Genomic DNA, 288,358 nt, shown 5'->3' on the forward strand with positions numbered 1-288,358 from the left:
CAAGCACGCACAGTCTTCCCCGATATGCCTCCTCTGGGCTCTGAGGCTAACTGCTGGGAATGGAGATTGAGTGAAATTTGCTGTTACAACTCTAACGAATGCTCCCAAGGGTTGATTTTCCACTCATTCATAGTCATCACTGGAAAGTAGAGAAAGAGAATATGTTAAAAGGAAATTATGAAACGTAAGGAGCAGTCTGCATCAGCTTCCAACAATTGATTAACTTAAATCACTCTTCTGCTCTGTGCTAGGATTAGAGTTGCCAATTCTGGTTGGATGTGATCCTGGAGGTTACATTACATAACCTCCTCCCTCCATCTGCCTCACCTCCTTCGTTTCTCCCCACCCCGTTGGCCGCCCAACATGTCCAATCTCAGTGCAATGCAGTGACAGTCTTAACTGTCAGTCAAACTGCCAGTTCCTTCCTAACTCCAACATTTCCATAACAAATAAAACAAAAGTGTTGAGAGAGAAAAAAATATTTTTAATGCCCCTATAATTTTTCTCCTAGATTGCACCTATTAGTGTCCTGGAGATTTTTCTTCACTATCTGGAGCATTAGCAATTCTAGATAGGATCACATTGCAGTTCGATGTATATGTAGCAAATGAACCCAACCATGATTGGAGGGGAGATTAAGACAGCAGAATAAACAGCAGCTGGGTGGTTCGTGTTTCTGTGCTAATGTACTTAAAAAGAAATATCACACAATTTGCACCTAGATGGCGTTCAACCCGCGGTGAAACAGAATCAACTAAAAAAAAAAGCAAAAGATTGCAAACATTAATAAACCTCGGTTTGCATTTGGAAATAACAATCTGACATTGAAGGCGGTTCTTCACTCCCTTCTGCACCAGAGAGGAGCTGAAACTGACCCGGAAGGAAAGTAGAGAGTTGCTTTCTGAAGGGAATTGCAGCAATTCCGAGAGCTTTTGCATTGTGTGGTGCTTTCAGGTCGGAATTAATCTTTTCTCATCATACTTTGTACTACCACCACCATCACCAACAACAACAACAACAAATAAGTTCAGTCTTTTTGCACAATGCTGGGTCGGAAAGTGACATTGGCGACTTGTGCATTGAATCAGTGGGCACTAGATTTTGAAGGAAACCTGCAAAGAATTTTGAAAAGTAAGTTGTTAAAGAAAAGTCTTGAGGCATTGCAAGTGGGATCACCTTGCACTAGTATATCGTTGCAATCAAAAGCATTTCTTTTTTTTTTACTGTACTTGGATTTTTTTTTAGCATTTCAATGTCTTTTTCGCCCCAATATTGCCGTAGTAGCAACTGCAACATCTCGCAGGATTGGTTAGAGGCAATGTATCTTCGAATGTTTCCATTATGTGGGAACTGCTGCGGCTCTGAGTAGCTTGTATGTAGTAGTTTCAGGACTACACCGTTGTAACAACATGTGTTCCAGTAATTTTATCGTAAATAAGCTGGTTTTGTCCGTGTCTGTTATAATTTCTGTGCAGTCATTTTACGAGATTGATTTTTGGAATGAGAGGGTTGTCCTATAAATAAAGATTGAGTAGAATGGGCCTGCATTCTCTGGTGTTTAGAAGAATGAGGAGTGATCTCCTTGAAACATACAAGATTCTGAGAGACTGTTTCCCCTGGCTGGAGAGTCTACAACTTCATAAATAGTAACATTGAGTCCAAAATTAGGGAGGTTATGCTGAACCTTTATAAAACTCTGGTTAGACCCCAACAAGAGTATTGCGTCCAGTTCTGTTCACCACACTTCAGGAAGGATGTGAGGGTCCTTGAGACGGTGTAGAGGAGATTTACCAGAATGGTTCCAGATATGGAGGATTTTAGTTACAAGGTTAGTTTGGGAAACGCTGAGTTTGTACCCCTTAGAACAAAGGAGGTCGAGGGGAGATTTAATGGAATTGCACAAGATTATGACGGGCTTAGATAAGTTAGACAAGGAAAATCTTCCCATTATCATGGTTCAAGGATTAAGGGGACACAGATCGAAAGTTTTGGGCAAACTATGCAGGGGGAATATGAGGAAGCACTTTTTTATGCGGCGGGTGTTAATGACCTGGAACTCGCTGCCCACGAGGGTGATAGAAGTGGAGGCGATCAATGTTCAAGAGGAAGTTGGATGGCTACCTGAGAGAAATAGACTTGAAGGGCTATGGGAATCGAGCTGGGGAGTGGGACTGACAGCATTGCTCTATGGAGAGCTGGCATGGGTTTGATGGGCTGAATGGCCTCCTTCTGTCCTGTAAGTGACCCTGGCTCTATGCCTCTATATTCCTAAACTGTACCCCTAGTCAGAAAGAGAATAGGCAAAGTATTTACTCCATCCAGGGCTCTGACACTGCTGCTTGAAGGTATATTATTCTCCAGCTTGTGGGGGAGTGTGGCTCTACTCTTTTTTGACTCTTCAATATTTTGCTGAAAATCCATCATATTCAGTCCTGACATCAGCCGGTTGCATTATTGCTCTTCATGACAGTCCTGTTGGTGCTCCGATGTACTACCACGGCAGTTTTGTTTCTACATTCTTGTAATAACAATATAATTCTTCAAGGAAGTATCCGTGTTGGAGTGGAGCAGAAAGTTACTGGTGGCTCAGTTGGGAGCACACTCGCCTGAGTCAGAAGGTTGTTGGTTCAAGTCCCACTCCAGAACTTAAGCTCAAGAATCTAGGCTGACACTCCAGTGCAGTACTGAGGGAGTTCTGTACTGTCTGAGGTGCTGTCTTTTGGATGAGGTGATAAACCGAGGTCTTGTCTGCTCTTTCGGGTGGATGTAAAAGATCCCATGGCATGATATCAAACAAGAGCAGGGGAGGTATCCCTGTCAATAGGCAATTAACAGGAGGAAAACTGATTATCTGGTCATTATCACATTTCTGTTCATGGGATCTTGCTGTGCTCAAATTGGCTGCTATAATTATGACAGAGTCTTCACTTCAGAAGTACTTAATTGGCTGGAAAGTGCTTTGGGAGATCCTGAGGTTATGGCCACAGGAGAGGTACCAGAGGATTGGAGGACAGCGACTGCGGTAACATTATTTAAGAAGGGTAGCAGGGATAAACCAGGTAATTACAGGCCGGTGAGTCTAACATCAGTGCTAGGGAAATTATTGAAAAAAATTCTGAGAGACGGGATTAATCTCCACTTGGAGAGGCAGGGATTAACCAGGGATAGTCAGCATGGCTTTGTCAGGGGGAGATTGTGTCTAACAAATTTGATTGAATTTTTCGAGGAGGTGAATTGAGGTGTAGATGAGGGTAAAGCAGTTGATGTAGTCGACATGGACTTCAGTAAGGCTTTTGATAAGGTCCCACCTGGGAGATTGGTTAAGGAAGTAAAGGCCCATGGGATCCAGGGTAATTTGGCAGATTGGATTCAAAATTGACTTAGTGGCAGGAGGCAGAGGGTAATGGTAGGGGGTTGTTTCTGCGAGTGGAAGCCTGTGACCAGTGGTGTACCGCAGGGATCTGTGCTGGGACCCTTACTGTTTGTTGTGTACATTAATAATTTAGACGTGAATATAAGAGGTATGATCAGTAAGTTTGCAGATGACACGAAAATTGGTGGTTTTGTAAATAGTGAGGAGGAAAGCCTTAGACTACAGGATGATATAGATGGTTTGGTAAGATGGGCGGAGCAGTGGCAAATGGAGTTTAATCCTGAGAAGTGTGAGGTGATGCACTTTGGGAGGTCTAACAAAGCAATGGATTACACAATGCATGGTAGGACCCTAGGGAGTACAGAGGGTCAGAGGGACCTTGGGGTGCTTGTCCATAGATCACTGAAGGCAGCAGCACAGGTAGATAAGGTGGTTAGGAAGGCTTATGGGATACTTGCCTTTATTAACCGAGGCATAGAATATAAGAGTAGGGGGGTTATGATGGAGCTGTATAAAACGCTGGTTAGGCCACAGTTGGAGTACTGTGTTGCCACACTTTAGGAAGGATGTGATTGCAATGGAGAGGGTGCAGAGGAGATTCACCAGGATGTTGCCTGGGTTGGAGCATTTCAGTTATGAAGACAGACTAGACAGACTGGGGTTGTTTTCCTTGGAGCGGAAAAGAACAAAGAACAGTACAGCACAGGAACAGGCTATTCGGCCCTCCAAGCCTGCGCCGATCTTGATGCCTGCCTAAAATAACACCTTCTGCACTTCCGGGGCCCATATCCCTCTATTCCCTTCCTATTCATATATTTGTCAAGATGTCTCTTAAACGTCGCTATCGTATCTGCTTCCACCACCTCCCCTGGCAGCAAGTTCTGCCAGAAGGCTGAGGAGGGACCTGAGGTATACAAAATTATGAGGGGCATTGATAGGATAGATAAGAAGAAACTTTTTCCCTTAGAGAGGTCAATAACTAGGGGGCATAGGTTTAAGGTAAGGGGCAGGAGGTTTAGAGGGGAGTTGAGGAGGAATTTTTTCACCCAGAGGGTGGTTGGAATCTGGAACGCACTGTCTGAAGGAGTGGTAGAGGCAGGAACACTCACGGCATTCAAGAAATATTTAGATGAGCACTTGAAACACCATAACATTCAAAGCTACGGGCCAGGTGCGGGGAAATGGGATTAGTTAGGACAGGTGCTTGATGGTCGGCATAGGCTCGTTGGGCCGAAGAACCTGTTTCTGTGCTGTTAAACTCTATGAAAGGTGCTATATAAATCCAAATCGTTCTTTATCCATTAAAACTGCCTTTCAATCACATTTGGTTAATGATCTACCCAGGTATTTAAATGTTTGTATAATACTGGTGTAGCCATTGCCACACTTGCACCAGGTTCAATTTGGACTGATTTATTATGGGGGAGGGGGTTGGGGGAGAAAGATACATTCCCATGCCTTGATCCTTGGACTGCAAACTTTATAAGGAGTCCTTAAGAGGATGTTTGCAGTGTTGCAAAATCATGTACTTTGCTAGTGATTTAAAGTGATTTATATTTATATGGAGAAAAGAGGCAGGAATAAAATAATGCAAGTGTGTATTTTTGTGAAACTAATTAAAATCTGGCAAGACAGTAATAGCTTCCAAGATCGATCCATGTAGTTGAGTGACACCTTTGAAAATGACCATGTTTTAGTCACCTGGATTTGTCAGGCCACCTGAAATGGGATTGTAGTTGAAGGTTTTTAAAAAAAAGTTAGATATTGCCCATCTAGAACAGTAGAAATACTTGCATTTATATAGCGCTTTTCACAACACCAGCCATTCCAAATCACTTTACAGCCAATTAAGTACTTAGCACGTAGCATTCATAACAAAATAGACTGACTGATAGTGCACATTAAAGGAAATAAGTAGGATCTCATAGCCATTACGGAGACGTGGCTGCAGAATGATAAGGACTGGGTCCTGAATATTGAGGGGTATGTGACATTCAAGAAGAGTAGGAAGCTAGGTAAAGGTGGAAGGCTAGCTCTGTTAATCAAGGATGACTGGTGCAATAGTTAGATATGACCTTGGTTCGGAGATCAGAATGTGGAATTGGTTTGGGTGGCGATGAAAAATGTTCGGGGAAGGAAGTCACTAGTGGGAGTGGTCGACAGGCCTCCGAACAGTAACTACAATGTAGGACCAAGTATACAAGAAGAAATATTGGGTGCTTGTGATAAAGGGATGGCAATTATCATGGGTGATTTTAATCTACATATAAACTGGAAAATAGTAGACTAGTACTTTAAACTTGAATAAGGGCACCTATGTGGGCATGAAAGCTGAGCTAGCCGAAGTGAACTGGGTTACTAGGCTTGGAGATAGATCAATAGAGAAGCAGTGGCAGACATTTAAGGGGATATTTCAGAATACTCAGAATAAGTGTATTCCTACTAGAAAGAAAAATTCTAAGGGGAGGACCCACCATTCGTGGTTAACTAAAGAAGTTAAGGAAAGCATCAAACTTAAGGAAAAGGCATTTATTTGCACAAAGATGAGTGGCAGTTCAGATGAATGGTCAGAATATCAAGAAGAACAGAGAATTACTAAAAGGTTAATCAGGAGAAAGAAATTAGAGTATGAGAGGAAGCTAGCTAGAAATGTAAAAATGGATAGCAAGAGTTTCTACAGGTATTTAAAAGGAAAAGAGTAAGTATATTGAGTGTTGGTCCTCTAGAGAGTGAGAATGGGGAGCTAATAGTAGATAATAAGCAAATGGCAGATGCAATGAACAAATATTTTGCTTCTGTCTTCACTATAGAGGATACTAAAAACATTCCGGCAATAACTGTAAATCAGGCGGTGGAAGGAAGAGAGGAACATCGTGAAGTGGTACTGACCAAACTGATGGAGCTGACAAGTCCCTGGGTCCTGATGGTCTTCATCCTAGGGTCTTAAAGAGGTGGCTAATGAGGTAGTGGATGCGTTGGTGTTAATTTTTCAAAATTCGCTAGATTCTGGTAAGGTTCCATCAAACTGGAAAGTAGCAAATATTACCCCTCTATTGAAGAAGGTGGTGGGGGGTGGTGAGGGTAGAGGAGGCAGAAAACAGATAACTATAGGCCAGTTAGCTTTTGTCTGTTGTGGGGAAGGTGTTAGAATCGATCATTTAAGGAGGCTATAGCTGGACACTTAAAAAAAAAATTCAAGGTAATCGGGAATAGTCAGCATGGTTTTGTGAAAGGGAAATCATGTTTAACCAATTTATTGGAGTTCTTTGAAGGAGTGACATGTGCTGTGGATAAAGGGGGAGCCTGTTGACGTACTGTACTTGGATTTCCAGAAGGCATTTGACAAGGTGCCGCATAAAAGGTTATTACGCAAAGTAGGAGCTCATGGTTTAGAGGGTAACATATTAGCATGGATAGAAGATTGGCTGGCAGAAAACAGAGTATGCATAAATGGGTCCTTTTCTGATTGGCAGGATGTGGGAATGGACTCCCACAGGGGTGTGTGCTGGGGCCTCAACTTTTTACAATTAATATCAATGACTTAGATGAGGGGAGTGATGGCATGGTAGCTAAATTTGCAGATAACACAAAGATAGGTAGGAAAGTCTGTTGTGAAGAGGACATAAGGAGGTTGCAGACCGATTTATAGATGGGTTGAGTGAGTGGGCAAAAACCTGGCAGATGGAGTATAATGTGGAAAAATGCAAAGTTGTTCACTTTGGCAGGAAAAAAAAGCAGAGTATTACTTATATGGGGAACAACTGCAGAATTCCGAGGTTCAGAAAGATCTAGGTGTTCTAGTGTAGGAGTCACAAAAAGTTAGTATGCAAGTACAGCAGGTAATAAAGAAGTCTAATGGAATGCTCTCCTTTATTACGAGAGGAATTGAAAATAAAAGTAAGGATGTTATGCTTCAGTTATATAGGGCATTGGTGAGACCACATCTCGAATACTGTGTGCAGTTTTGGTCTCCTTATTTAAGGAAGGATGTAAATGCATTAGAGGCGTTCAGAAGAAGTTTACTAGATTGATACGTGGAATGAGTGGGTTGTCTTCTGAGGAAAGGTTGAACAGACTGGGCTTGTTTCACTGGAGTTTAGAAGAGTGAAGGGAGACTTGATTGAAGTTTATAAGATCCTGAATGGTCTAGACAGGGTGGATGTGTAGAGGATGTTTCCTCTTGTGGGTGAGTCCAGAACTAGGGGGCACTGTTTTAAAATTAGGGGTCGCCCTTTTAGGACAGATGAGAAGAAATTTTTTCTGAGGGTTGTGCGACTTTGGAACTCGCTGTCTCAGAAGGTGGTGGAGGTGGGGTCATTGAATATTTTTAGGCAAGGGAATGAAACGTTATCGGGGGTAGATGGGAGTGTGGAATTTGAAACACAAACAGACCAGCCATGATCTTATTGAATGGTGGAGCAGGCTTGAGAGCCCGAATGGCCTACTTCTGCTCCTAGTTTACAATGCAGTCAACATTGTAATATAGCAAAAAGCAGCACAGTTGGGTCCCACAAAAAGCAATGAGATAATGACCAGATAATCTGTTAGTGTTGTTTGTTGAGGGATAAATATTGGCCAGGCCAAGACACTGGGAATAAATCCCCTTGCTGTTCTCAGAAATAATACCGTGGGATCTTTTAAGTACACCTGAGTGCTGTGCTGCAGTTGTGCTTTTGAGATCTGAAGCAAAATACTGCAGATGCTGGAAATACTCAGCAGAACTGGGGAAAAGTTAGAAATGGGGAGAGGGTGGAAAAAGAACAAGAGGGAAGGTCTGTGATCGGGTGGAAGATGGGAGACATTAAATGATGACGAGTTGTTGGGGCAGAACCAAAGAGAGTGGTAACGGGACAAATAAAGAGACAAAAGATGTGTCCAGTGGAGGTGTGAATGGCGGAATAATGAACAGCTTCCGTCTGAAAGCAAAGCAAGAGAAAACAAGATTACGACCAAAACATGCCAAGGAAAGAAAATGGAGGCAGAAATTATGGGTCTGAAATTGTTGAACTCAGTGAGTCTGGAAGGCTGTAAAGTGCCTAATCGAAAGATGAAGTGCTGTTCCTCAAGCCACCATGAGCCACAGACATCATAATGTGGAACTCTAAATGTGTGAATCTCCACACAAGCCTCCTCCTGTGATGGATTATAATCCGAGCCCCTTTTTGGGACTATTCTGGATCAGGCATAGTTCTCAGCTGATCACTTTCAATTTAAGGTTGAGAAAGACATCCCAAAGACAATGAATGGTTCTGAAGGACTGATGTAACTCTCCCTAAGGCAGGAGAACCAGCAGAGAATGTTACTGTCCTAGAGATAGCCTTTTTAACAAGTTTCATCCAGATTATAATAACCCAAATATTCTGAGGTCTGGTAATCTCTCCTCAGTAATGTACCTTCCCACCAAAGAGTGTACGGAGATGAGTTCACGGGTTAGCGATACAGAAGACTGAGACCGTATAAATTCTAAATTATATAAAAGTTTATTGAAGAACCGAACATGCAATTCACAATTGGTGAGACAGTCAATCACAACATTAATAGTTCTAGGAAAAGTTAGGAAGTACAATGATATTTCTAGTAGATAATCGAATTTTTAAATCCAAATATTGTTACAGTAAAATATTTAAGTAGGATATCCTTCAATTATTAAAGTACGATTTACCTTAAATCCCCAAGTAGAAGACGACAAATTTGGCGCGATACCTGTCCCGGTTAAGGGGAGAACTATCATTGCCTTACTTCAATAGTCATACCTTTACTGTGAGGGGCACTGGGCCAGTCCAATGAATCTAAAAATAAAATGTATGCTTCCAGTATTTATACTGTTTTTCAAGTTGTATAACTAATTTTTTACTTGTGGAGGTGTTACCTCAACTGTACGTAAGCTCGCCCACCTTTATTTCCCAAATAAGGCTGTATAATTAGTCATCTAACTGTTTCAAGATTATAGTCCAGTTTTTGGGTTTGGTTAGCTTTGTTAAAAATTCAGTTGACTGCGGTTTAGGGCTATCAGCTTAAAACCATCTTATGAAATATTACACTAGTTCTTCCTGTGTCTGCGTGGGTTTCCTCCGGGTGCTCCGGTTTCCTCCCACATGCCAAAGACTTGCAGGTTGATGGGTAAATTGGCCATTAGCAATTGCCCCTAGTATAGGTAGGTGGTAGGGAAATATAGGGACAGGTGGGGATGTGGTAGGAATATGGGATTAGTGTAGGATTAGTATAAATGGGTGGTTGATGGTCAGCACAGACTCGGTGGGCCGAAGGGCCCGTTTCAGTGCTGTATCTCTAAACTAAAACTAAACTATAGTAGCTTTCATGACCATTTGCAAAACTGTTATCAATGTTTTACTGTGGGGTGAGATTCGTTACTTTAGGAGCTAACCTCTCATCAGAAGTTGCCTTTTATGGCTCTAAGATGAGGCTAACCTTTTAACTCGTAAATTTAGTATTAGAGATGAACCTTTTTAGGAATATGAACCCTAAAGTAAAAAAAAAATTTAATCCCTCATTCATAGGAAAATAACTCTCTCCCTTAACCTTTATATCCTCTCATTATGACCAGATTCCTTCACACTCCACCCTAGTCCATCTATACCTATCAGCACAATCTTGTATTTCTTTCTACTTCTTATGGTTATCCAGATTCCACTTGAATTTTCCACCTTTCCGCAAATACATTTTGTCAGATGTTCTTCACTTAACATTGGGTACATATTGAAATGTTTTAGTGCAACATTTCTTGCATACTATACTTTATTAGCACTCCCATTTCAAAGAAGTATTTGGACAATAAGTTCTTGAAAACAAAGCACCCTGCGGATGCACTGGGACCGTTTGATTGACGGAGGGTGTGCTTTGGGCAGAAGAGCAGGTGGTGCTGTGGAATATCTGCATCAGTTTCACTTGGGTTTCCATCCACCAATGGGGACAGGCTGAAGAAATTATTTTGCCAATCACGTCATTGGCAGGGAGAAATTTGTTAATTTCCACTGGGATGTGTAAAGAGCTGTGTTTCCTAGAAATGGGAGGGAATATGTTTTAAAAAAAAAGTCAAGTAGTTTACAAAATTGTGCAGTATTTTAAATAATGGCATTCATCTGTGATTTTAATTCTCCCATTCTCTCTCTGGATTCTGTTTTGCATCTTGCAATGAACGTTTGGCCGAGACAGCAGGATTGTGAAGGCGAATTCAAGGCCCATAGTATTGGAGTGAAACCAGACTTCTTCATTGTTTTCACATATAGTCAAGTTATTGAATTGCAACTATTTCCTCAAAAATCCATCTCTCACTCTCATTTTATTCTGTTTTATAACCATTCATTTTTGTGCTTGCTGAAATTCAAAGGTTTAAATAACCTATAAACTGGTTTTAAAACATAATTTCTTTTTAAAAATGTTTTTAATATGTATACAGGTATTGAAATATCAAAATCAAAAGGGGCAAGATACCGGCTTGGACCTGAACTGGAAATCTGGTCAGTAAATCTTTTATAAAAAAAAAAATATTGGGCAGGGATGGTGGTGGTGGAAAGCCTTTTATAGCTCCTGTTCGGACCTCAGGTCATCCCAAAGCGCTTTACAACCAATGAAGTATCTTTTGAAGTGTAGTCACTGTTGTGATATAGGAAACATGACAGCCAATTTACACACAGCAAACTCCCATAAAAAGCAATGTGACAGAGTCTGAAATTATGTACAGAAAGGGGGATATTTTGATGAACAAAGATTAATGGGAATAAAATCATGTTTATTAATTTGTATTGCTAAAAGTTCTATATGGAAATTGGGAATCAATTAAATTTGAACAGGACTTCTTAGTGTAATGTGTAATATCACAGTCTGCTTGGACAGAAAAACACTTCAGCTGGGCACCTTTTGATTGGCCTTGTCTCCCACAACAGACACATAGTTGGAAATGTTTGGGAGCTCCCTTGGTGGCTCAGTAGTTATAGATAATGTGGACTTGAACTACAGCGAAGAAGGTTCCAGGTTCAATTGCCAGTCTGCTGAGCTACTGAAACTGTGAAGGGGTGGCAGAACAGAAAAGGAAGTCAGGATTCCAAACTCTGGCTGCTGCCCAGAAACCTGATTGTTCTCAAGAATTATTGCAGTCCATGTGGTGAAGTCACTCCCACGATGCTGTTAGATAGGCAGTGCCAGGATTTTGTCCCAGCAACAGTGGAGGAACAGTGATGTATATCCAAATTGGGATGGTATGTAACTTGGAGGGGAAATTGGAGATGATGGTGCTCCCAAGCATCTGGACATCTGATGATGCCTTTGCCACTAGTGAGGAGGGGCCAAGCTGAGGATCAGGAACCAAGCTTGAGGGTTTTCCAGCTCGAGTTATCCTCCAGCTGTATGGGCTAGAGGCTGGAGATGTGCAGGGCCTGCTTTCAGAAAGGAACTGTCCTATTCCTTCGATATTGAAAAAGACAGCCAGAATTTCAGCTCATTTTAGAAAGAATGTCAAGGCTTTGGAGAAGGTACAGAGGAGTTTACCCTTTTGGAGGTTACATTCTGGTAAACGTGTATATACTTGAAAAGGAAAAATTTGCAGCACTATGGGAAAGGAGCAGGGAAATCAGGGGTAATTGGAAACCTGTTTCGAAGAACTGGCAAAAGCATGCAGGGCTGAATGGCATCAATATTTTTAATTCATTCTTGGGATGTGAACGTTGCTAGCAAGACCAGCATTTATTGCCCGTCCCTAATTGACCTTGAGAAGGTGTTGGTGAGCTGCCTTCTTGAACTGCTGCAGTCCATGTGGTGTAGGTACGCGCAGTGTTTTTTTTTTCTTTGGCGGCTTGATACAACTGAGTGGCTTGCTGCGGCAGTTTAGAGGCCATTTAAGAATCAACCACATTGTTGTGGATCTGGAGTCACGTGTAAGCCAGACCAGGTAAGTATGGCAGATTTTCTCCCCTGAAGGACCTTCATGAACCTTTCACAACAATCTGGTAGTTGCACAGTCATTATTAATGACTAGCATTTTATCCCTGATTTATCAGTTGAATTTAATTCCCCTAGCTGCCATGGCCGAATTTGAACTTGTGTCTCTGGAGCATTAATGTGGGCCTCTGGGTAACTAGTAGATTATCACTATTGTAACCTTCCCCTAAAGGTCTGCGGCTGAGTGGGCAATTGGCACTTTCCACATATGAAGCATAGCCACCTTTGTGAGGCACTGGAGGATGTCCAGCATCTGTGGAATGACAACCACTCCAAACTCAGTAAGAAAAGGAGTGGAAAAGAAAGATTGCTTAGTAGGAAGAGATGTGGGGTAATATTCGGGAACGTTTGGGACTTGCAAATCTCAAAACCCCATCGCATGTAAAGCTGAGAAGCTACTGAAAAAGTATTCATGTCTAAAAGGCTGTTTGATTGGCAGTAAGTGGCTGTTGCTTATCTTATTTGTTTAGTACCTGTGCTTGTGTACACAGGGTGTCCTTTGTATTATGGTGTAATCTCTGTTAATGAGAGCCATAAACAATGTTAGAATGCTGTAGTGAGGTGCGTGATTTGAGAATGTTGCTGATATGATTTCTCAATTCGAGTAGAGATCTATAAACATAATGCTTTATCACAGCTCATTGCAGTATAAGTAAATATTAATATTTTCATATGTGTTGAGTTTTATAATGAAATGACTGCTTTTATGGTGGCTATATCGGTGAAATTCTTTTTTTAATTATGTGGGATGGTGGAATTTTCTTGGATTTGTTTGATGCTATGAGATCATATCCTACTCATCTTTGTAAGAAAGCCATATATTGGTGATTTTGGTTAAGACTTGTTTGGTTACGCAGACATTGGAAGGTAAATAAGTGTAGCTCACTTTCCTTTGTTTTTGGTACAGTTGATGGCCTATGCTGCTTGAATATTTTCATCATTTGTGGTTGGATAATTTTAAAAGCTGCTGAACTTGGTCATTCAAACAATCATAGAATCTGACTGCCCAGCGGGAGGCCATTTCGCCAGTCTTGCCCTGTGCCAGCTCTTTGAAAGAGCTGATGCAAGGTTATCGGCCTGAAAGATGAACTGCGTTGATCTCTCCACAGATGCTGCCTAACCTGCTGAGTTTTTCCAGCATTTTGTATTTTATCTTTTGAAAGAGATGTCCAAATTTGTCCCATACCTCTGTGTAAAACACTGGTTGGACCACAGTTGGGGTATTGCGTGCAGTTCTGGTCACCACATTACAGAAAGGCCATAATTGCTCTGGAGAGAGTACAGAGGAGATTTACAAGAATGTTGCCAGGGATTGAAAGTTGCAGCTATGAGGAAAGATTGGATAGGCTAGGGTTGTTTTCCTTAGAACAGAGGAGGCTGAAGGGTGACTTAATACTTCTTCTTCTTTGGCCTCCTTGTCTTGAGAGACAATGGGTAAGTGCCTGGAGGTGGTCAGTGGTTTGTGAAGTAGCGCCTGGAGTGGCTTTCAAGACCAATTCTAGAGTGGCAGACTCTTCCACAGGTGCTGCAGATAAAATTGGTTGACAGGGCTGTTACGCAGTTGGCTGTCTCCTTGCGCTTCTGTCTTTTTTTCCTGCCAACTGCTAAGTCTCTTCGACTCGCCACACTTTAGCCCCGCCTTTATGGTTGCCTGCCAGCTCTGGCGATCGCTGGCAACTGGCTCCCACGACTTGTGATCATTGTCACAGGACTTCATGCCGCATTTGCAGACTTCTTTTCAAGCGGAGACAAAGACGGCCGGTGGGTCTGATCCCAGTGACGAGCTCGCTGTACAATGTGTCCTTGGGGATCCTGCCATCTTCCATGCGGCTCACATGGCCAAGCCATCTCAGGCGCCACTGGCTAAGTAGGGTGTATATGCTGGGGATGTTGGCCGCCTCGAGGACTTCAGTGTTGGAGATACGGTCCTGCCACTTGATGCCAAGGATTCTCCGGAGGCAGCGAAGATGGAATGAATTGAGACTTTTCTCTTGGCTGACGTACGTTGTAGAGCAAGGTACTGAGGGCACAGGCTTGATACACTTGGACTTTTGTGTTCTGCGTCAGTGTGCCATTTTCCCACACTCTCTTGGCCAGTCTGGACATAGCAGTGGAAGCCTTTCCCATGCGCTTGTTGATTTCTGCATCGAGAGACAGGTTACTGGTGATAATTGAGCCTAGGTAGGTGAACTCTTGAACCACTTCCAGAGTGTGGTCGCTGATGTTTATGGATGGGGCATTTCTGACGTCCTATCCCATGATGTTCGTTTTCTTGAGGTTGATGGTTAGGCCAAATTCGGTGCAGGCAGCCGCAAACCTGTCGATGAGTCTCTGCAGACACTCTTCAGTGTGAGATGTTAATGCAGCATCGTCAGCCAAGAGGAGTTCCCTGATGAGGACTTTCCGTACTTTGGTCTTCGCTCTAAGACAGGCAAGGTTGAACAACCTGCCACCCGATCTTGTGTGGAGGAAAATTCCTTCTTCTGAAGACTTGAACGCATGAGAGAGCAGCAGGGAGAAGAAGATCCCAAACAGTGTAGGTGCGAGAACACAGCCCTGTTTCACGCCACTCAGGATAGGAAAGAGGTCTGATGAGGCGCCGCTATGCTGAATTGTGCCTTTCATATTGTTATGGAATGAGGTGCTGATACTTAGTAGCTTTGGTGGGCATCCAATCTTTTCTAGTAGTCTGAAGAGACCACGTCTGCTGACGAGGTCAAAGGCTTTGGTGAGATCAATGAAAGCAACGTAGAGGGGCATCTGTTGTTCACGGCATTTCTCCTGTAGCTGTCGAAGGGAGAACAGCATGTCAATGGTCGATCTCTGCTCGAAAGCCACACTGTGCCTCAGGTGACTTAATAGAGGTATACAAAATTGAGGGGCCTGGATAGAGTAGACAGGAAGGACCTGTTTCCCCTAGCGGAGAGGTCAATTACCAGGAGGCACAGATTTAAGGTGATTGGTAGAAGGATTAGAGGGGACATCAGTAAAAACTTTTTTTCACCCAGAGGGTGGTGGGTGTCTGGAATTCACTGCCAGGAATGGTGGTGGAGGCAGAAACCCTCAATTCTTTTAAAAGGTACCTGGACTTGCACCTGAAATGCTGTAGCCGGCAAGGCTTTGGACCAGGTGTTGGAAAGTGGGATTAGATTGGACGGCTAGTTTTTTCGGCCGGAGCGGACATGACGGGCTGAATGGCCTCCTTCTGTGCTGTAATTTTTCTATGGCTCTATCTCACTTTTTTCCCATAACCCTGCAGATTAATCCTCTTCAAGTCATGTCCAGTTGTCTCTTGCAAGTTGCTATGTAATCTGTGTCCAACACCCCTTTTTAGGTAGTGCATTACAAACCTTAACCCTTTGTTTAAAATGTTCTTCTCATTTTGCCCTATAGATATTCCCCTGCCAATTATTTTAAATCTGTGATCTCTGGTTACCAACCTACCTACTCTACCAAAACCCCTCAGAACTTTGAATACTTCTATCAGGTCTCCACTAACCACCTACGTTCTGAAGTGAATAATCCAAGCTTCTGTAATCTCTCCTCATAACTGAAGTCCCTCATCCTTAGCATCATAATAAACCTCCTTTGCATCCTTTGCGATCTTGACATCTACCCTAATATGTGGTGCCCAGAATTGTACACAGTATTCCAGTTGAGGTCTGACAGTGATTTACAAAGGTCTAGCTTCACCTCCTTGTTTTTGTAATCAATGCCCATTGACAAAGTCAGCAACGCCATACACTTTTTTTTTAACTGTCGTATCAATTTGCCCTGAAGGCCTGCTACCCGACCCGAACCCAACGGGACCCGACGTCATTTGTCGGTGTCGGGTCGGGTTGCATTTCCGGGTCCGGCTTTCAGGCTCGGGTCGGACACGCTCTATCACAGGTAAGTAGCTCCACTGTTAATTTAATTTTTCGACTGGAAAGGTGGTTTTGTTACAGGTATTTTAAGCTTGTGCAGACAGTAAGAAAGTGAAAAACGAATGGTAGGTTAACTGATGGTCGGGTTGGGCGTAGAAAAAAAATGGAAGGACTCTGGCCGGCTCGGGGTCGGATGTGGTTCTGTCGGGCTCTGGTCGGGTTTTTTTTTTGGCAGACCTAAGCAGGCCTTTAATATGACCTACCACCTTTTAAAGATTTGTGAATATACATCCCCAGGGGTCCTTCTGCTTTTCACCCCCATCAAAATAGTGCTATTTAGACTATCAATGTATTTAGATTGCCTCTCCATGTTGATCCTTCCAGAGTGGAGCACTTCACACTCATCCCCATTTAATTGCACTGCCATATGTCTGCCCATTTCCTCAACCAATCTAAGTCCTCCAGAAGTCTGTTGATATCCTCCTCGCTATTTACTAAGCAAAATTTTGGATCATCTGCAGATTTCCTAATTGTGCACCCTATGCCCAAGTTCAGCCCATTTATATAATAAGAAAAGTAATGATCCTAATATCAATTCCTGGAGGACACCATTGCATCCTTCTCTCCAGCCAGAAAAACATCCATTCAGCACTAGACTCTGCCTCCAATCCCTTAGCTAATTATGTACGCAAGTTACATCCCTTTAATATCGTGTGCTTCTATTTTCCGAATAAGTCTGTCATGGTGGTACTTTATCAAATGCCTTTTGAAAGTCCATATATACAATATATACATCAACCTTCTCTCAGTTATTTGAAGTAACAGTCAATTTAGTCAGACAGAATTTGCCATTAAAAAAAAATGCATGCTGGCTGTCCCTTATTAACCCATGCTTTTCAAAGTGAGAATTAATTTTGTCTTCGACAATGGTTCTGGTAATTTTCTCCTTGCTAATGGTCTCTAGTAGTCTTTGGTGACGAGCTGTGAAAACGGCTCCAACCTTGAAGTAGAACCAAAAATTTTGTGTACTAACCTTTTTAAGGAGACGTCGTAGTTTGTTTGCTTAACTCTTTGTTTCCACACGCATTGTTACATTGCACGCACACGTGACATGGGAAATGGCAACCACCGTTTATGGCTCTTCTCTCCCCAATGATGAAAACTATGACTTTAGATTGGCTTTCAAGAAATTACATGATATACCTAGTCAACAATTCTGTTATTTCTTTTTCAGAAAAATTATTCTGTCTTTTTGTTTTCCCTCTCAGTGGATATGGCTGTGCCGATCACTACTTGGAATCTGATACCATTCTTCACTCATTTCAAATGCTGGCGGAACTTTTGGTGTCTCCAGTCACTGAAGACATCATGTGTGACGTAGGAATGTGAGTGCATTTAGTGTAGAAATATTGATTAGATTAAATTAAAATGATCTCCCTACCATTAAAACTGGGATTTTAGATTTTATTAAGGGTGAAATAATGATCTGTACTTAGCGTTTTAGTATGGCCGTACTGCATTCCTCTCTGTGTTTATTCTAACACTGGCATTAACCCATTTAAAATAAAATTAATACAATGCAGTGTGGAGGAGATATGAAAGCATGTTGTGATCATACCAGAGTACTGCTGATAGTTACCAGACTTCTTAGGCTAGAGATTACAATGTTGGATAAGGGAACAATCATGATTGGCATAATCAGGAAATCATAGACGACTTCAGTAACTAGCTCGCTGCAGTTAATTCTTTTTGTTACATTTACTGACTCTCTTTTTGTTTTCTCTCCATGGTAAAATTACCAACTTTAGCCCTATGACTACAGGGCTACAAGGAAATTACGCCAGAGCAATTGCAAGGCAGCAATGTGGCTGCGAGGTTTAGATAGCATCATAAACTGAAAAGTGATGATGCCATTTGGATTACTGCCTTGAAATCTCTTGCTTACAACATCTTGCACTGCTCACACCTTCAGAGTAACAAAATGCCCCAGGGTGTTTTTTCAAAGTGGGAAGAGGGGATTGCAGAGTGAGTGGGATTGCTGAGGTTAGGGTAAGTGACTGAAGCTTTAGTCCAAGAGGTTGGTTTTCAGGAGGCTTTCAAGAGTGGTGAGAGGTATATCAAGATAGATGGGTTTAGCAAGAGAATTCCAGAGCAGAGGGGTCTGATGGTCAGAGGTTCTGCCACTTAAGGAACACTGATTAGGAGAACTGAAGGGTATGGGCCAGAACATGGGGCTGAAGGGGGTTTGTAGTGGTAGGCGTGTATGGATTATGTTGGAAGTGGGTGAGATCTGAGGCGATGAGCAGAGAGTGCTGAAAAAGTTGAACCTGGTGGTAACAGAAGTGTGAGTAAAAGTTTCAGCTGAAGTGGGGTGAGGTTGGTAGATGGAGACAGGTAGGTATGGTGATGGACTGGATGCATGGATTGAAGTATAGTTCAGCGGCAAGCAGGCCACTGAGGTTGTGGAGTATTCAGATTCAGTCTAAGATAGCAGGTTGAATTGGGCAGTTTGGTCTTGGCCGCGTTTAGCCAGAGAGCAGAGCAAAGGTGCGCTCGCTGTGTAGAATGCTAACAGTAAGATGAGATTTTGGTGTGCTGCTCTCCACTGGGAGACACATGGCTTTGCAGGGTGTGAGGTAACCATTCTCTGTTGGAATGGCACAAAGTTGTGGTGCTTCTGTAGTGAGTGCAACAGAGTTGGTTGGGCAATAATGATAATTAGTCAGTTCATGCAAAGACTCTCCCACCCATGAATCCTGATCTTCTGGGCTGGGAGTTCAACATTCTAATCCTGCCTCTATTAGTACCACTCATTTAAAGTTAATTTCCAATGCTGGTGGCTGATTTTTGTTTTCCAGCTGTTATGATCAGGTGAGAAAGGGGTCTAGGGGTTCCCTCTCAGCCTTTACCTGGTTTAACCATAACAAGATTTAATTTTTAAAAGCACAGCGTTTTTAGCTCTCCCTCAGTGAATCCTTGTTCACTGCTGTCCAATTGTAATGCCAAGAAATCAACCAGACAGGTTTTCTTAGATTTAAACAAGAAAGTTGGAAGTTTATTAACCTTTAAAACTCTAATTTGGTTAACGACTATGAACACTGGACACGACCACGCTAGCATGCGTGTGCGATAAACACGCACGCAGATAGGGACAGAGAAGTAGAAAGGATAAAGGGGAAATGTTTGAGGCAGTAGCTGGAATTTATTTACTGTCCTTTGAGTTCGAGGTAGAGTCTTTGATTGCAGGTAACTCTTGCCATTTCGTTGGGGCCCAATGTACGCTTTAAAACTTGTTCGATGTAGTCTTTCCTCTCTTGAGGTGTAACTGACTTTAGTGGATCTGGAGATTCATGAGAGAGGGAGCCAGGGAGAGAGGCTCTTTCTTCAAGTTCACTTGCAGTCTGACCCAAACTGTGCTGTGAACAGTTCAGAGCCAGAGCTGGGCCAGCAGGTTAGTCATGTGACTAGTTTGTTTTTTTAACAAACCCCTCCATTTTTGTGGATTCTCCATCTTCGCAGACGCCCTGGAATGTTGACTTTCTTACACATTCAATGTCTGGTGATCAAAATCCATTTGGGTTAATTGGATCAGGGAGCAGTTCTATTGTCTGCAGGCACTGTCTCTGAGTATGCAAATATTTTCCAATCATTGCTCATCTCTTTAAACAAGTCATCTCTTCATTCCAGCAACGGTTTAAAATTAATGTTCATATGATGAAATGAATATGCCTCATTCATGGCAGGTTGAGTCTTCATGACACTTCCACACCCAGCGAAATGAAATGCAATTTTTTTGAACAGCATTTCATTAAAAGGGACTAGAGAAGAGTAGGTACAGGAAAATACATATGCATCTCTCTCTTTCATTCAGAAATCCTAAAAATTGTTACAGCCTGTCTTTTCTTGGAAGCAGTGCTGCTTTAAACTGCCCTTTGTGGCATCCCAATAAACATGTGGTTTTTTGGAAAGTTTTTCAGTTTGCACATTTCTGAGTGCCTAGGGTGTCTTTGTTCCTGTTGAGGTCTGCAGGGGGAGGGTTAGATTTAATTAGTCCGAAGTTGGAATTCTGCTCAGGAGAGTCAATAGTGGGTGGATCCATTCTGAACTCTCTTTCAGTGCTTTGAGTCATGCAGGGGCTTTTCACCTTAGAGTGTGGTTGGTTCCCTTTTCTCCTGACTGTGGGGGTGAATTCTTTGTTAATCTCCCCTTTGTCCTCTGGGACACAGGTATTTGTCCAGATTTTACAGCACTCCCCTGCGGCACCTCGACTAGGTGAGGCATCACCCTCACAGTTCCTCGACTCTCTTGAGGACTTTCTTTGTTTCTGCCAGTTCCTGTAAATGCAGTGAGCAACTCTGGTGGGGTGCTTCTGGTGTCTGCATTTACATAGGAGGATGCGGGGTCCAATTTTCCAAACATTTCATGTTTGGCTGACCGGACAGTAGGGGTTTTCATCTGAGATTCCTCCTGGATCTCCTTTATCCTGTCCTCTTTGTCCTTTTTTCCCTTTTCCTCTCTAACTTTTTGCCAGCCTTGTGCCTGCCTGTCCCCTTTTGTTCTTGGCAGGGGTCCCTTACAGTTCACCAGCCCTTCAATGGAGGGTCCTCCAAACACTGATACAGGACTTAAGGGTTCAGATTTCACTCTAGGTTAGGTTTTCTCCTCAACCTGGCACGTGTGGCAACTCCTACAGTACTCCACCACATCTTTATGGAGTTTTGGCCAGTCAAACTGCTGTCTTATGCAAGTTTTGGTCTTTCATATACCGACATGTGCAGCCACTGTAATCTCAGGGGCCGTTCTTAATATTTCTCCCTGGTACCTCTGTGGTACCACTAACTGGTGAACCACTGTCCATCGGGAGAACTCCACTTCCTCATCAGTACCTCATTCTTTAAATATTAGCAATCAGGGACTCCCTCTGCTTCACTCTGACTGGGCAGCCTGTGCTAACTCTCAGTACTGGGTCGGCTCACTGAGCCTCAACTAGGGAAGATTCATTTAATTCATTCCCTGGGTCTTCTAACTTTCCAAAGAAAGTCTCCGACAGACAGACAGACCTCATAGCACTGCAGACAGATGACCAATTCAGTCTCCTCTGGGGGAGCTGGTTTGATCATGGCCTGATTCACTACACATTCAGGGAAACTGCAGGGGACCGTCTCCTGCTACTGCCCTGTCTCTCTGACCTCCTGTGGTCTCTCTTTCACTACTGGGGAAGCCACCACCTTCATCCCCACTAGATCGTTACCTAGGAGCATGTCAACCCCATCCACAGGCAAACTAGGGACAATCCCTATGGTCACCGGTCCCGAAGCTAGGTCGTACTGCAGGTATACCCAGTGTATAGGTACAGGCAAATACTGTCCTCCAATACCATTCACCACCATTTTGGTGTTCACTGCACTGTCTGGGGGGGGGAAGGTCAGACCTTTCCCCAGTAAAAGGGATCTAGTGGTCCCTGAGGATTACTATGGGGTATGGGGTATTACGAGGGGTATGGGGTTACTCTTCCTTCAGACACAAAGTCCTGATAACCTTCAGGAATCCTATTAAATTTTCCTGCACTCGCAGCAGTATGCTTTCTGGGTCTTACAACTGTTGCAGTTAAAGCCACAGCTTGTTCCGCTGTGCTTTCCATCAGGGTCCCATCTCCTTCATTGAGCGGTTGTGCCCAAATTAACCCTACAGGCTCCCCGTAGTTTCCAACAGTCAGCTCTTAGGTGACCTGCTTTATTACAACGGAAGCACACAGGTCTTGGGGTCTCACCCCTACTTACAGCACTATCCTTTCTGGCTGGACGAGGGCCCCCTGTGTCTCCTGCTTTTCCTTCTCTCCCAGGGCTGCTTGGGTTTCTGTCACCTCCCTACCCTCTGTCCTTTTCGGATTTGTGGGGGTGACTAGGAAAGGTTTTCCGCTGGAGAACTGACTTATGAATGAGAGCAAACTCATCAGCCAGAACTGCAGCTTGCCTTGCTCTATGAACTTTTTTGTTCCTCTACATGTGTCTTTATGGAGAGTGGGAGAGTGTTTTTAATTTCCTCGAGCAAAATTACCTCTGTTTTTCATTGCTGGGCTGCACTTTAAGAGCCCTGAGCCACTGGCCAAAAGCCAGCTGCTTACTTCTCTCAAACTCCAGTTAAGTTTGATCAGCTTGTTTCTTGAGGGTTCTAAACTTTTGGCGATAGGCTTCTGGTACTAATTCGTATGCCCTGAGGATAGAATTTTTTGTCAGTTCAGAATTGGATGAACTCTCATCTGGCAACAGAGAATAAACCTCATGGGCTTTTCCTGTTTCCTTGCTTTGTAGCAGGAGAGTCCAAGCCTCAGCTGACCAATTTAACTGCCTTGCAAGCTTTTCAAATGACACAAAGCATGCTTCCAAGTCTTGCTCATTGAATTTTGGAATCAATTGGGAAAACTTTAACAATTCTGTACACAGCCCTGAATTACAATCCTGCATATTGACCATGCTTTCACTGGGGTTACTGTATCATCCCCCTAGTTAACTCAGGCTGCTTCAGCTCTCTCTCTTAGCATTCCTTTTGGAAGGCTCTTTCTTTCTCTCTCTCTTTCTTTCTCTCTCTCTTTCTTTCTCTCTCTCTTTCTTTCTCTCTCTCTTTCTTTCTCTCTCTCTTCTCTTTCTTTCTCTCTTTCTTCTGTCTTGCTTTTTCTTTCTCCTTTCTCCTTCCTCACATTCTTTCTGTAAATTCAAGTTTCCTCTGTCCAATTGTATCTTTGCTAGCAATACCCTGTCAGAATCTATTTCTAACCCTGTTTCTGCTTCCTCAGATTCAAGGGAAAGATGGTTGGCCACTAGTCTTTGGAGTTCAGACTTTCTAAGCCTTGGCACGGCCAGTGATCCCAGACTGCTCAGCCATTTTTCTCAACTCCTCCATAGACAGTGTTTTTAACTTATCCCAAGTTACTTTACCCTGGCTTGGGGACTTACTGACTTCTGTCGCAGATATATTAGTATTCGAGCACACACAACCACAAGAAAACCTATATTGAAATCTTTTCTCTTTTTGATTGGGATCAATTTGATTTCCCACTTCCGATTACAGAGACAGAGATAGGTGTCGCAGTCTGACCCAGACCGTGCTGTGCACAGCGCAGAACCGGAGCTGGGCCGGCAGGTTAGTCATGTGACTAGTTTGTTTTTTAATAAACCCCTCCATTTTTGTGGATTCTCCATCTTAGCTCACACCCTGGAATGCTGGTTTTCTTACACATTCAGTGTCTGGTGATCAAAATCCATTTGGGTTAATTGGATCAGGGAGCAGTTCTTTTGTCTCCAGGCACTGTCTCTTAGTATGCAAATGTTTTCCAGCCACTGCTGATCTCTTTAAACAAGTCATCTCTTCATTCCAGCAGCGGTTTAAAATTAATGTTCATATGATGAAATTAATATGACTCATTCGTGGCAGGTTGGGTCTTCATGACACTGCTGTGAACCTGTAGGCTATTGATTTGATTCCTAATCATGTTCCAATAGTGATGATAAATAGTCAACTGATTTAATTCATTATTTTACTTGAACAGTTGTGCAGCTGTTGGAATACTGGTGGTATGAAGTTAAAATGAGCTTCTGGATAAGAGATTCTGCCTTTTGTTAACAAATTATAAGATTGAAAAATAATTGAAAATTAATTGATTAGGCTAAGCTAAAATTCATTGTTATTGGTTTTAATCATCTATCTTTTTAATATAATCCAGGCCAGTCATGCACAGAAATGCCCTCTATAACTGCAGAGTGATTTTTCTCAACAAGTAAGTTGTTCTTTCCTTTACTGTACTTGCCATCAAGTATTTGTGTTTAAGTTTTAATGTTATTGCTGAGAATTGTGCTTAAATTCTATTTTTCAGCAAAAGGTGTAGCAAGTTACACTTTTCAAAAAACAAACACTCGTCGTACTTTTGTACGTCTTGCAGGATATCATGTACTTTCAGGCCTTGTTGCCATTTTAAGTATTGTTCTTCCACAGCCATCTGTGCCCAGCATGAGACTAATTTTTATTTTTAAAAGGACAAAAAGCTGGCCATATACGGATATCCTTAGGTTAGCATTGTAAATTCAGCTGGAATTATTATACTAGAAAACAAGTTTGTTTGAAATTAAGATTTGCTTTGTGCGCTATACCCTAGAAATGAAATGAAATTATCCAAACCATTTGTACTTTATAAACAGAAAAGAGATATGAGAGAGGAACTAATTCATGTCATTGGCCTGTTTGAAACCTGGAGGTTTGCAAAATTGATCACATTGGATTGGAGTGGATACTGTCCCTATTTTGTTTTCCATCTACAAGTTTAATAGAAAGGATCACAGATCACTCCCAGTATTTCCCTAATTATTCTGTTTTCCAAACTGCTGCAGATCACTTTTATCTTGGCTCCATGCCAATCTCAGTATAAAATTCAGTCTTGGCATAAAATTCATGCCTTGCATCAGAAAAAACTGGACCTTGAATGACTCTCGGCTGGATTATTAGGAGAGTGCTGCCTGGTGAGATGTCACTGAAATGGCTTCAAAATTGGGATGTCTAGTTACAATGATGTCCTATATTCAGGCAATAAGTGATTTACTGATTCTGGTCTCCCTGTTCTTGTCTTTTCATGATGAATCAAAGTGTCCCACTTGTAAGACCCAATACAACACCAAATAAAATATTCCAGGTGTTCAGTAACATTTGAGAACCATGGGTTTATTACTTGTAATAAAAACAAGAAATGCTGGAAATACTCAGCAGGACTGGCAGCATCTGTGAAGAGAGAAGTAGAGTTAACGTTTCAGGTCAGTGACCCTCCTTCAGAACTAGCAAATATTAGAAATGTAAAAGGTTATAAGCAAGTAAAGTGGGGGTGGGGCAAGAGATACAAAGGAGAAGGTGTAAATAAGACCAGGTCACAGAATAGCTGACCAGAAGGTCGTGGAGCAAAGGCAAACAATATATTAATAGTGTGTTGCTGGACAAAGCATTAGTACAGATAGGGTGTTGAGAGACTGAAAACTGAACAGCCACAAGTACAAACATGAAAAAAATAGTGGGTAAGCAAACTGAACAAACCAAAATGAAATAAAATAAAATTGGTTTATTACTTGTGTCTCTTTAGCTTTCGTTTCCGTTTTTTTTTCTGAAACGCTATTGGAAATAATTTTGTGCACTCATCTTAACAAATGTTTCAGGAAGATTTTGTTAATTAGACCAAAGATGGTTATGGCAAATAGTGGCAACTACAGAGAGTTACGCTGGTTTAACGCATGGAATAAACTGAGGTAAGGCGACAGCTTTCTTTCATACTATTGACATTTAAAAACCTGTAGCCAGTGTTCTTGTGACTGAGGATCAAGCAGTCGCTTTGTACTGTACGTCTGCAGTGTGTGAGCTCACCCTTAGTTTCTTTTGCATATTTGTCTGGACTGAGGACTGGAAATTTAGCTCCACCCTATCCGCTTAGTCCATAAAATGCTTACTGTTTGAAGGTACTTCTTACATTATTTCTAATGTATAGACCAGAAAATTCATCTAGAAGCTCAATTTATTCAGTGAAACTTGTTTGTCCATCCGTCCCTGTGTCAAAACCCAGGTGATTACACCTGGCTGTGTTTATTGTGCAATTTTGTGCCATTTCGTCCTGTTCTATTTTAAGTCATCATTTCCTTGGGTATATTTGCTCATTCCCTGAGCAAGAGGGTAGGGGAGCCATCACATCAGCTAATGCTTTTTACATCTGATGCTGGGAGAGGCTACCTGGCTTCTAAATTATGTTTTCATAATAAAGTTCCCTGTAATATTTATCGATAGAACAAGTTTTACAACATTGTGTGCAATTTGGAAAGCACACATTCAAAAAGGAGACTTATTCTCTCTCTGAGTGAGTGAGTGTGAGGAGAGAGATGAGCAAAGAGTAATAAGACTATTTCCAAAATATTATCTTATTTATGAAAATTAACACGCACAATTTTATTAGTACCCCTCAATTTATATCCTCTCAGTGTTCGTATACCCCGTTTTAAAACTGCACGAAACCTAACTTGCCTCTTAACTGAAGAGGAATTTCAATTAATTTCTAAATGTAACGAAACAAAAACTAGTCTTGCGAGACTCACCGTTTTTAAAAAAAAAAGTCTTCTTACTCTTTGCTCATCTCTCTCCTCACACTCACTCTCAACAGAGAGAGAGAGAGAATCCGTCTGTCAAATCTGAAGATCATGTACATTTATCCCTTGTGGACTCTAACCAATCCATTCCATCTGCTCTGGTATTATTCACCCAATAGATAAAACTTCAAGCAATAGCACTTTATCTCTTGCCCCTTAGCGAAATCAATTAGAATATTAATCCAGTTTCACAACCCACAATTTCAACTGTTACCATGCCCCACACATGTATCCATCTTCCTAGTTGTGCCTGAACTAGCTATTACTTAAAATATAGTGGTTACCTTCAAAACTTTCAATCCTGCTATACTAAATTGAGGGGACTCTCAGTGTTGCCTGTCTGCACTGAGTGTTAAGAAAATAAATTTGAGCGCACAGAGTGTAAAGTGGGAGTTTGGTGTGTGAGGGAGGGGTTCTTTTCTATCTTTCTGTCTCTTGCTTGCTAATCAGTTTTCCATTTTGGATACTGGCGAGAGCGATTGGTTTCTTGGAGTGCAGCCAGAGCAAAGTCTGTGGCACCACAGATAAGCAGATAAGCATTTCTGCAGCAGTAAGCGTGACTCCAGGATGGTGTGTTGCCTCCCTGGTGCCAGGGTCAAGGATGTCATGGAGTGGCTGCAGGACATCCTGCTGGGGGAGGGTGAACAGCCAGAGGTCGTGGTCCACATTGGTACCAATGCCATAGGTAGGAAGAGGGATGAGGTCAGGAAAGCAGATTTTAGGGAGTTAGGAAGGAAATTAAAAAAAAAAAGCAGGATCTCCAAAACAGTAGTCAAAGGATTACTCCCAGTGCCACGTGCTAGTGAGCATAGGAATAGGAGAATTGATCGATTGAACACGGCTGGAGAATTGGTGTAAGAGGGTGGGCATCAGATTTCTGAGGCATTGGCACCAGTTCTGGGGCAGGTGGGACCTGTACAAGATGGATGGGCTACCCTTTAACAGGACCAGAACTGGTATCTTCGCAGGGAGATTTGCTAGTGCTATTGGGGAGGGTTTAAACTAGCTTGTCAGGGGGATGGGCACCTGAGGGGTAGCTCAAATTGGAAGGAAGTAAAGCTGGTAACAGGAGGTAGAACAGTAGCAAGCGGCATTAGAAGGCAGGTGAAACAAAGGTGAGCATCAACTAGGCTTAGAATGCAGAATAATGTCAAGAAGACCAGGTTAGGGGCTCTACCTGAATGCATGTCGCATTCGCAACAGGATAGATGATTTCCAGGCCCAAATAGAGGTAAATGTGTATGATCTGATTGCCATAACAGAAACGTAGCCACAGGGTGACCAAGACTGAATATTCAAGGATCTTCGACATTTAGGAAGGACAGGGCAAAGGAGGTGGTGTTGCGCTGATAAGGGATGGGATCAGTACACTAGTAAGGGAGGATCTTGGATCGGAAGAACAAAATGTGGAATCTGTCTGGGTAGAGCTAAGAAACAGCAAGGGGCAGCAAACATTGGTAGGATAAATAAAAGCAAAATACTGCAGATGCTGGAAATCTGAAATAAAAACAAGAAATGCTGGAAATACTCAGCAGGTCTAGCAGCATCCGTGGAGAGAGAAGTAGAGTTAACGTAAACATTGGTAGGAGTTGTTGATAGGCTACCAAACTGTAATGGTAGTGTGGGGCATGGTATTAATCAGGAGATTAGAGAAGCATGTGGCGTGGATAATACAGTAATCATAGGTGACTTCAATCTGCATATAGACTGGGTAAAGCTAATGAGCACAATAGAGGCCGAGTTACTGGAGTGTGTTTTCTGGAGCAGTATGTTGAGGAACTGACTAGAGAACAGGCTATTTTAGATCTAGTTTTCTGTAATTAGAAAGGGCTAATTAATAATCTTCTTGCAAAAGAACCTTTAGGGATGAGTGACCATAATATGATAGAATTTTACATTATGTTTGAAAGTGAGGTAGTTCAGTCTGAAGCCAGGGTATTACATTTGAACAAAGGAAATTATGAAGTTATGGCTGAGGTGGATTGGGGAAAATACATTAAAAGGTATGACAGTACAGAGGCAATGGATAGTCTTTGAAGAAATATTATAGTTTACAGCAACTATACATTCCTTCAAGGCACAAAACCCCCAAAAGTAAAGGCAGTCAACCGTGGATAACAAAGGAAGTTAAGGATTGTACAAGATTAAAAGAAAAGGCCTATAAAGTTGCCAGCAATAGTAGTAAACCTGAGGATTGGGAGGATTTTAGAATGCAACAGAAGCTGATAAAGAAAGGGAGAATAGAATATGAATGTAAGCTAACAAAACAAATAAAAATGGACTGTAAAAGCTTCTACAAGTACATAAAAAGGAAACGTTTGGCTAAGACAAATGTGGGTCCATTACAGGCAGAGTCAGGAGAATTTATAACAGGGAATAGAGAAATGGCAGAGAAGCTAAATGATTACTTTGTGTCTGTCTTCACTGAGGAAGATGCAAGAAATCTCCCAGAATTAGAGATCCAAGGGATTAGAGGGAATGAGGAATTGAAGGAAGTTAGTATTAGTAAGAAGGTTGTGTTGGAGAAATTAATGGGGCTGATGGTTGATAAGTCTCCAGGACCTGATATTCTACATCCCAGAGTGTCGAAAGAGGTAGCTATGGAGATAGTGGATGCATTGGTGATCATCTTTCAAAATTCTGTAGATTCTGGAACGGTTCCTGCAGATTGGAAGGTAGCAAAAGTCACTTGACTATTTAAGAAAGGAGGGAGAGAGAAAACAAGGAATTACAGACCTGTTAGCCTTACATCAGTCGTTGGGAAAATGCTAGAATCTATTTTAAAGGATGTGATAAATGGGTACTTGGATAATAATGATCTGATTGGGCATAATTAATATGGATTTATGAATGGGAAATAATGTTTGACGAACCTGTTGGAGTTTTTGGAGGATGTTACTAACAGAATTGGTAAAGGAAAGTTGGTGGATGTGGTATACTTGGATTTTCAGAAGGCTTTTGATAAAGTCCCCCACAGGAGGTTGGTTAGCAAAGTTAAAGCACATGGGATAGCAGGGAATATGCTAGCATGGATTAAGGATTGGTTAACAGGCAGAAAGCAGAGAGTAGGAATAAACAGGTCATTCTCCTGTTGGCAGGCTGTGACTAGTGGGGTACCCCAGGGATCAGTGATTGTGAACAGCTGGGGCCCAATGTATGTCAATGATTTGGATGTGGAGACCAAATGTTGTATTTCCAAGTTTGTGGATGACTCAAAACTAGATGGGAATGTGTGTTGTGAGGAAGATGCAAAGTGGCTTCAAGGGGATTTGGACAGCCTTAGTGAGTGGGCAAGAACGTGGCAGATGGAATATATTGTGGAAAAATGTGAGGTTATCCACGTCGGTAGGAGGAACAGAAATGCATAGTATTTCTTAAATGGTAAGAGATTAGAAAGTGTAGATGTACAAAGGGACCTGGGTGTCCTTGACAATAAGTCACTGAAAGCTAACATGCAAGTGTAGCAAGCAGTTAAGGAGGCTAATGGTATGTTCGCCTTTATCGCAAGAGGGTTTGAGTACAGGAGTGGTGAAGTCTTGCTTCAATTGTATAGAACCTTGGTTAGACCGCACCTGGAGTACTGTGTGCAATTTTGGTCCCCTTGCCTTAGGAAGGATATTATTGTCAGAGGGAGTGCAACCAAGATTCACCAGACGTGTTCCTGGGATGGTGGGACTGTCCTATGAAGAGAGATTGGGGTCACTAGAGTTTCGAAGAATGATTAGGTGATCTCATTGAAACCTACAAAATACGTAAAGGGACAGACAGGGTAGATGCAGGTAAGATGTTTCCCCTGGTTGGGGAGTCTAGAACCAGGGGACACAATTTCAAAATAAGGGGGAAGCCACTTAGGACCGAGATGAGGAGAAATTTCTTGAGTCAGTGGGTTGTGAATCTTTGGAATTCTCTACCGTCGAGGGCTTTGGAAGCTCAGTCATTGAATATGTTTGAAGCAGACATTGACGGATTTTTAAATACAAACAACATAAGCGGATATGTGGATAGTGTGGGGAAAAAGGCATTGAAGTGGATTATCAGCCATGAACATATTAAATTGGGGGAGGCTCGATGGGCTGAATGGCCCACTCCTGCTCTTATTTTCCTGTGTTCCACTCAGATCAAATTTCCTTGAGATGTATCTTGGTAACTTTATTTTATTTTTTATTTTAATTTATTTAATTTTATAACTTGATTAATCCTGCTAAAAGTGGCTTCACTGGAGACCTTCTGCAACTTTTAAATAATTGCACCCAAATCCTTTTCCTCTTCCGTTGCTGCTGGTAAATTTGCTTTTGATTTATTGCTTCCAATTGCAGTGCACATTACATTTTAAGCTCATCCGCTTAATGTATTGAGAACCCCGGAATGCTCCAAACTCTGCTGATGGATCTGCTTAGGCTTGAAGAAGGTGCACAGAAATGTAGATGAGTAGAGCATACTACCACTGTGAGCCTAGTGGATCACTGTAACCTGATGCCTTGTAACATTTAGTTTGGTTCTTTGATTGGAAAATGTGTACTTGTGAGCATTTTACTTTGGTCTCGCTGTCATGGAATTTTGCACAGTATTCTGTTTCTTGTTGGTATCGTGTTGGTTAAGGATGTCCAGAGCTGCTTGATTTAACATTTTACTGCATGCAACATAGTCATAAATCTCCCATTGTATCACTATGTTGATGAATAGGTTTACAAATGTCCAGCATAAGGAGATATACAAGGTACTTTTTGTTTAGAAGTGCACATAAAATATTGTCAGTGGTTTGGAAGAGAAGCATAGCTTGAAGTTTAAGTTTGATTATATTTAGCTATGTACTTTTTATAGCTTCAGTTTTTGTTAAATATCGAATATTATTAAAAATTGATGCAAGAACACATTCCTGTCCTGACGACATGTTGCCTTATCCACATTTCTGTATTTCTGTGTCATGCTTAAAACCAAGGCAGTGCATAGGAAAGCTTTGCAGGAACAGAAAATACTGGAGTTCCAGGCTTTTAATTGACCCTTCCATAGAGAAAGCCAGGGCGGAATAGCGATTAACCTTTTGAACAAGCTCACTTAGAATTACTTAACTTTGATTAAAGTTTGTAACCTTAAAGGGCTTTGCACTTACTATTTGGCCGCAGAATAACGTATTGCATTTTGTACGGTCGAATATTCCTATCACTCTCAAACAGAACATTGTTTGACTTAACAGGAGCAGTGCCATGGGAGTTTCACTAGTATTATATTAAAATTTAAATTGATTAAAGATTTCACATAATCAAGTACAATTCTGGGAGATTATTTGTGTCTATAATAATTTTAAGTAGTCATTGTATTTGTTTTCTCCCTTTTTCCTAGGATAATGGAAGAGTATTCCCTCCCGGATGTAATCCAAATGGCAACTGGACAGGTGAGCTTCATAACAGTGAGATTCCCCTGCTGCTACTTTTCAGGAATCAAGAATGGTTTGGATTTTGTTTTGAGCGCCACTGACACTCGTTACACTGGCACTTGCCAATAGACTTTCTACTGGCCTTGCACTGCAAGTTGCTATCAGCCAACTGTCTTAAAAGCATAGCACTCTCTACAGGACATCTGGGCTCTGTGTAAGCAAGGCATGCAACTGTGAATCACCTTAGCCAATCAGATTGATGAACAGCGCTGAGTCTGAACCAGGAAGTATCCGTTAGAATATTGAATTCAGTGTTAAATCAGATAAGAAAGCGAAATGGAAAGGAAGAAAGATTGAATTGAAAGAGAGAGATAAAAGACCAAGAGCAAGTGGGGGAAAAAAAATTATTTACTTTTTTAAAATCTCCAAGAAGAATTAAAATCTGAAGGAATGAGGCTTCACATATGTTAAAGTTAACTTTTTGTGGCAGAGAGGCTGTTTGGCAGTAACTAAGACTTGCCAAATGGTTAAAAGAGTACTTACACTGGAATGGACATGCCCACATTTTGGTGCGTTTAATCTGTATCTGAGGTAAGTACAGCAACTTCAGACCATTCGATGTAATTTACTGGTGAGTATGTAGGCGAGAAGCCATTTTTGATCAGCTTTTGGAGGGATGTTGCATCTCTGACAGCAACTTTCAGATTTTTATTTTTAACTGTGTATGTACAGTCACCGGAAGTTGCTGTCCGATTTCCATGCAACAGTGAGCGCTATTGGCCTTTCCTTTATTTCTACAGCAAAATCTCACGCAGTGATTTTGTGTCTATTTTAATGTGTGCAGAGCTTGTCTTATAACTGGAAAATTACAATTTTATGCATTTTTGAATGCTGAGCAGTATGAAGTACAATTATAGAAATGTATAGACTGTGTGTTTCTTTATTAGCTGAATAAATCCAAAATGTTTAGCCTTCTGTTTTGGGAAGAAGCTTGAATTTGTTAATCTTTAGGCCATTTCAGAATTGATTTTGGATGTTTCACAAAGTTGAACAGAATCTTGGTTTTAACTGAACCTTTTTTTTTTGCAGCTGTAAGTAAAAAAAATATAGGTTTCTATTCAGAGTTTGCTTTTGCCCGTATATGCTTTTTATTCAAAAGAAGTTAATAATGGATGCATCAATGCAGTCCTCCCACGAGCACCGTCCCATCAAAATATACAAAGGCATCATTAAGATATGAATGTGAATGTGCACTAAAATTTACAATGGCTTCATGAAATATATTTCCAGGAATTGCCTCTGAGCTGCTGCTGCTGACCAGCCATAGTAACTTGGCGGGAAGCGTGGAGTAATCCCTGCTTATACTGATCTAACAGGGTGCCAGTGAAGGTCCTGCAACAGAGTGGGAGAAGCTCTGAAGGAATTCTTGGCCATAGACAAGTGTACTTTTTTGAGAATTCAATTTTTTTTAATGAGCAAAAAAAAAAGAAAGCAAGTCAAAGACAACATGTACAGTGTGTGTTTTTTTTTCTTTCAGGATACTGTTCCGTTCGGTGATGCTGTCATAGAAACGAAGGAGACCTGTCTTGGAAGTGAAATCTGTGAGGAGCTCTGGGTTCCTAATAGGTATAAACTTTAATCATTCTTTGAATATCTCTTGGCTGTTAAGGATGTAAAATATCATCTCAAATGCTGAGGCTAAAAAAAAACGATGCTTGAAATCATTTTCTATTTTATCTGATCTTGTTTCTCCCTATTCTCATTCTGCTAAGCTTTCTATTTGATCTCTGTTGTATTATCGATATGATCTCTCTTTATGTGTACTCTCTTTTGCATCATCTCTTAACTATTTTGTTTGCATTCACTAAACTTTCCTGCTTTCCAATCTTCCCATCAATCTCTCTTCCATTTTCAGACCTGGAACTGCATTGCTTGAAATCCACCTGTGACTGACAGAGAACAAGTTTCAAAATCTGTTTTCTTCAACCAGCGCAGGGATGGATGAATAAAATTTGATCCGTTTGTCCCATCGTCTGATGACCTAAACTGTTTGACTGTTCGTTTTTGAAGTTGGCGTTAAGTGAAAAGCAAAAGATGGGAGAACTTAGCAGCAGCCCACGTGTAGGATGATGTGTGGAAATAAGCTGTTTTGTGTGTATGCTGGGAGGAGGGGGGGTCAAGCTTTGTAATGTTGCATCTTCCAGCACAGCATCATTCTTCCCATTACTTACAAGAATAAATAATGGAATAACAGCACTTTAATGATGCTAAGATTATACATTTATAATATTGGGTGGGAGGGTGTGGGTAAACTTGCCTGCTTTCAGTGTCCATTGTGTTGCCCCACCCACACTGGTTACCTCTCTACAGGTGGGAGCGAGTGATACTTTCCTTGCCACCCCCAACCAAATAAGACTGTTTAAAAGTTTTCAGTGGGCTATTTAATGGTCCTTGAATAGTCAGGCAGAGCGATATTTACCTAGCACAATTTTTCAAATAAAAACCAAGTGCTGGAAATACTGAGCAGGTCTGACAGCATCTGTGGAGAGAGAAGCAGAGTTAATGTTTCAGGTCTGTGACCTTTCGCAAAGTAGCAATTTAACTGTATAACATAGAGCCAATGGAAAGTAATAAGAAAGATTTGTCTTTATATTAGCGCCTTTCATGGCCACAGACCGTCCCAAAACACTTTACAGTGAATGAAGTACTTCTGTAGTGTAGTCACTGTTGTAATGTAATGATGTAACTTCCATTTACTAAGCCTTGACCTGCACTTCAGTTGTTGTGATTAAAAGAGATTCAGTAACTTGGTCCTTGGAAGTGTTTTTGTTAGCAAACCGGTCAGTCTGACACTCCAAAGAAATGACACAAATTTTAAGCTTGGGAATGTGGATGATGTGCAGTCACAATGCTGCCCTTTGAGTAGGAACCTCAGTCCAAGAAATCAATCAAGACTGATGGGATGAAAATGTCCTGATTTTTTTTCCTGGCTGTAAGCACCCGATGCTGATGCACTTGGACAGTCTCAACCCACTTCCTAATGCAGGCAGCCTACACTGCAAATTTGATATTAATTTGAGACAAATTGGCCATCTTATTCAGGGTGGCCAGAGCGAAGGTTTGTATAAAACATGCAACAATGTCATTGTGAAGCAGTAGGAAGGCAATCGGAGTACCAGGACCTTTACTTTCCATCTAACATATTTCTAACCAGGGAGTGCTTTGACATTGACAATGGTGGCATTTTTAATGGTGAATATTACAGGCAGGGGAATATGTTCACTGTGTTCTGAATCGAAGCAGATTAATTGCATCTTAAACAGCACAATAGCAATTCAGCTATTTGAGTTTTTGAAGTGGATTTTGTTTTTTTTTTATTCATTCCTGGGATGTGGGCATCGCTGGCAAGGCCAGTTTTTATCTCCCATCCCTAGTTGCCCCTGAGAAGGTGGTGGTGATGAGCTGCCTTCTTGAACCTTTGCAGTCCATGTGGCAATGGTACACCTACCATGTTGGGTAGGTAGTTCCAGTATTTTCACCACTTGGTGCTTGTTTGACTTAGTGGATGGACGCACGTTTATTTTACATTCAGTGTTTGCTGCAAAAAGATAAGAAAGGATGTCAAGCCCTCAAAGAGGGTGCACAGGAGATTTACTAGAAAGGTGCCAGGAGCGCAGTTTTCAGTTACATGAAGAGAAGAGAGAGCTGTGTTCTCCTTAAAGGGGAGAACATGAGAAATAGGAGCAGGAGCAGACCATATGGCCCCTCAAGCCTGCTCTGCCATTTAATATGATCATAGCTGATTTGATAGAGGTGTCCAAAATCATGAAGGGTTTTAATAGAGTAAATAAGGAGAAACTGTTTCCTGTCGTACAAGGCTCAGTAACCAGAGGGCAGAGATGTAATATGATTGGCAAAAAAATCAGCAGTGAGATGAGGAGAAATATTTTTACACAGCACCTGAAAGGGTGGTGGAAGCAAATTCAGTTATAACTTTCAAAGGGAATTGGATAAATAATGGAGAATATTTGCAAGACAATGGAGAAATGGCAGAGGAGTGGGACTAATTAGATTGCTCTTGCAAAGAGCTAGTGCAGGTACAAATAGCCTCCTTCGCTGCTGTACCATTCTAATGCGGACTCTGCCAGCAGATAACACTCACCACTTCTCTGCACATCTCCCTGCAGAACGTCTGTTCACTTGCCATCCGTGAACATGCAGAGCTTTAGCCCCTTCCTATTTCCAATTTACATGCTGCCCCTTGACGGCATCAACCAAAAGCACAGTGTTAGTTTTCACACGTACACTGATGACACTCAGATCTACCTCACCACCACTTCGCCTGACTCCTCCACTGTTGCTAAATTATCAGACTGCTTATCTGATATCCAGTATTGGATAAGCAGAAATTTCCTCCAATTAAATATTTGGAAGACTGAAGCCTCGAGCCATGTTCCAAACTCCATTCCCTAGCTACCGACTCCGTCCCTCTCCCTGGCAACTGTCTGAGACTGAACCAGTCTGTTTGCAACCTTGGTGTCATATTTGGCCCCGAGATGAGCTTCTAATCATATTCACGCCATCACCGAAGACTACCTATTTCTACCTCTGTAACTTCACCCCTGTCTCAGCTCATCTGCTGCTGAAAACCTCATTTGTGCCTTTGCTACCTTTTTAGACTTGACTATTCCAACACACTCCTGGCTGGTCTCCCGCATTCTACACTGCATAAACTTGAGGTCATCCAAAGCTCTGCTGCCTGTGTCTAAATAAGCAACGTCTCGATTTTTTTTTAAAAAAAGTTCTCATCCTTGTTTTCAAATCCCTCTGTAGCCTTGCCCCTCCCTACCTCTGTAATCTCCTCCAGCCTTACAATGCTCAAAGATATCTGTGCTCATCTAATTTTGGCCTCTTGCACATCCCCAATTTTAATCACGCCACCATTGGTGGCTGCCATTCAGTTGTCCAAGCCCTAAGCTCTGGAATTCCCTCCCTACACCTCTTCGCCTCTCTACCTCATTATCTTCCTTTTGAGGCGCTTCTTAAAACCTGCCTCTTTGACCAAGCTTTTGGTCATCTGACCTAATATCTCCTTGTGCGGCTCAGTGCCATGTTTTGTTTTATAAAGCTCCTGTGAAGCCCCTTGGGATGTTTTATTAAGTTAAAGGCGCTATATAAATATAAGTTGTTGTATCATTCTGTCATTCAGTGGTGGTGAAAAAGGCTGCTGCATCTGGTTATGGCAGTGAGCCGTGTGAAAGAAATAAAAGAATTTGCATATATATATATTTTGCCTTTCAGGGCCATGGTACATCCCAAAGTGCTCCACAGCTAATTTTAGTACTTTTAAAATGTAAGGAAACATAGCATCCAATTTCCGCACAGCAAGATCCCACGAACTGCAATGAGATAAATGACCAGATTAATCTGTCTGTGGTGTCTATTGTAGGGTAATTGTTTGCCAGGATAATGAAGTGACCTTCCCTGCTCCTCTTTGACTAATAATGTCCACCTGAGATGTGGCCTCGGTTTAATGTTTCATCCAGAAGATGGCTGGCACCTCCGACACTATCGCACTTCCTCAAGGCTGACTCGAACTAATGTTGGCATAATTAATTTTTAATAGTTTAAGCCGCCAGATTCTATCTATGGAGACATGCTCTTGTATCAAGGAGGTGATGGAGCTGCTGTGGTGTCATTATATTTTTGGTATAAGCTTGGAAAGTTAGACCCATGTTGTGAATTGGTTTGCTGGCAGTGCTGATTTTGGATCTAGGCTGGTAAACTCAGCAATTTAAATTGCCAAATGCCTTATGGTTAGAACTGTCAGTCTGAAACAAAATTATCAAATGTAGTTATTTGTCCGTGCAATGTGTGTAAAATTTAAATGTGTATCACAACCTTGGAGCTGCTGTGTTAAAACCCAGCTGTTTAAGCACAGCTGGGCCACTCCATCTCCTTTTAAAGTTTCCAATCAGGTTTCCCATCACTTTCTAGAGCAGCTCCTTTTGCGTGAGGTGTGTGTTCCGCCAATGGTTTGAAGCAGAGAGGAATTTGTAAAGAGATTGAAGGAATTCAAAAAGATTTCTCTGAGCAAAGCAATAATGCACATTGCATGACCTGGCCAAGTTCAGTGAATATGCAGGGCAAGGGAATGAGTCATCGAATGAACTGTGTTCTCGGATTCGAGCCTCAGCTCTAATCTGTATGTTAGAACAGCATCCACATACATTAGAGTTAATATGAAAGTGATCTCAAGGAGAGCTTTGCATTACTCTGCCACTGATTCAGTGCCAAGAATTCAGATTATTAATATTGGACATGATAACAGATTAGGTTTGGTCACAACCCATCCTCCTGTGTCAGGGTAACCAGGGCAAAATAAAATGAACAACTTATATTTATGTAGCGCCTTTAATGCACTTCACAAGAGTGTTCTAAAGCAAAATTAGACACCAAGCCACATAAGGCAATATTCTGGCAGATGGACAAAAGCTTGGTAAAAGAGGTCGGTTTTAAGTAGCGTCTTAAAGGAAGAGAGAGAAGTGGAGCTGGAGGCATAGCTAATGATGGAGCAATTAAAAATGGGGATGCTGAAGAGGCCAGAATTAGATGAGCATCGATATCTTGGATATTATGGAATTGGAGAAGATTACAGATGGGAAGGGGCGATGCAATGAAGGGATTTGAAAACGAGGATGAGAGTTTTAAAATCGAAACGTTGCTTACCTGGGAGCCATTGCAGGTCAGCGAGCGCAGGGGTGATGGGTGAACAGGACTTAGTGCGAGCACGGGCAGAGTTTGGATGACCGCAATTTTATGGAGGGTAGAATATGGGAGACCAGCCAGAAGTGCGTTGGAAGGCTCAAGTAGAGGTAAGGAAGGCATGAACGAGGTTTTCAGCAGCAAAACAGCTGAGGCAGGAGTGAAGTCCGGCAATGTTATGGAGGTGGAAAACATAGCATTGAAATAGTCAAACAAAAATCACTCCAGTCTGCTGGAGTGAATAGCCTCCAGGGTTAAAGGACGTTTAGTAGCATGCTGACAAATATTTTACTTTCACAGGATGACCTAATCTGACATTTTTCGGTGGGAGTGCATTTATAAAGTTCAAGGGTTGTAAATAAATTTGATTAATTTTGTATTTATTTCTTCTGTTTATCACTTTTTTAAAAAATGTATATAGGAGATCCTGTGCTTAACAGCGTGAGTAAGCAGACTTGAAATCTAATGATTGCTGAAGCACCTTTATTACTCATTTCCTCTGAGACATGTTTAGATGCAAATAATGTGGCAGAACTTCAGTTAAAGTGGTACAAGCGAATCTGAAGGGACAGAATAGGACAAAAAGGAAGGGATGTATATCTTGTGCATGAGGACTTACCAGTTCTTGAGAAGTAAATGCTATTGATCGATATGAAGTCGCGCTGAAGCACTTCCGATGCAGTTGGATCAAGCTGTTGGTCTAAAACTGATCATTGATACCTGCTCCAGGCCTTTGGGTCAGGGGCCTATTAGGACAAGGGGCCACAAAACTGAAGGATAAAGGAATTATCTAGTGTTTTGGGGGATCTTCATTTTCCAGTGTTTTAGTAGTGATTCATCAAATATTGCAGGATTGGAGGGGAGGAATGATGAGGGCTGCAGGATTTGTGGATGGTAACAAATGATTCCTATATTTATTTATTTAGAGATACAGCACTGAAACAGGCCCTTCGGCCCACCGAGTCTGTGCCGACCAACAACCAACCATTTATACTAACCCTACAGTAATCCCATATTCCCTACCACCTACCTACAGTAGGGGCAATTTACAATGGTCAATTTACCTATCAATCTGCAAATCTTTGGCTGTGGGAGGAAACGGGAGGAAACCGGAGCACCCAGCGAAAACCCACGCGGTCACAGGGAGAACTTGCAAACTCCACACAGGCAGTACCCAGAATCGCACCCGGGTCCCTGGAGCTGTGAGGCTGCGGTGCTAACCACTGCGCCACCCAGGTATATGAGATACCTGTAAAAATAATGCACCAGACCTAATTCTTAGCAGTGACCCTGATTATGGTATCACACCCACATGTGGGGAACAGAGACCTGACCATTGGATAGGCTCATATCTAAGTCTGGTAGAGTGCCAACAATAAGTCTGACATTTGAAATGGTTATTTTGTGTCACTCTTTAGTATTGAAAATGCTTATTTACTAGTGCTGCTAAAATTGAATGTGTAGATGTGAGGCCAAATAGTCCTTGCTTGGAGATCAGGCTACTGGCCCTGCTGATATTTACCCTGGGTGCTTCAAGATATGGGGGGTTGCTGTATTATGCAATCACTGGCTCCTATATCTAACAGCTCACTGAATTCTGGGATTATGCCCATGGACTGGATAGAGAGGCCCATATGGTGCCTATATTTCAAAAACACAGCAAACCAGAACCAGGAAACTATAAGCCCATTCCTTCAACCTCAATTATAGGCAAGTTTATTAAGGATTATTTGAGAAACATTATATGCTCACCTAGAAAGAGTAATTGAAGAATCCCACCAGGCTTTCTGGAAAAGGGTGCAATCTTGTCAACTTTATTGACTTTTTTTTTGAAGAGGTTGCAAAGTTGGGGAATGGTGCAAGTCCAGTAGATATTGTGTGTCTTGATTTTTTTTTTCTCAAAAGCCTTTGATTTAAAGTGCTTCACAAATGACCACAGATTGCAGAAGGTTTTAGGTTGGCTAACCAGTTGGTGGTATTTGCATAGATGGCAGGAAGTTTTTAATTGCAGAAGTCTGCATTGTGACCAGTCACTAGTGGGAGTCCACAATGGTCCATGTTGGGTCCATTACTCTTGACGTGAAGCTGTGGATAGGAGTTGGGACCTTTGACAAAATCAGTAGTTTGCTGCTGGACCGAGATGGATTGAGTGAATCTGCCTTTCAAATTAGACAAGTGCAGTGTGATGCATTTGGGCCAGGATAATACTGCAACATGTTTGTTAGCCATGGCAACTGTTGATCTTTTTAATGTCAATTCTCCACCTTTTTCTCTCCAGCCTTTAATAGCCTGCCAGACCTGATTCTTACGACTTGACTGCTTCTCTCCTGACCGGATTCTACAGCCTTTTCCATTTGAGGCCTGACCTGACTCGAATCTAACTGCCTGTCTCTTTAGCTTCCCCTCTCTCGACCCTACATGATTTTTAACCTCTGCACTTATTCCTGACCCAACACTAGAGCCAGCTCAGCCTCTAGACGGTTAGGGTTGGGGGGGTGTGGTGTAGGTGGGTGGAGAGATTGGAGTGGATCAGGAAGAAAACTGAATGGATATTTAACATTTAGTTATTTTAAATGGGATCATGAAAAAGGATGCCTTTTAATTAATGCCATCCTTAAGAATAGTTTCTTCTAATTTTAGTTTTTATATTATTTGACAAAAATTGACAACCCCAGCTCATCTTTGCTTTTAACACATTTTGTTTTTATTCTCTTTAGGTCCCTGAAGGACACTTTTTGCATTTACTGTTCTGATGATGGTCAGTTGATCTCCTAGACTTCTCTTTGAGTCAGTGCTCGGAGGTGGTCTACTGGAGTTTTGTATTGAGAAGGCCCTTCCCTCTGCTTTATCTGTACCTTCCTGATTATTACCAGAGGCCCTTTAGCAGCAAGTCTAGAGGTCATAAATATAAGATTAGTCAGTCATAAATCCAATAAGGAATTCAGGAGAAACCTCTTTACCCAGAGAGTGGTTGGAATATGGAACTTGCTACCTTTAGAGAAGCTGAGGTGAATAGTATGGATGCATTTCTGGGGAAGCTGGATAAGTATATGAAGGAGAATGGAATAGAAGGTTATGCTGATAGGGTTAGATGAAGTAGTGTGGAACATAAACACCAGCATAGCCCAGTCAGGCTAAATGGCCTGTTTCTGTGCTGTAAATGCTGTACAGTCCTATGCAACAATCCATTGACTAACCTGTAACTGCTAATTGAGATTTCTCCACCTGCTTACCTTGATCCATTTGGAAAAGGATGCCTCTGTATGGACTCGTGATTTCTTTTGTTATTGTTTTAACATCAATAATGTGTATATCCCTTAACTTTTACATGACAGTTGATGCAGCCAAATATTGCCTGGAAAAAAAAACCCTGCACCAATATAGGATATTAGTTTGAACAGTTAGAAATGTGATTGAGTAATTAGTACTGGTTCAACGTAAAATGAAGAACCTTTTGATACAGTAAACTAATCACTTATGATATGGTGAACTCGTTACTCCGGTGATTAGCATGTCTGCCCGATATCTGAGTAAGGTTACCATGGCTGGAATTTTACCTTTGGTGGGAGGCCCCTCCCACCAGCCAAAAAGTCAATGGCGAGCCCACCTCCACCGGACCTGGGGAGCCACGCCAGGATTTTACGCTCCCCAGGCCCTTGATTGGACTTGGGCGGGACCACCTCCTTGAGGCAGGGAGTCCTGCCTCAAGGAGCTGCCGGCCAATCAGCGGGCCGGCAGCTCTCTGTCTCACCAGCGTCACCTGGAGCAGTAGCCACTGGGACTGCATGCAGCCAACAGCAGGATTGTGGATGCCAGCCCCCAAAGAGAGTGAAGTGTCCCTGGCAAGGCCATAAAAATCTGCCGGATTCTGGGGAGGGGGGTGGGGCGCGGTGAGGAGGGCAGCTTTATGGCTTCGGGGGAGGGGGGCCCTCTGTGGGGTACAGGGTGCCCAATCAGGAGGCCCGCCCCCCCCACCAGCCCACAACCCTGCTGGCCTTCTGTGAGGCCTGAGGTGGCAGCTGCAAAATACCAGCAGCGGCGGGAGAAAGCCCTCGAGTGGCAGTTAATTATCCACTTAAGGGCCTTGATTGGGGTGGGCGGGCTGTTTCTTGCCGCTGCCGCCCCTGGTAAAATTGCGGTGGGGGTGGGAAGTCGTCAGGAATGGCACCCCCTGCCTCCCACTCAATTGTTCGACCCCGCCCCCGGCCCACTCCTGTGTAAAATTCCGGCTCATGTTTTTGTTGCAGTTCTGGTGTGTGTGTCTGTCTGTGTGTGTGTGCCCTAGACTGTTGCCCCGCAGTGCATGTGTTGAATATACCTTCCAAAAGGATAATTGTGTGTTGTTTCTATAACTTGTATAGAAAGTCACCTTTTGCCAATGACGATGTATGTTTGAGACACTGACCCTACTCCTGTTCGTCCCTTTTCAGTCCCCACATTACCATGGCGATGGATGGGGTGGAAATATTTACTAATTCATCGGGGAGCCACCATGTCCTTCGGAAAAATTACGTGAGAGTCGACCTTATAAAGTCAGCTACTGCAAAGGTACAAGAGTTGAAATGGTGCTGTCTTCAAATTAAAATTGAATTCCAGGCCTGCTTACAAACCGACAAAGGGAAAGTTTCAAAGAATGAACCTGTTGCTGTTTATTTCGTTTATCAGATTGCAAACTTACTTCTCCAGTTGCTGGCCAGATAACTCACCAAGTGGTTGTGAGTATGTATCTGATACAAGAAAATTGTGCCAGTTATTGGCGGAAGTTATGACATGGCCATGTGGATCTTTGTTTCTCTGCCTTGTTGGGTGAAACAGTAATAGGGAGGGGGTGCATTTCTTGTATGTCTGGTATTTTGTAACACAAAGAAAAACAGAAAATGCTGGAAATACTTAGCAGGTCTGGCAACATCTGTGCAGAGAGAAACAGTTAACATTTCAGGTCGATGACCCTTTTTTTTTTTTACATTTCAGATTTCCAGCATCTGCAGTATTTTGCTTTTGTATTTCTGTAACACATATGGATCTGGCCAAAGTTCAGACCAAATGCAATTACAGCAACAACAAAGTGCATTTATACTGAGCCTTTAGCACAGTAAAACATCCCATGTGCTTCGCAGGAGTGTAATGGGACAAATATTTGACACCGTGCCACATACCCTTTTGTAAAGCTCTGGTTACTAGAGTATTGTGTCCAGTTGTGGTCACCATACTTTAGGGAAGGATATGAGGGCCCTTGAGAGGGTGCAGAGGAGATTTACCAAAATGGTTCCAAGGGTGAGGGATTTTAGTTACAAGGTTAGGTTGGAAAAGCTGGGATTGTTCTCCCTGTAGCAAAGAAGATTGAGGACAGTTTCGATCGAGGTATACAAGATTATGATTAGGCTTAGAAAACTTAGACAAGGAAAAACTGTCCCCATTAACTGATGGTACAAGGGCTAAGGGCCACAGATTGACAGTTTTGGGCAAGAGATGCAGGGGGAATGTGAGGAAGAACGCTTTTACACATCGAGTTGTAGTGACCTGGAATTGGCTGCCCATGAGGGTGGTGGAAGTGGAGGTAATCAAAGATTTCAAATGGAAATTGGTTGGGTACTTGAAGGAAATATACTTGGCAGGGCTACTGGGATAAAGCAGGGGAGTGGGACTGACTGGATTGCTCCGCGGAGAGCCAGCGTGGACTCATTGGGCCGAATGGCCTCCTTCTTCTATGCCATAAATGTCTCCAAGGAGAAATTGGGGCAAGTGGCCAAAAGCTTGGTCATAGAGGTAGGTTTTAAGGAGTGTTTTGAAGGAGAGAGAGGTGGCGAGGTTTAGGGAGGGAATTCCAAACCTTGGGGCCTTGTGTGGAGCATAAACACCAACTAAAGGTCTGGCCTCCAGTGGTGAAGTGAAGGAAGTCGAGGATGCACTTGGCCAGCAGTGGAGGTCTCCGCAGAATCCTCTTGTAGGTCTGGAGATTGGGAGAAAAATTATGTAACAAAGCAGACCTTCCTGTTGTCTGCTACAATATTTATGTTGGCTCATGGCATTGAAGAAACCTCATAGATCCTGAAAACAATCGTCTGCTCAAAGTATCAGCTGCTTCCCTCTAAAGGGTGTGGTCCCACCAATTGCCTTTTTCCACATTTGTAATTAACCATTATGATGTGACCCTAATATTTGTATGAGATATTGCAACAACATAATTATTGTGTTGAGTGACACAATGCACGCTCGTGCTAACAGATCCCTGCAAAATGAACTCCAAATTCCATCCATTTGGAGAACCGGACCCAAACACATTCCTTCTATTGAGAGGAAAATTGGATGTGGCGTCATCTCGAGCTTCTCGTGGTGTACCTTGTTGCTTATTATCTGCATGCGTCAGTCCCTGAGTGTTGTCTTGATTTTGTATAATAGTAAGAAGGCAACTCAGGCAACTGAAGCATAAACTTGTGCACCCTCTAGGGGCCAAAACACGGAAAGATGTTTCAGTTGCTCAGCTGAGTAGAAAAGCAGTAAAACATTGCAGTCTATAAAGAGGTGTATATTGTCACCAGAAATTTATGAAGGCACACAAAATAATACCAAGATGTGGATTTAGGAATTTTTATGCCTTTTATATGCTCCAACTGTGATGCAGCCCTGCACTAAGGCAGACAGTAGAATTAATACCAAACCTTTTCCCACCAGGTTCATCTTTAAATAGTGACATTGTGCAAGGATAGCTTGGTCCGAGGCTGTTTCTTCAACTTCTCTTTCATCTCCCCAGAATGGTGGTATTTATCTCCTTGCCAACCAGAAGGGCTGTGATGGTGATCGCTTGTATTATGATGGCTGTGCTATGATTGCTGTGAATGGATATCTTGTGGCTCAAGGTTCCCAGTTTTCATTGGACGATGTGGTAAGATGTGATGGGCTCACTTTGCTTGTTGTTTGTCAGACTGTTGCACAGATTCTAAGTGGGGGGGGAAAAAAATTCTAAGTTGCCCTCTGCAGAATTGTTCAGTATTTTTGAAGGTTTAGCTGGGATCCATTCTAGAACTGTTTTTTTTTTCCCCTTCAGGAAGTTATAACTGCCACTCAGGATTTGGAAGATGTAAGAAGCTACCGCGTGGAAAAGATGCCTGCAAGATTAATGGTTTGTACATGAATTTTCCTCTGAGGAGGGTGTTTTAGTGTCCAGTAACTAAAGTGGTAACTAGTCTTCTGCTATACTGTGGGACACGAGCTGTATTTGTTCCAGTGATTTTTAAAAAAAATAAAAAATTTTAAATTATTTTTATTATTTGCTTCATGGGGTGTGGGCATTGCTGGTAAGACCAGCATTTATTGCCCATCCCTAATTTCCCTTGAGAAGGTGATGGTGAGCTGCCTTCTTGAGCCTCTGCAATCCATCTGGTATAGGTACACCCACAGGGCTGTTATGAGGGGGGGGCGTTCCAGGTTTTTAACCCAGCGACAGTGAAGGAATGGTGATATAGTTCCAAGTCAGGATGGTGTGTGGCTTGGGGAACTTGCAGGTGGTGGTGTCCCCATGTGTCTGCTCTCCTTGTCCTTCTAGGTGTAAGAGGTTGCAGGTTTGGAAGATGCTGTTGAAGGAGGTGTGCCAGTGGAGTAATGACCATCTTTAAATTACATTTTTTTTCATTATGCTCATAAAGCTGAGGGATGTCATTGCTGGTGAATAGAACACTCTTCCATTATGAGCAAATTTGTCGGCATCAAACAATCAGAATTCATATAAAATGGTCAGATGCAGACTAAAGCTCTGATGGAAACAGAACATTGTAAGAAAGTAATACACCCGAAATCTTATCTTACCCTGTCTTTTTTTTTTCTATTTAACGCAATTGGCAAAATTTATGGTGATTTCCAAAAGAACCAGAGGGGAGATGAGGAGGATTTTATTTACGCCGTGAGTTGTTCTGATTTGGGATGCGCTGTCTGAAAGGGTGGTGGAAGCAGATTCAATGGAAACTTTGAAAAGGGAATTGGGGAAATACTTGAAGGTAAAGTTTGCAAGTCCAAAAGAAACAACAGAAAGTAGTATTAATCCGATATGTTTTTCAAAGAGCTGGCACAGGCACAATGGGCTGAATGGCCTCCTGTGCTATACGATTCTATTGTTGACTAACTTGGTGTGTATTTTCTGTTTTATTTCAGCCTTCTAACATTTTCATTTTTTTATGTGCGGAGTAAGTTCTGTCTGGTCAGTCTCAATAATATGCTTTACCCTCCCAACTCCATAGGCCATTCCTTCCTTCACTGGTTAGTATTTTTCCCTGTCGCCCTATGATGTCTGACATGAGGTTCTCCATTTGGTTTCTAATTTAGATCAAATTGCATGCTGTGGGTCTGTGAACTTTAGGACTTAGGTGAAAACTACTCAAACTCATTCACATAGAACCCTCCGAGCTGCTGGTTAGAAGGATCCAAATACAGAGGCTTAAGGGCAACTTGCTAATCTGCTACATTATCCAACAACAACTTGCATTTATATAACAGCTTTTTAATGTAGTAGAATGTCCCAAGGCACTACAAAGGAGTGTTATCAAACAAAATTTGACACTGATTTATCGGAGTTATGAATACAGATGACCAAAAGTTTGGTCAAAGAGGTAGACTGTGAGGAACATAAAACAGGAGAGATAGAGATGCGGAGAGATTTAGGGAGGAAATTCCAGAGCTTGGGGACTACTTTGCCAATCCAAATTGACAGCTGGCATTCTGGAACCCAGAAGAGAGTCAAACAAAAATATTGTTCCTTTTCTGATTCCTCCTCCATTGAGGACCTTCTTCAGGCTGTTCATATCGAGGCAAAGTAGTGAGTCTCTTTAAACCCATCTAATTGAGCATTGGCTTGAGTTCTTAGATGTCCAGTGTGAATTTTTCTGATCAGTCTTGCTGTATTATTCTCTCTTCCTTGGGAAAGGTGAAAACATGTTTTTTTTTTGGTTGAAAGTTTTTCACGGTGAGCTAATCACATGACTCACTGACTCCTTTTGCAGGAGCTCCATGATTGGTATCAACAGCTGCCACTTGTTCCTTTGTTTGTGCATATTTTCAAATGTCAGAATTACATCTGACCTGCAAATATAATCTCAAACAGACTAATGAAGCAGAGCCGTATCATCGAGTGAAAGTCAACTTCGCACTTTCTTCAGTTGATGATATCTACATGCCCTCCATTGAACCCATTCAGATCCGGTGTCATACACCAGAGGAAGAAATCAGGTAGGTTGGAACCTTCAACCAATTCAATGGTTCCTACAAAGACTATGACTTAACCTGTGTTAAATAGCTCACCTAACATGTCCTTCATTGCTGGGGAGAGAGCAGGGGAGCAGGACTAGTTGGAATTGCACTTTCAAGCAGCGAGCACGAGCATAATGGGCTAAATAGCTTCCTTTTGTGCTGTAAGGTTTTAATGATTCCAGGCAGTGACACACATTACTTAGTTTCTATTTCATAAAAGCAACAATAGAGTTGTTGTTGTTAAAGAACTGACAAAAAAAAATTATATCTAGGTCTTAAATGACTCCTAAACAGAAATGCTCCTGTGGCTGTACATGCAAATTTGGAGCAGAACTAGGCCATTCGGCCCCTCGAGACTGCTCTGCCATTCAATAAGATCATGGCTGATCTGTTTTGTGTCTTGAATTCCACACTCCCATCTACCCCTGATAACCTTTGATTCCCTTTGTGTTAATACCTATTCTAGCACAGGACCAATATGGATACAGGATTTTGTTTCAGTGCTTCTCACTATGAGCCTGAAATAGGGGAATGTTGTTCCATTTTGTCCATGAGCTGCTCTTATTTCAGTGGAGAATGTTATCCTGGATTCATAGGAACAGGAGTTGCCCCCCAAGCCTGTTCATCATTCAGTGGGATCATGACTGGTTTGTACTTCAACTCCATTTACTCGCCTTTGCTCTACATTCCTAATAAAAATCTTTTCGATCTCAGTAAGCACAATTTTAACTGACCCAGCATCCATAGCCTCTTAGGGATAGAATTCCATATTTCCACTAAACTTTGTTTTAAAAAAATTCTCACACATGAACATACAAATTAGGAGCAGGACTAAGCCACTCTATAAATATATATAAAACGAAAAAGAGTGGCTAAAGTAAACGTTGGTCCTTTAGAGGATGAGAAGGGGAATTTAGTTATGGGATATGATGAAATGGCCGAGGCACTGAACAGGTATTTTGTATCGGTCTTCTCAGTGGAGGACATTAATAACATGCCAGTAATTGACAAAGAGATGAACGTAGGTGAGGACCTGGGAACAATCATTATTACGGAAGAGGTAGTGTTGGGCAAGCTAATGGAGCTAAGGATTGTTAAATCTCCTGGCCCTGATGGAATGCATCCCAGGGTACTAAAAGAAATGGCAGGAGAAATAGCAGGTGCACTGACGGTAATTTTCCAAAATTCGCTGGACTCTGGGGTAGTCCCAGTTGATTGGAAAACAGCAGATGTGACGCCACTGTTTAAAAAGGGAGGTAGACAAAAGATGGGGAATTATAGACCGATTAGCTTAACCTCTGTAGTGGGGAAGATGCTTGAGTCTATTATCAAGGAAGAAATAGCAGGGCATCTCGTTACAAATTGTCCCGTTGGGCAGACGCAGCATGGGTTCATGAAGGGCAGGTCATGCTTGACAAATCTTTTGGAATTCTATGATGACATTACGAGCAAGGTGGACAATGGGGACCCAGTGGATGTGGTGTACCTAGATTTCCAAAAGGCCTTCGACAAGGTGCTGCACAAGAGGCTGCTGCATAAGATAAGGATGCATGGCATCGGGTAAAGTATTAGCATGGATAGAGGATTGGTTGACTAACAGGAAGCAGAGAGTGGGGATAAATGAGTTCTATTCTGGTTGACAATCAGTCACTAGTGGTGTGCCTCAGGGATCGGTGTTGGGACCGCAATTATTTACAATTTATATAGATGATTTGGAGTTGGGGACCACGTGTAGGGTGTCAAAGTTTGCAGATGACACTAAGATGAGTGGCAGAGCAAAGTGTGCAGATGACTGTGAAACTTTGCAGAGGAACATAGATACATTGAGTGAGTGGGCAGATGGAATACAATGTTAATAAATGTGAAGTCATTCATTTCGGTAGGAGTAACAGGGAAAAGGATTATTACTTGAATGGTAAAAAGTTGCAGCATGCTGCTATGCAGAGGGACCTGGGTGTCCTTGTGCATGAATCGCAGAAGGTTGGTCTGCAGGTACAGCAAGTAATTAGGAAGGCAAATGGAATTTTGTCCTTCATTGCTAAAGGGATTGAGTTTAAAAGCAGAGAGGTTATGTTGCAGCTGTATAAGGTACTGGTGAGGCCGCACCTGGAGTACTATGTGCAGTTTTGGTCTCCTTACTTGAGAAAGGATATACTGGCACTGGAGAGGGTGCAGAGGAGGTTCACTCGGTTGATTCCGGAGTTGAGGGGGTTGGCTTATGAGGAGAGACTGAGTAGATTGGGATTATATTCATTGGAGTTCAGAAGAATGAGGGGGGATCTTATAGAAACATATAAAATCATGAAGGGAATAGATAAGATACAAGTAGAGAGGATGTTTCCACTGGCAGGTGAAGCTAGGACAAGAGGGCATAGCCTCAAGATTAGAGGGAGCAGATTTAGGACTGAATTAAGAAGCAACTTCTTCACCCAGAGGGTTGTTAATCTATGGAATTCCTTGCCCAGTGAAGTAGTTGACGCTTCTTCAGTAAACGTCTTGAAAGCTAAGGTAGATATCTTTTTGAACAATAAAGGAATTAAGGGATACGGTGGGAGCGCGGGTAAGTGGATCTGAGTCCACGAAAAGATCAGCCATGATCTTATTGAATGGCAGAGCAGGCTCGAGGGGCCGGACGGCCTACTCCTGCTCCTAGTTCTAATGATCTTATGACCTCAAGCCTGCTCCGCCATTTAGTAAAATCATGGTTGATCTGATTGTAACCTCAACTCTACATTTCCACCTATCCCCGATAACCTTTCATCCTCTTGCTTATCAAGAATCTATCTATCTCTGCCTTAAAAATATTCATAGACTCTGATCCACTGCCTTTTTGAGGAAAAGAGTTCCGAAGGCATGACCCTCTGAGTGAAAATATTTCTCCTCATCTCTGTCTTAAATGGGCAACCCCTTATTTTTAAACAGTGGCCCCTAGTTCTAGATTCTCCCACAAGCGGAATCATCCTTTCCACATCCACCCTGTCAAAACACCTCAGGATCTTGTATGTTTCAATCAAGTCACCTCTTCCTCTCCTAAACCCCAGTGGATACAAGCCTAGCCTGTCCAATCTTTCCTCTCTTGCTCATCACTGACTTCCTTTCAACATGGTGTAATTTGATGTAGTGTTTCATTGATTCGTTCTTATCAGCTGAACTTACTTTTAAGCCCATGTACAAGATAATGTATTGTTGGGATATTGTATGATCTGGTGTTGCTCATTGCCTCTTCATGTTTTATTTAGTCTTGGACCTGCCTGTTGGTTGTGGGATTATCTGCGACGTAGTTCACAGGTAAGTCAGTGAGACATGCAAGCCATATGAGAAGAGGTATAAATGGCAAGCTTGGTTTTACAATACGTAAAACAGCAGCTGACAGCCGATTTATTCTTTCCATGCATAATTGACAAGATGTTTTGTTAACATGTCTGTTTCATCAAATTGGATGTTTTCATTTATTGAAGAAGAGTGATTCAGGCTCCCTTGTTACATCCTGTGCACTAAATAATTGTTACCCAGTGCATGCATTATGCTACAGCTCATGGGAGTTATCAGTTCAAGTGGTAAATCATTCTGCGGCCTGATATAGTGTGCGTGTGTACTGTACTGTACCTGCAGTTATCCACAGAACAAGTCTCATTATGTCGCTGTGCTTCTTTAGTGGGGGAGGGAGAAAAATAATAAATTGAGCTGCTGCAGGAAATTTCTTTGCTAAATTCAGCACAGACTCGGTGGGCTGAAGGGCCTGTTTCAGTGCTGTATCTCTTTTTTTAAAAAAAAAGTAGATACCCAGCAGTTTTATTTGAAGTTATGGTGACATTTAGCTACGAGCTGGATTTTTAATATTTTCCCATGAAGACATTTATAAAGAAAGGAAGAAAGTCTTGCATTTATATAGCACCTTTTCATGATCGCAGGATGTCCCAAAATACTTTTCAGCCAATGAAGCATGTTTCGAAGTGTAGCCACAGTTATCATGTAGGAAACATTGCAGTCATATTGCACACAGCAAGCTCCCACATACAGCACTGTGTAGTGAGCAGGTAATCTGTTTGTGATGTTGTTTGAGGGATGAACACTGGCTGGGACACCAGGGAAAACTCTCATCTTAGTGCCATATGACCTTTACGCCCTCCTGAAAGGGCAGACAGGGCCTTGGTTTAACATCTCCTCTGAAAGACGGCACCTCCAACAGTGCAGCACTCCCTCAGTGGTGCAGTGGAGTGTCAACGTAGATTATGCGCTCAAGTCCCTGGAGCGGGGCCTGAACCCACAACCTTCTGACTCGAAGGCACAAGTGTGTAACCCACTGAACCACGACTGCCAATATAGGAGTATTATTTTCCTGTGTATTCCAGAAATGTTGTTATAGGGGTCTGCTGTTGTAAACCATAATAGTTTGGAAAATATTTTACTTTTTAACTTTAAACATGGAGAAAGATATAGCAAGTCAGTGAAAATTGGGGACTTATTCATTTTAATTGCTGTTTCAATCATTTTCTTGATGATCAGCCGCTCACTGTGAGGTCAGACAGGCCATCTTCTCCTGGGCCTCTGCTATTGTTTTTCTTAAGCTGACAACAGGGAGATATGCAGGTGTGGCCCAACATGATTCAATCTTCATATAGTGTGTTTCAGCTGAGACAGGGGGATGAGGAGTTTCAGCTTCTGACCATTTGCTCTCTGGTACTGTGTGATGGAACACAAAATATGTGGTGCTACAGCACCACCTGTTGAGATGTATTTTACAGTACCTGATTGTTTGTTTGTTTTTATTTCATTCTCCGTGTGTTTGTATGTATGTGTGGCAAAGGCCTGCTGCCCGACCCAAACCCAATGGGACCCGACGACATGTCTGGTTCAGGTCGGGTCGCACTTCCGGGTTCGGGCTCAGGTCAGGTCGGACATGCTCTATCGCCACCTCCGGTAAGTGGCTCCAATGTTAATGTAATTTTTGGACTAGAAAGGTGGTTTTGTTAGTTATTTTAAGCTTGAGCAGATCAGCAACAAAGTGTAAAACGGAAGGTAGGTTAACTGATGGTCGGGTCAGGCGCAGGAAAAAATAGAAGGACTTGGGCCAGGTCGGGCTCAGGGTAGGATACGGTTCTGTCTGGCTCGGGTCGGGTTTCATTTGCAGACCCCGAATCAGCCTTTAATGTGTGGGTGTGTAATATATCACCATTGATATATTCAAATCTTTTGGTTGTCATTGTTGCTTTCATATCTTCACATCCTTCCCCTGGAGGATGGGGTGAAGCACTCGGAAGATTCACAGGCTGATTAACAATCTATGAATGCTACCTCCGTGGCTCTAATCAGCGTTAGACAGCTGTTAGGGTACTTAGTCCTATACAGCATGAGTTTTAGGGACTCTTGCTTCTGGTACAGTGAGGGCTGTGTTGGGATCACCCACACCTACACCCACTGTAAGTCTCCTATTTGATATCATCTTGGAATTCAAAGCCAGAGCTCCAGTCTCCACCTGCCCTACACATTGTAACTTGGGCGGGATTGTCAAAACCAAGCTGACCAGGTTTCCGTGTGACTCTGCTTATACTGGGAGTAGATCAAGGATGTTAAGGCAGCTTGTTTAATCTTGTTTTCTTTGGATTTGTTAGATCTGACAATAGGAGTGGAAGTGGGATGTGCCCTTGTTTGAGAATGGTTGTATAGATGGTTGTCTCTCTTTCCTATTCAGTGGGTGTGTTGCTGTGCTGAGGGAGGAGGCATTGTGTGCTGAGTGACTCGTCAAGAACAAGTCCCAAACTGTTTGATATATCTCCAGATTCAGGTAGACGCTGAACATCACAGATGTCCATAGGTGCTTGAACCACATTTTTGTGCTGCACTAACAGAGGGTGATGCTCAGTGTTAGCCTGATTTTTGCAGCAAAGCATTAACTCTCCATAGTTTGGGGTTGATCAAGAAACCTCTGAAATTGCCAGACTACAGGCCAGAATGGCTGAATGTGAGGTCATGTGTAAGAGGGAGCTCTTCTGGCCATTGCCTCTCTGGCAGTCATCTGACATGGAGGGATACAGTTATGGAGCTTGTGTCGGGTACATTATATGCCGTATATGTTCTTGAGTTGGCCTTGGGTGCATTTTGCTGCAAATGATGGTGTTAAGATCCTTATCTTCGTACCTTACCCCAGTTCTCCCCTCCTTATTCAGTCAGAGACTTCATCCATAATGCATATGTAGCTGTTAATAGCACATGCATAACAATTGTTCCGTTATGGTTGGACCACCAGTCTAGGCACAGCAGCCAAGACATGCTGGGATTAATCAGTAACTTAAGTTTCCCCTGCCTTCTGTAACCAGCATAATGCAGTCACCAAAAAGAGAGGTTACAGCTGTAGAGTCACCCATCTCATAGCTGGCCTCCCGTAGGATTCAGTCCTCCGATTTGATGGCATACAATTAAGAACCTTGCCATTTCTCCACCCAGTCTATTCAATTCAGTTTTGGGAACAAAAATCACACCCTCCCTCTTTGGTTGGATTTACCAGATGATAGTTGTCTGTGTGGTTTTCCTGATGGGGTGGCTCCAAGGAGAGAACCTTGTTTCCCTAAGCACTGCAGGAATTTTACAACTGCCAATTCTAACAAAGGTAGAAACTTCTGAACAATCGAATCTTCATAATGAAAACCATTTTACCTGTTCCTGTGCTGTAATTATCTTTGTTCTTTAGAAAATAGGCGACATGTTTAGAGAGAGGCTCTGGATCGGCGCAGGCTTGGAGGGCCGAAGGGCCTGTTCCTGTGCTGTAATTATCTTTGTTCTTTGTTCTTTGTTTAATGAAAAACCATTCCCTTTTTACCTTTTACACCTGAGTCTGTGTGAGTGGTTATGCAGGAGTGCGGTGCATGTGGAAGTGTTATTTTACTTTCTGAAATGAACAGGCTTTTGCTTGTATTTCCAGTTCTGTAATCCATTATTTCTTTTATGTCTGTAGGCTGGTTTTCTTTTACCTCTTAGCGGAGGCATTGATAGCTCAGCCACAGCCTGTATTGTCTACTCCATGTGTCATCAGGTGTGTTTTGCTGCAAGTAATGGAAGTAAGTAGCTTTGGTAATCCATTTCTTCTCATTACCTCACCTCCCCGACCCCACCTCTCATGATCTGTTAAGTGAGCGCAAGTTTTGACATCTTCATTTAACCTCAGGCCATGATAGTGATAGGCACAGAGGTGGTGCTGTGCTATGACACAGTGGTGTTGTACTATAGAGTGGTAGGATGCCAGTTCATATTAGTGTCGGTGTACCTCTTGAGCTTTGGGCTTCAGGCTAGCAGGTCCCTGCCAGGTAAGTTCCCAACCAAAAACAGCCAACTTGGCTATGCTGCCAAGTAAACATAATGTGGCTCCCCACATAGAGAGAGGAGGAAAGAAGCAGTGTGAGTATTCCAGGCTGATCTCAATCCCTCTGACGAGCTGAGCACAGAGTGGTATTGGCAGTGCTTACCAGTAAGTGACTATGTAATCTCTGGCTGGGAAATAGTTTGTGAAATAGGAGATGAAATAATCAAAGACCATATTTTCTTTTATTCTTCCTCAGGTCTGTGCCTGACACATTCTCTCTTTTTTAATAACGTAGACAAGTTAAATTCTTGCACTGAGTGAAGTTTGTCTTAATTGGGAATATTTGCAAAAGGGTTGAACAGTTTTCAGCAGTTTTTATTTTGAATCACAAACTATAGAATAATAGGTTACAGCACAAAAGGAGGCCATTCGGCCCATCTGCAAAAACAACTCACCAAGTCCCACTCCCCCACCTTTTCTCCCTGTAGCCCTACAATTTTTTTTTTCTCTTCAGAAACTACTGACTATCAATACCTGTGAATTTGCTCTAAGTTTCCGTAATATCTATTCAGATCAGCAGGTGATCGAGGATGCCCAGAGGATCGTGAGTGATTCTCATTACATTCCCAAAGATCCACGGGAATTTTGTCGCCGCATCTTTATCACTTGCTACATGGCTAGTGAGAACTCTTCAAGAGACACTTGCAATCGGGCCAAAGAGCTAGCAGAGCAAATAGGCAGGTAAGGAATTGGTGGAAGTATGGAACATGTTTTTTTTTTATTTCCAAAATATACTTTATTCATAAAAATCTGTAAAAGTTACATTGCCAAACAGTTTCCAAACAGCACCAAAAAATACAAACTTTGCAAGGGAGATCAGTTTCCTTCAATACTGTCATGAGTTTCTTCCCAACCCTTCTGTTTCACAATTGTCCTGTCAATTACAGTTTTACATTTACAGCAATTGAGAATATTAACGATACAGTTCGAGGGGTTTCCCATGGATCCAGCCCCTCAGTCCATCTTGGTGGGGGAACCTTACACTGTGGTCTTTCCCCATTGAGCCTTTGCTGCGGCTGCCCCAAGCTTTAGTGCGTCCCTCAGCACGTAGTCCTGGACCTTGGAATGTGCCAGTCTGCAACATTCGGTGGTGGACAACTCTTTGCGCTGGAAGACAAGCAAGTTTCGGGCAGACCAAAGGGCGTCTTTCACCGAATTGATAGTCCTCCAGCAGCAGTTGATGTTTGTCTCGGTGTGCGTCCCTGGGAACAGCCCGTAGAGCACAGACTCCTGTGTTACAGAGCTGCTTGGGATGAACCTTGACAAAAACCACTGCATCTCTTCCCACACCTGCTTTGCAAAGGCACATTCCAGGAGGAGGTGGGCGACCGTCTCTTCCCCACCACAGCCAACGCGGGGGCACTGTGCGGAGGGGGCGAGACTTCGGGTGTGCATGAAGGATCTGACGGGGAGGGCCCTTCTCACCACCAGCCAAGCTACGTCTTGGTGCTTGTTTGAAAGTTCTGGTGATGAGGCATTCCGCCAAATGACTTTGACGGTCTGCTCGGGGAACCATCCAACAGGATCCACCGTTTCCTTTTCCCGTAGGGCCTTGAGGACATTCCGTGCAGACCACTGCCTGATGGACCGGTGGTCAAAGGTGTTTTCCCGCAGAAACTGCTCCACGAAGGATAGGTGGTACGGCACGTCCCAACTGCATGGAGCGTTCCGCGGCAATGTGACCAGGCCCATCCTTCGCAACACCGGGGACAGATAGAACCTCAGCACGTAGTGACACTTGGAGTTTGCATACTGGGGGTCTACACACAGCTTGATGCAGCCGCACACGAAGGTGGTCATCAGGATGAGGGCCACGTTGGGTACATTTTTCCCGCCCTTGTCCAGAGATTTGAACATCGTGTCCCTCCGGACCCGGTCCATTTTAGATCCCCAGACGAAGCGGAAAATGGCTCGGGTGACTGCCACGGCGCAGGAGTGGGGTATGGGCCAGTCCTGCGCCACGTAGAGCAACAACGTGAGCGCCTCGCACCTGATGACCAGGTTCTTACCCACAATGGAGAGAGATCGCTGCCCCCACATGCCCAACTTTTGTCGTACCTTGGCTACTCGCTCCTCCCATGTTTTGGTGCACGCCCCGGCCCTTCCGAACCATATCCCCAGCACCTTCAGGTAATCTGACCTGACGGTGAAGGGGACAAAGGATTGGTCAGCCCAGTTGCCAAAGAACATGGCCTCGCTCTTGCCGTGGTTAACTTTGGCTCCCGAGGCCAGTTCGAACTGGTCGCAGATGCTCATCAGTCTGCGCACGGACAGCGGATCCGAGCAGAAAACGGCGACGTCATCCATGTACAGGGAGGTTTTGACCTGAGTGCCTCCGCTGCCTGGGATTGTCACCCCTCTTATGCTCGCATCCTTCCTAATAGACTCAGCAAAGGGTTCAATACAGCAAACAAACAAGACCGGGGACAGAGGGCAGCCCTGTCTGACTCCAGATTGGATCGGGAAACTTTCCGATTCCCACCCGTTGATTGAGACTGCGCTACTGATGTTTGTGTAGAGCAGTTGGATCCAATTGCAGATTCCCTCCCCATTTTGGAAAGCACGTCCATCATGTAGGTGCATGTATGTTTTGAAACTTATGCAATGATTTCTAGGACTGCAAACGGATATTGTATTCTCCTTGAAGCTGTAGATAGCAGATTGCCTCATAGTGCTTGCAATTAAAAATCTGTTTTGAAGAGGACATGTCAATCCCATTTTTAGTTTATCCTATTTTTCCATGAACTGTTCAAAAGCTCTCATGTGATTTTGTTGACCCATTGACCTTATCGTTGAATTAGTAAATAGCATTCTTTTGAAAAGAAATACTGTGGCTTAAGTTTACTCAGTCTTGCGCCTGTGTTGAAGTATATTTTCTCTCGATTAAGTCACATCGGGTTAACGGGAAGTACAATCCAATACAGTCATTTCTTTCATTATCATATTCTATTCCCATTTAATTGCTGTTAATTTTTCTCCGCTGATTTCCTTCCATTTATCTACAGTTGACCGTCTGGTTTTAATGTAGAAACCTTTGTGCAACTCGGACATAACTCCGTTCTCTCATGTAATAAGCAGCCTAGGTTGCCCGGGGAACTTTTTCATCCTTGTACTGTTGGATAAATTATATAATTTTTAGCAAAACAACGCTTGGTTCCTGTGTGGTCATAGATAGTAATATATTGGGAAGGACTAGAGCAAGAGGAGTCATTTTGGAGAAAGGCAATCTTCTGCTGAGAGAGAGTAGTTTGGAACTGTGTCATCGGAGGGACGCATGATTAAAATGTAACCACAGTAGTTCAAACAGTAATCCCAGTTTCTTTGTTTCCACAGCTTGGCTGTGTTATAACTCTATTTGGATGAATTCCTGGAGGTTTCATTACGTCCTCTCCCACTTCCAGTTGTCTGCCCAGTTAAACAACCTTTTTTAAAATCCTTCTCCAATATTATTATAACTAATAAACAAAACTGAAAAATACACCATTTTTAAGTGCCCTTGGGTTTGCTTGCAGCAGTGTCCTGGATATGAATCTTTACTTCCTGGAGACTCCAGGACATTCTGGGAGGCTTGCCAATCCTGCTTCTGATGAACACTTCATTACTTTAATAAGAATGGCCTTTATTGCTGTTCTTTTTTTCCCTGCTGTGTGTACAAGTTCAATAAAACCTTGTTGCTCCGTAGATCATTTTTTGTAAATGGGGGGAAAAAGAATGCAGAAATTGGCAATCTTTGTTAATTATACACTAATTGGGTTTTTAATCATATTCAGGCAGTGGGCATCAACTGGGGCTTCACCTGTGCTCCTATATAGGAGCAGGTTGAAAGCTGCAGGAGTTCGTCCTGAGGTCCACAATATGTAACGTGTGCCTCTGCAAATAAAAGCAGATCTGTCCTTCACCACCTGGTTATCTGAGTGTTGTAACACTCTTGTTCTTTGATTTAATCTGGCATAGGAAACCGTATTAACAGAAAGCTATTCTTCATATTGCCCTGGCAAGTTAACTTTTTTTGTTTATACTACTTTTACAAGCATTTCCCTGAATTTGAAATAGTCCTGCCCAGGGCATGTCAGCTAATGGTAAACTGTGCATGGCCAGTTCCTTCCTCCTAAATATCACTGATCCATGATTTACGACTGAATCCCAACTTGCACAGGCAGTATTTAATTTTTTAGTACCCAAAGTAAATTAAAATATTTAAATTATACCTGTTTCCAACTGTAAAATAGCTGGGCTGGTGACTTCAGGATCTCAAATAAGATCAGATAGTCTTGTGCTCAAAAAGTTTTCCTCACCAGAATAATACTAGGGCATCAAGGATTAAATTTTAAAGACATTTGCATAAACTTGGCTTGTATTCTCTTGAGTTTAGTATGTTGAGGATGATCCAATCGAGGTGTTTAAAATTATAAAGGAATTCGATGGGCTTGATGCAAAGAAACTATCTCTTCTGGTGACAGAATCCAGAACAGAGGGGCATTATCTTAAAAATTGAAGCTAGGCGTTTAGGAATGAAATCTAGAAAAAAAATTTCACATGTAGGGTAGTGGTAATCTAGAACACCTTTCCCCTCAAAAAGGCAGTTTATTCCAGATCAATTGAAATTTTCAAGACAGATGGAGATTTTTATTAGGTATGGTTATAAAGGGATATGAATCAAAGGTGGGTAACTGGAATTGAGGTACAGATCAGCCATGATCTATCTGAATGGGGCAGCAGGCTTGAAGGAATGAATGGCCTACTCCTGTTACTTTTGTTACTATGGTTGGGTGTTTCGACATCTTGGAAAAAGTGACATCGAGAGCATAGTGTCGCCTCTTCTCTGGAAGGCCCACCAAATAGTGCCAATCAGGCACTTAAGTGGACAGCGACGGGCCTTCCACAGAATCAAGGACCCTGTCACCGGAAGTCCTGCCCTTGGACAATTGGTTACATGTGTTGCAGCGGTGAGATGAGGTCCTTAATTGGGGTTAATTGCCCATTTAAGGGCCTCAATTGGTAACAGCGCAGAAAGGCCGTTCACCGGCCTCCCGCCCTGGACTAAATTTTGTTGGAGGTGGGAACCCCCTACGCGCCACTATCCCACCCAATTTTATGTTCTCCCCATCTCCAAACCCCCCGATGTTCCTGTGCCATGTTTGCTTTCTAGTGTGCAAGTGGAACTTGCCTCAACAAGTCTTCACAGAGTAGAAAAGATGCCATAGCAAACAAGGTGGTCTAAAGTGTGCTTTGTCATAGGAATAAGAAATAGCAGAAAAAGATATAGCTTGTTAAAATGGCTGTAAAAGCAAGAAGCAGTCCTGAGAGCAACTCTGCTGTATGATGAGCGTTGAGGTCTTTTGCAGGCTGTCTTAATTTTTTTCCATTTTTTTCAGTTACCACATAAACTTGAACATTGATACGGCAGTGAAAGCTGTGATTGGAATTTTCAATTTGGTAACTGGCAAATCTCCACAGTTCGCAGTGCATGGTGGCTGCAGAAGAGAGAACTTAGCCCTACAGAATGTGCAGGTACATAGGCTATATGGTTCTTTTCAAATGTTATTGTCATCTGCAAGGCATACATGCCAGGTGAATATGGGGCCATGCTACAATTTATGTAACTGAAACAGCCATGCTGCATATAGGATCATATGGCACTCGCACACTGATGCATTTATACCCAATACACAATATGTGCAAAATAAAAACAGGAATTGCTAGCAACGCTCAGTAGGTCAGGCAGCATCTGTGACAAGGGAAACAGAGTTAACTTTTCAGATCAATGATCTTTTAACCAGTTCTAATGAAAGATCATCGACCCGAAACGTTAACTCTGTTTCTCTCTCCACAGATGCTGCCAGAAGTGCTGAGTATTTTCAGCATTTCTGTTTTTGTTTCAAATTTCCAGCATCCACAGTATTTTGCCTCGATAAGCGAATTTTGAAATAGAACTCATATCTCCAACCCCTTCCCCCCGCCAAAAACAGTTGCGATTCATGTAGTGTTCTCCCACCATTGTTTGGTTTACTGTGCAGTGTACTCAATTGAAATAACCAGCTAGTGAATCGCCTGAATTAATGAATACTTAGTACTGTTAATTCAGCTCTTTTTTAAACTATTGGCCTCATTAACTTCTCCCAATTGATTCCCAGATGGCAACATCACACTCCGTATTCAAATAGGCCAGTTTTGGAAATTGACCATGATGGGTGGAATAAAGGGCATCCAGATTAATCTCTTAGATGATTTAATGTTTGCAAATTGGGATCCTTCTAAGACAATACTCGCAGAAGCTGTGGGCTTCAGTGGCAGCACTAATGTAACTCTTGTTCATACTATCGAATATCACACCTCCTGCATTGTGGTCTGGTTTTGGAACAACTGGTTGAATTCAGTTTGTTTCATGATTTCCTTTTTCTAATTGTATGTATGCGTTCCCAGTCTGCCAAAACACTAGTATGCAGCCTGCTGACATTTTGTTAATCCACTATAAAGTATCTTTTCTGTGCTGTTGAGAGCCACTTTATCACTGGTGTAGCTGGCCTACTTTGCCAATGAAACATGTTGCATGATTGACTGGCAAGTTAATTTATCAGATGGTTCTGGGGCTGATGGTGTTGACCACTGTTACAAAGTTGTCTGCTGCCCTATAATGGTAAGGTACTAATGGCACTCCTTGATCCTAAATCTGGGACTTAGTTTTAAAATCCAGCTGTGCTCTTGGGTGAGAACATTTTGTGAATGAAGATCTAGGTGCTGGAAATTTCTTTGTTGTTTGTCCTCTCAAGGCAAGAATCCGCATGGTCGTTGCCTACCTCTTTGCTCAGTTGAGTTTATGGACTTGTGGAAAACCTGGAGGATCATTGGTTCTAGGATCAGCCAATGTGGATGAAAGGTGAGTGTTGCCTGTTTCCAAAAGTCGTGTTTTTAGTTGCAATCTTTGATCCCATTGATATTGTTGACTTTCTGTGGATTCAGACTTTTTTTTTAGAGAAAAACAACTCCACACTATTTCTGAGAGTGAAGCCTAGTAGGTCTGAGACTATTCTAGGAAGAGTTTGTTCTTCAGCTCGTAAATTGCCGCAGCATATTGAAAGTGAAATTACAACAGTATTTATTGAACAACAATTTGCACTTATATAGCCTTTAATGTCATAAAATGCCCCAAGGCACTTCACCGAATCATTATCAAACAAAGTTTGACACCAACCCACAGAAGGAGATATTAGGGAAGATGATCAGAAGCTTGGTCAAAGAGGTAGGTTTTAAGGGGCATCTTAAAGGAGGAAAGAGAGGTGGAGAGGTTTAGGGAAGGAATTGCAGAGCTTGCAACCTAGGCAGCTGAAGGCATGGCTGGCAGTGGTGGAGTGATTAAAATTGGGGATGTACAAGAGGCCAGAATTGGAGGAGCACAGAGTTCTCGGAGGGTTGTAGGGCTGGCGGAAGTTACAGAAATCAAAAGGCCACGGAGGGACTGAGAGCCATCGAGATCAGTGAGAATAGGGATGATGGGCTAATGGGACTTGTTATGAGTTGGAATACGAGCAATAGAGTTCTGGATGAAGTCATAGTCTACGGAGGGTGGAAGGTGGGAGGTCAGGCACGAGTGCATTGGACTAATAAAGTCTGGAAGTTTCAGAAGCAGTTGGGCTGAGGCAGGGGCAGGGACTGGCGTTATTACAGAAGTTGTGCAGTCTTGGTGATGATGAGGAAATGGAGTTGGAGGCTCAGCTAGGAGCACATTAGACGCTGAGGTTGTGAACAGTCTGGTTTAGCCAGGGAGGGCGATGGAATCGGTGGTCAGCTGGAAAGCACGACCAAAACGAGGAAATGATTTGAGAGCTGCCAGTGATCAGCTGCTCTCCACATCACTTCACACAATAGCAGTAGCTGACTGCAAATAAAACTGAGCCCTGTCAGATCTAAATTTAAAGGGTTTCACCTGACTTCAGGATGACGAGCCAGCATTCTCTGTTGTCTCTTGCGATCTGCAATTTCTTTTTGTGCAGATGTGTACCTTCGTCTTTTGAAAATTATCATCAGACAAACAAAATAATTTAAACCAAGGGCATTTAAGGAAATGACGAATGTTAATGAAAGTAGTCACTTAAACTCTGGAATAATTAAGAAAACCAAATGGAACATTAAGAAATGCAAAGTTACAGGTTGCTCAGTTCATTTAATAGGGATTTATTTTGTTTTTGAAAGCCATGATAACGGTAGCAGAGAAATATATATTAGAAACGTGTCCTATGATATAGGCGTAAAACTGCCTATAATGGGGCGATTTTATGGCACAGTAGTTAATGCAAATTTGTGGTCATAGGTTTGAGTGTCAAAGCTGTTGGATTTAATGGCTGCATCAGCTATGCTTGCAATGAATTTCCTTCTCTGTCAGACCACTTGTTGAGGAACCTTCCTGGAACAAAACATTTCCTCTCAGCATTTGGAGAAAGAATAGTTGGCTGTCTGTGAAAACAAGCCTTTGTACGCCGAGTGTGAACTAACTTAAGCATGGAAATCGAGAGCTTTTTTGGCTCATTAAGCTTCCTCCCAGTTTAAAAAGGGCTGCATGGTGGGCAAAGCCCTCAAGCAATTCAAATAGTCTGTGAAGAAATCTTCCTGATTTAGACCATGGCTTGGTGACAGATTTCCTAACCCTAGAAAATTAATCTATTTCAGTCTTCGAGGATACATGACTAAATACGATTGCTCCAGTGCAGATATCAATCCAATTGGTGGCATCAGTAAGACTGATTTAAGGAACTTTATACAGTACTGTATTGAAAACTTTCAGCTTACAGCACTCCGAAGGTAAGTTCACGTGGTGAGAGTATTCTTTCAGTTTGCATTCGGAATATAGTTTAGGGCTGTCTCAGGCCCAAGATGTTGAAGTAGGAAATACTTAGATTCTTGCACTGCCGGTTACTTTTGAGGAATCACTGATGTTGCTTTGTTCCAGCATTATGTCTGCTCCACCAACTGCTGAGTTGGAGCCCCTAGCAGAAGGACAAACATCACAGACCGATGAGGTACTTGTTGATAATTTTTACAGGGTAACTTCTGACATGTTGTATCATTTGCTGTTGCTTTGACATTTGCTGTATTAAAGCAAGGGAGAGCATTGAACATGAATGTCGAGACAAGGAAAGTATTAACTGTATAGGAACTATAGGATCATAGAATGATACATCACTGAAGGATGCCATTTGGCCCATTGCACCTGTGCTGGCTCTTTGTAAGAGCTATCCAGTTAGTTCCCCTCCCCTGCTCTTTCCTCATAACGCTACAAAATTTTCTCCTTCATAAATTTATCCAATTTCCTTGAGAAAGTCACTATTGAATCTGTTTCCACCATCCTTTTTCAGGCAGTGCATTCCAGATCATAACTCACTGTGGAATGTTTATTTCATTGTGTCACCTCTGATTCATTTGTCAATGACTCTGAATCTGTATGTCCTGTTATTGACGCTTCTGCCACTGGAAATGGGTTTCCCTTATTTATTGTATCAGAACCCTTCATGATTTTGAACATCTCTATCAAATTTCCTCTTAACCTTTTCTGTTCTAAGGAGAAAAATCCCAATTTCTGTAGTCTCTTCACATAACTGAAGCCTTTCATCCCTGTATTATTCTTGTAAATCTCCTCTGCACCCTCTTTCTAAGGCCTTGATATTCTTCCGAAAGTGTGCTGTCCAGAATTGAACACAATACTCCAGTTGGGCCTAACCAGCGTTTTATAAAGGTTTAGCATAACTTCCTGGTTTTTGTACTGTGTCTCTATTTATAAAGCCAAGGGTCTTGGATGCCTTTTTAAGAGCTTTCTCAACTTGTCCTACCACTTCAAAGGCTTATGAATTACACCCCAGGCTATAGATTAGTAAGCAATTTTACTGTATGCACAAGAGCTGCAATGAATTTGCTTATTGTTTGTGAGACCATAGTTCCAAACGGCGGATGGTCTGATCCATTGTATCACAGTTTTCATGTAAGATTTGTCCTGAATTTACAATTCTTGACCAATTGGACTCCACTTCAACGTAATGAAAATGCTTCAATGTAACATTCATTTCTGCACAGGCAGATATGGGGATGACATACGCGGAACTGTCTGTCTACGGGAAACTAAGGAAGATTGCAAGGTGTGGCCCTTACAGCATGTTCTGCAAGCTAGTCTACATGTGGAAAAACATCTGTACTCCTAGGCAGGTAATATAACAATGACTCTACAAGCTTTTTATTAGAAGTAATAGGAACACAGGAAATGTGTTAAATCATTGAGTAAAGTCTCCTACTACATCTTTCAGGATATTCTTTTATGTTCTTTGGTAGTGAGTACCACCACCAAATATCTTATATCTTTAGATTTAGATAGAACTGAATGTAAACATCTTCAAACACAATCACCTTTTAAATTAATATTTAGAATTAGCCGCAAGATTTTTACTTAAGTTGTTAGTTTTGTAGAATTTACAGTGTTTAATCCTGCATGGTACCCCCAATTAGTTTGAACATTGTATTGAAAAATCCCAGTCTGTAACCGGTATAAGTGAAAGGGTGTCAGACAAATCTTTGACCCACGCAACCCAACTGATATATACACATCCAAGAATTCGTTTGGGTTCTTTTTATATCTAGGATTTTGTACATGATACTTAAATTGGCTTGCATTGGACTACTATGTAACTAAATTCAAAATATATTGTTTATTGACCACAATAGTTCAATCAGTACAGGTTTTAATAGAACATAACCAAATACAAGCATTTTTTGCAGAGTAGAAATATAGCTTCACATTTATTGAACTAAACTAGAACTTGAAAGAACATTTAAGAGCACATTCGATTGGGCACTCTACAGCTTTCCGGACTGAACATTGAGTTCAATAATTTCAGAGTATGACTGGCCCCTTTTTATTATTTTGTTTTGTTTTGTTTTATCATTTTTTTTAAAACCATGTGCCTGCCTTAAACTGGGTTTTTCATGTTTATACTTTTGGCTAGGCCTGATCATTATTCTGTCATTAACACTCTCTGCACTAATGCTTTGTCTCTCACCACACCATGAGCACACTCTCTCTTTGCCTTTTTCCATGACATCCTTGTCAGTTAATCTCTCCAGCCCTCTGTCCTATCAACACCTTCCTTTTTTTGTTTTTTTTCTGCTCCCCCACCCCTTCTTTACTTGCTTAAAGCCTATTATATTTCTAACGTTTGTCAGTTCTGATGAAAGGTCACTGACCTGAGACGTTAACTCTGCTTCTCTCTACAGATGCTGCCAGACCTGCTGAGTACTTCCAACACTTTCTATTTTCATTTAAGAGCACATTGGTACATTTGAAGTGAACTTGCATTTCTAATTTGTTTCAAGGTGGCTGAGAAAGTAAAGCATTTCTTCCGGATGTATTCAATTAACCGGCACAAGATGACCACGCTAACTCCTGCATACCATGCAGAAAACTATAGTCCTGACGATAATCGGTTTGATCTTCGACCCTTTCTGTATAATACTACTTGGTCTTGGCAGTTCAAGTGTATAGATAAACAGGTAAGGCTTTGAGATCCAAATGGTCCTGAGACTGTTCTCAAATGATCAAACTTTTTTGCTTCAGCTCTTAGACTATTAGACATTGGGGGATGGTGGAGCATTCCACTGGGAGCTAACTATAGTGATACCGTTTGTGAAGATTTCCTCTGTAGTATTTCCAGCTAGAACTTTGCAATTGGCGAAAATCTTCAAAAAATAAGTTTCAAAGAAATGTGTAGTGGCATCATAAACACATTGAGAGGAATCCTCACAGTTACGATGCCAGTAAGAATTCCTGTCCTTGGGCGTCAGTGAAAAGAGATTGGACATAATGGACATTATTGTTTTGGAGATGGTGGATGTATGTTAATCAGACCTTGTTTGTCTTTTCCCTCATGCGAATAGGGAAGAAACTTTTACCCGGAATGGGGATTTCACTGTGAAATTTGCTGCTCAAGTTGTGCTGTTATTGTAGGCCGTTTGCACTCAGTGGAGCAACATGGGGTAATTCTTCCAATTTGTTTCCCCTGTCTGGTAACATTTCTGTCCTATTCTTGAGCCATGATTGGGGTAATCATCACACTGGGGAGTCTAGGACTAGGGGCACTGTCAAAAAATTAGAGCCAGACATTTCAGGAATGAAATTAGGAGACACTTCTACACACAAATGGTGGTAGAAGTTTGAAACCTGCTTCTGCAAATGGAAATTGATGCTAGATCAATTAATTTTGGATCTCAAATTGGTTAACAGAAAACAACCAAAGGTATTGAGTGATTATCGGACAAAGACAAGTATATGGAGTTAAGTCGCAGATCAACCATGATATAATTGAATGGCGGAGCAGGCTTGAGGAACTAAATGGTCTCCTCTCGTTTCTATGTTCCTACATCAGCGTATTCTCAGGTTGATGGTGTGATGAAATGGAATGCCACAAAATGACACCGTAGGCAACATCACCAGCATCGAGGCCATCCTCCTGCAAAGTCAACTGCGTTGGGCGGGTCACGTTACCTGGATAGCTGACAGTCGCCTGCCCATGATCGTGTTGCATGGAGAGCTGACCACTGGTAAAACGAACAGATGGGCCCCATGCAAACGTTTCAAGGATTCCCTGAAGAAGCCCCTCTCTGTGTGCCACATCGACCATCGCCAGTGGGAAGTACACGCCATAGATCATGATGCCTGGAGATGCTACAAACAGACACCTTTGAGACTGTGTGAAGGACCAGCATGAAAGAGAAACCGAGGAAAAGGAAAGATCCATTTGCCCCCAGCAGCAACTACACCTTCACATGTACCTGCTGTGGGAGAATCTGCGAGTCATGGATAGGCCTGACTAGCCCCCAGCGGGCCTGCAACTGATGGCTACAACCTTCCCAAAATCTGCGTCTGCAATGATTTGCCAAGAGAGGCAAAAGAAACTCATTGGCAGTGCTAGTAAAAATAAAGAAGTTTGTCAATTAGCTAACAAAATGATCTTAGATGGGAAGGGCTGGATGATATAATGGACTAGATAACTTTCTTTCAGGTGTCAAGAAAATGCCGTGACACAGCCACAGAATGCTCAGATGCAGATTTTGTTCCTGCCATTACCTGACTTCCTATGCTGCATTCTTGAACCTTTCGGTGTGGCGGTGGGAGATTGAACATTGCAGGCCAGGCTTTTGAACACAGCGGTGGTGAGAAGTTGGATTTCCGACACCTTGGCCCACTTCTCACCTTCAACCCAAAGCTGAAAGCATTCTCCTGTATCAGGACGATCTTTCCATTTCCCACACTAGTTTTCTCATTGCCTTTCTGAGTGAGCTGTTCAATAAGTGCTCATTTTTATTCAGTTTGAATTTTATTAAATCTTCAACGGTTGATTCAGTGAGTCAAAGTGAAGATAAAGTTGATCTGCACATGTTTCACCAGTACATAACGTCTTGGTATTCAAATGAAACATCTACATTATTATCTTAATGTGTATTATCTATGATAAAAATATGACTGAATATTTATTTTTAGCTGGTTATTCAATAACCTCTGTGTTCCAGGTATCTTTTTCACATTTGCTTTTTTTCACTGATTTACATCTGGCATAACATCAGTTTTCTCCCACCGCAGCGCCACAGCTGGCAGGCTACATAGTGTCAACCACTTGCATCCCAAGTCTAATAGAAATGCTGACCACTCATGTGTGTGGCCAAATCTAACTCTGGTGGTTTGAACCATTTTCCCAAACAAAATTCTCCAAGTACCTTACTTCCCCTAATGCTGTGGTTCAGAAGAAATGTGCAATCTTGCCAGCTGATGTGTCTCTCGCTTGCTCTCTTTCTTTCAAACTGTATCTTTATAAATGTAACGATTTTGCTATGGATTGTGCATTCTGTATTTTAACTTTACATGTTTAAAGAGCTTGCATTTATTAGGTATAAAAATTCTTCATATGTCATTTCAATTTTTCTCCCCTCTTCAAGGTCTCAAAACTTGAAAGCAGCCAAGGAAATCGTGTTGAAGGTGTTTGCAGTGAACTTGACTGAATGCCATTGCCTCAGTGTGGAGCACAGCTGCCTGTGATGGAAATAGCCCACTGTGTACCCACAGAATTAAACTGTATAGCTTGTCATTGAAACTGTGCAGCAGCAAAACCTGATGGTTCTGATGAAAATCCTTTTCCTTATTGTGCAATAATACTCACTGTTTACCATTTTCAAAGACATTCACTACAACAACATGCATTTAAATAGCACCTTTTAACATTGTGAAACATGCCAAGGTGCTTCACAGGAATGTTATAAAACAAAATTGACATTGTGATAAAGAAGGAGGCAATAGGACAGGTGATCAAACGTTTGGTAAATGGGGTAGTTCTTAAGCCAAGGTTAAAAGAGGAGAGAGATGGAAAGGTGAAGAGGTTCAGGAGGGAATTCTATTATTATTACATTAGCAATTACAATAAGATTTTTGATTCATAGCACTGATTTCCGAATAGAATGGTCGCCTACAATTATAAAGGAAATTAGCCTTAGCCTGTGAGAACTCTATGAAATGAGCATTTGATGGACATTTTAATTTCAAGTGTCGGACAATGTTTTTAATGTAGGACACAAATGATGAATGAAAACTTCAAACTAAAAACCCTTGATGGCTATTCAGCAAATGAGAATGCAACAGATCTCCGCTGTCTGAAAACACTGTAACCTAGTGTGATGTCTTCAATGCTGTAGGATTGTAGCTAAATACAATTTAATATATATTCAGTGCGGTGAAGAGAAAAATAGAAATTTGTTCCTTTTTAAAGTCATCAGCCTTGTCACTTCAAGATCTATATTGCCTTATCTGAGAACCTTACATTATTCATAATTAATTTAAAGATTTTCTGAAGGGCTCATGCACAACTAACACCAGAAGTGAGGGCACTGTGTCGTACAGTCTGGTGGGTCTGGCACTTTGCGTCATCAACATTGATTCCAGACTCCAAGAGGTCTCATGGCTACTGATTATCACTTATTTCCCTCCACATGATGAATCAATGTTCTTCCATGTTGAACATCACTTGGAAGAAGCATGGAAGGTAGCAAGGGCACAGAATGTACTCTGGGTGGAGGACTCAATGTCCATCACCAAGAGAGGCTTTGTGGTACCACCACTGACTGAGATGGCCAAGTCTTAAAGGACATTACTGCCAGACTGGCCTTGCTGCAGGAGGTGACAGAGCCAACATAATGGTATATCCTATTTAACCTTATCCTCCACTATCTAACTTTCGCAGATGTGTCTATCCATGACAGGATTAATAGGAGTGACCACCGCACAGTCCTTGTGGAGACCAAGTCCTGTCCTCTCACTGAAGATGCTCTCCACTATGTGATGTGACACTAGCGCTGTGCTAAATGGAATAGGTTAAGAATAGATCGAGCAGCTCAAAACAGGGCATCCATGAGGTGCTGTGAGCTGTCAGCAGCAGCAGAATTGCATTCTACCACAATTTGTAACCACATGGCCCAGCATATTCCTCACTCCTCCATCACCATCAAGCCAGATGACAAACTTTAGTCCAATGAGGAGTGTAGAAGAGCTGTAAATACTCCAGAATTAACCGTACCTCCATCCAACCTGTTCCAGTACAGCTACAGCACCTAGCATCTACCCAACAACAATTTTCCTGTTTTACTACCTTCCAATTCGCTGATAGTGTTGACTCTTTGGGATTTGGTTCCATTTGGTCCTCAGGCCTTTACCATTCCCTTCCATTAGCCATTATTCTTTAAATGAGTCTTTAAATACTAAGTGTGCGAGGTTATTCAACTGCAGGTCAGCCAGATTGGACCCCAACCAACTTTCGCACAAGTGAATGTCTGTCTGTGCTGGCTCTGAAAGAACAGACCCCAGCTCTTTCCCCATAACTCTGTAAATGTTTCCCTTTTTTAAGTAGATTTCCACTTGTAAAGTTTGGTATGAACAATATCACTTTTTGTTGGCTGTTGGATGTTTTAAAAATTAGACCTGTATTTATATAATGCCTTTTATGACCTCTGGACATCCCAAGGCAATTTACAGTCAACGAACTATTGAAGTGTAGTTACTGTTGTGATGTAGGAAACATAGCAGCCAATTTGCACAATGCAAGGTCCCACAAATTCCAATGTGCTAATGACCAGATGAAGCGGTTAAACCTGCTTCTGAATATCTTCTTGCCATTTCATTGGTTTGTTAAATTGAATAACCATCTCACTCATTTTGGTGCAACCCAATTTGATGCATCTCATTATGAAAAATGAACACAACGCTCTTATTTAGATAAGTTTGTAATGTGTTTCCTTTTTTGTTTTGACAGATCTGTTTAAATCCTTCTTTGTATTCCGTGCATTGCGAAAGTAGTAGTTTAGTGTGAATCATACCAATGGAAATGATTGAATACTGACGTGGAAGTGGCAACTTTGTGTAATAGCAACTTCTTGTCAGATGAACAAATATGAAAATGTGTAGAATTTTTCATGTCATTATGGAATGACAGGATATTGCAAATTAATCACAGCCGTACCCATTACTGGTCTCGAAGAAAGGAAGGAAGTGAAAATTAGAGAAGTCATCCAAGGCTACTTGAGCAGATATCGTAATGGCTAGTTCATCAGCAACACTGACAGATGGCAGGAACATGTAATCAGTCTGCCTCTTTGATTTGTGAATGGTGCAAGAGATGTAAAAAAAAAAATGGGTATAAAATTGAAAATCTGAATTTCTTCCTTTTAAACTTATTGAATTTTTATACATTTTAATTCTTTATGTACTTTACAAAACAGTTTTGTATTTCTCTCCCTCTTCAGCTTACAACTAGTGAACAGTTTGCATCATGTATGAGTCTTAATTTGTTACACAGTGATCTGTCTAGCAGTGAGATTTGCCTCTTAGTTTCACAATCATTGTACTTTCCTCTTTTTCTCATTCAGAGACAGAATCCATGAGATTGTTTTTCTCTTTCTAAATTACAGTGGATGAGGAAAAGTGCACAAGCAACACCAATATGGAAAGATTTCTTTCCAAAGTTATCCATTGGAATATTTTATTCCGATTTAAACTATAATGGAATCCTGTTGATACCCAATTGCCAAGGAATAAACATTGATTATAAAATGACCCAGATTTTGCTGTAGCAGGACATCACCATTGATTTGCTCTTGCACATTTAGGTTCTAATTTTTTTTTTTTACGTGGAAAGTTGCTGAAAATGTGAGCTGATAACATCACATTGAGGGAAATAGGGCAGCTAGGATCCCATTGAACAGGGTTAAGTAGTTCAGGAGATTCATGGTTAATCAGCTTGATGGATTGTGAAATAAATGCTGCAAGGGTTGGGGAGGAAGTGTAAGTTAGAGTGGGTACATTCAATCAGGTACAGAAAAAGAGAAGAAAAAGATTGGATTAAGGAAGAGCGAAAAAGAGACAAAGTTTTTAAAAATATATATAATTTTACATTTTTCAAATCAACAATTAATACCCTGGAAGATAGAGACTCCACACCTGTAATAGTTAATTTTCAATGCCAGAGAGGTTGATTGGCTGTAATTAACACATTAAAATTGGAAGTACTTCATTCTTTATGGACTGCATTCTGAGACACACTGCAGTGTAAATTGTAATCGGCAAGACCTAAAAGCAGTTTTGGTCGTGAAGTGGTTAAACCTGCTTGAGAATGTTTTGCTATTTCACGGTTTGTTAAATTGGATAACCATCTCATTCATTTTGGTATACTGCAACCTGATTTGATGTATCTTATTCTGAAAAATAAACATAGTTGTCATTTAGATGAGTTTGTAATGTGTTTCCTTTTTGTTTTTACAGATCTCTTAGATCTTTCTTTGTAGTCACTTTTGCAATGCAGTAACAGTTTGGTGTGCCTTTCACTAATGGAAAAAAGATAGAATGCTGACTTGAAAATAGCAACTGTGCAACAGCAACTTGTCAGAAACAAATGAAAATCTGTACATAGACTTGAAATGACAATACTTAACTTTCTGTCGCGATTTTAGTTTGCATCTACTGTGCAAATACAGCAACTTTACTATAGTCAATGCGTTTCAATGGTGAAACAGGCAGTGAGATGCTGTTTTTCTGAAACTAATGGAGCAGCACATTGCTGGTGGCAGCTTTTACACTTAACCAAACAAATGCTTCTTGTCTAAAGTTGCTGTACCAATTGTCTATAAATAATGTGTTATCTAAGCTGTTGATAAATATAGCGACTACTTGAAGCCCTAGCCCTGAACCTTGTGGGACAACACAAGTCACTTCCTTCCAATTCAAGTATATAACTATTAACCCTGCTCTGTGCCTTCTGCCTATCCAATCTCCTAATCAAAGTCAATAACTTGCCTTCAATTTCATAAGCTTTAATTTTAGCTAGCAGTGCTTTATGTGGAAACTTACCAAATGCCTTCTGGATGCCTACATAGACTCCATCCATAGACATTCCTCTTTCTACAGTTTATTACTTGCTCAAAAAATCAATTAGGTTTACGGCTGATGCTTTACAAATCCATGTTGGTTCTCTCTAGTCAGCTCAAATTTTTCTAAGTGTTCAGCCACTGTCTCTAATTGAAGAATCAAACCAACAGGTGTATAATTTCCTGGTTTTTCACTCTCACCTTTCTTAAACATATTCATATACGAACATATGAATTAGGGGTAGGACTAGGCTACTTGGCCCTTCGAGCCTGCTCCACCATTCAATAAGTCCATGGCTGAACTGATTACTCCACATTTCCACCTACCCCTGATAACCTTCCATGCTTAACAAGAATCTATCTACCGCTGCCTTAAAAATATTCAAAGACTCTGCTTCCACTGCCTTTTGAGGAAGAAAATTCCAAAGACTCACGGCCCTCTGAGAGAAAAAATTTCTCCTCATCTCTGTCTTAAATGGGCAATCCCTTATTTTTAAACAGTGACCCCTAGTTCGAGATTCTCCCACAAGGGTAAATGTCCTTTCCACATCCACCCTGTCAAGACCCCTCAGAATCTTGTATGTTTCAATCAAGTTGCCTCTTACTCTTCTAAATTCCAGTGGATACAAGCCTAACCTGTCCAATCTTTCCTCGTAAGACAGCTCGCCCATTCCAGGTATTAGTCCAGTAAACTTTCTCTGTACTGCCTCCAATGCATTTACATCCTTCCTTAAATAAGGAGACCAGTACTGTACACAGTACTCCAGATGTTGTCTCACCAATGCCCTGTATAGCTGAAGCATAACCTCCCTACTTTTGTATTCAAATTCCCTCACGATAAACAATAACATTCTATTAGTTTTCCTAATTACATGCTGTACCTGCATGCTAACCTTTTGCGATTCATGCACTAGGACACCCAGATCCCTCTGCATCTCACCATTTAGATAATATGCTTTTTTATTCTTCCTGCCAAAGTGGACAATTTCCCACTTTCCCACATTATATTTGCCAGGTCTTTGCCCACTCACTTAACCTATCTATATCCCTTTGTAGCCCCCTTATGTCCTCTTCACATGTTACTTTCCTAGCTATCTTTGTGTCATCAGCAAATTTAACAACCATACTTTTGGTCCCTTCATCTAAGTCATTTATATAAATTGTAAAAAGTTGAGGCCCCAGAACAGATCCCTGTGGCACACAGCTCGTTACATCTTGTCAACCAGAAAATAACCTATTTGTGCCGACTCTCTTTCCTGTTAGCTAGCCAATCTTCTATCCGTGACAATATGTTACCCACTACACCATAAGCTTTTCTGCAATAACCTTTGGTGTGGCACCTTATCAAATGCCTTCTGGAAATCTAAGTAAAATACATCCACCAGTTCCCCTTTATCCACAGCACATGTAACTCCCTCAAAGAACTCCAATAAATTGTGATTTGCCTTTCACAAAACCATGTTGACTCTGCCTGATTACCTTGAATTTTTCTAAATGCCCTGCTATAACATCTTTAATAATAGCTTCTAACATTTTCCTTAAGACTGATGTAAAGCTAACTGGCCGGTAGTTTCCTGCTTTCTGTCTCCCTCCCTTTTTTGAATAAAGGAGTTACATTCGCTATTTTCCAATCTAACAGAACCTTTCCCAAATCTAGGGAATTTTGGAAGATTGAAACTAATGCATCAACTATCTCACTAGCCACTTCTTTTAACACCCTCGGATGAAGTCCATCAGGACCTGGGGACTTGTCAGCCCACAGCTCCAAGAATTTGTTCAGCACTACTTCCCTGGTGATTGTAATTTTCTTGAGTTCCTTCCTCCCTTCCATTTTGTGACTTACAGCTAATACTGGGATGTTACTTGTATCCTCAACAGTGAAGACTGATGCAAAATATCTGTTCAGTTCATCTACCATCTCCTTATTATCCATTATTAATTCCCCAGACTCACTTTTGATAGGACCAACACTCACTTTAACTTTTCTTTTTTAAATATAGAAACTCTTATTATCTCTCTTTATATTTCTAGCTAGCTTTCTCTCGTACTCTAATTTTACCTACCTTATCAAACTTTTAGTCATTCTTTGCTGTTTTTTATATTCAGTCCAATCTTCTGATCTGCCTCCCATCTTTGTGCAAGTATAGGCTTTTTCTTTAAGTTTGATTCTATCTTTAACTGTTTCAGTTAACCACGGATGATGGGTCCCACCCTTGGAATTTTTCTTTCTCGTTAAAATATATCTATTCTGTGTATTCTGAAATACACCTTTAAATGTCTGCCACTGCATCTCTATTGACTCTATTCCTTAACCTGATTTGCCAGTTCACTTTAGCTAGCTCTGCTTTCATGCCCTCATAATTGCCTTTATTTAAGTTTAAAATACTAGTCTTGGACCCATTCTTCTCTCCCTCAAACTGAATGTAAAATTCAATCATATTATGATCGCTGCTACCTAGGGGCGCCTTAACTATGAGGTCATTCATTAATCCTATCTCGTTGCACAATACTGGGTCCAGTAAAGCCTGCTCTCTGGTTGGCTCCAGAACATATTTTTCCAAGCAATTATCCTGGAAACATTCTATGTACTCCTCATCCAGGCTACCTCTGCCCATCTGATTTTTCCAGTCATGTAGGTTAAAATCCCCCATAGTTATCGTTGTACCTTTCTGACAAGCTGCCATTATTTCTTCCTTTATCCACCATCCTACAGTGTGGTTAATGTTAGGTGACCTGTACGCCATTCCCACAAGTGACTTAATGCCTTTAAGATTTCTCATCTCTACCCAAACTGCTTCACATCCTGGCCTCCTGAATTTAGGTCATCCCTCTCTATTGCGCTAACAGAGCTTACCCCTCCTAGATTCCTGTCCTTCCAAAATGCCATGTAGCCTTCAATATTCAGGTCCCAATCTATGGTCAACCTGCAGCCATGTCTCTGTAATGGCTATCAGATCGTACTTATTTATTTTTATTTGCAGTCTCAGTTCATCTGTTTTGTTTCGAATGTTATGTGCATTCAGATACAGAGCCTTTAGTTTTGTCCTTTTTATTATTTTTGTAACCTCTAGCCTAATCTGTTGATTTGTATGCTCTGTCTCTTCCTGTCACAGTCTGTTTATCATTTCCCATATTAATAATTTTCTCTCTAGCCTTGTCTCTACTCCTTGATTTACCAAATCTTCCCAAATTTGATCCCTTGCCCCCATTATTCAGTTTAAAACCCTCTCTACTTCCCTAGTTATGCAGCTCACTAGAACACCAGCCCCAGCACGGTTCAGGTGTAGACTGTCCCAATGGTACAGCCACCGCTTTCCCCAGTACTGGTCCCAGTGCCCCACGAACTGGAACCCACTTCTGCCACACCAGTCCTTGAGCCACGTATTAATTTCTCTAATCTTATTTGTCCTTTGTCAATTTGCACATGGCTCAGGTAACAATCCAGAGAGTACCTTTTGAGGTCCTGCTTCTTAATTTGGCACTTAGGTTCTGCATGGTCAGTATGAGGAACTATTTCCTTCTCCTGCCTATGTCGTTGGTACCTACATGGACCACAATGACCGGATCCTCCCCTGCCCACTGCAAGTTCCTCTCCAGCCCTGAGCAGATGTCCCAAACCCTGGCACCGGGAGACAACACAGCCGTCTGGACTCTCGCTCTTTGCTGCAGAGAACAGTGTCAATCCCCCTAACTATACTGTCCCCTACTACCACTACATTCCTTTTTTCTCCCTCCACTTGAATGGCTTCCTGTACCATGGTTAGGTTTCTGTACCATGGTTAGGTTGCTCATCCGCTCTGCAGCCCCCACTCTCATCCAAACAAACTGAAAGAACCTCAAACCTGTTGGCCAATCGCAAAGGCTGAGGCTCCTGCACTCCTGCCCTCTGGGTCACCTTACCTGCCTCAGAGATGCAGCCACACACTCCTGTCCCTGACCACTGACCAAATCAGAAGACCCTATCCTAAGGGGTGTGACCCCCTGCCCCCCCCCCCCCCCCGGACCTCCTGGCACAAAGTTTCCAGGTAACTTTCCCCCTCCCTGATGGGTCGCAGTGTCTGCAGCTTGGACTCCAGTTCAATGACTCTGAGCCGAAGCTCTTTGAACTGCAAACATTTACTGCAGACGTGTTTGCCCTGGATCACACTGGCATCCAGGAGCTCCCACATGCTGCAGCCGTGACACATCCTGAACTGCCATCCTTAATGTGTTTTACTTAACTACTTAATTATTTTATTCAATTATTTATTTTATTTTCCTTTTTTTATATACTTTATTAAGCTTACTATAAGTTCCTTTACTATTTTAAATGTTAGGATTAGAATGGACCTTAATCACTTACCAGATATTCACCAAATGGGTAGCTTCTTCCCAAACCAATCTGCTACCTGCTTGCCTGTGACGTTTGATGCTATGTTTGATTTAAATTAAATTAAAAGCTTACCTGTATACTCACCCCGGCGGCTCTCTACTTCCCTGCTCTTACTGTTGATTGTGATGTCATTCTGATGTCACTTTTGGATTTTTACCTGCTGCTGCCGCTGTGCTCCTCTCTCTCTCTCTTTCTCTCTCACTCTCTCTCCGCTCCCGCCATGCTCCTCTCTCTCTCTCTCTCTTTCCCTCCTCCCGCCGTGTTCCTCTCTCTCTCTCTCTCTCTCTCCTCCTGCCGTGCTTCTCTCTCTCTCTGTCTCTGGTCTCTGACTCTGGGCTTTTGGTGCACTTTTTAAACCTCCGCTCCTGCTGTTCTCCTCTCTCTCGCTCTGTCTAAAGCAGATTTCATGATCTCAAACCATCCCAAAATGCTTTACAGCCAATGAAGTACTTCTGACATGTTGTCACTCTTTTAATATAGGGGAAGGTAGCAGCTATTCTTTTTCTTTCTTATTCTCTTCTTTCCTGGATTGATAGTCCTCTGTGAGAATGTTGGCATTCTTTAAATCAGATGTTAAATCAAAGCCCATATCCCTGTTTCATTGGGCATTTAAAATCCCATGGCATTACTTAGGAGCATGTTCCAGTGTCCTGATCCCAACATTCTGCTTTTAACCAACACAATCAAAGAACAATTAGCCATGTATCTCGTTCCTATTAGTGGGGCCTTTCTGTGAGCAACGTTCCTGTTGCATTTGTCTCTGTAACAAGATGGTACATTTTGAAGTAGTTCATTGTCTGTGAAGTGTTGAGAGGAATTCCTGAAAGATGTGAGAAGGCACTTCTATAATTGAAAGTCTTTTCATCTAGTTTATCTATTTAGAAAGCAAGATCATCAGGAACTGTTGGAAGTACACAATTGGCTTGTCAACAATTGTCAGGAGAAAAACATTAACGGTACCGATTGGGTTTAGACCCCTTTTCATACCCAGCACGATAACTTGGCTTCTCTCTTTACCAATGCCGATGGCTGTTCTGTGCAATTTCAGGATATTACATTTTTCAAATTAGATTTCCAATATTTGCAGTTTTTTTTTCCTTGTCGGATGCTAAATCTTGCAGCCTGGGAGAGAACCAGACCCCTGCCTTCAACTTTGACTTATTTTAAAGCCCAAATTTCTTCAAAATGTCATCAACTAGCTCTCTCAGCCATCCATCAATGAAAAATAGAACTATAAAGGCTTAAAACGTCTTGAACTATACAGATTGAGGCACATCATCAAAATGCTCACTGTAAGTGGCATCTTTGAATTCATTAATGCCAACTGTTACGATCGAGGTGGAAGGAGTGTACTGTTTATTCTTGTCCCAATTCTCTCTAGGTCACAACATCTATTAAAATTTCACCACTTACTGGTATAGTCAATCATATTCTCTGTTTATCCCAGAATAAAACACACCAACCAGGTTTCTTTAATAAACAACAAAATTATCAGTATTATAAAACAGGTCTTAACCATTAATGAAGTAAAGCATAAACACACATTGAAATATTAAAGTTCTCTTTTTACCTTAGCCCCCGCACACACACACTCACACACACACATAGCTGGAAAATAAAGGGATTTGCATTTTAGCTCTTTTACCAAAAAAAAACGGACAAAAAAAAGTGCTGGAAATACTCAGCAGGTCTGGCAGCATCTATGGAGAGAAAAGCAGAGTTAAAGTTTCAGGTCAGTGACCTTTCATCAGAACTGGCAAAGGGTAAAACCTAACTCTCACTGAAGAAAGCTGAGCTGGGTTGTAGTCTTCTCTCCTTCCTTGGAAATTATTTTCTCTCCTTGAAAGTTCTCTCCCTTTTCTGCAGGCTTCTGACCTGTCACTTCTCTGTCATCTTCCTCAGATACCAGGGTTTCTGTCTATTTTTAACTTGATTCATGTGACAACCAGTAATTTTTTTTATTATTCCTTCACGGAATGTGGGTGTCGCTGGTTAGGCTGGCATTTATTGACCATCCCTAATTGCCCTTGAGAAGGTGGTGATGAGCTGCTTTCTTGAACTGCTGCAGTCCATGTGGGGTAGGTGTCAAACAAATCCTTTTGGTGTTCTATTGATGACCTTCTTGAAAAAGAACTGGTCCAACATTTCTTCAGTTTGACTATGAATATATTTAACAAAAACAGAAGCGCTTTCATAACACAACCTCAAGCATGAATCACTGCATTTCTTTAAATGGAATAGCATGGGTGTGGTGTTTTGTACAGATATCAGACTGTACTTATTAGTTTGGCTGTGCAACAGTGAAGCATTTAAATGGATTCTATGATCTATGTGGACTGGAGGGTCTAAAGTGCAGAGATGCTGAGAGGACGTTTCTCCTTGTGGGAGAACCTGGAACTAGGGACAGATTGAAAATAAGGGGTTTCCCTTTTATGATGGAGACGAGGAAGACTTTCTTCTCTTGGGGGCTTGTTAATCTTTGGAATTCTTTTCACTGGTGAGCAATGTCGGCTCGGTCATTGAATATATTCAAGGCTGAATTAGACAGATTTTTGATCAATGAGGGAGTCAAGGGTTATGGGGGGGGGGGGGGGGGAGCGGGGGGTGGTGGGGACAGGCCGGCCACAATCAGATATGCCATGATCTCCGTGAATGGCGAGCACGCTGGAGAGGCCGAATGGTATACCCCTCCTATTTCTTATGACACTGGGCAACAACATTGCTGATTTGATTTGCTAATTTTTCTTTTGTTTCATTTATTAGTTTGGAGTTTATTCTTTGTGACCCCTTTAAAAGAAGGGGGCACATTTTGTTAACTGTGTTAAGAAAGAGGACAATGTCCTGCTAATTGGCATTGTACATGAGGGAACATTTACCTGCAACCAGGTGACAGTTTTGCCCCTGCACACCGATTGGGGGAGTTAGCGCGGGGGGCGCTGGGAGTTGCAGTCCAGCCGGGAGAGGCGCCCAGTAGCGGAGCGACAGCAGTGCCTCAACGAAAAACTACAACTCCCAGAATGCCGGCGGCGGGCACGCATGCGCAGTGGCGGGGGCGGGACTCGCTCACACTCTGGTTGAAATGCTGGCAACTGAGAGCGGAGTTGGAAAAGTTTGGGGTTAACTTTTTCTCCTCCCCCGTCCGGGTTTTAACGCCGGAAATTCGAGCTGAGTTGGGAATCTTGGAGGAGAGGGAGGGTGCACGGGAAAGAGTTAGTGAACTTGTAAACTTTTAGGCACAAGCCGAAGTTGCTGTGCTCAGAAAGAGGGATTAGTTTTTAAGGAAGTAGTTTGTGGGGAGTGTGTATGTGTGTTGTTTGTTTGTGTGGCTTTTAGTTGATAATCCACTCCGGCGACGGGAGTAAGAGTTTTCTGTTCATATTCTCCCCTAGCGCAAATTCAGATTTATGGACACCGACCCGCTTCTCGGACGCCGCAGCTCGTCCTGGTGTAACTTCGGAAACGAGGAAAGTCGGAGGTCGGATTCCTCGGGACCCCGGAGCAGCAGCAGCCGCAACTACAGTAGCAGCAGCAGCAACACTCAGCCAGGTACAGGCAACAATGGGTTAAACTCAGGAATAGGGCAGCAGAGCAGGAGCCAAGGGACTGGGGAGAGATCCTGAGTTCATCATTTAAAAGCTTTGACATTTTTTATTACTTGGCTCGAATTCTTTGCTGCAAACCAGTGCCTTAGAACTTTTTTTAAAAAGAGTTTTAATTAACTCTCAACAGTTAATGGAATCTGGTGGCTATTACTGAATTGTACATTGATTCAGCCCAACCCCATGTGAGCAAATAGTTCGAATCACCTTCATGCCCTTTTTTTTAAATCTTCCATCTATCCAATATGAATCAATGTTGAGCTAGTTTCTACCTCAACTGTTAACTAAGTGAATTCTGCATCCTCAAAACAAGTTTCTGCTTCCATTGTGTTAAAGCCTATTGTATCCATGGCTCCATATTTTTGATTTCCCAGCTACTAGAATCTGTTTGCTTCTATGACCTGTACCATCATTATTTTGTATTGCCCTATAAAATCAGTGTTCTAATCAAAGAAATACCCAATTTGTCAAATTTCTTGAGTTATGGCACAGAAGGAGGCCATTCGGCCCATCGAGTACATGCTGGCTCTCCATTGGAGCAATCCAGTCTGTCTCGATCTCTGTAGCTATCTATTTCCTTCATGTGACGTTCCAATTTCCTTTTACAGTCATTGATTGCACTATCCTTGTGGGCAGCGAGTTCCAGGTCATTACCACCCGTTGCTTAAAAAAAAAAGTTCTTCCTCCTATTCCCCCTGCATTTCTTGCCCAAAACCTTCAATCTGTGTCCCTTGGGCCTTGTACCATTAGTTAATGGGAACATTTTCTCCTTGTCTAACGTAGCTAAGCCTGTCATAATCTTAAAACCAGAGAAAAATTATGGCACAGAAGAGGCTATTCAGCCCATTGTGGCTGTGTCGACTGCAAAAACTATCCGCCGACATATTATTTTCCAGCACCTTGCCAATATCCTTGCTGCCTACAACACTTCAGGTGCATGTCCAGGTAAATAAAAGAATTGAGGGTTTCTTCCTCCACCACCATTCTCTGCAGTGATTTCCAGACACCCACCACCCTCTGAGTGAAAAAGCTTTTCCTGATATCCCCTTTCGTCCTTCTACCTATCACCTTAAATCTGTGCCCCTGGTAATTGACCTCTCTCCTATGGGAAGCAGGTCCTTCCTGTCTACTCCTTCTAGGTGCCTCATAATTTTGTATACCTCAGCTGAGTCACCCCTCAGCCTCCCCTTCTCTAGCCTATCCAATCTTTCCTCATAGCTGAAACTTTCGAGCCCTGGCAACATTCTTGTGAGTAATCTTGTGCACTTCTATCAAATCTTCCCCAATCTCCTTCCTTCTAAGGAGAAGAACCCCAATTTTTCCAAGCTAACCTTGTAACTAAAATCCCCCATCCTGGGATCTTCATGTGTTTCCTCATAACTGGTGTTATCCTAGTGACCTATTAGAAAAGGACTTTTTTTTAAATTTGTGGGATGTGGGCATTACTGGCTTGGGCAGCATTTATTGCCCATCCCTAATTGCCCTTGAACTGAGTGCCTTGCTAGGCCATTTCAGAGGGCATTTAAGAGTCAACCATGTTGCTTTGGGTCTGGAGTCACATGTAGGCCAGACCAGATAAGGACGGCAGATTTCTTTCCCTAAAGGACATTCGTGAACTAGATGGGTTTTTACAACAATCGACAATGGTTTCATGGTCACCATTAGACTAGCTTTAAATTCCAGTTTTTTATTAATTGAATTCAAATTTTGCCATCTGCCTTGGTGGGATTCAAACCCATGTACCCAGAGCTTAAGCCTGGGCCTCGTCTAGTGACATTGCCACTACGCCACCCCCTCCCTTTAAATCCCCTTTTATCCAGGTGGCTTAGTAACTGAGAGCCATATACTCCCAAAGCTGAATTTAGGATTTTACCTGAGAAAGTGGTCTTCAGCTTGAAGAGTTGCATAGGGGGCGATGGAAACTTACTGAGCCCGTCGCTATCAAAAGATGAGTGAGGCAGACGCATTTGCCCTATTTGTTATTTTCATTAAACTGTTGGACAGCATTCCAGACACTTTTTGGACATTCTTTCTGGTGATGTGTATCTAATATCGTAGAATGGTTACAGCACAGAAGGAGGCCATTTGGCCCTCTGCGGGAGCAACTCAGCGTATCCCACTCCCTGCATTTCCCAGTAGCCCTGCAATTTTTTTCTCTATTTTAATTATCCAGTTCCTGTTTGAAAGCTACGATTCGAAGCTGCTGCCACCATGCTCTCTGTTCAGATACTAATCACTTGCTGTGGGTTTTTTTTTTTTTTGAAAAGCGTTTTTCCTCGCACTCCGTTTTGGATCTTCTGTCATTCACCTTTAAATTGGTGTCCTCCGGTTCTCGACCCTTCTGCCAACAGGAAGAGATTTCCCCTATCTACTCAGTCCGGACCCCTCATGATTTTGAACATGGGTTCTCCTTGTCATCTTGAACAATTGGCTAACTACCATTTAAGGGTAGGGAGCAAATCTCCAAGGTATTGTTTAAGATGCAAGATGTGTTTTTCCCCAGTAATTACCTTGCTGGAAGATAACAACAATGACAGCTGGAACTTGTATAATGCCTTTAGTGAAGTAAAATGCCCCAAGGCATTTCTCAAAGTTATTCCTCAAACAAAAATTTGACACCAGGTCACATGAGACATTGGGCAGCTGAGCAAAAGCTTGGTCAATGAGTAAGGTTTTAAGGAGTGTCTTAAAGGAGGAAAGAGAGATAAATAGTTTTATGCATGGAATTCCAGAACTCAGGGCCTTTGTAACTGAAGGCATGACCTCCAGTGGTAGAGCAATCAAAATTGAGGTTGCTCAAGAAGCCAAAATTGGAGGGGCACAGATATCTTTGGTTGTAGGTTTGGAGGCAATCCGAGATAGGGAGGCACCAGGTTATTTGAAAACCAGGCTGAGAATTTAAAATCAATGTGTTTCGTAACTGGGAGCCAGTGTAGGTCATGGGTGATGGGTGAACAGGACTTGGTATAAATTAGAACACAGACAGTAGAGTTTGGATGACCTCAAGTTTACTAAGGATAGAATGTGGGAGACCAGCCAGGAGTGCATTGGACTAATCAAGTCTAGAGGTAACAGAGGCATGGATGAGGGTTTTGGCAGCACCTGCAGAGTTGGATGATGCTATGGAGGTAGAAATAAGTGGTCTTGGTGATGGAGCAAATATGCGATCAGAAGCTTCATGTCAGTCAAATATGACCCCAAAGTTGTTAACAAACTAGTTCAGCCTCAGACAGTTCCCAGAGAGAGGGATGGAGTTATTGGCTTGGGAACAGAGTTTATGGCAGGGACTAAAGACAATGGCTCCAGTCCTCCCAATATTTAATTGGAGGAAATTTCTGCTCCAGTACTGACTGTCAAATAAGCAGTATGACAATATAGCGGAGTCAAGAGAGGTGGTGGTGAAGTAGAGCTGGAGTGTGTGTGTATGCAGCATGAACTTTGGCTGGGCTGTGTAAGGAAGATTATTATTTTTTTTTTTTGCAAAATTTTTGGTTTCAATGATGGAGAGCAGTCTAAGTGCAGTTCCAACTTGTGTTGTACATGATATATGTCCAAGCAGTTGCTTATGTTTCAAAGCTCTTGGTCGTGCTACAGAAGGACTTCCTCTGGACTGACAACTAGGACTGAGCTGGGGGTAGAAAGTGGGATGCTCTAAATGACCCCTGTCTACAGTTCTGGACTCTGGAAGGCATGTTTATGTTACTGCAACAGGCAGTTTTGCCCAGCAGGCCTTGAGTGTTGATTCTAATAACCAATCTTGACTATTAGAACCTGGAAACTTGAACTCTTCCCACTCCCTGCCCTAAGAGATGAGTGGATTCTAGCTGGAAAAGCAGTGAGTCATTTGTGTACTCTCAAATTTGTAACTTAAACCCCAGCAGTACTCCCAACTTGTCCTGTCCACAAAAAGTAGGACAAATCCAATCCTGCCAGTTACCAACCCATCAGTTTACTCTCGATCATCAGTAAGGTGATGGAAGGTGTCCTTGACAGTACTATTAAGTGGCACTAATTCACAGATGCTTAGCTTGGGCTCCACGAGGACTGCTCAGTCTCCGACCTCATTAAAACCTTGGTCCAAACATGGACAAAAGAGCTGAATTCCTGAGGTGAGGTGAATGCCTTTGGCATTAAGGCAGCTTTAGACCAGCATCAAGGAGCCGCAGTAAAATTCAAAGTCAATGGGAATTAGAGGGAAGACTCTTCACTGGCTGGAGTCATAACTAGCACAGAGTAGGATGGTTGGGTTGGTGGATGCCACACCTCTCAGCTCCAAGACATCTCTGAGCATAGTGACCTAGGCCCAACTATCTTCAGCTGCTTCATCAATGACCGTCCCTCCATCATACGGTCAGATGTGGGGATGCTTGCTGATGCACAGTGTTCAATTCCATTTGCAATTTCTCGGATAATGAAACAGCCTGTACCTGCATGCAGCAAGACCTGGACAACATTCAGGCTTGGGCTGTTAACACTTGTGCCGCAAGTTGGCTCAGCACCAACTTCTTGAGCACAATTGGGGATAAGCAGTAAATGCTAACTTTGCCAGTGAAGCCCACAGCCCATGCGTGCATATATAGTTTGGGGATTGAGGGGGCAGGTACCTTGTGTGCAGTCCATATTGAGCAAATTGCAATTTTATTTAAATAGATTATTTAGTTTGGTTTGAAAACTGCTGACCAAATGATGGGCCTCCATGTGTCAGGACATCTGGTTGATGAATGGGAAAGGGGATGGATGGTATTCTACATATACACTGATATTCTGACTGCTTGGTAAATGCAGTAATATTTTCAATCATCAGTAAAGTGATGGAAGGTGTCATCAACAATGACAGCAAGTGGCACTTGCTGAGCAATAACATGCTCAGTGATGCTCCGTTTGGGTTCTGCTAGGGCCACTCAGCTCCTGACCTCATTACAGCCTTGGTTCAAACATGGACAAAAGAGCTGAACTCAAGAGGTGAGGTGAGAGTGACTGCCCTTGGCATCAAGGCAGCATTTGACAGAGTATGGCATCAAGGAGCCCTAGCAAAACTGGTCAGTGGGAATCGGGAGGAAAACTCTTTGCTGGTTGGAGTCATACCTAGCACAAAGGAAGATGGTTGTGGTTGCTGGAGGTCAATCATCTGCAGGAGTTCCTCAGGGTAGTGTCCTAGGCCCAACCATCTTCAGCTGCTTCATCAATGACCTTCCTTCAATCATTAGGTCAGAAGTGGGGACGTTTGCTGATGATTGCACTATCTTCACCATTTGTGACTCCTCAAATACTGAAGCAGTCTGTGTAGAAATGCAGAAAGACTTAGACAATATCCAGGCTTGGGCTGATGAGTGGCAAGTAAAATTCACGCCGCACAAGTGCCAGGCAATGACCATCTCCAACAAGAGAGAATCTAACCATCTCCCCTTGACATTCAATGACATTACCATCGCTGAATCCCCCACTATCAACATGCTAGGGGCTACCATTGACCAGAAACTGAACTGGAGTAGCCATATAAATACTGTGGCTACAAGAGCAGGTCAGAGACTAGGAATCCTGCGGCGAGTAACTCCCTCCTGACTCCCCAAAGTCTGTCCACCATCTACAAGGCACAAGTCAGGAATGTGATGGAATACTCTCCACTTGCCTGGATGGGTACAGCTCCAACAACACAAGAAGCTCAACACCATCCAGGACAAAGCAGCCTGCTTGATTGGCACCCCGTCCACAAACATGGAGTCCCTCCACCACCAACGCGCAGAGGCAGCAGTGTGTACCATTTACAAGATGCACTGCAGCAACGCACCAAGTCTCCTTAGACAGCACCTTCCAAACCTGTGACCTCTACCAACTAGAAGGGCAAGGGCAGCAAATGCATGGGAACACCACCACCTGCAAGTTCCCCTCCAAGTCTCACACCATCCTGACTTGGAACTATATCGCCGTTCCTTCACTGTCGCTGGGTCAAAATCCTGGTATCCCCTCCTTACAGCACTGTTGGTGTACCTACCCCACATAGACTGCAGCGCTTCGACAAGGCAACTCACCACCACCTTCTCAAGGGCAATTAGGGATGGGCAATAAATGCTGGCCTGACCACAGCCCACATCCCATTAATGAATTTTTAAAAAATTTAGACTTTGAAGTTGTTCAGTATGAATGTTCTGCAGTAAAAACAAGAAATGCTGGAACCACTCAGCAGGTCTGGCAGCATCTGTGGAAAGAGAAGCAGAGTTAACGTTTCGGGTCAGTGACCCTTCTTCGGAACTGACAGATATTAAAAATGTACAAGGTAAAAGAGACAAACGAAAATCCCGTCGGAGAGAAGAGCAGAACTCCTTCAAGGTAGGCATTCCTGGAAGAGAAGTTCTGCTCTTCTCTCCGACGGGATTTTCGTTTGTCTCTTTTACCTTGTACATTTTTAATATCTGTCAGTTCCGAAGAAGGGTCACTGACCCGAAACGTTAACTCTGCTTCTCTTTCCACAGATGCTGCCAGACCTGCTGAGTGGTTCCAGCATTTCTTGTTTTTATTTTGGATTTCCAGCATCCACAGTATTTTGCTTTTATTTGAATGTTCTGCAGGATTGTCTATGCAAATTCCTTCTGGAATAAGGAGCTACTTTGCATCTTAGCTCTGCTGCAGCATTTAATGTGCTGGAGATGTAATCGATCCCTGATGGTTGTTGAAGAATTACTAATGTTCACATGCTGACAACTTAATTTGAATTGCAGAAGTGGTATAATTGCTCTTCCAGATTGTGTGCCAAAACGATTAAGTGATTGCAGAGGGCAGTGGCGGATGGTGTTGTATTAGCTCACAGGCAGGAAACTGTTTGTCTGGCATTGGGAATCCCTGGTAATATTTTGCCAGGTACTGGTACTGATAGTGGTGGGGTGGGGAGTTGTTAGTGCAGCGGCTGGGGTGGAGGAGTGGGTGGTGGTGGTGCGACGGCAGGGTGGGAACATGGAGCAGTAGAGACCCACACTTTATGGGGGCCAGAGGAGCATCCTCATGGACCATTTGGCCCATTGTCCCTGTGCTGGCCCTTTTAATAGAGCTACCCAATTTACTCCCATGCCGCTGCCTTTCCCATGACCCTACAATTTGGTCCTCATAGAGTCATAGAGAAATACAGCACTGAATCAGGCCCTTCAGCCCACCGAGTCTGTGCCAACCATCAACCACCCATTTATACTAATCCTACATTAATCCCACATTCCCTACCACAGCCCCAACTTCCCTCAATTCTCCTACCACCTACCTACACTGGGGGCAATTTACAAAGGCAACAGGTTGATAGGTAAATTGGCCAATCAACCTGCAAGTCTTTGGCTGTGGGAGGAAACCAGAGCACCCGGCGGAAACCCACGCGGTCGCGGAGAACTTGCAAACTCCGCACAGGCAGTACCCAGAACCGAACCCGGGTCGCTGGTGCTGTGAGGCTGCGGTGCTAACCACTGTGCCACCCTAACCACTCCTCTTGGCCTATTTTTATTTTCTCTTTAATTATAGCAATTGCTGTTTTTTGGCTTGTGAAATTGCATATTAAGCAATATCTATTTGAGAGAAATGGATACTCTGTACAAGTTGTAACTATTCTAAATATGAAAGTGGCTTATTGGACATGGTTCCTTGATTAAGTAACATTTTTGTGTATACTTTTTTTTGTCTTTGCAGCTGATTGCATGCATACATTTATTCTTTAAAAAAAAAAATGCCTACCTAGATTAAGTTACCTCGACTGTAAGCTCTGGAATACTCTCCCTATGCTTCTCTGCCTTGCTTTCCTCCTTTTAAAACACCCTTAAAACATACCTCTTTGACCTAGCTTTTGGTCATCTGACCTGATATCTCCTGATATGGCTTGGTGTCATATTTTGTTTTATAATGCTTCTGTGAAGTGCCTTGGGATGTATTTATATAGCATCTTTAACGTAAGTTCTTGTTGCTGATTTAAAGTATAGACTATTTTTCCAATTCTGGTAACTGAGTTGTCCTTTTCATATGCTGAAAGCCATCAGATTTTTTTTTAACTTGACAGATGACCTGTACATTCAGCAAGCTGCTGTGTTTATTGAAGATGCAATACAGGTAAGTTTATTTTTTTTTAAAATTGCATCCGTCACTGAATTAACGGTTCTTCAAAAATTTCGGTGGTTTCTTGATTTCTTTTTTTGATTGAAAACCAAGTTTCTCGTGATTTTATATTTGGCATGTGACAAACTTGATTATGTTGAAGAAACTCCAGTCATGCACCATGACTCGCCTAGGAATGTAAAATATGTATCTTCGCTCAACCAGTCATTGAAATTTCAGAGACATATTAAAAGAAGCCTGCATGGTGGTTCAGTTTAATAGGCAAAATGTGATACCTGTTTAATCATACTTGTGCTGACTTGACTGACTTTTTATGATCGCCTTCATTTCAAGTGAAAGCCAATTGCTGCATTTTGAGTTTCATTTGTTTTGATTTTAATTGTTGGATTTATGAAAGCAATGGAGATTCTGCTGGAGTTTATAAACATTTATTTTAACCTTTCACCCAAAAGCAGCAGACATTGTATTATAGCGGCAGCAACAGTTTAAATCTAAACCCAACAGCTTGTCTGTTGCAGTTACTCGGTCTCAATGGGCAAGCAATGTATGTGAAGTGATAATTGCTGACGACATAAATGTTTTTTGAAGTACACTAATCATTTACTGATTTCTCAAGATTATTTTTGTCAAAGGGAAAATATAGTGTCAGCAATCTTTTAAATTGTATTACAGTGCTCTTTACACAGTGCGCAATATTTAATTTGCAGAAATGAATGACACACAAAACATCTTGCAGCATTGTGCAAGATATTAGGAATAGGAGTTGGTGTGGTAGGAAATATACAAATGTGGCACAGCACAAGAGAAAGCAAGCACTCTCCTTTGGATATTGCCTTCTGTCCTGCTGATGTCCCAAATGCTTTATAACCAATAGATGACCATGATAAAGTGGGACAGTTTGTAGATAAAATGCACTCTCAAATTTTTTGCACAGCAAGGTCTAAGCAACTATTTTTATTTTTTGGTGATGTTGGTTGAAGGAAACCTGTTGGCCAGCGCGTGGAGAAAACTTCTTGCTCTTTTCAAATAGTGCTATGGGATTTTTTTTCTTTCACTCCTGCCTGGGCCTTTTTTAGATGTCTCGTCAAAGATGGCATCTCTCATGATTGGTGTGGAACATAAAAACCAGCATGGACATGTTGGGCCAAATGGTCTGTTTCTGTGCTGTAAATACTTTTTATGCAATACAGCACTCCCTCATTTCCTGTCACTTTAAATCTATAGTGGAGTTTCTGACTGCTCCCAATTGACCTGTGATGACACTTGAGGTAAGTAGCTTGTATGATCTGCTCAATTTCATGCAAGCTTACTCAAACAGTTCCTTCACACCTTGTTAGTGAGTTTGAAGCTTGCACGGGCAATTGGTGAAAAGATGGTAACTTCAGAAAAATGTTTTTATTTAACTTTTTTTCCCCACCCCAACATCTTTCTAGATTATGTTCTGAGCAGCTATGAAAATATGTCTAAGCACCTTCAAATCTAGTTGATCAGGAAAATTAAATGCTCAGTGATTGCAGCACCAGTTTTTATATGCAACCAAATGAAATGATTTCAGATTGCAGTTTGCTCAGTTTACCGTGACCTACCGAAGGATGTACATTTGTGGTCAATCCTTATATGCCACCTTGTAAATGTTTTTTATGCCATCGAGAGTCCTGTAAATGGACTTTCCCTCCCTTTTGCAAATATTTTAATTCGTGGGCTGCTTTTTGTTTCCGTCCTTCACACTTTCACTTTCTTGTGTGAACCTGTCTATTGCATTCTGGGGAGCATCTTGCACCACAGATATTTTTGAGCTTTATTCCAAGCAGGGAATGATGCAGATCACCAATCATACATTGCAAGCTTAACATTGCCCATTGCAGTATAACAAGTATGTTTTTGATGATAAAACCAAGTTTTTATACTTCAAATTTTACCAACCTACATGTATTTTGGTAAGACTTTTACTGCCTCCTCATAGGGTTACTTTAATTTTCTTCTGGACCCACCCTCCCATCCTATTATTTTTCTTTCCATCCTGACTAACTTTATCAACATGTTTTATCTGAAGTATATTGCTCAGTATCTCTTTAGATTTTACTTCAATAAGCTAACTTGCAACACAGTGAATTTAGTTCATGTCTGACTTGGCCTTTTTCACCTTGCTTGCAGTATCGTACCATAAATCATCGAGTAGATTCCCGGTCTCTACAGCTTTATCGATGGTACTACTCAGCGGCTTGTCAGTGGTAAGACCTGTACTATCAAGACACCTTCGCTAATTGCTGGAATTCTGGACACAAAGTTGGATGATTTTTCTGGATGTTTAATGACCTTGCTGTGCTTTTTAAGTTTATAAGTATGGTTTGTATATTAGGTTTTTTTTCAAAAGCGACTGCATTCTCATCATCTATCCAAGACAAGTTATATGGATATTCAGAAGGTATTCACTAAGGTGTCTTTCATGGGAAGATTGTTAGAAAAATGCTGGTCTGCGGGTATGGAAGGGAATGGAACAATGTGGAAAGAAAGTTGTTTGGACCAGAATCAAATGTGTGTTGCCTGGATTGGAGAAAGGTTAGAAGTGATGCAGCCCAGGGTATAGTGCTGGGTTTGTGCATGTGTTGGACTCGGAGCACAATCTCAATCTGCTGAAAACAGCATAAAAGTAAAGGTACAACAGTGAAGATGACTGTAAAAAGACTTGAAAGATGCATGCAGCGTATTGAAATAAGATGCAATTTAATATGGCTGAGCCATATTGAAGGGGAGGCGGTGATGTGGTAATGTCACTGGACTAGTAATCCAGAGCCCAGGCTAATGCTCTGGGGACACTGGTTTGAATCCCACCACAGCAGATGGTGAAATTCGAATTCAGTTAATAAGCCTGAAATTAAAATCTAGTCTAATTGTGACCATGAAACCATTGTCGATTGTTGTAAAACCCCATCTGGTTCACGAATGTCCTTGAGGGAAGGAAAGCTGCTGTCCTTCCCTGGTCTGGCCTACATGTGACTCCAGACCCACAGCAATGTTGTTGACTCTTAAATGCCCTCTGAAATGGCCTAGCAAGGCACTCAGTTCAAGGGCAATTAGGGATGGGCAATAAATGCTAGCCTAGCCAGTGACCCCCACATCCCACAAACAAATAGAAAGAAAATTGATTTTGGTAAATGAAACAAATAATGGGTGTACATCGTCAATGGAAAGATGAAGGATGTAAATTAACAGACTCCCTGACTTGGCAGTTCAAATGCATAATTTCCTGAAAGTGTGAGTACAGATAAAGTAAAGCCTAAAACTATTTTGGTTTTCCAAATAGGGTTCTAGGGTACAAGAGTGGAGGACTAACGTTTGTTAGTAGCATTGGTTAGACCACAGTTAAAATACTGTGTACAGCTTTGGGTATCAGTGTGTACTGTGTAGACACACCTGAATGATGCCAGGGAAGGGAAACTATAAATGTGGGGAAAGACTTGCAATACTAAGGCTATTTTGGAATAGAGAAACGCAAGAGGAAATTTCAAGGAGAATGTTGAGTAAATAAAGGAGAGATTATTTTCCTGTAGTTAAGAGGTGGGGGAATCTGTCATCTGGGGATTAGCAATTTAAAACCTCTCACTGAGTAATGAGAGGTTAAAATAAACTTTATCCAGAAATTTGTTTGGTTTGATGAGCATTTCTTGCTCTAATCTCTCTGGCAGAGATCATTTGTATCTTTTTCAGGGAAAATATTCTAAGCAACTATGGCAGTGGAATTAATTTAGATGGAATTGCTGTTTTCCCTTTAGTATTGTAACCTGTAATAATATATTCATCTCGTGTACAATGGTGCATATCTCTGATTTGACATTAATATGGAACCAGTCATGTCAAATGCTCATCATTTACTTGTGTTACAACCAATTCGGGAGAAATGCACTGTTAATTCAGTCCCACTTCTCCATGGGCCACAGCATATCAATAAATTTTTCCCACCTACTGAAGAATAGCCAATTAGACTCTTTGCCCCCAGAGTAAAGCACACCAACCAGGTTTCTTTAAACAACATCATTAACTATTTATTAGAAAAAATAAGTCTTAACTACTAATGTGATAAATCATGTGTGTGTATATATATATATATATATATATACACTCCTCCTTTCCCTCGTCCTTATGCATGCACACACATAATTTTAAAAAAAGTTAACCGCCGGAAAGAATGGTTTTGGTTTACAGCTGTTCCTTGGAAATAGAAGGAATAATATCAGTTTGTCATGTTCTGGTAGGAAATTCTTCGGTTGGGCAAGGTGTCCCAGAGTCAAATAGTTGGATGCCACTTGAAGTCTCCGGACGAGGTTGATGAGCAGCCTGTGATGGGTAGGCCTTCAAGGCAATTCAGCTACAGCAGGTGTCACATAGGTCTTTCAGCTAGGGTATAGCAATAGGTCTGCTTGGGACTCAGCAGCAGTAGAAGCTTTCTTCAGGTTCCAGGATTTCCCAGAACACAGGAGGCAATAGGAACCACACAGGATGCAGGAATTCTTCAGAGACAGGAGGCAATAGGAATTTGCCACCTTTTCAAATCCAGGGTTTCTTTTCAAGAGATGCCAATTTTCTTTATGGGGAGAGTTCTTTTTCTCTAGTCTCCTGGAAGGTCGGGTTGAATTTCAAATGCCTGCTCTTTGTCCAACTGACTGGTTTTCAAAAGGGTCCCAAAGAAAGTAGACCTTCCTGAGCCGATCATATGATTAGACACAGTGTCTCCCCTGTCATTCGCAGTGTTGCTCTGAGGAGCTCAAAAACCCCTGGCTAGCTTCCTTGAAACTGCTTGCTTTTCCTATTCTTGAATACAAAGTCAACATCCAAAGATTTCAGCTATTTTCAGGTATCCATGTCAACTGAAAATCCTTTTACAGTTTTTTTTTTTTTAAACCACAGAATTCTAACATTTAGTACAAAAATAAAACCTCAACACTTGTGATGTGCATTTTGCAGAGCTCTTGGTTGGTGATACTCAACTAAAAATACTCAACTCTGGTTGACTCCAAGAAAAATAGTCAGTTGGATCCAAAGAATCTGAAACTGGAACAGCTGTGATCAGACTAGTTATGTTCTTTTGTATTTGGCAGAATTTTTAAAAAAAAATTATAGACTGTTACATTCCTTCACTTTATTTTTTTTCTGCTCCTTTTGGATGGCTGTTCGTCACTGGAAGACATTGACAATTTGTGTAGAAACTAAAATTCTATTTTTTAGCTTTGTCAAAATTGCTATTTTTAAAAGCATTTTTAACAGACATATGAAATTCAGTCATTACTTCTGAGCAGGTGAGTCATTCTGGCTGAGCATCATTACACTATGATTTTGCGTGGGACAAATAGTGAGCTTGTAAAAGGGTGCTGCTTTTTTGTTTCATTTACATGTCTCCTGCTTTGTCTCCCTGCAGCCATTTTTTGTGCTGTTCTCATGTGGTTTCTTTCTTTCCCAGGGTTTTGAACACTCTTATTTTTGTGATTTTGGCTTTGGCCTTTTTCGAGAAACCTTCATCTTTGAGTGTTACATCTGATCTACGATTCCGTCATGTATTTTGGGAGCCTCCTTGTGGGCTGACTGAAGGCATTGAAGCATTTTGCCTTCTCTTGTTCATTGTCGATGTCGTGATAAAGGTAAGATTTTTACCATGTCTAAAGTGTTCACTGAATTCTGAAATGTCAGGTTTATTTTTGGGCTCAAGTCTACGGGCTGAGTGTGCTTGCAAGATTTTTAGTGAAATTTTAAAATTTGGAAAGAAATATCTAGAGTGGATTTTCTTTAAAATTTTCCATTATAATCATTCTGGTCACTGCATTACAGGAAGGATGTGATCACACTACAGTGGGTACAGAGAGATTAACGAGGATGTTTGCCAGGAATGGAGAATTTTAGTTATGAGGGAAAAATTGAATAGGTTGGGTTTGTTTTCTTTGGAACAGAGGAGGCTGAGGGGGGACTTAATTTAAGTGTGTAAAATTATGATGGGCTTAGATAGTGGTCAGAACAGAGGACTATTAAGTCACTTAGTTCAAGGGCAATTAGGGATGGGCAACAAATGCTGGCCTTGCAGTAATGCCCACATCTCATGAAAAAGTAAAAAAAAAAACTCAGTTGTGGCTGTTTTGTGTTTGTCAAATTAGCTCTTGTGCTTCATTTCAAGCACTGAGAAATGGCAGTGTGAAAATCCATATAAGTTGAGACTTTCCCAGCATGTCTGTTTTGCAGTTCAGTTCCCTCACATGATTTATTATCAATAACTAGCTGTCCTTGCCTCTCAGTGAGCTGATCTTTTCATCTTGATTCTTAAAAAAAAAAAATATGTTTTTATACAGAGCTATTTAATTGGATGGGAAGAATTCCAAAAGTCAAAATGGCTGATTGCCTACACACTTGTACTTGCTGCTTCCACTGTGGACTGGACTGTGTCTCTCTGCTTATTTTGCAAAGAGGTAAGATGTGCCCTTGAAAGTAGAATAGGCACTTTTAGTCTTGCAAAGCTATGTAAGCTGTGATGCAGGATACTACAGATACTACTTCAGCTACATAATCTGAATCCTAGTATTACACATTGCATGATTTTAGTATTCCATTGAAATACATCAGTGTCAAATTATTCTAAATTTTGGCCATCGTTCTTGTCCTTGATTTGCGAGTGCATTTTCTGAGGGGTTTAAAGGTTGCTCATTGCACTAGATGCAGTTACCAACTGTCAAGCAAGTGGTCCCATCATGGTGGCAGATGGCACTCATCTTAACAAAACCAGTTTACACGTTCTGTATTCCATTTCATTTGTTATTGCTTCTCACTTCCCCTTAAGGTCAGACCTTCCACTGTCTGAAATGTCCAGTCTTTCCTACAAGTTGGAGGAATTTCAGAAATTGGTGTATAGCTCTGTGGACAATACAGTATATTGTCTATCATTTCAGCTGGCTTTGTGTGTCCTGAATTGTTTGTGCTAAGTTGCTGCTTTATTGTTTTTTTTTAATTGTTGTAGTTCCATTGAGACACTCACTTTTTAAACTTGCTCTGTAGAATACAGTAAGTTGTCTATTATCAAGGTATTTGAATTGCACCAGTTAAAACAGGAACGCTCGTGCATTCTGATTGCGCCGATTAATATTTGTCTTATTTCCTTTTAATTGAAGTGGATAAGAATTAGAAGAGTTTTGCGGCCATTCTTCCTCCTTCAGAATTCATCACTGATGAAAAAGGCGTTTAAATGCCTCAGACAAACAATACCACAAATCACCAGGTAAAACCTGAAGTTTTTTAAGCCTATAATTTCCTCAAAAGTGATTGATATAAAACTGATAATTGATTTGTGTACATTAAACTTCATTTTCACTCCAGTTATGATTTTGTAGTAATGCTTATCTTGTGGGCAGAACATGGCAAAATATCAATTCTTTTAGATAAAAGCTGGTTACAATGTTCTTTTATGGGACATCATGGCCAGGTTATGAAGTGTTAAATTATTACATTTTAATGAGCGCTTTGAAATATCTGCTGCCAGTTCCTGAAGTTGCACTTAACAGTGTGAAACCAAGCACTAATGGATTGAATGAATAAATATTTTTATTTTTACATTTGTGGGAGTTGTGGAAAATGAGTGTGGTTTTGAGCTAGAAAACCCAGTGACTAATCCTTGTATCATTTAGTAGTTGAAGGATTTTGTCGGATAGTAGAAAGTTTAGAGGACACCAGATTTAAGGTTTTGGGGTAAGTGATGCGGGGGGGAATGTGAGGAAGAACTTTACCACTCGCTGTGTAAAATAAATAAATAAATCACCTGGCACTTGCTGTCCACAAGGTGTTGGAAGCGAAGGTGATCCATGATTTCAAAAGAAAATTGGATGGGCGCTTGAGGGCAATAAACTTTTGCAGGGCTTTGGGGCTGGAATGGGGAAATGGAACTGACTGGATTGCTCTGCAGAGCTGGCATGGACTTGGTGGGCCGAATGGCCTCCTTCGGTACTGTAGTGACTCTACATTGCACATTTGCAATTGGAAATACAAAATAGCAATCAGTCCAAACTGCTAGGGCTTCTTAGAAAAGGGGCACAATGAGGGGTGCAATTGCAATCGATCATAATTTATGCTGTTAGGGGGAGAAAGATTAAAACTGTTAACCCATTATTTATGCACTGCATTTTACTTTTTTTTTAAAAACAGTGTTATGCTGCTTTTAGCCCTGCACCTGTTGCTGTTCACTATGATTGCCATGCTGCTGTTCACTCGAGTCCAGGTGAAGTTACTTTCATAATTGAGGTTACTTTGATGATTAATGTTTATAAAGGAGGCTCTTGTATTTTTTTTTAATGTTCTGCATCGAGATAGGTGAGAATTTCTTTCAATTCTCATTTTAAAAACCAAGGCCAATAGATTGTTCCTGCTAAACAGCTATTACTATGGAAAATTATTTGATTGTCAAAGGAGTTGTATGAGGTACCTATTGTGCTCACTTCATTTATAGTTTTTGTTTTTTGACCCATTTTCATCCTTCTCTAGATATATCAGCTTGCTCAACCTCTGCTTTGCCAACCCTAGTGTTCTGTACACTTGAGATCCTGGCCCTTGCAGCCTCTTCTTGCTCTGCTTGGTCCAACCCAGGTTCTCTGCCTTGCCATGATATTTGCATTTTCAGTTTTATTTTCTGCCTCCCCTTCCCTAACAGCATGAGTTTCTCTTCAGTCATTCTTCACTTAATCATTTGATTACTCCACACAAGCAAATGTGGGAGTAGTGTGAAGATGTGAAAGGGTAAAAGCTAATCTTTATTGAGGGCATGAGTTTTGTACGTTTTGATATGGCTGGGTTGGTGGCACGGAAATATGCCTGTCTGGGCACTGCTGCACTTGAGTCTTCATCCCCACTCCATGCTGTATACCCATGGGGAGAGGAGATTGTTTGTTTCTGTGGATATTGAAGGCTTTAACCTTAAAAGGTCTCAGAAGGAGAAGAGAGTCTGGCAGAAAAGGGAATAAGGAGAGAGAAAATAGGAGCAAAGAGAGGATAGATGGGTCATTTTCAGGATGGTAAACTGTAACTAATGGAGTACCACAGGGATCAGTGCTGGGGCCTCAACTAATTTGGATGAAGGGACTGACTGTATTGTAGACAAGTTTGCTGACGATGCAAAGGTAGGAATGCAAGTTGAGGAGGATGCAGCGAGTCTGCAAAGGGATGTAAATAGGCTAGTGAGTGGGCAAAAAATTTGGCAGATGGAGAAAATGTGACGAAGTCCACTTTGGCAGGAAGAATAGAAAAGCAGAATATTTAAATGGAGAGAAACTGCAGAATGCTGCAGTTCAGAGGGATCCGGGTGTCCTTGTACATAGTTTAGTTTAGTGATACAGCACTGAAACAGGCCCTTCGGCCCACCGAGTCTGTGCCGACCATCAACCACCCATTTATACTAATCCTACACTAATCCCATATTCCTATCACATCCCCACCTGTCCCTATATTTCCCTACCACCTACCTATACTAGGGGCAATTTATAATGGCCAATTAACCTATCAACCTGCAAGTCTTTGGCATGTGGGAGGAAACTGGAGCACCCGGAGGAAACCCACGCAGACACAGGGAGAATTTGCAAACTCCACACAGGCAGTACCCAGAATTGAACCCAGGTCACTGGAGCTGTGAGGCTACGGTGCTAACCACTGCGCCACTGTGAATCAAAGTCTGCATGCAGGTACAGCAAATAATTAGGAAGGCAAATGGAATGTTAGCCTTTATTGCAAGGGGGATGGAATATAAAAGTTGGGAAGTCTTGGTACAAATGTACAGGGCATTGGTGAGGCTATACCTACTGTGTACAGTTTTGGCATCCTTACTTAATGAGGGACATAGTTGCATTGGAAGCAGTTCAGAGAAGGTTCACTAGGTTGATTCCTGGGATGAAAGGGTTGCCTTATGAGCTTGCCTTGAAGTTAAGATTATTGAAATATCTAAGATTCTGAGGGGCTTGACAGGGTAGATGCTGAGAGGATGCTTCCTCTTGCGGAGCAATCTAGAACTAGAGGGCACAGTTTCAAATGAAGGGGTCTCTCATTTAAGATGGAGATGAGGAGGAATTTCTTCGGGTCATAAATCTTTGGAATTCTCTTACCCAGCGAGCAGTGGAGGCTAGGTCGTTGAATATGTTCAAGGTTGAGTTTTTTGACAAGGAAGTCGAGGGTTATCGGGGAATAGGCAGGAAAGTGGAGTTCAGGCCACTATCTGGTCAGCCATGATCTTATTGAATGGCGGGGAAGAATGGCCTACTCATTCCTTGTAGTCAGTACTGTTCAAAAAGCTAGGGAGAAGTGGGTTACGGAAAACTGTTGCAGTAGAGATAGAAATCTCACGGAGGGAGTCAAAGACAAACGGTGAATAAGAAATTAATGAGACACAAAATTGAAGAACAGGAAACTTTTGTCCTTGAGTGATGCAGTGTGCGACCATTTAGTATGTATTATGTACACCAGTTTGCTTTCATAGACCTCTTCGTTGATTTTTTTTTTTTTGTAGCCTTGAGCTGTTATGAAACCTGAGGAGCCATGTTCAATAGGAAGGAACTAAGTGCAGTTTCTTATGTTGGTAATGTGTTTTCCTTCTGAAACACCCTCTAGACTGCTGAAGACGATCAAGAATGGAAGACATATTTTCGTAATTTGCCAGAGTCTTTGACCTCATTACTTGTGTTGCTAACAACAGCCAACAACCCTGATGGTAGGTTTTTGTTATAATCCTCCCTCTCATTTATTTAGCATTGTTGCTTTGCCATCAGAATTGTAGTTCTTGTCTACACGGGAAATACATTTAATATCCTGTTTGAAAATTTAGTGCAGGTTAATCATAACCAGGAAATCCTTGAAATGTAGCTTTTGAGCTTCATAATTTTTTTTTTTTTCTCGCTGCTATATTTTAGAAGAAATAATGGAACATGAATTTTGATTTATTCGCAATCCCAAATTGATCTGTAGCTGAAACAGTGAACATAGGGACCAGGAGTAGACCATTTAGCCCCTCAAAAATGTTTCACCATTCAATTAAATCATGGCCGATCTGTTACTGAGGCCTTTGCCTCATATCCCTTAATACCTTTTGGTTAACTATTTTAAATCGGAGGTATAAATTTTTAGCAGTTGACCTAGCATCAACTGCTGTTTGTGGAAAGAGTTCCAAACTTCTACCATGACCGTTTGCTTGCTGCAATGTGCTTTCTGTCTCCCCCTGCCCCCCAGGTCAGCTCCTAAAAATGGCAGTGATACTGGGCTCTGGTTTGTGATAACATATTTGAGTGAACCTGGACACTAAGCATCAGCACAGTACATGACTGTGTAAGGAGGGATGGATATCCTTACTCAGCATTCCAGACAATCACTGCATGTGATGAAGAAGGAAAACGTGACCACCTCCTTCCCAGTCCTCGGATGCTAAACCCAGTTCCAAATTTATTTGCTCCCATTATTTAACAATAATGGACCGTAGATTGTGTGCTTGAGACTTTCCTGGTCTGTAGGGCGCAGTACTGTATCACTGCACATTGCCCTTGGACTCAGTAGGCAAAGGATTGTGTGCATTTACTAACAGAAGGTACAGTTTCTGTGTAAGAAGCTCAGTAATGCTAGTTCTTTACGGGTGCTCTCGAACTCAAGGTTAAGTATAAATTTTTTATCCAATATATTTGACTAAAATAGTGTTCATTTTTCTTTTACTTCAGTCACCAATCTCATCCTTAAATCATTTTAAAGTTTCCTTTTCTATACACTGGTTATCTTGCACTTATTAAAGTATAACATTTTCCTTTTCTTCCGACAGTGATGATCCCAGCCTATTCAAGAAATCGAGCCTATTCTGTGTTCTTCATTGCCTTTAGTCTTATTGGTAAGAAATCTGCTTTGTCTTTGTGCAATCTTTATATTTAAATACAAATGCATCTTCCACACCAGCTTTGTGTTCAGGTCAAAAGTCTGAACAAAAGAAGTTCTTTGTATCTGGCCAGTGCTGCATATCAGTTGACCTGAGCCTACTCGTTACACCTGAGTGAATGAAGGAGACCTGTCTTTTTCGTTAGCAGTTCCACTTGTCTGGGAGTAGATTGTACTACTCAGTGGATGGGTTAACGTCACCAGAAACCTGTGTGGATTCAAACTGTACCCTTTTCTTTCCACCATTGTTTGTTGATAGAGCCATAAGTACCTTGGTCCCACTATCTGAAATTCATTCCTTTTTTTAAAAAACCTTTTGCGCTTCCCGTTTCCCAACCTTCCTTTTTTTTAAAAACAGATCTCTTTGCCCAAGTGTTTTCTTTTACACCTATTTGTGAAGCAGTTTGGTTATTGATCTGAAACATGCTGTGTAAACACAAGTAGTTGGGTTTGATTCTGTGCTTATAGCTTTTCTAAGCATTAAGATAACATAATCTCTTTCTGCATTGAGACATGGGTTTAGATATTTGAACTTTAGAACAGTATTTGAGTCTTTGCTTACTACTGCAATTGACTGCAAATTGTTTAAGGGCTTGGAGTCTTAGCAAGATAAATTTATTGTGATACTCATGATGTGGGCAATTCACAGTGGACTCGGCAAAATATAATTGTGAAATAATCCTGTTGTACTAATATGTAAAGCTGCTAGTTTTTTAAAAAAAAAGCTACAGATAGCAGCTACCAAGTTTCAAATTAAGTGGAGAAACTAAGTTTTTTTTTTAAAATCTAGTCTTTCATGTAACTGAATATGCTTAATTTTTGTCTTTCAGGGACATACTTGTTAATGAATTTACTGACAGCTATTATATACAACCAATTTCGTGGATATTTACTTGTAAGTAATTTTATTTTTGAGCAATTCTTTTTAATACCAATTGAAGTGGTTTTAACTGAATTTTCACAGACATGTCCACAGGTTTGTGTTTGATTTTATTGCATTCCTGTAATGAAGCACCAAGTCCATAATTTGATCTATTCTGGCCATTCACTTTGAACATTCTGAATCCAGGAATCGGAACAAAAACTGGGGTGCACAGTAAGTGGAGGGATATTACTTCAATCACTGGTTGATTTGTTTCCTATCCATTGTATCTCTTTATTTCTTTTCTTTTTATTCATCCCCATAGAATGTGGGCATCGCTGACTAGGCCAGCATTTTTATTGCCCATCCCTAATTGCCCTTGAGGAACTGAGTGGCTTGCTGGGCCATTTCAGAGGGCATTTAAAAGTCAACCACATTGCTGTGGGTCTGGAGTCACAAGTAGGCCAGACCAGGGTAAGGATGGCAGATTTCCTTCCCCTTAAGAAATTAGTGAACCAGATGAGGTTTTACAACAATCGACAATGGTTTCATGGTCACCATTTGACTTTTAATTCCAGATTTTATGTTTTTTATTAATTGAATTCTAATTTTGCCATCTGCCGTGGTGAGGTTCGAAACCTTGTCCCCCAGAGCATTAGCCTGGGCCTCTGGATTACTAGTCCAATGGCATTACCACTACACCACTGCCTCCCCTGTTATGTATTTATAATGTACATCAATATATTCATAAGGGTTCTTTGGGGGAAAGTTACATTTTTATACATGTACATAAGGCATTTTCTAGTGAGAAATGTGCTTGAAGTTATACCAGTGCTTATATGGTCTTGCCTTTTTTAGTTAAAGCAATGGTGAATTATCTGAGAAAATTTGCAGGGCTATAGGGAAAAGGCAGGGAGTGGGACTAACTGAGTAGCTCATAGAAAGCCGTCATGGACACCACAAGCCAAATGGCCCCCTTCTGTGCTGTAACCATTCTGTGAGTGAAGGTGTGACTAAGTGCTTGAAGAAATTGTTTTTTTTTAGATTGATTAGATTTTTTGTTTGATTATAATGGGGTGATAAAGGAGAGAGAATTGCAGTGTGTTAAAATGACTCCATGCCCTGTTTTGGTAATTGGACTTGGATACTGGATTATATTGTCCCTCCATATGATGCCGCAGTCTTCAAATGTCTGTTCTTTTGCTTTTTTTCTTAAGCAAAGTAATTGTACTGTTGATTATATAAAACTTCCATTTAACTCTTCAATTAGCCAAAATTCTAAAAGATTGCAACTCCTAATACAAAGTCGGCGCGGGGTGGCACAGTGGCGCAGTGGTTAGCACCGTAGCCTGACAGCTCCAGCGACCCGGGTTCAATTCTGGGTACTGCCTGTGTGGAGTTTGTAAGTTCTCCCTGTGTCTGCGTGGGTTTCCTCCGGGTGCTCCGGTTTCCTCCCACATGCCAAAGACTTGCAGGTTGATAGGTTAATTGGCCATTATAAATTGCCCCGAGTATAGGTAGGTGGTAGGGAAATATAGGGACAGGTGGGGATGTGGTAGGAATGTGGAATTAGTAGGATTAGTATAAATGGGTGGTTGATGGTCGGCACAGACTCGGTGGGCCAAAGGGCCTGTTTCAGTGCTGTATCTCTAAACTAAAAATACTTTTTATCAATTTTTTTAACGTAAACAATCTCCTGGCTATCTTAAACTGTCCTGCTTGATGTTTCTGCTGCTGCTTCCCATGAGATACTTCAGCTGTTCAGAACAGTTTCCTTTAAACTATCGGGAAGAAAAAGGATTATCTTTGAATACCTGACTCCTCAAATTCAAAAAGTGACACTTGTTCATTTTGTATTCAACCAAATCTCAAAAGCTGTATATCATTTGGAAATTGAGATTTTTTTTTTTGGGGCTCCCTCTTTTTAAAAAAAACTTACTGTGGAGACTTCAGTGCTGTATTAGAATAAACCTGGTATAAAATTCCCAAAGCAAAGTGATTCTGAGACATTTACCAAATCAAGATGGAAAGTATACATCATTTTCTCTGCATTTATCTAGCACAGTGGTTTTCGAACTTTTTAATTTTTATTATTTATTTTATTTTATTTCGAGAAACAGCACTGAAACAGGCCCTTCGGCCCACCGATTCTGCGCCGACCAACCATCACCCATTATACTAATCCTACATTAATCCCATATATCCTGCCACATCCCCCACTATCTACCTACACTAGGGGCAATTTACCTATCAGCCTGCAAGTCTTTGGCTGTGGGAGGAAACTGGAGCACCCGGCAGAAACCCACGCGGTCACTGGGAGAACTTGCAAACTCCGCACAGGCAGTACCCAGAACTGAACCCAGGTCGCATGATCTGTGAGGCTGCGGTGCTAACCACTGCGCCACTGTGCCGCCCCGAGGTTTGAAGAACCTCTTTTCAAATGGATTGGTAACACCTCCCCATTTAAAATATAAAACTCCTTGTACATTTTATATTTCTGAATGTAAAGTCTCAGTTCCCTGTTAAAGGGACTTGCATAAAATTCTACCAGCAATGTCAGATTTTAATGAACATTGTGTCTGGTAATATAAATTTTTTTTTTTAAATCTTCAGCTGAATGGTACCTGTACTAGTTCAGCAACGTGCCTTTTGAATACGTCGCTGCACAGTTCCTCCCTGTTCTTCCTGGACTGGCATTAGGCTCCTGTTGGGAAGCACCTAGCATGATGTCTGGTGTAAGGCTCCACCACCTGCCTACTCGGTGTTTCAGGATTTCTTCTCTTCCTCTCTCACTCTTGCATTAACAGGCTGGTCTGCGCTGGAATATTGCTGACATGCTACCTGGTGTGTGGCATTGGGACACCATCAGTAACTGGGACTGTGACTTTAGTCCTGGTCCTGTCACAGGCCCAGCTGCCATGCTCACACTGATGGTCTGCTTGATCATCATCCAGGCCTCTGAACAAGGCTGCCTTGATGGCTTCTTCCTACCCTCTCCCAGCCCTGTAAATCCATTCTCTGTCTCTTGGGCCTCTTGCCCCCATCTTGGGATTCTCAGTCAATCCACGGCCCCGTTTTTTAAAAAATCCGACGCCTCCTCGGCCCCAGTGCGCTCCCGGTGATCACCTTACCGGTGTCTAGCTCTGTGAGTGCATCAAGCTCCTGCATCTGGTATTGAACTCTTAAGCAGAAGAAAGAACTCAAAATTACAGTCAATGGCGCATGCCCGGCTTGCACCATCGCAGTAATGGGTCCTGTTCATGTTCTGTTGTGGACTCCCGGAAAGTGTCTACAGTTTGAGAACCATTGACCTAATGTATTGTGCATATTTGCTAAATATGGTTCTTGCTTTGTGGGACAGTCTGCTGTTGATTTCAAGATGTTTACATCACCAAGATTTGACTTCAGCAACGTGATGATGTAAAACTGAAAAACAATTGTGAATTAAGAATAGACTGGATTCTGATCTTCAAATACTATCCATTTGTAAGCTCTCCAGCCTGAAAAATCCATCATTCACTCCACCAGCATGAACTGCTTCAGGTCTGGGGTGGTCCAGATGTTTAGTTTAGTTTAGAGATACAGCACTGAAACGGGCCCTTCAGCCCACCGAGACTGTGCTGACCATCAACCACCCATTTATACTAATCCTACACTAATTCCATATTTCTACCACATCCCCACCTGTCCCTATATTTCCCTACCACCTACCTATACTAGGGGAAATTTATAATGGCCAATTAACCTATCAACCTGCAAGTCTTTGGCATGTGGGAGGAAACCCACGCAGACACATTTTGATTGAGCATGCTGTCTGTATAGTAATATCAGGTACTGGGGTTTCAGATGTGATTTGCCTCCTGGAATTGAGCTCTGGGCCAGAGTAGTCCTGGCAGAACCTAAATTCAGCACTGATGAGTTAAGTGCCATTTAATAGCATTGTTGACGACTCCTTCCATCACCTTTTGTGTGTATTTAAGGTTTCTATTTGGCAAGTTTTCAAGGGTAATGGAATTACTGTGTAACAATGAGGAAAAAGCCAATTGGCCCATCCCATGTATTGCTTGTGCAGATTGTATACAATCTATGACATTGCTTCACCTGTTTAAACATCCTGAGGGAGATTTCTGCATAAATATTACTACTTTCTTAAAGATGAAAAAACTAAAGCATGGAAGGTACTTGGTGTTCCAACGATTTTAAAAATGAGTAGGGATTTCAGTGTGTGTATATTGTACAGAATATAGAGAAAACTTCCAGTAGGAGTCATCTCAAAAGGGCAAACAAAAACAAAGTGGAAATCTGAAACAAAATCAAACTTCCAGTAATGTTCCGGTCAGGCAGTATCTGTGGCGAAGGAAATCTCCCAGCTTGCCTTGGCTCAATATGCCTACCATAAAGCTGAATGAAGGTTCAGTAGCTTTTCTTTTGCAAAACTAGCATGGAAGTGGAGTAACTCTAGGGGAAAGTTAACAGACAAATTCTCCCAATGCATTTTCTACAATATTAAGTACATATGCAAAAAACAGTACATTATATAATTTTCGTAGAGTTCAATTCAGACATCTATCATCCGAAGATGCTTGGGAATTCGAGGAGCATTCGAGGTGCTTTGCTGTGAGCGTCCAACCAAATCTGGAAGAAGTGGTTCTCTGTAAGATTATCCTTTAAATACTTTTTGTTTTAAGGGAATATTTGAGTTCGTAGTGTTTTAAAGAGCTTGCAAGGGAACATGTTTGAAACCTATCCCACGATGTTTAAAATTTTTTCCATTGTTGAAAGCGTTTAAATTATTCTGGATGTCATGAACTATATATGTTTCATGACACGGATGCTGACTTGTCAGCGAGGTGAAGGTTACCGAATATTTTTTGACATTTTGAGATATCGGGGTTGTTGTATAACCGACAGCACCTGATCTTTGCAAGTGTCTGGAAGGGACATAGGGCTGGAGGAGGTTGGCTTTTGCCCAAACATTTCCAATTTAAAGTCTTCCATCTTTGTTTAAACCTTTTCATGGGCACAACTCCCTTTTTTCTGTCCGTCACCCTTCTTCTCTCTTTTTTCCCCCCCCTTCCCCCCCCCCCCCCACAATATCACCAACAGTCAGTGTAGAGTAGGAAGGACAGAGGGTGAGTGGGCCTTTTGAATGGGATAGGATATGGGCAGCAGAGATTTGAATAAGGAAATTTGAGTGACTGATGGAATGTATTGCCAGGAGTGTATTGGAATGACTGACTGACTGAGTCTGGAGGTGTCCGAAGACATAGATGAGGATTTCAGCAGATGGGCTGAAGGTGGGGCCAAAAGTGGGCATGTTGAAGGTTATAATAGGTGGTCTTTGAGAGCATTGTGGGATTTGAAACTGAGCATTTCTGTGCTGTTGTAGGGATGGAAACAAATGTTGGTGGCTATAATGTCTTTTTTTTTAAATCAGTAGAGTGACTGTAAGCACCAACACAGTGCTGCAAGTCCTGCAGAAGGTAAAAATGGCTTCAGCGCACAAGCAAGAAATTATTAAGGTGAATAAGCTTTATTCTTTGAAGAACTGAAATTTCCTTGACTAATGTACATATGTTAAAGACTTTTTTAAAAAAAATCTGAAATCACTATCAGCTTTCACATGTACGCTGACAGCAGTCAACTCTCCCTCACCACTGCCTCTCTCGGCCCCTCCAATGCCTCAATTTTTCATGCTGCTTGTCTGACATCTAGTACTAGTTGAGCAGAAATTTTCCCCCAATTAAATATCGAGTAGATTTAGCCATTGTTTTCGGACCTCGTTACTGCCACACTCCCTCTCCCTGGCAACTGGCTGAATTAGACTTTTCACAACCTTGGTCACCTATTTGACTCCAAGAAGAGCTGATAACCACACATCTGCACCATCACTAAGACTGCCTATTTTCATGTCTAACATTACCCGACTCTACCTCAAGTGCTGCCAAAACCCTCATCCATGCCTTTCTTATCTCCTAGATTGTGCTTTTCAGCACAGACACGATAGGCTGAATGGCCTCTTTCTGTGCCATAATTTTCTATGGTTTTTCCAACAGACTCCTGGCTGAACTCTCATTATGCCCACATACTGTGCTCGTGTCCTTACTTGCACCAAGTTCCGTTCACCCATTATACCTGTCTGTGCTGACCTACATTGGCTCCTGGACAAACAACACATTGTGTGTGTGTTTAAAAAAAAAAAATTAATTCTCATCCTTATTTTCAAACTTCACCATGGCTTCTTTCTCCTCCAGCCCCATGCCCCTCATATCTGTCCTCATTTTAATTCTGGCTTCTAGAGCATCCTGATTTTAATCACACCATGGTGGGCAGCCATGCCTTCAGCTGTCAAGGCCCGAGGCTCTGGAATTTCCTTCCTAAACATCTGTGCCTCTCTACCTTGCTTTCCTCCATTTTAATACGATCCTTTTAAAACTTACCTTTTTCAGTCACCACCTAATATTTCCTTACATGACTCCATGCCAGAATTTGTTTATGCTCCAGTGAATCACCTTGGGGTATTTTACTAAATTTTAGAGGTACTAATGTGGTAAGGAAGAGAAGCATTAAAATGAAATTCTCTATTTCCTTAAGTGATCAGAAAGATTATCTAAATGTTCTTTATAGTGCTCACCTGAAGTGAAATTTAAAGCTCTGTCTCTGGTTCTTTTCCCTGTTGCTCCATAACTGAGTCGACTAACCTTGCTGAAAGTGTGCATGTTGGAAGAGGACAGGTTTCATCATGGAGCAGAGAGTGGCTTCAACCCCCAACCTAACAACTCCTAATGTTTGCCTGAGAATTGATGAAACTTGCTGTCAAAGGAATGACTGGCATGATGTAGCAAGGACCTCTGTCTGTGACCATTGGAGTACTGTGCCTTGAACTATAGGTGTTCAAAAGTGGCTATGGAATTTTAAAGTAACTTTGTTCTTTAAAATATCTTTTGCAACTTATTTCAATTGACCAAATTTTCCAAGTTTTGCAAACAGTACTTGTATTCAGTTTTTTTTTGTTTCAAAAAACCCCACTGAAATTTGTTTTTTCAGCAAGCAAAGGCATTCACTCATGACTGTGTTACAGCAGAGCAATTTCGAGCCCTCTTTGATGAATTGCACAAGGAGACTATGAAAGAGGTATGTGAATAAACGGAATTTAGTTAATTTTGGATACATATTTAGATTTGACTGATTTCAGTGCCAGGGCGAGGAATTCTAATCCAATTCCTTATGTGTATTCATGCGTTTAAGTCCATTTTGTGCCATTTTTCCTGATGGTGACCAAAATCCATTATTGTATAAAATGTTGGCACTTTGTTGTACTGCAGTGATTAAGACAAATTTCTTTGGATGCTTTTTTTTGGAAGTAATCTTCATCTTCCATTTTCTACGCTGCCATAAAATTAGTTGGTATTCTTCAACTGCATGTATTGGTAGTTTTGAGAAATAGAGTTGATAATTGCTCCAAAGTGAGTTTGGGAATAAAATCACAATGACATTTGCAGCAGGAACCATTTGGACCATCATTCCTATGCTAACTTTCAAAATTAGTCACTTAATTGCTAGCTATATAATTATTTCTTTTAAAAAAAGAAGTGGATTTTTTTTTTAAAAAAGAGGTTATGGATTCTGCTACCATTATTTTGATGGAGCATTCCGATAGAGCATGGCTACCTGACCCAAACCCGACGGAATCTGACGACACATGTCTGGTTCGGGTCGGGTCGCTCTTCCGGGTCCGGCATTAGGGCGTTTCCGACCTGGCCCGACCCAAGCCCGATCACCATCTCTGGTACATGGCTCCAATCTTAATGTACATTTTGGACTTGAAAGGTTGTTTGGTTAGAGTTTTTTTTTTAAGCTTGTGCAGATAAGCAACAGAGTGACAAACGGAAGCTAGGTTAACTGATGGTCGGGCGTGGGAAAAAATGAAAGCAGTCGGGCTGGGTCGGGTTTAATTTGCAGACCCGATCCGCCCTTTACATTCCATGTGCTAACAACCTTGTGCAACACTTTATTTAAAAAAAAAAATCACCTTCCTTGCCACCTTTTGGGGGAGTGGGGGGGTGGTGCGGGAGGGGTCTTAAATTCACACCCTCCTGTTCCCAAACCACTGACCAGTGGAATTTGTTTTCCCTGATCTATTTAATTAAAATTTCATGGTTTTGAGCATTTTTTATTGGCTTTCCCCTTGCCTTTCTTCTAATAGTCCACCAGTCACAGAGGAAGCATGGATGAGATGGTGCAGTCAAGTCCCAATTAAGAAGGGTAATTGACAAAGTAATTTGCAACAATCTTCAGCCAGGAGTGCTGAGTGGATGATCCATCTGTGCCCCCTCTTGAAGTCCCCAGCATCACTGATGCCAGTCTTCAGCCAATTTGATTCACTCTGGGTGATATCAAGAAATGTCTGAAGGCACTGGATACTGCAAAGGCTACGGGCCAAGACAATATGGGCCTGCCGCAATAGTACTGAAGACCAGTGCTCCAGAACTTGCTCCACCCCTAGCCAAGTTATTCCAGCACCGCTGCAACACTGGTACCTACCCGGCAATGTGGAAAATTGCCTGGGTATGTCCTGTACACAAAAAGCAGGACAAGTCCAACCTGGCCAATTACCGCCCCATCAGTCTGCTGTCAATCATGAGTAAAGTGATAGAAGGTAGAGGCCTGCTTTAGGTTGGGAAAAAGAACCTGACCTAGTTTTGGCCTGAGCCCGACCCGAGCCCGACCCAAACCTGCCACTACTCGACCCGACCATCCCTTTACTTACCTTCCTGACACCGAAGCTGCAAGAAGTTGCAGTGCATGCACAATAACGTCATAGTGACGGCAGTCGCTCTGCGCAGACTCTGTTTCATCCTGGACTGCCAGGTCAAGTTTTTTTTTTTTTTTTGCTTTTTTTTTCCCAGCAGAGCACTTACCATGTGTGCCTGACCTGACCTGAACCCGACACGTGTTGGGTCCCGTCAGGTAGCAGGCCTCTAATGGAAGGTGCTATCAAGCAGCACTTGCTTAGCCATTCCAGAATTTTGACCCAGTGACAGTGAAGGAATGGCAATATAATTTCAAGTCAGGATGGTGTGGGGTGTGGAGGGGAACTTGCAGATTATTGCGTTGCCATGCATCTGCTGCCCTTGTCCTTCTAGGTGGTAGAGGTCGTGGGTTTGCAAGGTACTGTCTCAGGAGTTTTGGTGCATTACTGCAGCACATCTTGTAGATGGTCCACACTGCTGGAGGGAGTGAATGTTTGTGGATGGGTTGCCAATCAAGCGGGCTGCTTTGTCCTGGATGGTGTTGAGCTTCTTGAGTGTTGTTGGAGTTGCACCCATCCAGGCAAGTGGAGAGTATCCATCATACTCCTGACTTGTGCCTTGTCGATGGTGGATAGGCTTTGGGGAGTCAGGAGGTGAGTTACTCACTGCAGGATTCCTAGCCTCTGACCTGCTGTTGTAACCACGGGATTTATGTGGCTACTCCAGTTCAGTTTCTGGTCAATGGTAACCCCCAGTATGTTGATAGTGGGGGATTCAGCGATGGTAATGCCATTGATCATCAAGGGGAAATGGTTAGATTCTCTCTTGTTGGAGATGGTCATTGCCTGGCACTTGTGTGGTGCGAATGTTACTTGTCACTTGTCAGCCCAGGCCTGGATATTGTCCAGGTCTTGCTGCATTTCTACACGGACTGCTTCAGTATCTGAGTCGTCACAAATGGTGCTGAACATCGTGCAATCGTCAGCAAAAATCCCCACTTCTGACCTTATGATTGAAGGAAGGTCATTGATGAAGCAGCTGAAGATGGTTGGGCCTAGGACACTATCCTGAGGAAATCCTGCAGTGATGTCCTGTAGCTGAGCTGATTGATCTCCAACAAATGCAACCATTTCCTTTGTGCTAAGTACGACTCCAACCAGCGGAGAGTTTTCCCTCTGATTCCCATTGACTCCGGTTGTTGACAGGGCAATTATTGACCATGCTGGTCCTCCCTTCCTAACAGCACTGTGGGTGTACCTACCCCACATGAACTGCAGCGGTTGAAGAAGGCAGCTCACCACCACTTTCTCAAAGACAATTAGGGATGGGAAATAAATGCTGGCCTAGCCAGTGACGCTCGCATCCCATGACTTTTTTAAAGGAAAAATGACCGGCCTTATTTAGGGAGATCAGCTGGACGGTGTCTTTGTGTTCCCAGTTTAATGAGTCAAGAAAACATTGAAATCTGTTCACCAGTTGTCTACGGGAGGGGGAGGAGTTGTACATGATTCCCATCAGTTTCCTGTTGTATTCTCCAGAAGCAAATCTGTGCTTGATCAGTTTAAAATTTTTCTGATTTTTAAAGATTGGTCTCTCCTTATTTGGTGGGTGATAGTTTAGATTTGTAAAGATATTTTTCTGTCCCCTCAATTTTACAGGTCACAAAAATTGTTCATCCATCACCCTGGTGCTTGCATGCCCTGAATCCTTGTGCCCCCTATTCTGATTCTCTTGTTTTAAATTGCAGCATGGCTTCACATCCACTTATCTTTTTTTTTAGCCCTGCAAACTCCACCCTTTTGACCACTCTTCCTGTAGCTGCTTGTGCCCCACCATTGGCAGCTATGCCTTTGCCTGCCTGGGTTAAACTTTTGGTCACCCCACCTTTATTTCTACACACTATTTCTCAATATGTTTCTAATGAAGCATGTTGGAACTTTTTTCTCTTAAAATTAGTATTCAGTATGCACTATTAATCGTCAAATGTTCCTAGGTTTATCTTTGGGTTTCTGCAATATACTGTATATTCCAACTTAATTTGTTAATTTCATAAATTTGTTCCATATGTTGACACTTTGTTTGAGGGACGATGATGTATTTTTGGCTAATTTAACTTTAGTTCCTTAATGTGTTTAGGAAATTCCTTTATTCCTTCACTGCGTTAGTGTTGAATTGTTCTCCCTTCCCATCACCACTTAGTGGTGAATTGCTTTGCATGCAGTTAATGAAGGAATTATCTTTTGGCTTGGAATTTGCAGTCAGCAGAAAAGGGACGGTACTCATTGCTGACCTTGCCCAAATAAAGCTGGCCCCAAAGATTTATTGAGCTGTAGAGTGTAGATTTGCCCCTTTTCCAACAACCATTTCAGTTTGGCACCTTTTTGTTATAGGAAATCTGTGGCATCCAGGAACAGGACAGGCAGGCTGTTTAAATCATTGTACAGAAAGCAAAATTCACGAGGTGCAACGTGAATATCTGAACAAAAGCTTAATTGCAGTTTAATTTTTTATAAATGCTCTTCTGAGGGAATAGGGCTGGAGAGATTATGACTTAGTATGTCATTTTTAAAAATTCCATTTACCGTTATTGAACAAAGTCTAAATTCTTTGATTTTTACAAGAACAGCATGTAAATCATCAAAATCCACAGTAAATCAGTGACTTCGAAATGATTCAATTTCTGAATTCTGCAACATTGCAGCCTGTGGAAGAGTAGAGCAACACTGACAGCAACTTCCAGATTTCCATGTTTAACTGCACATGTCTATGGTTGCAATCAGCTGTGCACAGTAATAATGAGCACTGATTCGTCTCCCTACTGATTACTACCCAAATTCAGGGCCATTGTTTCAATTCCATGGGTTTATAAAGATCACGGCCCTTGCTTTTTCTGATCTGTGACTCCAGCTCACACCAAAGGTGATTGACTCTTGACTTTCCTCTAAAGTGGCCTTATCATTCCTCTAAGATTGTATCTGTTCAAGCCAACCCAACACCAGTTGCTCAGGCCAGCTAGAGTTGAGCATTAAATTGCTGGCCTCGCCAGCAGTACCCTCATCTTCTGACTTTTTTTAAAAAAAAAGTCACATTGAAAGACACATTTGATGTGTCTGGTAATGTCCTAGGAATGTAATTTTATTATTATTAGCATGTTATCAGAGTACTTGATAAAATCAGTCTTTTAATGACTTCTGAGGAAATATATTGAATGTAATAAGATTAACCTTTCGAAGTTCTCTTTTTTTTTTTTAAAAAGTGCTTTAATTTTTGAAGCATTTAGATTTTTACAATCAGGATTATGAATTAAGCAGATACAGTAATTCCTCATTTAGCACAGTAGATACGTTCTTTAAGTGTGGTTAAGCAAAATCAATTTCCCAATAAATAATGGAAAAGGTGTGGGTTGAGAAGTTAGAGGTATCACATGCAACTTAATTTTTTAAAATAAAGCAACAAAATTTCACTAACAGGAGATGGTGGTTGTTTGTAGTGGTGGGTGGGCTCGAGGGGCAAGTGTTGGAATTATTTAGGGGGAGGTGGGGGGGGTGGCGAGTCGAAGGTGTAGGGTCATCAGGGTTGTCAACTGAAGTTGGAACCATAAGGGGCTGTGCATCTTCTCCTTTTGGAAGTTGAAGGCTGAGGAACATCAAGATTGTCACTTGAGGATGCCTTTTTATGGTGTGATTTCAATGGATGGCACAGAGCAGGGTAAATCACAGTTTTTGGCAGGATCTGTACAATTGCACACAATAAAAATGGCGGGACAAAGAATTGAGATGAGGATATGCGGCGTACTGTATCCTTCTGCATGTAGACCCACAATTCCCATCCTGTGTAGAAAGATACTTAACTAGTTCATCATTGACTGCTCAGAAACCACATTATAACAGGCGCATTGTGCGAATTGTTCCCTAATAGAAAAACTGTTATAGCAAACGTGTTTTGTGAAAGTGAATTAAGTGAGAAATTAGTCTATCAAAAATATGTAAAATGTGTTTCCTTTCAGTACCCACCAAAACCAGCATATCAATCACTATTCCTGCAAAAGCTCCAGACTCTGTTCAGCCATCGATTTGTAGATTATGTTGGGAACCTGATGGTTGCAGTGCACTTGACTTGCATTTTTGTAAGTAGCCATCTTTTACTTTCATGAAAAACTCATGATTTGATTATAGGGTATCTGAAATAAAGTGTTTTGGACGTTATAAACAAATGCCCTTTATCAGGATGACCACAGAATTGACTGGAAGGTTGGTGTCCTCAGCTGCTTGTGGTACCTCGCCTTGTTGACAAAAGGGAGAAATGTGTAAAGCCAAGATTGAAATTTTGAAATTCGAGTGTAGACTCCGGTCTATGTCACAAACTGGATTATTTTAACAACTCGTGAAGGAAATTTGTCGAGCATTCCTTTGTCAGTCAATGTGAAAGGTGCAACACGTATGTGTGTTTTGGAAGCTATGAACAAAATTTGGCTCCCATTGTGATTAAACGGTCTTGTAATTTTTTTTTCAATTTCTGCATGTTTGTGTAAGTCAGTGAACTTAAATTTCATCCCTAGCAGCCAGAACATTTAAAAATTTGTTTTTCAGTCTCTCTCATGGTGTTTCATGTGGGCAGTGAAGACCAAACTGAAGTTGGAGTAATTGGAACAAGGCATGCAAATGTAATAAAGTCCCTATTTCAGTGCTGCATTCGGTCGTTATTCTTGGATTTCCATTAGAAAATCATATGCCTACTTTTATAATGGAAACTTCTTATGTGAATTTGTCATGCTGTAATTTCACCCTCTTGCTGGTGGTGCTGCAGTGTCTCTACAGGGTGATGGATGCAGTTACAACATGACAAGTCTTGTATAATGGGTTCTCAACTAGGAGGTCTGGCACCAATAAACTGCAGGGTTAAAAAATAAACTAATGTAAAAGTGGAATCAAGTTGAGCAAACTGCTAGCTTTGGCTCCAACCTGTATCTCTGTTTGCCTCCTCCTGAATGTATGTGTGACTGCGGCAGTTGCCCACTGTGCGCAGGGCCCCTCTAACTGAGAAGGGAGAGGTGGCAGTTGCCGAGCGCAGATTCCCTGAATCCAGTTCTCCTCCTCTTGCCACTCCCCCTAGATATTTTGTTTCCTCCTTTTTTCTACCCCCCCCCCCCCCATTCTGCCAGTGCCACACTGCGTGCATGGTGGTGGTCATCGTGTTTTTTTTATCCCCACCCCCAGCTAATTGGGGCAGTTTCTCTTCTATTCCTCACCATCCCCCACTCGCTCCGACGACTCTTTCTACCAAATGTGACCAGTGGCAACTGTCTCCTACAATTAATGAAATAGCGGCTCCTCTTGCTCACCCCTATATTGGCTCAATTTCAGTTTTTTCTTTTGTCCCGTTGCAGTCAAATGAAGAAGGGGCAAGAAAATGAGTGGCAACTGCAAACAGGAAAAGAGCTACTGGAGTCAGTGAATTGATGTGGCTTCGTGGAGTAAGAGGAGCAGGATATGTCAACAATAGAAAACTATTCGGATTGACCCTTAATTGCTAATGAAACAGAAGCAGAATGGTTGAGAACTCTTGTATAAAATATGGGTATAGGAACTTATGGAAGATGGTGATGGGAAATATGAGTAATGCAAAGTGTTTTTTCTTGTATCTCAATGTAGTTTGAATTATTTAACAGATTGCTCTGGTACGTGATGCAGAGACACCCATTTCTGAACGCGATGGGTTCTTTTCTGGGGTAAGTCTAGTTTTGATTTTAAGAGACAATTGCTCTATTTGGAAAACGAGCAGTTCTTTTTATTTTGGTGTGTTTATTTTTAATAGCTGTAATGATGGGGGAATAAATCTGTTTCCTTTTGCTCTTCTTGGTTTTGCAGATTGTGAATGGTACCTTTGTCCTGTACTATCTATTGGAAATGGCATTGAAGATCTTTGCTTTAGGAATTAAGGGTTATTGTTCATATAAAAGCAACCTATTTGATGGACTTCTAACTCTAATATTATTGGTAAGTATGCAGATTTATCTTTGTTGTAGTCAAAATGTATTTATCGCCCTGTTTCTTTCTTTCTTTCTCTCCTTCTCTCCTTCTCTCTCCTTCTCTCTTCTCTCTCCTCTCTCTTTCTCTCTCCTCTCTCTTTTCTCTCTCCTCCCTCTTTCTCTCTCCTCTCTCTTTCTCTCTCCTCTCTCTTTCTCTCTCCTCTCTCTTTCTCTCTCTCTCTCCTCTTCTTCTCTCTCTTCTCTCTCTTCTTTCCTCTCTCCTCATCCTCTCTTTCTTTCTCTCTCCTCTTCTCTTTCTTTCTCTCTCTCCTCTCTTCTTTCTTTCTCTCTCCTCTTCTCTTTCTTTCTCTCTCCTCTCTCTCTTTCTTCTCGTCTCCTCTCTCTTTCTTTCTCTCTCCTCTCTCTTTCTTTCTCTCTCCTCTCTCTCTTCTCTCTCTCTCTCCTCTCTCTTCTCTCTCTCTTTCTCTCCTCCCTCTCTCTCTTCATCTCTCGTCTTTCTCTCTCTCTTTCTCTTCTCTCTTTCTCTCTCTCTTCTCTCTCTCTCTCTTTCTCTCTCTCTTTCTCTCTCTCCTTTCTCTCTCTTCTTTCTCTCTCTCTCTTTCTCTCTCTCTTTTCTCTCTCTCTTTCTCTTCTCTCGTCTTCTCTCCGACTTCCTCTCTCTCTTTCTCCTCTCTCTTTCTCTCTCTCTTTCTCTTCTAATCTTTTCTCTCTTTCTTCTCCTCTCTTCTTTCTCTCGTCTCTTCTCTCTCTCTTTCTCTCTCTCTTTCTCTCTCTCGTCTCTTCTCATCGTCTCTTTCTCATCTCTCTCTTCTCTCTCTCTCTTTCTCTCTCTCTTTCTCTCTCTCTTTCTCTCTTCTTTCTCTCTCTCTTTCTCTCTCTCTCTTTCCTCTCTCTCTTTCTCTCTCTCTTTCTCTTCTCTTCTCTCTCTCTTTCTCTCTCTCTTTCTCTCTCTCTTCTCTCCTCTCTTTCTCTCTTCTCTTTCTCTCTCTCTTCTCTTTCTCTTCTCTCTCTCTCTCTTTCCTCTTTCTCTTCTCTCTTTCTCATTCTCTTTCTCTTTCTCTTTCTCATTCTCTTCTCTTTCTCTCTCTCTCTCTCTTTCTCTCTCTCTCTCTCTCTCAATGGATAGAAGCCATAAACCTCGTGTCTTCGTTTAACAGAGCAAGAGGACAGGTTTCACATCATTTCACTCAAACTGAGTCTGTTTTATATTGAAAAACAGTCTGGTCGCAATGTCTTACCTACAATTTGCTAGTTTTACTTCATTGCTTTGAGAAAATCGAATTGTCATGGCAATTTGTTGCACAGCATGAAGCCAGAAGTTCTAAATACGTGGGAGGAAAATCTGCATCTGCTAATGATATAATGATGGGTCATTTACAATGCCAACCCCTGCGACTTTGCAATGCTTGATGGGGGATCAGTGATCAGCAAGTCTTCGCATCCTCAAAATATGCTTTGTCTGGCTTGGAGGATGGGCTGAAGAACTGATCAGGCTTTTCGCAGCTTATGTTGTACTGCTATGTTTGCTATCGAGAGCTATGTGAAAGGGACATGGTATAACTAGCCAAACTGGAAGTGATTTTTTTTTTTTGGTAAATGCTGAATACCTTTTATTTTTGAGCAGAAACTAATTTTAAAATCTTTTTCTCTCTTTAGATTTTGCAACTATCATCTCTTGTACAATATGGCCTCCCTCATCCAGGATGGTATGTTTTTGACTCTGATACTTTCACCTTGTTTTAAGTCGGTTATTTTACAAATAAAAGAGACCAAGTGACAATGTTTCAGAAAATGTACATAATATGCAATCTCTGCTTGCAGAAAATTTGCTGGACACTTTGAGCGTCTTCGATCACAATTTTAGAAAATTGAGCTATTGATGTAGTTTATTGAACTTGTCAAATTTGAAAATCTCCAGGAGATTAGAGGGTGCTGTACTATTTTCATGGTTATTTTTACTATGAAAAGTCAGTTTTCCACTTCACATTGATATCTTCCTGTTCTAATTGTCTTCTCATTTCATGCAATTAGAAAATAGTTCAGAATAAGATTTTGAAGGTGAATTGTTAACTGTTTATAATTTTCACCTTTTTTAAAGACTGAACTATTTTAAAATGTTGCTTTAAAAATGACCAAATGTCATCTCCTCCTAAATTGTATCCATTGTTAACTTGTTGCAAACAGCTACCCATCAGGCTCTTATTCTCTGGAATGCTGAAAGGAAATGCATTGCTAAAAAAAAAACGAAATTTGGAACTTGGTGAGAGACAGTTTGCTTGTTAGTTGGGTAGGTTTTCCACCAGGATGATTGAAATGTGGGACTTGATTTCTTTAGGCCCCGCCAGAGGTGGAGGTGACGTGGAGAAAGAGGATGAATATGCTGGTTTTGGCTGAGATGCCAGTTCATACTTACCTGGCAGGGGAGAAACCATGATCAGTGGCCTTTGATCCTGTCCTGGGTACTTTTTGAGCAAAATGGCTAGAACCAATTCTAGAGCTTCAGGCCAGGGAGTGTTCAACACCGTTTGGGTGGGTGTGAAGGATAAGGATGGAGGTGCACCGGTTGACCGTACCTCCTCCTCCAAGAGAACCCTCATTAATTGCTGCGGATTCCAAGCTACGGATATCTTTTGCCTGCAGCACTTCCCCAGCAGTGGATATTTCGACGTGACGTTTAAGAACGTGGCGGGATGCATCAAATTCCGGAAGGTGTTCAAGGAGAGGGGAAACCGGGCACCGCTGTCCATCCTCACAGTGGAGCCACTCTTCACGCTGCCGTCACAGCATGACTGGGTGGTGACAGTCCACCTCTACAATTCCCATGTTCCTGTCGTGGATGTACTCTCCTTCCTAGCAAGGTATGTCAAGGCAGCAGCACTGATGCCAGGGTCCCGTTTGGGATTTGGACAAGTAAGCGGCGGGTCAAGGTGACCTTGAAGGTCGATGTCAATGGAGCCATCACCCATCCTCCCTCCAAGCTTCGCTATTAGGGGAAGTCGAGGCTTCTTAGTCTATGCAGGGCAGCCCAGAGTTTGTCGCACCTGTGGCAAATCCAGTTACGTGGCTGGAACTGCAGTACAGTCGTCTGCAAGAACTGCAGGAAGGAAGGCCATCAGACCAAGGACTGTAAACAGCATAAGTGTTGCAACGTGTGCGGTGAGGCAGGCCACCTCTACAGAACCTGCCCCAAACGTTGCCTCAGTTATGCTCAGGCGGCAAGGTCCAAGGAAAGGCCGGGAGAAGGAACAACGAATGCGTCTGGTGCTGGGAAGGAGACGAGCAACCCTTTCCGCAGCAAGGAAAGCCTACCTGAGGAAGAAAGGGGAGGCAGCTGAAACCAGCAACCCAACACCTTCCCTGTGCCCAGAAACCCCTCCTCTACAGACAGAATCAATGGAGGAGGAGGCAACTGATGGACAAATACGTCAGTGGCAAGTGGGACAAAAGGAAACCACAAAGAAAAATCTGCCTAAAGCGGAACAGGTCACCACCCAAACCAGTGGCAAGAGGATGCTACCATCTGAGACAGACTACAGCAGCTCCTCATCACTGGATGAGGAAGTGTCGGAACGACGGCAACCTACCAAAAGAAGCGGCAGAACTCAAGGAGCTGGACAGTAAAGCCTCCCAGTCCCCGGGCACTGAAAGTTTTGATGGGCCCAGCGCACCCAAAACGCCAAACCTAGCGACATGCCCAGCGCATCCCAGCTCCGGGACACCGAGAGCAACGACACACCTGGCGCGCTCCAGCTCTGGGAAATGGGAGCAGTGATGTTTTCGAGGAGGGAAACAACAGCAGAGGACAGCCCAATCCTTTCTGCCTACAAGGCAAATGGTTGAGGTGGTGGTCCCTTGGGCTATCGATCTGGTCAGGGGGAAATGATTCCCGTTCCTCCGGCCTGGGTATTCTGCTGCGGGGAGGTAACTTCATCTCCGAAGTTAAGGAGGTGGTGGGCGGTCACCTTCTCGTAGCAGATGTAATGTACAACAATGCTCCGCTCTGGTTGATCAATGTGTACGCCCTGGTTCAATGCAGCGAGCGGCTGACCGTCTTCCAGCAGCTCCCACTGCTGCTGGCAACGCCAAGCAGGTCATTCTAGGCGCGGTGACTTCAACTGCATCATTAACGCAGCTGGACGATCCGGCAGTGACCACAGCAAATTGGATGCTACGTCCAGATTCCTGATAGAAACAGTAAAAGATGCCAAACTGCACTACGTTTTCAGAAAACCTGCAGACAGAGCGCCCGTGTAGATACACATGGTCAAGATCAGACGGGTCTGCCTGGATTGACTTCCTGTTTGTGTCCCGTGCTGTCACAGTCAGATCCACCGACGTCAAGCTGGTGTTCTTGTCCGACCACTGCCTCTTACTGGCTGACTGTCACTTGCAGGATGACCAGCGGACTGGCGGGGGACATGGAAGCTGCAATGCTACACTGCTGACCCCAGACAACGTTGAGGAACTCAAAAGGGATTATAAAGGTTGGAGAACCATGAAACCCCTCTTTGAGTCTCCACTCACTGGTGGGAGGCGATCAAGGAGAAAATCAAGAGATTCTTTATCCTCAAAGGTGTTCAGAGGGCGAGAGAGAGACAGAGGGAAACGTCCCGACTCCAGAAAAGTATGCAAAATCTGCTCCGGCTGCTCCTCGATGGGGGTCGAGGTCAAGGAGGACCTCCATGAGGTGAAGAGCCAGCAGGCCTCGCTCTTTGCTATGGAGGCCTCCAAGGTCATCATCTGGTCCAGAGTCCGCTCCATTGAGCAGGATGAGACGTGCTTGTGTTACTACTTCCAAAAGGTAGAGAGAGAGAGCTCTGTGATCAGCAGCCTGAAGGAAGAGGATGGCTCGGTAACCTCTTCGCAGCCCGACATAATAAGGATCAGCAAATCCTTTTTTGCTGGGCTGTACGACGCGAAGCCCACAGACAGCAGAGCCTCCCAGTCCTTCCTGTCATCTATCAGAGGTCTTAGATGACAGCATGAGGGAGCGACTGGACAAGCCCGCTAAACCTGGACGAGCTGACAAAGGCTGTCAAGTCCTTCGAGACGAGTAAAACTCCTGGAAGCAATGGCTTATCGGTTGAGTTGTATTCGGCTTTTTGGGACTGAGTTGGCCCAGACCTGCTGGAAGTATACGAGAGTATGCTCCTGGCCGGCAGCATGTCAGAATCCATGAGGAAAAGCATCTTCGCTCTCATCTACAAATGGAAGGGGGAGAGGGCAGAAATCAGAAATTGGCGCCCCGTCTCACTGCTTAATGTTGACTACAAGATTCTGTCCAAAGTCATAGCCAGTCAAGTCTGCTCTGGAGTTGGTGATTCACCCTGACCAGACCTGCACTGTACCCGGCAGGAAGTTCTCTGATAGTCTCGCGCTACTCAGGGATATAATCGTCTATGTACGGGACAGGGGTTGGACACTTGCCTCCTCAGCCTGGACCAGGAGAAGGCTTTCGACAGGATATCGCACACTTGCATGATGGGCGTGCTTTCCAAAATGGGGTTTGGGGAGGGAATCTGCAATTGGATTAAACTGCTCTGCACAAACATCAGTAGCGCAGTCTCAATCAATGGGTGGGAATCAGAAAGTTTCCCGATCCAATTTGGAGTCAGACAGGGCTGTCCTCTCTCCCCGGTCTTGTTTGTTTGCTGTATTGAACCCTTTGCTGAGTCTATTAGGAAGGATGCGAGCATAAGGGGGGGGTGGGGGGGTGACAATTACAGGCAGTGGAGGCACTCCGGTTAAAACCTCCCTGTACGTGGATGACGTCACCGTTTTCTGCTCTGATACGCTGTCCATTCGCAGACTGAGCATCTGCGACCAGTTCGAACTGGCCTCGGGAGCCAAAGTTAGCCACGTCAAGAGCGAGGCCGTGTTCTTTGGGAACTGGGTTGATCGATCCTTTGTCCTCTTCACCGTCAGGTCAGACTAACTGAAGGTGTTGGGGATATGGTTTGGAAGGGCTGGGGCGTGCACCAAAACCTGGAGGGAGCGAGTAGCCAGGGTACATCATAAACTGAGCATGTGGGAACAGCGATCACTTTCCATTGTGGGTAAGAACCTGGTCATCAGATGTGAGGCGCTCACGTTGTTCCTGTACATGGTGCTGTACAGGGCGGCGCAGTGGTTAGCACCGTAGCCTCACAGCTCCAATTCTGGGTACTGCCTGTGCGGAGTTTGCAAGTTCTCCCTGTGACTGCATGGGTTTTCGCCGGGTGCTCCGGTTTCCTCCCACAGCCAAAGACTTGTGGGTTGATAGGTAAATTGGCCATTGTAAATTGCCCCTAGTGTAGGTAGGTGGTAGGGAATATGGGATTACTGCAGGGTTAGTATAAATGGGTGGTTGTTGGTCGGCACAGACTCGGTGGGCTGAAGGGCCTGTTTCAGTGCTGTATCTCTAAATATAAAAAATAAAATATAGGTCTGGCCCATAGCCCACTCCTGCGCTGTGGCGGTCACCCGAGCCATTTTCTGCTTCATATGGGGATCCAAAATGGACCGGGTCTGGAGGGACATGAGTTTCAAACCTCTTGATAAGGGCGGGAAAAATGTACCCAATGTCGCCAAGTGTCACTACGTGCTTGGGTTCTATCTGTCCCCAGTGTTGTGAAGGATGGGCCTGGTCACATTGCGGCAGAATGCTCCATCCAGTTGGATGGTGCCATACCACCTATCCTTCGTGGAAAAGTTTCTGCGGAAAAACATCTTTGACCACTAATCCATCAGGCAGTGGCCTGCACTGAATGTCCTCAAGTCCCGACGGAAAAAGGAGATGGTGGGTCCAGTTGGATGGTACCCCGAGCAGGCTGCCAAAGTCATTTGGCGGAATGCCTCATCACCAGAACTTTCAAACAAGCACCAAGATGTAGCTTGGCTGGTGGTGAGAAGATCTCCCTGTCCGATCCTTCCTGCACGCCCAGAGTGTCTCATCATTCACACCGTGCCCTCAAGGTGGCTGTGGTGGGGAAGAGATGGTTGCTCACCTCCTTCTGGAATGTGTCTTTGCAAAGCAGGTGTGGAAAGAGATGCAGTGGTTTTTGTCAAGGTTCATCCCAAGCAGCTCTGTAACACAGGAGTCTGTGCTCTACGGGGTGTTCTCAGGGACTATCAATTCGGTGAAAGACGCCCTTTGGTCTGCCCGAAACTTGCTGGTCTTCCAGTGCAAAGAGTCGTCCATGAATGTTACAGACTGGCACATTCCAAAGTCCAGGACTACGTGCTGAGGGACGCACTAAAGCTTGGGGCAGCCGCAGCAAAGGCTCAATGGGGAAAGACCACTGTGTAAGGTCCCCACCAAGCTGAACTGAGGGGCTGGATCCATAGAAAACCCCTCTGGCTGTATCCAGAAAATATTTGCTGCAAAAAGTGCATGGCAGTTAAAATGAAATAGAAGGGTTGTGACGCAACTCACTCCTGTATTGAAGGAAACTGATCTCCTTTGCACTCTTAATATTGTTGTCTAAGTACTGTTTTGTAATGTGTATTTTTTTTTTACTGTTTTTTACGAATAAAGTATATTTTGGAAATATAAAAAAAAAAGCCAGTTCACTGGCACCATCTGCCCCCAGGCCATTTTTGCAGTGGGGTGGTAGAGTGTCCGCACGGGGCTACCTGCCCGTACATGGCGGGTAGCTGACCCAGCTCATTTAAGAAATAAAAACAAGAAATGCCGGAAATACTCAGCAGGTCAGGCAGCATCTGTGGAGAGAGAAGCTGAGTTAATGTTTCAGGTCAGTGACCCTTCATCAGAACAAGAACCAGCTCGTTAAGAGCCCATTGAAGCCGAATGGAAAATTCCAGCCCGCTTCAAATTCCCATGGGTGGCGTGGTAGCTACTTGGAGACTTACTTCAGCAGCAGCAGCAGCAGCCTAAGTCTGGAGGTGGTGGCCAGCGGTCTCAGCAAGCCTAGAAACCGCGCCTGGGTGCTAAAGACGCCACAGGCCACCCTGTAGAGAGGGTCTTTCTCCCGCTGCCCCCCCCCACCCCCAACAAACATTCATTGGTGGCCTGGCTGCGAAACCCTTTTTTTATTAGATTTGAAAATGTTGGAGAGAGGGCTCCTCCCTTTTTGAAGTGCCCTCTCCCTCACTTGCCCTCTATTGCAGGCTGCTGCACTTTTCAAGCTGGAAACCTCTGGCTCCCATCCAAGAGCTCACCCACTGCCCTTAAGTAGAAGGCAAGCTCATCCTCTGGCATCTAGGGCGGCACAGTGGCGCAGTGGTTAGCACCACAGCCTCATAGCTCCAGCGACCCGGGTTCAGTTCTGGGTACTGCCTGTGCAGAGTTTGCAAGTTCTCCCTGTGACTGTGTGGGTTTCTGCCGGATGCCCTGGTTTCCTCCCACAGCCAAAGACTTGCAGGTTGATGGGTAAATTGGCCATTGTAAATTGACCCTAGTGTAGGTAGGTAGGTGGTAGGAGAATGGTGGGGATGTGGTAGGGAATATGAGATTAATGTAGGATTATATAAATGGGCGGTTGTTGGTCGGCACAGACTCGGGCCAAAGGGCCTGTTTTAAGTGCTCTCTATGACTGTATTAGTGAGTAATTCTGGGGAAAATTTGAGTGGTTTTGGTCTGTTTCCCACACAGTGCGGGCTCCTGACCCATGTCTCAGCCTGACTGTGAGGTTCAGAAGTCTGCAGGGAAAATCCTGTCCGTGATGTATGGAGTCTTGTCGGTTGTGTTCCTTTTTAATTTGTTCAGTTTTAACTCGTGATCACTGTGTGTGAGCAAAAAAGTGGCCTAAACATATTTTGGACTGAACAGTATTGTAAAATTTCCTTAACATTTTGATGCAAAGCTTCCACTGCAGTCTTTGTGTCGGCACTTTCCATATTGTAAGGTAGGAAGGGAACATTTAATGATTTAAAAAATATGACTATTCTGACTGGTTTCTCAAGTATGTATGCTGTGTGTTCTGGAGTCAACAGAAAAGCAATACTGCTCCTTTTTTAATTGGTTCCTCTTTGAGATTGGAAAGATTCGGGAGTGGGGTTGCTGCAATTGTTGATATTCTGCCTCCTACAAATCAAATTGGTCTTAAGACTCCTGATGAAAATACAGCTACAGCAAGCGTTGTGGATGAGGTAGTACTTTGGAATATCATTTCCAAGGAAATTTTGGATACTGCATCATAGGATTATTATGCAAATCATTGGGTAAATATGACAAACTAAATGTGACTGTTTTGGTTTACAGTTGCTGGCAAACAGCAAAGTGAGTGTCAAAGGTAACTTCAGTTGATTTTGTTTTTTTGGAACTGTTTATCTGATTTCCCTACAGGAATCCAGAACTACATGGATTGCTCTCTCTTTGGGAAACCGTTCGGCTGGCGAATATGCTCGTTGTTTTCAGATTCCTTCGGATAATTCCCAATATTAAGGTGCTTTGGATCAAAATATTTGAGTGACTCTTGCATTTTTTTTGAAGCAATTTTTAAATAAGTTACACAAGGTGAAAACTGTTAAATTTTTTTGTCAGAATATGATTTTTCTGGGTTCTATTTGAGCATGTGCACATTTTAGATCCATAAACACGTTTCATTGAAATGCATTTTGTAGTTCCTCTATTAAACTTAGTTTTAACTCCTTTGCCTCATGTAGATCTGTTGCAATACTGTTGTGAATAAATGTATGAAGGGTTGAGTGAAGATAAATACTTGCATTTATATAGCACCTTTCGTCACCCAGATGTCTCAAAGCGCTTTACAACCAATGAAGTACTTTTTTGCAGTGTAGTCACTGTTGTAGTGCAGGAAATGCAAAATCCAGTATGTGAACAGCAAGCTCCCACAAACAGCCTTGTGATAATGACCAGGTAATCTGTTGTGCCACACCTGCCAAAGAAGTATGTTTAGATCTTGAGTTTCTAATTCTGGAGCTGCCAGTTAGTTCATGTTATGAATTTAATAAGCTATGCAAATTAATAGTAACATTGGAGCAAGTGGTCCCATCTTGATCTGGGGGCAGGGGGAAGCGGGAGGAATCATCTGACATTCTTGAATTTATCTTGCAATGTATTGCTTCCAAGAGGCGTTGCTCTCCGCATGGCTTGATCATAAACGCACTCCTCCCTCAGTGGAATAGGGTGTAATCAGTTGCACAGCTTGTGTCTCAATCCAGCAGCTTGTATTGATATGAATAAATTCTGGTGACGTGGACTCCTCATTGAACACATGTAAGGCCCAGCATTGCATCTGCCATAGGTAGCAAAGCTCACCCAGGTTAATTAACATGATGGCACCGGAATACTTTCAGACTCCAGAACTTTTTTTAGGAACAATTTGTGTTAAGCGCACACAGTATGCAGGGCCTAATGTTGTAGCCTGTATTTGATTTAGAAAACCTTGTCACTGGCATATTGCCATTTTCATGTATGTGAAAAATAATAGTTCCGCAACTTCAAAATCAGCAGGGAAGTAATTGAACAAGGTTAGTTCCTGAAGTATTGTAGAGTTTGAGGATATGAAACTTGAAAAATTTGCTCATTGCTGACTATCATCTTTTGGTGTAGACTGGTTCACAATGTGTGTTTATATTTCATATATTTTTCTGTTTGCATTTTTCAGTTGATGGCGTTAGTTGCTAGTAGCCTCTTGGATCTGATCAAGAATTTGCGAGCTTTTGCTGGAATTCTTGTGGCAAGTAGCAAAACCTGTTTTTTTTTCTCTGTTGAGCTTTGCATGCTTGTGCAGGAATCAAGTTTAGGTTATGGAGATACAGGATAATGGCTGGTACCAGATTTGACTTGTTCCTGAATTATTATGGAATTAAGGTAAAAGGATCATCTCTACATCTCTTCCCATTTTTCCCCTGCTGTATTTTTTTTTTTTTTTGGTCCCTTTTTTTCAAAGCTTTTGTCTGTTCCTTTGACCATTTTCACTTGTGATTCATCCCAGGAGTTGTCTTTGTTTTCATCCTCTCTAATTGACTGCTTTAATACACCTGCCCAGACCCAAGATGCTAAATAGTCCAGTCAGCTTGGTTCAGTTGGTAGATGTCTTGCCTTTTGAGGCAGAAGGTTGAGAGTTCAAGTCTAATACCAGGACCCTACTAGACTAATAAGCTAGTAACTGGAGGATACACATTTTCCAAGAACTTCTCCAGTTCCCACTGCACTCAGTTTTTTTTAAGGTGGCTGTATTGTCCAATACTCAGTGATTCTCTTTCCACCACGCTGAAAAAAAAAGTTCCGTCTTCCATTTTAGAGTCGGTGCCATGTGTTGGCTAGGAGTGGGAGTTTATGCTGACTGCCATTGTTGAGATGAATGCCTTGTGTTAACAAATGCCACATGTTGTGCTGTCTTAACAGAATATAACTAGAATCTAAAACTTTAGATGGAGAAATGTAATTCAAAAATGACTCTGCAGACTAACCACCATCAACATGGTTTAATGCTTATTCTACTGACCATGTACTTTTTTTCTTGTCTTTCCTCCTCTTACCCCCCGCCCTCTCTTTTCCCCCCTGGCCCCTTTACAGGTGGCATACTATGTTTTCGCAATTGTTGGTGTAGTCTTATTCAAAGACAAAATCCCAGCTCCCCACAACTCAACAAACGCAAGGCAAGTTTCAGTCTGTGTGCAAATATGACTTTTTGCATGATGGTACAAATGAAACTGTATGCTCGGTTATACTTTTTGTGCCTTTTTTTTTCTTCCTCTCCATTTCTCTTGAAAGCACTGACCCTACAATTGGCACCCTGGCTACCTGAGCTTCCAGAAGTGGTGGTATTTATGCGTGTGTGTGTGTGTGCATGTGGACTGAGTGTCAGCAGGCTAATTCATCATGAGCTACTTCACAGCTGAACTTGAACCTAGCTCCATCTGCTGGGTATCACATGTACTTCCAGAGGTCATGGAATAGTGATCAAGAATGGGAGCCCTCTTTAATTTCCACTCTCTGGCCTAGAATGCTGAGGCCAATTGTGATACCTTTGCTTGTTGCCTCAGCCAACTTAACACAAACTGAGGAAACTTTACCTGAGATATTCCTGCCTTTTTATATCGCTCTGCTACCTTTGCTGAGCCATTGACTAAGCTTACTCTCTGGACACGGCTGACTCTTGAAGCAGTGAAGACTGATGTGGCTGAACGCTTAATTTTTTTCAAAGGCTTCCTCATGCCTCAAAAGGAAGAAAAAAAAGAGCTGTAATTAGTGTGTTTTTTTTTTTAAAAGTTAGTCTAGGAAGAAACATCAGGAGTTTTACCAGATTCCGTTCAGTATCTCTGAGGTGTAATTTTATGTGGACTTGCAGGTTCTTGTAACCTACAAGTAAATTCATTTGTACAGTCTGAATGTCCGATTTTAAAAATATAGATGACTGTTTTTAAAATTGCTGTTTCCTCCCCCCAAACTGCTCACCACCTTTGATACAAGGTGCAGGATCCTTTGTTGCAATGCAATATACTTTGTATTTTTAATTCTGGGTTAGCCACACATTAAGTGACTGGTTATACTGTGAATTCAAAAACTGATGGTGACAGTATTTGTTTTTTTGCTTTTACAGTCTGAGTGCAAGCATTTCACCAGAGAACATAACGGTTCAGTGCGGTACCTATGAGCAACTGGGTTATTGGCCCAACAACTTTAATGACTTTGCTGTAAGTTGTCTATTTTATTGCCAGAAATTGATCCAGAATTAAATACAACATGCTTGTACAATTCATCTTAATGGCAGCCTTGAGGCATTCAAAGTGAGAATAATGAAGCAAAGCCTGTTTTTTTTTTTTGGATGCATGCACATCTCCTACAATATGAATACTGTAATAGCTTAAGATTTTTTTTCTCTCTGGCAGGCGGCTTTGATCACCCTGTGGGATCTAATGGTGGTAAACAACTGGCAGGTTTTCCTGGATGTCTATTCAAGATACGCAAGTCCGTGAGTAACTTTTTTTTTAAAGTTAAATTGGTTGGTGTTGGAGAATCTAACTTTTTCAGAGTGCGACCTAATCTTAAATGTTTCTTGCTGACTTCAGTAGGGTCAAAGGAAATGAGTTCCCTATTTGTTAGCTCCTGGTGAATGTGACTTTAAAAATGGTTACTTGTGTTCTGCTCACCATGTTGACTCTCTTCCCTACCCTGTTTTTTCCCTGCATTGCAGCACTGGAAAAGGTCACTGTGGTGCTACTTGAATGCAGGTGTTGGAGCACATTGGGAAGCTGTGTTACTTCCAGACTCCATTTACCTAACTTTGCTCCATATCCCATGCTATTGCCCAACAAAAGAACATCAATCTGTCTTTTGAAAGCTCCAACTTATCTCCGCCTTTAGGGAGAGAGCGTTCCAGATTTCTACCAACTTTTGTGCGAGTGCTTCCTCTTTTTCTTCCCCCCCCCCCACTCTTGAAATGACCTGGCTCTAATTTTAAGATTATGTACCCTTCTTCTAGATTCCCTCACTAGTAGAAATACTTTCTCTTAACTACTTTTTTGCCTGAGGCAGGAGGAGTGCACTGCCTTTTCTAGTTCTACTCCTCCAGAGCTCGCAGCATTTTAAAAAAAAAGTGTTTGCCCAGTTACCGATGCGGTCAATCATCTGCTCAACTGTTTATCCCAGAATAAAATAAAACAACCAGCTTTCTTTAATAAATTATCAGTTTATTATAAAACACGACTTAACCAGTAATGAAGCAAAGCATTAACACACATTGAAATATTAAAATTCCCCTTTTTAAATCTTTTTTCTCTCTTTTCACCCCCCCCCCCCCCCCACCCCCGCGCGCACACTCGTGCACTGTATCTTTTTTTTAAAACAAGAATTCTCTTTGCAGAGATCTGTTACAAAAAAAAAATTTGGCCTAATTCCTGCTAATTCTTGAAGGGAAAAAGATATGGAAAGTTGTCAGTTGTCCCATTTTGGTTTGGTGTCCCAAATATGCGTAGACGGCTATCACTGGGATCTTTCTATAGCAGTTCTTTTCAGGTGACGTTGAGGATCAGTTTGGCAGGTTTTCCAGGAGAAATGTGGCTTCGGGGGTTTCTGGCAGGCGTTTCAGAAGGAATGTAGTATTAATTTCTCTCTTTCTTGCAACTGATTCTCAGGAAGTTCTCCGATGGAAGAGGGTGAGCTGATGGTGATTTCTGTCTTGGTGGTTTTCTCCCATCTGTTAAAAAAACAGTTCACACCCAATACACGATAAAGTAAAACCAAAAACAATATGTCAAGAATTGAGCCTCCTGAGCCCTATAAATCTTGACCTGTCACTTCTTCTCTGTAAACCTCTTTCCCAGGTCACCAAGGTTTCTGTTTATTGCTTAAAGCACTTGACTTCCAGCAAGGTTGTTTTTAAAAAAACATCTCAGTGTCCTTTCAATGAACTGTCAACAACAAAGCAAAGTCCAGCTTTTATGAAATCTTCAGCCTTCCAATGAATCCATCTCCACAATTTAAATACAAGTCCTCAAAAACATATATTTAACAAAAAAAAATAGAAGCAATTTCATAACACCACCTATCAGACCCTCGATCAGATCATCCCTCAATCTGCTATACTTTAGGGAATGCAAGCTAAGTTTTTGCATTCTCTCCTAATTTAATCCTCTAAAGTCTGGGGGTAGGAGAAGCAGCGATTTGCATTTGAGAAAATAGTTGCTTCTGGCTCCTCCAACATTTTGCATAAATTTTTTTTATTCAACACTAATCAGATTAAGCAGAGTTTTCCCAGAAATTATGGGTTTGAAGTGCAACATTTTGAGACCAGAGGAAATGGTGCATGTAGAATGCATAATTTTCCTAAAAGTTGCCAATATTATAACAAACACAACTAGCTGATTTTGTGTGGTTTGATAAACCTGTGTTCTTCCAATAATTTTTTTTTGTTGCTTAAATGTACTGTTGCCGGGACCGACATGCAGTTATTTGCACTGATTTGTATGTTGCTTCCTCCCTCAGATAGCGATGCTGGACAGTCCAGACCATCACTGTTGCCTATGAACTTGCGTCCCCCTTTCTGTTGCTGGACTATGTAGAATGTTTGTATTATCATGAAGCACCACCTGGTGACCAAATTGAGAACTTAAAAGCCCTTGCAGTGCAAGGGTGCTTTGACTATCAAAACGTCATGACTGATTTTTGTGCTAGCAAACAGAATCTGAATATTTTCATTAGATTGGCATTATTCTTTGCTGCAGTTAAATAAATTGACGAATTACACAAGCTTGTTTTTTTTTCAAACTAAAACCCTATACGATTAGAACCATGTGTTTATTTTATCTGTTTTTCAGGTGGATAGCTCTATTTAAGGGATTTGGGTTTTAATTCTCAGATTAAGTTGTGATGGAAAAATTGTGCTGAAGTCTAATAACTTACTAATGCATGTGGAGAAGGCTGTTGAATAAAATGAGCATTGGTTTGTCTGATTTTATGCTCCTGTGAAGCTGCTGCACCTATCTGGCTGTTGTGCTATGTGCTGTATCTCCTACACAATATTCACCAACGTCATTTGGCTTTGTTGCATGATCTGAAGTACTGTCAATTATAATTCTGGAGGTTCAGTAACCTGAGAGAATTAATAACCGGGGATGAGCTTCAGGTTAGTGCAAGATGGGTAGGGACAGGCTCGAAGATTTACTGTTCATGTGGTGGGGGGAGGGTTATGTGACTGTGTAATCCTTTTACCACAAGCAGCTATTGTAGCTAAGTCAATTGTGATACTTAAGAAGGAACTATTTTTAAAAGCTCAAAGATAATGAATATTAAAGGGTCTGGGGAAGAAGTGGGGAAATTAGAAGCTCCAGTGTGGAGCTAGCATTGGCAAGGATGGAATGGGCTCCTGCTAATTATTGTGGGATTGCACATACCTCATGGCTTCCCCCGTCATTGCCAAGAACAGATTGCTGTGAAGAAACTGATCAGTCTCTTGTTTCAAGTTTTAATGTGAATGTTTTCTTTGTTTCTGCACACATTGTTGCCATTTTAAGGTTAAGAATTTTTTTTAATTTTGCAAACCATGTTTAATAATGGATGGCGTCGTGTTTAATTTCTAAAATGAGCCTTTTCATCTTGTAGGTGGTTCAAGCTCTATTTTGTAGCTTGGTGGCTGGTGTCCTCTGTCATTTGGGTTAACCTCTTTGTGGCTTTGATTCTTGAGGTAAGTATGGGGGGGGAGGGTTTAGCAATTCCAAGTGAACATGAAGAAAAACTGCTTACTGTATAAATTTTTTTTTTTTGATCACTATCACTTCTGGTAGATTTATTTTAACTCCAGATTTACAACTGTTCTCGAGTGTAAAAGTGCGTGTCTTAGAATAAAAGAACTATCTTCACAATTTGTTCTTTGTCTATAGCCTAAGATTTTCAGTGCATGCAAAGGCTCTTGCTCTTTACTCTCCACTGTCTGCCCGACAACCCCACCCCCACCCCACTCCAGCCTTGACTTGCACATGTGTTGTATCGTTCTTCTGCACTTTTTTTTTCTTGCCCTTTTCCCGCGCCTCTTTTTTTTTCCCCCCACCCCCCTCCTCCGCCACAAATCCATCTGCATGCACCAATACCAGAAAATAGCGATGGTTTCAGGCATTTGGTTAGTACAGTTGTGAACTGGTTGCCAGGAGGATGAAGTGCAGCTGGTGGTGAGTCTCCTCTCCTGCTGGCACACATGAGTGAGGAGGTCTGAAATTAGCAAAATGTGGCATTGTACTGATCCAACTCGTCGTACCCCTGTGTTCTGTTTAATGCGGTGCATTAATTTGGCGATGTAGTAATTGCTGTATGTTTTTGATTTTTATTCTAAATAATTGCAGAACTTTATTCACAAATGGGATCGGAGCTACCATCCATCTTTCTCTGATCAGGAGTCTGAATATCAGATGAGTGTGCAGGATATGTTCAGGTGAGTGTTGATCCACTAACTTGTATGATGCACTGTAGTGGCAATACTTATTTGTACACATATTTAAGGTACCATTTGCTTTTGTATTAGACGTGATCCAAAAAAAGCTGGACATTTTCCACTTGCATAGTTCTAGGTGAACTAATCAATGTGCTAAAACCTTGTCCTTTTTTAATTATTAAAAATGCTGCATTGTTTTTTTTGCTAACACTTTATTGAATCATTTTCGGAGATTGGATCTAGTTCTTAGTAGTGACCCTGATTTGACATCAGATCTTCATGTCGGAACAACTAGCAACATTAGCCATTATATTTGATTAGAAGTTGATCAGCCAAGCCAATGATACTGACAACAAATGGCTACCTTTGCAAAGATGACTTGAATAAGGCTTAGTGGGGGAGGGGGGCTGGAGGAAGAGTGTCCCTAATCGGCAGTGATGTGGTATTTGCAGTACTGACAAATTAGTTTTAAACTATTGCTGCTTTTTGTAGAAGCAATGTCTAGGGCCAAAGAAAAGGCTCTTGGTAAAACTAAACATTTAATTTGTCATGTCTTAAAACAACTAACAAATATTTTAACAGGTATTAAGTGCTCTTGAATAGAGATGAGTGTCTGTCTGATTCAGCTGAGCTCAAGAATATCTTTGGTTAAAAGAGCAATGGAGAGGAAGCTGATGTATAGGACTGGCCATGATGGGATTTTTGAGCTAGGTTGACTGGGGCCATTTAAAGAATGCTTTGGGCTATTGAGGGAATCAGCATGGGTAGAGTCCCAATATATGGCTGAAGTTTTAAATGGCTACTTTGCACCAGTCTCCCTTGAAGATGCTGAGTTGCCAATATTGCAGCATAGAGTTGATGCTAAAATTGACTGTGCAGAAGTGAATATGGAATGGTCCTTTCTAGAACTGGTGCTCTTGAAGCTGATGGCTTTGTTGGGGTCCTTAAAGAAACACAGCTGCACTACGTGAGCCATTAGCTGGTATTTGCAATTAGCTGTTAGTTGAAGTTTGTGTCTTCCCGTGGACTGGAGAGGTCATGTGATCTTTTAAAGTACAGCAGTAAGTGACTTCAAAAACACTAACCAAGCAATCAGTTATAGGCAAGTTACTAGGAGACGTGAGTAGGGATGTACCTTATGGTCTTGAAAGAACAAGCGATTAAGAGGGTTGCTATGTACCTCTCTGGTTGGGTGATGGGGGAGGAAAGAGATTAAAGCTCACCGACTTGAGGGCATGTTTTGAAGAGGTTACCAAGTTGGCAGATGAGAAGTCTAATTGTTTACTTAGACTTTGAAAGAGCTTGCTATGAAATGTCTCACAAGCCACTAAACAAGGTTGCATCTGGTAGGCAGGCATTGGAAAAGGAATTGGTAGCATTGTGTGGCCAGGAAGTAGTTGCTGATTTCACAAATAGAACTGTTATTGGCCACTAGTTCGGGGATGCATGTTGGGGCTGTTGCTCATCCACTTTTTATCAGTGGACTAGATAAGTGTTGGAGTAATGATTTGCAATCTGCGGATATCATAGAAAATATTTTGCCAGTGCAATAACCTAGGTGCTATATAAATTAAAATGTATTTTTAAATAAGGTAGGTTGACTGGAGTTGTGGTTCCAGTCGCTTTGACTTCCTGGCACTTGCTGTATTACCTATTCTGGATTGGGGGAAATTTTCTTCAGAGTTCTTTTCCTAAATTTATCTAAGTTTTTTTTTTACTTTTATTTTGCTTCTGCCAAGAGATTGTAGGGTGGGATATGTTAAATGGTGTGTCAGTTGCTGCATGTCTGGATATGACCAGTTGCCCGCTTTCTTGTCCCTTTCATATATTCACTTGTTAGATTTTTTTTTAAGCTATATTGATTTTCCAGGACAAACAAATGCAACAAAAACCTAGGAAAATGAGGTTTCTTTCCCTATCCCACTTGGCAGTTTTTTTTTAGCATCTTAATGGCACTCCTCACTCTTCCAAATTTAACTTTTTTTGGGAGGGGTGTTGTCAGTAAAATATTCTGAATAGCACGCAATATGGTTTTATCAGTGCATCTAACTTTGCTTTGCGACCCATGTTTCACCTAAATGTCCTGGAAATTCTATTAAGCTATTAACCACTTTTCTAATGTAAAACAATTAGCAAAATGTTTGAAAACTGTAGCATGCAAAAGTCACTTTTCAGCAGCAATATTTCTCAGCTAATTCTATTAAATTAACAGAGGTGATCTAGAGGAACCCACTGAAGAAGAATTGTTGGAGAGACTGCGACAGCATCCACACCTGCACCTACCCAGAGGGCCCATTTAGTTGCATCTGTATAGCACGCAAACATTTTGGCCACATGTGACTGCTGTTCCAGGACTCGGAGTGCCTCAAAGTGGGTTAGAATATTCTCAAAGCAGAACGATTGCTCACCCTTGCTTTGTCTCCAGACACAAGAACTGAACTAAGTTAAAGTTGCCAATGAACACTTATTAATGGACTAGAAATTTCCTTATAATGTACCACATGCTTTGTATACACACGTAACTGAGACGTATTTTAAATTTGACCTTCTTCCAATGCAGCTTTTAATACTGACATTTCCTTTTCAAGTTGTTTTGGGAAAGTACTTAAAAAAAAAAAAAAAAAACTTTGCTTAAAGATGGAAGATTGTAGTATATATTTACAAACCCAAACATTCACCTAGAATATTGAATTAAAACTGTCCACATTTTATTACCTCTTTCACTTTTTACAGATCCAGTTTTTGGATTTTGACTATTTTGTGACTTGCATCTTAACTAAAACACTGAAGTTAGTGGGATTATTCCTGTGATCATTTAATGAATATATTCTGCACTATGCCAGACACTTGTTTGTTAGCTTGTACCCTGTAGATAATCTTTATGAAAGTACAATATTTTGAAGTCACTCAGTTGTTTTGTTGAGCTTGGTCAGTGGAAGAGTAAATTATTTTGTATGATGTGAATTAAAGGCAACTATTTTTCTAATTGCAGTTCTAAAGTTCTGTTTGTTAGTCACTATTTCAAAGCCACTTCATAATTATTTGCTGGGCAAATTAAATAGGCTTATTTTCACATAGAATGTATTGGTAACTGCTTTAAAAAGCTGTACAGCAGTCCTTTTAATCTACTTGATTTTTGTAGCTTGTTAAAATTCTTTTTTATTGCCCCTTTTATGTTAAAGCAATCAAGTCCATGTTTAAACTGACATGAAAAATACACTCAAATTTCTTAGCTTATGGTTTCAAGCAAACGACTGAAAAATGAAATAGGTAAGCATTTTTACACTGCCATAGTTTTTCACTCCATTGCAGGCCACCTTTGACTTAACAGAAGCTTCCAATATCTGGTTCACTGCCCTTTAGGGAAGAAAATCTGCTGTCCTTAGCCAGACTGGCTTGTATGTGACTCCAGAGCCACAGCAATGTGACCAACTCTCCATCTCTAGCCACTCAGTTTATAAAAAAAAATTGAAGGGGAAGAAGTTTACTGGGATGTGGGGAAAGAGCAGGAGAGTGATATTAATTGGAAAGCTCTACTAAAGAGCTGGCGCAGGCATGGTGGGCTAAATCTTCTGTATCGTTCTATGATTGAGATCTCTATGTCTAAGCTCTAGTGTTGTGAATTCCCTCTGATTCCCATTCTTATTGATCTGCGCAGTAAAAGCCAAGTTTTCAAAGATAAATTAGTCCAATTTTTAGGTGAATGCAACTCTTTCTATTATACACTAAATAAACTTGGCACTGCCTTATAAAACTACCTTAAGGTAATTCAAAACTGTTCTCTTTTTTAAAAAAAATACACTTGTATGTCGCATGCAAAATTTTGATGGCACTTCAAAGTATTGTAACCAGAATTTTTAAAAGCAATTTTGTGGTAGGACTGGGGTTAAGTTAGGAACTCTAAATGTTTCCTTGTGATGAGCTAGGATAAGCATGACACACTCTTTCATATTTTGGGTCATTAACATCTCCCTGTGAATTGACCTAACAAGACCTTTTGTCCAATGTAAATTCCTCAACTATCTGAAGTACCCTTTTTGTTTCTGCTGTAATTCCGTTAGTGGTTGGCATTTGTCTGTTGGTTGTCTTCATTTGTTTTGATTCTGATCGCTGTTTTTGTCACCTATTAAAGTCTTGTGGGGTCAGTTGAAAGTTCTACAGCCATATGAGAATTATATTCCCTGCTGCCTGTAGTTTCACAGAATATCAGATTTAGTATCCAGTTTTGAATTAATGTACTTTTTACAGGCCATGGTGGAGCAATGCTGTTGAGAAACTTTGACTCTTGAAACTTATCGTGTAACTTGGCTGCTTGTTGTTTCCAGATGTTGTCATTGTTGTGTCAGTGAATGCAAGCTGATGGAACTGAATGATATCTGCGTTCTTCCAGTGCATTCTCAATTTTAAATCGCATCACCCATTTGGCAGTCGTGCTGCCAGCTGCTGAGGCCCTAAGCTCTGAAATTCCCTGCTTTTAATCATTTCCGTTTCTCCTTTTTTAAAACCTACCTCTTTAACCAAGCTTTTGGTCATCTGTCCTAATATGTCCTTATGTGGCTTGGTGTCGAACTTTGTTTAACCCTCCTGTGAAGAACTTTTGAATGAAGAACCTTGGAATGTTTTACTACATTAAAGGCACAGTTTACATGCAATTTGTTAATCCTGTATTGATCAGCTTTTGATTTTGTTTTCCCAAGCCTGCTAATATTGGCATTCAGTCTAGTGTTACTTCAAATCCCAAATTGACGGTATGAGACCATTCAGCCCAAGTACTCAGTAGAAAGTACATTTGTACAAAGATTGCTTAAAATGTAAGATTTTTTTAAACATTTCTAAATGATCTACCTTCTCCTGAAGGCACTGACTCAATGGGATAAAATTCCTCAGGTACTGTTGACAATACTGTGAGCCTGGAATGGGTGAGTTTTCAGGCCATTCCACTGTGGGATCATTACACAAGCTACCCAATGCACATGCATGCATGTTCCATCAGGTGTTACTAGACAGCAAATGGGATTGGGGAAAATCAGGTGTTTCCCCACCCCCCCCCCCCCCCCCCCCCCAACAGTCTGTTCCAGAGACCTGAGATCAGTTATAGGCCCTTCTTGACACAGCACAGACCAGTTATTGATTTTGCAGTTTTAAGAAAAGTTTTCTGAATCAATATAACACTGTTCTGGATCAAGTGAATGATGTTAGTTCTTGGTCCCTAAGTAGGGCATCTTTCAGATGTAAATAGTCAAGAAATGGCTTTTGGTGCTGCCTTCTGTTTTGAATTCCTATTTTCATTCAAATTTAGTTTGTGTGTGTAAACCACTTTTGTTTTTTCTTTTATAGTGTAATCTTTGAGACTTTCTGCACTTTTTACTGAACACTTTTGCAGTCTGAGTAACTAAGATGCAATGTCCATCTTCTAGTTTTATTCGAAGACTTGTATGTTCTTCTGAAGTAGTGCATTTCATACCTCTTCTTCCCAACCCACAAATCTATGTAGATTTAATATTTCAAATTTCAGAACCCAAATCCTTGCTTATGAATTCATATCTACATGGCTGTAAAATTGGTTTCTGTACTTGCACTGGATTACCACTCGATGGCAGTGTTCATGTACATTGCTCAACAAGGATAAAAGACTTGATGTGGAATTAAGCAGGGTTTAGAATATGTATTTATTTCAAGAAGGCATGTTTGAAGATTTACTAGAGAAATCCATGCAACAATATTTACCCTTGAATCCTGCTGGTACTTCCAAGTGTGTCATTTTGGTAAACATCAAGCACAATGGTCTGATGAATGATCACAGTGACCATAAAGTATGTACTGTGGTAACCAGCTAGGTTAGAATTGCAGTGGTTTTGTAGCTTTGGGTTTCAATTCATATTTATGTTTGAGGATGGTTTTGATTTATGAACATCTGTGGGCTTTCTGCAAGCTTTATTTGTAATTTTTCTGTTGGTACAGTTTTTATTTACACTTCCTTTTTCAGAACTTTGTCAGCACAATAACGTTACTCCCCACATGTGGTATATAGAGGGCTTTGTAGGCACTGCAGAAAGAGGTGAAGAGGGAGCAGAAGAAGCTTTTTTTCTAGCTAAATTAGGCTATCTGTAGCTTATCACAAAGTTTGATCAGGCAGAAAATGCTCTCCACTGGCTGGAGTAATGCCTAGAACAAGGGATGATGGTTGTGGTTGTTGGAGACCAATCACCTCAGCCCCAGGACATTGCTGCAGGAGTTCCTCATGGCAGTATCCTGGACCCAACCATCTTAGCTGCTTCATCAATAACCCTTCCTACATTGTAAGATCAGAAGTGGGACTGTTCGCTGACTATATTGGCGTTTAGCTCCATGCGCAATCCCTTTGATAATGAAGCAGTTCCTGCCCATGTGACCAGCACAGTATTTGAATAGTCAAGTCTGGATTGAATGTGAATTGAGTGTTTCAGTGGTGTTGGGATGAGGTAGGGTTGAAGTTGGGTGATGTTAGAGATTGGGAAAAAAGGCAATTTTGGTGGAGAGAATATGGGATTGAGATTGCAAATGCTCTGGCTCACCCTGAGACAGTGGCCATGGTGGATTGGAATGCTTGGCAAGGGTGCAGTGTTTGATTAAAAACTTGAGTATGGCTTCAGTCTTCCTAATATTTAGCTGGAGGAGTTTGTACCAAGATGTCTGACAGCAAAGGCAGTCGAGGCGGAGACATGTAGAGTTGGGTGTTGTCAGCATACTTGTGGAAGTTGATGTCATGTATGCAGATGATAAAGATCTGCTTGTAGATGGGGAAGGGGTCCATGGATAGATGTGTGGGGCACTGCAGCAATAATGGTATAGATAAGCCATTGCTGAAGATGTGTGGCTACAACCTAGCTTCCTATCAGTGAGGAATTCTCTTGGCTGTTTGCACTGCCTCCAGGGTTTGAAATATATATATTTTTTTTGTCTTGATGAGAAGTGAATGCAATTCTCGGGTGTGGTTTGTCCCGAGCAATAATTTTGAGCATGATTGTCTGCTTCAGCTTTGTATTTGTTCTGGGTGCTACCTGCAGTAATTGAACACGTGTTGTCTGTTACAACCCCTAGATCTATATTTCAATTTCCACTTAAATACTTAAGCATGGGATACTTTTGTTTTTTGTTCCTATATGCAGAACTTTAAATTTTTCCTCTTAAATTTTAACTGACATTTTTGCCTACTCGCATATTGGTCCCAACTCATTTCTGTAGTTCCTGGTCTGCCCTTCTAATTCAACTACCTCCCGAGTTGGTGACCTCCAATGAATTTGCCCAGTTTGCATGGGAGCTTCTGAACTCATCAGTTAAAAGCAAATTAGGGTTCCAACACAAATCTACACTCTATTCCTAACTCCCTGACCTAACTTAGAGTAAGAAGCAGCAGGTAGTTATTAAGTTAATTGCTTATCCATTCCTATATTTTATCTGAAATTCCTGTCACTTTCAGCTTAAGGGCATTTCATGTAGAACATTTGCCAAATATTTTTTGAAGTTAAGTTGCATCGTGTTTTCAACATTCTGCTTGGGCTGCTACATCCTGAAAGTCAGGGCAGTCTGTAATACCGAATTATCCCTTCCTGGCTGCTTTTGACTGAGCAATTTTGTTATTGATGTGAAACTAATGGGCATGTAGTTCTTCAGATCTATTGCTCTTTTTTTTTTGGAAATGGGCTATTTCCAATCTGTTAGTCCTGTGACTGTCATGATGCAAATCAGAAAGTCTTTACATATCTTTGCCGATTTGAGGTGTGACTCGTTACTTTGAATCTTCATTAGGCTAAGCCTAGAGAGGGTCCATCTTCACTGTGCAAAATATTACTTCAGAGGTAATATTCAATGCCAATATCTTTTACAAAGCACTCAGATATCAGTTAACACCAGCTGCTTTTTTTGTCTCATATCTTTTTTTTTTATTTCCAAAATATACTTTATTCATAAAAATCTGAAAATTACATCACCAGTTTCAAACAGCACCAAGTCAAAAAATACAAACAGTGCAAAGGAGGTCTATTTGCTTCATTACAATCATGAGTTGCCTCACAACCCTTCCATTTCACATTTGTCATGCCAATTACATTTTAACATTTTACAGCAAATGAAAATTTTCCCGATACAGTTCGAGAGGTTTGCCATGGATCCCAGTCCTTCCGTTCAGCTTGGTGGGGGGACCTTACACTGTGGTCTTTCCCCATTGAGCCTTTGCTGTGGCTGCCCCAAGCTTTAGTGCGTCCCTCAGCACGTAGTCCTGGACCTTGGAAAGTGTCAGTTTGCAACATTCGGTCGTGGACAACTCCTTGCGCTGGAAGACCAGCAAGTTTCGGGCAGACCAAAGAGCGTCTTTCACCGAATTGATAGTCCTCCAGCAGCAGTTGATGTTTGTCTCGGTGTGCGTCCCTGGGAACAGCCCGTAGAGCACAGACTCATGTGTTACAGAGCTGCTTGGGATGAACCTCGACAAAAACCACTGCATCTCTTTCCACACCTGCTTTGCAAAGACACATTCCAGGAGGAGGTGGGCAACCATCTCTTTCTCCCACCACAGCCGCGGAGCGGGCGAGACTTCGGGCGTGCAGGAAGGATCTGACGGGGAGGGCTTTTCTCACCACCAGCCAAGCTACATCTTGGTGCTTGTTTGAAAGTTCTGGTGATGAGGCATTCCGCCAAATGACTTTGGCGGTCTGCTCGGGGAACCATCCGACAGGATCCACTGTCTCCTTTTTGTCTCATATCCATTAAAGTAAAATACATGTGTAAGTGGGCAGGAATCTGTACTGTTAATTTGAAAAACTTGCTTTATCTATGAAAGACACCTTTTAGTTTTCTTCCCTGTATCCTAGATTTTTGGTTTCAAATATCACCACCACTTTCAAGGGCAATTCGGGATGGGTGATAAATGCTGCCATAGCCAGTGATGCCCACATCCCACAAATTAAAAAAAAAAAACCCAACTGATTTGCATGTAAACTGGCTGTGTGAGCTGATAAACATGTTTTTATCGGTCCAAAACAGGAACTCACATCAGATACCATGGTTTAAAATAGACGTGTGCGCATGTATTAGCATTTCGATAGTGGAAATGGCTGCCTTGTAAAGGCACAATGCCATGTTTAAATTTACAGCAAAGAAAATGGCTGTCTCTTTTGTGGTTGCTGTTGGCACTGTCAAAATGGTTGCTATTTTATGTTGGCCAAACTAGCTGATACTTTCAAAGTAACTTGAGTTGAATGAAAAATGTTCCATGATATGTAAGCAAAATACTGTGGATGCTGGGACTCTGAAACAAACAAAGTGCTGGAAGTACTCAGCAGATCAGGCAGCATCTGTGGAGAGAAAAAGAGTTAATGTTTTAGGCTGATTGTTCATCAGATTCTGTTTCTGCAACCTTTTTGTTTATTCCTTCCTGCTACCCTTTCTGCTGAACCGAACCACTGCCCTCACCTGCTCTCTGCTTCAGTCACTAACTGATGATGCATTCCATAGTCTCATGTCAGCACTGGTGCAAACAGTGATTTGACGATCTCCACTAAACAAGTCTCCACTTGTCGAACAGTCATCAAATATGAGGAGTCTCCAGGAACCGAATACCCTCCATTTCAGACAACTTCACCCGTGGATGGACAATAAGTATGGAAACTTTCCTCAGAAATTTGGGAAATAACTGGTAACTGCATACTAAAAGCCAGCGAGCGTGCTGCAGTGGTGGAGGTTCCATCTTTTGGATGTGAGATTTAACAGAAGCCATGTTCATCCTCTTGGATGAATGTTAAACAAAAAAATTACATGGTGCTATTTCGAAGGGCAGTGCAGTTCTTGCGTTTTGGCCAATATTTATCCCTCAACCAACATTACTAAAACTGATTATCTGGTCATTACTGTTTGTGGGAGCTTCTTGTGTATAAAAGTGGCTGCTGTGGTTCCTACATTAAAACAGTGACTACACTTCAAAAAGTATTCACTCGAGGATATCTTGGAGGTCAATGCCTTTGTTACCTCTAGACTTGATTATTCCAACACATTCCTGGTTGGCTTCCTATTCTAACCCTCCATAAACTTGAGTTCAACTAAATCTCTGTTGCCCGTATCCTAACTTGCACCAAGTCCTATTCACCCATCGCTGTGTGCTCACTGATCTACAATGGCTCTCAGTCCAGTAATACTGCAATTAAAAATTTCTTATCTTTGTTTTCAAACATTACTGGGGTCTCGCCCCTCCTTATCTCTGTAACCTCCTCCAATTCTACAATCCTCCCAGAGCTCTGTGCTTCTTCAATTCTGGCCTCTTGCGTGCCCCCAGTCTCTCCACCACTGACGGCCTTCAGCTGCCTAGGCCCTAAGATCTGGAATTCACTCCCTAAATCTTTGTACATCGCTCTTGCTCTCACTCGCTCTTTCTTTGAGACACTCCTTTAAAACCTGCCTCTAAGACCAAGCTTTTGGTCACCTTTGCTAATATCTCCTTATGTGGTTCAGTGTCAAATTTTCTTTGGCGCTCCTGTGAAGCACCTTGGGATGCTTCACTATGCTAAAGTTATTATGAAAGGTGCTATAGAAATGTAAGTTCGTTCTTTTCTGGTGCTGTGAAGAGCATACCAGAGAAATGGATTATTAAACTCCGTGACCGGCATGCTTGCAGGTGCTACTTGAAGTATTTCACCTGCCTCTCTACTCTGTTTGACGGTTCATTCATTCACTAATGTCGGATAACCTTTTTGAAGGACGCTTGAGGAAAGTTTCATGATACAATCTCTTACCAGTTGGTGCTGACATTTAATAAGCATACCTAAATTCCTCCACTGAATGAAGAAATCCATGTCGATCTGATTTTTAAATCACGGGATGACCAGGGTTTGTTTGTTCCACATTTTTTGATTGTTGACAAGATGTGGGGTATTTTGGTTTCTTTTTATAATGGTGAGAATGTTCAATTTATTAGGGGAGGGGAGGAGTTGACCTGCTGAACTCTCTATAGGCCTTCTCTAACTAATCATCCTAGAATGTTCTAGGTGAGTCGCTTTTACTTTGGAGTTAACATTTTGTTGACCCATAAAATTATTTTTCTGCAATATTAACTAGTTATGGTGCAAGATAAAATGATTAACCTTTTACTACGGTGTTTAGCCAATCTGTTTGAATTTTACTCAGCCATTTTCATTATCCAAGATGGCCTCCAATCTGGGTTATCCAGCTAACTCTTCAAGGGAGCTAAACGTTTGCTTAATACAGATTGTTATTCAAGCACCTGTTAATTTATAACTGGGTGAATAGTTAAGGTGAAACTAATGTGTTTTGAAACAAACTCTGTTTTTCTAAAAGTGTAAGTTTGTTAACCCATTAAAAAAATGGTATATTCAGTGGTTGGAGTTAATAGAGCATTAAAGAATTTATGACTTTTAATGCAAGCATACTAAAGGTAGCTTTTCAAAGGTTTAGTACCAGTGTAAACAAAAACATTTAGTGCACTCATTTCCTAAAATAGCAGGGCGGCCTTTACTGCTGGTGCTATTAGTCTATCTCTTCACCTGCCAGTTACCAGCGAACCTGCATAAGACTGCAGCTGTGCATACTCCCTAACATCTACTTGAAACCTTGGCCACATGATAAAAACACTGCTGTCCAGTCTTATCAACCATAGCAAACAAATGTATATTCCACCTTCCTACCCCTTTTTTTTCTACTTTTATACGCAGAGCACTTTTCAAACACGTTTGTGATAGCACGACATTGCTCTTGTGCAGTTGTGGGGTTGGGTGTGGAGGAAAGGTGTGCTATAACATTTGTAATGAAATCTAAAATGCTGGCCGGGGGAAGGTGATCGGTATTACTACTAAACAAAAAGTAAACCGAAGTGCTTAGCTAGTAATTTTAACACCATATGGACTCGGCACATCCGTTCATCAAATCTGACCAGTAACACAAAGGCCATGTATGAATTTGATAAGTGAATGAATTCAATTCACCACATAAACAGCGTTCAGCTTATGAGAAAAATAAAATGAGCATTTAAGCATGACTTGTTTTGTTGGCTGGTTAATTGGCACCCTTGGATTGTGGAGTTCATATCAAAAATCATTTGAAACCACCTCTCTTTCTTCTTAGCAGAGTGAAGTTCTAAGCTTATTTGAGTAAAGGTGCTGGATCACAAACAATGAAAGTGAGTTCAAAGTGACAAACAGAAGGCTATATTAAAAAAAAAAAAAGCTGAATTGGCCTTTAGACGGTACCACCTTGTGCAGGAAGCGATCTTGCCCTGCTCTAATCATGTTTCACTTAATGAAACCTCCCTTTGTCATCTGAAGTTCATTCAGCTTCTGGTTTGTTCGGTAAGAAAGCACCTGCCCAAGTGTTGGTTTGTGCAGCCGGTTATAGCTGTCTTGATAACAGCTGTTAATCCATAACTTGGTCACATGGCTTCAGTGCACCTGCTGTCCAGGTGTGTTTGTAGCTTCACCGGGGGTCTGTGCTTTTAGCTGAATTAAGCAGAATCATTCCCTGGACTAAACTCTTTTTTTTTTATTCTTTCATGGGATGTGGGCATCGCTGGCAAAGCCATCATTTCTTAGCCATCACTAGTTGCTCTTGCGAAGGTGGTGGTGAGCCACCTCTTTGAACCGCTGCGGTCCTTGTAGTGTAGGTACACCCACAGTGCTGTTAGGGAGGGGCCTTCAGGATTTGCACCCAGCGACAGTGAAGGAACGGCGATATAGTTCCAAGTCAGGATGGTGTGTGACTTGGAGGGGAACTTGCAGGTGGGGGTGCTGCCATGCATCTGCTATCCTTGTTTTTCTAGGTAGTAGAGGTCACGGGTTTGGAAGGTGTTGTTGAAGTAGGCTTGGCGAGTTGCTGCAGTGCATCTTGTAGATGGTATGTGCTGCTGGTGCCATTGGTGCAGGGAGTGAATGTTGATGGTGGTGGATGGGGTGCCAATCAAGTGGGCTGCTTTGTCCTGGATGGTGTTGAGCTTCTTGAATGTTGCTGGAGCTGCACCCATCCAAGCAAGTGGAGAATATTCCATCTCCTGACTTTTGACTTGTAGATGGTGGACAGGCTTTGGGGAGTCAGGTGGTGAGTTACTCACTACATAATTCCCAGCCTCCAACCTGCTCTTGGAGTCATAATATTCATGTGGCTGGTCCAGTTGAGTTTCAGGTCAATGCTGACCCAGGCTATTGATGGTGGAGGATTCAGTGATGGTAATGCCGTTAAATGTCAAGGGGAGATGATTAGATTCTCCCTTGTTGGAGATGATTATTGCCTGGCACTTGTGTGGCGCGAATGTTACTTGCCGCTTATCATCCCAAGCCTAAATGTTGTCCAGGCCTTGCTTCATGCAAGCATGGACTGCTTCATTATCTGAAGAATTGCGAATGGAACTGCATACTGAGCTATCATCTGACGATACGATGGAGGGTAGGTCATTGATAAAGCAGCTGAAGATGGTTAGGTCTCGGATACCACCCTGAGGAATTCCTACAGCAATGTCCTGGCGTTGAGATGATTGGCCTCCAACAACCACAATCATCTTCCTTTGTGATAGGTATGACTCCAACAAGGGGAGAGTTTTCCTCCTGATTCCCATTGACTTCAATTTTACTAGGCTCCTTGATGCCACACTCGGTCAAATGCTCTCTTGACATCAAGGGCAGTCACTCTTGCCTCACCTCCTGGATTCAGCTCTTTTGTCTATGTCTGGACCACGGCTGTAATGAGTTCAGGAGCTGAGTGGTCCTGGTGGAACCCAAACTGAGAATTAGTGAGCCGGTTATTGCTGAGCAAGTGCCGCTTGATAGCGCAATCGACGACCCCTTCCATCACTTTGATGGTTGAGAGTAGACTGATAGGGCGGTAATTGGCCAGATTGGATTTGTCCTGCTTTTTGTGTATAGGAAATACCCGGGCAATTTTCCACATTGTCAGGTAGATACCAGTGTTGTAGCTGTTCTGGAACAGCTTGCCTTGGACTACGACTAGGTCTGGAGCAACATTACAGCCAGGGTAATGCTGCTCCAGAATCCAGAAGCACCGCCTCACCTTATCTCTAAGCTGTTCTACTCCGCAGTTTCATTTCTTCCTTCGTCTTATCCGACACATTAACAAAAAACTTTTTTCCTTCCTTTCAGGTGTTAAGGGACGCAAGGTCCAGGAGCTGATGGGGACTAATGCCCCTCCAGATCCTTCTTCCCCTTCACTTCCCTCTGACCCCCACCCCTTTCTGATCTGACCCCTTGCAGTGTATTCACTATACCTTCTGACCTCCCCCTTTCTGACGCTGAATGTTCTGTACTCAGCAAAAGACTCAGTTTTATTCCCTTATGCCCCCACCTCAATGAATTTCGTGCTCGGCATGACGTTGAGCTCTTCTAACGTCGCCTCCGCCTCCGGGCTCACTTCTTTGACCAGGAGTCCTCCCCCTGACCAGCAGACCCATTCACCTGCCTCCAGCATTCTCCCTCTACCTGGACTCCTCCCTCTGGCCTCTTACCCGCTCTTGATCTTTTCATTGAAAACTGTCGGCGAGACATCGGCTATCCCAATTTCTCTGCCCCCCTCACTCACTCTAACCTGCCCCCCTCTGAACTTGCCGCAGCCTGTTCTCTCAGGTCTAACCCCGACATTGTCATCAAACCTGCAGACAAGGGTAGTGCTGTTGTTGTCTGGTGTACTGACCTCTACCTTGTAGAGGCTCAGCACCAACTCTCAGACACTTCTTCCTACTTCCCCCGGACCATGACCCCACCACCAAACATCAAGAGACTGTCGCAGGACTGTCACTGACCACATCTCCTCTGGAGATCTTCCCTCTACAGCTTCCAACCTCATAGACCCGCAACCCTGGACAGCCCACTTCTACCTCCTTCCCAAAATCCACAAACAGGACTGTCCCGGCAGACCCATTGTTTCAGCCTGTTTCTGCCGCGCTGAACTAATTTCTTCCTATCTTGACTCTATCTTTTCTTCCCGGTCCAGTCTCTGCCCACTTACATCCGTGACTCTTCTGACGCCCTCTGTCATTTTGACAATTTCCAGTTTCCTGGCCGTAACCGCCGCCTCTTCACTATGGATGTCCAATCTCTCTACACCTCCATCCCCCACCAGGACGGTTTGGGGGCTCTCCACTTCTTCCTTGAACAAAGGCCCAACCAGTCCCCATCCACCACCATCCTCCTCCTCCTGGCTGAACTTGTTCTCACATCGAACAACTACTGCTTCAACTCCACTCACTTCCTTCAAGTATAAGGTGTTGCCATAGGTACCCGCATGGGTCCTAGTTATGCCTGTCTTTTTGTGGGATATATTGAACATTCCTTGTTCCAGTCCTACTCAGGCCCCCTCCCCCAACTCTTTATCCGGTACATTTATGACTGTATTGGTGCCGTTTCCTGCTCCCAACCGGAACTTGAAAACTTTATCAACTTTGCTTCTAATTTCCACCCTTCTCTCGCCTTCACATGGTCCATCTCTGACACTTCCCTTCCCTTCCTCGACTTCTCTGTCTCCATTTCTGGGGATAAGCTGTCCACTAATATTCATAAGCACACAGACTCCCATATCTACCTCGACTACACTTCTTCATACCCTGCCTCCTGTAAGGACTCCATTCCATTCTCCCAGTTTTTTTTGTTTCCGACGCATCTGCTGTGATGATGCTACCTTCCATGACAGTGCTTCTGATATGTCTTCCTTTTTCCTCAACCAAGGATTCCCCTCTACTGTGGTTGACAGGGCCCTCAACCATGTCCGGCCCATTTCCCACACCTCTACCCTCACCCCTTCCCCTCCCTCCTAGACCGCAACAGGGTTCCCCCTGTCCTCACTTTCCACCCCACCAGCCTCCACATCCAAAGGATCATCCTCCGCCACTTCCGCCACATCCAGCGTGATGCCACGACCAAATGCAACTTCTCCTCCCTTCCCCTGTCAGCATTCCGAAGGGATAATTCCCTCCGTGACACCCTCGTCCACTCCTCCATTACCCCCAACACCTCGTCCCCTTCCCATGGCACCTTCCCCTGCAATCGCAAGAGGTGTAATACCTGCCCATTTACCTCCTCTCTCCTCACTATCCCAGGCCCCAAACACTCCTTTCAAGTGAAGCAGCGATTTAGTTGTACTTCTATCAATTTAGTATACTGTATTCACTGCTCGCAGTGTGGTTGTCCATACACTGGGGAGACCAAATGCAGATTGGGTGACTGCTTTGTGGAACACCTCCGCTCAGTCCGTAAGCATGACCCCGAGCTTCCGGTTGCTGGCCATTTCAACACCGCCCCACTGCTCTCATGCTCACATCTCTGTCCTGGGATTGCTGCAGTGTTCCAGCAAACATCAATGCAAGCTCAGGGAACAGCACCTCATTTACCGATTAGGCATGCTACAGCCTGCCGGATTGAACATTGAGTTCAATAATTTCAGAGCATGACGGGCCCCCCCCTTTTTATTTTTACTTATCTTTTCTTTTTATTTGTTTTTATTTTATTGTGTTTAGTTTGTTCCTACTGTGCCTACCCACTTTTTTTTTTAATGTTTGTGCTCATAGCCAGGGCTGTTCATTTTACAGTCTATTCACACCCTCTCTGCACTAACACTTTGTCTTTCAGCGCACCATTAACATACTGTTTTCCTTTGTTCCATGACCTTCTGGTCAGTTATTCCCTGTGACCTTGTCCTATCAACACCTTCTCCTTTGTTATCTCTTGCCCCCCCCCCTGTTTTACTTGCTTAAAACCTTTTACATTTCTAATATTTGTCAGTTCTGAAGAAGGTGTCACTGACCTGAAACATTAACTCTGTTTCTCACTCCACAGATGCTACCAGACCTGCTGAGTATCTCCAGCATTTCTTGTTTTTATTTCAGATTTCCAGCATCTGCAGTATTTTGCTTTTATTACAGCCAGGGTGTTGTCAGGGTCCATAGCCTTTGCTTTATCCACTGCTTCCAGCCATTTCTTATCACATGAAGTGAATTGGATTAGCTGAAGACTGGCATCTGTGATGCTGGGGGCTTCAGGAGGAGGCTGAGACAGATCATCCACTCGGCACTTCTGGCTGAAGATGGTTGCAAATTTTTCAGCCTTGTCTTTTCACTGATGTGCTGGGGTTCTGACACCATTGAGGATGGGGATGCTTGTTGAGCCTCCTTCTCCTGTTAGTTGTTTAATTGTCCACCACCATTCAGGACTGAATGTGGCAGGACTGCGAAGCTTTGATCTGATCCGTTGGTGTGGGATCGTTCAGCTCTGACTGTACCATGCTGTTCCTGTGTTTAGTATGCATGTAGTCCTGTTTTGTAGCTTCACCAGGTTGGTACCTCATTTTTAGGTATGCCTGGTGTTGCTCCTGGTATGCTCTCCCACACTCCTTATGAAAACCAGGGTTGGTCCCTCGGCTTGATAGTGAGAGAAATGCCAGGCCATGAGGTTACACTTTGTGGTGGAATGCAATCTTGCTGCTGATGATGGATCACAGCACCTCATGGATGCCTAGTTTTGAACTGCAGATCTGATCTGAATCTATTCCATTTTGCACCTATACCTGCTTTTGCCTCATAACCCTTAACATCTTTGGTTAACAAAAGTCTATCAATGGGATTGTTAAGATAGGACAGGTTCTTAGTGTGAAGATGGGATTCCGTTTCCACAAGAATTGTGCGATGGTCACTTCAACCAATATTGTCATGGACAGATGCATATGTTACAGGTAGATTGGTGAGCACGAGGTCAAGTAGGTTTTTCCCTCTTTTTGGTTCTCACCAACTGCTGCAGTCCCAATGTGGCAGATATGTACTTAGACACTTAGTCAGTAGTGGTACTACCACTCTTGGTGATGGACATTGATGTCCCCCAGCCAGAGTACGTTTTGTGTCCTGCTACCCTCAGTAGCAATCTGATGTAGGAAATGCTGATGCATGTGCTTGAAATACTGCAGTCAATATGTTGCTACCAAGGTTCCAATGTCATAGAAACAGGACTAGGCCATATAACCCCTTGACGCTGATCCTCCATAGCTGACCTGTGACCTAAGTCCATATACCCGGCTTTGTCCCATATCCTTTCATACCTTTGGTTAACTAAAGTCTTTCAATCTCAGATTTAAAGGCAAGGATTTTGTGAGGCCCGCTGAGGCATGGTAAGAGGTGACAACAGCCTTCCCGCCCAGAAGCCAATTGAGGCCCTTCAGTAGCCTATTAATAGCCAATTAAGGGCCTCTTCCCATCGCGATTGGGATCTTGCCAGCAGCAGGGGGGCCTCTGCAGCACGGGGAGGTGGCCTTGTAAAACGAGGCACCCTCCCTCTGAGCTTGTGGGAGTGGGGTGGGGGGGGGGGGATTTCCCTCCTTTGTGGGCAATTTGTGGCTCACGGAAGACCCCCACTGGGAACAACTTTATCTCCGGGACCCCGTCCTCCTCAACCGCACAACCATTCCGCACCCATCCGGGGCTGGGGCCTTCCGGACTGGTCCTGGCAACCCAGCCTCACCGACCTCTGTTTCGGGTTTCCACTGCTGGGCCTGGGTCCGAGGCCTCTGCAGTACCATCAATGGCCACCGCTTCCAGTGGCGCTGCCGATACTGCTGAGCTGCTTGTCCTCTGATTGGCTGGCAGCTCTTGGAGGTGGGATCACCTTCCCTTTTAAGGTTTTTAAAGGGATGCGGATCCTGCCTCCTAACGCTTTGAGTCAAAAAGACTGGATGATCGCTTGGGGGGGTGGGGGGGTCACCCCCCCCCCCCCCCCCCGCCTTTTCGGCCCGGTGCCTGGAACTCCACCTTTAGCATAAAATCCAGCCCAAAATAAGCAACTGATCTAGCATCAATTGCCATTTGTGAAAAGGAGCTCTAAACTGCAACCATCTTTCGTGTGTAGAAAGGTTTGCTAATTTAACTGCTGAAATATCTGGCTCTAATTTTTGTACTATGCTCCCTTGTCCTAGACTCCCCAGTCAGCAGAAATAATTTCTCTCTGTCTACCTTAACTGTTCCCCTCAATGTCTTGAAAACTTCCATTACCCCTTAACCTTCTAAAGCTACAGTCTTACTTTGTGTAATCTCTCCTCGTAACTTAACCCTTGGAGCCCAGGTATCATTCCGGTAGATTGACGCTGGACCTCCTCCAAAGCCAATATAATCGAATCACAGAATTGTTACAGTGCAGAAGGAGGCCCTTCAGCCCATCATGTCCGCACCGGCTTTCTGTGAGAGCAATTCGCTCTGTTCCATTCCCCCGCCTTCTCCCCGTAACCCTCCACACATAATAGTCTAATTCCCTTTTGAATGCTTCAATTGCACCCGCCTCCACCACCATCTCAGGCTGTGCATTCCAGACCTTAACCACTCACTTGTGAAAAAGTTTTTCCTCATGTCACTTTTGCTTCTCTTACCAAATACTTTAAATGTGTGTCCTCTCATTCTCGATCCTTTCACAAGTGGGAACAGTTTCTCTCTATCTACTCTGTCCAGACCCCTCATGATTTTGAATACCTCTATCAAATCACCTCTCAGCCTTCTCTTCTCCAAGGAAAGCAATCCTAAATTCTCCAATCTATCTTCATATATGAAATTCCTCATCCCTGGAACCATTATCCTGAATCTTATTTGTATTCTCTCTAATGCCCTCATGTACTTCCTAAAGTGCGGTGCCCAGAACTGGATGCAATACTCCAGCTGAGGCTGAAGTAGAGTCTTCTACAAGTTCAACATAACTTCCCTGCTCTTGTACTCTGTGCCCCTATTAATAAAGCCCAGGATACTGTATGCTTTATTAACCACTCTCTCAACCTGTCATGCCACCTTCAATGACTTATGCACATGCACACTCAGGTCCCTCTGCTCCTGCACCCCTTTAGAATTGTACTCTTTATTTTATAATGTCTTTCCACGTTCTTCCTACCAAAATGAATCACTTCACATTTCTCTACATTAAACGTCATCTGTCACCCGTCTGCCCATTCCATCAAGTTGTCCATGTCCTTTTGAAGTTCTACACTATCCTCAAAGTTCACAATGCTTCCAAGCTTCTATTATCTGCAAACTTTGAAATTGTGCCCTGTATACCAAGGTCTAGGTCATTAATATATATCAGGAAAAGCAAGGGTCCTAACACTGACCCCTGGGGAACTCCACTACAAACCTTCTCCCAGCCTGAAAAACATCCATTAACCACTACTGTTTGTTTCCTGTCAGTCAGTCAATTCCGTCTCCATGTTGCTACTGTCCCTTTTATTCCATGAACTATAACCTGGCTCACTAGTCTGTGGTGTGCCACTGTATCAAATGCCTTTTGAAAGTCCATGTACACCACATCAACTGCATTGCCCTCATCAACCCTCTCTGTTACCTCCTCAAAAAAGTCCTGTTAGTTAAACATAATTTTCCCTTAAGAATCCAAGCTGGCTTTCCTTAATGAACCCACATTTGTCCATGTAACTATTAATTTTGTCCCAAATTACTTTTTCTAGAAGTTTCCCCCACCACCGAAGTTAAACTGACTGGCCTGTAGTTGCTGGGCTTATCTTTACACCCTTTTTTAAACAAGCGTGTAATGTTTGCAATTCTCTCCAGTCCTCTGGCACCACCCCCGAGTCTAAGGGAAAAAGTATGGCCAGTGCCTCTGCGATTTCCATCCTCACTTCGTTGAGTATCCTTGGATGTACCTCATCTGGTCCTGGTTTTCATCCACTTTAATTACAGACAGCCTATCAAATACGCTCTCTTTATCAATTTTAAGCCCCTCTACTGCCTGAATTACCTCCTCTTTCACCATTGCCTGGGTTGCATCTTCTTTCTTGGTAAAGACAGATGCAAAATATTAATTTAATACCTCAGCTATGCCCTCTGCCTCCATGTGTAAATCCCTTTTATGGTCCCTAATTGGCCCCACTGCTCCTTTTACCACCTTCTTACTATTTATATGTCTATCGAAAACTTTGGGATTCTCTTTAATACTAGCTGCCAGTCTCTCTTCATGCTCTCTCTTTGCTTCTCTTATTTTCTTTCTCACATCCCCTCTGGACCTTCTATATTTAGCCTGGTTCTCAATTGTGTTTTCCAACTAGCATCTGTCATATTTTTCATTTTCTTCATCTTAATTTCTATCTCTTTTATCATCCATGGAGCTCTGGATTTGTTTGCCCTACCTTTCCCTTTCGAGGGAACATACCTTGACTGTGCCCGATCTATCTCTTCTTTGAAGGTAACCCATTGTTCAGCTACTGTTTTTCCTGCCAACTTTTGACTGCAATTTATTTGCCCCAGCTCCATTCTTACTCAATTGAAGTTGGCTTTCCCTAACTTAATTATTCTTACTCTGAATTGTTCTTTGTCCTTTTCCATAGTCAGCCTAAACCTGATGATACAATGATCACTATCCCCTAAATGCTCTCCTACTGATACTTGATCCACTTGGCCCACCTCATTCCCAAGAACCAGGTCTAGCAGTGCCTCCTTTCTCATTGGACTGGAAACATAGTGCTGTAGAAAATTTTTCTGAACACACGCTAGGAACTCTTGCCCCTCACTGCCCTTTACACTACTACTATCCCAGTCTATGTTTGGATCATTAAAGTCCCCCATTATAACTCCCCTATAATTTTTGCATCTCTCTAATTTCCTTGCAAATTTGTTCCTCCATGTCCGTCCTGCTAGCTGGTGGCCTATAGACAACATCAAGCAATGTAACTGCACCTTTTTTGTCCTTAGCTCTAGCCAAGGGTGGCACCACAGCCTCACAGCTCCAGCGACCCAGGTTCAGTTCTGGGTACTGCCTGTGCGGAGTTTGCAAGTTCTCCCTGTGAACCGCGTGGGTTTCCTCCGGGTGCTCTGGTTTCCTCCCACATTCCAAAGACTTGTGGGTTGATCGGTAAATTGGCCATTGTAAATTGCCCCTAGTGTAGGTAGGTGGTAGGAGAATTGAGGGAAGGTGGGAATGTGAGAGGGAAATGGGTTTCATGTAGGATTAGTATAAATGGGTGGTTGATGGTCAGCACAGACTCATTGGGCCAAAGGGCCTGTTTCAGTGCTGTGTTTCTGTATGACTCAAATTGATCAGTCCTTGACCCCTCTGTGACATCCTGTCTCTCCAACACTGCAATGTTCTGCTTAATCAATACTGCCAGCACTCACCATTTCCTTCCTTTCCTATCTTTCCTGAACACTTTGTATCCAGGAATATTTAACACCCAGTCCTGCCCTTCTTTGAGCCAGGTCTCTGTTATAGCCGCAACATCATACTTCCAAATGGCAATCTGCACTTGTACCTCACCAATCTTATTTACCGCACTCTGTACATTCACGTACATGCACACTAACCCGGATTTAAACTTTATTACTTTCTCCCTTACTCTGACCCCAGCTAATAACTTACTATTCCCTACTCTAGTGCTATCTATCTCAGTATTCTGTGCACTTTGGTATTCCTCTCTGATTTTTGCTCCTGGTTCCCACACCCCTGACAAGTTACCAGTTTTGCTTCTCTCCAATCTGAGCTCCCTGTTAGGTTGTCAACCCCTGCCAATCTAGTTTAAACTCTCCACAACAGCACTCGCAAATCTCCCTGCAAGGATATTCGATCCATTCCTGCTAAGAAGCAACCCGTCCATCTTGTACAGGTCCCACCTGCCCCAGAACTGATCCCAATGCCTCAAAAATCTGATGCCCTCCCTCCTACACCGGTTCTCCAGCCACATGTTCAATCACTCAATTCTCCTATTCCTGTGCTCACTCGCACATGGGACTGGCAGTAATCCTGAGATTACTGCTTTTGAGGTCCTGCTTTTTAATCTCCTTCCTAGCTTCCTAAAATCTGCTTTCAGGATCTCATCCCCCTTCTTATGTTATTGGTACCAATGTGGACCATGACCTCTGGCAGTTCATCCTCCCCCAGAAGAATGTCCTGTAGCCGCTCTGTGACATCCTTGACCGTGGCATCAGAGGGGCAACACATCATCCTGGAGTCACATCTATGGCCGCAGAAATGCCAGTCTGTTCCCCTAACTAATGAATCCCCTATCGCTACTGCTCTTCCACTCTTCTTCCTCCTCTCCTGTGCAGCTGAGCCACCTGTGATGCCACAAACAAGGCTCTGACTGCACTCCTCTGAGGAACCATCACCCTCACCTGTATCCAAAATGAAAAACCGATTAACAAGTGAGATCGTCTCAGGGGACTCCTGCACTACCTGCCTGGTTCTCTTAGACTGCCTGGTGGTCACCCATTCCCTATCTGTCTACATGTTTCTAACCTGCGGTGTGACCACCTCCCTAAACATGCTATCCATGTAGTTCTCTGCCTCGCAGTTGCACCACAGTGACTCCACCACAGCCGCCACTCGAGTTCCGAAACCCTGAACTCAAGCTTGTGCAGCCAGTGACACTTCCTGCAGATGTGTTTGTCTAGGACATAAGGTGCATCCATGACTTTCCATATGCCACAGGCTGTACATTCCACTCGGCTGCCCTGCCCTGCCATACCTTAAATTTACAGACTATTTATTATAAGTAGAATAGCTTCCCAGTTACTCACCAACCAACTCCTTTCGCTGCACCAAAGTAAGAACCAAATGCTGGAGGGTTTAAAAAAAAAGGAGCACCTCCTCCCCCTTTCACCGAACTCCCCACTCACCAAACTTCTATCTCCACACTCTGCTTGCAATCTGCACTCTGTTATATATCCTTCCTAAAGTGTGGTGCGTAGAACTGCTCACAGTACTCCAGGTGTGGTCTAACCAGGGCTTTGTTTAGCTGCAGTGTGACTTCTACACCCTTGTATTCGAGTTCGTTAGCTATAAAGGCCAGCATTCAATGAGCCTTTTTGATTATTTTCTGTATCTGTCCATGACATTTTAACAATCTATGTACCTGGACACCCAAATCTCTTTGGACCTCCACTGTTTCGAGCTTTTCACCATTTGGAAAGTACCTTAGGTCCAAAGTGGATGACCTCTCATTTGCCTACATTGAAATCCATTTGCCACAGTTGTGCCCTTCGCTTAATCTAGCAATATCTTTGTCATTTTATGCTTCCATCTACATTATTTACAACGCTGCCTATCTTTGTTATCAGCTAACTTGAATATATGGCCTTCTATCCCAACTTCTAAACTGTTAAAACATAGTGAATAGTTCAGACCCCACCACAGATCCTTGCGGGACACTAGTCACACCCTGCCAATTAAAGTACCTTCCCGTTATTCCTACTCTCTGTCTTCTGCCACTCAACCAATTTCCTATCCAGGTCAATAATTTGTCTTCAATTCCATGAGCTTTAGTTTTACAGTCTCTTATGAAGGACTTTATCAAATGCCTTCTGGAAGTCCATATAAATAACATCCATAGACATTCCCCTGTCCACGACTTTAGTCACCTCTTCAAAAAATGTCATCAAGTTTGTCAGGCATGACAGACCTTTCACAACTCTATACTGGGTCAGTCTTAGATTTTAGTCTTATACATTAATTTCACAAATTCTAGTCTTTTTAAAACAACATTTCTTTAAACAGTGATATTTCCCAATTTAATGTAGTTTTCTTTTAAAGCTGTAATGCTCTTGTGTATGTATCACATGTTTACGATTTAATATAAAGTTCCTTATCACGGCTGGGATGTCGTAAGTAGAAAAAATAGAACTTGCATTTATATAGCACCTTTCACAACCTCAGGACATCCCAAAAAGCATGTTATAACCAATGAAGTACTTTTCAAAAGTGTTGTCACTGTTGTAATGTAGGAAACACAGCAGTTAATTTGTGCACAGCAAGCTCCCACAAAAAGCAATATTATGATGATTTTGGTTAAGGAATAAATATTGGCCGGGACACTGTGAAGAACTCCCCTAACTTCATGCTTGTAAATTTATGCAGGTCTGACTCACTGGGAGTTTCATGCAAAAATAGAAAATGCTGCACACACTCAGTACATCAGTCAGCATCTGTGGTAAGAACTGATAAATTTCAGGTGTGGACCCTACCCCATCAGTGGGAGCTTATCTTATCCTCAAGCACCATATCCGACAATACTCATTGAATGTACTATTCTACAAACAGGATTGTTGGTGGAGAGAACAGTGGCGCAGTGGTTAGCACCGCAGCCTCACAGCTCCAGTGACCCGGGTTCGATTCCGGGTACTGCCTGTGTGGAGTTTGCAAGTTCTCCGTGTCTGCGTGGGTTTCCTCCGGATGCTCCGGTTTCCTCCCACAAGCCAAAAAGACTTGCAGGTTGATAGGTAAATTGGCCATTATAAATTGTCACTAGTATAGGTAGGTGGTAGGGAAATATAGGGACAGGTGGGGATGTTTGGTAGGAATATGGGATTAGTGTAGGATTAGTATAAATGGGTGGTTGATGTTCGGCATAGACTCGGGCCGAAGGGCCTGTTTCAGTGCTGTATCTCTAATCTAATCTAATCTAATCTGTTTAATTCACAAACTGATCTTTTTGGAAGACTGCTGGTTGGTAGAATTTTTGTATTGTGATGCCATTACATAGTGAATTGTTGAAATTGGTGTGGAAAGCTGGCTGGTGTGCCCACTGTTAGTGTGAAAACCAGCAGCCAAGAATTTCTCTTGACAACCGTAAACTGCAAGAAATGGGAGGACTATAGTAATTAACTTGCAAATGTTAAAAACACAAGGGAGAACAAGTTTGTGCTCAGTATGCACATTTATTAAGCAGGTGATACATTACAAAATAAGGGAATCATAAGAGTGTTATTTCAGAAATAATCTCCTGTGAGTAAACTATTAATACTGAGTCCACATAACATGCATCGACTTAAAGTAACCAAAGGGTCATTCAGGCCAGGAGCTGCAATGTAATTGTGTTTTTCCTGAATGCTCATATTAGCTAAAAAACAAAACAAAAGACCTACCCCTTAGTGCTAACTTTCAGCTTTTCATAATGAAACCTTGTGTGTTCAACTTATTAACAGCAGCTTACCTGTTAAGTTTTTTTTAAAAATAAAAACTTTTATCAAACATTTATGTTTTAAAGGATTATATTTGGTGTATAGTATTATTTGTCAGTATCTTTGTATATTCCATACAAGTTACTTTTTTTAAAAAGCTTCTTTGGACTTCTTTGGAAAACTGCTTCCTGGGCTCATTACTGGAATAGTCAATATTCCTGTGACATTGAATCATGATATGTCCTTGAAGAACACAGCTGTGATGTTGCTGCTGTCCTTCTCATAATTTGTAAAAATGTGTTTCATTGAAAGTTTATAAATGCGTTAAATATTTCAAATAAGAAAGTTGTAAGCTTTATTAATGAAAACTATTCAATGTTTTGACCATATCGCCTCCATGTGGCTGATTTTTGGCTTTCTCTGCTCCATTATCTCCTCACTTCAATTGGTGGTAACAGTGTGAAGAGCATACAGATGTGAGAACAAGGAAAGGCCATCGAATTTCCCTAACCAGTGACATCCACCACCTAGATGGACAAGAGCTGCAGGTGCATGGGGACCCCACCTCTTCCAAGTTCCCCTCCAAGTCACATGTAATCCTGGCTTGGAAATATATCGCTGTTCCTTCATCATGGCTGGGTCAAAATCTGGGAATTCCCGATCTAACATCACTGTGCGAGCATTATCACCACATGGATTGCAACGGTTCAAGAAGGTGGCATGCCATCACCTTCTCAACTGTGTAATGAATGCCAGTAATGCCCACATCCCAAGAATTTCTAAAATAAATCCAACTCAATGCAATGTGCCACTCAAGAGAAAGAACACTTTAAAAAAGGAATTATGTAAGATAATGCAATTGGTTTGTAATACAATCAAATAAGTAAAACAATTAGTATCTTTCCCATTCTCCATTAAGCTTTCCCGCCACCCAGAGGTCTCTTCTAACACCTGCTAGTTACAGCCCTTTGCCTCGAGCCTGACTTTCAATTGGAGAAAACTTTGACTCGCCAAGTCTGCATGTCACATAAATGAAGCATTTTTTAGATGATTTTTTGGGGGGGTTTTTTTTATTCCTCTTTGCTTGTCACATTCGGTATGGTGTTCAATTCTGGGGACCACACTTTCGGAAGGATGTCAAAATGTTATTGAGGGTACAGAGAAGATTTGCCAGAATGGATTGATGGAAGACATCAGTTGTGTGTCGAGACTAGAGAAATTGGGATTGTTTTTAGAGCAGAGAAGTTTAAAGGGAAAATTGATGGAAGTGTTTAAAATCACGAAGGTTTTTTTGACGTGGTAAATAAGGGGAAACTGTTTCCAGTGGCAGAAATGTCGGCAATCAGAAGACATCAATTTAAGGTAATTGACAAAAGAACCAGAGGCGTCCTGAGGAAAGATTATTTTATGCAGCAAATTGTTCTGAGCTGGAAATCACTGCTGGAAAGGGTGGTGGAAATAGATTCAGTCGTAACTTTGAAAAGAGAATTGGATAAATACTTGAAGGGAAAAATTTGCAGGCCTACAGGGAATGGGGCTAATTGGATAGTTCTTTCAAAGAGCCAGCCCAGGCATGATAGGCTGCAAAGCCGCCTCCTGTGTTGCATCATTCTATGAACATTCGCAGGGTCAACATTAATTACAGCGAGCCTGTATTTCATACTGTGCTAATTGCACATGGCACACTGGCTGATGTACCACACATCTAAACTAAACCTGATATACATAGAAACATAGAAAATAGGAGCAGGAGTAGGCCATTCAGCCCTTCGGGCCTGCTCTGCCATTCAAAATAGATCATGGCTGATCGTCTAATTCAGTACCCTGTTCCTGCTTTTTCCCTATATCCCTTGAACCCTTTGGCATTAAGAAATATATCTATCTCCTGCTTGAATATATTTAAGGCTGCGTTTGCTGACAACGCAACCACTAGGTGGTGCTGCACTAGCACATGCGCAAATGCAGCCTGTTCAACTGAAACATCACAGTCAGCGATGTTCAGGCAGCTGCCAGGACTAAAGATGGCGCTGCTCAAATAATCACACAAAGGCAATGCAAACACATGGCAGCACACAATGGCCGGAGAAATCGGGCGGCGGGGGAATGACCGGAGAGAACGGGTGGGTTGGGGGGGTAAAATTGCTGGAGAGAGCTGGGGGGGAATTGCCGGAGAGAGCTGGCGGGGGGGGTGCAATTGCCGGAGACAGCAGGCGGGGTGGGTGGGACGAGGAGGAGAGCACTTTCTCCCCACTTCCCTCCCCACCCCGCTCTCTCCCTGCTTCTCCGCTTGCTCTCGCTCCCGCGTTATGCGATGATGTCATCTGCGCATGTGCGAACCAGTTCTGGCAATTTATGGGATGACATCATCTGCACATGTGCCAACCGGTCCTGGCAATGTAGAACGCAGCACAGGTGCAGAGAGCAGGAGCCCATGTGCGCAGGTTTGCGCAGTTGGATGATGTCAGCGGCCAGCTGCGTTGTCAAGAATCACTTTGTATATTTAATGACTTGGCCTCCACTGCCTTCTGCGGTAGAGAATTCCACAGGTTCACCACCCTCTGCGTGAAGAAATTTCTCCTCATCTCGGTTCTAAATGGCATACCCAGTATCCTGAAACTGTGACCCCTGGTTCTGGACACCCCAGCCATCGGGAACATCCATCCTCCTTGCATCTAGTCCTGTTAGAATTTCATAGGTTTCTATGAGATCCCCTCTCATTCTTCCAAACTCTAGTGAATATAGGCCTAGTGGACCTAATCTCTCTTCATACGCCAATCCTGCCATCCCAGGAATCAGCCTAGTAAATCTGGTTTGCACTCCCTCCATGGCAAGAACATCCTTCCTCAGATAAGGAGACCAAAACTGCAATACTCCAGATGTGGTCTCACCAAGGCCTTGTAAAACTGCAGTAAGACATCCTTGCTCCTGTACTCAAATCCTCTTGCAATGAAGGCTAACATACCATTCGCCTTCCTAATTGCTTGCTGCACCTGAATGCTTTCAGCGACTGGTGTACAAGGATACCCAGGTCTCGTTGCACCTCACCCTTTCCCAATCTATCACCATTCAGATAATCTGCCTTTCTGTTTTCACAACCAAAGTGGATAACCTCACATTTATCCACGTTATACAGCACCTTCCATGCATTTGCCCACTCACCCAACTTGTCCAAACCACATTGGAGCCTCTTTGCATCCTCCTCATAGCTCATATTCCCTCCACCTTTGTGTCGTCTGCAAACTTGGAAATGTTACATTTAGGTCTCTCACTCAAGTCATTAATATATATCGTGAATAGCTGGGGCCCAACCACTGATCCCTGCGGTACCCCACTAGTCACTGCCTGCCACCCAGAAAAAGACCTGTTTATTCCTACTCTCTGTCTGTCCTACTTTCCTGTCTGTCAACCAATTCTCAATCCATGACAATATATTACCCCCAATCTCATGTGCTTTAATTTTGCACACTAATCTCTTAAGTGAGACCTTATCAAAAGCCTTCTGAAAATCCAAATACACTGCATCCACTGGTTCTCCCTTATCTATTCTACTTGTTACATCTTCAAAAAACTCCAGTAGATTTGTTAAGCATGATTTCCCTTTCATAAACCCATGCTGACTTTGTCCAATCCCATTTATGCTTTCCAGGTGTTCTGCTATCACATCCTTTATAATAGACTAGCATTTTCCCCACTATTAATGTAAGGCTAACTGGTCTGTAGTTCCCTGTTTTTTTCTCTCCCTCCATTTTTAAATAGTGGGGTTACATTTGCCACCCTCCAATCTGTAGGAACTGCTCCAGAGTCTATAGAATTTTGGAAGATGACCACCAATGCATCCACTATTTCCAGGGCCACTTCCTTTAGTATTCTGGGATGTAGATTATCAGGCCTTGGGGATTTGTCAGCCTTTAACCCCATTAATTTCCCTAGCTCTATTTTTTTACTAATACTGATTTCCTTTAGTTCCTCCCTCTCATTAGACCTTCGGTTCCCTAACATTTCTGGGAGGTTATTTGTGTCCTCCTTTGTGAAGACAGAACCAAAGTATGTGTTTAATTGTTCTGCCATTTCTTTGTTCCCCATTATAATTTCCCGTTTCTGACTGTAAGGGACCTACATTTGTCTTCACTAATCTTTTTCTCTTCACATATTTAAAGAAGCTTTTACAGTCAGTTTTTATGTTCCCCACAAGTTTACTCTTATACTCTATTTTTCACCGCTTAATCAACCTCTTTGTCCTCCTTTGCTGAATTCTAACTGCTCCCAATCCTCAGCCTTGCTGCTTTTTCTGGCAATTTTATATGCCTCCTTTTTGGATCTAATACTATCCCTAATTTCTTTTGTTTGCCACGGTTGAGCCACCTTTCTGGTTTTATTTTTGCGCCAGACAGGGATGAATAATTTTGTAATTCATGCACATGTTCTTTAAATATTATCTATTGCCTATCCACCGTCAACCTTTTTGGTAAAGTTCCCCAATCTACCATGGCCAACTCGCGCCTCATACCTTCATAGTTTCCTTTATTTAGATTCAGGACCCTATTTTCGGATTCAACTACTTCACTCTCCATCTTAATGAAGAATTAGTTTAGTTTAGAGATACAGCACTGAAACAGGCCCTTCGGCCCACCGAATCATTGCCGACCATCAACCACCCATTTATACTAATCCTACACTAATCCCATATTCCTACCACATCCCCACCTGTCCCTAAATTTCCCTACCACCTACCTATACTAGGGGCAATTTATAATAGCCAATTAACCTATCAACCTGCAAGTCTTTGGCATGTGGGAGGAAACCGGAGCACCCGGAGGAAACCCACGCAGACACAGGGAGAACTTGCAAACTCCACACAGGCAGTACCTAGAATTGAACCCAGGTCGCTGGAGCTGTGAGGCTGCAGTGCTAACCACTGTGCCGCCCCAGATTTTAAAGATTGTATCAGATTTTTAAGATTTAAAAATTGTATCATGTTATGGTCACTCCTCCCCAAGGGACCCCGCGCAACAGGATTGTTAATTAATCCTTTCTCATTGCATAATACTCAGTCTAGGGTAGCCTGTTCTCTATTTGGTTCCTCAATGTATTGGTCTAAAAAACCATCACGTACGCATTCCAGGAAATCCTCTTCCATAGTATTATTGCTCATTTGATTTGACCAATCTATATGTAGATTAAACTCACCCATGATTACAGTTGTACCCTTATTGCATGCGTCTCTAATTTCCTGTTGAATGACACCCCTTACATCTCCACTACTGTTTGGGGGCTTACAGACAAACCCCACCAATGTTTCCTGCCCCTTGGTGTTTCTTAGCTCCACTCATACAGATTCCACATCATGATTTTCCGAGCCAATAACCTTCCTCACTATTGCATTTATTTCCTCCTTTACTAACAACTCTACCCCTCCTCCTTTCCCTTTTTGCCTGTCCTTCCTAAATACTGAATACCCCTGGATGTTCAGTTCCCATCCTTCGTCACCTTGCAGCCATGTCTCCGTAACCGCTACTAAATCATAACCGTTTATATCTATTTGCGCTGTTAATTCATCTACCTTATTGCGAATGCTCTGCGCATTAAGACACAATGCCTTTAGACTTGTCTTTTTAACATTGTTAGTCATCTTAGCTTTATTTTGCACTATGGCCCCATTTGTTTCTCGCCCTTGTTTTCTCTGCCTTCCACCTTTGCTTATTACCTTTCTGTCTTTCATTTCTATCCTTGTTTCCCTCTCCTCTGTCTCCCTGCTCAGATTCCCATCTCCTTGCCATTTTAGTTTAAACCCTCCCTGACAGCACTAGCAAACACCACCCCCCCATCCCGAGGAAATTGGTCTCGGTCCTGCCCAGATGCAACCCGTCCAGCTTGTACTGGTCCCACCTTCCCCGGAACCAGTCCCAATGTCCCAGGAATCTGAATCCCTCCCCCTACACCATTTCTCCAGCCACATATTCATCTGATATATCCTGCTATTTCTGCTCTCACTAGCACGTGGCACTGTTAGTAATCCCGGAGATTATTACCTTTGAGGTCCTACTTTTTAATTTTCGTCCTAACTCCCTATATTCAGCTTGTAGGACCTCATCCCTTTTTTAAAGCTATGTTGTTGGTACCAGTATGTAGCACGACAACTGGCTGCTCACCCTCCCCCCTCAGAATGCTCTGCAGCCGCTCAGAGACATCCCTGACTCTTGCACCAGGGAGGCAACATACCATCCTGTAGTCTCTTTTGTGGCTGCAGAAACACCTGTCTGTTCCCCTTACGATTGAATCCCCTATAACTATAGTCCTGCCACTCTTCTTTCTCCCCTCCTGTACAGCAGAGCCACCCATGATACCATGAACTTGGCTCTTGCTGCTTTCCCCTGAGCCATCTCCCCCAACAATATCCAAAGCAGTATATCTGTTAGAGAGGGGGATGGCCACTGGGGACTCCTGGCACTACCTCCCTTCCTCTACTCTTCCTGATGGTCACCCATTCCCTTCCTGCTTTTGCAGCATTTGCCTGCGGTGTGACCACCTCACTAAACGTGCTATCCACGATGATCTCAGCATCGCGGATGCTGCACAGTGAATCCACCTGCAGCTCCAGCTCCATCATGCGGGTATCCAGTAGCTGCAGATGGATACACTTCCTGCACACATGGTCGTCAGGACACTGGAAGGGTCCCTGATTTCCCACATAGCGCAGGAGGAGCATATTACAGGTGCGAGCTCTCCTGCCATGACTTACCTTTAGATTACTTAGTTGCTCCCTTTAATTAAAAAATAATAATTACGCTAGGGGCCTTGTTCTACTCCAAACACTATCCACTACAAGCTAAAGTCTTTAATAAATTACACTAATTAAAAAAAAAACACTTTGGTAGTACTAACCTTATCACTTATATGGTAAGTTTTGAGGTTTTTTCAAAAAAAAAGCTGTTACTTACCCAACCAATCAGCTTACAGATTTCCCGTGATATACGTAATGTTCATTTGCAATACTGTCCATTTGGATGGGGAACAGTCTCCAGCGTCCTTTGAAGTGTTAGGAACTGATCAGTGGGTCAAGCTTTGTTCTTGGTCTAAGGATCCTTTCTAATTTTCTGGGGATATATAATAAAAATATAAGTTTGATAGCTTTATCTCTATTGAAAATTTGAGTCGGGTCTGAGAGAGTGGCTGGCGCATGATTCTTTGTAGTCACCTTATGGATAGCTCTGTAACCAGGTTTGCTGGTTGGATGATAACTTTTGACTACCTGTGCTTAGCTTGCTAATCAGTCCATGGCCACTGTGGTTAGAGTGTAGAAAGATCTCCAATGTAAGCACATTTTGAGAAGGATAGTAAATATGTAATTACTGTAAATATAGTTTTGACACTCACTGCTGTTAGTTTACCTGTTTAAATTTGTCTGTTAGTTCAATGCTCTGATGGAGCGTATATTACTCTGTCTTCTGAAGTCGAGGAGAGCACAACAACGACTTGTATTTATACAGTACCTTAATTGTAGTAAAACATCCCAACGCACCTCACGGGAGTGTGATTAACCAAAAACTGAATAGTTCAATTCTGGATCCGCACACTCTGCTACAGGTGGGGCAGCTGGAGTTTGGTGAGACGAGTGAATGGGATGCTCAAATTTCTGAACGCTCCTTCCGCTGTTTGCACTTGGTCACTGACTGGGCATCTTGCATTGTTTCAACTGGCTGGCACCTTCGCGATTGCTTCTTCTCTATTTTGGGCGGTCTCGGGCAAGAGATTCCCATGCGATTTCACATTTTTTCAGGGAGGCTTTAAGGGCATCTCTGTAGTGTTTCCTCTGCCCTCCTGCTGGCCTCTTGCTGTGATGGAGCTCGGAGTAGAAAGCTTGTTTTGGGAATCTTGGGTCAGGTATGCGGACAATGTGCATGCAGAAGTATAGTGTCAGGGACTCTCCAACTGCTGGATCTTCCTCCATTTACCTAGATCTTAAGGAAGAACGATTAATTCCACACTGATTCGCTGGGGATGTGAGATCCATTCAGGGGCACTGGACCCAGGCTGAATACATGACATAAAAATTCCAAACCATAGCCTCACAGATTTTGGAGTGTTTAACATTGCCTTTGGATTGATGAGGGCTAAGATTAATAGACATTTTCAGGGTATCTTTAAAAGGTAATATTGTCATTAAAGAAAGGATTCAGGCAATGAGGAAGGGTATTCATTCCAGAGAGCATAGAGAGTGCACCATATCACTAGCACCTCACATCCAAATCTTTGCACCTTACATTGATGTTTTTGTTCATCAGGGAAGATAAGAGTGACAAGAATGTGGAATTCACGATCACAGGGAGTGTTGAGGTGAATAGCATAGATGCAGTCAAGGGGAAGCTAGATAAGTACATGACGGTGAAAGGAAAAGAAGGATAAGTTAATAGGATGGGATGAAGTAGGTGGGAGGAGGCTTGTCTGGCGCATAATCGCCAGCATAGGCCAGATGTGCTGAATGGTCTGTCCCTGCGCAATAGAATTCTGTGTAATTTTTCTCATTCTGTGCCTGTTTCAAATTCTCTGTTCCCGTGATCTCATACTAATTCAAATGGCAGCCGATACATCTCGTCAATGTACGGTGACTTTTAACACACAGCATCTTTCCCACACACACTGTAACTTAAGTCTAAGTGCAGCTCTGTCATCTGATCTAAGCCACAGTACATTTCAATATTCTTTAAAAAAATCCACTCCTGCATTATCTTGTCTGCCCCTCCTTCTGTGGTCTATCAAATACATTGTTCCTAAATGCTAAAAGCTAAATGGATTATGCTGTTGTGGGTTAGCCAGATTGAGTTGGCAATTGGCACTCCAGTCCGAGTTCGCAATTTGCACTCTAGTTCATACTCCCCCCCGACTAATGAAACCAAATCTTTGGATTGTGTTGGAAAACATTACTACAAATGACTGATAACTTGTGAATAGTCATCCTGATGGGTGTTTTGGTTAATGTGCTTAAAGATGCTTTTTTTCTCCTTCTCCATCCACTCCCGCACCCCCCCCCCCCCCAAGATGCATGTTTGGCAGGTAGCATTGCTTGCTACAAAGTACACCTGCAATCCTTACAGCATAACTGAAGGAAAAGATTCCTTTCGTAAAGCTCGGCTCGAAGACTTCCAGTAAAAATTAACCCAGAGCAAGTACAATAATTGTTTTGTTACCGGAATAATGATAAGGTGCTGCAATCTTTTGGCAGGCAGATAAAAGCAATCGAGGTTGTATTTGCATTCAGGTGAACCAAGTGTGGTATGCAGCAGAGTTCAGGTCATTGCAGGTATGCCAAGCAGTTTCAGCTGCTTATAGGTATCTTGTAATTTACCCGATGAATGAGAGTCCTTGACCAAAGAGAACAAAGGGAAATCCGCAGAACTGCCAACCGTCACTGGGTGGCAGCAGAAACATGCTGCAAAACGTTGGTGAACAAAACCTGAAGTCAGATGACCAGAGGGGATAGCAAGTGCTTGGGTCACATTATTATTCATTACATAATGCCACAATTCAACAATCTTGCAAATAAAAGTAAGTGCCAATCTCGGCAAGTGTGAATGGTAATGAGCTGCTGTATTCCTTATCCTCGGCTTCTTGTAAACCTCAATTAAAATGTATGACAAGTATATTGGTTCTTTTGAAGTTTTATTGCAGTAATCTGTGCGTTAGAGCTCATGTTTCTCAATGAGCACGAGTACACTGAGACCATTTTTGAGGAGCTGTGCATAAAACAGCAGTTATTTGAGTTGTTTAGTTATCAAGTTTACCTTTTTTTTTAACCTCGCTCCCCCTTCTGCATCCTTAACTTGATGCACATCATCAGTTGATGCAGCTTGCAGGCTGGTGCCCTGCCCTATTCCTCTGCCAATGCTACCCTGGAACTGTACCCTGAGTTCTGACAAAATGCTCAACCTAAAACATTAACCCCGACTTTTATCTTTACATGTGCAGACTGCCGTGTGTAATTCCAGCGTTTTCTGTTTTTGTTTCAGATTTCCAATGTCTCCACATATTCTTTCTCTTACCTTGTTGCTGGCTGCTAGGATTAGATGGCACAGTTTTGCTTTCTGCTCCTCCCTCACTATTTTCTTTTTACAAGAAAGGAAGCATATTTCTTTTTGCCCTTAACCACATGGAATCGTGGAGTTATCCATGTTGGGAATCATGGTTGCAAACTGCCTCATCACCTGCCATAACACAGTACACTGGCCCTTTGATGTGCCTTGTGTGTGTGCCTAAGAGGGCACTTTTGATTACGAATCCTTTTGCTTTGTAAATTCTGGGTTTATCGGTAACATGCTTTATCATAAAATCATCCAGTTGAGAAGGAAGCCATTTGTTCCATCGTGCCTGTGCTGGCTCTTTGAAAGAGCTATCCAATTAGTCCCACTCCCTTGCTCTTTCCCCATAACCCTGCAAATGTCTTCTTTTCAGGTATCTACCCAATTCCTTTTATGGCTCGGAATGCATACTGTCCATCCGACTGCTCACCACTTCTGGTCCAGTACACCTACTCAGCATCTATGCTCCAACACTCTGCTCCCCATCTGAAGCTAAAGATCAGTTCTACGAGGAACTCCATAACATCATTAGCAGCATCCCCAACACCGAACACCTATTCCTGCTGGGGGACTTTAATGCCAGGGTTGGGGCCGACCATGACTCATGGCCCTCCTGCCTTGGGCGCTATGGATTTGGAAGGATGAATGAGAACGGGCAGAGACTGCTTGAGATGTGTACCTATCATAACCTCTGCATCACCAACTCGTTCTTTCACGCTAAACCCTGTCACCAGGTTTCATGGAGGCCTTAAACAGTGCTCAAATCACACGCAGCTTCCACAGTGCGGACTGCGACACCGACCACTCCCTGGTGTGCAGCAAGGTTAGACTCAGACCAAAGAAGTTGCATCATTCCAAGCAGAAGGGCCACCCGCGCATCAACACGAGCAGAATTTCTCACCCACAGCTGTTACAAAAATTTCTAAATGTACTTGTAACAGCCCTTCAAAACACTCCCTCAGGGGATGCTGAGACCAAGTGGGCCCACATCAGAGACGCCATCTATGAGTCAGCTTTGACCACCTACGGCAAAAGTGCGAAGAGAAATGCAGACTGGTTTCAATCTCATAATGAAGAGCTGGAACCTGTCATAGCCGCTAAGCGCATTGCACTGTTGAACTACAAGAAAACCCCCAGTGATTTAACATACGCAGCACTTAAAGCAGCCAGAAGCACTGCACAAAGAACAGCCAGGCGCTGCGCAAACGACTACTGGCAACACCTATGCAGTCATATTCAGCTGGCTTCAGACACCGGAAACATCAGAGGAATGTATGATGGCATGAAGAGAGCTCTTGGGCCAACCATCAAGAAGATCACCCCCCTCAAATCTAAATCAGGGGACATAATCACTGACCAACGCAAACAAATGGACCGCTGGGTTGAGCACTACCTAGAACTGTACTCCAGGGAGAATGCTGTCACTGAGACTGCCCTCAATGCAGCCCAGCCTCTACCAGTCATGGATGAGCTGGACATACAGCCAACCAAATCGGAACTCAGTGATGCCATTGATTCTCTAGCCAGCGGAAAAGCCCCTGGGAAGGACAGCATTACCCCTGAAATAATCAAGAGTGCCAAGCCTGCTATACTCTCAGCACTACATGAACTGCTATGCCTGTGCTGGGACGAGGGAGCAGTACACCAGGACATGCGCGATGCCAAAATCATCACCCTCCATAAAAACAAAGGTGACCGCGGTGACTGCAACAACTACCGTGGAATCTCCCTGCTCAGCATAGTGGGGAAAGTCTTTGCTCGAGTCGCGCTGAACAGGCTCCAGAAGCTGGCCGAGCGCGTCTACCCTGAGGCACAGTGTGGCTTTCGTGCAGAGAGATCGACTGTTGACATGCTGTTCTCCCTTCGTCAGATACAGGAGAAATGCCGTGAACAACAGATGCCCCTCTACATTGCTTTCATTGATCTCACCAAAGCCTTTGACCTCGTCAGCAGACGTGGTCTCTTCAGACTACTAGAAAAGATTGGATGTCCACCAAAGCTACTAAGTATCATCACCTCATTCCATGACAATATGAAAGGCACAATTCAACATGGTGGCTCCTCATCAGAGCCCTTTCCTATCCTGAGTGGCGTGAAACAGGGCTGTGTTCTCGCACCCACACTTTTTGGGATTTTCTTCTCCCTGCTGCTTTCACATGCGTTCAAGTCCTCTGAAGAAGGAATTTTCCTCCACACAAGATCAGGGGGCAGGTTGTTCAACCTTGCCCGTCTAAGAGCGAAGTCCAAAGTACGGAAAGTCCTCATCAGGGAACTCCTCTTTGCTGACGATGCTGCTTTAACACCTCACACTGAAGAGTGCCTGCAGAGTCTCATCGACAGGTTTGCGGCTGTCTGCAATGAATTTGGCCTAACCATCAGCCTCAAGAAAACGAACATCATGGGGCAGGACGTCAGAAATGCTCCATCCATCAATATTGGCGACCACGCTCTGGAAGTGGTTCAAGAGTTCACCTACCTAGGCTCAACTATCACCAGTAACCTGTCTCTAGATGCAGAAATCAACAAGCGCATGGGTAAGGCTTCCACTGCTATGTCCAGACTGGCCAAGAGAGTGTGGGAAAATGGCGCACTGACACGGAACACAAAAGTCCGAGTGTATCAGGCCTGTGTCCTCAGTACCTTGCTCTATGGCAGCGAGGCCTGGACAACGTATGCCAGCCAAGAGCGACGTCTCAATTCATTCCATCTTCGCTGCCTCCGGAGAATACTTGGCATCAGGTGGCAGGACCGTATCTCCAACACAGAAGTCCTCGAGGCGGCCAACATCCCCAGCTTGTACACACTACTGAGTCAGCGGCGCTTGAGATGGCTTGGCCATGTGAGCCGCATGGAAGATGGCAGGATCCCCAAAGCCACATTGTACAGCGAGCTCGCCACTGGTATCAGACCCACCGGCCGTCCACGTCTCCGCTTTAAAGACGTCTGCAAACGTGACATGAAATCCTGTGACATTGATCACAAATCGTGGGAGTCAGTTGCCAGTGTTCGCCAGAGCTGGCGGGCAGCCATAAAGACAGGGCTAAAATGTGGCGAGTCGAAGAGACTTAGTAGTTGGCAGGAAAAAAGACAGAGGCGCAAGGGGAGAGCCAACTGTGCAACAGCCCCGACAAACAAATTTCTCTGCAGCACCTGTGGAAGAGCCTGTCACTCTAGAATTGGCCTTTATAGCCACTCCAGGCGCTGCTTCACAAACCACTGACCACCTCCAAGCGCGTATCCATTGTCTCTCGAGATAAGGAGGCCCAAAAGAAAAGAACTTACCAACCTTTTGAGCAGTGCATTCCAGATCATTAAAAAGGGTGTTAAAAAGGTTTCTCCTCATTTCCACGCACCCACAAATTCAATGATCTTAAATCTTTGTTCACTGGTTACTGACCCTCCTGCCAGTGGAAATCGTTTCTCCTACCCAAAAAATAAATCCCAGAATAAAACTATTTTGTTAAACCAAATGAATTCATTGCTGGTGACAATTGAATTGTGGCCCAATACAGTGGGGGTTTTGTTTTAATGTGGTGCTATGAGTCATTATAAACAGTAGCAATGATTAGAAATCTAGGATGTGAGAGGTTTCAAGCAGTACTTTACCAAGCGATAAGACATTCTCATTGTTTTTCAAGAGGTGAAACTCAGACTGCGTGCATTCTAATTAGTGGCCAAGTCCTGTTTTGGACAGTGTGAATTATTTCATGCTATTTGGTGTTGTGTCTGACCACCTTGGCCCAATTCCATTGCTGCATAGTACAGACAGCTTATTGTTTAAGAGGAGTGGGACACTTTGCTAATTACACGATTATCATTTGGATCATACAATTGATTGCAGCCTGTGCTGCTCTGACCCCAATATATTCACTGCTTTAGTTTCACTTTCTATATTATATCCCTATCTGAGCTACAAAGTGAGAAACGTTTGATTATTTACTGTTCTGAGTACTTCTCAATGATTTTTCCCTGCACCCACCCCCCATGGAAGAATGCTAAGCATGCCTAAAATGCAGGAGAGAGCTGAAAAAACACCCTCTCAAAGCTCAGCCAAATCCCAAATCTTGAACATTCTATGTTTTTCTACAAATCAAAGTTAGCAACACATTGTCAGCTTTTTGTGTTGTTTTCTAATCTCATTAATGATTGAAAGATTCACCCCCATGAGTGGACTTGTCTTGGAAGCTGGCTGTTAGATTTGGCAATATGGATTTTTTTGGGTCCGTGGCAATGAAAGGTTTAATAGAGTCTTCTTGTCCAGAAAAAAAGGTTGTCGATCAGAGTAATGATTTATGACAACTTGTTTGCTACATCCTGCCATTGTAATGCTCCTTGCAACAAGCTATATTCCCACTCTTCAGGTCCAATACAATGATGTCATCCATTCTTTTCCTGAGATCACAAAATGGAGAATGGAGCCTTTCAGTCAATGGGTTATATAGTACAATGCATTACTGTTAACACACAGAAGTGTCCAATGAATCTGATCATTTGAAACGCCACTGTTTTAGCTGAAGATGGGAAACTGACACAAATACTTCTGTGTAGTAGTCAGAGAGACTTATTTGCACAGCTTTCTTCAAAACCATTTTTCGCTATAATATTTCAAAGCTATATTCTAAGGGTTTATATGAGGCCCATTAAGCCTAGGCATCACTTCCCTAAAAAAAGTCTAACATTGAATACATTAAAGCGACCTTATTGAAGATGTTCAAAGGATTCTAACAGAATTTAACTTTTCAGCAGTCAGCTTGATTGATGCCCCCACGGACCAACTTAAACATTCACTCCCTCCACCACTGGTGCACAGTGGCAGCAGTATATACCATTTACAAGATGCACTGCAGCAACACTTCAAGGCTCCTTCGACAGCACCTCCAAACCCCAATACCACCCAGAATCATAGAATTGTTACAGCACAGGAGGAGGCCATTTAACCCTTTGTGGCTGCGCTGGCTCTCCGAAAGAGCAATCTATCTAGTATTCTCCCTGTAGCTCTGCACATTCTTCCTTTTTAAATAACAATCCAATTCCCTGTTGAATGCCTTGATCAAGCCTACCTCCACCAGACTCTCAGGCAATGCATTCCAGATCCTAACCACTCACTGTGTAAAAATGTTTTTCCTCATGTCGCTATTGCTTCTTTTGTCAATTACCTTAAATCTATGCCTTCTTGTTCTCAATCCTTCCACAGTTTTTCCCTATCTACTCTGTCCAGACCCCTCATGATTTTGAACAACAAATCACCTCTCAACCTTCTCTTCTCTAAGGAAAACAGTTCCAACTTCTTCAATCTATCCACGTCACTGAAGTTCTTTATCCCTGGAACCATTCTCATGAATCTTTTCTGCACTCTCACCAATGCCTTCACATCTTTCTTAAAGTGTGGCGCCCAGAACTGGATGCAATACTCCAGTTGAGGCCAAAACAGAGTTCTATACAAGTTTAACATAACTTCCTTGCTTTTGTACTCTATGCCCCTATTAATGAAGCCTAGGATGTTGTATGCTCTATTAAACACTTTCTCAACCTGTCCTGTCACCTTCAATGATTTATGCCCATGAACATCCAAATTGCCCTGTGCCTGCATCACCTATAGAAATTGCACCCTTTATTTTATATTGTTTCTCTGTGTTCTTCCTACCAAAATGAATCAGTTCACACTTTTTTGCATTAAATGGCATCTGCCACTTGCCCACTCATTCCACCAACCTGTCTATGTCCTTTTGAAGTTCTACACTATCCTCTTCACAGTTCACAATGTGTCCAAGTTTTGCATCATCCGCAAATTTTGAAATTGTGTCCAGTACACCAAGGTCAATGTCATTAATATATATCAGGAACAGCAAGGGTCCTAACACCAACCCTTGGGGAACCCCACTACAAACCATCCTCCAGTCTGAAAAACATCCATTAATCACAACTCTCTGTTTCCCGTCACTCAGCCAATTTTGTATCCATGTTGCTATTCCACATGAGCTTAATCTTGCTCACAAGTTTGTTGTGCGGCATTGTATCAAATGTCAAACTCAAAAGAACAAGGGTAACAGTTGCATGGGAACACCACCACCTGCAAGTTCCCCTCCACTTACACACCATCCTGATTTGGAAATATATCACTGTTCCTTTACTGTCACTGGGTCAAAATCCTGGAACATCCCTCCCTCACAGCACTGTGAGTGTACCTACACCACATGGACTACAGCGGTTCAAGAAGACGGCTCATCACCACCTTCTCAAAGGCAATCAGGGTGGGCAATAAATGCTGACCTACCAGTGATGCCTACTTTCCGTGAACGAATGAATAAAAAATAAAGTTCACCCCAGATAGATCTTAAGATTTAAAAAGGCCAACTGGTTTAAACAAAAACTTTTTAAAACTTTTTTTTTAAAGGAGAGTAAATTATTCAGTTAAATCAGAGGTGATGACTAGTTTTTTTTGTAGAAGTGTCCAGGCCTTGGCATTGAAATAATTTTAGATCTTATGCAAAAAGACCCGACTATTTGCTAACAATGGCTTGTGAAATTAGACAAACATTGAGGAATGTGTGCATAAAAGAAAAGTGTAAAGGGACGAGTTGGTGTAGTAGTTTGGAACATTGCCCTTTCACCTCTGCATCCTGCACTTGAGTTCCAGTTAGGCTTTTGGGCTAGAAATGGCTTTTCTGCTGTCTGCAAGAGTCCCATGTGAAATAATGATGGAACACCCTTAACCCAATTACAAGTAATGATGTGTTACCTAAATTAATGATTACACTCAAAAGCAACCAATAGATGGAACAGGAAATGGAAATGCCACATTGGTACTAATAAGCTGCCTTTCTGCGGCTGAGGTCAAGGCACATTGCTCAGATATAGTTAAGGGAGCTTTGATCTCTACCTGATCAATAATTGTTTGACAGTACCACATGGTATAAACAGTGGATAAGTGCTCCTTTTCCCATCATTGAAAAAAACTTAACCAAAAAGAAAAGTAAACTCAAAATTGATGTTTTGCGGGAGGGACTGCCTCAATACCAACATTTGGAACTGCAAATTCTGTACAAAATCATTCTGCATTTAGCTCAATTGAATGAAGTTCCTCAAGAACAATTCAAACTATCATTGAAAATGTTGATTTCTAAACAGGTGATATTTTATTTTTGTGATTATTTAGATGAGGGACGCCAATGCTACAGAGCTAAACACTCACACTTTTATCAGCATTAGATGCTCCTCGACATCCAGAAAGCTTCTTGTACTTTGTTCCAACAATGTCATTAAACCTCAGCTTGCAGCAGCAACAACTTGCATTTGTATAGCAGCTTTGACATCCCAAGGCGCTCAGGAGCATTCTGAAACAAAATTTGACACCAAGCCACATAAGGAGATATTAGGACAGATGACCAAAAGCTTGGTCAAAGAGCTCGGTTTTAAGGAGTATTTTAAATGAGGAAAGAGAGATTGAGAGGACGAGAGGTTTAGGGAGGGAATTCCAGAGCTTAGGACCTGCATAGATGAAGGCACGGCCACCAATGGTGCAGCAATAAAAATCAGGGATGCTTAAGAGGACAGAATTGGAGGAACGCAGAGATCTCATAATGACTGCCACACCAATGTCATTTATATAGTGCCTTTAATGAAAGAAAGCTTTGCTGTCAGCTGTAGCTCAGTGGGTAGCACTCTCACCTGTGGTGTCAGAAGGTTATAGGTTCAAACTGCACTCCACAGTCTTTAGTATATAACCTAATTCAGAAAATTTTGCTTTTATTAGAGCTGCTGTTTTCTGGATTAGATGTTAAACAGCAGCCCCATCTTCCCGCACACATGTACGTAAAAAATTCCATGGCATTGTTTGAAGAAGAGCAGGGGAGTACTCTCCAGTGTTCTGGCCAATATTTATTCCTCAACCAACATTGCTAAAATCAGATTGTCAGGTCACTATTACTTCGTTATTTGTGGGACCTTGCTGTGCACAAACTGCTTGCTACATTACAACGGTGACTGTATTTCAAAAGTGCTTCATTGATTATAAAGTGCTTTGGATGTCCTGAAGTTGTGAATAATGCTACGTAAATGGGAATTCTTTTTTTCTTTTACTTCAAAGATTAAAAAGAACCAGAATCCAAGAAATGGAGGAAGAAGAATTAGAAGTGAGTGAAGATTGAGGAATTAGTTTTAAGGAGTCTTTTGAAGGAGAAAGCAAAGTAGATTTTGGAGTTTGTTGGTGTTGGACTGAAAGAGCTGCAGGCTGTGAAACGGAACATAGAACAAATAGAAGGAGGGTGGGGGGCATATGAAGAAGGCCAGACTCAGAGGAGTGGAGGCCCCATACAATAACACACCCTATTCTACCAGTATCAATTTTCCAATACTCACTTTTGACATCTTTTGAGTGAGAATGTTTACATTTTAGTGCTGAATCTGGGACAATTTTATATAGGGGATTTAAGTCTTCCTTAACCCATTTCCTGTGTGAGAATTTCATCCATTGGTTTAGGGTGAAATGATATCCATGACCAAGAGTTGTAAGGACCGTAGGGAGATTTTATGCTTTGGTGCTTCAAGTCAAAACCATGCCTTTCAGGGGCACATGTTTGGAAAATCTGCACTCCCGGTCTATGATTTGCCATCCATTAATGTGATTAGATTAATCTTAATGATCCGCCTCCGCCTTTTATTTTGTGCCTGGGGAACTAACCCAAACCATAATTTTAATTTCCGCTTCTCATTCACTTGTAGTTTTGATGTAACATTTTTAATTACCCCTTTTTATTCCCACAACAAATCCTTGTTTATACTTTGAGATGATCTGTCAAACTGTCTCATTCACTGTGCCAAATTACGAGACAACTGAAGGGAGGGATTTCATTCCAATACATTCCTCAACACCGACATGTTCAATCTTCACCTTTCAAGACACCACATTTAAAAGAAATGATATACAGCTACCTTTTCTGTAATTATTACTTGAACAAGAAATGGCATGTTTGAAAAGATCATGGTGTGTTGAAATTATGTTTTGCTGGTGACCTCAACACCCTTCTTAACCAAAAGTGAAAGTCCTTGTATCCAGCTATTACAATGGTGTCAGCTGTGGCTCAGTGGGTAGTGCTTTTGCCTCTGTGTGTGTAGGTTGCAAGTTCAGGTCCCATGATAGTGATTTAAGCTGTGAAATCTAGGCTGAAAAATCCCTTAGCACTGTTTGTAAGAAATGCAGGGGAGTTTCCCCAAGTGCCTTATTAATATTTATCTCTCAACCAACACCACTACGAAACATTATCTGGTTGCTCTCACATTGCTGTTTGAGGGTCCTTCCTGGGTACATAAGTATGTCAGGAATTGTAAAGCACTTTGGAAAGTCTTGAAGTTGTAAAAACTGTTATATAAGTGCAAGGTTTTCTTTCTTTACATGCAACCAGTGTGTAAAGAACCCTGACAACATTCTGGCAAAAGACTTCTGCTCCAGAGCTAGCCGCGCCCCTAGCCAAGCTGTTCAGTACATGCTGGCATCTACCCAACAATGTGGAAAATTGCCCAGGTATGTCCTGTGCACAAAAAGCAGGACAAGTCCAATATGACCAATTACCGCTCAATCAGACTACTCTTGATCATCAGCAAAGTGATGGAAAGGGTCATCAACAGTGCTATCAAGCAGCACTTGCTCAGCAATAACCTGCTCAGTGACGCTCAGTTTGGGTTCCGCCAGGGTCATTTAGCTCCTGACCTCATTACAGCCTTGGTTCAAACATGGACAAAAGAGCTGAACACAAGAGGTGAGGTGAGAGTGACTGGCCTTGACATCAAGGCAGCATTTGACTGAGTATGACATAAAGGAGTTCTAGCAAAACTAAAGTCAATGGGAATCAGGGGGAAGACTCTCCACTGGTTGGAGTCATACGTAGCGCAAAGGAAGATGGTTGTGGTTGTTGGAGGTCAATCATCTCAGCTCCAGGACATCCCTGCAAGAGTTCCTCAGGGTAGTGACTAGGCCCAACCATCTTCAGCCACTTCGTCAATGACCTTCCTTCAATCATAAGGTCAGAAGTGGGGATGTTCACTAATGGTTGCACAATGTTCATCACCAATCACAACTTCTCAGATACTGAAGCAGTCCATGCAGAAATGCAGCAAGACCTGGACAACATCCAGGCAAGTAACATTCGCTCCACACAAGGGGCAGGCAATGACCATCTCCAACAAGAGAGAATCTAACCATCTCCCCTTGACATTCAATGGCATTACCATTGCAGAATCCCCTACTATCAACATCCTGGGGGTTACCATTGACCAGAAACTGAACTGGGCCAGCCACATAATTGCTGTGGCTACAAGAGCAGGTCAGAGGCTGGAAAGTGAGTAACTCACCTTCTGACTCCCCAAAGCCTGTCCATCATCTACAAGGCACAAGTCAGGAGTGTGATGGAATACTCTCCACTTGCCTGGATGGGTGCAGCTCCAACAACACTCAAGAGGCTTGACACCATCCAGGACAAAGCAGCCCGCTTGATCGGCACCCCATCTACAACCCTCAACATTCACTCCCTCCACCACGGACACACAGTGGCAGCAGCACATACCATCTACAAGATGCACTGCAGCAACTCACCAAGGCTCTTTCGACAGCACCTTCCAAACCCGCAACCTCTACCACCTAGAAGGACATAGGCAGCAGATGCATGGGAACATCACCACCTACAAGTTCCCTTCTAAGCCACACACCATCCTGACTTGGAACTATATCGCTGTTCCTTCACTGTTGCTGGGTCAAAATCTTGGAACTCCCTTCCTAGCAGCACTGTTAATGTACCAAACCCCAAGGACTGCAGAGGTTCAAGAAGGCAGCTCACCACTACCTTCTCAAGGGCAATTAGGGATGGGCAATAAATGCTGGCCTAGCCAGCGATGCCTGCATTCCACGAACGAATATATAAAAAAGCTTATATCAATACTGCACTACGCAACCATAAAGTTAACATAATCTCAAATGGTGCAACAACTGGCATTAATATTGTACCTTTAATGTAATAAAATGCCCCAAGATACTTTTTAGAAGAAAGTGTAAATAACCAAAAGAATGGTCAGTACAGTAGGTTTTGAGGAGTCACTGATAGAATTAGCAAGGCAAAAATTTAGGAAGGGAATTCAAGCAGATAGGACTTCTACCAATGGGGAACAGAGCGAAGAAGGGATGCACAAGACTCTTAGAGTCCGAAGCATAAAGGATATGTGCCGGGATGTAGTGTGGGGTGAGGTCATGGGTTTTATATACAAGAATGAGGTTTTTGAATTTCATGCATTTGAGGACATAGGGGTCTGTGGAGATCAGGAAAGCACAGGGAAAATGGGCAAGTGGAGTTTTGGAAAAATTGGAATATGTGTAGAGTAGCATTTGGCAGGCCAGAGTGGAGATGACAAGACTTGAGGAAGTGAAGGCATGGATAATAGTATCATGGCAATGGAACAGTAGTAGGGGTAGGTAATGTTGCAGATGGGGAATTAAGTGGCCTTGGTGATAGACAGGCTATGTGATTTGAAACTCAGCTCAGGGACAAACAGGACCAATGTTGCTCACTGTCTTGTTCAGCCTGAGTGAACATCTGGGAGAGGAATGCAATTGTTAGCAAGCATGTGGAGCTTTTGGTGGCAGCCAAATACAATGGTTTTGGAGAAAGTTCTGACCTACCCACAATTAGTCTGACAATACAAAGATGGTTGTGGAGTCCAGAATACATTGTATTAATTGTGATCCAATGTCAAGGTGAATGGCCTGGTACTTCTAAGTTATTGAAATATTCACTGGGCTTCCAAAATTTTAAAAGAGCAGGTATTTGAATAGTGTTATGATCCTGTTATGGACCATTAACTTTTAAAAAGAGAAAAATTGAATTTATAGTTATTACTGAAAGAATTACACCACAAGATTTTACGTTTTAACCAAAAGATTCACTGTACAAGAGTTAAATAAAGCAAAATACAACTAACTTTACACTACCATTTAGACTTAAAATCTTAACAGAACATGAAGACATATACTTTAAACTCTAAATCTCAATAGAACACTCCTGTTTGACTGTTGTTTCCACCTCAAGAGTATAGGATCTTGGTAGTTTGTTCACTTCTCCTGGGACCAATCCAGAGTGGACCACAGCTCTTTGGAATTCGCTTTGATTTTCCTTAATTTCTCAGCTGTCTTCCGAGGTATGAGATCTCCTGGGGATTCTTCCTCTAGCTTCAGCTAGGCAACCTTCCAGTTCCCTTTCAACACCTCACAACTCTGGACTTCCCATCTTGACACTGGACCTTACTCAAAGCAGAAACACCCCTGGTTCCTGATGGCCTCTTTGCTCCTGAGCCCAGCTTCTTTCAAAGCCAACAGCTTTCTCTGTGACCAACTGCCTGTCAGAAAGTACCCAGAAAAAAAAACCTGACCAAAAGGCATCTCCCTGCATCATCTAACTCCATAGCAAATGTGATGCATGAGAGCTAGCAATTTAATCTAATTCCCTCCAACTCCCAAAACATCCTGATTCCTGATACCCACATGAATAATTGATATTGCTAGCAATAACAGAGCAATCTCTTCAGGACTTTCTGGTTCCAACCCCCAAAAACGAGTCCACCTGCTGTTTTATGGCTCTCACCTTGCTAACTCTGTCTCTGAAAGCACTGGTGGAGAGATCTTTGACTTTTAAGTCTTGGGCGGTGGGCAACTTTTGAAATTCTTACAGCTACACATTTAATTCCCCAAAACTAAAAGTGACCTCGAACATATTAATAAATATTAATAAATTAATTAATATTAAAATATTAATATGAATCAGGTTTTCGTAACAATAGCTGAGTGATAATTTTAGTGAATCATAGACGAAACTCAGGTTCTGGTGTTTATTTAGCTTTGTTAACCTAGAAAAACTCTAAAGGCTCTGGACATTCAGGGGTTGACAGGAGCAAGAAGGAAATGACCAAAGTTGTTGTCAAAATGTTAGGTTTTAAAGAGGCTTTTGCAGGCCAAGAGGAATGTAGTTTAGTAGGTATAGTGAAGAGTACCAGCGTGTCTGGGGGGGGTGGGGGGGTGGTGTTGAAGACTGTCAATGAGCAGGGAGCCTCTGGAATTCATTGGCAATGTGGTGGATGCTGACTGTCCACATTGCCTGCAAAAGGGAGCTGGATCAGTTCCCGACCTGGGACAGAATCATATAGAAGGTAAGCATCTTTATAGATAACACTGGGTCCATAAGATCTCCTGGACTGGTTTTGATTGCCTGATTGGGAGTCGGAGAGGAATTTTCTAGAGTATATTTTTCCTTATAGGCTCTGGGCTTTCTCTCTGCTATTTTTGGCTCTCTTGGGAGAGGGGATGGGAAAAGGGTGAGGGAGGGAGGAATTAAACTATTCGTAATGCCCTGGCCTCCATGGTATGGGGCAGGCTTGATGGACCAGTTGGCCTTTTCCTGCCTGTTAATCTCCTATGTTTCCTCATAGAGTGATAGAGCACTGAAACAGGCCCTTTGGCCCACCAAGTCTGTGCTGACCATCAACCACCCATTTATACTAATCCTACATTAATCCCATATTCCCTACCACATCCCCACAATTCTCCTACCACCTACTTACACTAGGGGCAATTTATGATGGCCAATTTACCTATCAACTGCAAGTCTTTGGCTGTGGAAGGAAACCAGAGCACCCAGCAGTCACAGGGAGAACTTGCAAATGCCACACAGGCAGTACCCAGAACCAAACCCGGGTCACTGGAGCTGTGAGGCTGCGGTGCTGACCGCTGCACCACACTGCCACCCTAATGATACTTTTATTTACTTCTCACAATACTTTTTATCAAGACTCATAATTTCCCAGAACTTCTGTTCATTTTTTTTCAGTTGTTACTCCTGCAAGCTATTCCAAGTGATTCAAAGCATGAAATGGCATGTTAAACATGTCAACAGCAAACAAAAATAAACACCCGGGAGGTTGAGGGAAGGAATGAAACTACTTAGGATAAGAATGAAAATGTAGACACCAATCTTAGGAAATAAGTGTGTTGACATGGCATGGGATCGTACATTTGACTCCTGTCAGGAGTGCTTTGAGCAATTGGCAACATTAACATAGATCTACAGGGCTGTGGTGCGGGGATGGGGGGGGGACCATAAACTTTTATGTAAACCAGTCAGTCCCTGAGTTGATTTGATATGGTTAATATGCTTAGAACCTTTCCAGCTGGCAGGGGAATGACTTTGAACATCGATATGTACTTATGGGTAAACACATCACATTTCCAGCCACTTACCTATAGTGTTTCCTTTCTTTAATATCTACCAGCTTAGAAATTAATCCTTGGTAAAAGTGAAGCATACGAGCACAGCCCATTCATGGGGTATCATAGTGATCCATTGTTCTGACAGGTGCGCTTTTATTTTTCTGTTTTATTTAGTGGAGGGGCAGTTTCATTTTCAGCTGCCATCCTAGAGACAACAAGAAATACAAAGTAATTGGGAATTTAATTTTTTTTAAAACCTGTGTATTCTTGTCTTAAAATATAACTTTCAACAGATAACACTAATGCCTGACCGTTGGTATGGATTAAGGATACACATTAAGATATTTAAGTTGCCACACCAGTAAAAGTAATGAACTGTGAACTTTATTCATAATCTCGTGTCGAATATTTTCCCACAGCTTGTGGTATCGACAGACAATACAGCCACTATCTGCAAGGCTTCTGCTGCATCCGTGTTTGACGTGAGAATATCTCTCTTCCTTTCATCTGTCTGATGCAGGTTTTGGATGGGGTCCAGCACACCTTGGTTGTTAGTTGTTATGGATTGTTATCTACGACAATCAATCATAATGACGCTTCCTGGTTTGAATCAGGTTCTGAGCTGTGGTTTCTGTGTCTTCATCTGTCTGAAAGTACTTTTATTTTCTCCCAAAATTTGAAGTAATGACTTCACTGAAGTTGGTTAAAAAAAAAACTAAAGCTCCGATGCTGGCTTGTAGACCTGTAAACAAAAATGAACAGGCTGTGTTCGCAAAATACCCGTGTAGAGCCAGCCAGTATTTGTCATCCTTTCAGATCACCATCCGTCATAAGGCACCCAGGTGGCATTGCATTCCACAGGGGCATGGTCCATGATTTGTAAGAGCTTGGATGATTGACAGTTTATATGCAGGATTCAGGTTATAATCTGAGACCAGTTGCCTGAAATGTGGAGACTGCCAAATGTCCTGGGGGTGTAACTTTCGGCAGAGTCACTCACACTGCCACGCTAATCATCTAAAAGTGCTCTCCCACAGTGTCCTTCAATTTTTGTTGTGTTGCAGTGATGCAAAGTCCCTTTTAATTGTCCTCTCTCCATGCAGTACAATGTTACTGAGTAGCTGTCTCAGAAACCAAAATGATGCCAAGATCGGAGTCTTTTCAGTTCCTTTTGGTGGTGTTGGCTCTGACTCAGTGATTCGGGCTCTTGCCTCTGAGTTAGAAGGTTGTGGGATCAAGTCCCATTACAGAGATTTGAGGACAAAATCTAGGGTGACACTCTAGGATTGGGATTTTATGCTGGAGAAGGGGGGGCGGTCTCGGCATCCAGAAAAAGCGAAGCCAAGAACCTCCCGTCGCCTCTTGTCCAGAAGGCCTGCCGAATCTAGTGCCAATCAGGCACTTAAGTGGACAACGGCGGGCTTTCCACAGGATCAAGGACCCCGTTGCCGGAAGTCCCACCCTTGGAGAGTTGCTGGCTAATCAGAGGCTAGCAGCTTTTCCACTGAGCAGCGCCACTGCGGAGATGGTGGCTGCTGCTGGAGGAGCACCTACTTGAGGCCCAGGGGTGGTACTGGACCCAGGCCACAGATAGGTCAGGGTGGAAGGGCTCTTGCAGGGTGGGGGTCGTGAGGAAGGGGTGCATGGGGGGGCAGCTAGCAACGGCGGGGTGGGATGTGACTCTCCGCGGGAACCACCTTCCCGATGCCAGGTCCCTCGTTCAGGCACTAAGTGCCTTTTAACAAGGCACTCACCTCCCCCACAACACCCCAAGCCTGAAGCCAGGAAGCAGCCTGCATGATTTTTCGTGCTGGACTTCCCGTGTGGCGATAGGGCCACCCACCGCATGGCTAATTGTGGCGGTGGCGGGATGATGCCCTTGAATGAGGATTAATTGCCCAGTTAAGGGCCTCAATTGACAGCGGAGTGGGAAGGCTGTTCATAGTCCTTCCTGCCCTGGATTGGATTTTGGCAGAGGCAGGATGGTTGTGGGAAAACACACCCCCCACCCCGCAACTGCCCCGCCACCATCCCATCTGATTTTATGCTCTTCCCCATGGCGGGTTTGGAGGTTTAATTCCTCCCCTAGGTGTACGACTGAAGGAGTGCAGCACTGTCAGAGCCACTGTCTTTTGGGTGAGCCGTTAAACTGAGCCCTTTCTGCCTCTCGGGTGGATGTAAAACCGACATTACTTCAAAGAAGAGTAGGGGAATTCTTCCCCACTGCCCTGTCCAAAATTTATTACTTAACCAAAATCACAAAGGCAGATAATTGGTTTCATTATCACATAGTTGGTTGTGGGACGTTACTTTATGCAAATTGGCTGCCACATTGCCTACATTGCAAAAATAGTTACACTTAAAAACAAAGTACCTTATTGGTTGCAAAGTCCTTTGGGACATTCTGAGGTAATGAAAGACACTGGTCTCTTTTCTTGGTTACTCCACCTATTCAACCTTCAGAGTGATTAAGATGGATCCAGTATTGATTTTTTCCAGTCTTCTTCCCTCTTCCTCAGGCACTGACACGGATGGATTGGAATATGGTTCCATACCTTTCAGTACATCATCAAACAGCTATTCTTCACGTGCAAGCTTGAACAGTCCTAGCTTATTTGGCCATTTAGAGCCTTAAAGGCAAGTACAATTCCTGTTATTATAAGCATTCAGACATGCAATGGAGTTACAGGAACGCAATCGGGAGAGGGAATCTAAAGAGATTTTTTTCTCTTCTTTAACCAATGAACAACAAAGCCAATTGTAGAACTTCAGCTGACATTTATTAACCAGGCACAGACTAGGCTTAAACCAGGTACATTTTGGTTTGTATGATTCAATGCTATCCTTCAGGCTGCCTTTGACCACTGAGGCACTAAGCAGCTAGAATCCCACAGTGGTTCAGAGAATTATGTTACTATTTCAGAGAAGTTACTTCCTCAACAGGTTTCCCATTATTTTCAGTAGAACTGCGCCTCACTTGTCATTACCATTGATGAGAACATTAAACACAGTTTGTTGCTCTATAGACAACAATGCAACTGTAAATGTGAATCTGATCACTCATCTTGAAGGAGGGGCATACTCTTTCGTAACAGCACTTAAGTCATTGAGGCCAGTGGCCTCGTTCATATCAAGCTAAGATACAATGGGCTCAAATTCTTACCCATCATCAGAATATTGTCAAAGTACATTGCTGCGCTTTGCTTAGTGTGAAACCCAATGTGTGCACTGATCTTATCAGCTCTAATCTTAAAAAAAAAGTTTCTATACTCTATCGCTCATGAACGTATTAACTTTTAACAGAACTATGAAATAATTAAGAAATGGAGATTTATAATGATTTCTAAACAGGCTTTCTTTTAAATGCAACATCAAATCAGCGATATAAATAAAATTTAAACTTGGTTATTAGCTGAATAGGACCTACAGATCCTGTACTACAGGATGTGTACTACAGAAAGTGAGAAGCCAAAGCACTGAGTAGAGAAGACAGACTCACCGTTTCCTATGGATTGACAGATTTATGTGAATGGGAGTGGGGAAGATAAGGATCACACCAATGAAGAACTGGCAACACAGCAAACTGAAAACAAATTTGAGCACCATAACCAACTTTTACCAAGTTTACAGATTTTGGCAACTTCAAACTCAAAGTGTAACACAATAACTATAATATGTATTTGCATAGCACTTTTTACAGCAGAGCAGGTCTTGAGGTGCTTCAAAAAGAAATGGGTATCAAATATCAGTAGAAGAGTCAAGGGTGATGGCCAAAATGCTACAAAGGATAGGTGGTAAAAGAAATAGCAATGTGGAGGGGATTAAGGATGGAGTTTCAGATAGTTGGATTGAGATGGCTGCAGGCTCTGCCATTGATCATGGAACAAGGAGGAGGGGGAATGCACAAAGTAGAAACCAAAATCAGAGATTGAGTTAAGAGCTTGCCGATCCTTTATATTATTTTTGATCAGCTAGGTGTCTGACGTGCATAGAATTCATCACCATGCTTAAAATTCTCCGCAGCAAGCTACTGAGAAATCCACACAGGGACAGCTTCTGTTTGCTACATGTGGAGTAGACAGTCTGTCCCTGAAGCTACAAGTGACAAAACCCAACCATTTTTGTTTATGATGTGTCATGGGATTTGATCTTCTTTCTTCCTGTCATGATTCAAAGAGGCTTCTAAACTACGTTCACACTCAGGAAATGGCTTAGCTTGTTTTGATATGCAAGTCACCCAGAATATAGATGCTTTGTCTGGGCAGGTATCGGAAGGAGATAAACCATTCAAATCAAATGTAAGCATCTTGGAGTTCTTTGCATACGTGCTTGATTGGTCACTCTTTTTTTTAGACTTTGTGGTACATATTTGAATTGTTTTTCTTTATCCCAGTCATTTAAAAAAAAACACATTTCTCAAACAAAGTTTAATGGAATGTTTATTCTACTTTGGTTTGAAGTTTGTGATTATGAGGGCATGTGACATAACCAGTAAGCCAAAATACAGTGACAAAGGTTTTTTGTTGGATGGGTTTGCCTACAAGACTGGTCTGAGATATCAAATTTGAGCAAAATATCTCAAGTAAAAAACTAAAAATGTGAGATGACACACCCAATTACCTAAATCCATCGATTTTAGGAGCACTTTCCAAGCCTGTGAACTCCGTCACCTGGAAGGACAAGGGGAGCAGGTGCATGAGGACACCACCACCTCCAAGTTCCGTCCAAGTCACACACCATCCTGACTTGTACATATATCACTGTGCCTTCATTATTGCTGGGTAAAATTCCTGGCATCCCCTCCCTAACAGTGTTATAGGAATACCTTCACCATGTGCACAATAGTGGTTCAAAAAGAAGGCCCACCACCAACTTCTCATGGGAAGTCAGGGATGGACAGTAAATGCTGTGCCAGTGCTACCTAGATCCTGAGAATATACTAGAAAAGAGGGGGCAGTAACAAAGGCTTACAGCTCCTTTAAATGTTTATAGAAAACTGCTAGATTTTAATCATTAATAACTGCAACTGAACAGCACTGATGTCGTTCCTGCAGCTTGTTCAGCCAGGACAACGCCACCCTTTAGGGCAATGAGCTGCAGGTTTTATGCAGTGTCAAGTGGGATGAGTTGACATGGTGGCTGAAGGTTTGCTGGAACAATGGACTCCTACAGGATTAACACATCTTAATTGCTGCCTGGATGACGGGCATAATGTGCTGGGAGTGGTCGCACACCAATTGCACATTGAGTAGGTGATACCCTTTCCAGTTTTGGTACATCTCAGCATTGAGATGTGCAGCCCACAAAGCTGTGTGTATTCCTTAAATAGCACTGCTGGTGGGTGGTGGTGGGGCGTCTCCCATGCTGCAGAATGCATGTTCAGCTGTGCATGTTTAAGAGAGGGCATTAACTTGAGCGGCAAAGTTGAAAATGGCAGGTTGGGCATTGAATCAGCGTGAGACGCTGATTGACATTATGATCTGCTTACTCTGCACACTTCCAGTGCATGCACGTAATGCCCTGTGCTATTGCCCTCACCAACATGGCGTTTGGCACAGGTCACGCCGAAAGTGGGCAGAAACAGCACGGATGCCATTTTCCTACTAAACTAAAACCTACCAGTGCTACGGAGTCAACTTTTGCAACCTGGGTAATAACTGACACCTCTCAGGAACTTACAATAAATTTCATTAAATGGGAATTAAAGAGCACAGAAAAACCTGTAATTCCAATGTCGGAGGTTCACTATTCTGTATTCTATAAAAACGTTGGTGTTTTTTGGATAAGATTATGGTACAAGTCTTTAAATGCCTCCAAATCTCCTGGAATATAAGAAAGAGATACTGAAGGAGCCAATGAAAGAGTTGTGCACCAACCAGCCTCCAAAACAAACTGCCCCGACTTGCAACCTCTACCATTGACTTCAGAGAATTAAATCTTAGGATTTCTGATGTAACTGAATATCATCGTATGTCAACACATTTAGGATTATGTGATAAAATGCAAATATAAAACTAAACACAAGATACACGTAACAATCAAATTTATACTGCCAGAATGAGCTGGGCAAGTACATTTCTGTGACACCTGCTTCAGTCTTCACATGGTTTCAGTGTGATACTGTCAATATGGAGAATGTTATTGGTAGAAATATAATGGTCACTGATAGAACCAGGCCCAAACATGTTCAACTATAATTGTCTAACTTAGTCTATAAAATATGGCAAGACCTATCAAACATGATGTGTAGGTAGACTATATAATTACCAACTAAAACTTGTATTTTTACCTAGGTGTAAATTTATATGGCCTTAGCATTAGAGGTAGGCAGTTCAGGAGTGATGTCAGGAAATACATCTTTACACAAAGGGTAGTGGAAATTCACTTTCCCAAAAAGTTGTCGATCCACCCCTCTCCTTGGCAACAGTCTGAGATTAAACCCATCTGTTCACAACCTTGGTGTCATATTTGACCCTGTCATGCTGGGCACCCAACCTGCCAAGAATGAGGCATATTAATTTCGCCATATGGATATTAAATTTCAAATTGTTGCTGGGAAGAAGAGAAGTTACAAGGGCTGCCAGACTTGGTTGGAGGATACTTGCATACCAATAGGGTCAAGAAAAGTTACTTCCCTTATCCATTTATCCTAAAATGGACTTTGATCACCAGGTATTGTGTGTAAGAGGAGCATTCCAGAGACTGCTAAGGTGATACAATCCACAAAATGGTTAAACCAACTGGTCACATCACTAACTGGCTGGTCCAGGGTTTTTGGATTAGCTACAGAGTTTTTGAACTCAGAGTGTCTGCTTGCTCCTGGACTGAAAAGACCTCTCCTGGCTGGATCACCACAGCCTCTTCTGTCTGCTCTCATCTCTTTCTCATGGAACTCCAAATCCACTGAAGACACATGAACCCCAAGAGAGAAGAGTCTCCTACAGTGAACAAGGTTTAAGAAGAATACTTATTCCAATGAAAAGCAAGATCTAGCTACAATCAAGGACTCTACAATGAGCTTGACGATCCGTAACAAAAACCCTCTTCAGAGATTGCCTCAAACTTTTCCACTTTATTTCTTCCACTCTGTTCTGTCTCTATCTGCATGTGTGTATCGTGTATGCGCGTCATGTATCCGTAGGCGTTAACCGAATTAGAGTTTAGGTTTAATACATTTCAACCTTCTTTTCTCTAAACCTAAGAAAACTTGTTTGTGCTGGTTTCTTTGCCTTATAATTGGTTTGCGGTGAACAAGGATTCACCAAGGGGGAGCTAAAACATTTAAAATTTAAAGTTTAAAATTAAATCCTGTTACGGTAAGACAAGGTGAAGGCTGAGAGGTACCCCTAGTCACCTTTCTCACCTGGTCATAACAATCCTGAGATGAGCTTTCAACCTCACATTCATGCTGCCTTTTTCCACCTCAGTAAGATCGCCCGACTTCACCCTTGTCTCATCTCATCTGCTGCCGAAACCCTCATTCATGCTTTTGTTACCTCTAAACTTGGCTATTTCAATGTACTCCTGGCTGGTGTCCCACATTCTATCCGTCATAATCTAGAGATGATCCAAAACTCTGCTGTCCATGTCTTAACTCATGTTAAGTCCCGTTCACCTATCACCTCTCTGCTCACTGACCTACATTAGCTTCTGGTCAAGCAACATCTTGATTTTAAAATTCTCAGCGTTGTTTTCAAATCCTTCCAAGGTCTAACCCCTCCCTATCTCTGTAATCTCCTCCAGCCCCACCACCCTCTGAAATATCTGAGCTCATCTAATTCTGATCTCTTGAGCATTCCTTATTTTAATTGCTGTGTCTTCAGTTGCCTAGGCCCTAAGCTCTGGAATTCCCTCCCTACACCTCTCCGCCTCTCTACCTGACTGTCCTCCTTTAAGATATTCCTTAAAACCTACCTCTTTGACCAAGCTTTTGGTCATCTGACCTAATATCTCCTTATATGACTCAGTGTCATATTTTGTTTTATGGTGCTCCAGTGAAATGCCTTGGGACGTTTTATCACGCTAAAAGTAAAATATAAATGTAAGTTGTTGTTGTTGATGCTACTTCAATTGAAAACTTCAAAACTAAAATTGTTAGATTTTTGTGAGGCAAGGGTATTACTGAACAAATGCAAGTAGATCGAGTTAAGATATATATTAGCCATGATCCAATTGAATGCCGGAACAAGCTCGAGGACTGAAACGCCTACTCATGTTCCTATAAACTCAAACAAGAAGATTTTTTAAAAGTTGGGGATACTATGAATTAAGAAACTTCATAAAATTCTCTAAGTGAGGCTCTCATGATTAAAGTAAAGCCAGCATTGTAAGGGTTAAAATATAGGCTGGAGTGTGTTTCAAGAGTGACCCATTGGCAGATGACATGATAAGATATAGAACTGTTAATGCCTAGGAACACTTTTGGGGTTATCATCCTGTAAATCTTAAACAATATTTTCTTCTTTCAAATGGGGAAGAGGGCCCTCCCTGTCTAAAATGGTCTTGTGATTTCATGATTCATATCAAAATGATAATTTTTTATGTATAATACAGATAACTGGCACAATATAAGTTTATAACATTAGGCATCAGTGTAAAACATGAAAAATGTGGAAATAATCCATGTTTAGTAATTTACGTGGATGTAGATGCATGCATATAGAATTTTTTTTATTCATTCATGGGATGTGGGCGTTGTTGGCAAGGCCAGCATTTATTGCCCATCCCTAATTGCCCTTGGGAAGGTGGTGCTGAGCTGCCTTCTTGAACGTCTGCAGTCCATGTGGTGTGGGTACACCCACAGTGCTGTTATGGAGGGAGTTCCAAGGTTTTGATTCAGTGACAGTGAAGGAACGGTGATGTAGTTCCAAGTCAGAATGGTGTGTGGCTTGGAGGGGAACTTGCAGGTGGTGATGTTCCCATGTGTCTGTTGTGCTTGTCATTCTAGGTGGTAGAGGTCACAGGTTTCAAATGTGCTGTTGAAGGAGCCTTGGTGAGTTGGAGTCCATAATGCACTTTAAGAGCATCTGATAATTTGAGCAATGTGCACAAGGTGCCATTGAAGCAGGGTAACACTTAACCATGTTATTTCTGTTACTGTTGCCATTAGTTAGAGAGGTATTTGAAATATAACTCAATATTTCAATGTTTTTCTAACCAATCGTGCAAATTACTAGACACAAGAAGGAAAGCCTGTCAACTTAAGTTATTGCATTGTTCAAGTAAGAATGTATTACACCTACGCCTACTTCATAATAGTTAATTTCAGCCTCCTTGACAAAGCGTGAGGTGTGGTATGCAGTTGGGCAGATATGTTTCAAAGGAGGAATGTTCATGATTTATTCATAGCGAACACTGTAGGGGGGATAGTATTAGGTGTTAACTATGTGGTAGAACTCTTGCCTCTGAGTCAGCACCAATCCAGGACTTGAGCAAATAAACTCACTTGACACTTCAGTGCAGTAGTAAGGGAGTGCTGCACTGTCAGAGGTGCTGTATTTCAAATGAGACGTTAAACCAAGGCCCCGTCTGCTCTTCCATGGTGGCTGCATCCTGGCCAACATTTATCCCAAGACCAACATCACTAAAACAGTTTCATTCATCACATATCTCATTGCTGTGCGTTAGACCTTGCTGTGTGCAAACTGACTGCCACACTTCCCTACATTATAACAGTGACCATATTTCAACATGTGAGGAACCTTGGGGCATTCTGAAGTTGTGAAAAGTGCTGTATAAATGCAAGTTCATTCTTTAATAAATAATTTTCTAAATAAAAAATAAATAAAATAAAATTTCTTGATTGTAGTTACTGTATTTATCATTTTGTTTCTCTCATGCAGAGCAATGGAGACTGGTTGAATTGGTTAATGTGATGTTGCAGGGGAAACCTCAATTCATGCTTTCAAAAACATGTTGCATCCAAAGTCAAAAAAGGCAGCAATACTAAAAATGAGCAATGGCGAGACTCCAGGAGCATTGGAAAGAGAGGAGATATACATAGGAAACTACAGATGAAATGCCAAGAGCTGTTTGTCACAATAAGGTTAGGTTAGGTCACAGATCAGCCATGATCTGATTGAATGGTGGAACAGGCTTGAGGCACTAAATGGCCTCCTGTTCCTATGATCCTAATCAATACTATTAAATTATACAAAGAACATTTTTGCTGATTTAGTAATTTGGCTACTATTTTTGCCACACTACCACAAACTAATTCTGTTTTTCAACAGGTTGATTGTAAATCAGACCTCCTTGTCACCTAAAGTTGAGCTAATAAATCATAGTGAGGACATTGTAAATGGGCTGAAATAAGTTGGACACCGAGGATAGCAAAATGAGCTACACCATCATACGCTACCACCCACCCTGACATTGGACAGATATATTTTAGTGGTTTAAATATTTAAAAACCATTCCAACCAGTCCACATATATTCCAAGGTTTAACTAACTCTGCTGGTTTAAAAAATTGAATCAGTTTAGATCCAAAGATGTTGATGCAGCATATCTGGGTGGCAGAAAACAGCATGTATGAATTACACTGGAGGTGTGCAGTCCTTTAGTTAAACGTGTGGCGGTTGATTACTTGCCTCTATGGTTTGAGAGCTGCTTCTCACATGGTAACTATTGTTCTTGATTGACCAAACTGATGCTGCTTTGTAGAATAGCATAGGAAACGATTCGTAGTATAACGTTATGGCTCTGCACAGTGTATTGGTGATTGTCTCGAAGGGCTGAATGGCCTACTCCTGCTCCTATTTCTTAATAGGCTCTCCTTTATACTAACATACAAAATCTGGGCACAATAATTTTTGTTTGGTTTCATTGGACTGCAAATATGCCTTACATTCCAAGTAATATGGCAAAATTTACTCTGAACCATGAACTTGATAAATGTGGTCAGTGTCAGTGGGTGAATTTGTAGCAAAAATGTTGCTGTCCTGTTAAACAGGTGTTTGCTATAAGTAGATTTGCAACCTATAGCCTTGCGCTATGTGATTGCAGGGCCTGCCATTAATATGTGACAATTGACAGAAAAGTCTTTAAGGTATTTTTCTCTGTTTACGTTTAGTTGGCTTTTCAGTTGCAAAATAAGAGGTTTCATGTGGCTTCTTGCTCACAGAGGGAATGACCTAAAAACTGGGCACACAAAATTGGGATTGTTTGTATCTGTCTTTTGGGTGCTAGGAGTGCCCTTATACCTCCAAAATGGCATCCACGACACACGTGCACAGTTTTGGGGCAAGCCACACTAGCCGCCATACTGGTGAGGACATTAGCATACACTCAGTGAATGGCTGCTGGAAGTATGCAGAACAGACAGATCATGATGTCAATCAGTGGCAATGCTGATTTGATGCCAGTGCTGCCAGAATGGAGCTCAGTGCTCCAGCTAATGCCCTCTCTCAACCTTGCACAGCTGAAGATGTATTCAGTAGCAGGAAGGATCCCCCTCCCATCAGCAATATTTAAAGAGAGCTTCAACTACTTACAGGTTAGTTGTTGATTGATTTGCAACATCTCACGGTTAGCCTTCCACTGTTGTGTGAGGGAAGTCACTGACCCTGTCTATTCATTGAGAACTAAATGTATTTCACTATCCCGTGCCAGAGAGAAGCAGGTGGAGTGAACATGTGGCTTTTTTAGGATTGCACATTTCCCCGTGTTGCAGGATGTCATTGATTACACCCACAATGCTTTGCATGAGCCACATGTCAACTCTGCCCGATACTGGACACAAAAGGGATTCCACTCCCTCAATGTCCAGCAGTTGTTTGACCATATGCAGAGAATCATGCAGGTCACCTCTACCAGCCAGAAACTTCAGGACCATGAGTTCAGCTGGAAGACAACTGAATTACCAGACACCCAGACTGTATATTATTTTATTTGTTCTGGACTCTATTCCAACCAATCTATTCTTCTTCACTCTGTAACCTATTTGTGTGTGTGTGTGTGTGTGTGTGTGTGTGAGGTGGGGTGTGGGGGAGGTCAAGAAAACCTATCCAATTGGTTCTTTTATGATCATAGCACCTAAAAGGGTTAAACACTCACTGAATTGCTAAGTACATACACTGTTTAAAAGAAATAAATCCTGTTGGGGTCAAACAAGGAGAGGGACAAGAGGGGAGCCTTTTGACCCCTTCTCATCTGATCGTAACAATGAATTAAACTATACCATATTGCATACAAAATTCAATTAATCACCCTAGTGCATTTCCTTAGTAACTGTCTTCCGTATGCTAATGGTCCTATGCAGTGTAGCTTCATAGTAGCTGCAGGTTGGCTGGTGGAAGGATGCGGACTTAAGGTGGAGGAGACTGCAGATGGTCTTGGAAGAGGACCTTGAGCAGCTCTGGGCATAGGAGGCTTGCCTGTGGATTTCTCCATCTCAGTATGAGTGGCAGTAGTCTGGGCTGGAGAGCTGGTTGGTGGAGTGGCAGTGATGGGAGGATGAATGCGGTCTTCTTGAGAGAGGACAGCAGGTTCATGCTCCATGGAACCAGTGTCACATCCCCGGGGTGGCACCTCAGCAATCCTAGTAAGTTGTTGGAGAACAGATTGAGGACTCATTTATTTTATTTATTTATTGATACAGTACTGAAACAGGCCCTTTGGCCCACCGGGTCTGTACCGACCAACAACCACCCATTTATACTAATCCTACATTAACCCCATATTTTCTACCACATCCCCACCATTCTCCTACCACCTACCTACACTGGGGCAATTTACAATGGCCAATTTACCTATCAACCTGCAAGTCTTTGGCTTGCTGGACTGCTGTGTGACTCTTCAAGTCCCTTTGAGCACTGGTATCCACAGCTATGGTGGCGGCAGTCTGAGTTTGCATGGCAGTAAGCTGACCTAGCATGAATTCAGTCTGAGCTTCCACTTCAGCACTCAGACGTCTGGTGGAAGCTGCTTGTGCTGCAATGGAAGCTGAGACATCAGCCATCAGATGCTGCCTCATGGTTGGACCCACGGGTGTCCTGATAGACTTGGCCATCACTTCCGTGCTGGAATGGATGGACTCCAAGCTTGGCACAAAACCATGTGCCAGTTTGGTGCTGGACTCCTCCATGTTCCTTGACAGTGACCATAGGCTTTCTGGCAGGCCTTCCAAGCAATTCCGAGCAGTTCTTCTGTAGGCTGCCACATCGAAGTGCTCAGCTGAGTCCTCTGTAGCAGGACCCATGTGTGACCTCACCCTCTGACGAGCTGGAACCTGAACTATCCTTGCCTCCTGTCCTGACTGTATGCCACCTGTGCCTGGTGTCTCACCACATGCAGATTCGCCTCTATGCTAACCTCTAAATTAAGCCCAGTGTCAGTATCTGAGCTGGTGGCTGCGAGTGTAAAATCAAACGATGGTTCTGTGTCTTCATCATCACTCCCTTCTTGCTGTTTGTCCACTACCTGGCCCAGTTGCAGTTCTTGGGTATCTGAAAAGAGAAAGGTACAAGGGTAAGACTGTGGTGGGGGTAGGGAGAAGGAGAAAGTAAGAGGTGCACACTTACACCATCTGCAGCTTGTAAATCAGAAGAGAGTGTGGGATGAGGGGGAGGAAGGATGTGAGTAGAAGGATTAAGTGTGAGGATACAGTCATCTTCGATGGTTTGAGCCTCTCTGCTGGCTATGATCTCAGTAATTGCCTTCCCAATAATGGCTAGCACCGTCTTCTCCATGGGGGTTAGGACATTGAGGCACCTGTCCCCCTCTGGTTATCTCCTGATGCTTCTGGTTGTGCATCAACTTGTCCTACAAGAGAAAGGAAAATGTGCCAGTGAGTGTTCTGCAATCTGTTTGGATGATTTGGCTGTCATGAATAGCTGGCAGTATGTGCAAGCTGTGAGATGTGGGTCTAAGACTTGCAGCAGAGTGAAGTGTGTGAAGTGCACTGGAGCACATGAATCTCAGGTATGAGCCCTAATTGACAGAGATTGTTGGTAGGTGATTGATGGGGGGGGGGGGGGGGGATGTGGTCAATTGATCAGTGTTTGAGGCTAGTGGTACAGTTGGTAGGATATGGCCTTTGAAAATTCATTCACTGACCTTGACCACTGATGTGAGGTCATTGAACTTCTTATGTCACTGCATCCAGATCCTTGGAGCTTGACTCCTGTCATTGACTTCCATGGCTATCTGCTCCCACTACATTCTGAGCAAAGGTGAGGCACCCTACAGATACAGAATATCTCTCCTTTGCACCTCCTCAACCAAGGACTCCAGTACAGCATCCAAACACCTTTGAGCCCATGTTGTGTCATTATTTAATGTTTCAAGTGTCAGATTTATTTTCAGCACAACTCCCAGCACCTGCTCCCACAACATACCTCTCCTTTCAGATATCAAGCTAGCTTTAAGCAGTGCAGGCTGACTTTAACTGATGTTATCCACTCACGATTTTGTTAGTGTGGCCAGCCAAACTTCAGGGGAGTTCATACTGGCTGGATGTTGTAATAATTGAAATGAACAGATAGCATGAGTTGGTGTGTTGCCTGTGTTGCAATCAACGGGTGCAGGTTAATGGCGCATTGCGAACCCTGAGCAGGTTTTCAGAGGTTATCGAATTTAGTCCTCTGGGTGTTATAGCAAAGAATGAGCCATAACTTGTGGAATTAAAAAGTGCATTCATTTAATTCTGTTCCGAAAGGGCAAATGGAAAAAGATTTATGGTGCGTTAGCTTTATACTGCTTGAATCAGCTGAAGGCACACATTGAAAAGGAATGAACAAGTTACATATGATTTTGGAAGTTCAGACGTTTTAATGCCCTGTAGGCACTATTAGCACTGACCAATTTACCCAGCTGGTTAATACTGTAGTCTACTAAAACCTTGGGAAAATTCTTCTAACTTGGTTTATGTGGGAAGAATTGTCACATTTCAAATTAACATGCATATTGGCAAGCCAGAAAGCTTTTGACAAAATTTGCCACTGCCTGATCGTAAACTGAGCTTCAGCAAAATATACAAGTTACATCACGTGACTATATCCCACGCACATAAAATGTTAGTGAACTTACACTCACAGTTTTACTTTCACCCCTTGGTCTGTTAAGGCTGTATTGCAAAGCTGTCAAAAATTAAGCAATGCATCACAGCTCAGTCTGTTGACTGGTTGACTTCCAACCAACAGGACAGCAAGTCCAAGTATCAACTTTGGTTGTTGCAACCAAGTTTTCATGAGGAATTCTCAGCTCAGGTGAAGTAATGGGATGCCATAATAAAATAAGAAAGGAAAACCTGCCAATTCCCTAACTTTGTGATTCCTCTGAGCAGAATTAGGGTCAAATTTGTGGCAGTTTTTAAGCACAGATTTTAAAAAAATTAAAAAATCATTCTCATGATATTGTTGAGATGACCAGCATTTATTCTCCATTCTTTGTTGCTCTGAGCAGGTGGTGGTGGGCCTTCTTCTTGAAACACTGCAAATGGTTTGACACAACTGAGCGGCTTGCTTGGCCACCCCAGAGGGCAGTTAAGAGTTGACAACTTTGATGTGGAATTAAAATCATATATAGACCTTTAGCGTCTCTTTCCTAAAGGACATTAGTTGAACTCATATTTTTACAGTAATCACAAGTGAACAATCCCTGGTCACTTTTACCATTTGCAAACATATATTTTTCTAAAACTGAACACAAGCTGCAAGGGTGGGATTTTAATTCTCATTCTAGAGATTATTGATCTTGGTTGTCTAGATTGCTAGTAGCACTATCACAACCACCATACTATCATACCTGCCACAATCTACTTTTTCTCTATAATTAACAAAACAGGAATTTGGGACCCAAATTTCGTAGTTGTTTCAGTTTGTGGAATTGGCTAAATTTTGACTGCTGGTAAATTCTTGCCATCTCAGTTTGAGGAATAGCTCAGCAAAACAAAGGTTGTGTTCAGCAATAGCTGCTTGATGTGCCTGAGGGTGTCTTTTAACCCTACCGCAAATATCCCATTTTTAGTCTTACCACCTCATTCTTTTCAACACTGGCCAAGTCTACTGAAGACGAGAATTGGTTTATTCACACTCATTAGGTTGAAATTGCTCATGCTGATCTGATTCAAAGTCTACATTCAGGACAAGTGCCACCAAGCTGGCTTAAAATGGGATGGCTATTCTTCTATATATTCCCAATAGTATTCTTTCATTTGTTTTGACCCTGAGAAATAAAGTGTATGTATGAGGCAGGTATGACAGAGGTGAAGCCTTTTTAGGCTGGTGTAAAATTGATTATGAACATGAACATACCGTATTCATAATATTTACATAATCATCTCAACAGTGATGGACACGTCAATTGTGCTCAGTAATGCCTATGGTAAACACTGTAAAGACAAAGTGGAAGTGTTTCTTAATCAATGGTAGAGTAGTGGTTATGTTACTGGAGTAGGAACCCAGTGTTCAAGTTCACTATCGCACTTTAGGAAGTTTGTGAATTTGCATTGTGTTACAAAAAGCTTGTAAAAACCGAAGTGTTTTGCTAACGTCCTTTTGTTAACACTGCTGTCTGTACCTGGCCTATATGTGACTCCAGCCCCACCCAACACAGTTGATTCTTAACTAGCCTAGCAAGTCACTTGGCTGTATCATGGGACAACTAAGGATAGAAATAAATGTTGTCCTTATCCGTGACATCCACAAGTCAAGATTGAATAATAAAAAAGTGAAGTTGATCACTGCCATCAACAAACTATCTAAGAAACAGATGAGAGACCCGGAAAGTTATTAAGCTCTTGGATTTGAAGACTGAAAAGTTGTCCTTCACAATTCCAAAGTCTTTTCTTTGAGACAGTCCACCAGAATGCATGCTCCATGGCACCGAACATAATTTGCAGATTAACCACACAACTCACTTTTTGGGGTACTTGGCTGGACTCTGTGCTTGTACAGTCGCATCTGCACACTATCTTTCACCAGAGTTAAGATAAAAATCCAATCTTTTCAGGCTCAAACAAACCACTTAAGTTCTGCCTGCCATGCAGTCTTAACCAGGCGAGCTTTTCACAGATATTTCAACCAAGCCTTTAGTGAAATTTCAAGAATTTCAAAAAAGGAGATAGAGAACGCTGTGTGGTTCTTCTACTTTCTGAACTTTGATGAGGTCTCTGGCACATGCACAGCAAGTTTCCAGCAATAAACTTTGACATATCGGGAGTTTTGACACTATTCTTGGTAGCTATTGGAGTGTTGGAATAAGGGTTGACAGTTTGATAAGTTTGATAGGCATTGCCCATTATTAATCTCTGACTTCATGCTTCCAGAACATTTTCCGTGAGAATCACATTGTACATTTGGGCACTACTGCTGGGAGACAAAAAGGTTTCATTCAAGAAAGACAACAACACAGTAGTTGCTATTCTGAAAAAGATCCAGCCCTTCCCTCCTAACCATAGTCCTTGACAGGAAGCTTGTATGAACTTGTCTGCAGGATAACATTGTTTTTTAGACTGGAAATATTCCAACTGTCACTAACTCCATTCCTGATTTCAATTCACATTTACAGTAGAATGAGATGGGCTATAAAAAAGGGGTATTTGCGGTAGGGTAAAAAGAGACCTTGAGCACCTGAGGCAACTATTGCTAAACACAACCTTTGTTTTGCTAAACAGCTCCTCAAACTGAGATGGAAAGAATGTACCAACAGTCATCACCTAACCAATTTCAAGAAGCCAAGCAATTATGAAATCGGGCCCCAAAATTTCTTGTTTTCACTAATTATAGAGGAAAAAGTAAATGCATGTCAAAAGTGACATTCAGATTTTGAGACTGTTGAATTAATAGACTTGTCTGCCTGTATTACCTGCAGGGAATTTGCCTTAAATTATTGGAGATTATTATCTCGTGACTACCTTTTCATTTACATTAACACAGGGAAGAAATTCAGCTGCTCTTTAAAATTGCAATGTAAAATTGAGGTCTTCAGTATTCTACACTCTCTGATTGCACAGCATTAATTCTTGGTTTAATGTCAAATATTAAAGTACCATATTTTCATGCCCAGTCAACACTTGTTTATTGCCCTGTGTGTTCTCTTGTTTTTCTTGCTGTCATTCCAGAGGCAGGTCTATCATTAGCTCTCACAGAATGGGGGAGCCATTAAGTTCGATGCCAGGGAAGTTGAGAATGTAGAGGAGGGGGAAAGTCGGGGGTGGGATGGTTGCTTGGGGTTCCCTTTGTGGGCGACCATCATTCTTACCTACTCTGGTCCCGCTTTTGGCATGATCCTTACCAGCACAGCAGGAGGTTAGCATCTGAATTCGCAGGGAATGATAGACAAGCTCTTTTGGCACTAGACTGGGTTCGAGCCATTGTTTGTTGCACACAGCCCCCGAAGGCAGGCAAGCACACTGATGGCTTGCAGCTGGACTGCCCTGCTGAGTATCTGTGCCTCCTGCATATCTGAACCTCTTGCTTGTCCTCGTCCTCTGCTTATCCTACCCTGAGCACCGTTTTCCCCCCAGAGCTTTCCTTATTCTATCACCTCTTTTAAGGCAAGTAAGTAATGATATAATTGAACCCAACAGGTCAAGTAGCTGTGTGTCATTTCTTTTTCCTGAGTAAACCCTTTTGTGTTTTTCTCAGTGTTGTGCCAGTGATGATATGCCCTGACCAGCCATTAGTTTGTAATATTTTACATGCATCGCTGTCATATTGCATTAAAGATGTACTCCTGACAGCTGCCCTTTATGCTGAGAGAATGACACTGATTGTAAAAAAAGGAACAGTTTCTCAGGGTGAAATGAGACCTTTGACCACCTCAAGCAGCTATTATCTACCATAACCTTGGCTCTGACTGTTTGGTGCTAGTGTTTTTTTTAATTATATGGATATTTTTATATAGGATACTTTTCTTAACAAACAAAATTAAGCCTACCTTTATGACTAGTACTAATACCCAGTATATAATCCATTATAGTGTCTGGTAATTTCTCTAAATACAATCATCACTGTTTAATCTCTTTGTTTCTGCAGGGCAAACTTTTAACGTGAAAAAATATTGAATTACTTCCTACCTGATACAAGATATTGCAAATAGTTTCTTCATAAGTATGTCCCTTTTAAAACGTTATACACCTCATGGCGTTTTCTCAAGTCTGCTTACATCCTCCCTCATAGACTTCCTGAGAAATAATTCTGTAACACTTGTCTATTATAATCTGGAACGATAAACATTTTATATTTACAGTATTTTGAGAAGCAAGTAGGATAAACACAATCTTAATGCTGCAGCCCTCCACCAATTATTAATTATTGATGTTTCTATATTGCTTATTTCCTGCTATTTTTTTAAAAAATGAACTTTGCAGAGTGTGGGTTAGGCTAGTTTATGAACAATCACTTCAAAGAAGGCCATTGAGGGATATTGTGGCTTGAAAAAAAATAGTGGCGTCTCTCCGCACCGATATTCCTTTTTGTATAGATATCCTATTTTCAGTTGTTCCTGTGTGAAAAAGTTCATTCATAACCCATCTCATGCTAAACGGCCCCATTCCCTCCCCCCTCCCACATTCAAAACCTCACACAGTTGCCATTGCTAACAACAACCTGTCAACCATTTTTTCTGCACAGTGTTATGTGGCCTTTGTTTTCCCACCCAGCAAGCCTTGCAGCTGTCGTCAGGCTGAAGAATAACCACTGCACTAACAGCCTGTGATCACTCAGCTGGAAAATTCACACCGAAGAACTTTGTATTCACAGCTATAATCAGGCCAGCAGAGTGTTTCCTCCTCTCTTGCAGTAAATCTTTATCAGTTGTGTTCTGCTCATCAACCAGTGGCGCCAACTCTTTGGGTCACATTGAGTCCTTGTTTCATTTCCCATACTCATACACATTCTACATTATAAAAGCTGGTTTTGTTAAGGGTTTAGTGTAGAAAGGGATTCATTAACTTTTTTTCAGTTGGGTGGGGGGGGGGGAAGGGAGCGGGGTGGGGTGGGTGATGGTGCTAATTTAGAAAACTGCAGCCAGAATGCAATTAATCATTTGCCACAGCACTTAAGTACAACATACAGCTGGCCTTTACTATTATGTCAGATAAGACACATGCTCGATCGATGAGCTGCTAACCGACACATGTCTGGCACAAATCGAGTCATTATCATACCTGCCAATATTTGAAATGCAAAAAAATTTTTAAAAAAGAGTGGGGCTTTAGTTACAATACAATACGACTTAGGGGGCGATGGGCGAAAGCAGCGCGACAGACTCACTCTATCTCTCTGACAGGCTGCCTCGTGTCGCCAGCTCGCTTCTCTGCATTCATCGATCCTTTCCTCCATTCAAAAATTCCCCTCTACAAAAGCGCAAACTCTACTTTACTCCACAATATACTACTTCCTACACATGGCAATGCAAAGTAATATCTTTTCTGCATTGTGAATACTGACTGGCCAATCATTTTATTTGAAAATGTGCTGTATTAAGATTGAACCTTAAAAAAAAACTTTCTTACTCCAACACATTCTTACTCCCTTTGAAGGATCATGTACTTTCTGTGAAACATTAGTTTTTTAAAAGTGAGATCTTGCCTCTCCCCAGGCTCAGTTACACATATACGAAGGAAATAGTCCACTAGAAGTTAGGAGGCAGGTAGAAATGATTGACTCTGACCAAATCACTTGATCTTTGATGTAGTTGGATTTAAGATTTTTCTTTGTATAGTAGGTGAAATAACTGCTGAAGTTATATCTGTGCTGAGTTTTGCTGAACCATCAGTTGTACTGGGAAACTTTATCTTTATCAAACTTGCAGTTTTCAGAGAGGTGCCCTGTGCTGATAGCAAATTGTTTTTCAAAAGCTCATGAGTGTCATGAAACTTATTGGTTTAAATAATATATATTTTGTATATCTGAAATATATAAAATCAGGATGTAAATTATAAAGGAAGGCTTGTGAAGGATGTTATTGCCTTTCAAAGATTGATTGCTGCCTGCCTTGAACTCTAAATTGTAGATATTTTGGAATTGCCCTCTTTATGCCATTAGGGGGTGCATTACCCTCAGTTCTACCATGTCTGGTCTCTCTCGGCTCTTCCAGCTACAACACTGTCTTGTTCGTAGATCAAGTCCACTGCCCTCAGCTCCTGTTTTTATGCTGACCTTGCCTTCTTTCGTTTCCCCAAAGATTCCCAGTTCCTAGCTGGTTTTGGGTACTCCCTCCGATTTACTTCTCATCATTAAATGCCTCAAGCTATCAGCCTATCCCATTTTGTTGCATTCATTTGGACATGCTTGTAGAATTTACCTTCTGCTCTTGAAGTTTATTTTTTCCTCCTCCCTTCTCACGGTCACAAACTATTTTAAGTTAAACTTGTTCACTGTACTCTTTCAGCTTTTCTTGTTTCAAAGAGTAACCAATCCACTGGTTGGAATGGATTTAACTGCTCCCTTGTACAGTCTCAGCTTGATTTTGAATTCCACATCTGTCCTTGCCTATCGCTTACTATATGTGGAATACCACTGCTCGCCTTTCCTAATTTTTTCCTCATTTTCTTCATTCTATATAGTTGGGAGGAGAGAAACACAAAACCAAAAGCTCTGCTTCAAAATTAAAACAAAATTCCTGAGTCACTGTGGCAGTGGTTCCCTACCATAGCTTGGATCCTTTGCAAGTAGTCTGTAATAATCTATGGGACTTTTTCTGATAGATTAAACAATTCAGCTGTAATCAGAAACTCAGTTCAGTGGAAAGCATTTATAATAAAAGCTTACCAGATACATGGTTATAGTTAACACTTAACTGTCTGCCAATATTTTTGGATAGAGCCTATTCACAGGTTCACGACATGATATTAATTAAAGGTCATTCTGTAACATAATTGTTACTGGGGATTATTTTCCTTTTGTTTACCAATATATTAGAATTATGAAGCTTAACAATAATGGGAATGATGATATTGGGACTGAGATTTCCTCCCACAATCATATTTATCTCTTTTTTCATATAGATTTGCTGTTTACTATTAGTCCTTCTTAGGAGGCTGCAATAGGCTGGTAAGTGGTATTGCTATTAATGCACCTTTCCAATTACTCATCGGAGGCTACAATCTAAGGAGAGACATAATTTGCATTTATATTGTGCTTTTCACAATCTCAGGACATCACACAGAAGAACAGGTTAGGGTGTGTGGCCCAACTAAGCATTCTTTATGCAAACACATGGAGTATAAGGAACAAATTGAATGAATTACAGCCGCAACTCAATTTAGGGGACACAGATTGAAAGTTTTGGGCAGAAGATGCAGGGGGAAATATGAGGAAGCAGCGGGTGGTAATGACTTGGAACTCGCTGCCCAAAAGGGTGGTGGGAGCGGAGACAATCAATGATTTCAAGAGGAAGTTGGATTGCCACCTGAGAGAAATAGACTTGCATGACTATGGGGATCGAGCCGGGGAGTGGGACAGACTGCATAGCTCTGTGGAGAGCCGGCATGGACTCGATGGGCTGAATGGCCTCCTGCTGTGCCATAAGTGGCTCAATTATGTCCTAAAGTGCTTTACAGCCAATATAGTACCTTTGAAGTGAGGCCACTTCTGCAATGTAAGAAACGCAGCAGCCAATTTGCGCACAGCAAGGTCCCACAAGCAGCAGTGAGCTAATAAGCAGATAACTTTTTTTTAGTTATGTTGGTTAAGGGATATATTTTGGCTAGGACACCTGGGAGAACTCCCCTGCTCTTCTTCAAATAGTGTATTGGGATATACTATACTCACCTGAGAGGGCAGATGGGTGAGAGGTGTTATGTCTCCCAGTTCCGATAAGTTAGAAAGAATCACACTTTAGACTTGGAAAGACAGGAGCTCTTTATGTTTAATACAGCTCGCCATGCTGCCTGCTAAGAAATCCCTGTGGACTGGTGTAGTATTACAGGTCATGTGACTCTCCAGTGCAGCCGTGAATGTATCCCCGCCCATTTCACTTACAGATAACAATTCCTAGCTAGTTCAGAGCTCTTTACAGATAATATAACAATATATAGCATCCATTTTTCTTTAAAAAACACAATGCCTCTATATCAATATGACTGTTCCAATCATTAACTTTTTTTTCTAAACCGAAGAAAATTAACAATTGACTTTTAGAAATAAACTGATGCCTTTTTAGAGTCTTTTACAGCATGTATTCTTTTCTAAAAATATTATTCACTGTATCATTTAGGTGGTAAGATGTTGCACCTCCATCTTGTAGACTTGGCATTCATTGCTCTCAATGGTCAGTTGGCAGGCTGCACAGGCAATGTTGTGCTTGTTGTTCCTGGTGTTGCAGGTCGTGCTTGCTGTTGCTCATGTTGTGTCACTCATGGTGACGTTGTTAATGTTGTCTCACTGGATAATTATGTTTCCGGTGTTGTTGATGGTCTTTTCCATTTTTCCAGCTCAGTTGTAGCTCGCATATGGACTCTGTTCCTTCTCATTTGCTTACCAGTTTTGGTCTCAATGATGTGTGGCCTTGGAATCTCAGCTTCACCAGCAACATTTGCTGGGCTCCAGGTTTTCATGACTGGATCCTGTTAGTATCCTTTCAACAGCTCATGTAAGGATTCAGCATACTTATTGAAGTGTTGCTCTCCTCTTACCTGTGCTTCAGTGAGTTGTTGTCTCACTTCCCCCTGACCACTTGGAGGATGTATTTTTCTTGGCAGAGTTGTCTTATACTTTCTTTCATTCAACAGCTCTGCAGGTGATTTCATATCAGCCTTGAGTGGTGGGGATTGAAGTGATAATAAGCCAAGGTTTGGGTCTTCCTTTGTCTCGGCCTTTTGACCGTCTGGATGTATCTTCCTACAAACCCACGTACCTGTGGGTAGTGTGGTGATGGTGTTGAACCCATACAGTTCAGTGAATTCCTTAAATTCTCTGGATGTGAACTGCAACAACTACCGTGGTACCTCCCTGCTCAGCATAGTGGGGAAAGCCTTCACTCGAGTCATTTTAAACAAACTCCAGAAGCTGGCTGAGCGTGTCTACCCTGAGGCACAGTGTGGCTTTCGAACAGAGAGATCCATCATTGACATGCTGTTCTCCCTTCGCCAGCTACAGGAGAAATATCACGAACAATGGATGCCCCTCTACGTTGCTTTCATAGATCTCACCAAAGCCTTTGACCTCATCAGCAGACGTGGTCTCTTCAGACTACTAGCAAAGATTGGATGTCCATCAAAGCTACTAAGTATCATCACCTCATTCCATGACAATATGAAAGGCACAATAGCGGTGCCTCATCAGACCCCTTTCCTATCCTGAGTGGCGTGAAACAGGGTTGTATTGTCGCACCTACACTATTTGGAATCTTCTTCTCACTGCTGCTCTCAGATGCGTTTAAGTCTTCAGAAGAAGGAATTTTCCTCCACACAAGATCAGATGGCAGGTTGTTCAACCTTGCTCATCTTAGAGCGAAGACCAAAGTACGGAAAGTCCTCATCAGGGAACTCCTCTTTGCTGACGATGCTGCATTAACACGGAAGAGTGTCTGCAGAGAGTCATTGACAGCATTGCGGCTGCCAGCAACGAATTTGGCCTAACCATCAGCCTCAAGAAAACGAACATCATGGGACAGGACGTCAGAAATGCTCCATCCATTAATATCGGTGACCATGCTCTGGAAGTGGTTCAAGAGTTCAATGCCTAGGCTCAACTATCACCAGTAACCTGTCTGTCGATGGAGAAATCAACAAGCGCATGGGAAAGGCGTCCGCTGCTATGTCCAGACTGGCCAAGAGGGTGTGGGAAAATGGCGCACTGACACAGAACACCAAAGTCCGAGTGTATCAAGCCTGTGTCCTCAGTACTTGCTCTACGGCAGCGAAGCCTGGACAACGTATATCAGCCAAGAGCGACGTCTCAATTCATTCCATCTTCGCTGTCTCCAGAGAATCCTTGGCATCAGGTGGCAGGACCGTATCTCCAACACAGAAGTCCTCAAGGCGGCCAATATCCCCACCGTATACACACTACTGAGTCAGCGGCAGGAAGATGGCAGGATCCCCAAGGATGTGTTGTACAGCGAGCTATCAGACCCACCAGCCATCCATGTCTCCGCTTTAAAGACGTCTGCAAATGCGACATGAAGTCCTGCGACATTGACCACAAGTCGTGGGAGTCAGTTGCCAGCGATCGCCAGAGCAGGCGGACAGCTATAAAGACGGGGCTAAAGAGAGGTGAGTCGAAGAGACTTAGCAGTTGGCAGGAAAAGAGACAGAAGTGTAAGGAGAGAGCCAACTGTGTAACAGCCCGAACAACCAATTTTATTTGCAGCACCTGTGGAAGAGTCTGTCACTCTAGAATTGGCCTTTATTGCCATTCCAGGCGCTGCTCCACAAACCACTGACCACCTCTAGGTGCTTAACCATTGTCTCTCAAGACAAGGAGGCCAAAGAAGAAGAATTGGGTGCAATTGTCACATAAATATCTTTCAGGAATCCCTTGCTCAGCGAACAGAACTCGTACTGTTCAGAGGAATGTTGTGGCTCTCAAGTTTTTCACCTTCTGGATAAAAGGGAATTTTGAGTAGTAGTCTGTGATTATGAGCTACCATTCTTGGTTGTGTGTGGACAAATCGGCTCCTACAATATGCCATGGTCTGGGTGGTTCTTCAGTAGCCAGCATCTCCTCTTTCTACTGTGTGTTTTTGTACTTATGGCATACATTGCATGTAGACACCATAATTTCAGTATCTTTGTACATGCCTATCCAGTACACAAATGATCTGACTCTGAGTTTACACTTCTCCATTCCCATGTGGCCTTCATGTATCTTCTGGAGAAGTTCTTCCTGCATTGTTTTGGATATGATTGTTCTGGATCCGGCCAGCAGAATAGCATCTTCTAGTGCGATGTCATTTCTGATAGACCAGTCCTGCCATATTGCTGGCTGTTTTTGCTGTACCATATCAGGACATCCTTGGATCACTTGCATCTGTACCTCCTCGTCTTTGCTGGTCTCATCTCGAATTTGATTCTGTTTTGGTGGTGTTACGTTCACCAGGTGATGAATCTTTATACGTAGATCTTCCTTGCTCCTGATCGGAGGGTGCTTTTCAATGGGAGTGTGATCTTCAACCCTCAGTGTCGCCTCCTTCACCTCATGGTTTACTGAGATAATCTGCAACTCTTCCCAACTGCTCAATGCCAGGATAGCAGGGTCACCTGTTTCACTGGTGTAGAATATACAGTTGACATTTTTCCTTTGTGTGTCCTTCAGATTTGTGCTGTTCCTAACTGTTGAATCTCAGTTCCCCCATATGCTGTTAGCGTGATGTTGTTCGGTTTCAGAGCACCTTTCCTTGGATAACCATTTCCTTCCAAAGTTCCAGGAAAGATCTCTGGTATTGTCTGAGCACCATGATGTTATTCTGTGCTCCAGTATCAATCTGCGCCTTCAGATTTATTGTTGTTGGCTTATTTCTCACCCTCTTCCTGATCTGAATGGAACTTCTTTTCTTTGTGAATTGTCACATCCAAACTTTTCATGCAGTTGTATGGTTCTTCTGTCTATTGTGTTCTCAAACTCTTCATCATCTTCCAGGGTCTGGATGTTTTGGTTTCTTTTCCTATTCATTCACCCTGTTGCTCTGTCTCTGATGACTCGTCTACCACCTTCTTCCTTTGTTCTGCATATCCTTTCCCAGTGATTGGCCTTTCTGCAAGCTCTGCAGGTTGATCCATATGCAGGACATTTCCTTCTGTCTGTGAATTCATGTGGTCGTCCACATCTCCTGCATGTCTTTCTCTCTGTCTGCTTCTTTTGTTACTGTTTCACTGCATCAAACCTGCTGCCTTTCTCTTGGCTTAACTGAAGGCTAGCCATTTGGGTAGTCAGTGTCTTCATCTGTCTGCTCGTGGCTTCATGTGCTCTGGCAGTGTCTACAGCCTTCGACATTGTGAGCTCGTCCTTCCCACTTAGAGCATTATGTATTTCAGGGTGTGCAGAACTCCTTATATTTATATTTTCTGGCTGCATTTTTCAATCTTGTTACAAAATTGTCAATAGCTCATCTAATTCCTGTCTGAGGCCTTGAAATTCATATCGGTAGATCCAATGATTTGGTTTTGGCTAGAGATGAGTGCTGAAACTTTCAAAGATTTTTTCTGGGTTTCTGCTGTCCCCTTCACTCAGTTCACAGCTATTAAACAAATTTGATCCTTTATTCCCTGCCCACAGAAGGAAGTAGCTCTCCTCTTCGCTAGTGCCTTTTAGAAAACTACTGAAAGTCAATCTGCACTTTTGTTTAAACTTCTCAAATGCCTCTATGACATCATCAGCTTCCCAATCCATTATGGGCTGTAGCTGTACATTCATTGCTGTGTTGGCGGTCATTTCATTTTCATACGATTTGCTCAGGTTCTCTCTCTCTCCCCGGCACTAATTTAAGTCAATCTTTTTAAATCTTAGTCAGCAATAAATTTGTTAAAAATGTTTTAGGTTTACTCACAGACACCTGCTGCCACCACATTATGCCTCCGGGTTTCCAGAAGTTAGAAATAATCACACTTTAGACTTGGAAAGGCTGGAGCTCTTTGTGTTCAATACAACTCGCCATGCTGCCTGCTAAGAACTGCTTGTCGACTGGTGCAGTGTTATGTGTCATGTGACTCTCCAGTGCAGCCTTGAATGTGGCCCCCTGGAACACTTACACACAACAATTAGTACCTGGTTAATTAATTCCTAGCTCTTTACAGATAATATAACAACATATAACGAGGCTAAAGTCTCTGAAGTGGAACCTGTACCCATAACCTTCTTGCTCAGAGGTGAGGATGCTACCAACTGAACCTTGAGGTCAAACTAACCCTTGTGTCATTTGCTTTATTCTCCCTCTTCAGATAGAAAGTCTTGTGGTGCTCCATCATGTGGCCCAGCTGACAACAACTCCTTAAAATTACTGAATGAAGGCAAGTGAGGTGGAGTGAGATGCATCTGGGACTTGAAGTCAAAATCTGCTGATTTGGAATGGAGCCCTCTGAACAACCTATTCCATACTACAGGGACTATACAGGCAAGTTCTTCATCAGTAAATGTGATGAATTGAAGTTGTGACCTTCCGTTTACTGTTGGATTTAGCACACAAAGAACAAAGAACAGTACAGCACAGGAACAGGCCATTCGGCCCTCCAAGTCTGCACCGATCTTGATGCCTGTCTAAACTAAATCCTTCTGCATTTCCAGGGTCCGTATCCCTCTATTCCCATCGTATTCATGTATTTGTCAAGATGCCGCTTAAACGTCGCTATCATACCTGCTTCCACCACCTCCCCCGGCAGCAAGTTCCGGGCACTCACCACCCTCTGTGTAAAGAACTTGCCTCGCACATCCCCTCTAAACTTTGCCCCTCTCTCTGCCTGTCAATACTCCTAAGGGTTCTGCCATTTACTGTATCCTTCCCACCTGTATTAGATCTTCCAAAATGCATTACCTCACATTTGTCCGGATTAAACTCCATCTGCCATTTCTCTGCCCAAGTCTCCAACCGATTATTAAAAACACAAACTATTAAAGTTACTGAAGTTCACTCTTACAAGGGCCAGTTTTCCTTACATCAGAACAATATTTTGGCTCTCAGCCACAAGTCAGCATTTGGTAAACTGCAATATTTTAACCACTATAACATAAATTCATTACTTGAGACAATTTCACCAATCTGCTGTGTCTTTTATGCTTTTTACATGCATTTGTGCTTCTGAATTGATAAGCAATTTCTTATCATTCCATATTATAAATCTGCTTTATGTTGAACACTTGTTGTTGTGTGATGTCAGAAGTTTATAAAAAACAAACACTTTGATTCTTGTTGACATATTCCATAGGTCCTTAGTCGGTCAATGTATCGAGTGCACGTGAAGCAACCAAGAGTCATCTCAGTTATGACAACTGATCTCAACTCAAAAATATGACCATTTTAAAAATTGTTAATGCTGTAACATAGCAATATTTTATATTTTGTGTTACATCTCATTTTTATGTAGTATGCTGTGCCTTCATTCTGAGCATTGCTTGAGATAGCAACAATATCTGTTGGTGAATTGGCCTCCCTTCAGATTTTTGCATAGGTTTGGGGGACTACCCACTCTCGTCCATCTAACTAAACCATTGCCTGACACGGCAGTCAGACAGTGCTCTTTCTCCTGAAGAGCACCACTGTTCGTCTATAAACAGTCAGCAGAGGAGTTGTTTATTTTTTCCTTCCCTCTCTCAATAAAAGATGTATCAAGCTGAGCTCAGTGCCCAAGCTCACGTAAACATCAGGATTTTGATTTGGTTCAAACTGTTTCAATGCACTCTCAATTATTGGGACAGGTCTTTTAAACTTTGAAAGTTTTGGAGACGATTGAGAACCACATCTAGTGCAAGATCATCTAATGCCCCTCCTTCACAGCACCACATAGAAAAGCACAGCCAGCTATCACATATTTACTGTGCATTCTTTAGAGGGAATTTTAATTCCCAGCAATTGGGGGAACAGTTAAATTGGAGCAGCACCCCTTCCCGCTGATCTGTGGTTTTAACACTGCTGGTTCTGCCAGTGTCCACCTTTCAATGGCAGTGGGCAGCCTCTGGCTGTCTGATTTTCCTCCTGCACCCACTGTCAGTTGCCACTTTCTGTCAGAAATGGCACAGTAGTTGATTCAAATGAGCCCCGCCTGTTAAAATCTACCAGGCCTTCGATGTCACTGAAAGATTCCACTGCTGTCCTGTCCCATGTTTATCACTCAATCAACATCACTGAGACAGATTATTTGATCATTATCTCATTACTGTTTGTGGGAGCTTGCTATCTGCAGATTGCCACATTTCCTATGTTACAATGATGACTACACTTAAGCAGTACTTCATTGGCTGTAAAGCACTTTGGGACACCCTGAAATTTTGAAAGGCAGTTTATAAATACAAGTCTTTCTTGCTTTCTTTCTTTCTCTCTATTCTCTTTCTTGCTTTCTTTCTCTCTCTTTCTTTCTTCCGCAAAGGTTTGCCAGGAGTTAAACTTGATCTTTTCTTACTACCAACCCAGTTTCGAGTTGAGTCTCATCAGAGCTCCATTGTCTAGATAACAAAGAAACATCATTGAACTGTAGCCCTTTGGGAGGTGCTGAGCATATCCATGATTTTACACATCATTGAAAATACAATTTCATGTACACAACTGTGAGATTTTTGTATCTTCTAAACAGTTACAATAAGTTAATGCGGGCCCGGTTCGAACAAACTTTGTACAAGTATCGAAACTGAGCCAAGTTTATATATCAATTTTCCCGGCACAGTACCTTTCCAGATCTCTCCATTTGAGATCGGGAAGTGATATTTGGAGAATGTCAGTCTTCAAACATGTGGGGCTAATTTTAACATACAAACATACCAACATACGAATTAGGAGCAGGAGTAGGTGACTTGGCCCCTTGAGCCTGCTTCGCCATTCAATACGATCATGGCTGATCTGATTGTAACCTCAAATCCACATTCCCGCCTACCCCCGATAACCTTCCACCCCCTTTCTTATCAAGAATTTATCTACCTCTGCCTTAAAAATATTTAAAGACTCTGCTTTGACCCCCTTTTGAGGAAGAGAATACCAAAGACACCTGACCCTCTGAGAGAAAAATTTCTCCTCATCTCTGTCTTAAATGGGCGACCCCTTATTTTTAAACAGTGACACCTAGTTCTAGATTTTTCCACAAGAGGAAACATCCTTTCCACATCCACCCTGTCAAGACCCCCAGGATCTTATTTGTTTCAATCAAGTTACCTCTTACTCTTCTAAACTCCAATGAATACAAGCCTAGCCTGTCCAACCTTTACTCATAAGATATCCGCCCATTCCAGTTAGTCTAGTAAACCTTCTCTGAACTGTTTCCAATACGTTTACATCCTTCCTTAAATAAGAAGGCCAATTCTGCACACAGTACTCCAATATGATCTCACCAATGCCCCGTATAACTGAAGCATAACATCCCTACTTTTGTATTTAATTCCCCTTATAGTAAACGATAACATTCTATTAGCTTTCCTAATTACGTGCTGAACCTGCATCCTAACGTTTTGTGATTCATGCACTAGGACACCCAGATCCCTCTGCCTCTCAGAGCTCTACAATTTCTCACCATTTACATAATATGTTTCTTTTTTATTCTTCCTTCAAAAATGGACAAATTCACATTTTTCCAACATTATACTTCATTTGCCAGATCTTTGGCTGCTCATTTAACCTATCTATATCCCTTTGTAGTCTCCTTGTGTCCTCTTCACAACTTTTTTTTAATTCATTCATGGGATGTACGCATCACTGGCCAGGCCAGCATTTATTGCCCATCCCTAATTGCTCTTGAGAAGGTGGTGATGAGCTGCCTTCTTGATCCGCTGCAGTCCATTTGGGGTAGGTATACCAACAGTGCTGTTAGTAAGGGAGTTCCAGGATTTTGACCCAGCGACAGTGAAGGAATGGCGATATAGTTCCAAGTCAGGATGGTGGGTGACTTGGAGGGGAACTTGCAGGTGGTGGTGTTCCATGAACTTGCTGCCCTTGTCCTTCTAGGTGGTAGAGGTCACGGCTTTGGAAGGTGCTGTCTAAGGAGCCTTGGTGCGCTGCTGCAGTGCATCTTGTAGATGGTACACACTGCTGCAACTGTGCATCGGTGGTGGAGGGAGTGAATGTTTGTAGATGGGGTGCCAATCAAGCGGGCTGCTTTGTCCTGGATGGTGTCGAGCTTCTTGAGTGTTGTTGGAGCTGCACCCATCCAGGCAAGTGGAGAGTATTCCATCACACTCCTGACTTGTGCCTCGTAGATGGTGGACAGGCTTTGGGGAGTCAGGAGGTGAGTTACTCGCCTCAGGATTCCTAGCCTCTAACCTGCTCTTGTAGCCACGGTATTTATATGGCTACTCCAGTTCAGTTTCTGGTCAATGGTAGCCCCTAGGATGTTGATAGTGGGGGATTCAGTGATGGTAATGCCATTGAATGTCAAGGGGAAATGGTTAGATTCTCTCTTGTTGGAGATGGTCATTGTCTGGCACTTGTGTGGCGTGAATGTTACTTGCCACTTATCAGCCCAAGCCTGGATATTGTCCAAGTCTTGCTGCATTTCTACACGGACTGCTTCAGTATCTGAGGAGTCACGAATGGTGCTGAACATTGTGCAATCATTAGCGAACATCCCCACTTCTGACCTTATGATTGAAGGAAGGTCATTGATGAAGCAGCTGAAGATGGTAGGGCCTAGGACACTATCCTGAGGAACTCTTGCAGTGATGTCCTGGAGCTCAGATGATTGACCTCCAACAACCACAACCATCTTCCTTTGCGCTAGGTATGACTCCAACCAGCGGAGGGTTTCCCCCCTGATTCCCATTGACCTCAGTTTTGCTAGGGCTCTTGATGCCATACTTGGTCAAATGCTGCCTTAATGTCAAGGGCAGTCACTCTCACCTCACCTCTTGAGTTCAGCTCTTTTGTCCATGTTTGAACCAAGGCTGTAATGAGGTCAGGAGCTGAGTGGCCCTGGCGGAACCCAATCTGAGCGTCACTGAGCAGGTTATTGCTAAACAAGTGCTGCTTGACGTCACTGTTGATGACACCTTCCATCACTTTACTGATGATTGAGAGTAGGCTGATGGGGCGGTAATTGTATACAGGACATACCTGGGCAATGTTCCACATTGCAGGGTAGATGCCAGTGTTGTAGCTGTACTGGAACAGCTTGGCTAGTGGCGCGGCAAGTTCTGGAGCACAGGTCTTCAGTACTATTGCCGGAATATTGTCAGGGCCCATAGCTTTTGCAGTATCCAGTGCCTTCAGTCGTTTCTTGATATCACGCGGAGTGAATTTAATTGGCTAAAGTCCGGCATCTGTGATGCTGGGGACTTCAGGAGGAGGCCGAGATGGATCATCAACTCGGCACTTCTGGCTGAAGGTTGTTGCAAATGCTTTAGCCTTATCTTTCGCACTGATGTGCTGGGCTCCCCCATCATTGAGGATGGGGATATGGGGAAACTTATGTTTCTATATATCTTTGTGTTATCAGCAAATTTAGCAACCATACATCCCTTTACCCAAGTCAATTATATAAATTGTAAAAAATTGAGGCTGCAGCACTGATCCCTGTGGCACACCACTCATTACATCTTGCCAACCAGAAAAAAACTCATTTATGCCAACTCTCTGTTTCCTGTTAGCTAGCCAATCTTCCAACCATGCCAATATGTTACCCCTACATTATGAGCTTTGATTTTCTGCATTAACCTTTGATGTGGCACCTTATCAAATGCCTTCTGGTCATCTTAGTACAGTACATCCACTAGATTCTCCGTTATCCACAGCATATGTTAATTCTTCAAAGCACTCCAACAAATTGGTTAAACATGATTTCCCTTTCACAAAGCCATGTTAACTCTGCCCGGTTACTTTGAATTTTTCTAAGTGCCCTGCTATAACGTCTTTAATGATAGCTTCTAACATTTTCCCTATGACAGATGTTAAGCTGACTGGCCTGCAGTTTCCTGCTTTCTGTCTCCCTTGCTTTTTGAATAAAGGAGTTACATTCACTATTTTCCAATCTAATAGAACCTTCCCTGAATCTATGAAACTTTTGGAAAATTAAAACCAACGCATCAATTATCTCACTAGCCACTTCTTTAAGACTCTAGAATGAAGCCCATCAGGACCGGTGACTTGTCAGCTCCAACAATTTGCTCAGTACCACTTCCCTGGTGATTGTAATGTTTTTGAGTTCCTCCCTCCCTTCCATTTCCTGAGTTACAGCTATTTCTGGGATGTTACTTGGATCCTCTATATTGAAGACCAATGCAAAATATTAGTTTAATTCATTGCCATATCCTTATTTTCCATTATTAATTACCAAGACTCACTTTCTATAGGACCAATGCTCACTTTGTTAACTTCATTCTTTTTTAAATATACAAACTCTTACTATCTGTTTTTATATTTCTAGCTAGCTTTCTCTCATACTCTAATTTTTGTCTCCTTATTAAAATTTTAGTCTTCTTTCCTATTTTTTATATTCTGTCCAATCTTCTGACCTGCCTCCCATCTTTGTGCAATTATATGCTTCTTCTTTAAGTTTGATACTATCCTTAACTTTTTTAGTTAACCACGGATAGTGGGTCCTCCCCTTGGAATTTTTCTTTCTCGTTGGAATGTAACTATTCTGTGTATTCTGAAATATCCCCTTAAATGTCTGCCACTGCATCTCTATTGACCTATCCCTTAACCTACTTTGCCAGTTCACTTTTGCTAGCTCTGCTTTCATGCCCTCATGATTGCCCTTATTTAAATTTAAAATACTAGTCTTAGACCCACTCTTCTCTCCCTTAAACTGAATGTAAAATTCAAACATATTATGATTGCTGCTGCCTCAGAACACCTTCACTATGAGGTCATTAATTAATCCAATTTCATTGCATAATACCAGGTCTAGCATTGTCTACTCTCTGATGACTCCAGAATGTGCTGTTCTAAGAAACTATCCCGAAAACATTCTATGAACGCCTCATCTAGGCTCCCTTTGTCCATCTGATTTTTCTAGTCTGTATGTAGATTAAAATCCCCCATGATTAATGCCATACTTTTCTGACAAGCTCCCATTATTCTTCCTTTATACCCTATCCTATAGTATGGTTACTGTTAGGGCCCTGTATACCGCTCCCACATGTGACTTCTTTCCTTTATGATTTCTCATCTCTACCCAAACTGCTTCTACATCCTGGTTTCCTGAACTTAGGACATCCCTCTCTATTATGCTAATACCATCATTAATTAACAGAGCCACTCCTCCACCTTTTCCTAGCTTCCAGTCCTTCCTAAATGTCATGTACCCTTAAATATTCAGGTCCCAATCTATGTCATCTTGCAGCTATGTTTCTGTAATGGGCCGTTTATAGAAAACTAACAGAATCGGGTCAAATGCAAGTTTTACCTTCTCGTTAACTCTATTAACAATAAAATTGGATGAGAAGTAAAACCAGTGCTCAAACCGATTCAGTTATTTTACCACCAGGTGGGTTGGGTTAAAATTACCCCATGTGTGTGCGATTCCTCTTGTGTGCATGTGTGCATGCATTTGTATATGCTAAACCATTGCAGCAGTGGGTCACTTCAGCTATACATTCTTAAGCAGCATTTAATTGACATGTGCCACTGTTCTATTATCTAAGGACAATGAGAATAAGGTGAGGGATTATGGAAGAAACTTGTTTCTTATGTACTCAGAGAGAGAGAGATTAGTCAGATTCAGGCTATAACCTACTTTATAGTATCTTTATTATATGAGAAGTGTTTTATGTAGTATATTGTAAATTCCTCAGAACTCAAAGGTTTTATAACAGACTGGCATTGGCACTAGTTAGTTTTGTGTCAGAGAATACCAATATCCTAAGGTCACATTCATAACAGAACACCGTGGGAGAATTGGAAGGGCAAATATCACCTCCATGTAATCAGATTTTTGGCACAAACCAATACAGTTCTAACAAAATTGTAAAAGTACCTTGAAGCCAAGGACATATTGTCTACATTACATCATTTTTGAAACTATAGCTAATGTTTTGCAATTTTCACATACACGATTTGACTCATTAGTTTCTTATTTATGTGCAGTATCCATAATATTTATCCCCACGTTTACAGTCCTTGCTTTCTCCATCAGCTGCAATGGTACCTGAGTGGCAGGTAGACTTCCTGCAACTTAAGTACCTGTGCTGATCAACATTCAGTCAGCACATAAAACACAGACCACACGATGCTTTCTGTGACATCATGTTTCAAAAGAGAGAAAGCTATGAGGAGGGAAGCTCCTACTTAATAGAGTGACTACAGATCAGTGGAACAAAGGAACAACTTGCTTTTATGTAGTGCCATTCATAACCTCAGGATACCCCAAAGTGCTTTACAACTAAGTAAGCACTTTTTTTTGAAGTGCAGTCACTTTTGTAATGTAGGAAGAGCAGCAGCCAATTTACACTCAGCAAGCTCCCACAAGCAGCAATGAAATAAATGACCAGATATTCTGTTTTAGGTGTTGGTTTAGGATAACTGTTGGCCAGGACACCGAGCAAAACTCCCCTGCCCTTCTTTGAAGAGTTCCATGGGATCTTTTGCATCCACCTGAGAGGGCACAGGGTGGGGTCTTAGGTTTAATGTCTCATCCGAAAGACGGTACTTCGAATGATGCAGCACTCCCTCAGTACTGAATTGGAGCGTTGGCTTAGATTTTGTACTCAGGTGTCTGAAGTGAGATTTGAACTCCCAACCTTCTCGCTCTATCACGGAGCCATAGCTGACTCCTTGTAGCAATTTAAAAATTCATCTGATTCTTCTGCAAAATTGCTCCTGCTTTACCACCAACATTAAGCCAGCCTCTTCCCAACAATGAGTGATGGGAGTAGCACTCTTTTCGTACCAATGACATGTTGTATCCATTGGCATTCATGCAGCGTCATTCCCTAGCCTCTGAGGAAAGATATGCTTCTGCCACAAGTAGTTTTTCTAGTACAGTGACCTGCGAGCAAGAGTCAATGAAATTGCCACAAGTATGGCAAGAAGATATTTGGATGTCAGGTCAGATGGTCCTGGAGCTCTCACCCTAAGTCACAGCGTGACACAAGTGCCAGGTAATGACCATTTCCAACAAAACAGTGTAACAGCATTACATTGCTGAATCCCCCAGTATCAACATCCTGGAGGTTATCATTGACCAAATATTTAACTGGACCAGTCACATAAATACTGTGGCTGCAAGAGCAGGTCAGAGGCTGGGAATTCTGAGGCAGGTAACTCACCTCCTGACTCCCCAAAGCCTATCCAACATCTACAAAGCACAAGTCAGGAATGTGATGGAATACTCTCCGCTTGTCTGGATAAGTGCAGCTCCAACAACACTCAAGAAGCCCGACACCATCCAGAACAAAGCAGCCTGTATGATTGACACCCTGTCCACCACCTTAAGCATTCAATCCCTCCACCACTGGTGCACAGTGGTAGCAGTGTATACCATCTAAAAGATGCACTGCAGCAACTGGCCAAAGTTGACAGCTCCTTCGAAACCCATGAATTCTCCCACCTAGAAGAACAAGGGGAGCAGGTGCATTTGAACACCCCCACCTGCAAGTTGCCCTCCAAGCCACACACCATTCTGATTTGGAAATATATTGCAGTTCCTTCTTTGTCGCTGGGTCAAAATCCTGGAACTCCCTTCCTAATAGCACTGTGGGTGTATCTTTACCACACTGTTCAAGAAGGCAGGCCATTGTTACCTTCTCTAGGGCAATTAGGGATGGGTGATAAATAGTGGCCTTAACTGCAACGCCAGATCCCATGAACAAATAAAAAAAGTAAGAGCTGGTAAGCTACACTGCTCAAGTGGCCCGACTAATGTCAAAAGTATGCAGAAATTGTCCTGCAGCACTCAGCCAAAATAGTTGGAAGCAACCCGCTTCTTTGAAAGAATGATGTTACAATAGAGATGGTTAACAAGGATTTGCCCTACAAAATCTTTGATATCTTTTAATGTTCCAGAATCTCTGTTTTATGTCATTTATATCATCACCACTGAATCCTAACCTAAATCTCAGTTAAAGAGGCTGCAACACTTCACAGAGACAAAAAAACATTTACAGGACAGAGCCATTCAAAATAGTAGCTTTCAGGAACTCGGTGATCATTTTTTTACATGTAGAGTCAATTGAGATTCCTTAATTACAACAGTGATGACACTTCACTGGCTGTGCAGCATTTTTGGAGGTCCTGAGAGGTGCTAGATAAATGCAAGTCTTTCTTTTCTTTATGTCAAAACCATTCAAATAACATGGCTAATCTAAAAATTGTGGCAGATTGACATTGTATTGGTCAACCACGGGTCACTTTTGTGGAGTTTTTGCCCTGCAAAACCCTTTAAGTTCAAGAGAATATCATTGCCTGAAAACTATATATATCCATGTACAATATTTAAGGTTCTTACAGGTGGGGCTGCCTGCTCCGCTTGCTCCAGTTCGTCCCGCTTTAAAATGCACCTGTGTGGGATGAACTCATCTGTTCTCTGCCCACAATCCACTACCATGATGACATCATAGACAGAATTTTATCTTAGCAAACCTGCACACAGCAGGGAGGACAGTAAGTGATCGGGACCTCGTTTATTCTGTAGCATGCTTTATCATTGCTCTTCAACTCAGCCACGACATTAGCATCCCGCTTCCAGGTTTCCTGAACAATCTGAGACCAATCAATGGTGTGATGATCTGCTGAATCTGTCAAAGGAAGGGACCCCAGTAGGGGTCAGAATGGCTGAACTATACATCGATTCCTGTGGCTTCAGCAGCAATGGGAATGGATAGGAGATTTGGGAAGGCTGCCCCCAGCTGTTGGACTCTTACCTGGAGGTCCCGCTGCGGGATCTGAGGGACTGCAGTGAGGTGATTTTTCCCAAGGATGGGAGGAAGAGGCCAGCCTCTCAAACAAAGCAGGTATGAATAGAAGTGGCTGAGGAAGTGAGCAGTAGGAGTGTGTTCCCTCGAACTTGAAGACAGTGCCCCAGGAGGTTCAAGGACCTCAGGAGGACAGGAAAGGTGAGTAGCATAACATTTTCAGGTGCCAAGCCCCATACTTTCCCGCATTCTCCTGTATGACAATCCTCAGACCAACACACCTTGCAGCTCCACTCATTCCTTTCGCGCCACCTCATATCCTCATCTGAACAGCCAATACTCGCTCTCACCCTCATCTTTGTGCCTTCCCACACCCATGCCTCATAGTCACCCTCCACAAATGTTGTGTTTGCCTCCTCTCCACACAGTCCATTTCTCACACTCACAACTCTCTACTTTCTCTCTTTGCAGGAGAGCGTGCAGAACTCCAGGGGGAGGCAAAGAACCGGGATGGGATGGGAAGGTTTTTTTTGGGGCGGGTCTCCAGTAATGATCAACTTGACGGTCACTGGCAATGTGTTCCCACCTGGCCCACTGGGAAGGTGGTCTTGTTTCAGGAGGCTGATAGTAATGACCTGCTGTGAATGCCTGAACCTCCTGAAGCACTCACTGACAGTTGACCCTCTTGTTCTTCATTAGAAGTGTAAGGTGGAGCTGCATAAGCTGCTGCCATGTTATGGTGAAGGCTGACAGTGCAGCTCAAAATGAATGAAGTCAAAGACAGGTGAACTGACCTCCCAGAAGTTGGAGATCACCTGTCAAGCAGTGAAAGCACACCTTCAGATGAAGTGCTGTGAGCAGCAGACTCTCACCTAGGCAGGACTGCAGTTATTCAATTTCACTGTTTGAAGACTTCCCAGTCTGTCAATTCCACTGAAGTAGCCCTCCCAGCTGTGCTTTTGCCTGGTTGACCCTGGTGAGTTGTACACAGCTCGGGAAACTTGTGCACTGCCCGTTAAAGCCAGAACGCTGGGTTAAATCCTTAGTCAATTGCCTCTTTGAAAATTTTATTTACTTACCCGACAGCTCCAGAGGTGTTCCCCGCTCACCTGCAAACCTGCCCGGGTTAAACCCGGAAGTGGGCGGGACCATGCCAGGTTCCTGACGTGATGCCACTTCTTAGGACTTTAGCATCCACCCCAACCCACCCATACCCGAACCCGAACCCATCTCCCCTTGGCACCTAAAATTCTGCAATAATGCCTCGATGTAAACATGAAGAATGCCCCCTGGGCAAGGTGAACAGGGCTGCCAGTTGCTGCATTGCTGCAAGGTTTCTAGGAACATAGGAGCAGGAGTAGGCCAGTCAGCCCTTCGAGCTTGATTAACCATTCATTTAGATCATGGCTGATCTGTAGCATCACATTTATGCATCAGTCAGCTACCAGACCTCTGCTAACCTGTTCATTGCCAGCAGATTCCAAAATACTTCTGGGGGGAAATTCCTCTTAAACCTAATATGGCCACGTTGGTAGAATAATTAGGAACATAGGAACCAGAGTATGCCATTCAATTCCTTGAGACTGTTCCATCATTCAGTTAGATAATGGCTGACCCGTATCATAACTCCATGTACCCACCTTGGTTCCACATCCTTTAATGCCCTTGCCTAACAAAAATCTATCAACCTCAGTTTTGAGATTTTCAATTGACTCCCCCAACCTCAACAGCTTTTTGGGGTAAAGAGTTCCAGATTTCCTCAACCCTTTGTGTGTAGAAGTGCATCCTGGCATCACTCCTGAATGGCCAAGCTCTAATTTCAGGGTTATGGCCCCTTGTTCTGGACTCTCCCACCAGAGGAAATAGTTTCTTTCTATCTACCCGATCAAATCCTTTAATCATCTTAAACACTTCAATTAGATCACGCCTTAATCTTCTATGCCAAGGGTCAGTCACCCTCTGGGAGGACAGATGAAAAGGAGAGAAAAGCAAATGACCTTCTTTAATGTTTGTCAGTCTCATTTTGATAATTGGAAAACTCACAAACAGTTGGAGACTGGTAATCAGTGTTGTGTGTTGAGCGCGGATGTGTGGAATGCAACCTTCCCCCGCTCAACACCTTTGAAAATGGAAGATATATAACAACAGCAGCCCACTTATATTGCTGTTAAAAATTTGATTAACACTAAATCAGGTTGGTACAGTACAGATCGGGAATTAAAGAAAGACTTGCATTTATATAACACCTTTCATGACCACAGAATGTACCAAAGTAGTTTACAGTCAATAGAATCACAGAATAGTTATAGCGCAGAAGGAGGCCATTCAGCCCATTGTGTCTGTGCCGGCTCTCTGTAACAGCTACTCAGCTAGTTCCACTCCCCTGCCTTTTTCCCGTAGCCCTGCACATTTTTTCTCTTCTGATAATTATCCAATTCCTTTTCGCAAGTCATGATTGAATCTGCCACCACCACACTCTCAGTCAGTGCATTCCAGATCCTAAACACTCGCCGTGTAAAAAAAGCTTTCCCTTATGTTGCCATTGCTTCTTTTGCCATTCACCTTGAATCGGTGTCCTCTGGTTCTCGACCATTCCACCAATGGGAACAATTTCTGTCCAGACTCCTCATGATTTTGAACACCTCTATCAAATCTCCTCTCAACCTTCTCTTCTCCAAGGAGAACAGCTCCAGCTTCACCAATCTATCCAGGTAACTGAAGTTCTTCATCCTTGAAACCATTCTCATAAAATTTTTCTGCACTGTCTCCAATGCCTTCACATCCTTCCTAAAGTGCGGTGCCTGGAATTGGACACAATACTCCAGTTGAGGCTGAACCAGGGTTTTATAAAGGTTTACCGTAATTTCCTTGCTTTTGTACTCTATGCCTCTATTTATAAAGCCCAGGATTCTGTATGCCTTATTAGCCACTTTCTCAACCTGCCTTGCCACCCTCAACGATTTGTGCGCATATAGCCCCAGGTCCCTCTGCTCCTGCACCCCCTTTAGAATTGTATCCCTTATTTTATATTGCCTCTCTTCATTCTTCCTTCCAAAATGTATCACTTCACACTTCTTTGCATTAAGTTTCATCTGCCACATGTTCGCCCATTCCATCAGCATATATATGTCCTCTTGAAGTCTATCACTATCCTCCTCACAATTCACAATACGTCAAAGATTTGTGTTATCTGGAAATTTTGAAATTATGCCCTGCACACTTAAGTCAAGGTCATTACTATAGATCAAGCTGTGGGGGTCCTAACACAGACCCTTCGGGAACCCCACTATATACCTTCCTCCAGTCCGAAAAACAACCTTTCACCACTACTCTCTGTTTCCTGTCACTCAGCGAACTTTGTATCCATGCTGTTACTGTCCATTTTATCCCAGGGGCTTCAACTTTGCTAACAAGCCTGTTATATGGCACTTAAATGCCTTTTGGAAGTCCATGTACACCACATCAAACTCCATTACCCTTATCAACCCTCTCTGTTACCTCATCGAAAAACTCAAATTAAACTTGTTAAACACAATTTGCCCTCAACAAAACTGTGCTGGCTTTGCTTAATTAATCCACATTTGTCCAAGTGACTGTTAATTTTGTCCTGGATTATTTTTTCTATCAGCTTTCCTGCCACCAATGTTAAACTGACTGGTCTGTAGTTGTTGGGTTTATCCTTAAGCCCTTTTTTGAACAAGGGTGTACCATTTGCAATCCTCCAGTCCTCTGGCATCACCCTTGCATCTAAGGAGGATTGGAAGATTATGGCCAGTGCCTCTGCAATTTCCACCCTTACTTCCCTCAGTATCCTTGGATGCATCTGATCCAGCCCTGGTGACTTATCACCTTTAAGTACAGCCAGCCTTTCTCCTCTTTGTCAATTTTTAGCCAATCCAGTGTCTCAAATACCTCCTCTTTCAGTATGACTTTAGCAGCATCTTCTTCCTCAGTAAAGACACCTGCAAAGTATTCATTTGGTTCCTCAGCCATGCCCACTGCCTTCATGCGTAAATCCCCTTTTTGGTCTCTAATTGACCCTCCTCTTCCTTTTATCATCCTTTAACTATTCATATGCCTATTGTCAGGAAAAACTCTATATGCCAAATGGGAAATATTAATTTTATCGGTTGGAAACTTACATTAGACTTTTAACGGGGAAAAACTCCTACAGTAACTTTTGAAAAAACTAACAGCCAAGATGGCCACTGCAATTTACATCTGAAATACCAGGCGATTGAACTGGAGACAAAATGTCTAACAAGAATCCCAGCCAGGACAATGGTTTGCTCTAATTGATTGAATTACCTTAAATGGCTTCATTAGTAGGGTAGTCAAGGCCATTCTCACACATTGACTTTGAAAGAGCCAACCCCCTCCAAGTGTGAATGGGCATCTTGGGGCATGTAGAACCTTGAATTTCATTAGAAAGTGCTAGGAAACTTCAAAGGAGATTGAGAGAACCATGTGACCATCTGACCATCTTTGAAGAAACTAGAAGTTTTGTTACACAGACAGAAGACAAGCAGTAACTGAGTGTGCAGCAGCAGAAAGCTGTGTGCTTCCCTTTCGCTCTCCCCAGAAAACATCAAGTTTGAAAACCATCTGTGACTGGGGGATCCTCCAAGCCTACGGACCGCAACAGGCAGCAACCAGGGGAAGAGAGCCAACTACAGATTCTGCCTTCAGGAAAACCCAGAGCAAAGCAAGCCAGCAAAAATACACTTTGACCAATGAGGACTTAAAGAATACAGTTGTAGCCAAGGACTACTGGATCATCCACTTCACAGAATGTACTTAAGTTCCATTTATTCTGGACTTTAATCCGACCATCAAATCTATTTTCCCTCCTATAATCAATTTGTGTGTGTGTGTGTGTGTGTGTGTGTGTGTGTGTGTGTGTGTGTGTGTGTGTGTGTGTGTGTGTGTGTGTGTGTGTGTGTGTGTGTGTGTGTGTGTGTGTGTGTAGCGTATTTTTTAGTAATTTTAAATTGGGTTAGAGTGTTAAGTATAATAAACTTATCTCTTTCTTGTTTAAACTCAAGAAAACCTGTCTGATTGTTTTTTTCACAATTTTATTTTACAGTAAAGGAAAAAGGTAAAACACACACAGAGGTGGTAAGCACAACATTTGTTTAAAAGGAAAAAACCCTGTTGTGGTCAAATAAGAGGAAGGGGCAAGAGGGGAGCCTGAGACCTCCTCCTCACCTGGCTGTAACACTATAGAAGTCTTTTGGATTTCCTTTTATGTTGGCTGTCAGTCTCTTCTCATACTTGCTCTTTGCTTCTGTTATTTCTTTTTTCACTCCACTCTGAACTTTCGATATTCAGCCTGGTTCTCAGTTGTATTATCAACTTGACATACACACCTTTCTCCTGCTTCATCTTACTCTCCGATTGGGATTTTAGGCTGCAGAAATGGATGACAATGGAGGTGGGGGTGGGTGCTGTAAAATTACATGGGATGGCCCCCTGACGTCATTATGTCGGGCCTGAATTTTACGAGCGGGAATCAGCGTTTTCGTAAGTGCCAAATGACCGGCATTTAAGCTCGATATAATGAGGCAATAGAGCATGACTTAACGAGCCCCTCTGGTTTTAACGAAAAGAGCACGGGGGATACAGGATATCAGAGCCTCGGCTGCCTTTAGAGGGTGACAATGGGGCAACATGTGGTCATTGCTGCACTCAGTAAGGTGGAGTAAGGCTTTTTTCTTTAGTTGGTTGAAAAGAGTTGGGCTGCCATTGCATATCCAGACAGAGGACGAGCTACCTCCAGATGTCGAAGACAGTGTCACCATAGACGCAGTGATCCTTCTGTATGCAATGATGGCGGAGGAGATGAGCTCTGATTGCAGTGGTGGTCACCAAGGTCGCTGTGGCGCTGAATTTTTATGACTCAGGATATGTGTGGCATCTCCCAATCAGTCGCACATCACTGCATCATGGTGGTAACGGATGCCCTCTTCAGGAGGGCCAGCCAGTATATTCATTACCAAACTGATGCGGGCAGTCAGGCTGAGAGAACCAGAGGATTCAATGCCAAGGCAGGGATTCCCCGGGTGCAAGGTGTGATAGACTGCACGCTTGTGGCTATCAAGACTCCCACAGGCCAGCCATGGCCTTCATTAACCAGAAGGGATTTCATTCCCTCAATGTGCAACCTATCTGTGACCACCACCAATGGATCCTGCAGGTGCATGCATGGTACCGTGGGAATAGCCACGATGCTTATATTCGCTGCCACTCCCAGGTGCCATAGCTTTTCACCACCGCCCCCGCCCCCCACCATCCCCACATGCCTTCAAGGATGGATACTTGCCGACTGAAGAGATGGCTGCTGACACCCTAGGATGGAAGCTGAGGAATGCTATAATGCGAGCTATGCGGTGACCCATGCCACCAGCGAGCAGGCAATTGGTCTCCTCAAGATGAGATTCAGGTGCCTGGATCGTTCCGGTGGAGCACTTCAATATGGCCCAGCAGGGGTCTCCTGGATAGTGGTGGCCTCTGCGCTTTGCACAACCTGGCACTGTGGGGGTGGGGCACGCCTTGACTGATGACGACTTTGTGGAGCATGAGGAGTCCCCCGATGAGGAGGAAGATGAGGAAGCTGATGACCAGCTACAGAATCCTGAAAGACATGAGTGCCTGCATGGAGGGTGCAAAGACATAGGCACAAGGGAGGCTTGGGGAGGCTCTTACACTTACTCGTTTCAGCTGACCTTTATCACTGTGGCCAACCAACCAAATAAAGAACCACATTCCACCCATGCTAATGCCACTCACCTCTGCTCAGCCCAGAGCTCCTCGGCCACTAGCACCTGGTGCTTCTGCAATGTGCAAAGGATGAACACACACGCTAGGGTCATCCCCAGCCATCCCTTCTGTCCACCCATGCCACTCTTGCACTGCCAGAGGGCCACCAACAATGGGTAGAAACTTACACAAAACAATTTCGACATTTATTACATAAATCATTTCACACAAGCTATCTATTCACCCATAAGGTCCAGCTGCATCGAGTGCATTTTCTTAATTATTTTATGAGTGCTCCTGCATGGTGCTCCCCCTTTGCTGCCAGCTGTGGTGGAGGCAGGTTGCTGACCTTGCTGTCCCTTGGCCTAGGATGATCTTGGCGGCCGTCCTCTGGCTGCCTGAGGCCTGGCGGGCCCTGACATGCTGATGGGCTCCTGCACAGGTGCAGCAGCCTCCTCCTCTGTCGTCGTGACAACTTGAAGCTCCAGTGCCACTAGCATAATGGCTGAGGAGCTGCTGTCCATAGCAGGAGCCCCCAGAAGCAGAAGGCCGCCTCTCCTCCTCCTCCCTTGTAATTCACACTTGTTGACATGAGAAGGACTAGGACCTGGTGGAGACTCTAGCTGCCTCGTCCTCCTCTCGCCTTGCTACTGCTGGATAGAGTTCACGGACAAGGTGATGCAGTTCTGCATCCATTGAGTAGCCTGCTGGATGTGGCTGTCCATCAGAGTCATCAGTCACTCGATGGAGGAGGCCACGCACTCAGATGAGAGGGAGATTCCAGCATTCATGGCCTAGATGGACTCCTCCACTGTCCGAGCCAGGATGTGCATAACCTCTGGAATCTTTACCATATCTTCATGCACCACATGCTGGACTTGCAGCATCTGCAACCTCATGGACAACTCCAGAGGCCCGTCATCAGCCTGGGGTTCAGCATGAGCCTGGCCTCCCATGCTTCTCCGGGTGTCAGTGGCCTCGGCTCGCAAAGCTTCTGACAGTTGGTCAGGGGCGTGTGTGGTGGTCTCACCGGGTTGTGACCCCGAATCTACTTGCAAACGCGTACCCACCGAGGTGAAAGTAACTGCACTGTGAAGGGTGCAGGGGAACGATGTGATGCTGCGCCCACTGAGGTCCCCTCCACCTCCTCAGAGGTGAACGACTGTCCCCCTGGAGACAGCAGCTCTCTGTTCTTGTGGATGATCTGCGAGAGAGAACAGAATGATCGTTGCTGCTCACCCCTCCAGCCAGGAGCCCACAGATTCTCCTGCATCTCACATCGATGTTTGTACATTGGAGGATGCATGAATATCATCCCTCATGCTCACTTGAGGCTTCCCTCGTGCCCGGTGATGAGGCAATTCACCCTCCTGTGAATACACTCTGGCCTCGTCGTCCACCACCATGATACCCACCAGCTCTAGAGCCTCCTCCTCCATGGGTGTCAGGATGGCGATGACTGTGATTCCGCCTCATTCTAGGCTCTGTTCTCCTACAAGAACACAGAAGAAAAAATGTTCAGGGCCACACTAGAGCAAACGCAATGCCTAACTGCCTTGCACACTTGCTGCTGTGTCTGTGGCCAATGGAATGCATGTGGCATTGGGTCACTCTGGAGCCACCCTGCGAGAGTCAGCATCACCAGGCTCACTTGCCTTGACAGAGCTGCAGCCATTTCTTTCCAAGGAAATGCAGCAGCCTCCGCCCATAGTCACTGACATGGTGGGCTCCCCCCCACTGCAGTCAGGCTCTCCAGATGACCCCACGGCTGCTGAACTCCTCTGCGACCTCTGTCCAGGTTTGCTTGGTTAGGCGGGGAGGTCTCCTCCTTCTGTCCCTGAGGAAGAGGATTGCCCAAGTGGTCTGGAGGAGAACATGCAGGGAGTCATCACTGAACCTTGGGGCCACCCAGGATCTTGCTTCTGCCATGCCTACAAGAACTTTCCTCCTGTGGCTTTGTGCCGAGGATGCTGGAGGGGTCACTGATAGCTGGATGTTGGAGGGGTCACTGGTAGCTGGATGCTGGAGTGGTCACTGGTAGCTGGATACTGGAGGGATCACTGGTAGCTGGATGTTGGAGTGGTCACTGGTAGCTGGATGCTGGAGGGGTCACTGGTAGCTGGATGTTGGAGTGGTCACTGGTAGCTGGATGCTGGAGTGGTCACTGGTAGCTGGATACTGGAGTGGTCACTGGTAGCTGGATGCTGGAGGGGTCACTGGGTAGCTGGATGCTGGAGGGGTCACTGGGCAGCTGGATACTGGAGTGGTCACTGGTAGCTGGATACTGGAGGGGTCACTGGTAGCTGGATACTGGAGGGGTCACTGGTAGCTGGATGCTGGAGGGGTCACTGGTAGTTGGACACTGGAGGGGTCACTGGTAGTTGGACACTGGAGGGGTCACAGATAGCTGGATACTGGAGGCAATGGACATCTGCATCAGGCCTTTTCAACATGGCGCCAGCACTTCCTTCCACATCAGGTGATGACGCGACTGCCACCTGAAAGCCTGCCTTTGGACACTGAGTGGCCGGCCAACCTGCCCGCCAGCTGTTAATTGTCTGACCGGCGCGAGATTCCAATGGGAGCAGGTGTTGGAGCAGATGGGCCTTTGCCACTCGCTTCAGGTTACACCTTCCCTTTCCCGCTGGGTCCCAAGACATCCCAGCCTCCATCTCCTTTGTCATCCAGGGAGCTTTGGCTTTGTTTGTACTACCTTTCCCCTCGTGGGAAAGTACCTCGACTATACCTGAACCATCTTCTCTTTAAAGGCAGCCCTTTGTTCAATTACAGTTTTGCCTGCCAATCTTTGATTCCAACTTACCTGGGCCAGATCTATTCTCACCCCACTGAAATTGGCACTCCTCCAATTAATTATTTTTACTCTGGATTTCTCTTTTTCCTCTTCCATAGTTAACCTAAAAGTTTAATGAGCACTTTTGAAGTGTAGTCTCTGTTGCAATGTCGTAAATGTGCTGCCTAAGAGGGCAGAATGGGTCTTGGTTTAACGTCTCATCTAAAAGCCTGCATCTCTGACATTAATGAATTAATTAAAATAGAAATAAGGTTTGAGCTAATAACGTGACAGCTTTCCAAAGCTGTGCTAGGCAATAATAACATTAATCTTACAGACAGCCAGGGAAACCTCACTTGCTAACATTTTACCCAGAAACATGTTTCCCTGTTACTAACTGAGAAAAGGAATTCCAAAACGAAATGACTAAACATGACATGAAATGCGACTTCAGAAATTGATGTGACACCCTCTTTGTCTTATGTCTGTGTTACTCCCTATTGTAGGAAGTAAATCATTTGACCTTTTACTGTGTTTGTTTTAATTGCTGAGCGTTTTTTCCCCCAGAGCCGTTTCCTCTGATCTGGCTGACTGACTTTATCAGGTCATTGGCTTTTTCAGAAGAGTTCTTGTTCTGTTTATTTGCCCTGAATCCCTTACATTTTGGCTTCTGTGAATTACAGCCCATCCCTTCCTCAAAACCCACTCAGAGAATGCCACACATTTTCTGTGCTCAGGTTATCCAGACAAAACAATGAAGCAGCAAACCCCTGTGTATTCACACACAAGCTGGCTCCCATGACTATCAGAGCCTTGCCAAGATGAGTTCTGCCTATATATAGTGATACTCCTACAGACCATTTCAAATAGTAGTATTACATTTCATCCAAGAATTCTGTGTCAAGTTGTAATCTTTTTTTTTTCTTCTTCTTCTTTATGTAACAAGTTGTAATACTGCATTCTATATTGAAGGCCAGATCTACATCTTTTACGAGGAATTGGTTACACAGGAAGCTGAAAACTTAAGAAAATAAGGATTGGGATTGGGCATTTTGCTTCATCTGGTTTGCTGCTGTGTTGTTGACTCCCACAATCCATTTCACCTTTTGTACGATTGTACCTTGTTGTGTAATTTTACCTCTTTAGTGCATTTATTTGTTTGATCAAATTCTGGGCTGGGGTTTAATCCTTCATGCAACAAGTACCTGTCAAACTCATTTTTATAAACAGCTCAATTGCTAATTTCTTTTATTTTGTTTTCAGCATGTGGGTGATGCTGGTAAGGCTGTGTTGAACTCTAGAAAGGTATAACTTGCATTTCTATAGCACCTTTCACGATCTCAAGACATCCCAAAGTACTTCACAGTCAAATAGGTACTTTTAGAAGTTGTAATGTAGGGAGACGCCACAGGCAATGTATGTACAGCAAGGACACAAACAGTAATGTGATAATCGCCAGCTAATCTGTTTTAGTGACATTGGTTGAAGGATAAATATTGGGCAAGAACTTCCCTGCTGTCCTTTTACATCCTCCCGCAAGGACAGAGGGGAGCCTTAGTTTAATATCTCATTCAATAGACAACACCTGCTAAATTCGAGACTACATGTATCATGAGGTAAGTAAAGTTGATCCTGTGGGAGGAGGCAAACTACAAAGTATAACGGTCAGGCATCTCATATACAAATGGAAATCTAAGCTTGTGCTAGTGTTATACTACCCAAAAAAAAGCATAAAAGCAGAAGTTAAATGCAACAATTAAAAAAAGTTCAGTACCACAACAGTAAGAAGACCATTTAAGATAATTGGCAAAAGAACAGGGAGAGGGGTACTAATTGGATGGAATCAAAGAGCTGGTATGGGCACAATGGGCCGAATGATCTCGTCCCATGCTGTAACATGCTAAGAAGGCACTCAGAGAGGGGTAGAATGATGTAAATGATCTTGAGACTGAGGACGAGCACAAAGTAATAAATATGCTGAATGATGGCTTCCTCCAAGCAGTTACAACAACAATTTATTTTTCTAAACTGTCCTTAACGTAGAAATATGTCCCAAGACACTTCACATTAACGTATTCAGACAAAGGTTAATGCCGGAACAAAGAAGGCAATATTAGGAAAGGTGACTAAACGCTTGGTCAAAGAGATGGATTTTAAGGAGAACTTTAAAAGAGGACAGGAAGATGATGAGGCGGAAGGGTTTTAGGGAGGGAATTCCAGAGCTTAGGTCTGAAGACACAGCCACTATACTGAGGCAAAAGGATGGCAAATGCAGAAAAGACCACCTAATGAGAAACGTAGAGTTCTGGAAGCTCGTAGGGCTGGAGAAAATTACAGATATAGTAAGTGGCAAGGCCATCTAGGGATTTAAACATAAGGATGAGAATGTAAAATTTGAGCTGTTAAGGGACTGGAAGCCAATGTAGGTCAGTGAGCATGGGCTGAGTAGGCCCTACTTCAGGATAGGATATAGGCAGTCAAGTTTTTGGATGAGCTGAAGTTTATAGAGGGTGGAGGATGGAGGATGGGATTCTGGCAAGGACACCATTGGAATATTCTAGGCTGCTGCTAACAAGAGTATAGATAAGCGTTTTGGCAGCAAATGGGGGAAATAGGGCCGGGGAGGGGCGATGTTACAAGGGAGGACATGTGCAACATGACCTCTCCAAGAATAATCAATGGGGGGCGAATTTCCTTGGCGGTTCTAGCCCTGGTTTGGTCAAAAAAAATTACTCAAACAGATGGTGCACATACCCCTCTGTAGTAATACATCTGAGAAGAAGAAATTGCATTCTGATCTACGTCCCGATTCAATAATGGTTCAGTGCAAGAGCTTGCAGCGTTTGATGAGAAAAACCAACAAAACTTATTAAGAATGCTGATCGAAGAGGCTGAATAAATTTGTTTTCTTTGTAAGTCCTAATCCTATTCAATATTGACTTCCTGGATGTGGAGATTTTTTCTTTTGAAACTTAGTTCCACTCCTGTCAGCATTCCAGTGAAGCAGTTTGATTACCCAGAGTGTGGCTACATACCTGCTTCAAATACTGTAAACTTGGCACAAACAATGCCATCCCACAGGGCTCTTGCGTACTGCCTTAAAGTATCTTCAGCAAATATTTCATTTTTTTTTACAGTCCAGACTATCTTACTGTAATGTGTGAAATACTAAACTAACTGTAGCCTGGTCTGGCAATACCTCGACTTAATAATTCTCATCCTTGTTTTCAAATCTTCCCATGGCCTTGTCCTTCCCCAACTCTGTAACCGCCTCCAGCCCCATAACCTTCCCCAATTTCTGTGCTCCTCCAATTCTAAATTCTTAGGCATTATTGCTGCACCATTAGTGGCGGTGCATTCAGTTGCCTGGGCCCCGAGCTCTGTAATTCCCTCCCTATGTACTCCATTTCTCCACTTCCCTCTCCTCTTTCAAACTTACCACTTTGGCCAAGCTTTTGTTCATTTGCCATAATATGTGTCTTGGTATCACGTTTTGTTTGGTAACACCTTGTTTGGTAATGAAGCACCGTGGACCATTTTACGACATTAAAGGTGTGATTTAACTACACGTTGCTGTTAATTGGATCACACTGACACACTTTTAGTTGTGTGTGGGGTGGGGGGGGGGGGGGTGGCGGTGGGTGTCTACTCAAAAGTACTCATAAGTGATCCAAAGTTACACTACTAGATCTTTACCCTTGGCGAGCTTTTTCTGTGTGCCTCTGCACTGCAGATACTGGTCTTAGACCTTTTCTGACTGGTGACAATTTTGAGAGTGAGAGTGACTGTGTCCAAATCTTCTGAATGCTTAAAATCAACTCCTAAAACGTGTTTAAGAGTCCCAGTGGTTGCTTTGAGCACATTTTAATCTGGCTTTCACATTGTTATAGTCCATGTCAGAAGGTTGCGGGTTTAAGTCCCACTCCAGAGATTGAGCAAAAATTTAGGCTGACATTTCTGTGTTTGGACCTGACTGTAGTGATATATTGCATTTTAGCACAGCTACATGGTGAAAATTGCTTTTCAGCAATGTTAAAGTTGCAGAGTAAATATACCCACGACTCTATAAGGTACTTTAGTGGGTTTGTGATAAATGTTTACAGCACAGGATAAAGTCACTAACTTCGAGAAATTGAGAGGGGGAGGTACTGGAAAGGCTGGCTATCCTTAGGGTAGGTAAGTCACCCGGTCCGAATGGCTTGCATGCCAGGTTGCTAAATGAAGTGGGGGTGGAGATAGCAGAAGGGCTTGCCATAATCTTCCAATCTTCCCTAGATATGGGGAGGTGCCAGAAGATTGGCGAGTGGCAAATGTGACACCCTTATTCAAGAAAGGGTGTAAAGACGGTCCTCGCAATTGTAGGCCAGTTAGTTTAACGTCAGTGGTGGGTAAGGTTTTAGAAACAATAATCAGGGATAAAATCAACAGGCACTTGGAGAGGTTTGAGTTAATTAAGGATAGCCAGCATGGAGTTTTAAAAAGCAGATCATGCTTGACTAATCTAGTTGAATTTTTTGATGAAGTAATGGAGAAGGTTGATGAAGGGAAAGTGGTGGATGTTGTTTATATGGAGATTAAGATAGTGTTTGATAAAGAACTGCATAAAAGGCTGGTCAACAAAACTGAGGGTCATGGAATAGGGGGTCAGTGTTCATTTGGATAAAAGATTGGCTTAGAAACAGAAAACAGCGAGTGGTGGAAAATGGTTGTTTTTCGGACTGGAGGATGGTAGACAATGGCGTTCCCCAAGGGTCAGTGCTATAAATGACTTGGATCTTGGAATAGAGGGTAGAATTTCAAAATTTGCCTATAATACCAAACTTGGAGGAGTGGCAAACAGTGAAGATGATACGAACTGCATGTAACAGGACAAAGATAGGCTAACAGAATGGGAAGAAAAGCGGCGGATGGAATTTAATACTGACAAGTGTGAGGTGATGCTTTTTGGCAGAAAGGGTAGGGTGATGCAATATATACTTAATGGCACAGGTCTAAAGAGTGTGTAGGAACAGAGAGACCTGGGGGGGGTACATGTACATCGATCTTTGTTGGTGCCAGGACATATTGAGAAAGTGGTTAGTAAAGCATATGGGATTTTGGGGTTCATAATTAGAGGCATTGAGTACAAAGCCAGGAATTTATGCTGAACCTTTATAAAACTCTGGTTATGCCCCAACTAGAGTATTGTGTCCATTTCTGGTCACCACATTTTCGGAAGGATGTGAGGGTCCTTGAGAAGGTGCAGAGGAGATTTACCAGAATGGTTTTGCAAAGGGTTTTTTCAGTTACAAATTTAGGTTGGAAAAGCTGAGGTGGAGAAAAGGAGATTGAGGGGAGATTTGATAGAAGTGTACAAGATTATGACAGGCTTAGATAAGTTAGACAAGGAAAAACTGTTCCCATTAACTGATGGTACAAGGACTTGGGGACACAGATAAAAAGTTTTTTATACAGCGAGAGGTAATGACCTGGAACTCACTGCCCATGAGGCTACTGAATTATTCAGGTTTGGGCAATACTAATATTAGAATATACATTCTTAGTATTCTTAACATCTTAAATTATTGTAATTGTCTTTTGTTTTAGTTGACAGTTGCCCATTTGCTTTGTAATTCCAACAAAACAATACTTAAAAATTAAGAAACAAATAGATCTCTACTGAGGAACTACTTTCATCTCAGGTCATCTAAGGTTGTTTGGAGTTGTTGACTATTTCAAGTTTATTTTAATCATTTTCTTGTAAAGAATCATGAAATAAATGATATTAATAAATATGTAGATTATTATGGGAAACTCACCCAGCTAGTTCAGGCATATCTCCTTTTGAGTTATCTTGGTACAGATATATTGCTGTGTGGTTGAGAGGCCAGAAATGATAAGACATAGGCAGATTAAAGAACTTACAGTTTTTGTGAAAACTTGCCTTATGTCCTATAATTATGCTTTGGCAACAAAAGAAAGGGTTTCTGAAGTTTCTTTTAATTTTATCTAATTTCGATTTTTAGTTTGTTTGTAATTTTAAAAGTATTTTTAATTGTAAAATCAGGGGAAATGGTCATGATCTGCAGTGAAGGCACCTCAATGGCTGATGTCATGCCCAGTAAAGGCATGTCCCATTCATAACTTTAAACATGGACTGCATCCAGCATAGAAACTTCTGGAACTGAATTTTCCTTTTGTTTTAAATGAACCACAATGGACATTAAGTGCTGGTTTTGACAAGTCCTCAATGTCGTGATCCCTGGTGGAGTGTCGGGGGGCGGGGGGGGGGGGTCACAGGAGCCTGAAGATGGCTCCGGATGAGGCCCGCACGGATATGACGCCGGCAGGACCCCGCCCCCGATCATCTCAGTGGTGGTGAGGCTCCATGGCGGCCCTCACCGCCGCTGGGCGACGGGACCACAATTTAAATATGCAAATCAATAAAATTGATACGTTTAAATACACTTACCTCCAATCTTGAGGGCCTGCCGTGATCTTCGGCGCGGTGGCCAGCACTCCCGCACCTTCAGATCCCCGGCTTGGGAAACGTGGCGCCACACTGGTGGGGAGGGGGTGGAGGGGGTAAGTTTGTCATTACGGGGGTGGGGGGCAACGGGATCAAATGTATGTAAGGGGTGTGGGGGATGGTGGGAAGGGTTGAACCTTAAACTTTGTGCAGTTTGGGGGGGGCAGGTCAGATGTAAAAGGTAAGTGTTTTGGTGGGGGAAGTAAAGGCCTGCTCAAGCCACAAAGAAAACCCGACCTGAACCCGACGGAACCACATTGGATCCGAGCCCTACCTGGCCCGAATCCCTCCATTTTCCCCCTGAGCCCGCCCCAACCTGACCCGAGCCCGACCCGACCACCGGAATGTTCCCGTTACTTACCTTCTGACTCCCAATCTGCTGGAAGCTGCAGCATGAACATGATGACGTCATAGAGACGCTCACACGATCACTGCGCAGGCTCAATTTCCCTGCTTGACGTCCCGGACATGCAGCTCAGGTAAGTTTTTAACTTTTAACACTTACCTTGCTGTGTGTGTCTGACCCAGACCCGGCCCGACCGGGACCCGGCCCAGCTCGAATCCGGCCCAGACCTGACACGAGCCCGAAGGCTGGACCCAGAAGAACGGCCTGACCCGACCCGAACCCGAACCCGACACGTCGTCGGGTCCCGTCGGGTAGCAGGCCTTTAGGGAAAGGACAAATAGTTATTGAGGGTGTGGGAAAGGAGCATAAGAAATTTATTTATTTATCTTTCTTTAAAAATTTGAATATGCCGGCAGGGCTGGCTGCCCTTTAAAAACGGCGCCAGCACCTGTACACAGGCAGCTGATGCCATTGCTGGGGACAGACAGCCCACTCCCTCCACGTGGCTGCCCCGGCTACTTAAATGAGCCACTGCGCTTGAGATCACTGTGGCTCTTTGGCGTGCGGCCTGCACTGGCGCCCGCTATTTTTTGAGCTCGAGCTCTTAAAATCCAGCCCTGAAAGTGGACATGGGCTGCAAAGACGGTCACTGAAGGTCAGCTGACCTTCGGCTTGTGTATTCTTACCTTAATCCTCCTCAGGATGAATATTTTACAACAATGAACCAGGATGGGGCTCATCAACCTACACCCCCACCATATTTGGAAAAGGAACTGTGAGAAGTCACATGGTGGGGTGGGCATGTTGGCATCCTTTTAAAAATCTTTTCAAATACAGACTGCAGAAAAAGCAGCAAGCGGACGAGGCAATGCCATCGTGCCTTAAAAGAACTGGAGGCTGTAACGTCTTAAGGCCTGCGAGCCTGTTCCTTTTCAAGTCCACCGGTACAGAAAACCAACCTCCTATTAATGAGACTACAAGCAACTAATTTCATGACTTGCTGAAAATCCACCTCTTTGAGAGAATCCTGCAATGACTTTGATACACAACTCCGGCTATCGAATCCACCGGACTACATCACAGGAGTGAAAAAACCTTCTTCACCGGGTCCACAGCACATGCCTTTTCCTCAGGTGAGTCAAAATCACAAACTTATGAACTATCCCTTTGCTTGTAATTTGTAAAAGTGCACTACCCTTTTTAACACCTCCTTTCTGAAGTGTGTGTGTGTGTGTGTGTGTGGGTTGAGTGAGTGATGTAGTGTTAGACTTTCGATTGAACGTGAAAATAAAAATATTCCTCTTTATTTAAACCCACAAAAAGCGTGCTGCTGATTATTCAAATTGGCCATACACTCAGGGGTGAAGAAACATGGGTCAAAATCCATCTTCCTTTTCCAAAACACACTGATTATAGGCAGTAAAAGTAAATGAACTAGGGTTTCAGTTCTGTCTCAATTTTGTCCGTAACACTGAAGCGAGTAAAACAGCAGGTAACCATTGAAAAGAACAAAAGAGATTGATCAGGTAGTAGTATTTTAATGATGTCGATGCTTTAGTTTAAAAAGCCTGAAGATTATAGACTGATAGGAAATCCATATTGTCCAAGTTTGCAAATGACACCAAAGTCACAATGTCAAATTTTAATTAATTCAACAGGACCTAGCCGGCAGGCGACCTAGAAGAACAAGGGCAGCAGACACAAGGGAACATCAGCACTTGCAAGTTCCCCTCCACGTTACACACCATCTTGGAAATATATCGTCGTTCCTTCACTGTCACTGGGTCAAAATCCTGGAACTCCCTTCCTAACAGCACTGTGGGTGTACTTACCCCACATGGACTGCAGCGGTTCAAGAAGGCAACTCACCACCACCTTCTCAAGGGCAATTAGGGATGGGCAATAAATGCTGGCCTTGTCACTGATGCTCACATCCTATGAACGAATAAAAAGAAATATAACTCAATGCAGATAAGTGCAACATTGTGAGGTTAAGTGGAAGAAGTAGGAGTGGTAATCATGGTAAATGAGAACTCGCTTGAGGTAACAAGAGCATTAAATCTTTGGATTTGGTGGAAACTATTATACTTTGTTCAGCATTTGCAGGAGGTCAAGAAAGCAAATAAAATGTTACGATGCATAAGTCTGGTGTGATTTATAAGTTAAGAAAGATGCTGAAGTAGCATTTGGCCTTTGTAAAGTTTCTTATAATTACAAGTGTAATGTCAGTCAGCTGTCTGCTACTTCTTTTCTAAGTACAATTTCCCTCTGTGCTCAAAATAATGTGACATTGTAACAGAGTTTGAAAATAAAAATAAAGCAATACTTGAGATTCTAAGCAGAACAAAAGGCAGAAAGTTGGATTCTCTCTCCTGTGCTGCTTTACTTTAATGAGGAGTTGATTGGAAGATCAAAAACTTACTCAACATTACATGTAGGTACTGGGTTAGCACATTGCCCTTTCACCTCTGGAGTATGGGGTCACGTTGATGGGATAATAGTTTCCTGTCTTTTTCTTAGCTGCGTGGACAAACAGGAAATTCATTTGGGCAGCATCAAACCTTGCTTGGGGAATGAGGGTTTCCAGGACAAAATTCCTATAATATGGCAAAAAAAATTATATTAGATGTCAATCACACTCAAATCGACCACCAGGATGGCTGGTGTGAAAAATGGAAGAATTCACACTGGAGTGGGTCTCCAGAGGTTGCTTAAGGTAGATTTATTTATTCCACGCCTTACCCATGTTAGAATTCCTCACTTGTTAAGCACATAAATTCATTGAAAATAATATATTTTTAAAAAGCTGCACAATTAAAGTAGAATGAAAATTTTTGAGTTGGTGATCTTCTGGACATTTTTAACAGGTTAACTCATGGTGTGACATAAATATGTTCTTTGGACTCACAAAGCTATCCTGCATGTTGTAGCCATCAGACCACAGTGATTTCATTACCTTCTCTGGTGCTGCTATTTTATTCTACAGGAAATCTAGTGATGAGCTCACATCATTTTGTGCCAAATACCGTAAAATATCTGGGTGGCAACTCATTTAAACACTAATCATCTAATAGACCTGTACTATACATTACCAGCAGACTCCAGATACCTTTGGGGAGAAATTCCTCCAACAACTAAAGCAGCCAAGTTGTTGGAACAATCAGGAACAGAGGAACAGGAGTAGGCCATTCAGCCCCTCAAGTGGTGGAAGCAGAGACGATCAACAATTTCAAAAGGAAATTGGTTGGGCACTTGAGGGAAATAAACTTGCAGGGCTATGGGGATAGAATAGGGAAATGGGACTGACTGGATTGCTCGACAGAGACCCGGCATGGACTCAATGGGACGAATGGCCTTCTTCTGTGCCGTAATGACTCCATGAATCTGTATAAGTCTGTTCTGTCATTCAGTTAGATCATGGCTCATTTGTACCTCAGCTCCTTATAACCACCTTGGTTCTGTAACTTTACTACCCTGCCTAACAAAATTTATCAAATTTGGTTTTGAAATTTTCAATTGACCCTCATCCTCAACAGCTTTTTAGAGGAGAGAGTTCCAGGCATCCACAACCCATTGTGTGAAGAAGTGCTTCCTGGCATAATCCCCAAATCGCCAATTTCGAAGTTATTCTCCCTTGTTCTGGACTCTAATTACCCTATCAAATCCTTTAATAATTTTAAACACCTCAATTAGATTACCCCTTAAATCTTCTTTACTCAAGGGTATACAAACCTTGTCTATTCGACCTGTCCTCATAACTTAATGCTTTTAGTATTATTCTGGTGAACCTTTGCTGCACTCTCTCCCTCTACAACGTGTGTAGGACTCTAATTTGCAAAGTAAAGCAGCTTTACGTCTGATTCAAGTGGGTGATCTGCTCACCCATTTGAAGTTTCACCTGAATATGGCATCAGGCAAATCTTGGGCATCAAGGGGCACTCTCCCCAGCTCTGATTTTGAACTCCTGGCCACCCGTTTTTTCAGGTGTAAAACTACCATCTATGAGTTAAATTTCTTCCCTCTTTTGTCTCCACCTGCTTGTTTTCACTGTGAATTTGAAGAAAACCAGCCATATTTCACCAATGTAAGTAATTTATCACTGTCTTATAAAACATTAAATGATCAAAATGAACACATGAAGCTCAATTTTATATTAGAATACTATATATTAAATGTTTTATCTATGCTTGCCTTCTCCTCATTTTCCCATCCTATTTTGTATCTTAATTTGTTTTGTTCCCTTTGAAGAATATATTTGTCTTTTTCCCATGTATTTTCTAATTTTACTATTTTTTCCAGCTCCAACCATGAAATTATGGAACTTGCAGTGACTTTACAAAATGTACTATTCGATTGGTTAAAATCTAGCTCCAAATCTTCAGAGTCACCTTTGGCTCAGTGGGTCGCCCTCTTGTCACTGAGTTGGAAAATTGTGGGTGCAAGCTTTATTGCAGGAATGAAGTACATGATCTGGGCTGATATTTTAGTGCAGAGCTGATGGAGTGCTGCATTGTTTAAGGTGTCTTTCAGATGAGATGTTTAAGAGAGGGCCCATCTGCCTGTTCAGTTGGAAGTTCAAGACCCCATGGCATTGTATAAACACAGGCTGGGAGATTGCCAGGTGTCCTGTCCAACAGCGTTCTCTTAAAACACTATCAAGACAGATAAACTGGTTATTCATCTTATTGTTGTTTGTAGGACCTTGCCATGAGCAGATTGGTTGCTGTGTTTCCAACATTACAACACTTCAAAAGAACTTCATTGGCTTTGGGAGGTTCTGAGGATGTGACCAATGCTATATAAATGCAAGTTCTTTCTTGTTTTTCTTTAAATCTAAATCTATAGCATTGAAATTGTATCATCATGGAATTCTGAGAATGTGGGTTTATGTTGCACTACCCAAGGCTGCGACAACTGCACGTTCTTTTATCCTGTAGTACATATTTTATGTGCCCTTTATTTAGTGAATGTGAATTTCTTACTACTAGGTGCTAATATGTGGACTTCCTAACATTCACTTGACAGAAAGAACATCTTGAGGGTGAAATTGATCTCCGCCAACAGTGTGAAACAGGCTCATGGTGAATGGGCAGCCTGTTATACACTGCACCAGTTTTTATTTTCCATTGACTTGGAAAATATTGCTGAGATTTTTAATTTCAAACCAAGTAAAAGCGACAATGAGACTAGGGAACAAGTCTCCAAAAAGAGTTTGAACTATCGCTTTGTGAACTTCAGTGGAGAAAAGATTGGCTGCAGTGTAAAATCAGCTGCCAATTTGCTATGAGCATGTTTCGCTGCTTTAGATCAATTTCACCACCCCCCCATCTCCTGTCCAATACTTCTATGACTTGTGTCGTTAAGATAATTTCAAAGTTATTCATCTTACATCAGTACAGCTAATTTAATTTTGCTTAATTTCTCTGTTTGGTGCAGCAGATTCAGTTGAAACTGTCACATTAATTTCAAACCACTCTAAACGATCAGAGTTAACTTGAGTCAAATTGCACCTTTATAACTCAGTCAATATCTGGGTTAATGTTTCCATTGGCTGCTTTTTCTGTTAGTGGCAAGTTTCTAGCCAAGGCTACAATTTACATCCAGCAAACAGTTCCCACGACACTCAGGCAGATAACCAGGCCACAGGTAACACAAGGTATTCGGTAGATCTGCTGGTCTCACTTTTCGATATCGAGTGTGTGTAGGGGGATTGATCAAGTGAAATGGAGGGCTGGACTTTGTGTTGGAGGCAGGGCTCCCCGTGCCAGGCCACAAAGGCAGGGGGAGCCCCTCCCCACCACCCCCCCCTGCCTTTTCGGAGCCCCCCACCCTTGCCGGAATGATCCTCTGGTCTTTATGAGTCAAAGTTTTAGGAGGCGGGATCCCCGTCACTTCACAGACTTTAAAGGGATGGGGATCCTGCCTCCAAGAGCTGCCGGCCAATCAGAGGGCCGGCAGCTCAGCAGTAGCAGCAATGTCACCGGGAGCGGTGGCCACTGCCAGTACTGCAGAGGCCTTGAAAGCAGGCCCAGCGCTGGAACCCCTGACCTCAGGTAAGTGAGGCAGGGTCACTGGGGCCAGTCCGGAAGGCTCAAGTGTTGGGGGGTAGTGGGGGGATGCTCGTTCAGTCCAGGTGGAGGGGTTCCCGGGGTGGGGGGGGGGGGGGGTGGGTAAAGTGGTTCCCAGTGGGAAGGTCCTCCATGGGCCACAAATTGCCCACAAAGTAGGGAACACCCCCAAGTCCACAGGAAGAGTGGTTTGTTTTACAAGGTGCCCTCCCCATGCTGTGGAGGCCCCACGGCCGCTTGCAAGATCCGAATGGCGGTAAGAAGAGGCCCTTAATAGGCCACTTAAGGGCCTCAATTGGCCTCTGGGTGGGAATGCCATTGTCAACCTGTCCTACCCCTGGAAAGATCGCTGGGCAACAGGGAGGAAACCGACCCTCCACCCTGCCACCCATCGCAATTCTCAGTGCCACCCCCCCTTCTCTGCCCCGCCTCAGGGGGGCCCCTAAAATCCTGGCCGGAATCTCAAATGGTTGACTCTTGCCATTACCTTAGTTATTTATTTCGGTTACATCTGCCAGAATCACTTTGTTGATGAGCTCAGTTTGAAAGCCTCATTGGATTGTTTCCCATCCCCCATTTTAGTTGCATACTGATCAGCAGTTGTTATAGCTACATAGCAGAGTTTACTTTATCACAAAACATGGTTTCCTCTGCATGAATTCGGAATTCGGAGTGGATAGTGAGGTATGAACCATTTTAATGTGTACTTTTCAGTTCCTTTAGACATTTGTCTCCTACCAGCTTCAGGAATGGAACTGTCTTCCTGTCCTTCCTCGCTCTTCAGCACACAATGATTTCCACCTGTGTCTGTTTATTATTTAGTAACGCAGTTACATTTATTATTTAATCATTCATAGGATGTGGGCATTGCTGGCAATGCCAGTATTTATTGCACATCCCTAATTGTTCTTGAGAAGGTTGTTGTGAACTACCTTTTTGAACAGCTGCAATCTCATGCTGTAAAGGTATTCCCACAGTGCTGTTTGACATGGAGTTCCGGGATTTTGAAGATGAAGGAATGGTGATTTATTTCCATGCTGTTTGACTCGGATGGGAACTTGCAGGTGGTGGTGTTCCCATGCACCTACTGCCCTTGTACTTCTCGGCCGTTGGGGTTGCGGGTTTGGAAGGTGGTGTCGAAGAAGACTTGGCAAGTTTCTGCAGTGCATCTTGTATATAGCCATGGTGCACTGGCAGTGGAGACAGTGAATGTTTAAGCTGGTGGATGGGGTGTCAATCATGTGGCTTGATTCCATCACACTCCTGACTTGTGCCTTGTAGGTGATGGAAAGATGTTTAAAATCAGTAACTAGCATGAATGAAAGAAATTCACATTGAAATCCACTGAGAAAAAGGGATAGGAGAAATTTATTTAAGCAAAGAGTTGTTAAAGAATGGAAACCTTTGCCAAGTTAAGGGTTATACCATTATATCTTTTAAGAGAAAAGTGTATAAAAATTTGAAACAGAAAATACAAGACTATGGGGAGAGAGCAGGGCTATGGGATTAATTGTGAATTGCTCTTCATAAAACCAGCGCAGAAATGATGTTCCCAATCATCTCCTTCCTTGTTATTAATTCCTATGAAACTCATGAATTTTTATTTCAGAGAATTATTGTAAAAGCAAATCATCTTTCTCTGAACCAATAAATCAATATAGTATATAGTGGCTTACTTCAGTATTACTTATTGTTACTGAAAACTATGTTGCTGCTGTGTGACTTGCTTTGTATTCACTGCAGACTCGGTAAATTAAGATATCTCCTTGTCTTTGTAACGAAAACAGTATCTTGAGGCCATGATTAATTCACAGCCCACACAAACCATATATAAAATTCAAAAATATGTAAAATGCAGTGAGGAGCTAAAAGGCTCTTTCAAAGACTGCAAAGTTGACCTTGTACCTTGAGCTTTTGGAATCAGATGGAACTATTTTAGTCATTGAAGATAAGAAATCACACTGCTTTTTTTCTGTAGCCCATTAATATTTTTTCAGCCCATTGTAACCCAATGTCATGCCAAAGACAATTAGATAAACTACTACCACCTTTTCTGCTGTGGGAATCTGAGATAAGATACTGTAGGCCTATCATGATACCTTGTTTGTTGGGCATGAAAGGTATTTCTACCAGTGTTACAGATGAACACAGTTGGAGCTGGTTCAGTAACAAAGAGGCGTAAGTATCCAAAACTGTGCTTCAGATATTTCCTAATTTTTTTTTAAAGGTACATCAACAGCAAAATGAAACTATTGTGCAGCATGTAAAACAAAAAAGAGGGTTGTCTCGTAGCTGGTTTCAGGATGGAATTTTAAATGAGGTTTGAAGCAAAGAAAAAGGCCAGAAGAATTGCTAATATGTGTTTTTCTTCCAGTGGAGAACCTTTCCAGTCATGAATTTCCAGCGAGTGGGCCATTGCAATGGTGCTGTGTACAGCTGCATGCACCACTTTCAAGCTCACTCCAATGTGAAGTTCTGCATGTTGATGTAAACAACTGTCGTTCAAAGAAAGTAAGGCTGAATCTGCCTTTTGGCTCCTCTCAACATCTGACGCATTTTGAATTTTATGCATGGTTGTGTGGGTAGTGCATTGATCAAAGCCACAAGATACTGTTTTTGTTATGAAGATGATGGAGGGGGAGTCTATAGTATTTTTAGGAGGTTTTAGCAGAGTCCCGTCTTCTTGAAAAAGTGTTTGGAAAACTCATTTGTTTACAAATGTATGATGCAATTATATAAATTATGTTATGGCGCATCATTCTGCCTCTCTGAACAAGCAACTATTTTGCTGAACGCTTTATCACGAAGAAGGTGCCTTTTTAATATACGCAATGTGAAACTATACTTGTTAAATTTCTGATTCAATGTCTTGTGATTGCATTGATCCTTCACTCTCCTATTGTGGATCTAGATCAATTTATGAGAGCAGAGTATGAGCTATTTCTGGGCATCTTTATCTGTACTTTATTCCACTCAAATTTAATAAAGTTGTTTTCATTATTTTAATGGATGGTTGTGAAGGGACTAATGAAATACATAAGAGCTATAGATTTTCTCAACTGTAAATAATTTCTTAGTAAACTTGCATTAGTGCGGTGCAAATGTCATTGCTCATTCGTGAAGTGGGACACAGTCTGTTTGTGTTGGGAGTGACAGTTATTCTCATCACACCAACGAAATTGAAGCAACAGAACTAGCCTACAAATTTTAAGTATATGTAATAAAAATGGGGATAGTCAAGACTGCATGTGACTGCCCTGGGATCTTTGATACAAATTAATTCCCGTTCAGTTTCTCTCACAGTCTGCAGGGCTGATTGAAACTTCAAAACTATTTCAAATCGATGGCCCTGTACTTCATTGGAGCTTCTTCCGATCTCCTGCTGGAACATTGGCAGGAGATCAGCATTGCACCCCCCCAACCCACCCCCAATCCACCCGAGCCTATCCTGCATCGCCCCAAGAAAAGCTTGTGAATGGCCATTTTCAGCCATTTACACTGCTTCTCTGAGGTTTCAGTTGATTGTCCTCCAATGTTATATCAGGAGATCAAGAAAACCCCAGTTGAAATTCAGCACCGATAGGTATTACATATTCCCCACACAATTACCCACTGTGGGTTAGTGAACGTCACTCCATTTGTCATCAAGATTGATGCGAAAAAATTGTGGTTCTGTCAACAATTGCTAATACAGCCATGTCCCCTCATGGTGCTGATACCATATTGTGTTGTGATAATCATGTATTCTCCAGACCAGTGCTTTCTAAACCACATTGTAGGCCATTTATCTGTATACCATGAAGCCGAAATCAATGTTTCCATTAATTCCTACCAAGTGCAGATACAAATAGATTTTGCTGTTCTGGTTTAGGATTATCCAGCAATGAGGCAATAGCTCTAAATGTAGACCTTTCCAAACTTCTAGGCTCACAAAATTCAAACTGGAGAAACCAGAAAATAAAATAAAAAATTAGCACAGAGTTGAATTTCCTGGCCTTCCAAGGGCTGGCTTGCAAGGCCTGTGGGCTGTACGTGGTCCTATGACTGCAGTTTGGGCAGGTTTGTTCTAGAATGGGAATACACTGGCATGTAATGTCCCGAGCAACAACAGCAACTTGCATTTATATACCACCTTTAATGTAGTAAAATATTCCAAGACACTTCACAGAAGCGTCATCAGACAAAGATTGACATGATCCAAAGAAGGAGACATTGGGACAGGTGTGGTCAAAGCAGCGTCTTATAGGTGGAGAGAGAGCTGGAGAGGCAGAAAGGTATCACGGGGATTTCCAGAGCTTAGGGTTTAGACAGCTGACGGTATGGCTGCCAATGGTGGCGCAAAGGAAGTCGGGGGATGTACTTTATGTCAGAATTGGAAGAATGCAGGGTTCCTGGAGGGATAATAAGATGGAGGAGGTTTCAGATATAGGGAGGGGTTGAGGGGGGGGGGGGTGGGGGGAGACAATCAATGTTCCCTGCGAGCCGCGTGCACCTGTGACTGTGCAGTAACCTAGAAAGAATCACGTGGGCTGCTGACAAGTTGTCTCTTTTAGGATACAGTGCATACACGGCTGTGCAAAAAATTCAAAGATACCATGCGCTCAAATAAACAGGCTGCACACAATGAAAAACATTAAAAGGGACATTGAAGATGATGGAGGGATTAGAGCACGGGGATGAGAATTTAAAATTTGAGACATTGTTGGGCTCACAACCACTGCAAATCAGTGAGCACTGGGTTGATGGTAATTGGATCTTGGTGTGAGTTAGGACAGAAACTTCAAACGACTGTGCTTTGTAGCTATCTCAGTCAGCTATCTGCACAATTTACACTGGATCTCCCTAAGAAGCATTGTAGAAGAACATAGGCAAAGGACACAGGTCAATGGAATGAATATATACAGAACACCCCTTCTTCAAACTGATACTGATCTACTCTGGACAGCATTGAAGACCCAGTCATTCCTGTATTTGTGACATTAATTTTTTGACTTTCTTGAACCTGCGGTGTCCCAGACTTGCTGCAGATTTTTGGAATGCAAACTGGACTGTGTTCCAGTTTCAGAAATGTGTTGCTCACTTTTTCTTGATGCTGACCTCCGCCTCTCCTGTCTGTTATTGATAAGAACTCAGCGGAGAAGAAAAAGGGTCAGGAAAACCTGAATTGGCCACGACTGTCAAAATAGATGGCACAGGGAAATGGCGCCTCTTCATTTTCTTTTACATAAGCAGACTTCCTTAGTTCTTGAAAAATATTTGATGATTATTGAGCAGTGGGGCAATGCAGCATTAAGTAATTTTTTTTGTTTGTTTTTTTTGATTTAATGCCAGTCTTGGTCAGTTTTAATGTAGGACTGGAATGGAAAATGTGATTGCAGAGAGCTGAAAACTGGACTGAGAGAGCTAGAAATGGGAGTTGATAGGAATATGGATGTTGAGGAATAGTACAAGAAACTGGGATTGAGAGGAATAGGAACATAGACCAGTGGGGATAGAACCCAACAGGAACCAAGGTAGAAACAAATAAAAGGGCAAAGATTAATTGGAGAACAGAGTAAGGTAAGATTGGCAGCAGGAATTTGTTTCTAGTTTAAAATGGAGCTATGTTCCCCAATGGTCAAATGACAGATGTGTTCAAGTGCCAGGATTTTAGGGTATTAAAATTTCAAAAGTTGGAGACAAGCCAAGAAAAAAAGAGCGTATGTCCTTGTGTGAATGTGTGTGTGCCTGCCCCGGATGAATATCTGCCTGTGTGCCCATGTGTGTGAGTATGTTTGTACCCATACACGCACACACTAGGCACACATATATCACACAAAGTTGGAATCAAATGAATTATCATTTAAAAGGCCTCTGGTTAGTAATTTGAGTGGGTCAGCCACTCTAGGGAAGTTGTAGGACTTTTTGTGAGTAAATTTTTTATCTCTGACACCACTAAGAACAGTCAGTTAGACTATTTACAGCACTTTCCTTTTGAACAAGTAGGAAAAAATGCCAATATCCAACTTGCACATTTTTAATGGTTTAGGAACAGTTGCAAGTAAGGGGAATGTATGGAAATGAGCACACTGCCATTGCGCATTACTCACACATGTTCTTGAACATAAACTAGCTGGAAATCAGAATGATAGTTTGAGCACAGATTTTGCAAAATTTTTAAGTACGATATAACTTTTGGATTTACAATTTCTATTTTCTCAGTGTCAAATTTTGTTTGATAGTGCTCTTGTGAAGTCGCTTGGGACATTTTACTATGTTAAAGGAGCTATAAAATGCAAGTTGTTGTTGTTATTTTCTAGGAAATACTTGTCAGGTTTAGATGCTTGGGTTATATCATGGCTGACCTGTGTCTTAACTCCAGCTGCTGGCCTTGGTTCCATTAGTCCTTAATAGCCTTGCCTAACAGCAATCTATCAATCTCAGTTTTGAAATTTTCAATTGACACCCCCCCCCCACCCCGCCCCTCAACAGCTGTTTAGGGGAAAGAGTTCCAGATTTTCACTACCCTTTGTGTGAAGAAATGCTTCCTAACATCACCCCTGAACAGCTAGCTCTAAGTTTAAGGTTGTACCCCCTTGTTCTGGACTCTTCCACCAGAGGAAATAGTTTCTCTCTATCTACCCCATCAAATCCTTTAATCATCTTGAATTACATCCCCCCTTAATCTTCCATATTCAAGAGAATACAAGCCAAAGCTACACAAACTGTTCTAAAAATATAACCCCTTTTAATCCAGGTGTGACAGTCTGGAGGAGCTGTAAATGGTACTTGCTTATAAACTGTTCAATCTCTAACCTCTTCCAGTTCTGATGAAAGGTCATCGACTTGAAATGTTAATTCTGTTTCTCTCTCCACAGAATAAAAAGTCAGATTGTCTTTCCTGGCTGCTGGAAGTGTTGTGCTACCGATCGAGGAAGAGAGAGGAAGGGGGGGCGGTTACCGGGTCTTTGCTGAGCAGCTGGGGCCGTGGAGATTTCGGAATTACGTCAACGCTGGGGGAGAAGGAAAAAAAGCTGCACTTCACACACACATACAAAAAAACACACAGTGCTGAGTTTTATGAGCTAGGATCTGGACTTCTCGGTCGATCCCCACACAATGCCGTCTTTATTGTCACTCATGAGATCGACAGCTCCTTTTATGAATTAGCGCACTGGACTAAATGGAACTTGTACATGTCCTTAATCTGTCAGCTGCACTATATAAATGTCACATGCCCTGTGAGATCATTTCAGCTGGAATGCTGAAAGCATTTACTGGGTTACATAGCACAGGCTGCGAAAATAGAAAAAAAAAGCTCAGTATACTTTACAATTAGTTCTCATTACAATTAGACCTCATTATTCCCAGCTTTGCTCCTTTGGCTTTAATATGGAATCGGAAGTGCTGATGGTGTTCATCGTGATCATTCTGTTAGTCCGCTTCTTTATGTGGTACTGTGTTGGTGTGTACATTGACTATAAATTGGCTCAAAGGTTTCCAAACCTTGAGAAAAGAAAAGATTAGCCCTTTCCGACAGGCTGTATCTTCAGGGGAGGAGTTTTTGTGACCATCACTCCCCACACATTGTACACTGATGTACACACTGTGAGAGTACCTCTGCAATTGTAATTAAGTCAGTATACAATATGATGCAGAAGACAACTTAATCAATAAGTAAAAGTAAGCGAGTAAGAAACTCTTAGCAATTTTGCAGGAGCAATGTACTTAGGCACATATGAACAGGAGTAGGCCATTCAGCCCCTCGAGCCTGTTCCACCATTCAATTTGATCAAAGCTGGTTTATATCTTAACTCCATCTATCTGCCTCAGTTTCGTCACCCTTAATAACTTTGTCCAACAAAAATCTATCAATCTCAGCTTTGAAGATTTTACTTGGCCCCCAACCTCAACTGCTTTTTGCAGGACGGAGTTCCAGATTTCCACTACCATTTGAGTGAAGAAGTGGTTCGCGACCTCGCTGCTGAATGGCTTAGCTCTAACTTGAGGAATATAAACTGAAAATGCTGGAAATACTCAGCAGGTCAGGAAGTGCCTGTGGAGAAAAATTTAACGTTTCAGGTCAGTGACTTTTCGTTAGAATTTGAGGAGTTTCGCTCACAACTACAGGAGACATATCTCTGTACTTAATATGGTGGATAGGGCGTCAGAAACAACAGCAGCAACAAAAAAGGACTTCTATAGCATTGTGGAAACACTGAAATGGTGAAGGTTTTCACAGATTTTCCTTTGTGTTCCAGATGCTCTGTCAGTCATACTGTGCCTTGTAAATTTCAGCAGTATTTCATTGGGAAAATAACTCAGTGCAAAAGACAACAAACACTTCAATACCACACCAAAAATGAACAATTCTTTCATATGATATTTTTCAGTTTACATCAAGAAACCATAAGATTCTCTTGCCTGTATATTATCCTAAATTCCCTTCGCATAAAGCTGCAGATTATAACTCTTGCAGATGCTACGCATAGAATCATTGCAACTTTTGCAAACTAAGTATTTAGTAGTTGAAAGTTACCTGTGTAAATGGAAACCACACTGCATAACATTCCATAATTAAAGTTGCCTTTCTGTTGCAAGCAACAATATGTGTTTTATCATTACCTTTTAATTTGTAAGGTCATTCAAAAAAAAGTCAGGAACCTCCAGGGAAAGATTATTGCAAGCATTGTGATTCTGGCCTTGGGATGGCAACTCCTTTGAGGCAAATGTATTTGATTTTTCTGTAACATGTTAAGCACAACACGTTGTATTTATTGCACGTAAAGATGAGCAACTTTTGCATTTTGCCTTACAAGTTTTTTTTTTAAATGGACCGGTTTTTAACAGTTGAGTTATTTATGGAGGAGGCATCTAAGGCAATCGCACATGTTTCAAAGTAAATTTTGCCAGTTAAAAGAAATAGTTAAATTTATGAGTTCAGCAACAGCTGCCAGATGGTGATGTTTGAAACAAACCTTTCGTTCTCAAATCCCGACCTTCAATTCAGTTTAGCTGCATGAATCAAGGGGATAAACCTTACCATGAGGGTTAGGGTGGCCCCAATGTGTCTACGCTGGTGTTAAATATTTTTATCACCATGTTGTGGTGTGTTTGATTGACGGAAGCATGTAGACGAGAGAGGGAGGATGTTGTATCTCTGGGTTTAATTCACAAGGGTGAAAGCTTTATCTCTGATGGTTTATGTTCTAGCTACCAAGGATGAGGGACTTCAGTTATGACCAGACACTGAGAGAACATAAGAACAGGAGTCGGCCATTCAGCCCCTCAAGCCTGTTTCGCCATTTAATTAGATCAAGGTGGATCCATATCTTAACTCCACCTACTCACCTTGGTTCTGTAACCTTTAATGCCCTTGCCTAACAAAAATCTATTAATCTCAGTTTTGAAATTGACCTCCCCAGCATCAACAGCTTTTTGGGTGAGAGAATTTCAGATTTCCACTAACCTTTGGTGTGAAGTGCTTCCTGATATAATCCCTGAACTGTCTCGATCTAATTTTAGGGTTGGGCCCCCTTGTTCTGGACTATCCCACCAGTGGAAGTAGTTTCTCTCTCTTTATCCCATCAAATCCTTGAATCATCTTGAATCAGATCACACTATAGTGTACTGCACTTGAAGAAATACAACTTTACCAGTGTTGTGGGTGTGCATTTTTGAAAGTGTAGTTGGATAAAGTTGTTACGGAATTGTTTGTTGGAGTGTCTTTTACTTCAGGATTTTGATCAAGAGAATGCTGTGGTGGTCCTTAGCTGAGGGATGGTTGGAGGAGAATTGAGCAGCGTTGATGTGGGATGAGATTTTAGGGGATCCAGATTAGCCAGTAGTGGACAGCCTGTCTGGGGCGAAGGGGTCTGGGATGCCTCATCTCTTCTTCTTTATCCTCCTGTTCCTCTTCCCGAGGTCTGTGCTGAAGGCTTGGTGACAAGGGCTGCACCCGTATGAGATCGAGAATGTGGAGGACACGGCTGCCCGTGGTTAGGTTGCCGAGCCGGTCCTGCTGTTGGCAAGTGTGGGCCTGGGACCTGCTATTTGCCCCGATGTCCTGGTCCTGAAGCCTGTGATTAATTTCAGGCTGTTGTTTCAGAATGCCAATAGTTTGCTCCATGACGCTCCTGGTGGCAGCCTGGCTCTTGTTCTATGGCTACTGTCCACGTGTGGTTGAGTGGTGGAGGGAAGTCATGAGTCACCTGTAGAGCAGGTGTCCCTTGTCACCCAGCAGCCAGCCTCTGATGCAGCATGGTGGCTCAAAGGTGACAGGAACGCCTGACTGGCACAGTATGAAAATATTGTGACTGCTGCCAGGATAGTGGGGATCCAATGACATGATGTTTTGCGCATGGTCACACACCAGCTGCACATTCAGGAAGTAGTACCTCTTACAGTTGCAGTACACCTCCCCATTAATATGTGGTGCATGCAGAGCCAAGTGCGTGCACTTGATGGCTCCCTGCAACACTGGGATCTCCACCAGCCTGGCAAAGCTATATCTCTGGTTAGAGAGAAGCCTATGACGTTCCCTATCCTGGCATACAGGGCCTCTCTCAGCTCCCTGATGGAAGAATGCACACAAAACTGTGATATGCTGGCAATGTTGCCTGCTGCAGCCTGGAAGACTCCACTTGCATAGAAATTGCTAACAGCCACTGGAAGCGCTATTCTCACCCTGCTGTGCAGCTGCAGGTTCGGTTGCAGAAAGTAGCACAGTTCAGTGACCACTTCCTTGGTCGTCTCAGACACTGATCCTGGCCTACTCCTCCTTCCTAACTGTGCTGTGGGTGTACCTACCTTCTCAAGGGCAATTAAGGATGTATAATAAATGCTGGCCTTGCCAGCGATGCCCATATCCCATGAACAAATTAAAATAGAAGGTAGGAGATGTGCTCGCTGAAGACCCTTGGGAGGCATGACCTTCTATTGAGAGCCCTCCTCCTCCTCCCCTGTGCATCGCTTCCCACCTCTGTTGCCTGTGCTCCATGTCCCTGTCATGCTACAGCCCAAGAGGGACTGCAACTATACTCAAATTAGTGCTAGTCTGCTTTCTGCTGATGGGCAGTACACATTGCTCTGTAATAGCAAAGAAAAGTCAAAAGCACCTCACTTGAATGTCCAATGCTGATGTCTTTAAATAGTGCTAATTGGTGAGGGTGTTGGTGGTGGGGGGGTCCATCTTAAGAGAGGGCAAAAAGGCAGATTGGGCACAAAATCAGCATTTGCCCACTCTGCATGCATCTGCGCACAAACGGCACATCCGCACTCATACCCTTACATGCATGGCATGCCACACAGGCCGCGCCAGATTTGAAATGGATTCTATTTTCGCCTGCTTGAGTTTCTGTAACATTAACACTAGCAGTGCTACAGAGCTGAATTTTGCATCCAAAATATTTTCTGCAGTTGATGATTCTTTGTCTCCGTGACATCTACGACCAGAAGAGCACGCAGCTTTGGGAGATGAGTTAGTTACCAACATTATTACTTGGAGAATTCAGCATATGGCAAGGGCCACGAGTGTTACTTTCACACCTATGTATTAGTATTTTTATAGGGACTGGAAATATAACACTCGAAGATGTGTAAAATTGTTAAATACTAGCTGGCGGAACAACCTTATAATGACGGTATGAATGCCACACAAAATAAGCTCCAGTTTTATCTTTCTCCATGGGCACTGTACCAGCGCAGCATTCTGCTTATATAGCACTACTCTGTTAACGTACAATTGAGTCTTTGGGTTACCTTGCCCAGCTTATCAGCCAGATTTATGGCATTATTGCGGAAAATAAAAACTCATGGTGTAGGGGGTGGCATATTGGCATGGATGGAACTTTGGCTAGCTAACAGGAAACAGAGAGTAGGCATAAATGGGTCATTTTCTGGTTGGCAAGATGTAACGAGTGGTGAGCCACAGGGATCAGTGCTGGGGCTTCAACTTTTTACAATTTATATAAATGACTTGGATGAAGGGACCGAAGGTATAGTTGCTAAATTTGCTGATGACACAAAGATAGGTAGGAAAGTAAGTTGTGAAGAGGACATAAGGAGACTACAAAGGGATATAGATAGGTTAAGTGAGTGGGAAAGATCTGGCAAATGGGAAATATAATATGGGAAGACGTGAAATTGCCCATTTTGGCAGGAAGAATAAAAAAGAAGCATATTATCTAAAGGGTGAGAGATTGGAGTGGGATCTGGGTGTCCTCGTGCATGAATCACAAAAGGTTAGTACAGGTACAGCAAGTAATTAAGGAAGCTAATAGAATGTTATCATTTATTGCGAGGGGAATTGAATACAAAAGTAGGGAGATTATGCTTCAGTTATACAGGGCACTGGTGAGACCACATCTGGAGTACTGTGTACAGTATTGGTCTCCTTATTTAAGGAAGGATGTAAATTCATTGGAAGCAGTTCAGAGAAGGTTTATTTGATTAATACCTGGAATGGGCGGGATGTCTTATGAGGAATGGTTGGACAGGCTAGGCTTGTATCCACTGGAATTTAGAAGAGTTAGAGCTGCCTTGATTGAAACATATAGGATCCTGAGGGGTCTTGACAGGGTGGATGTGGAAAGGATGTTTCCTCTTATGGGAGAATCTAGAACTAGGAGTCGCCCATTTAAGATAGAGATGAGGAAAATTCTCTTCCTCAAAAGGGGATGGAAGCAGAGTCTTTGAATATATTTAAGGCAGAGGTACATAGATTCTTGATAAGCAATGTGTGAAAGGTTATTGGGGGTAGGCGGGAATGTGGAGTTGAGGTTTCAAACAGATCAGCCATGATCTTGTTGAATGGTGGAGCAGGCTCAAAGGGCCGAGTGGCCTACTCCTGCTCCTAATTTGCATGTTCATATGTTTGTATGTATTAAGAAGGGTGTGGTTGTAGAGAGAGGAATAGAAACAATAGGCCATGGATGGATACTAGAGTAGGTTAAAGAACAAAGGAGCTAAAATTTACCATCGAAAGACACAAAGAAATTATACAATAATTCTTGAAATATTCCAAATATAGGAGTGAAAGCATTAACTCTCAATGCAGCTGTCCACATGTTGAAGACTTGATTATGACAGACCAGTGTGAGAGTTTTTAAGTATGCTAGCATATCAAAATCAGATTTGTTTCAGCTGGTTAAGGTTTTGAAGTTTATGAAATGCAATGGTTCCCAGACAACAGCATAAGTAATGTGGATATGAGTGTGAAAGGACAATATTAGGGAAATGACGTTGGAGGCTGTTTTTTTCCCCATTTCTCGTACTAATGCAGTTAAATAGCAGCAGATTGTTGATCAGGACTTGGGTCGTAAAGTACCCTCAACAGTTGGGGGTAGAAATTGAACCTCATTGGCATAAAACAGGAGCAAGAAAAAGGCCAATTTTGGGACATTCCAAGGTATTTTGGCAGCCTGAAACAGACGCTAGGCCCATTACGTAGATAAATGATGGGTTGAAAGCCGCTTTTAGGCCCAGTGGGCAAAATTGGATTCCGATGAGCAGAATAAAGCCTGCGAAACGTTGCTGTGAAGCCAAGAGCAGCATGAATGCTCCCCTGACTCTCGAGTACTCCCCTTGGGCCCTTGCCTGATGCTGCTGTATCCCCGCCCCCAGGGATGCTGCTGGCGAGACAATTAAAAAAAAATGGTTTATTAATATAACTACAACACTTGAAAATTTGCTGCCTTTTTGTTCAGAGTTAAAAAGCTATGCCTAATGTGTCAGCAGACTTTGCAGTCTGGTCCAGCATGGATTAGTGTGAATTTTCTAGTTATTACAAAGAACAAAGAACAAAGAAAATTACAGCACAGGAACAGGCCCTTCGGCCCTCCAAGCCTGCACCGATCCAGATCCTCTATCTAAACATGTCGCCTATTTTCTAAGGGTCTGTATCTCTTTGCTTCCTGCCCATTCATGTATCTGTCTAGATACATCTTAAAAGATGCTATCGTGCCCGCATCTACCACCTCCGCTGGCAACGCGTTCCAGGCACCCACCACCCTCTGCGTAAAGAACTTTCCACGCATATCCCCCCTAAACTTTTCCCCTCTCACTTTGAACTCGTGACCCCTAGTAATTGAATCCCCCACTCTGGGAAAAAGCTTCTTGCTATCCACCCTGTCTATACCTCTCATGATTTTGTACACCTCAATCAGGTCCCCCCTCAACCTCCGCCTTTCTAATGAAAATAATCCTAATCTACTCAACCTCTCTTCATAGCTAGCGCCCTCCATACCAGGCAACATCCTGGTGAACCTCCTCTGCACCCTCTGCAAAGCATCTACATCCTTTTGGTAATGTGGCGACCAGAACTGCATGCAGTATTCCAAATGTGGCCGAACCAAAGTCTTATACAACTGTAACATGAACTGCCATCTCTTGTACTCAATACCCCGTCTGATGAAGGAAAGCATGCCGTATGCCTTCTTGACCACTCTATTGACATGCGTTGCCACCTTCAGGGAACAATGGACCTGAACACCCAAATCTCTCTGTACATCAATTTTCCCCAGGACTTTTCCATTTACTGTATAGTTCACTCTTGAATTGGATCTTCCAAAATGCATCACCTCGCATTTGCCCTGATTGAACTCCATCTGCCATTTCTCTGCCCAACTCTGCAATCTATCTATATTCTGCTGTATTCTCTGACAGCCCCCTTCACTATCTGCTACTCCACCAATCTTAGTGTCGTCTGCAAACTTGCTAATCAGACCACCTATACTTTCCTCCAAATCATTTATGTATATCACAAACAACAGTGGTCCCAGCACGGATCCCTGTGGAACACCACTGGTCACACGTCTCCATTTTGAGAAACTCCCTTCCACTGCTACTCTGTCTCCTGTTGCCCAGCCAGTTCTTTATCCATCTAGCTAGTACACCCTGGACCCCATGCGACTTCACTTTCTCCATCAGCCTACCATGGGGAACCTTATCAAACGCCTTACTGAAGTCCATGTATATGACATCTACAGCCCTTCCCTCATCAATCAACTTTGTCACTTCCTCAAAGAATTCTATTAAGTTGGTAAGACATGACCTTCCCTGCACAAAACCATGTTGCCTATCACTGATAAGCCCATTTTCTTCCAAATGGGAAAAGATCCTATCCCTCAGTATCTTCTCCAGCAGCTTCCCTACCACTGACGTCAGGCTCACCGGTCTATAATTACCTGGATTTTCCCTGCTACCCTTCTTAAACAAGGGGACAACATTAGCAATTCTCCAGTCCTCCGGGACCTCACCCGTGTTTAAGGGTGCTGCAAAGATATCTGTTAAGGCCCCAGCTATTTCCTCTCTCGCTTCCCTCAGTAACCTGGGATAGATCCCATCCGGACCTGGAGACTTGTCCACCTTAATGCCTTTTAGAATACCCAACACTTAATAATCAAACATCTATCCCTAACCTCAACATCCGTCATGTCCCTCTCCTCGGTGAATACCGATGCAAAGTACTTGTTTAGAATCTCACCCATTTTCTCTGACTCCACGCATAACTTTCCTCCTTTGTCCTTGAATGGGCCAATCTTTTCTCTAGTTACCCTCTTGCTCCTTATATATGAATAAAAGGCTTTGGGATTTTCCTTAACCCTGTTTGCTAAAGATATTTCATGACCCCTTTTAGCCCTCTTAATTCCTCGTTTCAGATTGGTCCTACATTCCTGATATTCTTTCAAAGAAGATTAGAATCAGAAGACAGACTGTATAAGGATCTGAAAGGGTTAATGTTGAGAAAGTGTAAAGAATACCTTCCACCATGATGATGTAGGAGATCACATGTGAGAGAGACTTGGAGGAAGATGCAGTGTGGCTTCAGAGGAGTCACACAGACTGGTGGGAAGCTGTCCATAATTATAATGTAATAAACAGTTAATGTTCAAAGAACTGAAGACTCAGGAATCTCTCTACGCTCGACTAACTAAGTATATTAAGGTCACACTAACCAAGCATACAACACAGACAATCTTTAACCAGGTTTCCTATTGGCTAGTACTTCTCCTGTATCTACTTTTAATGATCTGTTTGGCTGAGCCTCAGAACTTCCTCCAGCAGAAGTCCCACTTGAACTTGTACATCGAATGGAACTACTACAGGCCTTTTGGCACCATCTGGCTTTACGCTGCCCATCGTGCCTGCGCTGGCTCTTAGAAAGAGCAATGCAATTGATCCCAACCCCCTAATCTTTCCTGCAAATTTTCCCTTTTCAAGTATATATCCAATTCCCTGTTGAAAGTTACTATTGAATCTGTTTCCACACCTTTTTAGGCAGTGCATTCCAGATCATAACTTGTTGCATAAAAACTTTTCTCCTCATTTTCCCTCTGGTACTTTTGCCAATTATCTTCAAAAACGATGATATCACCTTTCTGGCATTTGCTCTGACAGGTCATCAGTTACAACTTCGGACAGAGTTTCTGGCTTGAATCATAGAACCTGATCATGTTGCAACACCTCAAGAATCGAACTAGCATGAAAGATAATCTCAGAAAATATGCTCTGTTGGTCGTCCACTGGCTTGTGCAAAGATGCAATGCTGCCAGCTAATTCTATCGTGAGGCTATTGTTGGGAAATTGCTGTTACTGTGAATTTGAAAAGACTACGGTCCTTGAAACATGCATAAAATACAAGAAAAACTCATATGATGTAAGGCTTGGATTTCATCTGTGGTGCCAGCTCAATTATTGGTTGCACTCTTGCCTCTGAGTTCAAGGGTCATGGGTTCAAGACCCACTCAAGGGCATTGAGGTTGTCACTGCAGTGTAGTACTGAGGGAATGCTGCACTGTAGGAAGTATTTTCTTTGAAATGAGATGTTGAACAGAGGTCCCATCTGTTCTTTAAGGTGGACAGAAAAGATCCCATTGCATATTCCAAGAAGAGCAGTGGCGTTCTCTTTTTTTATTCATTCATGGGATGTGGGCATCGCTGGCAAGCACAGCATTTACTGCCCACCACAAATTGCCCTTGAGAAGGTGGTGGTGAGCCGCCTCCATGAACCACTGCAGTCTATCTCGTGTAGGTGCTCCCACACTGCTGTTAGAATCATAGAATCATAGAAAGCTTAAGGCACAGAAAGAGGCCACATGGCCCATTACGTCTGTGCTGGCCGAAAAATAATCCACCTATTTTAATGCTACCGTTCAGCATTTGGTCTGTAGCCCTGCAGATTACGGCACTTGAGGTGCATATCCAGACTCCTTTTGGATGAGTTGAGGTTTCTGCCTCAACTACGCTTTCAGGCAGTGAGTTCCAGACCCTCACCACCCTCTGGGTGAAAAAGTTTTTCCTCACCTCCACTCTAATTTTTCTACCAATCACTTTAAATCTATGCCCCCTCGTCACTAGCCTCTCCGCAAGTGAGTAGGCCCTTCACCTCCAGGAAGGGAGGGAGTTCCAGGATTTTGACCCAGCAACAGTGAAGGAACGGCGATATAGTTCCAATTCAGGAGAGTGTGTGACTTGAAGGGGAACTTGGAGGTTGTGGTGCTGCCATGCACCTGCTGTCCTTGTTTTTCTAGGTGGTAGAGGTCACGGGTTTGGAAGGAGCTTTAGCGGTTTGCTACAGTGCATCTTGTAGATGGTACGTGTTACAGCCACTGTCGTGGAGAGAGTGATTGCTGAAGGTGGAGGATGGGGTGCTGATCATTTGGGCTGCTTTGTTCTAAATGGTGTTGAGGTTCTTCAGTGTTGTTTGAGCTGCGCTCATCCAGGCAAGTGGAGAGTATTTCATCACACTCCTGAATTGTGCCTTGTAGATGGTGGGCAGGCTTTTGGGAGTCAGGACGTGAGTTACTCGCCACAGAGTTCTCAGCCTCTGACCTGCTCTTACAGCCACTGTATTTATGTGGCTGGTCTAGTTAAGTTTCTGGTCAATGGTGACCCATAGGATGTTGATAGTGAGGTTTCAGCTATGATAATGCCATTGAACAGCAAGGGGAGATGGTTAGATTCTCTCTTGTTGGAGATGCCCATTGCCTGACACTTCTGTGCTGTGAATGTTACTTGCCACTTATCAGCCCAAACTTGAATGTTATTCAAGTCTTGCTGCATGCGGGCATGGACTGCTTCAGTATCTGAGGAGTTGCAAATGGTACTGGACCTTGTACCATAATCAGTGAACATCTCCACTTCTGAACTTATGTTGGAGGGTAGGTTATTGATGAAGCAGCTGAAGTTGGTTGGGCCTAGGACACTACCCTGAAGAACTCCTGCAGTGATGTCCTGGGGCTGAGATGATTGGCCTCCAACAAGCTCAACCATTCTTCTTTGTGTTATGTATGACTCCAATCAATGAAGGGTTTTTCTTCTGATTCCCATTGCCTTCAATTTTGCCACACTCAGTCAAATGCTTTCTTGATGTCAAGGGCAGTCACTCTCACCTCACCTCTAGAATTCAGCTCTTTTGTTCATGTTTGAATCCAGGCTTTAATGAGGTCTGGAGCTGAGTGGTCAGCATGGAACCAAAAATGAGCATCGGAGAGCAGGCTGTTGCTGAGTAAGTGCCGCTTGATAGCGCTGTCGAAGACACCTTCCATCACTTTGCTGATGATTGAAAGTAGACTGATGGGGCAGTAATTGGCCGAATTGGATTTGACCTGCTTTTTGTGGACAGGACATACTTGGGCAATTTTCCACATTGTCGGGTTGATGCCAGTGTTGGAATAGCTTGGCTGAGGGCGTGTCTGGTTCTGGAGCATAAGTCTTCAGTACTACAGCCAGGATATTGTTAGGGCCCATAGCTTTTGCTGTATCCAGCGCCTTCAGGCGTTTCTTGATATCAAGTGGAGTGAATTGAATTGGCTGAAGACTGGCATCTGTGATGCTGGGGACCTTCGGAATAGTTGAGATGGATCATGCTAGTAATCCAGAGGCCCAGGCTAATGCCCTGGGGACTCTGGTTCAAATCCCACCACAGTAGCTGGTGGAATTTAAATTCAATTAATTAATAAAAGTCTGGAATTGAAAGCTAGTTTCAGTAATGGTGCCACAAAAATATCATAGATTATTGTAAAAACCCACCTGGTTCACTAATGTCCTTCAGGGAAGGAAATCTGCCGTCCTTACCTGGTTTGGCCTACATGAGACTCCAGGCCCACAGCAATGTGGTTGACTCTTAAATGCCCTCTGAAATGGCCGAGCAAGTCACTCAGTTGTCAAAGGATGGGTTACAAATGTTGGCCTTGCCAGTGACGTCCGCATCGCATGAAAGAATGAAAAGAATGCACTCAGCACTTCTGACTGAAGATGGTTGCAAAGGCTTCAGCCTTGTCTTTTGCACTGGGCCCAACCATCATTGGAGATGAGGATGCTCATGAAACTTCTTCCACCAGTTAGTTGTTTAATTGTCCACCACCATTCATGACTGGATGTGGCAGGACTGCACGGCAGAGCTTTGATCTGAACCATTGGTTGTGGAATCGTTTAGCTCTGTCTACCGCATGCTGACTTCCACTGTTTCGCATGCATTTAGTCCTGTGCTGTAGCTTCTTGTACTCCAATCACCTTGCATTAAAGACCAACATGCCGTTTGCCTCCCTAATTGCTTGATGTACTCACATGCTAACTTTCTGTGTTCCTTGTACAGGTACACCCAAGTCCCTCTGAACATCAACATTTACATGTTTCACACCTTTTAAAAAATATTCTGTTTTTCTAATCTTGCTGCCAAAGTGAATAACCTCACACTTCCCCACATTATACTCCATCTGCCACCTTGCTGCCTACTCACCTAACCTGTCTATATCTCTTTGCAGTCTCTTTGTGTCCTCCTCACAACTTGCATTCCCACCTAGCTTTGTATTGTTTGCAAATTTGGATACATTACTCGCTGACTTTTCATCTAAACCCTTAATATAGATTGTAAATAGCTGATGCTCCAGCACTGATCCTTGCAGTGCTCCTCTAGTTACAGCCTGCCAACTTGAAAATTCCTCATTTATTCTTACTCTTTGCTTTCTGTTTATTATCCAATTCTCTTTCCATGCTAATATATTACCCACAACTCTATAAGCCCATATCTTACATATTAATCTTTGGTGTTGCACCTTATCGAGTGCCTTTTAGAAATCAATATCTACTGGTTCCCCTTTATCTACCTTACTAGTTACATCCTCAAAAAACTCTAAAAACGTTGTCAAAAACAATTTCCCTTTTGGAAAACTATGTTGACTTTGTCTGGTCATACTATGATTTTCTAAGTGCATTGTTAAGACTCCCTTAATAATAGATTCCAGCACTTTCCCAATGACTTTTTTTTACATTCATTCATGGGATGTGGGCGTCGCTGGCTAGGCCAGCATTTATTGCCCATCCCTGATTGCCCTTGAGAAGGTGGTGATGAGCTGCCTTCTTGAACCGCTGCAGTCCGTGTGAGGTAGGTACACCAACGGTGCTGACTAATGTCAGGCTAACTGGCCTGTAGTGTTCTGTTTTCTCTCTCCCTCCTTTCTTGAATAGCGGAGTTACATTTGCTAACTTCCAATCTGCAGTGATCATTCTAGAAACAAGGGAATTTTGGAAAATCATAACCAGTGCATCCACTATCTCTACAGTTACCTCTTTTAGAACCCTAGGATGAAGACCATCAGGTCCTGAGAATTTGTCAGATTTTAGTTCCTTAATTTTCTCCACTACTTTTTCTCTGCTGATATCAGTTATCTTAATTTCCTCACTCTTATTAGCCCCTAGGTTACCCTCTATTTCTGATATGTTACTTGTGCCTCCTACTGTGAAGACAGACACAAAATACTTTTTCAATGACTCTGCTATTTACTCGTTTCCCATGATAATTTCTCCTGTCTCTGCCTCTAAGGGACCAACATTTACTTTAGCTACTCTCCTCCTTTTTATATACTTGAAAAACTCCTACCGTCTGTTTTCTATTCCTGGCTAGTTTATTCTATTTATTCCCTTTCTATCAACTTTTTGGTGGCCTTTTGATGCTTTCTAAACCGCTCCCAATCCTCAGGCTTACTACTATTCTTTGCAATATCATAAGCCTCTTCTTTTAATCTAATACTATCCTTAACTTCCTTAGTAAGGTGCTGTAGAAATGCAGGCTCTTTCTTTCCAGCTTATGGAAGACAGTGTGCTATTTGAAAATTGACTGTGAGTTCAGTCACATCTTCCAGTGTTACAGAATTAGACTGATCTGTTCCAGAATGTTTTTCATATTGTGCATTTGACCTACATAACTTAGTTGTTAACACTTCAACATTAAAAAGGCAAGGGTTTTTTATGCAGTCATTTTGATGTATCTGGTTTGGCAGACGTCCTGCTACTCTGCAGTGTTGGCAGCCAATGTGTTGTTCCTTCACATGAGGATAACTTATTTCTCTATGTAAAGAAGGAAGAAAACTGGTGAAAATATCAAAGGAACAGTGTAATATTAAGTTTATAACAATTTTTTTTATTCCTTCATTGGATGTGGATGCTGCTGGCTAGGCCAGCATTTATTGCCCATCCCTAATTGCCCTTGAGAAGTTGGTGGTGAGCCGCTTGAACCGCTGCAGTCCATGTGGGGTAGGTATACCAATGGTGCTGTTAGGAAGGGAGTTCCAGGATTTTGATCCAACGACAGTGCAGGAACGGCGATATAGTTCCAAGTCAGGATGGTGTGTAGCTTGGAAGGAAACTTGTAGGTGGTGGTGTTCCCATGTATCTGCTGCCCTTGTCCTTCTAGGTGGTAGAGGTCGCGGATTTGGAAGGTGCTGTCTAAGAAGCCTTGGTGAGTTGCAGATCTTCCTTTTGTAGAAAAGTAGTGCACTGAATACAGCACAATTCCACTTGGGAGGTGAAGTTTTGTTTGAAGAGGATTGTGTCAGTATTTATCCTCCCATTGAAAATCCTAGGAGCACAGAGTGTGCCGATCAATGTAGCCCTAGCTGGAGCAAGGCATGTTTTTAGTGCACTTCACACTTTTGATGCCAAGGATGTGTGTCAATACTGACAGTTAACCTACTCAACATGAATAAACTGATAACATTTCCAAGTGTAATATTCTTTACAATTCCAGCATGTTTTATGCAATATGATTTGTTTTAGATGTTCCTGTACTTTGATTATTTAAAGGAAAAAGGAAGTTTGGATGGAGTAATATTTGCTTTTGTAGGTGCCGTCAACAAACATTTTGCCACTTAAATCATATTCAATCATTACCCGAGGACTCCCCTTTTATTTTCAAGCAAAAAATCCTTATATAAAATAATGATTAAATTTCCTCTGTGAATCTCCACCTGTTTCTGTTTAAATGAACAGGTTTATTGATACAGAGTTACTTAAATAGATGTTAATTAAATGGGATGCTATTTGCCAGGTTTATTTAAACAAGCTATTTGTTGCCGTCACATAATCTGGAGGAAACCAATTATTACTTTAAGATGGTATATGGATTTCACAAAAGCTGTAAACAGACTCTGTTTCTTCTTTAGTAAAACAATTATAATCTTCTATGGTCGATATTTTCACCAAAGAAATCTGGTAATTCTAAGGAACTTTTCTTGAGCATTTTAAAGCGAATTGGTGACTAGATCACGGATTTGTGAAAATTTGAATACAAAAGTGTCAAAGTGTGACAATTGCAAAATCATGATCTGAAGTCGTCTGCTAGTTTAACAATTAAAATATACTAAGCTGCTATTTTAACCCTGATATAAAGTTGTATAACACTGAAATTTAGTGGGCCTCTTTATTGAATTATTTAGGAGTTGGTATATTCAAGTGAAGTGTCAAATATTTGGACAGTATTTAGAAAGTTTCTTAGTCAGAGACACAGCCATTGGCAACACACGTATCAGAGATGAGCACAAAGGCATAAGCTAGGCGCATAAGAAGGCCTTTTGGATCTCATCCTTCTAGAATACCAAACCTTCCATTCGGGATTGTAATATTTAAGTGTTCTAGTGAGTATATTCTAAATTTCAAATATAACATCCAAGAATCCCTCAGATTTTTAATTGATATGTTATGACCAGGTGAGAAAGGGGTCTAGGGTTCCCTCTCAGCCCTCACCTGGTCCTACCGTAACAGGGTTTAATTTTAAACACACTGTTTTTTTTGGCTCCCCCTTAGTGAATCCTTGTTCACTGCTTTCCAATCATAAGGCAAAGAAACTAGCCAAACAGGTTTCCTTAGGTTTAAAGAAAAAAGGTTGAACTTTGTTAAACTTAAACTCTAAATCGGTTAACGCCTACGGATATGCGACACACCCACGCGAGCTTGCACATGCGATACACACATGCAGATGGAGACAGAAAAGAGCAGAAGAAATAAAGTGAAAAAATTTGAGGCAATATCGGAAGATGGTTTTGGTTATTGTTCTTAGAGCTCACTGTAGAGTTCTTGATTGTAGGTAGGTCTTGCTTTTCATTGGGGCCCAATATTCTTCTTAAACCTTGTTTGATGTAGAAGACTTTTCTCTCTTGGGATTCATGTCTTCAGTGGATTTGGAGTTCCATGAGAAAGAGATGGGAGCAGACAGGAGAGGTCTTCTCACTCTAGGAGCAAGCAGTCTTTCTGAGTTCAAAAACTCTGTGGCTAGTTCAAAAAACCCTGGACCAGCCAGTTAATCATGTGACCAGCTGGTTTGACCAGTCCTGGCTTTTGTGGATTGTATCACCTTAGCAGTCTCTGGAATGCTCATCCTTACACCTTCAGTGTCTGGTGATCAAAATCCATTGTGGGTTGAATGTGCCAGGGAATGGTTCTTTTGTCTCTACAAGCACTGTCTGTTAGTATGCAAATATTTTTCAACTACATGTCTGGCAGCCCTTGTAACAGGCCTTCTCTTCTTCCCAGCAAGTTTAAAATCGATGTTCATATGACAAAATTAATATGCCTTATTCTTGGCAGGTGGGGGCCTGCATGACACCTCCACACCCGGCGGAATGAAATGCGATTTGAGAAAAGTGCATTTCATTAAAAAGGGCCGAGAGAGAAAATATAAGATACAGGGAAAAAACCTTACGTCTCTCATTCATTCACATTCATTCATAAATCCTAAAATTTATTACAGCCTGTCTTTTCTTGGTAGCAGTGTTGCTTTAAACTGCCCATTTTGGCATCCCAATAAACCGATGGTTCTTTGTGGAACTTTTTCTTCAGTTTCCCCATTCCCATGACTGCCTAGGCTCTTTGTTCCTATGGAGGTCTGCAAAAAGGCGGAGTGGGGGGGTGGTGGTGGTGGAGGGAGGGAGGGCAGGGGCGCGGTGCAGATTTAATTAGCCCTAAGTTGGAATTTTTCTCTCAGGAGAGTCAGGGTGTGTCTATCCTGAACTTTCTTTCAGTACTTTGCTGAGTCATGCAAAGGCGTTTGACTTCAGGGGATGGGTGATTCTCTTTTTTCAGACTGCGAGGGAGGATTCTTTGCTAATCTCCTCTTTGTCCTCTGGGACACTCCTGCCTGCAGGTATTTGTGCAGACTTTACTGCACTCCCCCGGGACACTTCGACTAGGTGAGGCATCACCCTCTAAATTTCTCTGCCCCCTGAAGTCTTTCTTTGTCTCTGCAGGTTCCTGTAAATGATGTTAGCAACTCTGGTGGGGTGTTTCTAATGTCTGCATTTACATAGAGGATGTGGGGTGTAACTTTTCAAATTTTTCAGGGTTGGCTAACTGGACAGTAGAGGTTTTCATCCAGGATTCCTCCCTGAATTCCTTTAACCTGCTCTCTTGGTCGCATTTTCCATTTCCCTTTCTAAACATTTGCCAGCATTGTGCCTGCCTGTTCCCTTTTGTTTTCGACGGTGGCCCCTTACAGTTCATCAGCCCTCAGCTGAAGGCTCCTCCTAACACCGGTACAGGACTTAGGGGTGCAGGTTTCACTGTAGGTTGGAGTTTCCCCTCATCCTGGCACATGTGGCAACTACTGCAGTACTCCACCATATCATTGTGGAGTTTTGGCCAGTCAAACTGCTGTCTTATGCGGACTTTGGTCTTTCGTATACCGGCATGTACAGTCACTGTAGTCTCGTGGGCCCTTCTTAATATTTCTCTCCGGTACCTCTGCGGCACCACTAACTGGTGAACTATTGTCCATTCCTTGCTCTCAGGTCTGTGAGGAGAACTCCATTTCCTCATCAGTACCTCATTCTTTAAATAGTAACAATCAGGGACATCCTTGGTTTCACTTTCAGACTGGGCAGCCTGTGCTAACTCTTGCAATACTGGGTTGGCTCGCTTAGCCTCAGCTAGGGAAAATTTATTCTAATTCACTCCAGAAGAAAGTCTCAGACAGACAGACCTCATGGTCATTTGCCTGCCTTGCCAATGCAGTCTCCTCTGGGGGAGCTGGTTTGATCATGGTCTGATGCATTACACATTCAGGGGAACTGCAGGGGGCCATCTCTTGCCACTGCTCTGTCTCTCCGACCTCCTGCGGTCTTCCTTTCACTACTGGGTGGGGGGGCTACCACCTTCAGCCCCGCCAGATCATTACCTAGGAGCAGGTCAACCCTGTTCACAGGCAAATTAAGGACAATCCCTATGGCCACCGGTCCCGAAACTCTAGGTGCACCCAGTGTACAGGTACAGGCATGCACAGCCCTCTTATACCATTCGCCACCATTCTTCTGTTCACTGCCCTCTCTGGGGGAAAGGCTGGGTCTTTTCCCAGTAAAAGGGATCTAGTGGCCCCTGTGTCCCTGTGGATTATTATGGGCTTGCTTGCCCCACTCGAGAGGTATGGGATTACTTTCCCTTCAAACACAAAATCCTGATAAACTTCAGGAATCACTTTACATTTTCCTGCACTGTAAGCTTCCTGGGTCTGACTCTTACTGCAGTTAAAGCCACAGCTTGTTCTGCTGTACTTCGCATCAGGGTCCCTTCTTTACTGAATGGGTGTGCCCTACTGGTTGTCCCTTTAGTTTCCAGCAGTCAGTTTTTAGATAACCTGCCTTATTACAATGGAAGCACACAGGTCTCTGGGGCTCACTCCTGCTCACAGCACCTTCCTTTTTGGCCAGAGGAGGACCCCCTGTGACTCCTGCTTTTCTTTCACTGCCAGGACTGCTTGGGCTCCTATCACCTTCCCACCCTTTGTCCTTTTTGGATCTGTGGGGGTGATTAGGAAAGGTTTTCCCCTGGGAAATCGACTTATAAATTAAAACAAACTCATTGGCCAGAATGGCTGCTTGCCAGGCTCTCTGAACCCGCTGCTCCTCTACATGGGTCTTTATGGAGAGTGGGAGAGAGTTTTTAAATTTCTCTAACAGAATTACTGCTCTGAGATTCTCATAGCTGAGCTGTACTTTAAGAGACCTCAGCCACTGGTCAAAAGCCAGCAGCTTACTTCTTTCAAACTCCAGATAAGTTTGATTAGCTAACTTCGTGAGGGTTCTAAACTTTTGGCGATAGGCTTTGGGTACTAATTCATATGCCCTGAGGATGGCATTTTCTGTCAGTTCGTAATTTGATAAACTCTCATCTGGCAACAGGGAATAAACCTCATGGGCTTTCTCGGTTAGCTTGCTTTGTAATAAAAGAGGCCAGGTCTCAGCTGGCCATTTTAGCTGCCTTGCCAGTTTCACAAAAGACACAAAAAATGCTTCCATATCTTCCTCTTTGAATTTTGGGATTAGTTGAGATAGTTTTAACAATTCTGTATTCAGCCCTGAATTACGCTCATCCATATTGGCCATACTTTCACTGGGGTTACTCTGTCACCCCCTAGTTAACTCAAGCCGCTTCAGCTCCCTCTCTTTGCATTCTTTCTGGAAGGTTCTTTCTCTCTGTCTCTCTCCAGCTTCTCTTCGTCTTCACGTTCCTTCTGGAAGGCGTTTTCTTTCTCCTTCCCTTCTAATTCAAGTTTCCTTTGTTCCAACTGTAGCTTTGCTGGCAGTACCCTGTTGGAGTCTACTTTTAACCCTGTTTCTGCTTCTTCAGATTCAAGGCAAAAATGGTTGGCCACTTGCCTTAGCAGTTCAGACATTCTTGCCTTGCTACGTACAGTGATCCCACACTGCTCAGCCATTTTCCTCAACTCCTCCATAGATAGTGCTTTTAACTTATCCAAAGTTACTTCACCCTGGCTTGGGGAGCTACTACTAGCTTCAGTTGCAGACATATTAGTATTCAAACACACACAACCACAAGAAAACCTGTATTGAAATCTTTTCTCTTTTTTTTTGATTGGGAACAATTTGGCTTCCCACTTTCAATTTTTCTCATTTGTCTGTGGGTAAAATCCAGGATGGTAGCCCCAAGATTTCTGTTATAACCAAGTGAGAAAGGGGTCTAGGGTTCCCTGTCAGCCTTCACCTGGTCTTTCTATAACAGGGTTTAATTTTATCACACCATTTTCTTTTTAGCTCCTCCTTAGTGAATCCTTGTTCACTGCTTTCCTATTATAAGGTAAAGAAACTAGCCAAACAGGTTTTCGTAGGTTTAAAGAGAAAAGGCTGAACTTTATTAAACTTAAACTCTAATTCAGTTAACGCCTATGGATACACGATGCATCCATGCTAGCATGCATATATGATACACACATGCAGATAGAGACAGAAAAGAGCAGAAGAAATAAAGTGGAAAGATTTGAGGCAATATCTGAAGATGGTTTTGGTTAATGTTCTTGGAGCTTGCTGTAGAGTCCTTGATTGTAGGGAGGTTTTGCTTTTCATTGGGGCCCAACATTCTTCTTAAACCTTGTTTGATGTAGAAGACTTTTCTCTCTTGAGGTTCACGTCTTCAGGTGATTTGGAGTTCCGCGAGAAAGAGATGGGAGCAGACAGGAGAGGTCTTCTCACTCCAGGAGCAAACAGTCTTTCTGAGTTCAAAAACTCTGTGGCTAGTTCAAAAAGCCTTGGATCAGCCAGTTGATCATGCGACCGGCAGGTTTAACCAGTCCTGGCTTTTGTGGATTGTATCACCTTATCAGTCTCTGGAATGCTCTTCCTTACACCTTCAATGTCTGGTGATCGAAATCCATTGTGGGTTGAATGTGTCAGGGAATGGTCCTTTTGTCTCTACAAGCACTGTCTGTTAGTATGCAAATATTTTTCAGCTAAGTGTCTGGCAGCCCTTGTAACAGGCCTTCTCTTCTTCCCAGCAAGTTTGAAATCAATGTTCATATGACAACATTAATATGCCTCATTCTTGGCTGGTGGGGGCCTGCATGGCAGATAATTCCTCAAATTACAAGAATCCCTTTTTGGATATTTTATCATCTTGTTTTCAATCAAATTCCCTGCGACCTCCATCATCTAGAAGCATAAGAGCAACAGACGCATGGGAATACCACCACCTCCAAGTTCCCTTCCAAGTTACACACCATCCTGAGTTGGAAATATATCATCATTACTTCATTGTATCTGGGTCAAATTCCAAGAAGTCCCTCCCTGAAAGCGCTGTGGATGTTGCTACACCACATGGACTGTGGTGGCTGAAGAAATCGGTTTACCAGCACATTTTGAAGGGAAATTAGGGATGGGCAATAAATACTGGCCTTGCCAGTGATGCCCACGTCCCATGAATAAATAAAAAAATCAAATGCCATTTCACTCTTTGCTGGCTGACTGTGCTTTTACAGGCTTTAAAATAGACATCGGTTTTCAATCCCATAATTATTACATTTGTTTTTCAGTTTTGCCTGTGTGTTTTCACCCCCCGCAGAACTGCCTAACACTGGGAGGGCAGCAATTCTGGCTCACAGACCGTTCCAAGACTGCCGCTAGTCCCATTTGGGACTGTCCTAACATTGTTTGCTATGAGAAGTTCAAACATGGCAAAACTAATGATGTTTCTTTATCTACTCTCAGGATGGAACAACCTATATAATTCATGATTATGATGATAATGTTCCATATAAAATATGTAAAAATCTGAACACGGGAGCAGGTTTTAACTCAGAGTGGCTTTCCAATGGGACCCCATTCGCTGAATGGATTTTGTGCCTGGCAGATGCAGCTGGAGGCCACGGTGATTTTAACCACCAGGCCTTATTTAAATATCATGGGTTCAATTCTCACTTCAAAGGGGAGGGAAGAGAGTGAAGAACAGCTGCCAACAGGTGAAAATTGGCCGTCCTTTGGACATCCACAGGCTTCCTTTCGGGAAGGTCTTATGGGAGGGAAGGGGGAGTAAAGTGGCAGAGGGGACCATGACCTCTTTGTTGGGCCCAGAGCAGCAGTTCTGCTCAAGGAAAAGTTATAGAAGGATCTCTTCTATATGCAAAACAGCAGTAGATGTGCTTCAGCCTAGTGGGAAAGCAGCAGAGGATTCCACGCCTAGGCTCTGGTTAAAACTCTATTGGGGTCCCATTGATGTAATAGGACACTGATTTGCATAAATCTATGAGGCTCTGGCCTGCTTTAGGCAGGCCCCTCAACTGCCTACAAAACCCCACAATTTGAAATCCAAATTAGACGGGGTCTGAGTGGGTGTTTAACCTGCTCATCCTTTAACTGCCCTCCCACCCAGTTTCTGCTGTAGAGTGAGAGCACTTGGGTTAAAATTGACCCATAAAGTTATAGCACTGCACCAATTGAACAAGCGGGGTCGTAATTTCAGGTTGCATTAGAACTGCTGGTGAAATATTACTTTTATTTATCTGACAACTTTTAGATTCTACCCAGATTTGGAATGCCGAGTGCTTAAATCAAAATAAAGAGTTAAATCAGAAAGTGAGGGAAACATACCAAGCCCATGTAACACATTTATCACCAGAACTCTGTTAAAAAGAGAATCAAACAGTTATTTGTGGTACCAGAGATTATGAAGATTTAATTTAGACAACAAAATTACATCAATTACACCAAATATGCCCAAGATTTCATACAATTCCTGCTACAACTAAAAAAGGGCAAACAGGGCATGGTAACAATTACAAGAGCTTTTTGAACAGTAATTGATCAGGACTTATAACTAATTGATCGTGAATGCCTACAATTATTTCCGCTAATCACACAAACTACTAGTATATTTATTTTAAACATGCCTGCGGCAAGATTTAAAAGCATCAGTTACTTCACAGTGATTCATCAGCGAACTGACCCCCCAAACATAGCAGTGCAATCAGCCCCTGACTTCCTTTAACCTCTGACTGAGAGACTACGTATGTTTATTCAGTACTCGTGATTCATGTGACAGTCACGTTCAAAGCGAAAAGTGATCAGCTCATTGCGAGTTATTTCACTGGATTAAATGCAGAGTTCGCCTGAATGTAAAAGAACATTTCTTTACCGGAGGGTTCCCAGGCATTAAAGAATATGATGACAAATATTCAGATGCGACAATATTTTTAGCCGTCACTCAACAGTGGCTTTAGACCAAGTTATGGAATTCTTCACGTTGTATTCCTCAGCCTGCCATTCTGGGCAAAATGTTGAAGCTTTTGTTCCAGCCATTTTGTTACTCCTGCTTGTATCAAACGCGGGAACACTGAGAAAAGGATGTGGTTATTAAGCATTTGGGAATTAATACTTGTGAAATGTGATTTCAAGAAACTACAGCAACAACTTGCATTTATATAGCATCTTTTAACATAGTAAAATGTCCCAAGCCGCTTCACAGGACCATGATCGGAGGATGGTAGACAGTGGTGTTCCCCAAGGGTCAGTGCTGGGGCCACTGCTGTTTTTGCTATGTATAAATGACTTGGATCTTGGAATACAGAGTGGAATTTCAAAATTTGCTGATGATACCAAACTTAGAAGAGAGGCAAACAAATGATACGAACCATCTGCAACAGGACATAGATAGGCTAGCAGAATGGGCAGAGAGGTGGCAGATGGAATTTAATACTGACAAGTATGAGGTGATGCATTTTGACAAAAGGAATATGGAGAGGCAATATATACCTAATGGCACAGTTCTAAAGAGTGTGCAGGAACAGACGGACGTGGGGGTGCATGTGCATCAATCTTTGTAGTGGCAGGACCAATTGAGAGAGTAGTTAGTAAAGTATATGTGATCTTGGGCTTCATTAATAGAGGCATTGAGTACAAAAGCAGGGAGTTTATGCTGAACTTTTATAGAGCTCTGTTAGGCCCCAACTGGAGTATTGCATCCAGTTCTGGTCACCACATTTCAGGGAGGATGTGAGGGTCCTGGAGAGGGTGCAGAAGAGATTTACCAGAATGATTCCAGGGATGGAGGATTTTAGTTACAAGGTTAGGTTGGAAAAGCTGAATTTGTTCTCCTTAGAACAAAGGCGATTGAGGGGACATTTAATAGAAGTGTACAAGATTATGATCGGCTTAGATAAATTAGGCAAGGAAAAACTGTTTGCATTAGCTAATGGTACAAGGAATAGGGGACATATATTGAAAGTTTTGGGCAAGAGATGCAGGGGAAATATGAGGAAGCACTTTTTTTATGCAGCGGGTGGTGATGACCTGGAACTCACTGCCCACAAGGGTGATGGAAGTGGAGACAATCAGTGACTTCAAGAGGAATTTGATCGGTACCTGAGAGAAATAGACTTTCAGGGCTACAGGGATCGAGCGGGGGAGTGGGACTAACTGGATAGCTCTGAGGAGAGCTGACATGACTCGATGGGCAGAATGGCCTCCTTCTGTGCTGTAAATGACTATACGACTCTAAAATTTGACACCGAGCCACATAAGGCGATATTAGAACAGGTGACCCAAAGCTTAGTCAAAGAGGTAGGCTTTAAGGAACATCTTTAAGGAGGAGAGAGAGCTATAAAGGTTTAAGGAAGGAATGGAAGTGTTTAGGGCCAAGAAAATTGAAAGACCCTGTCATCAATGATGGAATGATTAAAATACAGTACGTGCAAGAGGTCAGACTTGCAAGAGCCCAGAAATCTTGGAGGGTTGAAGGGCTGTAGGTGGTTACAGAGATAGGGAGGGGTAAGGCCATGGAGGGATTTGAAAAGTTCCAATGAGATATGCGTAGATTTTCATTCAAGGTCCATAAAGTGATTGGGGTGAACAATCTACATGTGGAGGTGGGTTACCATGAGTCTGGGCAGCCCTCCTGCTATCTGGAGTCATTCTGGTTACTCACAGAGAAGTTAAAACTATCATGCAATATCTATTGTATTTATTTACTAATTAAATATTGGGAAGACTGAAGCCATTCATTGTCTTGAGTCCCTGCCACAAATTCTGCTCCCTAACCACCAACTCCATCTCCTCCATGACAACTGCCTGAAGCTGAACCAAACTGTTTGCAACCTTGGTGTCATATTTAACCCCAAACTGAGCATCACCCACAAATCCACAAAATCACTAAGACTGCTTATTTCTACCTCACTAACATTGCCCGACTCTGCCCCTGCCTCAGCTCATCTACTACTGAAACCCTCAGCCTTGTCACCATCTTTTGGATGAGACGTTAAACCGAGGCCCCGTCTGTCCTCTCAGGTCGATGCAAAAGATCCAATGGCACTGTTTTGAAAAAGAGCAGGAGAGTTATCCCCAATACCTTGCCAATACTTATCCCACAATCAGCATCTCAAAAACAGATTATCTGGTCATTATCACATTTTGGTATGTTGGAGTTTGGAAATTCATTGCAGTGTTTCCACAGTGACTACACTTCATTGACTGAAAAGTGTTTTGACATGTCCAGTGGTCATGAAAGGTGTTATATAAATGCAAGTCTTTCTTTTCTTTCTTTGTTACCTCTAGACTTGATTGTTCCAATGCATTACTGGCTGGCCTCCCATGTTCTATCTTCCATTAACTTGAGATCATCCAAAACTCTGCTATCTGTGTCCTAACTTGCATCAAATCCCATTCAGCCATCATCCCTGTGCTAACTGACCTACTCTGGCTCTGGCTAAACAATGCCTTGATTTTAAAATGCTCTTCCTTGTTTTCAAATCTCTTCAGGTCTCGCCTCTCCCTATCTCTGTAATCTGTTCCAACCCCACAACCCTCTGAGCTACCTGCAATCCTCTAATTCTGGCCTCTTGAGCATCCCTGATTTTAAATGCTCCACCATTGGTGACTGTGCATCAGCTGCCTAGGCCCTAAGCTCTCCCTAAACCTCTCCACCTATTTCTCCTCTTTTAAGACAGTCCTTAAAACCTATCTCTTTGACCAAGTTTTTGGTCATTTGCCCTAATATCTCCTTATGTGCTTGGTATCAAATTTTGCTTTATAAAGCTCCTGTGAATCACTTTGGGATGGTTTATTCTGTTAAAGGCACTATATAAATGCAAGTCACTGTTATTCTATAGATTTTTAGCATAGCCAGCTTGGGGCATGTCTTTGAAACGAATTTAATGGAAACATATATAGTGAGTGTGCAAAGTGACCGAATTATTTTTTATGGAAGGGACACAAAACCCAATTAGTAATGATTCAATCTCACAATGCAATGAGATTTTCCAACATGAACGAAGGGACGAAGAAATAGGCACACTCATCTCACCCTGCGTTAAGCACATGGCCTGTTAGAAGATCACAGTGTGCTTCAGACAGCGGTCATGAAGAGGCCTCTGACCATCTAACCATCTGACCTTTCCAAAGCTCAAGGAAATAATGTGGCAGCTTGTGGATCAAACAGAAAATAAAATTAAATCATCCATAAAAATATCAACATTGACATATTTGTGACCAAATACACTGGGCCTGCTGGTGATCCATAGGAAATACCTACCTCCATCTGTATTTACTAACCATCCTGGAAAATAACAGCAGGATTCTGTTTTTGTACATTTTAATATCCATATGTTGCCCCAAAAACCCGTCTTGAAGCCTGTAAAGTGCACAGTGTTCAAAGTTCTTACAGTTAATGGATGCTGTAACGGGTAGGTCAGGTAGGAAAGTAAATATAATGTGACTGATGTTATTCCACTCCGAGTTGTGAACTATGATAAAGGTCAATTCCCCACTGTTTTAAGGAAAGCTCGAAGCATTAGAAACTCCTAACACATCTCCTTTCATGTAGTTAATGCCCAGATGTGATCTTTGAAGTGGACAGAAAGACATTCATACGAGGAAAGAGGGAAGAACAAACCTTATATGTGTTTGACTTGCTCCTTCAACTAAAAACCCCCCAGGTTGTGTATTTTCTTTCTTCCAAGTAAGAAAATAATTGACAGTAAAGGGCTTATTATGATGATATCATTATTGAGGTTCAGTATCCGACTGGGACCCACACATGGCTGGCATAATGATGTCATAGACATTGTAGATTTGAACAAAATGCAGGAATTGCAGGGGTCCTTCACCAATAAAGTGGATGCCAGAGTGACCTGAGGTATTTTAAGAGCAAAAAGCTTTTATTCATTTGTATTCTACAGCTCTTGTGCACACTTTTTTAAAAAACAAAACTAGCACTGTTTAGACTAAAATAGCGCAAGTTTGGTAACATCATGGCCACATTTTTTTGCTTGCTATTCACATGACAGTGACTCACCCATATGTGCAAAAATGAAAAACCACTGATGACACTGTGAAATGGATCAATTTTACTGAAGGCAACAATAACTCTAAGCAGGAAATATATTTAGCAGGGGTTATCAAAGGATCGGATTAAATGCTACTTTGATGAATTGTGGTTTCTCCCACCTTGTCCTGCATCCATTCCATTGGCACCAAACTATCTAACATGGCCGCTAACAATTCCCGGAAACTCATTGCAAATGCACCAGATAGACACTGATGTGAACCAATAAGCATAACTGTAATATCGTTGGAACCATTTCAATTGGTACATTCGTTTTTGGGCCTGTCTTAAACACTATTGGGGCATTGAAATCAGTGATCAGATAAATGTCCATTTTAGTTGCTAAACCAAAGGACCATTACAACCAGTTTATAGAGGTGAAGTGCCCACTTTATAATAAAATATATACATAGCCTAGTGAATCACTGTGCAATCAGAACACTTGGAACCATTGGTGGGAATGAAGAGCCCATTTTAACTACTATACAATCAATGTGTGTAGTGAATAGACCACTTTAACAACCATGTCATAGAATCATTTGGTATATACTTTAAGGAAACAAAAGACTTGTGCTTACATAGTTTTTATTAATCAAGTCCCTCGGAAGCATCTCAAAATACTTCACACATTGGCCAGGTTTCCTGCTTGTGCAGCTTGCTAGCAGGCGATTTTCACCCCCACACCCCTCTCCACCCCATTCTTTTAAATGTATTTGGGAAATTCTGTTCATGGAGGGAAATGTGGCAACCATTTTGCATATAGAAAAATCCCACACTGCCACAAATAATCAGTTCATCTGCTTTTAGCAGTGTTGTTTAAGGAAAGAATGTTGCTGAACACACCCCAAGCTTCTTTCAGCAGTGGCTTGGGATGTTTATCAGATACCTGAAGAAGCTAACATTTAACATCTCATCCGCTTAACATTTCATCTGAAGGGTAGCACCTTCAACAAGGCGGTACTGCCTCAGCATTGCAATGGAGTGTCAGCCTAGATTATGGGGTGGATTTTCTGCAGGGTTTCTCCTGATGTAACTTTGGTGAAAGATTGGCCATAACCCAGGAGAGATGGCGGTAATTCCAGTCGCACAGACCTGAAATGTTAACTCTGCTTCTCTCTCCACAGATGCTGCCTGACCTGCTGAGTATTTCCAGCACTTTCTGTTTTTATTTCAGATTTCCGGCATCTGCAGTATTTTACTTTAATTTCGAGTTTAAATCCAGATGTGGGGCTTGAACCCACAACCTTCTGGGCTCAGAGGTGAGAGTTAACCAAATAATGTTCTTTTGCAAAGGATTCACAGCTGGGATATCGAGCACTTTTCAACTTCCATCGCCCATTATTAGCATCAGGTTTAGTGTGTCAAATCCAAGTCAAATCTTCTGCCAGTCTGAAGAGCAGAGTGACTTTTGCTATTTCTAATAATACCCTTATGACTATTTTAAGATGGTTGATTTAGCAACAGTTTATGCTGAATTCATAAATAGGAACTGGGTTGGGTCTTTCCAAAATTCAATGTCCACAGCACATTTATAGTTCATAGACAGACAGGAGGCTTTTATCAAAGAACAAAGAAAGAACAAAGAAAATTACAGCACAGGAACAGGCCCTTCGGCCCTCCAAGCCTGCGCCGATCCAGATCCTCTACTTAAACATGTCGCCTATTTTCTAAGGGTCTGTATCTCTTTGCTTCCTGCCCATTCATGTATCTGTCTAGATACATCTTAAAAGACGCTATCGTGTTCGCATCTACCACCTCCGCTGGCAACGCGTTCCAGGCACCCACCACCCTCTGCGTAAAGAACTTTCCACACATATCCCCCCTAAACTTTTCCCCTCTCACTTTGAACTCGTGACCCCGAGTATTTGAATCCCCCACTCTGGGAAAAAGCTTCTTGCTATCCACCCTGTCTATACCTCTCATGATTTTGTACACCTCATTCAGGTCCCCCCTCAACCTCCGCCTTTCTAATGAAAATAATCCTAATCTACTCAACCTCTCTTCATAGCTAGCGCCCTCCTTACCAGGCAACATCCTGGTGAACCTCCTCTGCACCCTCTCCAAAGCATCCACATCCTTTTGGTAATGTGGCGACCAGAACTGCACGCAGTATTCCAAATGTGGACGAACCAAAGTCCTATACAACTGTAACATGACCTGCCAACTCTTGTACTCAATACCCCGTCCGATGAAGGAAAACATGCCGTATGCCTTCTTGACCACTCTATTGACCTGTGTTGCCAACTTCAGGGAACAATGGACCTGAACACCCAAATCTCTCTGTACATCAATTTTCCCCAGGACTGTATAGTTCACTCTTGAATTGGATCTTCCAAAATGCATCACCTCGCATTTACCCTGATTGAACTCCATCTGCCATTTCTCTGCCCAACTCTCCAATCTATCTATATTCTGCTGTATTCTCTGACAGCCCCCTTCACTATCTGCTACTCCACCAATCTTAGTGTCGTCTGCAAACTTGCTAATCAGACCACCTATACTTTCCTCCAAATCATTTATGTATATCACAAACAACAGTGGTCCCAGCACGGATCCCTGTGGAACACCACTGGTCACACGTCTCCATTTTGAGAAACTCCCTTCCACTGCTACTCTCTGTCTCCTGTTGCCCAGCCAGTTCTTTATCCATCTAGCTAGTACACCCTGGATCCCATGCGACTTCACTTTCTCCATCAGCCTACCATGGGGAACCTTATCAAACGCCTTACTGAAGTCCATGTATATGACATCTACAGCCCTTCCCTCATCAATCAACTTTGTCACATCCTCAAAGAATTCTATTAAGTTGGTAAGACATGACCTTCCCTGCACAAAACCATGTTGCCTATCACTGATGAGCCCATTTTCTTCCAAATGGGAATAGATCCTATTCCTCAGTATCTTCTCCAGCAGCTTCCCTACCACTGACGTCATGCTCACCGGTCTATAATTACCTGGATTATCCCTGCTACCCTTCTTAAACAAGGGGACAACATTAGCAATTCTCCAGTCCTCCGGGACCTCACCCGTGTTTAAGGATGCTGCAAAGATATCTGTTAAGGCCCCAGCTATTTCCTCTCTCACTTCCCTCAGTAACCTGGGATAGATCCCATCCGGACCTGGGGACTTGTCCACCTTAATGCCTTTTAGAATACCCAACACTTCCTCCCTCCTTATGCCGAGTTGACCTAGAGTAATCAAACATCTATCCCTAACCTCAACATCCGTCATGTCCCTCTCCTTGGTGAATACCGATGCAAAGTACTCGTTTAGAATCTCACCCATTTTCTCTGACTCCACGCATAACTTTCCTCCTTTGTCCTTGAGTGGGCCAATCCTTTCTCTAGTTACCCTCTTGCTCCTTATATATGAATAAAAGGCTTTGGGATTTTCCTTAACCCTGTTTGCTAAAGCTATTTCATGACCCCTTTTAGCCCTCTTAATTCCTCGTTTCAGATTGGTCCTACATACCCGATATTCTTTCAAAGCTTCGTCTTTCTTCAGCCGCCTAGACCTTATGTATGCTTCCTTTTTCCTCTTAGCTAGTCTCACAATTTCACCTGTCATCCATGGTTCCCTAATCTTGCCATTTCTATCCCTCATTTTCACAGGAACATGTCTCTCCTGCACGCTAATCAACCTCTCTTTAAAAGCCTCCCACATATCAAATGTGGATTTACCTTCAAACAGCTGCTCCCAATCAACATTCCCCAGCTCCTGCCGAATTTTGGTATAGTTGGCCTTCCCCCAATTTAGCACTCTTCCTTTAGGACCACTCTCGTCTTTGTCCATGAGTATTCTAAAACTTACGGAATTGTGATCACTATTTCCAACGTAGTCCCCTACTGAAACGTCAACCACCTGACCGGGCTCATTCCCCAACACCAGGTCCAGTATGGCCCCTTCCCGAGTTGGACTATTTACATACTGCTCTAGAAAACCCTCCTGGATGCTCCTTACAAATTCTGCTCCATCTAGACCTCTAACACTAAGTGAATCCCAGTCAATGTTGGGAAAATTAAAATCTCCTATCACCACCACCCTGTTGCTCCTACATCTTTCCATAATCTGTTTGCATATTTGTACATCTATCTCACGCTCGCTGTTGGGAGGCCTGTAGTACAGCCCCAACATTGTTACCGCACCCTTCCTATTTCTGAGTTCTGCCCATATTGCCTCACAGCTCGAGTCCTCCATTGTGCCTTCCTTCAGCACAGTTGTGATCTCCTCTTTGACCAGTAATGCAACTCCTCCACCCCTTTTACCTCCCTCTCTATCCCGCCTGAAGCATCGATGTCCTGGGATATTTAGTTGCCAATCATGCCCTTCCCTTAACCAAGTCTCAGTAATAGCAATAACATCATACTCCCAGGTACTAATCCAAGCCCTAAGTTCATCTGCCTTACCTACTACACTTCTTGCATTAAAACAAATGCACCTCAGACCACCAGTCCCTTTGCTTTCATCATCTGCTCCCTGCCTACTCTTTCCCTTAGTCACGCTGACTTCATTATTTAGTTCCTTACAGGCTTTAGTTACTACCTTTAGTTACTACCTTTAGTTACTGCCCACTGACCTCCTCATTTGGTTCCCAATCCCCTGCCACATTAGTTTAAACCCTCCCCAACAGCGTTAGCAAAAGCACCTCCAAGGACATTGGTTCCAGTCCGGCCCAGGTGTAGACCGTCCAACTTGTAATAGTCCCACCTCCCCCAGAACCGGTCCCAATGTCCCAAAAATCTGAACCCCTCCCTCCTGCACCATCTCTCAAGCCACGCATTCATCCTGACTATTCTTTCATTTCTACTCTGACTATCATGTGGCACTGGTAGCAATCCTGAGATTACTACCTCTGAGGTCCTACTTTTTAACTTGGCTCCTAACTCCCTAAATTCTGCTTGTAGGACCTCATCCCGTTTTTTACCTATATCATTGGTGCCTATGTGCACAACAACAACTGGCTGTTCACCCTCCCCCTTCAGAATGTTCTGCAGCCGATCTGAGACATCCCTGACCCGTGCACCTGGGAGGCAACATACCATTCGGGAGTCTCGTTTTCGACCACAGAACCGCCTATCTACTCCCCTTACAATCGAATCCCCTATGACTATAGCCCTTCCACTCTTTTTGCCGCCCTTCTGCACAACAGAGCCAGCCATGGTGCCATGAACCTGGCTACTGCTGCCTTCCCCTGGTGAGCCATCTCCCTCAACAGTATCCAAAACGGTATACCTGTTGTGGAGGGAGATGACCGCAGGGGACACCTGCGCTGCCTTCCTGCTCTTTCTCTGCCTTTTGGTCACCTATTCCCTTTCTCCCTCAGCAATCCTAATCTGCGGTGTGACCAATTCGCTAAACGTGCTATCCACGACCTCCTCAGCATCACGAATGCTCCAAAGTGAGTCCATCCGCAGCTCCAGAGCCGTCATGCGGTCTAACAAGAGCTGCAGCTGGACACACTTCCTGCACGTGAAGGAGTCAGGGACATCAGCCGTGTCCCTGAGCTCCCACATTGAGCAAGAGAAGCATAACACGGGTCTGAGATCTCCTGCCATTTTTAATCTTAAGCTTAACTTAGTCTGAAACTTAGAAAAAATGAAAAAGGAACGAAAAGTTTTTACCAATCACACGATAAAAAAAAAGTAGAAAAAGCCTTATCTTATCTACACACCACCGAGTCCTTTTTTTTTTGGTTAGAGGAGGAGGGCAAGTGGGAGACACTACCCGTGTAGTTTCTCGGGTTCAGAAAAGGCCCAAATATATAGGGTTTTACTTACCCAGCAGCCCCTTGGTCCGCCAAAAACAAAAGGGAATTAAGTTTAAGCTGAAACAGACCTTCCCAGCTGCTCACTCGTTCGCACTCTCTGCTCCCGAATAAGCTGTTGCAATGAAAGGTAAGTTATTTTAAACGGCCCAAGTATATAGGGTTTTACTTACCCAGCAGCTCCTTGGTCCGCCAAAAACAAAAGGGAATTAAATTTAAGCTGAAACTGACCTTCCCAGCTGCTTACTCACTCGCACTCTCTGCTCCCGAATAAGCTGCTGCCATGAAAGGTAAGTTATTTTAAACGGCCCAAATATATCGGGTTTTACTTACCCAGCAGCCCCTTGGTCCGCCGAAAACAAAAGGGAATTAAGTTTAAGCTGAAACTGACCTTCCCAGCTGCTCACTCGTTCGCACTCTCTGCTCCCGAATAAGCTGTTGCAATGAAAGGTAAGTTATTTTAAACGGCCCAAATATATCAGGTTTTACTTACCCAGCAGCCCCTTGGTCCGCTGAAAACAAAAGGGAATTAAATTTAAGCTGAAACTGACCTTCCCAGCTGCTCACTCGCTCGCACTCTCTGCTCCCGAATAAGCTGAGTAATCAGGTGTGATGAATTAAAGAACTTGCCAGTGTTTTTGGTTGCTGTTACGATCGGATGAGGAAAGGGTCTCAGGCTCCCCTCTCACCCATTTCCTGGTTTGGTCGTAACAGGGTTTAACTTTTTAAAAATGCAGTGTCTTTAGCTTCACCTCAGTGAGTCCTTGCTCACTGCTTTCTAATTGTAATTGTAAACAAACCAATTAGACAAGGCTTTCTCAGGTTTAAACAAGAAAGGTTTAAGTTTATTAACCTTAACACTCTAACTCAGTTAAAGTTACTAAAAATACACAACACAACCACGCTAGCAAGCATACGCTATAAACAAACACACAAATAGATACAGAGGAGGAGAAAATATTAAAGGGGAGGGTTTGGAGTAGTAGATGGAATTCAGTTACTGGTTTCAGTTTTGCTGTGAAGTCTTTGATTGAAGTTAAGTCTTGCAGTTCTCGTTGGGGCCCAGTGCACACTTTCAAATTTGTTTCATTGGTACCAGAAGGCAGCAGGAGTCTTCAGCCTTGAGGCTTAAGTTTCTTCCATGGGTTCTGGAACTTTGCATGAGACAGATACAGACAGAGAGGGAGAGACAGAGACGGAGAGAGAGAGAGAGACCTTGCTTCTCTTTGGTCTTCAAAATTGCAGTCTGTCTCAAAACTTTTCTGTGAGGCACAATTCAATCAATTACCAGGTTGGCCAGCAGGTTAGTAATGTGACCAGCTCTTTGTTAGAAATAGCATTGCCTGCGAGGTTTGTTGATTCTTCAAAGCTTACTAGACACACTTGGTGGGGGTGGGGTGGGGGTGGGGTGGAGTACTGGCTCTTACACAATGACCCTCAATGTCTTTTGATCATCGCTATTGACAAAACTGGCTAATAGAATCAGGGAGCACTCCTATTGTCTCTCTATGCAACTGTCTTTCAGAATTCAAATGTGCAGCCATGTTTTCAGCCATTCAGCTCTGGTCTTTTTAAACAAGTTATGTTCAATGTCCAGTAAAAGTTCAAATAGGGTTCCATATGTCAAAATTAATATGTCTCCATTTGACAGATGTGGTTTCCGTCACAGTTGCCCTAGACCAACATTGTTTTTAAAATCTCATCCTAAGCAGCAGAATAACCTTATTCATAACAGGAATAATGAACAACATTTTGAATTAGAAAATAAGTAATCTGACATCCTCCTATCTGATGTCTGAATGAACCTGTGGCTGATACAAACAGACTTTGATGAAGAACTGGTTGGTTCATTTTCGTCATATAGATATAAAAATAGAATAGAGAAGCACAGCACAGTCAAGACAGATGATGAATGAAAGATAGAAATTGGTGTATAAATGGAAGCATAAGGTTTCTTTTCCTGAAAAAGGCTCCTGAAGACGATCACTAACTGATTCAAACAACTGAGGTGTGAGATAATACTGAGATTGATGGCTAAATATAATCCAGGCCACCATAGGAATGCAAGGGTCTTTCCTTGGGATATGTTAGTCAGCGGAACCAATCATAAAAAGCATTTTTCTGCCACTTTCCATTAAATGAAAGAACAAATGAATTATACTGTGCATACAAAAGGCATATCCTTGTCGTTATTCAGGACCTCCTCACTGGCTTACTGTGTTCACTTAAAAAGCTATGACTGATTGTTACGACACTTGCAGCAAACGCAAGATGCACTAAGTACTGTGTATTTTCTCCAGTATCTCATATTCCACCCTTTATTGTAGATGTAAGTAGGCTGATTCCTCCCAAAGCACTGTCGAAACAATTCCAATGTTTATCTGGACAGATTGAAATTTATAGTTGAAGCTAGAATTTGAAATGTTTTTAATCCATGTTATGACATTGTCAGCTTAAACCAGTGTCAGCAGTCACTCAGTTTGTAGCATTCATACCTCTGAGTCTGAAGGTTGTGGGTTTAAGTCCCACTTGAGCCCAAAATCAAGATTGACCATCCATTTTTACACTGTTCGAAGTGCTGACGTTTGGCTGAGATGTTAAACCGAGGCCCTATCTTCCCTTTCATCTGGATGCAAAAGATCCCATAGCACTATTTCGAAGACAAGCAGGAGAGTTATCCCTGGTGTCCTGGCCAATATTTATCCCTCAATCAACATCACAAGAAACAGATTATCCAGCCATTATCACATTGTTGTTTGTGGGATCTTGCTGTGCACAAATTAGCTGCTCTGTTTTATACAACACAACATTGACTGCACTTCAGAAGTACATCATTGGCTGTGAAGTGCTTTTTGACGTCCAGTGGTTGTGAAAGGTTCTATATAAATGCAAGTCTTTCTTTATAACTGCTTATAAATTAATAAAAGAAGCAATTCTAATATGTAAAATACATAAAGCATTTTAGATGTGTCTGTGCCGTCTTTTACTCTGCTCCTGACCAACAGTTAGCTGTTTGTCGCTGTAGCATAATTACTGATGTCTCTTTGACTCCATCCATTGTCTTTTTCCTGCAATTTTCTCCCCTTTTCTCAGCTCCTCTCCTAAAGATGCTGACTCTTGGTTGGGGTTATGGGTCTGCAGGTGCTGGCAGCCTTCTGGTACCCCACACCTGGGGCCATTCTTCATGCGTTAGCTTGGAACAGTGAGCGTTGGCAGATTTGTAATGTTTTCTTAGTAATTCATTGAA

General features: G+C 42.6%; 2 protein-coding genes across 8 annotated transcripts; both read left to right on the forward strand.

Annotated features, from left to right (window-relative positions):
• The first annotated feature begins 719 nt into the window (after nucleotides 1–719).
• On the forward strand, nucleotides 720–72,889 carry nadsyn1 (NAD synthetase 1). Of its 3 annotated transcripts, XM_068046530.1 has the most exons (22): nucleotides 1,085–1,131; nucleotides 6,184–6,336; nucleotides 10,791–10,851; nucleotides 17,463–17,579; nucleotides 23,915–23,968; nucleotides 25,386–25,475; nucleotides 31,701–31,752; nucleotides 33,272–33,360; nucleotides 42,930–43,047; nucleotides 45,251–45,382; nucleotides 45,545–45,619; nucleotides 47,591–47,715; nucleotides 50,976–51,024; nucleotides 54,689–54,791; nucleotides 55,606–55,774; nucleotides 60,469–60,604; nucleotides 61,864–61,970; nucleotides 63,758–63,889; nucleotides 64,038–64,107; nucleotides 65,156–65,284; nucleotides 66,446–66,622; nucleotides 69,062–72,889. In XM_068046530.1, the coding sequence occupies exons 4-22, from the start codon at nucleotides 17,521–17,523 to the stop codon at nucleotides 69,122–69,124; spliced, it is 1,929 nt and encodes a 642-aa protein (XP_067902631.1). In that variant the 5' UTR covers nucleotides 1,085–1,131; nucleotides 6,184–6,336; nucleotides 10,791–10,851; nucleotides 17,463–17,520; the 3' UTR covers nucleotides 69,125–72,889. The 3 variants fall into 3 exon arrangements, with proteins under 3 accessions (XP_067902632.1, XP_067902630.1, XP_067902631.1); XM_068046529.1 differs by lacking the exon at nucleotides 6,184–6,336 and having other exon boundaries at nucleotides 722–1,131; XM_068046531.1 differs by lacking the exons at nucleotides 6,184–6,336; nucleotides 64,038–64,107; nucleotides 66,446–66,622; nucleotides 69,062–72,889 and having other exon boundaries at nucleotides 720–1,131; nucleotides 65,156–65,269.
• An 8,071-nt stretch (nucleotides 72,890–80,960) lies between these two features.
• On the forward strand, nucleotides 80,961–136,909 carry tpcn2 (two pore segment channel 2). Of its 5 annotated transcripts, XM_068046532.1 has the most exons (26): nucleotides 80,961–81,109; nucleotides 81,290–81,446; nucleotides 89,526–89,575; nucleotides 91,736–91,812; nucleotides 95,037–95,214; nucleotides 95,914–96,030; nucleotides 96,727–96,833; nucleotides 97,754–97,826; nucleotides 100,199–100,298; nucleotides 101,391–101,456; nucleotides 102,331–102,395; nucleotides 106,913–107,016; nucleotides 107,800–107,884; nucleotides 109,410–109,496; nucleotides 115,122–115,241; nucleotides 116,784–116,843; nucleotides 116,983–117,111; nucleotides 118,761–118,810; nucleotides 126,391–126,490; nucleotides 127,676–127,747; nucleotides 128,590–128,672; nucleotides 129,617–129,710; nucleotides 129,906–129,988; nucleotides 133,117–133,198; nucleotides 133,851–133,939; nucleotides 136,152–136,909. In XM_068046532.1, exons 2-26 carry the CDS (start codon nucleotides 81,305–81,307, stop codon nucleotides 136,237–136,239), a joined length of 2,301 nt encoding a protein of 766 aa, XP_067902633.1. In that variant the 5' UTR covers nucleotides 80,961–81,109; nucleotides 81,290–81,304; the 3' UTR covers nucleotides 136,240–136,909. The 5 variants fall into 5 exon arrangements, with proteins under 5 accessions (XP_067902633.1, XP_067902634.1, XP_067902635.1 ...); XM_068046533.1 differs by having other exon boundaries at nucleotides 80,961–81,446; nucleotides 107,803–107,884; XM_068046534.1 differs by lacking the exon at nucleotides 127,676–127,747 and having other exon boundaries at nucleotides 80,961–81,446.
• Nucleotides 136,910–288,358: the final 151,449 nt, after the last annotated feature.

Source organism: Heterodontus francisci, chromosome 14 (assembly GCF_036365525.1).
Source record: "Heterodontus francisci isolate sHetFra1 chromosome 14, sHetFra1.hap1, whole genome shotgun sequence".
NCBI classification, from domain to species: Eukaryota; Metazoa; Chordata; class Chondrichthyes; order Heterodontiformes; family Heterodontidae; genus Heterodontus; species Heterodontus francisci.

Coding starts and splice junctions, on each gene's coding strand:
- nadsyn1 (XM_068046529.1), top strand. CDS start 1,044: ATGCTGGGTCGGAAAGTGACATTGGCGACTTGTGCATTGAATCAGTGG. Junction 23,969..25,385: donor AGAGTGATTTTTCTCAACAA/GTAAGTTGTTCT, acceptor CAAATGTTTCAG/GAAGATTTTGTTAATTAGAC. Junction 31,753..33,271: donor TCCAAATGGCAACTGGACAG/GTGAGCTTCATA, acceptor TTTTTCTTTCAG/GATACTGTTCCGTTCGGTGA.
- tpcn2 (XM_068046532.1), top strand. CDS start 81,305: ATGGACACCGACCCGCTTCTCGGACGCCGCAGCTCGTCCTGGTGTAAC. Junction 97,827..100,198: donor TGCTGTTCACTCGAGTCCAG/GTGAAGTTACTT, acceptor AACACCCTCTAG/ACTGCTGAAGACGATCAAGA. Junction 129,989..133,116: donor TATTCAAGATACGCAAGTCC/GTGAGTAACTTT, acceptor TTCATCTTGTAG/GTGGTTCAAGCTCTATTTTG.